At 46.9% G+C, this 288,358-nt stretch overlaps 1 protein-coding gene and 1 long non-coding RNA gene across 3 annotated transcripts; one reads left to right on the forward strand and one right to left on the reverse strand.

The window, feature by feature from the left end:
• The first annotated feature begins 5,886 nt into the window (after positions 1-5,886).
• On the forward strand, positions 5,887-173,889 carry PYROXD2 (pyridine nucleotide-disulphide oxidoreductase domain 2). 2 transcript variants are annotated; one of them, XM_063962289.1, is made up of 16 exons: positions 5,887-6,426; positions 35,931-35,950; positions 38,298-38,391; positions 40,901-40,974; positions 46,006-46,155; positions 56,703-56,856; positions 57,024-57,085; positions 61,346-61,443; positions 61,890-62,031; positions 63,347-63,481; positions 70,086-70,158; positions 88,797-88,953; positions 91,220-91,374; positions 123,667-123,773; positions 153,717-153,837; positions 173,776-173,889. In XM_063962289.1, the coding sequence occupies exons 1-16, from the start codon at positions 6,312-6,314 to the stop codon at positions 173,841-173,843; spliced, it is 1,725 nt and encodes a 574-aa protein (XP_063818359.1). In that variant the 5' UTR covers positions 5,887-6,311; the 3' UTR covers positions 173,844-173,889. The 2 variants fall into 2 exon arrangements, with proteins under 2 accessions (XP_063818359.1, XP_063818360.1); XM_063962290.1 differs by lacking the exons at positions 5,887-6,426; positions 35,931-35,950 and adding an exon at positions 38,143-38,207.
• LOC135056750 (uncharacterized) lies at positions 38,176-177,275 on the reverse strand. Its single transcript, XR_010244060.1, has 3 exons — positions 177,189-177,275; positions 38,656-38,713; positions 38,176-38,500 (listed from the first exon to the last, which is right to left on the reverse strand). It is a non-coding gene; the product is annotated as an uncharacterized LOC135056750 (long non-coding RNA).
• Positions 177,276-288,358: the final 111,083 nt, after the last annotated feature.

The raw sequence follows: 288,358 nt of genomic DNA on the forward strand, positions 1-288,358 counted from the left end.
ACACACACACACACACACACACACATACATACACGTGTGTGTGTGTGTGTGTGTGTGTGTGTGTGTGTGTGTGTGTGTGAGTGTGTATATATGTATATATATATATATATATATATATAGGTGAGGGGGAGAGACAGGGAGGGGGAGGGTACTGAGGGGGAGAGACAGGGAGGGGGAGGGTGCTTAGGGGGAGAGACAAGGAGGGGGAGGGTGCTGAGAGGGGAGAGACAGGGTGGGGGAGAGACAAGGAGGGGGAGGGTGCTGAGGGGAGAGACAAGGAGGGGGAGGGTGCTGAGGGGGAGAGACAGGGAGGGGGAGGGTGCTGAGGGGGAGAGACAGGGAGGGGGAGGGTGCTGAGGGGGAGAGACAAGGAGGGGAAGGGTGCTGAGGGGGAGACACAGGGAGGGGGAGGGTGCTGAGTGGGAGAGACAAGGAGGGGAAGGGTGCTGAGGGGGAGAGACAGGGAGGGGGAGGGTGCTGAGGGGGAGAGACAGTGAGGGGAAGGGTGCTGAGGGGGAGAGACAGGGAGGGGGAGGGTGCTGAGGGGGAGAGACAAGGAGGGGAAGGGTGCTGAGGGGGAGAGACAGGGAGGGTGCTGAGTGGGAGACACAGGGAGGGGGAGGGTGCTGAGGGGGAGAGACAAGGAGGGGAAGGGTGCTGAGGGGGAGAGACAGGGAGGATGCTGAGGGGGAGACACAGGGAGGGGAAGGGTGCTGAGGGGGAGAGACAAGGAGGGGAAGGGTGCTGAGGGGGAGAGACAAGGAGGGGAAGGGTGCTGAGGGGGAGACACAGGGAGGGGGAGGGTGCTGAGGGGGAGACACAGGGAGGGGGAGGGTGCTGAGGGGGAGAGACAAGGAGGGGAAGGGTGCTGAGGGGAAGAGACAGGGAGGGGGAGGGTGCTGAGGGGGAGACACAGGGAGGGGGAGGGTGCTGAGGGGGAGAGACAAGGAGGGGAAGGGTGCTGAGGGGAAGAGACAGGGAGGGGGAGGGTGCTGAGGGGGAGAGACAAGGAGGGGAAGGGTGCTGAGTGGAAGAGACAAGGAGGGGAATCATGCTGAGGGGGAGAGACAGGGAGGGGGAGGGTGCTGAGGGGGAGAGACAGGGAGGGGAAGGGTGCTGAGGGGTAGAGACAGGAAGGGGGAGGGTGCTGAGGGGGAGAGACAAGGAGGGGAAGGGTGCTGAGGGGGAGAGACAGGGAGGGTGCTGAGGGGGAGACACAGGGAGGGGTAGGGTGCTGAGGGGGAGACAGGGAGAGGGAGTGTGCTGAGGGGGAGAGACAAGGAGCGGAAGGGTGCTGAGGGGGAGAGACAAGGAGGGGAAGGGTGCTGAGGGGGAGAGACAAGGAGGGGAAGGGTGCTGAGGGGGAGAGACAAGGATAGGGAGGGTGCTGAGGGGGAGACACAGTGAGGGGGAGGGTGCTGAGGGGGGAGAGACAAGGAGGGGGAGGGTGCTGAGAGGGGAGAGACAGGGAGGGTGCTGAGGGGGAGACACAGGGAGGGGGAGGGTGCTGAGGGGGAGATACAGGGAGGGGAGGGTGCTGAGGGGGAGATACAGGGACGGGGGGGGGTGCTGAGGGGGAGATACAGGGACATAACTTTGCTTCAGGAAAGAAACAATGAAGGATTCTCTGACAACCTTGCACGCCCCCCCCCCCCCCCCTCCCCCCTATCACATATACTTAGAAAATACCTTAAGGCTTTACCCCACTGGCTGGCATCATAGGACAGGACTCCTAACGGTGCTCATATACCGCAGGTACAGGAGGAGAGATCGCAGTGAGTACAGGAGGTGGGCTGGGTACAGGAGGTGAGAGCGGCAGCGCGTGGCGCGGTTCAGGAGAGAGCGGTAGCGCACAGCGTGACGTGGGCGCCGGGTTGCCATTGGTTACGAGGCAGGAGGAGATGCAGCACAGCGCTGGCGGCTGACAGTGTGAGTATGACGGCTGTCAGTGGGGAGCACAGCACCACGCTGCGGATCGGTAATAGAAATCCGATCTGTGGCTGGTGGCAGGGGGCACTAGGGCAGTAGTCCCAGTGCAGGAGGCCCAGCCCCCAGAGCCCCCCCCCCCCCCCCTTAATCCGGCTCTGACCGCCGGGCCTCCTGCACTGGGATTACTGCCCTAGTGCCCGCTGGCTCTATCAAGGGGAGATTGCTGCAGAGCTGTGGCCGATTTAAAAAAAAAAAAAACCTGCCACAAATGACAGGGGGGCACGGGCCCGGGTGCCCCTCCCCTGGATCCGCCACTGTCCCCACATGCTGTAGTAATAGCACACACTGTCCCCACATGCTGTAGTAATAGCACACACTGTCCCCACATGCTGTAGTAATAGCACACACTGTCCCCACATGCTGTAGTAATAGCACACACTGTCCCCACATGCTGTAGTAATAGCACACACTGTCCCCACATGCAGTAGTAATAGCACACACTGTCCCCACATGCTGTAGTAATAGCACACACTGTCCCCACATGCTGTAGTAATAGCACACACTGTCCCCACATGCTGTAGTAATAGTACACACTGTCCCCACATGCTGTAGTAATAGCACACACTGTCCCCACATGCTGTAGTAATAGCACACACTGTCCCCACATGCTGTAGTAATAGCACACACTGTCCCCACATGCTGTAGTAATAGCACACACTGTCCCCACATGCTGTAGTAATAGCACACACTGTCCCCACATGCTGTAGTAATAGCACACACTGTCCCCACATGCTGTAGTAATAGCACACACTGTCCCCACATGCTGTAGTAATAGCACACACTGTCCCCACATGCTGTAGTAATAGCACACACTGTCCCCACATGCTGTAGTAATAGCACACACTGTCCCCACATGCTGTAGTAATAGCACACACTGTCCCCACATGCTCTAGTAATAGCACACACTGTCCCCACATGCTGTAGTAATAGCACACACTGTCCCCACATGCTGTAGTAATAGCACACAGTGTCCCCACATGCTGTAGTAATAGTACACACTGTCCCCACATGCTGTAGTAATAGCACACACTGTCCCCACATGCTGTAGTAATAGCACACACTGTCCCCACATAGTAATTCCATAAATTGCCCCCCCCCCCACAGCAATCAATCAAATAAATAAACAATCCCCCTCCCAGCATCAGAGCAGAGCACCACTGAGAAGCGCTGGGCGGGCAGGCAATGTCACGTGGCGCGGGTGACCAACGAGTCATGCCGTGTCACTATGCAGTAGGTCACAGGCCGGGACACGGAGGAGCTCTGCGCCGCCGCTGACCAAGCCTGATAGCAGTGACAGCTGCAGTTGGTAATGGTGTGGCAGGCATCTCTGGCGGGCGGGTGGCGGCAGCACATCTGACAACTGCTTGCGGCACACTAGTGTGCCTCGGCACATCAGTTGAAAAACGCTGCTATAGAGTATAAGCTTGTGAGCAGGTCCCTCTTACCTCTCTGTCTGTGACCACCCAGTCTTATATATTGATGTTTTGTTCCCAATTGTAAAGCGCAATGGAATATGCTGTTGCTATGTACAGGGACAGCTCCAGGCATGTTCGGATGGAGCGGCCGCGCCGGGCGCCGCCATATTCGTGCCTGGAGCTGAGCCAGCCTGCAGCTCTACCCACCCAGCCTGCCCGATCCTGTTGTGTGCGCGCTGTGCGGCACCGGCGTCTGACATCAGACGCAGGTGCCGCGCAGCGCGCATACCGCGCACACAACAGTGTAGGAAGAGTCACTCCGCCCGCGCCCTCAGCAGACTCCCCCCTCCCAGCAGCACCGCAGGTATTGGGGCATTTCTGGATCGGGCACTGTGTGGGGGCATTTATGTATTTGGCAGGGCACTGTGGGATCATATCTGGCACTGTGGGGGCATTTATGTATCTGGCACTGTGGGGGCGTATCTGGCACTGTTGAGGCATATCTGCACTGTTGGGGCATTTATGTATCTGATACTGTGGGGGCATATCTGCACTGTGGGGGCATTTATGTATCTGGCACTGTGGGGGCATATCTGCACTGTGGGGGCATTTATGTATCTGCACTGTGGGGGCATTTATGTATCTGGAACTGGGGGCATTTATGTATCTGGCACTGTGGGGGGCATATCTGCACTGTGGGGGCGTTTATGTATCTGGCACTGTTGGGGCATTTATGTATCTGGCACTGTGGGGGCATATCTGCACTGTGGGGGCATTTATGTATCTGGCACTGCGGGGGCATATCTGCACTGTGGGGGCATTTATGTATCTGGAACTGGGGGCATTTATGTATCTGGCACTGGGGGCATATCTGCACTGTGGAGGCATTTATGTATATGGCACTGTGGGGGCATATCTGCACTGTGGGGGCATTTATGTATCTGGCACTGTCGGGGCATTTATGTATCTGGCACTGTTGGGGCATTTATGTATCTGGCATTGTGGGGGCATATCTGCACTGTGGGGGCATTTATGTATCTGGAACTGGGGGCATTTATGTATCTGGCACAGTGGGGGCATGTATGTATCTGGCACTGTGGGGGCATATCTGCACTGTGGGGGCATTTATGTATCTGGCACTGTGGGGGCATATCTGCACTGTGGGGGCATTTATGTATCTGGCACTGTGGGGGCATTTATGTATCTGGCACTGTGGGGGCATTTATGTATCTGGCACTGTGGGGGCATTTATGTATCTGGCACTGTGGGTGCATATCTGCACTGTGGGGGCATTTATGTATCTGGCACTGTGGGGGCATGTATGTATCTGGCACTGTGGGGGCATATCTGCACTGTGGGGGCATTTATGTATCTGGCACTGTGGGGCATATCTGCACTGTGGGGGCATTTATGTATCTGGCACTGTGTGGCCATTTATGTATCTGGCACTGCTGGGGGGCATGTCACGTGTAGTTGGCACTGCTGGGGGGCATGTCACGTGTAGCTGGCACTGCTGGAGGGCATGTCACGTGTAGCTGGCACTGCAGGGGGGCATGTCACGTGTAGCTGGGACTGCAGGGGGGCATGCCATGTAGTGTTCCCGCTAGGCATCTGTGGCTAGGCAATGTGTCTCAGTGCTCTACCTGGCACAATGTGTCTCAGTGCTGTGCCTGGCGCAAAGTGTCTAATGTGCTGTGCCTGGCGCAAAGTGTCTAACGTGCTGTGCCTGGCGCAAAGTGTCTAACGTGCTGTGCCTGGCGCAAAGTGTCTAACGTGCTGTGCCTGGCGCAAAGTGTCTAACGTGCTGTGCCTGGCGCAAAGTGTATAGGAGGTTCTACCTGGTGCAGTGTGTATTAGCTGCACTACTGTGTGGTGTAATGCGAATTGCCACTATTATGTGGCCACGCACCTTCCCCACGAAGTAACTCCCCTAATTTTTGCTGCGCGTCTTCGGTGCGCACTGTCCATGCTTTAGCGTGTAGGTATGGGAACAACAAGCATTCCAGTATGTACATCATTTTGCCCTCCTAACTTAAAAATGTGCCCTCCCTGTGATCAGCACCCTGCCCTAAAAAGTGAACACTATCACGTGTAGCTGGCACTGCTGGGGGGCATATTGTGTGTAGCTGGCACTGCTGGGGGGCATGTCATGTGTAGCTGGCACTGCTGGGGGGCATATCATGTCTATCTGGCACTGCACATTATGTGTATCTGGCACTATGCTGGAGCCATTATGTGTAAGGAACACTACTGTGGCTGTTATGTGTAAGGCTGCTGATTGTGTGCGTAGAGGGGGTGTGAAAATATATTTATTTATAGTTTGATGATATGAAGTTACGAGGCCACGCCCACTTTTCCAGGAGGCCACACACACTTCTCCAGGAGCGCGCACCAGGGGAGGGGGGGGGGGGGGGGAGAGGCGCGCTTTTAAATTTTCTAGCTCGGGGTGCTAGTAGACCTGGAGCCGGCCCCGGCTATGTAAATAATAAGTAAGATAAAAAAACATACATAGTATATCATTTAGTACAGAAGTGATTATCTACAGCACCCCTTAGTCTTGGAACTGGTAGAACTTGAACGGTGTGGCAGTTGACATCCCATTTTCCACAAGATTAAGCATTTAAAATCAAGCTTTTCTTTCTTCAATGCAAACTCTTTTCTGTCTGTCCTAGAATATAGCATTTCGCCATATATAACATTCCTTTCCAGTCCAGCCTCCATGACTCTGAGTCCTGCTGACATAACGATTACACGCTGGTTTGTACTTTCTGCACAGACTCTTGCAAGAATGTAGATATGCTGCCGGAAACTTCAGGTTAGTAGCAAAACGAACCTCAAAGTCCAACTCTCAGTAACGACAACAGGAGCACAGAGTTTATTGCAGCATTATTGCCTCGGTGCCTGAAGATGCCTGCAGTGTGCCTGCAATGTGTGAGACCCATCCTGTGCCTCAGCAGAAGAACTTATTCCAAAACACCAGGGCAGCTGAAGCTGAAATATGATGCAGTGATCATTGGAGGAGGTAAATCTGCCTGTAGTAGGCTTGTACTTGGAACAGATTCCAGTGTGATCGCTGCTGATTACACTGTGTAAATGTTTTGTGTGCATGCAACTGGGTGCCATGTTCACTGGGGATGGGGGTGGGGGGGAAGAGACAGGGCTAGTGCAAGGTCTCTGCACTCTATGTAAAACTTCAGCCTAACACCCCCTAACCTGCAAACCCCACCACCACCACCTCTCAGAGGGGAGATGCAGATGGCCACTAGGTGGGCTGGGGTGAATTACAACATATATATATATTTCTCTTATATCCTAGAGGATGCTGGGGTCCACATTAGTACCATGGGGTATAGACGTGTCCACTAGGAGCCACTGGCACTTTAAGAGTTTGAGAGTGTGGGTTGGCTCCTCCCTCTATGCCCCTCCTACCAGACTCAGTTTAGAAAATGTGCCCAGAGGAGACGGTCACAGCTAGGGGAGCTCCTAGAGCTTCCTTAGTTGTATTATTTTTCTAAGACAACAGCCTCCATGCTTTGTGGGACTAAGGGGGGGTGGGGGGGGAGTAGTGTCCGCCCTGAGGGGTTTTGAGCCACTATCTCCACTGACCGGACATTAGCTCCTGAGGGTGCTGATCGTTAGCCGCCCCAAGCGACCGCTCACTCCCGCAGCATGCCGCCACCCCCTCAAAGAGCCAGAAAATTTTGGTGGCGAGTGAGTCACCCGCCCCCCTGGCAAGCGGGGAGCCGGTGTGAAGATGGCGGCAACAGGGTGGGAGTGCTGTACTAACTGCGCTCCAGGGCTCAGCAGTACATAGTGCAACGCTGTGAGGGGTGCCCCGAGCCAGCGCCGATACCCTACACTGGTCAGCAAGCCTGTCAGGGACCCCGGTTACACTGCCAGCAGAAATCCTCAGGCCAGTATAAAATAATGAAGAGCGGGAAGCAGCGCCATGTTCAGGGGGCGCAGCTTCTCCTCAGAGCGGACCCAGCAGCGTTCAGCTCCATTTTCCTGCCTGCAGTTCCTGTACACAGACGCTGACAGGGAGAGCTGTCCCTCCAAGCGACTCCAGCTATCCTGTGCAGTACCAGGGGGTTGTAGAAGGTGGAGGGGGGGGGGGGGGGGAGGGGCTGTGTAAATACTGTTTAGTATTTACTGTGTAAATACTGTGGCAATCCAGCCGCAGAATGAGCCTGCTGAATCGTGTTACAGATCCAGCGAGCAATAGTTTGCTTTGAAGCAGGAGCACCCAGCTTGTTGGATGCATACAGGATAAACAGCGAGTCAGTTTTCCTGACTCCAGCCGTTCTGGCTACATAAATCTTCAAAGCCCTGACTACATCTAGTAACTTGGAATCCTCCAAGTCACGAGTAGCCGCAGGCACCACAATAGGTTGGTTCAAATGAAAAGATGACACCACCTTCGGCAGAAATTGCGGACGAGTCCGTAATTCTGCCCTGTCCATATGGAAAACCAGATAGGGGCTTTTATATGACAAAGCCGCCAATTCTGACACACGCCGAGCCGAAGCTAAGGCCAATAGCATGACCACTTTCCACGTGAGATATTTTAACTCCACGGTCTTAAGTGGCTCAAACCAGTGAGATTTCAGGAAACTCAACACCACGTTAAGATCCCAAGGTGCCACTGGTGGCACAAAAGGGGGCTGAATATGCAGCACTCCCTTTACAACGTCTGAACTTCAGGAAGAGAAGCCAGTTCCTTTTGAAAGAAAATGGATAGGGCCAAAATCTGGACCTTGATGGACCCTAATTTTAAGCCCATAGTCACTCCCGACTGTAGGAAGTGAAGGAAACGGCCCAGCTGGAATTCCTCTGTAGGGGCCTTCCTGGCCTCACACCAAGCAACATATTTTCGCCATATACGGTGATAATGTTTTGCTGTCACGTCTTTCCTAGCCTTTATCAGCGTAGGAATAACTTCATCCGGAATGCCTTTCTCCGCTAGGATCCAGTGTTCAACCGCCATGCCGACAAACGCAGCCGCGGTAAGTCTTGGAACAGACAGGGCCCCTGTTGCAACAGATCCTGTCTGAGAGGCAGAGGCCATGGGTCCTCTGTGAGCATTTCTTGCAGTTCCGAATACCAAGTCCTTCTTGGCCAATCTGGAACAATGAGTAATGTTCTCACTCCTCTTATTCCTACGATTCTCAGCACCTTGGGTATGAGAGGAAGAGGAGGAAACACATAAACCGACTGGAACATCCACGGTGTCACCAGTGCGTCTACAGTTATCGCCTGAGGGTCTCCTGACCTGGCGCAATACCTCTGTAGCTTTTTGTTGAGGCGGGATGCCATCATGTCCACCTGTGGCAGTTCCCACCGACCTACAATCTGCGCGAAGACTTCTTGATGAAGTCCCCACTCTCCCGGGTGGAGGTCGTGCCTGCTGAGGAAGTCTGCTTCCCAGTTGTCCACTCCCGGAATGAACACTGCTGACAGTGCTCATACGTGATTCTCCGCCCATCGAAGAATTCTGGTGCCTTCCGCCATCGCCACCCTGCTCCTTGTGCCGCCTCGGCGGTTTACATGAGCCACTGCGGTGATATTGTCTGATTGAATCAGCACCGATTGGTTGCGAAGCAGGGTCTCCGCTTGACTTAGGGCGTTGTATATGGCCCTTAGTTCCAGGATATTGATGTGAAGGCAAGTCTCCTGACTTGACCACAGCCCTTGGAAACTTCTTCCCTGAGTGACTGCCCCCCACCCTCGGAGGCTTGCATCCATGGTCACCAGGACCCAGTCCTGAATGCCGAACCTGCGGCCCTCGAGAAGTTGAGTACTCTGCAGCCACCACAGAAGAGACACCCTGGCCCTGGGGGATAGGGTGATCAGCCGATGCATCTGTAGATGCGATCCGGACCACTTGTCCCACAGATCCCATTGAAAAGGTCATGCTTCTGCAGGGGAGAGCCTAGGGAGCTTCCTCTCAGCGGAGCTGTGGAGAGAAAATGGCGCTGGTGAGTGCTGAGGAAGAAGCCCCGCCCCCTCAGCGGCGGGCTTCTGTCCCGCGATTTTGTGTAAAATAATGGCGGGGGCTCATGCATATATACAGTGCCCAACTGTATATCTGCCCACTTTGCCAAGAGGTCTCTAATTGCTGCCCAGGGCGCCCCTCCCTGCGCCCTGCAACCTACAGTGACCGGAATGTGTGGGTGTAATGTGGGAGCAATGGCGCACAGCTGCAGTGCTGTGCGCTACCTCATATGAAGACAGGAGTCTTCTGCCTGCCGATTTTGACGTCTTCTTGCTTCACCCGCCGGCTTCTGTCTTCTGGCTCTGCGAGGGGGGCGGCGGCGCGGCTCAGGGAACGGACGACCAAGGTTAAGATCCTGGGTTCGATCCCTCTGGAGCTAATGGTGTCCAGTAGCCTAAGAAGCACAACCTAGCCGCAGTTAGTAGGTTTGCTTCTCTCCCCTCAGTCCCACGTAGCAGAGAGTCTGTTGCCAGCAGAAGCTCTCTGAAAATAAAAAAACCTAACTAAAATACTTTCTTATTAGCAAGCTCAGGAGAGCTCACTAAAATGCACCCAGCTCCGTCTGGGCACAGATTCTAACTGAGGTCTGGAGGAGGGGCATAGAGGGAGGAGCCAGTGCACACCAGTAGTCCTAATTCTTTCTTAGAGTGCCCAGTCTCCTGCGGAGCCCGTCTATTCCCCATGGTCCTTACGGAGTCCCCAGCATCCACTAGGACGTTAGAGAAATACTGTTTAGTCTATTAAGGTACACAGTAAGCGCTGGGTAGTTGTGTAATATCTACCTCAGGAAGCGCTGTGTGTGGGTTGGCTCCAATCTCTGTGGCATTCTTGGGGGGAAACTGTCTGACATTTTCCTGTGTGTGTGTGTGTGTGTGTGTGTGTGTGTGTGTTTATTATCTCCCATAGCCATGTCCAGGGACTCTGTGTCATATGCTGCAAAGGATGTTTCCTCTCAGGAAGGATCCATTCCATGTACACAGGAATGTACTGTCTTGTCTCAGATCCCTATTATTGAGCCTGAGTGGTTAACATCCATTAAGGGAATGATCTCTCAGATTTCTACTAGCGTAGCACATACTGAGACTGAAACTCAGGTATTAAAGAAATCTATGGCAGTTTGGTCAGGTTCTGTTTGGGCAAAATCCCCTAGCATGTTCCCACAGAAACGTGAACTTGCCCAGATTATGCAAGATGACACGGACACCGACTCTGATACAGCAGACGGTGATGGGGACATGCTGAGGGGAGTGGCATCCCTTGAAAAGGGGGTGCAGCTCATGATTGAGGCCATTAGAGATGTGTTAAACATTACTGACACTCCACCTGACCAGGTTGAGGAGGCTTACTTCACTGATAATAAGAAAGCCTCGCTGACCTTCTCTGCGTCTAAAGAATTAAACGCTATATTTGAAACATCCTGGGAAACCCGGAGAAAAAATTCCAGATCCCCAAAAGGGTTCTGGTTGCTTTTCCCTTCCCTGAGGAGGATAGGGAAAAAATGGGAAAACCCACCCATAGTTGACGCATCGGTCTCCAGACTGTCTAAAAAGGTGGTTTTACATGTCCCTGGATCTACCGCGTTAAAAGAACCGGCTGATCGTAAGATTGACACTACGCTGAAATCCATAAACACTGCTTCAGGAGTGGCGTTAAGGCCCACTATTGCCTGTGCATGGATTTCTAAAGCCATAGTCAAGTGGTCAGGCACATTACTAGAGGATTTGGATACAATTATTTTTTATTATTATTATTATTACCAGTTATTTATATAGCGCACACATATTCCGCAGCGCTTTACAGAGAGAATATTTGTCCATTCACATCAGTCCCTGCCCCAGTGGAGCTTACAATCTATTTTCCCTGCCACATGTACACAAACACACACATTCACACTAGGGTTAATTTTGTTGGGAGCCAATTAACCTACCAGTATATTTTTGGTTTGTGGGAGGAAACCGGAGTACCCGGAGGAAATGCACGCAAGTACGGGGAGAATATACAAACTCCACACTGTTAGGGCCATGGTGGGAATCGAACCCATGACCTCAGTGCTGTGAGGCAGTAATGCTAACCATTACACCAGTGCCGTAACTAGGTGTGTGCGCTGTGTGCCTTGCACACAGCGCACTTGTGATAGTAGCGCATCATGCCCCTTGACCCCCGACTGGCCTCCCTTGTGTAGTGTGCAAGTGACAGCGGGTTCCGCGCGTAACCCCCTGCTGCTCAGTCAAAGTGTCACAGCTCCTGCTCCGACAGCCCTGGTGGTCTAGTGTTTTATGCGGTAGTAGCCGCGTCTGCTATGTGACCGTGACTGTCGGCTGCAGCCACGGTCACGCAAGGCACGGGGAGCTACGGGCCGGAGTTACAGCGTGCACAGCGCTGTAACTCCTGTAAACTCCAGTGCTCTAACACTGCAAAGTGGAGCCAATGTGTTACAGTGCTGCAACAGAGGAGAGGACATGGTTCTCAGCTTGAGCTCGGAGACGGAGTTTGGGGTGGAGGGAGAGGCGACTGCTGCTGCTGTTGTTGCTGCTCCAGCACTCTGAACAGCCTGGATCTTCCTGTGGTACCGCTCATCATGTCATGTATGGTAACAGGTAAGTATAATTCTCTCTCTTTCTCAAAGGGGGACTCTGCTGCCGTAATGTGTAAAAACAGGACGCTGTCTGCCGTAATGTGTAAAAATAGGACGCTGTCTGTAGTAATGTGTAAAAACGGGATGCTGTCTGCCGTAATGTGTAAAAAGGGGACGCTGTCTGCCGTAATGTGTAAAAAGGGGACGCTGTCTGCCTTAATGTGTAATAAGGGGACGCTGTCTGCCGTAATGTGTAAAAAGGGGACGCTGTCTGCCGTAATGTGTAATAAGGGGACGCTGTCTGCCGTAATGTGTAATAAGGGGACGCTGTCTGCCGTAATGTGTAAAAAGGGGACGCTGTCTGCCGTAATGTGTAAAAAGGGGACGCTGTCTGCCGTAATGTGTAAAAAGGGGACGCTGTCTGCCGCAATGTGTAAAAAAAGGGCGCTGTCTGCCGCAATGTGTAAAAAGAGGGCGCTGTCTGCCGCAATGTGTAAAAAGAGGGCGCTGTCTGCCGTAATGTGTAAAAAGGGGACGCTGTCTGCCGTAATGTGTGATAAGGGGATGCTGTCTGCCGTAATGTGTAATAAGGGGACGCTGTCTGCCGTAATGTGTAAAAAGAGGGCGCTATCTGCCGTAATGTGTAAAAAGGGGGACTGTCTGCCGTAATGTGTAAAAGGGGCACTACCTGGTGTAGTGGCGCTACTGTGCAGCGTAATTGGAATAATGGAGACAAATGTGCACTGTAGTATGAATTGGTATTATTTTGTGGCCACGCCCCTTCCCCATAAGGCCACGCCCCTATATATTTTTTGCGTGCCTACGGCGCGCACTGCCCCTGTCTTGCATGGGGGTGGGGTGGGGGCGCCAACGCTGTTTCTTGCACACAGCGCTAAAATGCCTAGTTACGGCACTGCATTACACCATCCGTACTGCCCAATGGATACAATGGATAGAAGTGACATTGAATTGTTTTTACGTAACATAAAGGATTCTGCGGGGTTCATGGTGGAATCCATGAAGGACCTGGGTACGTTGACTGCACGGATATCTTCCATGTTGGTCTCAGCTCGCAGGGGACTCTGGCTACGCCAATGGTCTGCAGACGCGGAATCCAGGAGAAGTGTGGAGAACCTACCCTACACAGGTCAGGCTCTGTTTGGGGAAGCATTGGATGCGTGGATTTCCATGGCAACCGCGGGTAAGTCACCTTTTCTTCCTTCTGCTATACCTTCTATGAAGAAACCATTTTCTTCACCTGTGTCACAGTCCTTTCGGACTGCTAAGGCAAAAAAGTCCAAGCCTCCTGCCACCTTCTTTAGAGGTGGTCGTGCAAAATCCAAAAAGCCTGCACCTGCAGGCTCCCAGGACCAGAAACCTGCTTCTGGTTCCTCAAAATCCTCAGCATGACGGTGGACCACACAGCCTGGAGGACGGCCTGGTGCGTTTCAGCCACGTCTGGGTGTTGTCCGGCCTGAATCCCTGGGTACAGGATATTGTGTCCCAGGGGTACAGGCTCGAGTTTCAAGAACTCCCGCCCCACCGTTTCTTCAAATCAGGCTTGCCAGCTTTGCTGACAGAGAGGGCTATCCTACAGGAAGCCATCCTAAAATTGGAAAAGTCACAGGTCATTATCCCGGTTCCACCTCATATGCAAAACAAGGGTTATTATTCAAACCTTTTCGTGGTACCAAAACCGGATGGTTCGGTCAGACCTATTTTGAACTTGAAGTCATTAAACCCTTATCTGAGGGAGTTCAACTTCAAAATGGAGTCTCTGAGAGCGGTGATCTCAGGTCTGGAGGAGGGGGAGTTTCTGGTATCCTTGGATATCAAAGATGCATACCTCCACATTCCGATTTGGCCGCTGCACCAGGCTTATCTCAGATTTGCACTGTTAGACAGTCACTATCAATTTCAGGCAATGCCATTCGGCCTCTCCACAGCACCGAGGGTGTTCACCAAGGTGATGGCAGAGATGATGGTTCTCCTCCGCAGACAGGGGGTGAACATAATCCCATATCTGGACGATCTGCTGATAAAGGCATCATCCACTGAGATGCTGTTGCTGTCCATTGTTCTCACGACTCATCTGCTCAGGGAACATGGTTGGATCCTGAACCTTCCAAAGTCACATTTGGAGCCGACAAGGAGATTGCCTTTTCTGGGAATGATCCTCGACACAGAAGTACAGAGGGTGTTTCTGCCAGAGGAGAAAGCGTTGGTGATTCAAACAATGGTCCGGGATGTCCTGAAGCCAACTCGGGTATCGGTTCATCAGTGCATTCGCCTTCTGGGGAAGATGGTTGCCTCCCACGAGGCTCTACAGTACGGAAGGTTTCATGCTCGGTCCTTCCAACTGGATCTCCTAGACAAGTGGTCAGGATCTCACCTACACATGCACCAGAGGATACGTCTATCGCCAAAAGCCAGGATTTCACTTCTCTGGTGGCTGCAAATGCCTCACCTTCTGGAGGGCCGCAGGTTCGGGATTCAGGACTGGATCCTTCTAACCACGGATGCAAGTCTCCAGGGCTGGGGCGCAGTCACTCAGGGGGAACTTCCAAGGAAGGTGGTCAAGCCTGGAATCCAGTCTTCCAATAAACATTCCGGAACTAAGAGCCGTCTACAACGGTCTTCTCCAAGTGGCTCATCTTCTGCGAGATCGAGACATTCAAGTGCAGTAGGACAATGTAACGACGGTGGCCTACTTAAACCGACAGGACGGAACGAAGAGCAGGGCTGCAATGTCAGAGGTAACAAGAATCATCCTCTGGGCAGAAAAACACGCATTGGCGCTGTCAGCAATCTTCATTCCGGCAGTAGACAACTGGGAAGCGGACTTCCTCAGCAGACACGATCTCCATCCAGGAGAGTGGGGCCTCCATCCGGAGGTGTTCACGGAGGTGACAGATCTTTGGGGTCTACCTCAAATAGACATGATGGGTTCCTGTCTCAACAAGAAGCTTCGGAGGTATTGTTCCAGGTCAAGGGACCTGCAAGCCGTGGCGGTGGACGCCCTGGTAACTCCATGGGTGTTCCAGTCGGTATACATGTTTTCTCCACTTCCACTCATTCCAAGAGTTCTAAAACTCATAAGGAGAACAAGAGTTCAGGCGATCCTCATTGCTCCGGGCTGGCCAAGAAGGGCTTGGTATGCGGGTCTTCTGCTGGAAGATCCGAGGCCTCTTCCTCTTCGGGAGGACCTACTACAACAGAGGCCGTTCGCTTATCAAGACTTACCGCGGCTACGTTTGACGGCATGAAAGTTGAACGCTAGATATTAGCTCGGAAGGGCATTCCGAACAAGTTTATTCCTACAATGATACAGGCTAGGAAAGCAGTAACGTCTAAACCTTACCATCTCATTTGGAAAAAGTAAGTCTCTTGGTGTGAACGCAAGAAGTTTCCTGAGGTGGAGTTTCAACTGGGATGGTTTCTCCTCTTCCTGCAAGCAGGTGTGGATATGGGCCTGAAGTTGGGATCTGTGAAGGTCCAGATTTCGGCCCTATCCATTTTCTTCCAGAAACAACTGGCTTCCCTCCCTGAGGTTCAGACTTTCTTGAAAGGGGTTCTGCACATCCAGCCTCCCTTTGTGTCGCCTACGGCACCATGGGATCTTAACGTGGTGTTACAGTTCCTCCAATCGGATTGGTTCGAGCCTCTACCGGAGGTTGAGATCAAGTTTCTTATGTGGAAGGCTGTCACTTTGTTGGCCTTAGCTTCTGCTAGACGTGTGTCGGAGTTGGGGGCTTTATCTTGTAAGAGTCCCTACTTTATTTTCCACGAAGATAGAGCTGAGCTCCCGACTCGTCAGCAGTTGTGTCAGCATTTCATATCAATCAACCTATTGTGGTGCCAGTTGCTACTGACTCTTCAATTTCATCAAAGTCCTTGGATGTTGTAAGGGCTCTGAAAGTCTATGTGAAGAGGACTGCTCATCACAGAAAATCGGACTCTGTTTGTCCTGGATGATACCAAGAAAATAAGGTGTCCTGCTTCTAAGAAGACGATATCTCGCTGGATCAGGTTCCCTATCCAGCATGCGTATTCTATGGCAGGATTGCCGTGTCCTACATCTGTTAAGGCCCACTCTACTCGTAAGGTGGGTTCTTTCTGGGCGGCTGTCCGGGGTGTCTCGGCTTTACAGCTTTGCCGGCGGCTACCTGGTCTGGGTCGAACACATTTGCTAAGTTCTACAAGTTCGATACTTTGGCCTCTGAGGACCTAAAGTTTGGTCAATCAGTTCTGCAGGAGCCTCCACGCTCTCCCTCCCGTTCTGGGAGCTTTGGTACATCCCCATGGTACTAATGTGGACCCCAGCAACCTCTAGGACGTAAAAGAAAATAGGATTTTAATTACCTACTGGTAAATCCTTTTCTCGTAGTCCGTAGAGGATGCTGGGCGCCCGCCTAGCGCTTCGTTATCCTGCAGTGGTCATTTAGTTCAGTACTGCTTCGTTCTTGGTTAAGTACTGTTTTGTTACTTGGTTAAGTTATCTTGTTCAGCTGTTGCTGATTTTCAAGCTTGTTAGCTTGGTTTGCCTTGTATGTGTGAGCTGGTATGAATCTTGCCACTATCTGTGTAAAATCCTTCTCTTGAAGTTGTCCGTCTCCTCGGGCACAGTTTCTAGATTGTGTCTGGTAGGAGGGACATAGAGGGAGGAGCCAGCCCACACTCTCAAACTCTTAAAGTGCCAGTGGCTCCTAGTGGACTCGTCTATACCCCATGGTACTAATGTGGACCCCAGCATCCTCTACGGACTACGAGAAAAGGATTTACCGGTAGGTAATTAAAATCCTATTATATATATATACACACAGAGAAAAGGGCCAACACTCCAGAACTTTTAATGTGGAAAAGTATATGGTATAGCACAGGGGTGGCCAACCAGTCTGAGCCAAAGAGCCCAAAAATTTGTTAGGTACGTCAAAGAGCTGGCATCGAGCCGAAGGCGCGCATGCAAAAATGTGGTGTGGCCTTTTGCCTGCTAGGCCACACCCCTGGTATAAAATACACTGAAAGGCCCAGATCCAACATAAAATACATTGAAAAAGCCACTTCCACATAAAATAATTGTAAAATCCAGATTCACATAAAATATATTGAAAAATCTAGATTCACATAATACACTTCAGCTCCTCCATGTGTCACTCCAACCAGCACCCTCCTGTCACTTCAGCCAGCACCCTCCTGTCACTCCAACCAGCACCCTCCTGTCTCTTCAGCCAGCACCCTGCTGTGTCACTCCAGCCAGCTCCCCCATATGTCACTCCAGCCAGCACCCTCCTGTCACTTCAGCCAGCACCCTGCTGTGTCACTCCAGCCAGATCCCCCATATGTCACTCCAGCCAGCACCCTCCTGTCACTTCAGCCAGCACCCTGCTGTGTCACTCCAGCCAGCTCCCCCATATGTCACTCCAGCCAGCACCCTCCTGTCACTTCAGCCAGCACCCTCCTGTCACTTCAGCCAGCACCCTGCTGTCTCTTCAGCCAGCACCCTGCTGTGTCACTCCAGCCAGCTCCCTCCTGTCTCTTCAGCCAGCACCCTGCTGTGTCACTCCAGCCAGCTCCCCCATATGTCACTCCAGCCAGCACTCTCCTGTCTCTTCAGCCAGCACCCTGCTGTGTCACTCCAGCCAGCTCCCCCATATGTCACTCCAGCCAGCACCCTCCTGTCACTTCAGCCAGCACCCTGCTGTGTCACTCCAGCCAGCTCCCCCATATGTCACTCCAGCCAGCACCCTCCTGTCACTTCAGCCAGCACCCTCCTGTCACTTCAGCCAGCACCCTGCTGTCTCTTCAGCCAGCACCCTGCTGTGTCACTCCAGCCAGCTCCCTCCTGTCTCTTCAGCCAGCACCCTGCTGTGTCACTCCAGCCAGCTCCCCCATATGTCACTCCAGCCAGCACTCTCCTGTCTCTTCAGCCAGCACCCTGCTGTGTCACTCCAGCCAGCTCCCCCATATGTCACTCCAGCCAGCACCCTCCTGTCACTTCAGCCAGCACCCTGCTGTGTCACTCCAGCCAGCTCCCCCATATGTCACTCCAGCCAGCACCCTCCTGTCACTTCAGCCAGCACCCTCCTGTCACTTCAGCCAGCACCCTGCTGTCTCTTCAGCCAGCACCCTGCTGTGTCACTCCAGCCAGCTCCCTCCTGTCTCTTCAGCCAGCACCCTGCTGTGTCACTCCAGCCAGCTCCCCCATATGTCACTCCAGCCAGCACCCTCCTGTCACTTCAGCCAGCACCCTGCTGTGTCACTCCAGCCAGCTCCCCCATATGTCACTCCAGCCAGCACCCTCCTGTCACTTCAGCCAGCACCCTGCTGTGTCACTCCAGCCAGCTCCCCCATATGTCACTCCAGCCAGCACCCTCCTGTCACTTCAGCCAGCACCCTGCTGTGTCACTCCAGCCAGCTCCCCCATATGTCACTCCAGCCAGCACCCTCCTGTCACTTCAGCCAGCACCCTGCTGTGTCACTCCAGCCAGCTCCCCCATATGTCACTCCAGCCAGCACCCTCCTGTCTCTTCAGCCAGCACCCTGCTGTGTCACTCCAGCCAGCTCCCCCATGTCACTCCAGCCAGCACCCTCCTGTCACTTCAGCCAGCACCCTGCTGTGTCACTCCAGCCAGCTCCCCCATATGTCACTCCAGCCAGCACCCTCCTGTCACTCCAGCCAGCACCCTGCTGTGTCACTCCAGCCAGCTCCCCCATATGTCACTCCAGCCAGCACCCTCCTGTCTCTTCAGCCAGCACCCTGCTGTGTCACTCCAGCCAGATCCCCCACGTGTCACTTCAGCTTCCCCCAACTTGCTGGTGGCTGTCTCATCTCTAGTATCTGGCTCCCTCAGTTCTAAGTCCCCGTAGTGCTGCTGCATGTCTTTCTGGAGTGCAGTGGTTACCGAATCTGTTGTGGTCATGTGACTTTGTGTTCAGTAGCGGATCTTGCCACGGGCAAGCAGGACTTTTGCCCGGGGCCCCGCCTTCCGGAGGGCACCGCACCATGGCAAGATCCGCCACTGTGCCCCCCGCTGCCGCTGTGTTCCCCCGCAGTGAAGGGAACTAGACGCTATCCATCTAGTTTCCCTTCGTGCAGAGGACCTTTGCTGTGCGGTGCACGATGCTGTCATCGCGCACCGCACAGCATTGTGGGACTGGCACAGACGCTAGGGGTCATGATTGACCTCTAGTGTCTATGCTGTGCTATGGTAGAGACGTCATGACGTCTCTCCCATAGATCCGACGAGAGGAGCGGCGGCGGCGGAGGAGGTCTGCAACTGCCGGGACTCGGAAGCAGGAATTGTAAGTATCCTTTTTTTTTTTTAAGTGGCGCTACTGGGGGCACAAATGGCGCTACTGGGGGCACAAATGGCGCTACTGGGGGCACAAATGGGGTCACAACTCTACAGGGTGCGTAACTGACCACGCCCCTGTATGAAGCCACGCCCCTATTTTCCGCCCGGGGCGCCACAAGGGCTAGAACCGGCCCTGTTTGTGTTTTAGGAGCCACATTTGAAGAAAGAAAGAGCCGCATGTGGCTCAAGAGCCACTGGTTGGCCACCGCTGGTATAGCATATTGTTCACAATATACTTTCACTTTCATCTACTATGACTTTGTTCGCAATACACTTTCACTTTCAATTCCTTGAGTGACAACCATTCTTTCTGCCTATGTATATGCGCCAGCTGGCAATGCACACATAGGGGTATATTTACTAAGTTTCCCGATTTTGACCGAGATGACGTTTTTTCTTCAAAGTGTCATGTCGGGAATTTACTAAGCAAAAATCTCGGCAGTGATGAGGGCATTCGTAATATTTTGGAAGTCCTAGGAAAAAATTACGAATCAATACACCATCGGTCAAATACGCCTGCAATTTGGTAGAAATCGGTAATTTACTAAAAAGTGCAAATCACAAACACTGCCGACAATAGCCAAACACTGCCGTGCAGAAATACAAATCGTGAAAAAGTGCTAAAAAAAACCAGACCTGCTTTTTTATCCCGTGTTTGGATAGGCATGCACGGATCCATGAGATCCGTGCATGTTTATCAGTGGGAAGGGGATGGGAAAGTGTTGTTTTTAAAAAAAAAAAATGCGTGGGGTCCCCCCTCCTAAGCAAAACCAGCCTCGGGCTCTTTGAGCCGGTCCTGGTTGCAAAAATATGGAGGGGAAAATGATAGTGGTTCCCCCATATTTAAACAACCAGCACCGGGCTCTGCGCCTGGTCCTGGTTCCAAAAATACGGGGGACAAAAAGCGTAGGGGTCCCCCGTTTATCTGAAACCAGCACCGGGCTCCACTAGCCAGATACATAATGCCACAGCCGGGGGACACTTTTATATAGGTCCCGGCGGCCCTGGCATTACATAACCAACTAGTCACCCCTGGCCGGGGTACCCTGGAGGAGTGGGGACCCCTTCAATCAAGGGGTCCCCCCCTCCAGCCACCCAAGGACCAGGGGTGAAGCCCGAGGCTGTCCCCCCCCATCCAAGGGCTGCGGATGGGAGGCTGATAGCCGTTTTGTAAAAAAATGAATATTGTTTTTAGTAGCAGTACTACAAGTCCCAGCAAGCCTCCCCCGCAAGCTGGTACTTGGAGAACCACAAGAACCAGCATGCGGTGGAAAACCGGGCCCGCTGGTATCTGTAGTACTACTACTAAAAAAATACCCCAATAAAAACACAAGACACACACCTTGAAAGTAATACTTTAATGCATACATCCACACCTCCATATACACATACTTACCTATGTTCACACGAGGGTCGGTCCTCTTCTCCATGTAGAATCCATGGGGTACCTGTTGAAAAAATTATACTCACAAAATCCAGTGTAGAAGGCTCCTCTTTTAATCCATTTGTAATCCAGGTACTTGGCAAAATAAAAAAATGGACACCCGACCTCGCACTGAAAGGGGCCCCATGTTTTCACATGGGACCCCTTTCCCCGAATGCCAGGAACCCCCTCTGACTTATGTCTAAGAGGGTTCCATCAGCCAATCAGGGAGCGCCACATTGTGGCACCCTCCTGATTGGCTGTGTGCTCCTGTAGTGTATGACAGGCAGCACACGGCAATGTTACAATGTAGCGCCTATGCGCTCCATTGTAACCAATGGTGGGAACTTTGCGGTCAGCGGTGAGGTTACTTTCGGTCAACCGCTGACCACAAAGTTCCCACCATTGGTTACAATGGAGCGCATAGGAGCTACATTGTAACACTGCCGGGTGCTGCCTGTCATACAGTACAGGAGCACACAGCCAATCAGGAGGGTGCCACAATGTGGCGCTCCCTGATTGGCTGATGGAACCCTCTTAGACATAAGTCAGAGGGGGTTCCTGGCATTCGGGGAAAGGGGTCCCATGTGAAAACATGGGGCACCTTTCAGTGCGAGGTCGGGTGTCCGTTTTTTTATTTTGCCAAGTACCTGGATTACAAATGGATTAAAAGAGGAGCCTTCTACACTGGATTTTGTGAGTATAATTTTTTCAACAGGTACCCCATGGATTCTACATGGAGAAGAGGACCGACCCTCGTGTGAACATAGGTAAGTATGTGTATATGGAGGTGTGGATGTATGCATTAAAGTTTTACTTTCAAGGTGTGTGTCTTATGTTTTTATTGGGGTATTTTTTTAGTAGTAGTACTACAGATACCAGCGGGCCCGGTTTTCCACCGCATGCTGGTTCTTGTGGTTCTCCAAGTACCAGCTTGCGGGGGAGGCTTGCTGGGACTTGTAGTACTGCTACTAAAAACAATATTCATTTTTTTACAAAACGGCTATCAGCCTCCCATCCGCAGCCCTTGGATGGGGGGGACAGCCTCGGGCTTCACCCCAGGTCCTTGGGTGGCTGGAGGGGGGGGACCCCTTGATTGAAGGGGTCCCCTCTCCTCCAGGGTACCCCGGCCAGGGGTGACTAGTTGGTTATGTAATGCCAGGGCCGCCGGGACCTATATAAAAGTGTCCCCCGGCTGTGGCATTATGTATCTGGCTAGTGGAGCCCGGTGCTGGTTTCAGAAATACGGGGGACCCCTACGCTTTTTGTCCCCCGTATTTTTGGAACCAGGACCAGGCACAGAGCCCGGTGCTGGTTGTTTAAATATGGGGGAACCCCTATCATTTATTTTCCCATATTTTTGCAACCAGGACCGGCTCAAAGAGCCCGAGGCTGGTTTTGCTTAGGAGGGGGGACCCCACGCAATTTTTTTTTTTTAAATTTAACACTGATTTCATTTTTTACAAAGGTGCACAATGAAGCCCAGCACGGATCTCTCAGATCCGGCCGAGATTCATTGTATTAAAGTCGGCAGTGTTTTACAAGTCACTCACGTAAAACACTGTCTAAAAAAACGAATAACATCGACATCGGTAAAACCGAAAATGCAGAATACGACAGCTTAGTAAATTAATCGTACTAAATTCAAAAAGTTGCAACTTTACACTTTCGATGTCATTCGTGATTGAACTTTGACCTCAAACTGGAAAATACGAATTTTAATAAATATACCCCATACAGTACATATATTCATTCCTCCCAACTTTACAGTTTCCTAAAGAGGGACACACTAAAAGGGGCGTGGCCTACGAAAAAGGGGGCGTGGCTCCACGGGAGGACCCCGCGATCGCGAGTCACGCCCCCGTTTTCGTCACTGAGGTTGCATGCCCAGCGCTCTGTGAACCGCTGGCATGCCCCCTCTCCCTCTGAATCCAGTGAATAGACGCTGTGCGCATGCGCACAGCGTCTGTTCACCGCTGCTCTGCTAAGCAGGGCAGCGAGACACAGAGACTCCCAACTGCCCCCCCCCACCGCGGGACACTGCGGCCCGCGGGTGGGACAGTACTCAAAAAACGGGACTGTCCCGCGAAAATCGGGACAGTTGGGAGGTATGTATATTTGTATGCTCGTTATTGTGTTCCGTCCCCCCATCTGTAAGTTAATCACTGCCCCTACTCCTCTGTATGTACTGTATTGTACCCCAGTGCCTGTGTTTTCCTATTATGCTGTTTACAAGTACAAACCACCCATCGGGCTGTAAGATCTGTACTGTCTGTGGTCCCGCAGAAACCCAGTGGCAAACGCAGGATTTGCACGGGGGGGTTTCCAGAACTGGGCGGAGCCAATCACAGGGGTGGGGACTGAGGTGACCCAGTATATGTTGGGTCCGTAAACTAGTGTGTGTGTGTGTGTGTGTATATATATATATATATATATATATCCATGCAAAGGATCCGGCACTCCAGTCAGAGATAATTGTAGATGCTCTGGTGCCTTCTTTAAGGGGTAAGCACCCCTGCACATGCAGCAATATACAGGAAGCGGCACTCAGAGACGTAGTGAATCGTGAAAAAATAAAGCAAAGCTTTAATGTATCATCTCATCAACGTTTCGGGGTTGTCCCCCTTCATCAGGATAACAACAAGTGATAATCAAACAAACTTTATACCATACCCCCACCAATGAAAGACATTCAGTGTTCCCGCCAGCATCCACGGAGATATCCACCCCCTTCCCCTGCATACACGGCAATATGCCGGAAGGGGAAGTGACGCGGACCACCGCACAGGCTGTTGGGAGTGTAACCATGGAGATGCGGCACTGTCCGCATGCAGGGACGCCGCCAGCGTAGTCATGGAAACCCGTGTCGGTTAAGCTGTTTAAGAAGGGAAAAGACTATACAGCTGTCACCTGTAAATCACAATGAACCGCATAAGCAGCATCCCATCCGCAGGCAGTGTCACACCTCCACAGAGAGACAATTATATTAAAAACGACATACATATAAGAAACTAAAACAGAAAAAAACATCAATAAAGATATCTGAAACAATGAGTGAAGAAAACAATCAATGTCCCACAACCATTGCTGCTAAATTTGCATATCAATAATAGTTCTCAGTACAGTTTAAGAAAATCATGCATCAAACCAGATACTCAATTGTGGCCAATGATATATGCCGTGTACATCAGTATGTCTATAGATATAAAAAATATACAAATACACTAATAATGGATTATCTGTAAATACATATATATCTGTAAACTCAATTTTTAATTTAAACTTTACTGGAGCTAATTTATATCACCCTCATGTACTAATAACTAGACAATAGAGATGGGTGACAGACACTGCCACTTGATCCTAATTCAACTCAATTTATTACCCCTGATCTAATATAATATAATGTTATGGCAGACTTAGAGGAAGCAGTTGAGGCCCATGGTCTCATTCAGGCCCCTGGGAACCAAGGTGTCAAGACGAAAGATCCAACGGGCCTCCAACTGTAATAGACTTTTATGTCTGTCACCACGTCGCAAAGATTGGGGCACGTGATCAATGATTTTATAACGTATAGTGGCAACGCCATGTCCCAATCGAGCAAAATGGCGTGCCACCGGTTGTTCACTGTGCCCAGACAAAAGTGCGGCTCTAATGGCCGCCCTATGTTGTGCCATCCTTTCTTTAAATTGGCACACCGTTTTGCCTACATATATAATCTCTATCTACACATATATATACATACACACACACACATACATATACATAGCATATTAAACATGCATACATATATATATATATATATATATAATATGTACACACACACATACAGTACACATTTATATACACATGTATATATATATATATATCTATCATGTGTGTGTGTTTATATGTATGTATGTATGTATGTATGTATGTATGTATATACATGTGTATATATATATGCACATGGATATATATGTACTATAATTAAAATAAAGTAAACTTTTATTGAACTTACAAGTGCCACCAGGAAGACAGCAGGCTGCTGAGGACGCTAGACAGCCATTAACAATACTCATGCATCTAGAAAAAAAAAAAAAATTTTTTCTTTCTTTAGTGGAGGGGGGTTTCTGGGTGCTCGGAAACCCCCCCTGGGTGCGCCACTGAAACCCCCATGGGTTACTTACCTAATAGTCGTTCCCTTGTTTTCCCACGTACTGTAATTGGCAAGGTTCTTCTTACATGGTACAGACAAGTAGTCCGTTGCTGCTTGCTGCTGGAGAGCCAGGATCCAGGGGCCTGGAGGAGGCGCAGCAGCCGGTGCGGTGTGAAAGGAGGAGGCCGCATACTAGGGTTGCCACCTCATGCATCATCGATTCCTGGAGATCCCCCGCCCCAACACCAAGCAATGTTCTTGTAAATAAAATGATGTCCCATACTTATAAAATAGTACATATGTATTTTATGAGCAATACACCAAATTTTAAAAAAACTACTTTCATATAGACAAAAAAAGTCCCGAACAGTTTGGTACACATCTTGGAATTTTCTATGGTCTTCCTACATGGGTGTTTGACTAATGGAGACAAACTATACCATCATTTTCTATTTTTGTTTTTCGTTTATGATTCTCCACCACACAATGGACTGATACTTTGCATCTGTAAAGAGACACTGCACAGCGTGTGAGGAACAAGACCTACTTATGGCAATGAACTAATGACACAGGAGGATGCCACACATAAATCAGAGGTGCACATGAACTTGGAAGAGAAAATAGCTGAAAATGGAGCACAACTTGCACAAGTGTGTGATAAACTGGTGATAACCTGTAAGCAGCGCATCCTATGGATGCGAAATTGAGAAGCTTGTGAGGAGCGGTACATAAGACACATCAAGTAAATTAGGGAAGGGGGGTTGAGCGGGACAATGTTATTTACTTTACAAAAAATGCAGGCACTCTGCAGTGCGGATGCCGCCTATGCCAGGCTGTGCTCAGCAGCTGCAGAGAGGCTGAAACGTGCAGTGCCAGTGAGTGAGAGGCACCTCTCAGGCTCAGAGCGTGCCTGCACTGCACTAGCTGGTGACTGACGTGACGTGCGTCCCCTGTGTGCCGTCCCCAGCAATCCCTCCGCAAGTACTGGTTTGTGTGTTGTAGGTGGAGACTGACAGGTCTGTGTGTTGCCGGACGCACACTGCGCTCCGCTCCCAGGGTCCTCTTATTCCGGGTGAGGGGAAAAGCCTCCTTGAGGTTTGCCACCAAATCCTGGAGAATCCAGGAAATCAGGGAGAGGTGGCAACCCTACCGCATACAGAGACATCCTTCAGTTTTTTGCTAGATGAATTCAGGGCGCCCTCAGGCAACAGTCTAAAGCTGCCTAATGGGAGAGCCAGCCCAGTGCATAGAGAAAGGAGGCCGGAGTCAGAGCTGCGCGTAATGTCGATGCCGCTCACAAATGGCCGATGGTTTCAATCTGTGCATATGCCCTGCTGGTTACCGCACAAAGACGTAGATCTATGTCATTTCAGTGGACCTGTCTGGGTGGTAACCAGGGCCGGTGCAAGGTTTCTCGACACCCTAGGCAAAAAATCTGCACACTCTCCCCCCACTCCTCCCCCTCAGGTGAAAATGTTGAGGTGGCATCTTAGAAGTTCCCCAGCTGATATTGTTAAATAGAGAACGCCACCTACAACAAAAATAAAAAACGCTAAGCACGACTTTTGCGGGGACCCCATGTAGGATGTATTGTAGGAAAGGGGGACAACACAGGCAGGAGATATACACAGATATACAGCATATGGACTGTACTATAGTTGGGGGGGGGAGGGTTATTTGCTCGGAATGCGGTTAACATCCCGACTGTTGGGATCCCATGGTCAGGATACTGATGTCAGAATCCCAACACTCAGCGGAATACCGACACAAGCCCGGAATTCACCCTTGGGTGGTGGTCCACGTCACCACCCAAGAGGGAATATAATAGTGTGACCAAAGGTCGACACCGGAGCCGAAGAGTGGCAAGCGCAGCGAGCATGCTGGGATTCCACCTGTCTCCTGACCGCCGGGATCCCGTACCGATCCTCTTTGCTCATTATGATGAGCAGATCAGATTATGCCACATTACAGTACCCTCACTTCATATTATGTCACATTACAGTACCCTCACTTCATATTATGTCACATTACAGTACCCTCACTTCATATTATGTCACATTACAGCACCCTCACTTCATATTATGCCACATTACAGTACCCTCACTTCATATTATGTCACATTACAGTGCCCTCACTTCATATTATGTCACATTACAGTACCCTCACTTCATATTATGTCACATTACAGCACCCTCACTTCATATTATGTCACATTACAGCACCCTCACTTCATATTATGTCACATTACAGTGCCCTCACTTCATATTATGTCACATTACAGTACCCTCACTTCATATTATGTCACATTACAGTACCCTCACTTCATATTATGTCACATTACAGTGCCTTCACTTCATATTATGTCACATTACAGCACCTTCACTTCATATTATGTCACATTACAGTACCCTCACTTCATATTATGTCACATTACAGTGCCCCCTCTACCATTATAACATCCATTACACACTGCTCTCACTGACAGTGTCACAAAGCTCAGGCTGGGAATGGATCAGACCCTATTACTTAGCAGCCAAAACTAGGGAAATTGCTATGCAACTTTCTAACCCCCCTAAGCCTCTGTGCCCTATAACAATGGCACCCCCTGCACCCACAATAGTTACACCCATGATTATAGGCATCAATGCAGTGACAGACCATACAATACTGATATCACTGCAGTGACCGCAATGCTGCACATTCACTGTCCCAACGACTACCATACCACATAGACAGCATGCCAGTAATTGCCGTACCACACAGAGGGGGTAATTCAGACCTGGTCGCTGGGCTGTGATTTTTGCAGCCCTGCGATTAGATAGTCGCCGCCTACAGGGGGAGTGTATTTTCGCTGTGCAAGTGTGCGAACGCATGTGTTACAGTTTGTGCAGCTCTCTGCAGCCCAGGACTTACTCTTCCAGACGGCCTCTTCCTGTCAATCAACTTGCGTATGCCTGTGCGAATGGATCCTTCACATCATCCCATCGCTGACCAGCGATGCCCATTGTAGCTGTCCGACGCGCCTGCGTATTGCGGTGCATACGCAGTTTGGACCTGATCTCCCGCTGTGCGAAAACGCACAGCAAGTAATCAGTTCAGAATTAACCCCAGAGAACATTCTATCATCTGCCATATTGCACAGACTGCACACAGTATCAGTGACCACCATACCATACAGACAACACCTTTGGGATTGCAATACAGTACACTGAGTACAATGTGTGCTGGGACTTGTAGTACCTCTAATGCTGGATACTTGTGGTCCCTCTGCTAGCTGGGCATAGGCAGGTCAGTCAGTTATGCTAGCCATACATCAGACCAACTTCAGACCAACTTTTCTCCAACACTCCAAACTTCCAACCATCCAACTTGTCTGTTCAACTAAAACAGTGCCCCACACATCTCACCAACTTTTTACCAGTGCTCCACACATCTAACCAACTTTTCATCAGTGCTCCACACATCTCACCAACTTTTCATCAGTGCTCCACACATCTCACCAACTTTTCATCAGTGCTCCACACATCTCACCAACTTTTCATCAGTGCTCCACACATCTCACCAACTTTTCATCAGTGCTCCACACATCTAACCAACTTTTCATCAGTGCCCCACACATCTCACCAACTTTTTACCAGTGCTCCACACATCTCACCAACTTTTCATCAGTGCCCCACACATCTCACCAACTTTTTACCAGTGCTCCACACATCTAACCAACTTTTCATCAGTGCTCCACACATCTCACCAACTTTTCATCAGTGCTCCACACATCTCACCAACTTTTCATCAGTGCTCCACACATCTAACCAACTTTTCATCAGTGCTCCACACATCTAACCAACTTTTCATCAGTGCCCCACACATCTCACCAACTTTTTACCAGTGCTCCACACATCTAACCAACTTTTCATCAGTGCTCCACACATCTCACCAACTTTTCATCAGTGCTCCACACATCTCACCAACTTTTCATCAGTGCTCCACACATCTAACCAACTTTTCATCAGTGCTCCACACATCTAACCAACTTTTCATCAGTGCCCCACACATCTCACCAACTTTTCATCAGTGCTCCACACATCTAACCAACTTTTCATCAGTGCTCCACACATCTAACCAACTTTTCATCAGTGCTCCACACATCTAACCAACTTTTCATCAGTGCTCCACACATCTAACCAACTTTTCATCAGACCAACCAACCTGCCAACTTCTGTCCAACTTGTGATGTCATAGAAGTAGGCAGACAGTGCCTGCCTACTTCTGCATGTTTTGAATAAATAATGTTGTTGTTTTTTTAAAGGAAACAAAACACTTTTGCATGTTTATTTTATCACTCCCTACCTCTGCCTCATTGAAGCTTACTATTTAAATTCCATACCACAGCCACAGGGGGTGATTCTGGTTTTTCTATACAGCCATTCCGCATGTTTAAACTTCCCATTTTTGGCATATCTCCATTCAAGGGCATCTTAAGAGAGGAAGGGCCCATGTGCAGTTTCTGTCTGGGTGTCCCCCCCCCCCCTCCTCTAGCCGCCAGCACAGTGACTCAGTGCACTAGGGTCACTAGAGACCCTGGCACTGTACCCGAGTTAAATACACATGCACAGGTCTTTGGAAAAACAGTTTATCTCATGTGCAAAACGCTGGGAAAATGGCCATAGCGCCATTTTCCTGGGGATCTGTGCAGCATTGCTGCCACCACATGGGACTCCGAAGGGTAAGTATTCAAGAAATGGATGCAGGTTGTACGTTGTGGGCCCAGGAGCCCGTGCGCACCACACACCTTGACCTAACTGTCTCCATCATATTCTAATTATATGGAATCAGACGTATCTGTCTTTCCATCAAAATGGCCATAATCTGAGCCCAGAGCACCAACCTGTCCTGTGCATTTTACATGGGAGTGTTGTGAGCTTGTATCAGGAGTCATGTGTATGGTTATGGGAGGCCTATTTTTTATGGGTCTCCTGCACCAATCATGGGACTTGTGCAAGTGCCAAAGCTAAGAATAACAGTTACAGTGGCTGGTTTAATTAGCACATATTATACAAAATATGTTATTCGCACAAAGTAAAACATAACAATAAATATCTCTAAGGATATAATCTGCTTCAAAGGTATGTGTTACAATGTAGCAAGAAACCTCTCTCTGGGGGTCATTCCGAGTTGATCGCTAGCTGAAAATGTTTGCTGCGCAGCGATGATGCAAAAAAAGGCACTTCTGCGCATGCGGTGCAATGCGCACGCGCGACGTACTTTCACAACGGCCGATGTAGTTTCACACAAGGTCTAGCTAAGCTTTTCAGTCGCACTGCTGGCCGCAGAGTGATTGACAGGAATAGGGCGTTTCTGGGTGTCAACTGACCGTTTTCAGGGAATGTTGGAAAAAATGCAGGTGTGCCAGGAAAAACGCAGGCATGGCTGGGCGAACGCAGGGCGTGTTCGTGACGTCAAAACAGGAACTGAACAGTCTGAAGTGATTGCAAGCGCTGAGTAGGTCTGGAGCTACTCTGAAACTGCACATCATTATTTTGTAGCCGCTCTGCGATCCTTTCATTCGCACTTCTGCTAAGCTAAAATACACTCCCAGTGGGAGGCGGCATAGCGTTTGCACGGCTTCTAAAAACAGCTAGCGATCGAACAACTCGGAATGACCCCCTCAGTCCGGATACTTGGTAGCACAGTGTAAGCGGCCATTGGAAGCTGCAGATATACAGTATGTGTCAAAAACTGATCTTGTTGGCAGAGCAAAAAAAACGCAGCATTGATTTTATTTGAGGCACTTTAAACAGGAAATTTTGTTTTATTACGTGGCTGTTCAGCTATTTGAGACTGTTGGATACATTGGCAACTGAATCAATTTTTACAGCTTACATTGTGCTACTAAGTATCCGGACTGAGAGAGGCTTCTTACTACATTGTAACACATACCTTTGAAGCAGATTGTACCCTTAGAGATATTTATTGTTATGTTTTACTATGTGTGAATAACACATTTTGTATAATATGTGCTAATTAAACCGGCCGGTTGTCCTTTTTAGTATTAATGTGTACAGGTATCTATTTTAATAAACTGTTTTAAAATTAGACCCTCCTGCGCTGTAACATATTGTTTTGCTTTTCTTTTTTCCTTCAAGGGATGGGTAACCCTTGCGTTACTAGCTGCACTAGGAGTCTAATTAGTATATACTGTAGAATTATTTTCAATCAAGGGCTTCATCTTGAAAAAAAAATTTCAGTTACAGGGGCTAGTGTAAAACCAGCGGCATCAAGAACCCTCACAATAGCCCTATGGATTCAGGGCCATCTAGAGCAGCAATGGGCCCAGGTACTGGGGTTGTGGCAAAATCGTGGACCTGTAGCCACGCCCCCTCCCCACTTTATTTTTTTTTTAATGCACATTTTGAAGGTGGGCGGATATGTCTGCCTCAGCCAGGCAGGCTGTTATGGGGGTGGGGGCAATCAGTGCGAACCGCCTGTAACATTTGCAGGAGGAGAGAGAAGACAGCCTCCCTGGACCCTCCACAGTCCAGCACACAGCGGCTGGTCTAGGGTGAGAGACCGCTGCCACGGAGCAGCCCAATGTGCTGCTGTCTCAGGCTCCCACCGTAATTCTGGCTGCCCCCATGCCGGGTAGGTAATACTTACCACTTCATGGTACCCTTGTATGGTTTTGTGATAAGACTAGAGCACCCAGAGAGAACTCACACAAACAAAACTCTATACATAGGTTAGAATCAGGTCCATGCCCTCAGCGCCCATGAAAAAAAGCACATTAATGTCACAAAAACATTTTGCGATAAAGAGCCATATTCTTGCAGTTTTCACTATTACCATTACATGAATCATATATCAATTGAGTTGTTTGTGCAGTACCATTGGCGCTTGTACCATGAGGATGAGGAGGGTGGTGAGCCAGCTGTGCAGTGCTATTTGTACTGTGGGGGGAGTATGTGGTGCCTGCCTGCTGTCACTGTGGGTAGTTGTGGGGGCACAGTACCCTGTGTGCTGTTCTGGAGGGGGGTGTAGGGGGGGGGGGGTAGTAATACAGAGATGCGAGGCATCAGGTTTAATTAGCTGTGGTGCTGCTGCTTCTATCTATTGCCCTCTGCAGTGACTGCTGCCAGCGCATCACTCACCAGCAGAAGTTATCTCCGCTGCTGGCACGGAACCCGGGGTGACCCAGGTGGAGGTGTATAGATTTTTTTGAGGGGTTGACCACAATGGCAGCTGTACGAGCACGGGGGTCGGACGTGGAGCTGCTGCTGCCTCTCCCTCTGCTATCTTCAGAAGTGGGCGCTGTATGAGAGTACAGGCGGCGGTGGTGGGTCGGGCACAGACCTGTTGCTGCTGTCTCAACCCCTGCTTAGGCTCCTGAGTCCTGCTTTATAGGCGGGTAGGTGATGGCCAGGTGGTGCGGGCAGAGGACACTGCTGGTGCTCTCCCGGGTGCTGGTCACAGCATGGCAGGGGTGTTTATAAGGTGCCAGATACTCACGGTGTGCGGGCAGAGGACACTGAAGGTGCCCGGAGGGTGGTGCTTGCGTGGGAGTGGGGGGGGGGGGGGGGGGCAGGTGTTTGCAGGTGCTGTGCTAGCAGGGGACACTGCAGATCAGCACTGCCGCTCTCCTGCCACTCAGCTGCTGCCACTGACAGGTATCTATCTATGCACAGTGCCGCAGCCGGCTGTACTGAGGTGCTAGAGGTAACGGGAATGTTATGGTCAGCAGTGTAGCCGTAACAGGTCTTTAATGCACCCTGTGCCGGCCACACCCCTTTGTGCATGATACCATGTGATGCTGCACATAGGGGGTGGGGCCAGTCAGCACCCGGACGTGCGGCAGTGCATGGAGTGTCTATAAGACACTGTATACACAGCAGGGGGCCTGTCTGTAACGTCCAAGGATGGTATACGAGGCCCTGCCTCAGCGTTACTGCCTGCAGGGTGCCGTTCCAGCCAACCTGCTAGCTCAAACCAAGGTCCATGGGGTGGTGATGGTGCCGCTCACAGAGCCATGTGTTCTGCGTGGTGGCATTGGGCGCACACCCCTAACCCCCCCATGGTCAGCGTGTTTTGCCGCAGTTGCATTGACAAAGGCGGCCATGTTCAGACAGAGATTGTATGCCCCATGGGGCTGGTGCAATGATCGATGATGCGACCTATGGTGTGTCTTATTCCACACAGCGATGGATTGGCGACATAGCACGTGGGCGCTTTAGTAGGAAGACCATCGACTACAGCATTAGCATAAAGGCGCAGTCATGGCTACAACTGCGTCTACCTCTGAATCCTGCCCAGGACATTTTAACAATTAGCTGTCCCTAGTTTTAAAGTTTTGCTACTTAGAGTTACATTGCATTACATGCCATAGCCGATATACAGGTCTATGTACTAAGCCTTGGAGAGAGATATCAGCCAATCAGCTCCTAACTGTCATGTCAAGGCTGTGTTGACAAAATGACAGACATGAGCTGATTGGTACTTTAACACTGTGCAATGTATCACTTGACAGGAGCTGATTGGCTGGTACTTTATCTCTCTCCACTTTATCTCTCTTGAAGGCTTAGAACATAGGCCCTCATTCCGAGTTGTTCGCTCGCTAGCTGCTTTTAGCAGCATTGCACACGCTTGGCCGCCGCCTACTGGGAGTGTATCTTAGCTTAGCAGAAGTGCGAACGAAAGATTAGCAGAACTGCTACTAAATAATTTGCTGCAGTTTCTGAGTAGCTGCAGACTTACTCCTAGATTGCGATCACCTCAGTCCGTTCAGTTCCTGGTTTGACGTCACAAACACGCCCTGCGTTCGGCCAGCCACTCCCCCGTTTCTCCAGCCACTCCTGCGTTTTTACCTGGCACGCCTGCGTTTTTTAGCACACTCCCTGAAAACGTCCAGTTTCCGCCCAGAAACACCCACTTCCTGTCAATCACACTACGATCATTCGAGCGAAGAAAAAAACGTTGCTCGAGCTTGTGTAAATCTACAAAGTTTTGTGTGAAAGTACTTAGCGCATGCACGCTGCGTACCATGCGCATGCGCATTTTTGCAGTTTTTTTACTTGATCGCTGCACTGCGAAAATCGGCAGCGAGCGAACAACTCGGAATGACCACCATAGACCCCATATATACATTACAAGCTCTGAAACCATGCTCACAGCATAGGCCTCATGTCAAGAACTGCCTCTGGGACATACTGTGGGTCTACAACGTTATGCCGGCAGCGGGGTGAGCGCAAGTTCTCCCTCCAGGTGTGTCGTGGACACCCCAAGAGGGAGAATAGTTGTCGGTATGCTGAGCGCCGGGATCCCGACAGCCGGCAAATCAAATGCCTCCCATACTGTATGCTGTTTGAGTTAGTGTTGACTTGCACTGCTTAGCTGTTACCCCGGCAGTGTAATAGTGCATGGCAGGCAGCCAGCAGACACACATTACGCCATTGTGTGCTGCTTATCACATGGGGGCCCAAAGGCAAACTGTAATGTTGGCAAGTCTTACTATGCTACACACTGCACAGCTGCACAAACACCCAACCAGCAGCTGAGCAGTGTGTAGCATAGTAAGTATAGGAGGATCCTGTGAGCCTGGTCAGTAGTGATATCTGCCCACATTGCAAATGGCTGCAGAGGGAGCTTGACTCAAATTGAAGTTTTTTTTTTTTTTTTTTAAAGTTGCAATATTTATGCACAAAGAGCCTTGTTTAGGTTGGCTTGCAAAATTTGAGAAAGGCAATCCGGCCGATTATTGAACAACTGCGCATGCATTCGCATTGTGCGTGTGCGCCCATATAGTGCGATTATTTTTGCGAATGCATTGTGACACAACGCAATCTTTTTGATTGTCAGGAATGCAAGCGTTTAGGGGAGGAAAGATGGCGTTTTCTAAGTGTGTCCGAAAAAAAGCACAGGCGTACCCGTTACTTCATACTTGCCTACTCTCCCGGAATGGCCAAGAGGCTCTCAAGCCGCCCGCAACCGCCAACAACCCCTCGCATCCCCTAACAGAGTGGTCCCATCAGAATGTATAGTTCTACTTGACAGGATTACTTCTCAGAAAGGGTAGTGGACAAGTGGAATAGCCTCCCATCAGAGGTGGTAGAGGCTAAGACAGTAGAGCAATTTAAACATGTATGGGATAGACATAAGGATATCCTTACAAAGAAATAAGGATCAAAAGAGTTTCAGGTAACAAGGTTAAAAAAGGGGCAGACTAGATGGGCTAAGTGGTTCTTATCTGCCGTCACATTCTATGTTTCTATGTAACTGTGCATCTGGACAAATCACGCTGCAATGCAAACATTTATTATTTTAGCATGCCGGGAAACGGTCTACTTTTGCATGTAGCCCACATATGCTGGACATGGACAGCTTTATTTTTACACTGCAATTTACAACGGACCATATTCCCGAAAATCGTGTGGCAATCCCGTGCGGCCAGAAGAGTAGGCAAGTCTCTCTGGACCGGCTGCTCTCTGGCACCCAGCCGCCCACACTGAGTGCAGTGGGTGGTCCAGCGGTAGATTACGTGATTTATACTCAATGGCATCATTGTAGTCACGCCTCTGCTGTACAATAACAATAATCTCAGTATTGTATAATGGGGGCATGGCCACCGATGATGCAATCAAAGCCACTGCTCCCCCATATTGCCTCCTCTACAGTGCCCCCGCCCTGCCCTCTGCATAGCGTTGTGCCCCTCCTCCTGCACAGCCCCCCTCTATGCTGACCTGGCTGCCCTCTCCCGGAAGCGGCATGCAGAAATTCGGCAACTATGGCTAGAACACGCCCCTCTCACATGTAAATCTCTCTGCACATGTTACATATCCCCACCCGCAGTGCAACATGGTTTTGCCCAATTGCAAAGTTTTTTTTTATTTTTTTTTATTATTTGCTCCCAAATCAGAATCAGCTCCATTGGGACAAGTACACATATGTAATATGTTCATCACAGTATTTACTAATGCAAAAACAGTAACTCTCTTATAGATTTGTCTGCTTATCAGCATCCTGTATTTAATTCTATCCTTTCATCCTTTACAGGACACAACGGCCTCACAGCGGTGAGTTTTAGTTTTTAAATTCATTGTGTAATACACTGTATTCACTGTTATTGTGTGATTGGCCCTATGGCGGTACTCCAGGCTGCAGAGTGCTCAGTATACTCAATTCACTATGGGGATCATTCCGAGCTGATCGTAGCACAGCTACATGCGGGGTGGGGGCAGGGACGGATCTAGACTTTTCATTAGGGGGGGCGGTTTACTGTTTAATCTTGACTCCTCCCTCTACAGGCCCAACTCCTCCCATCTGCAATCCTAACTTCTCCTCCTCTCAATTCTGACTGAACTTTTTGAGTGCGACTGAGATAGAGCTTTGTGATTGTTCTATGTACATGTGACTGCTATGGTGTAATTGTATTTATTAGCACTAGTACCCACACACCAGCAAGTGAGGGGAAAATGCTCTGTAACCCTTGCTCTCCTGGCTTCTCTGTGCTGCTGTGGTATAAGCTGCAGCACATCGTTCTGTCTCAGGCTCTCCCCGGAGAGCTCTCTTCTGCTCAAAAGTGGGCATGGCTATGACTGTGTTAGGGGGGGCGGTCGCCCCCTTCGCCCCCCCCTAGATCCGGCCCTGGGTGGGGGGGCTGCAGCGGCGATGCTTTTGTACTTGAAGAGAAACTCACGGCCGGCGCAGCTCCTGCGGCTGGCCGGAAGTTACTCGTCGCTGCCCCTGGTCGCAGCGGCGGGTAAACGCCGCCGCGCAGCCCCCTCCCGCACAGCGTACGCCTCTGCCGGTCAATCAGGCAGAGGCAATCGCTAGGTAGCGACGGCTTTCGGCGCAGGCGTATGCGCACTTCCGACTCGATCGCTGCGCTGCGAACAACTGCAGCGTGCGATCGGGTCGGAATGACCCCCTATAAGCGAACTAGGGGCCTAAGTTAGAGTTGATCGCAGCAGCAAATTTGTTAGCAGTTGGGCAAAACCATGTGCACTGCAGGAGGGGGGGCAGATATAACATGTGCAGATAGAGTTAGATTTGGGTGGGGTGTGTTCAATCTGAAATCTAAATTGCAGTGTAAAAATAAAGCAGCCAGTATTTACCCTGCACAGAAACAAAATAACCCACCCAAATCTAATTCTCTCTGCAAATGTTATATCTGCCACACCTGGAGTGAAAATACACTGGTGGGGTTCCAGACTATGTATAGGCACTGTCTAGATAGACAGTCAATAGGTTGACAGGGTCCAAAGGTCGTCAGGTCAATAGGTACAAAAGGACGTCAGTTTCAAAAGGTCGGCATGGCAATAATCACCACACATATGGTCGACATGAGTTTTTGGGGGGTTTTCACATTTTTGAACCTTTGCTTAGTTTACCATCTACGTGGACCATGATTGCGAATAACTACTTGTGCTGAGCCCAGTGGTAACGGAGCGAGGCATCTTGCCCGCAATGTGGTAAGCAAAGCAAGCCCACGAGGGCCTATGTTTGCTATAATTGTGGTCACAGGTGATAAAACAAAATGACACAAAAAATAAAAACTGTGTTGAAAATTTCCATGTCGACCTGTCTACCTTGTCTACCTGTCGACCTACAGTAATGCCTATTGACCATATGGTGTCAAGCTGTCTAATAACTGTAGATCTACGCTTCACCCCAAAAAGTGCATAGTGCAATAAATAAATAAGCCCCCAAAAATGATCCTTGCTCCAGTCAGAGGGCCGGGGCACAGAAATAATGGTGCATCTTGAATTCAAAGTGCATTGTGCATTATGTGCATAGGTGTGGTCCGTCACCAATGGGGTTTTGCACTTTAACTTTTTTTCACCTCACATTTAATTTTTTTGTTGTGTTTGTCGACATTTTTGGGGGTATGGGCAAGACCCTTATGGACTGCCCTCTCCTCATGTTTCCTCGGGCTCTCCTTTCAGAGAGAGCCAAAGAATATGTTCCCCAGGGGAAAGCTTCGGATAACCCTAGGGAGACAACCCCCGAGCCGTTAGCCGGAGGGAAGCAAAAAAGACCCTTCCTTGCCCCCTTTGGGGATTTTTGGCTTCGGGGGTTGGGGATTCAGGGGGTCCTTCCGAGCTTCAGCAAGGGGGGACCTAAAGATTCTCTTTTCCCCTCATTGGGCCTATCGGCTCTGAGGGGGATGGGGCATAACAGGGCCCTTCTCCATTTGCAGAGGGTCCAAAGTCCCATGACCCAGCACGGTTTCGGCACTGCTCTGGTTGTTTTGAAACACACACCATTCAGCTCAATAATACACAGCCTTTAATGCATATCAGTTGTCATATACTGGCTTTAATGAATCCTGTATGCCATCCTTATTAAATTATTTTCTCTCTACTTTCTTATGTTGCAAGTTACCATTTACTAATACAAATGTGTGTGATGCTATTACAGGCGGCCTACCTACAGAAATCTGGGGTGAACACGGTGGTCCTTGAGAGGCGGCATGTGATTGGAGGAGCAGCGGTTACCGAGGAGATTATTCCAGGTGGGTTCCAATCCTGACTATGTCAGTCTGTGTTTTCCTCTCAGTAAAAGTGTGTGGTAACAAGATGCCGCCTGGCAGACTACATTATAAAGCATTCTGATACTGGCGTCTAGATAAGAAAAGAAAAAAAGAACATCCATCTGTTTTCTTCTTAAAAATGTACCAATTACATGGAATAAATTAGACACTTATCTACTGACAAACTACTGTAAATGTTTCCGTCAGCGAACTTATCTATTCACCCCCCTAATTGTCTGTCATTACCTTCCATCCATTACGGGTTCATTATCACAGCAGTTGCATGCAGTGGCATCAGATATGGCTTGCCGAATAAAGAAAAAAATACAGAAAGACAAAAACAAGCGCATTAGTCAGCACGTGTCAGATATAATTATCATTTTTGTCTAGTTGAATTTTGTGCTTTGACTGTTCTATGACTACAGCGATCCCTTTATTTTATTTTTATGTCTCTATAATACTGTAAAAGAAAAAACAGTTATGCGGTTATTGTTCTCTTAGGTAGAAGATTGCTGCTGTTGTACATACCAGGGCTGATTCTGAGGCGCAATTAGCTCGTTATGCCACTGTTTGTAGCGTGTTTTAGCAAACTGCATCTTTGCTTATCTCTGGGCAACTGAGTTGGACGCATCTTGGTGGCTAGCTGGCAACTGGGTGAATGCATGGCTGCACCTGTATTTACTAAGCCTTGGATGGAGATAAAGTGGACGGAGTTAAAGTACCAGCCAATCAGCTTCCTAACAGCCACGTCACAGGCTGGGTTTGAAAAATTACAGGAGCTGATTGGCTGGTACTTTAGCTCCGTCCACTTTATCTCCATCCAGTTCTTAGTAAATATACCCCTATGTGTGGACTAGGACAAAATAAAATGTTACAGTATTTAAAATTTTAGGATTGCTGTAGATACATCAGACAGACACTGGGCACATACTATCCTACAAATGCTGCTGTTCCGATAAACACTCCAGTCTGATGGAAGGATCATCGGATCGATAAGTACACAATAAGCAATTTCTTGTGTACTTTATTTTTTTTTTTAAATCTCTTCAAAGAGATTGGGAGGTCGGGAACAAGACCACGTATGCAGCACATAAGATCCCCATCTCCTGATCTGACTGATGCAGGAATATTCCAATGAAAGCAATTTGTTGGCTAAAGCTCCTGCATGTACACTATCCAATTAGCAGGCTGATTTGCCAATTATCAACTGAACGATAACACTGTGTGTGTACTCAGCTTAACGTGAAAGAGTGGAATTAACCACTGTGGAACCAGTTCTTCTTATCTTCCTAAGACACTCGGGGGCAGAGAGAGAAGCCGTTTTGAAGCATCTTATATCAGACTCCGGCAGAGATGTATCAAGAAGTGTGTATAGTTGAGAAGTGGACCAGCGGAGAGGTTGCCCATAGCAACCAATCAGCTATTACCTATCATTTTGTATAATGTACATGATAAATGCTAAGTCAAATCTGACAGGTTGCTATGGGCAAGTTCTCCACTTCTCCACTTCTCCCTTCTTTTCACTGCTTGATACATAATCCCCTGAATCACTGGCATATTTATAATGGGTGCACCCATTATTTTTAATACTTACCCCCCCGGAGTCCCGCGGCGCAGCAGCAGTACTCCAGAAATCACTGGAAAAATGGTGCGGGGCCATTTTCCCGGTGATTCGCGCATGCTCAGTAGGAAAATCAGTGGGAAAATGGCTGCCGCAGCATTTTTCTCTGTGATGTGCGCATGCGCTCTAGACTCGCTAGGGTCCCCTAGGAACCCTAGTGCCCAGAGTCACAGCGCTGCAGGCCAGAGAGGAAAGGGCCCAGACGGAGCCTGCCTACTCCTCTCTAGAAATGCCCCTGTCCTGACTTAGGGGTCAATCTACTAAGCCTTGGATGGAGATAAAGTCGCTGGAGATAAAGTACCAGCCAACCGGCTCCTAACTGTCATTTTTCAAACACAGCATGTGACATGGCAGTTGGGAGCCGATTGGCTGGTACTTTATCTCCAGCGACTATCTCCATCCAGGGCTTAGTAAATAGACCCCTAAGAAATGTAAAAGTAAAAAAGTAATGTCCTGATAGGCCAATGGCAAATCCCTCTTTAGTAAAACCATCCTACAAACCGGTATAATGATATTGTTACTAGGGCTGTAAGGAGGGTTTTGCGGCCAGTGCAGTCGCACAGGGGCGGCCACCCTCGCTGACCCTGCATCTGGCTAGCAGGGTCACTTATGTAGTGCCGGCCAGCATGTCCTTTGGACATTCCGCTTCCACACCCTGCAGGCTGCACCTGCTCTGAGCATCCTTAGGACCGGTGATGGCGGATCCACCCACTCACCCGCACAGGTGCAGTCATATGACGGTATGCGCTCAGGGTGGGGGCGGTGGCTGCACAGGGTGCGCTGTCTCCCAGTTCCGGCCTGATTGTTACAATTAATATATTAATGAACCATTTCATGATCTTTGAATAACATTTGCATTCATCTATATAGGTTTTAAGTTCTCGAGAGCATCTTACCTGCTCAGTCTCCTGAGACCTCAGATTTATAAAGACCTGGAACTTAAGGTGAGTTTAATGCATACCCTCCAACATTTGACACTGAAAAATTGGTACAAATTAGGAAAAGGGGCGTGGTCACGGGTAAAGGAGGCGTGGCCACGGCCCCTTTACTATACTTTCAATGGAGATTTAAGGCGGGATGTACTAAAGGAAAAATGCGGTAAAACCCCCGAAAACAGGGGTTTTACCGCTTTTTCAAATTTACTAAGACCCTACCGCCGGTTTTTCGCTGTCCAGGGTATCGCATTGCCATCTTTCGATGGAGATACCCTATAAAAGCCCATGGGCTTCTTATCACTGACCGCCGCAACCCTCCGCCCCCACCACAGACGCCGACCCCCCCTTCCCTCCGGCTTACCTTCCTCCAAGATGCCCTGGACCCGGAAGGTAATCTCCTCCTCCCCCTAGCAACGCAGCCGGAGGTACTTCCGGCTGCAGGGGGAAGGAGGAGGCGCCGGGGGCAGCCTGCTGCTACTTCCCGGCGTCCAGGCAGTGTGGAGACCCCTGGGAGGTGACAGAGACCCCCCACAGACCACCTCACAGGTATCGCGGGGGGCCTCCGTCACCGCATTGCGATATTGATCGCATATGTTAGTACATATGTGATCAACATCGCTGCGGTAAGCGGCGAGGGGTGGCAATGTATCTTAATACATCCTGCCCTTAGAGAGTCAAAAATCGGTACATAGCCCTCTTTTGCCGGTACAGACCATAATAAACGGTACTGTACCAGACAAAAAGGTACAGTTGTAGGGTATGTTAATGCTCGTCTGTCACTGCTCTGGTAGGGAATCAGTAAGTCTTCAGCTGTTGCCAGCTGAGCATGCACTGACTTATAATTCAATGACCGCTAAGCATTCTGGGATATCCAGGCTTTATGTTACAGGGGCTACTGGGTACTAATTGGGTTGCTGTTATGAATTAAATAAATTTATTTAACTAAATTCAAATGGCTAGAATAATTATGTTTTCCGAGTTCTCCCTCACTGCAACCAGGCTACATAATGCAATACCAAATTGCTTTTTTGTGCTGATTATTTCTAATTTTCTTTGTAATGTGTTACTGTGAGTATATGTCAGGCACTGAATGCTCTGAGGTCAGCCCGTTCTAACTTACAATTTAAATAATTTAGATATTTTTAATGACAAGATCCCACAGCCAGGCCTGTCCCTATTACTGTGCAAATGGATTAAGGCTTCATTAAATAAATTTATTAAAAACATTTTTTTGACATTCAATCATTCAACAGAATTGCTTACTGGTAACAATGATGAATAATCCTCCTGCCACTATGCAGCTGGGGTTTCTGTAATAAAGACCCCTAACCACCTACGTATAAGAGGGTATATAAGACTTACTGATTCCCTACCAGAGCAGTGACAGACGAGCATTAACATACCCTACAACTGTACCTTTTTGTCCGGTACAGTACCGTTTTTTTATGGTCTGTACCGGCAAAAGAGGGCTATGTACGGATGGTGTAATGGTTAGCATTACTGCCTCACAGCACTGAGGTCATGGGTTCGATTCCCAGCATGGCCCTAACTGTGCGGAGTTTGTATATTCTCCCCGTACTTGCGTGGGTTTCCTCCAGGTACTCCGGTTTCCTCCCACAATCCCAAAAATATACTGGCAGGTTAATTGGCTCCCAACAAAATTAACCCTAGCGTGAATGTGTCTGTACATGTGGTAGGGAATATAGATTGTAAGCTCTACTGGGGCAGGGACTGATGTGAATGGGCAAATTTTCTCTGTAAAGCGCTGCGGGATATGTGTGTGCTATACAAATAATTGGTAATAAATAGACCCTAGCCACCTACGTATAAGAGGGCATAGACCCTAACCACCTACATATAAGAGGGTATAGAATACTATTTAAACATGGTGATGGTGACCAGTATGCAGTACAGCTTCCACTCTGGTGAGCAGTATATATACGATGCATGTCCTGTTCCTGCAATGCTGATAATCACTGTACAATGCAGAGCACATACCAGTGATCATTATACAAGGCAGAGAACATGCCAGTGATCCTTATATAATGCAGAGCACATGCCAGTGATCATTATACAATGCAGTGCACATGCAAGTGATCATTATACAATACAGAGCACGCCAGTGATCATTATACAATGCAGAGCACATGCCAGTGATCATTATACAATACAGAGCACATGCCAGTGATCATTATACAATGCAGAGCACATGCCAGTGATCATTATACAATGCAGAGCACATGCCAGTGATCATTATACAATACAGAGCACATGCCAGTGATCGTTATACAATACAGAGCACATGCTAGTGATCATTATACAATGCAGAGCACATGCCAGTGATCATTATACAATGCAGTGCACATGCCAGTGATCATTATACAATACAGAGCACATGCCAGTGATCGTTATACAATACAGAGCACATGCCAGTGATCGTTATACAATACAGAGCACATGCCAGTGATCGTTATACAATACAGAGCACATGCCAGTGATCATTATACAATGCAGAGCACATGCCAGTGATCATTATACAATGCAGTGCACATGCAAGTGATCATTGGGGGTAATTCTGAGTTGATCGCAGCATCAAATTTGTTAGCAGTTGGGCAACACCATGTGCACTGCAGGGGGGACAGATATAACATTTGCAGGGAGAGTTAGATTTGGGTGGGGTGTGTTCAATCTGCAATCTAAATTACAGTGTAAAAATAAAGCAGACCGTATTTACCCTGCACAGAAACAAAATAACCCACCCAAATCTAACTCTCTCTGCAAATGTTATATCTGCCACATCTGCAGTGCACATAGGCCCTCATTCCGAGTTGTTCGCTCGGTATTTTTCATCGCATCGCAGTGAAAATCCGCTTAGTACGCATGCGCAATGTTCGCACTGCGACTGCGCCAAGTAACTTTACTATGATGAAAGTAATTTTACTCACGGCTTTTTCTTCGCTCCGGCGATCGTAATGTGATTGACAGGAAATGGGTGTTACTGGGCGGAAACACGGCGTTTCAGGGGCGTGTGGCTGAAAACGCTACCGTTTCCGGAAAAAACGCAGGAGTGGCCGGGGAAACGGTGGGAGTGCCTGGGCGAACGCTGGGTGTGTTTGTGACGTCAACCAGGAACGACAAGCACTGAAATGATCGCACAGGCAGAGTAAGTCTGGAGCTACTCTGAAACTGCTAAGTAGTTAGTAATCGCAATATTGCGAATACATCGGTCGCAATTTTAAGAAGCTAAGATTCACTCCCAGTAGGCGGCGGCTTAGCGTGTGTAACTCTGCTACATTCGCCTTGCGACCGATCAACTCGGAATGAGGGCCATAGTTTTGCCCAACTGCTAACAAATTTGATGCTGCTATCAACTCAGAATTACCCCTATTATACAATACAGAGCACATGCCGGTGTTCATTATACAATGCAGACCTCAAGCCCTTGTTCACTATGCAATGCAGAATACATGCCAGCGTTCACTATACAATGCAGAGCACATGTCACTGTTCACTATACAATGCAGAGCACATGTCACTGTTCACTATACAATGCAGAGCACATGTCACTGTTCACTATACAATGCAGAGCACATGTCACTGTTCACGATACAATGCAGAGCACATGTCACTGTTCACTATACAATGCAGAGCACATGTCAGTGTACGCTATACAATGCAGAGCACATGCTGAGTGATGATCATTATACAATGCAGAGTACATGCCATTGATCATCATTATACAATGCAGAACACATACCGATGATAAAGATACAATGCAGAGCACATGCCAATGATCACTACATAATGCAGAGCACATGCCGATGATCACAATACAATGCATAGCAAATGCCAGTGATCATTACACAGTGCAGAGCATGTGCTGATGATCACTATACAATGCAGAGCAAAAAAAGCCGGTGAACAGTGTAAAATGCATTGTGCATCCCAGTGATCACAACACAGCCGTTCTCCTTGTCCATAGTGCCACCAGCCCAGTCTGGCATAGCTTGGTGTTGTCTTCCATCATATTGGTGGTAACCCAGCTACTGTAGGAACTGGCACTGGTTATACACTCCCCAGGGGGAGGGAGGGAGTAAATGTATAATTACTGTATATAAAGAATACAGGCAGCACTCTTCAGCCATCACAAGGGCAACATTCTAAATATTACAAATAAAAACTTCTTAACAAGGATAAAAGTATTGGGGCAGTACAGAAGACTACTGAGTGAGAGAAATGATCAGAAGGAGGACTAGCGTGTAGAATGAATGTTCCTGCCTCCCGATTTCTGGCCACGTCAGAGTTATTCTATAGTCCCTGTGAGGGATGCGGCCAATTTACCTACAATCAAAATACCGACGGTCAACATACAGACAAGGTCAATACCGACATTTAAACCGTCGACAGGTCAAAAAGTCAACATGAGTTTTTCATGATTTTCAACCGACTTGTTCATACTTTACCATTCCAGTGGACCTGGTCAACCTATGTCAACATACACACTTTAAAATGAAAAACTTGTGTCGACTTTTTGACCTGTCTGCATTTTAAATGTCTCTATTTTGACCTTGTCGGTATTTTAAATGTCAGTATTTTGACCTTGTCGGCATTGTGACTGTCAGCCAATTGTTGTCTGTATTTTGACTGTCGGGATTTTGATTGTAGGTACTTCATACTAAACCCCCCTGTGGTACCAGCACAGCAAGGCATGGTATAGGATGGCATCATGTAATATTCATGTGACTCAGGGAGACATGTACTAAGCAGTTATAAAAGTGGAGAAGTGAGCCAGTGGAGAAGTTGCCCATGGCGACCAATCAGCATTGAAGTAACATTTATAATTTGCATACTATAAAATTATACAGAGCAGCTGATTGGTTGCCATGGGAATTTTCTCCACTGGCTCACTTCTCCACTCCTATCACTGCTTAGTACATGTCCCTCTCAGTTCCAGTAATGATTTTCATTCCTACTAGAGTAGTCAGTCATTGAGCCTTGTTCTGTATGCCATGTTTATCTGCATTCCACTTTCTCTTCTAGAGACATGGTTTGAAAATTTATTTCCGTGATCCTCATTCATTTACTCCAATACTGGAAAGTGGGAATGGACGCCCGAGGTCTCTCCTGCTAGGGGCAGATATGTCCGAGAACCAGAGGCAGATAGCCCAGTTTTCTGAAAAAGATGCACAGGTACGTGGTGCTGCTGGTGGTGTGTCCTGGAAACAATGTACAGTCATTTGCATGATGATTAGCTATTAACATGGTGTAATAAGAGTATAGCATTCATTAAGGTCAATGTCTAATGGCCCCCATACATCTGACGTCCTGTTTCCCTGATCCATTGGCACCGCCAATCCGCCAACCAGATCTGTCGACCGGTGGCCATCAATGATAAGCGATCCATCTGGGAATCGGGGAAATGAAACATGTTAAAAATGCCAGATTTGCAGATCCCGTTCGTTTTCAGTCGGGATCAGGGAATTGGGATTTTAAATATAAAAGCATGTTTACTATTCCACCATCCGGCTGTCGGTGGGATCCGGACTATGCCTACTACAAACAGTAACAGTTCTCAGGCAGGGACTATGCCTACTACAAAAAGTAACAGTTCTCAGGCAGGGACTATGCTTACTACAAACAGTAACAGTTCTCAGGCAGGGACTATGCTTACTACAAACAGTAACAGTTCTCAGGCACGGACTATGCTTACTACAAACAGTAACAGTTCTCAGGCAGGGACTATGCTTACTTCAAACAGTAACAGTTCTCAGGCAGGGACTATGCTTACTACAAACAGTAACAGTTCTCAGGCAGGGACTATGCTTGCTACAAACAGTAACAGTTCTCAGGCAGGGACTATGCTTACTAAAAACAGTAACAGTTCTCAGGCAGGGACTATGCTTACTACAAACAGTAACAGTTCTCAGGCAGGGACTATGCTTATTACAAACAGCAACAGTTCTCAGGCAGAGACTATGCTTATTACAAATAATAACCGTTCTCTGGCAGGGACTATGCTTATTACAAACAGTAACAGTTCTCAGGCAGAGACTATGCTTATTACAAATAATAACCGTTCTCAGGCAGGGACTATGCTTACTACAAACAGTAACAGTTCTCAGGCAGGGACTATGCTTATTACAAATAATAACAGTTATCTGGCAGGGACTAGGCTTATTGCAAACAGTAACAGTTCTCATGCAGGGACTATGCTTATTGCAAACAGCAACAGTTCTCAGGCACGGACTATGCTTATTGCAAAACAGTAACAGTTCTCAGACAGGGACTATGCTTATTGCAAATAGTAACAGTTCTCAGGCAGGGACTATGCTTATTACAAATAGTAACAGTTCTCAGGCAGGGACTATGTTTACTACAAACAGTAACAGTTCTCTGGCAGGGACTATGCTTATTACAAATAGTAACAGTTCTCAGACAGGGACTATGCTTATTACAAATAGTAACAGTTCTCAGGCAGGGACTATGCTTATTACAAATAGTAACAGTTCTCAGGCAGGGACTATGTTTACTACAAACAGTAACAGTTCTCTGGCAGGGACTATGCTTATTACAAATAGTAACAGTTCTCAGGCAGGGACTATGCTTATTACAAATAATAACAGTTATCAGGCAGGGACTATGCTTATTACAAATAATAACAGTTATCAGGCAGGGACTATGCTTTGAGGAAGCCCCTGTGGGAGGAGCGAAACACGTCAGAAGCTGAACTGTTGGACCCCAGCTGGAGTTAGACCCGTAGTACATACCGGCCGCAGCATTCATCTGCTGGTTGTTTATTCTTGAGTGGAGAGGAGCCGCTCACCGGTGCCCGCAAACGGCACGTAGAGGTGGAGAACTGTGGAGCATTCAGACCGAGCAGGACAGGTTGTAGCAGGCGCCAGTGCAGGTGCCGTTTTCCCCGCAGCTAGAAGCCAGTGTGGTGGACGTCGGGATGTACTCCTGCTGATACTACTTGCTCACACCTCACGTAAGATTCCGGTTGAAAGCGGCTCTCATTTCATTTTACTGACCTATGTTGGATTATTACATTCAAAGGAACTTTGCTACTAAGTGACTGTCTATTGGAAACATCTATTATACGGGTTCTACCAGCAGCTACACTTGATCTATATTTTTTTGACTTTGTAAATCAAGTCATTTAGCTATAAAGCTAGTTTTTACACCTCTGTGCACAGAATATGCTTAAGTCCACCTCCTTTTATTGGAAAGTATATATACTTGTCATCTTAGATGTTTAAACTACTAAGACCAGTCTTGTTTTATGATTTGTGATTATTCATATATTATTAAATATTTTTAATTCAATAGGAGTCTGTTATATTTGTCAGCCATATCATATAAATTTATAATATAGCGCAAAAGTTTCTAACAATTGGAGTTTTACTACAAACAGTAACAGTTCTCAGGCAGGGACTATGCTTATTACAAATAATAACAGTTCTCTGGCAGGGACTATGCTTATTGCAAACAGTAACAGTTCTCATGAAGGGACTATGCTTATTACAAACAGTAACAGTTCTCAGGCAGGGACTATGCTTACTACAAACAGTAACAGTTCTCAGACAGGGACTATGCTTATTACAAATAGTAACAGTTCTCAGGCAGGGACTATGCTTATTACAAATAATAACAGTTATCAGGCAGGGACTATGCTTACTACAAACAGCAACAGTTCTCAGGCAGGGACTATGCTTACTACAAACAGTAACAGTTCTCAGGTAGGGACTATGCTTATTACAAACAGCAACAGTTCTCAGGCAGAGACTATGCTTATTACAAACAGCAACAGTTCTCTGGCAGGGACTATGCTTATTACAAACAGCAACAGTTCTCAGGCAGAGACTATGCTTATTACAAACAGTCACAGTTCTCAGGCAGGGACTATGCTTATTACAAATAATATAAATGGTAATCACCAGCGCTAGGTTGTAAAGTTGAGGTTAAAAATGATAATCTAATTGAAAATAAATTCAGGACGGTAGGTTATGTTGAAAAAAGTATATAATAAATTTAATAAAAATAATATCATAAAATCACAGATGCCTATATAGCATGATTAGGAATTTAAATAATCATGTGAAATGGCACATCCACATATTTCCTCAACATGTGTTAATTCATACCCCGGCTAGGACTTCCTCTGGAGTTATGTCCATGAACTTGTTGTTGGAGAGTTGATGAAAGCAATGGAGTAAAGAATGTCCCTTTTAAGCATACCAATGCAAGCGTTTCAAGCAGATAGGGAAACCTCCAATTTTCTCCACAGATGGAAATGTCCAGGGAAATGCTGTCCAATTAGTGCCGTGTGGGTGATGAGAAAGCTGGGTGTAAACACCAGCGAAACGCGTCGAGTTAGAGACTGCAGGACACATCCCCAAAATTACCCTCAACTTTGCTGGATTTTGCCATCATCATCACCCACACGGCACTAATTGGACAGCATTTCCCTGGACATTTCCATCTGTGGAGAAAATTGGAGGTTTCCCTATCTGCTTGAAACGCTTGCATTGGTATGCTTAAAAGGGACATTCTTTACTCCATTGCTTTCATCAACTCTCCAACAACAAGTTCATGGACATAACTCCAGAGGAAGTCCTAGCCGGGGTATGAATTAACACATGTTGAGGAAATATGTGGATGTGCCATTTCACATGATTATTTAAATTCCTAATCATGCTATATAGGCATCTGTGATTTTATGATATTATTTTTATTAAATTTATTATATACTTTTTTCAACATAACCTACCGTCCTGAATTTATTTTCAATTAGATTATCATTTTTAACCTCAACTTTACAACCTAGCGCTGGTGATTACCATTTATATTGCCTATATATTTCTTTGGGGAATTACCACCCCCTACACCAGCAGCTTCTTGACAGCGCACTCTATCTCTTTTATACTTATTACAAATAATAACAGTTCTCAGGCAGGGACTATGCTTATTGCAAACAGTAACAGTTCTCAGGCAGGGACTATGCTTACTACAAACAGTAACAGTTCCCAGACAGGGACTATGCTTATTACAAATAGTAACAGTTCTCAGGCAGGGACTATGCTTACTACAAACAGCAACAGTTCTCAGGCAGGGACTATGCTTACTACAAACAGTAACAGTTCTCAGGTAGGGACTATGCTTATTACAAACAGCAACAGTTCTCAGGCAGAGACTATGCTTATTACAAACAGCAACAGTTCTCTGGCAGGGACTATGCTTATTACAAACAGCAACAGTTCTCTGGCAGGGACTATGCTTACTACAAACAGTAACAGTTCTCAGGTAGGGACTATGCTTATTACAAACAGCAACAGTTCTCAGGCAGAGACTATGCTTATTACAAACAGCAACAGTTCTCAGGCAGGGACTATGCTTATTACAAATAATAACAGTTCTCAGGCAGAGACTATGCTTATTACAAACCGCAACAGTTCTCAGGCAGGGACTATGCTTATTACAAATAATAACAGTTCTCTGGCAGGGACTATGCTTATTGCAAACAGTAACAGTTCTCAGGCAGGGACTATGCTTACTACAAACAATAACCGTTCTCAGGCTGGGACTATGCTTATTACAAATAATTACAGTTCTCTGGCAGGGACTATGCTTATTGCAAACAGTAACAGTTCTCATGAGGGACTATGCTTATTGCAAACAGCAACAGTTCTCAGGCACGGACTATGCTTATTGCAAACAGTAAACAGTTCTCAGGCAGGGACTATGCTTACTACAAACAGTAACAGCTCTCAGACAGGGACTATGCTTATTACAAACAGTAACAGTTCTCAGGCAGGGACTATGCTTATTGCAAACAGTAACAGTTCTCAGGCAGGGACTATGCTTACTACAAACAGTAACAGTTCTCAGGCAGGGACTATGCTTATTACAAATAATAACAGTTATCTGGCAAGGACTATGCTTACTACAAACAGTAACAGTTCTCATGAAGGGACTATGCTTATTGCAAACAGCAACAGTTCTCATGAAGGGACTATGCTTAATTCAACCAGTAACAGTTCTCATGAAGGGACTATGCTTATTGCAAACAGCAACAGTTCTCAGGCACGGACTATGCTTATTGCAAACAATAACAGTTCTCATGAAGGGACAATGCTTATTGCAAACAGTAACAGTTATCAGGCAGGGACTATGCTTACTACAAACAGTAACAGTTCTCAGACAGGGACTATGCTTATTAGAAACAGTAACAGTTCTCAGGCAGGGACTATGCTTATTACAAATAGTAACAGTTCTCAGACAGGGACTATGCTTATTACAAACAGTAACAGTTCCCACGCAGAGACTATGCTTATTACAAACAGCAACAGTTCTCAGGCAGGGACTATGCTTATTAAACAGTTCTCAGGCAGGGACTATGCTTATTACAAATAATAACAGTTCTCAGGCAGGGACTATGTTTATTACAAACCGCAACAGTCCTCAGGCAGGGACTATGCTTATTACAAATAATAACAGTTCTCTGGCAGGGACTATGCTTATTGCAAACAGTAACAGTTCTCAGGCAGGGACTATGCTTACTACAAACAGCAACAGTTCTCAGACAGGGACTATGCTTATTACAAACAGTAACAGTTCCCACGCAGAGACTATGCTTATTACAAACAGCAACAGTTCTCAGGCAGAGACTATGCTTATTACAAACAGCAACAGTTCTCTGGCAGGGACTATGCTTATTACAAACAGCAACAGTTCTCAGGCAGAGACTATGCTTATTACAAACAGTAACAGTTCTCAGGCAGGGACTATGCTTATTACAAACCGCAACAGTTCTCAGGCAGGGACTATGCTTATTACAAATAATAACAGTTCTCTGGCAGGGACTATGCTTATTGCAAACAGTAACAGTTCTCAGGCAGGGACTATGCTTACTACAAACAGTAACAGTTCTCAGGCAGGGACTATGCTTATTACAAATAATTACAGTTCTCTGGCAGGGACTATGCTTATTGCAAACAGTAACAGTTCTCATGAGGGACTATGCTTATTGCAAACAGCAACAGTTCTCAGGCACGGACTATGCTTATTGCAAACAGTAACAGTTCTCAGGTAGGGACTATGCTTACTACAAACAGTAACAGCTCTCAGACAGGGACTATGCTTATTACAAACAGTAACAGTTGCCACGCAGAGACTATGCTTATTACAAACAGCAACAGTTCTCAGGCAGAGACTATGCTTATTACAAACAGCAACAGTTCTCATGAAGGGACTATGCTTAATTCAACCAGTAACAGTTCTCATGAAGGGACTATGCTTATTGCAAACAGCAACAGTTCTCAGGCACGGACTATGCTTATTGCAAACAATAACAGTTCTCATGAAGGGACTATGCTTATTGCAAACAGTAACAGTTATCAGGCAGGGACTATGCTTACTACAAACAGTAACAGTTCTCAGACAGGGACTATGCTTATTAGAAACAGTAACAGTTCTCAGGCAGGGACTATGCTTATTACAAATAGTAACAGTTCTCAGACAGGGACTATGCTTATTACAAACAGTAACAGTTCCCACGCAGAGACTATGCTTATTACAAACAGCAACAGTTCTCAGGCAGGGACTATGCTTATTAAACAGTTCTCAGGCAGGGACTATGCTTATTACAAATAATAACAGTTCTCAGGCAGGGACTATGTTTATTACAAACCGCAACAGTCCTCAGGCAGGGACTATGCTTATTACAAATAATAACAGTTCTCTGGCAGGGACTATGCTTATTGCAAACAGTAACAGTTCTCAGGCAGGGACTATGCTTACTACAAACAGCAACAGTTCTCAGACAGGGACTATGCTTATTACAAACAGTAACAGTTCCCACGCAGAGACTATGCTTATTACAAACAGCAACAGTTCTCAGGCAGAGACTATGCTTATTACAAACAGCAACAGTTCTCTGGCAGGGACTATGCTTATTACAAACAGCAACAGTTCTCAGGCAGAGACTATGCTTATTACAAACAGTAACAGTTCTCAGGCAGGGACTATGCTTATTACAAACCGCAACAGTTCTCAGGCAGGGACTATGCTTATTACAAATAATAACAGTTCTCTGGCAGGGACTATGCTTATTGCAAACAGTAACAGTTCTCAGGCAGGGACTATGCTTACTACAAACAGTAACAGTTCTCAGGCAGGGACTATGCTTATTACAAATAATTACAGTTCTCTGGCAGGGACTATGCTTATTGCAAACTGTAACAGTTCTCATGAGGGACTATGCTTATTGCAAACAGCAACAGTTCTCAGGCACGGACTATGCTTATTGCAAACAGTAACAGTTCTCAGGTAGGGACTATGCTTACTACAAACAGTAACAGCTCTCAGACAGGGACTATGCTTATTACAAACAGTAACAGTTGCCACGCAGAGACTATGCTTATTACAAACAGCAACAGTTCTCAGGCAGAGACTATGCTTATTACAAACAGCAACAGTTCTCTGGCAGGGACTATGCTTATTACAAACAGCAACAGTTCTCAGGCAGAGACTATGCTTATTACAAACAGTAACAGTTCTCAGGCAGGGACTATGCTTATTACAAACCGCAACAGTTCTCAGGCAGGGACTATGCTTATTACAAATAATAACAGTTCTCTGGCAGGGACTATGCTTATTGCAAACAGTAACAGTTCTCAGGCAGGGACTATGCTTACTACAAACAGTAACAGTTCTCAGGCAGGGACTATGCTTATTACAAATAATTACAGTTCTCTGGCAGGGACTATGCTTATTGCAAACTGTAACAGTTCTCATGAGGGACTATGCTTATTGCAAACAGCAACAGTTCTCAGGCACGGACTATGCTTATTGCAAACAGTAACAGTTCTCAGGTAGGGACTATGCTTACTACAAACAGTAACAGCTCTCAGACAGGGACTATGCTTATTACAAACAGTAACAGTTCTCAGGCAGGGACTATGCTTACTACAAACAGCAACAGTTCTCAGGCAGGGACTATGCTTATTGCAAATAATAACAGTTCTCTGGCAGGGACTATGCTTACTACAAACAGTAACAGTTCTCATGAAGGGACTATGCTTATTGCAAACAGCAACAGTTCTCATGAAGAGACTATGCTTATTGCAAACAGCAACAGTTCTCAGGCACGGACTATGCTTATTGCAAACAGTAACAGTTCTCATGAAGGGACTATGCTTATTGCAAACAGTAACAGTTCTCAGGCAGGGACTATGCTTATTACAAATAGTAACAGTTATCAGGCAGGGACTATGCTTACTACAAACAGCAACAGTTCTCAGATAGGGACTATGCTTATTACAAACAGTAACAGTTCCCACGCAGAGACTATGCTTATTACAAACAGCAACAGTTCTCAGGCAGGGACTATGCTTATTACAAACAGCAACAGTTCTCAGGCAGGGACTATGCTTATTGCAAACAGTAACAGTTCTCAGGCAGGGACTATGCTTACTACAAACAGTAACAGTTCTCAGACAGGGACTATGCTTATTAGAAACAGTAACAGTTCTCAGGCAGGGACTATGCTTATTACAAATAGTAACAGTTATCAGGCAGGGACTATGCTTACTACAAACAGCAACAGTTCTCAGACAGGGACTATGCTTATTACAAACAGTAACAGTTCCCACGCAGAGACTATGCTTATTACAAACAGCAACAGTTCTCAGGCAGGGACTATGCTTATTACAAACAGCAACAGTTCTCAGGCAGGGACTATGCTTACTACAAACAGTAACAGTTCTCAGACAGGGACTATGCTTATTACAAACAGTAACAGTTCTCAGGCAGGGACTATGCTTATTACAAATAGTAACCGTTATCAGGCAGGGACTATGCTTACTACAAACCGTAACAGTTCTCAGACAGGGACTATGCTTATTACAAACAGTAACAGTTCTCAGGCAGGGACTATGCTTATTACAAACAGCAACAGTTCTCAGGCAGAGACTATGCTTATTACAAACAGCAACAGTTCTCAGGCAGGGACTATGCTTATTACAAACAGTAACAGTTCTCAGGCAGGGACTATGCTTATTACAAATAATAGTTCTCTGGCAGGGACTATGCTTATTACAAACAGCAACAGTTCTCAGGCAGGGACTATGCTTACTACAAACAGTAACAGTTCTCAGGCAGGGACTATGCTTATTACAAATAATAACAGTTCTCTGGTAGGGACTATGCTTATTACAAATAATAACAGTTCTCAGGCAGAGACTATGCTTATTACAAACAGCAACAGTTCTCAGGCAGGGACTATGCTTATTACAAATAATAACAGTTCTCTGGCAGGGACTATGCTTATTGCAAACAGTAACAGTTCTCAGGCAGGGACTATGCTTACTACAAACAGTAACAGTTCTCAGGCAGGGACTATGCTTATTACAAATAATAACAGTTCTCTGGCAGGGACTATGCTTATTGCAAACAGTAACAGTTCTCAGGCAGGGACTATGCTTATTACAAATAATAACAGTTCTCTGGCAGGGACTATGCTTATTACAAATAATAACAGTTCTTTGGCAGGGACTATGCTTATTGCAAACAGTAACAGTTCTCATGAAGGGACTATGCTTATTGCAAACAGCAACAGTTCTCAGGCACGGACTATGCTTATTGCAAACAGTAACAGTTCTCAGGCAGGGACTATGCTTACTACAAACAGTAACAGTTCTCAGACAGGGACTATGCTTATTACAAACAGTAACAGTTCTCAGGCAGGGACTATGCTTATTACAAACAGTAACAGTTCTCAGGCAGGGACTATGCTTATTACAAATAGTAACAGTTATCAGGCAGGGACTATGCTTACTACAAACAGTAACAGTTCTCAGACAGGGACTATGCTTATTAGAAACAGTAACAGTTCTCAGGTAGGGACTATGCTTTTTACAAATAGTAACAGTTATCAGGCAGGGACTACGCTTATTACAAACAGCAACAGTTCTCAGAAAGGGACTATGCTTATTACACTAGGAAATGGGCAGAATGCGGGAGGGGTGCCCACTCTTCCAGGGGTGCGTGATACTACTCGAAAAATCATGTGTCTCGCGCAGGACCCAGGAGAGTAGACATGTATGATTTGCCTTATAGGTCAAGTACCATCATTAATGTCTTATTATTCTCTATCTCTTTCTATTATTTGGGTCTGGGACTGAAGGTCGACAACAAAAAGGTCAACACACCTTAGGTCGACGCCAATTGGTCGACACATCTTAGGTCGACATGGACAAAAGGTCGACAGGAACAAGGTCGTCATGGAAAAAGGTCGACATGAGTTTAAGTTTTTTTTGGTGTCGTTTTCTTCGTAGAGTGACCGGGAACCCCAATTAGTGCACCGCGTCCCCTCGCATGGCTCGCTTCGCTCACCATGCTTCGGGCATGGTGCCTTCGCTCCGCTCCGCTTCGCTCGGCACAGATTACCGTTCCAATCGTAGTCCACATGGATCGTTAAGTATGAAAAAGTTCCAAAAAAGAAAAAAATTGTGAAAAAGTCATGTCGACCTTTTTCCATGTCGACCTTGTTCCTGTCGACCTTTTGTCCATGTCGACCTAAGGTGTGTCGACCAATTGGCGTCAACCTAAGGTGTGTCGACCTTTTTTTGTCGACCTGGAGTCCAGATACCCTATTATTTTTGTCATTTTGTTTATAATGTCAGTTTATCGCTGGCTGTTTGCTTCCATATTAATTTCCTTTCTTTTCTTCTCCATAGGCATATCCAGAATATGAACATTTTATGAATCTGCTGGTATCTGCAATAGACCCCCTCATCGATGCACCCCCAGTAGACACAGCGGCTTTAGCTCAGGGGCCACTAATGCGCAGGCTGAAGTCACTTTATGCGCTCCGACCATTAATTAAAGCAGGTGTGTCTGTGTATGTGCGCTCCAGATCCATTTCTCCAGGGACAATTAAAATTTATACCTATTGACTAGTAATAATAGTTGTATATAAATATTTATTAGAAATGTCTTGAGAGGTTATGCTATATACAGTATATTATATGATACAGTTCTTGTTTTTCACATGCCAGGAATTACACTGGGGAGCCAAGTTCCCAAATATTATGAAGTCCTTACTGCTCCAATATCTAAGGTAAGTCACATCACAGCAAAGCTTACTATATGTGGAAATGTATCTAGTGGTACGCTTAGCTCATTAGAAGGTGCACGCCCAATTCACAGCATCTGGAAATACCATCTTAGCAGTACTCACTAATACCACTTTCAGACAGAAAACTCGGCAATGGCGCGGCATTTCAGTCCCGGGTCCTGTTGCCGGGCTTTGTCTGTCACCCCCTTTCACACAGGCAAGCAAATTACCAGGTCGAGAATTTTGACCCGGTAATTTGCAGATCAACACGGGTATTTTGTCTGTGTGAAAGTGTCAACCTGGGTCGAAATTTCCGGGTCTCTATCCCTGGTAAATTCCTGAGTCGAAGTCCTGGGAATTTCAACTCCAGTTGACACTTTCACACATAAAAAAAGGACCCGCATTTTTATGAAATTACCGGGTAGAACTGTTTCACTCAGTAATTTCAGTTTCTGTGTGAAAGGGGTATAAGTGGTCTATTCATGAAGCAGTGCAAAGAATGGAGAAAAGGAGCAGTGGAAAAGTTGGCCATGACAACCAATCAGCTTTGAAGGAAGCCTTTATCAAGTACATTTTATAAAATGTAAGGGAGATGCTGATAGGTTGCCATGGGCAACTGGTATGTTTCTCCACTGTTCTCACTGCTTCACGAATAGACCCCTACTCTCCCAGAATGTACACGAGGCTCACACATTTTGGCAAGTTTGCCTGGGTCCCCCAGTGATGATGACACGATGTGCGGTATTGCGAGAGTGTGGCCGCAATAGCGCAAATCCCTGCACCATGTCCTCTGAGCAATCCAGTTGCATCTTCCCTGTAGGGCTCTTACAGAGGGGAGGCATAGAACTTAGCCTCGTTTTGCATGTTGGTAGACATGCTAGAAAATGCACACGGCTTAAACTGCAAAAGTGGTCCTGATTTAGGAATGGGCGCAATGCCTATGTACACTGTGGAGGCATTTTTTGCCACTTTGCATGTGCGGCATTTGCACTGTGCATGTGATGCGATGGTGGGTGCAACATAGATTGATTAGCAAAGTGATCGACAGGGAACGTTTGTGAGTGGTTATGAGGGGGATTGGAGATTCACACAGGTGCATTGCGACCATTTCGGGGGCATGTCACAGCTTGCAACGGCGATCCCATACGCAGTTGCAAAGGCTCCAGCATCTTACTTCCAACGCCCATGCTGCACGACCGTAGGGTTACTCACATCGGTCGCTTATCAACCAATGTTTGTGTCTACGCACACAAGCAGTGGATCTGAGATGTCTCCAGTAGGCTCATCTGCACAAATCTCGACGGCTGCAACAATCACACATTTTTGCACTGTCGCTGCAACCTAAATCACAGCTGCGACGGCATTGGCGGCCATCTCTAGAACAGGCCCAACGTCAGCCGACTGCCACTGTTTAGCACGAAACCTGTCATTTACATTTCTTTGTTTTTTCCTTAAAATACTTCTCAGTTTAATCAGAGGAGTGAGGGCCCATTTGCGCTATCTCGTTACATGTGTTACCTTCCTGTGTTAGAATGTATTTATTCAGTTCATCATAGTCACCTGTAGAGGGGAAACTGCAAAATGCATAGAGGGAGTCATTCCGACCCGTTCGCACGCAGCGGTTTATCGCTGCGGTGCAAACGGGCCCTGAATGCGCATGCCCGGCGGCCGCAATGCGCGTGCGCGACATTGCCTGGCGACAGGGGTCGCCGGGTTACGTTGCGTCTAACGAAGGAAGCAGTCGCAGAGCCGACCGCAAAGAAGATTGACACAAAGAAGGCGTTCCTGGGCGGATCCGGACCGCTGGAGACCGTTTTCGGGGAGTGGTAAGGAAAACGCAGGCGTGTCCAGGAGAACGGAGGGCGGATGTCTGACGTCAAAGCCGGCTCCAGCATCGCACAGATCGTCGCACAGGGTAAGTATGTCCAGGGCTGGTCTACTTCTGCTTGAAAATGTTTTAGCTTAGCAGTACTGCACAAGCGATCGCAGCCCTGCTAAGCTAAAATACACTCCCCCATAGGCGTGGACTAGTTGATCGCAGCAGCAGCAAAAAAGTTGTTGGCTGCAATCAACTCGGAATGACCACCAGAGTCCCGATCAGTGAAATGAAAGGCAAACATTTGCAGCCCCACATGCACTGCAATGCTTCCCTGTTATATCAGTGCAACTGAGGAAAAGTACTGTAGATGCCTGATGTCGCAAAGTTATGGGGCGCATACACGAACCAATGTGTGCTTAAATTCTAAGCAATCTGACTAGGTTGCTTAGAAAAGAAGCACACATCGCTCCGTGTGCAAGCCCCATAGCGATAGCGATGCGCGGCCCTGTGCGTCGCTATCGCCGGTTCTAGATTGGCACAATCTACTCAAATCGCTCATTTCACCGCTGGGTGAAATGAGCGCCTTCCCCTCGCCCAGAAGACATCGCGCTAAGGCCCTCATTCCGAGTTGTTCGCTCGCAAGCTGCTTTTAGCAGCTTTGCACACACTAAGCCGCCGCCTACTGGGAGTGAATCTTAGCTTAGCAGAATTGCGAACGAAAGATTAGCAGAATTGCGAATAGACACTTCTTAGCAGTTTCTGAGTAGCTCCAGACTTACTCGGCAACTGCGATCAGTTCAGTCAGTTTCGTTCCTGGTTTGACGTCACAAACACACCCAGCGTTCGCCCAGACACTCCTCCGTTTCTCCAGCCACTCCCGCATTTTTCCCAGAAACTGTAGCGTTTTTTCGCACACACCCATAAAACGGCCTGTTTCCGCCCAGAAACACCCACTTCCTGTCAATCACATTACGATCACCAGAACGAAGAAAAAACCTCGTAATGCCGTGAGTAAAATACCTAACTGCATAGCAAATTTACTTGACGCAGTCGCACTGCGGACATTGCGCATTAGCGACTAATCGCTCCGTTGCGAGAAAAATATAACGAGCGAACAACTCGGAATGACCCCCATAGTGCTGAGTGGGGGGATAGAAGTGTGCTGAGCGTTCTGTGCTAGATCGCTCAGCACACATCTCCCCGTGTGTACCACCCTTACACTGACATTTTTTCTTCTTAGTTGTAGTAGCTCCATAGTACAAAATGTGATTTGTTAATAATAATGAAATCTCTTACTGTGTTAAATGAAAGCAATACAAAAAATTTATGGCAAGGAATAATAATAAAAGTATTGTACATGTGGTTAAACCTATGGGGGCTTTTATACAGTAGAAGCCCATTGGTCACTGGTGACCTGCACAAAGCATAAACCACAGTTCAACTTTATTTACCATGGATTAGTCTGTGTACTGAGGTTATAAAAAATAATGCCAGTTTTAAAATGTCAATTTTTTTGTGTAGCTGCCATGTATGGCTGACCGCTAATACATCAATATGGACATGTCATTTAACCAATGACAGTTCTTCAAATGTGGCCAAATACAGGGGATTATTTATCAAATAGCGATAAAACTTGTTGCGTATGAGAAATGGTGCTCCAGCCAATCAGCTCTTACTAGTCATCTGTTCAGCTCCTAAATGTCATGTGTTTAAAAGATGACAGTTGGGAGCTGATTGGCTGGAGCACCATTGATCATGTGCAACAAGTTTTATCATTCACAATGAGTTTTCTCTCTCGTTGATAAATGGGCCCCACAGAATAACGATAAAACTCATAGTGGGCGGGATGTACTAAGCGGAAAATGCGGTAAACCCCCGTTTACCACATTTTCCTAATGTACAAAGCCCCGGCTGCCGCGTCAGCGCCGCAGATTGGATCGCCTGCTTTTGCTGGCGATACCTCAGAGAAGCCTATGGGCTTCCTTCCGCAGCACTGGTGTGAGGGATCCAATCGGATCCCTCCCAGCATGCCACGCTGCCGCCCGCAGAATGACTCCAGGGGCCGAATCCCGGAAGTCAGGGAGACGCCGGGGATCGCGAAGGACAGCTCTTATCGGAAGAGCCGTCCTTCGCAATGCTAATCGCATATGTTAGTACATATGCGATTAGCATCTTGACGATCGGCAGCGATGTCTATTAGTACATCCCGCCCAGTGTATAATATATAGTGCTCCAGCCAATCAGCTCCCAACTGTCGGTTTTCAAGCACATGGCAGTTTGGAACTGAACACGTAACAGTTAGGAGATGATTGGCTGGAGCACCATTATCATACGCAACAAGTTTTATCAGTCGTTGATAAATGGGTGCCACAGTATAATAACTGTATGATGTGTGGGATGACAGTTTATTACTAAGCATAGTTCTGTGATTTTTTTTCATGCAGATTCTAGATCAGTGGTTTGAGTCGGAACCCTTGAAATGCACTTTGGCCACAGACGCCGTCATCGGGGCAATGACAAGTCCAGACACACCTGGAAGTGGGTAAGTGCTCCACGCTCACTGAGCATGTACTCCATTACAAGCAACTAACGATAATTCATTAAACCTGCACAACGGTAATCTCTCGCTGCTTCATTTTACAGTGTATTAAGCCAGGCTTGGGAATGCACCAAGGGGTCTATTCATGAAGCAGTGAAAAGAGTGGAGAAGTGAGCCTGTGGAGAAGTTGCTCATGGCAACCAATCAGCTGCTCCGTACAATTGTATAGTATGCAAATTATTAATGTTACTTCAATGCTGATTGGTTGCCATCGGCAACTTCTCCCACTGGCTCACTTCTCCACACTTTTCACTGCTTCATGAATAGACCCCCAAGCAGTTATTGTTGTAGAATGACATCACACGTCAGTATAGATGGTAGGAGAGCTTTCACAGGTGCACAGGCCAGTCACAGAGTGTTTGCCGGACTGTGAGCCTCCTCTCTTGCAGGTACGTGCTGCTGCATCACGTTATGGGAGAACTGGAAGGGAAGAAAGGTTCATGGGGTTATGTGGAAGGAGGAATGGGGATGGTCTCCAACGCTATCGCCAACGCTGCTGTGGAGCTGGGGGCTGAGATCTACACAGAGAAGGTACAGTATGTACATTATGTACTATCTATTTGCCACTGCTGAATATCAAAAGGTCACAAACACCATTCTAAGGCCCCCATTTATCAAGCCTTGGAGACTGATAAATAGCACGGTGATAAAGTACCAACCAATCAGCTCCTCACTTCCATGTTACAGGCTGTGTTTGAAAAATGACAGTTAGGAGCTGATTGGCTGGTCATTTATCACTGTGCTATTTATCACTCTCCAAGGCTTGATCAGTTTGGGCCTAAGTACTTACAGTATCTCACCACTTGCCACAAATCACCAGGGATACGCCTCATCGGAGTACGGATGGCTTGGGATGTTACTGTGCTGAAGTGATCACACTCAATATTGCAGTCCCCTACCCATAGATTACTAATTAGGTGATTTATCCCCAACGCAGTCTCTGACATCCCCACACCACTTTCATTATAACAGCTGCTACTATCTACTATTATCAAGCTCAGTAGGAACCATCTCCCACAGAGCACAGCCTTCTACCCACTTACATCTCCCACAGAGCACAGCCGTCTACCCACTTACATCTCCCACAGAGCACAGCCCTGTACCCTCTTACATCTCCCACAGAGCACAGCCTTCTACCCACTTACATCTCCCACAGAGCACAGCCTTCTACCCACTTACATCTCCCACAGAGCACAGCCCTGTACCCTCTTACATCTCCCACAGAGCATAGCCTTCTACCCACTTACATCTCCCACAGAGCACAGCCCTGTACCCACTTACATCTCTCACAGAGCACAGCCCTGTACCAACTTACATCTCCCACAGAGCACAGCCCTGTACCCACTTACATCCCTCACAGAGCACAGCCCTGTACCCACTTACATCTCCCACAGAGCACAGCCCTGTACCAACTTACATCTCTCACAGAGCACAGCCCTGTACCCACTTACATCTCTCACAGAGCACAGCCCTGAACCCACTTACATCTCTCACAGGGCACAGCCCTGTACCCACTTACATCTCCCACAGAGCACAGCCTTCTACCCACTTACATCTCCCACAGAGACAGCCCTGTACCCACTTACATCTCCCACAGAACACAGCCCTGTACCCACTAACATCTCCCACAGAACACAGCTTTGTACCCACTTACATCTCCCACACAGCACAGCCCTGTACCCTCTTACATTTCCCGCACAGCACAGCCCTGTACCCACTTACATCTCCAACAGGGACAGTCCTGTACCCGTACGTTCTCCAAAGTGACTGACAATTTCAGCAAAACAGCATTGTGGGTAAGAGTCACACTCTTTTATATTATTGTATATCTTTTATTTGCTTACAGGCAGTAGAGAATATCCTAGTGGATGGCAGTGGTAATGCTAGTGGCGTAGTGCTGCATGATGGTACAGAAGTACACAGCAAGCTGGTCCTGTCTAATGCGCCACCTCACCATACATTTTTGAAATTGGTTCCAAAGGTAAGCTAGCTCGTGTGTAAGCTTTTACTAAGAGAGAAGAGATTCTCCGTATCCTGCTTTAATCTGTGCAGTTGTCAAAACTTAAAACACCTTGTTAATTGCATAGCGGACCCACATATTGTGACACATAGGGCCTAATTCAGACCTGATCGTAGACGTGCTAAATTTCAGTCACACAGACACGTGGGGGGATGCCCAGCACAGGGCTAGTCTGCCCCGCATGTCAGGCCCGACCCCCCGCACAAGTACGGCGATGCTTTTGTACTTGAAGAGTAGCTTCTTACCAGCGCAGCTCCTGCACACTGGCAGGGAGCTACCCGTCGCTGTGAGGGTCGCAGCAGCTGCAAATTATGTCACGCAGCCACCGCAGCCCACTTCCCGCATCGTCCGGGCATGCCTGCGTTGCCCGGACCGTGCCCCTAAAATGGCGGGCAAACGCCGCCAGCCCACCCCCTCCCGCACTGTGAACGCCTCTGCCTGTCAATCAGGCAGAGGCGACCGCAGGGCTGAGACAGCCATCGACTGTCTGGCATGCGCCGGCGCACTGCGGCGCCGATGCACGCGCAGTTCAGACCTGATTGGCTGCTTACAGCACCAATCAGGTCTGAATTAGGCCCATAGATACAGTAACACCACATCAATCTCCCAACATACACAGAGTATAAGCTGGCTGTGAATTGTCGGCCAGAGAGCTGGAGGGGTGGGGGCGGCTGGAGAGGGGGGCGAGACATAAGTGGCTGAAGAGAGAGCGAGACAGGAATGTCCAGAGAACTGGCGAGATGGGGAAGCTGAGGTTGCCAGGTCTATAAATACTGCCCCCTTGTGTATGACGTTATATGCTCGTCGCGGTGGGGGCTTGTCTAGCGCTCCGGTAACTGCTGGCACAGTGTGGATGGTGCATGTATGCTGTTGGAAATATGTGTACGCACTACGCAGACCTGAGGATGTGGCAGGTTTTCTGTTCACTCCAGCGGATGCCTTACACCTAGTAACAGCCCAGTTAATTAACCGTTGGAGTGGTTTTATTGAACATAAAGCAGGTACAGCCGTACTCACTGGTATACACACTGGAAGATGGATTGGAGTGGGGTGTCATACAGCTGGTGAGTGTATGTAGGTACAGGGTTGCAGTGCAGGATGCTGGAGCAGCGTCTAAAATAGCATGTAATCGTAGGTCTTACTGGAGCTAAGTGGAAAGCTAATGCCGGCAGTCTAACACAGTCTAACTCAAGATGGCGCTACACATACATAGTAGCCTCAGTGGCCATCTTGGTACAGGGAATGAAGCTTCCCCGGAGGAGTAGCAGCATGGGGTCTTAAGTAGCACACTCCACATTCAACAGTAGCAAGCCATGTTTACAACTGAAATAAAAGATGAAGTGCACAAAGATGCTATGCTCACTAAAACGAATTGCAAGTTGCAATTGGAAAAGGCACAAATTGCATTTACATCCATTTTTTAATTCGTCTACATATCTATTAGGTAGCACCAGTTGAGAAATATTAAAAACAAACCCACAAAACTACTTGCATTATATAAAAGCTCTACGAATAGTAATCACTAATATATCTGTAAGATTGAGAAGCTTGTGTGAGGAGATCAGTACAGGGGTGCCCTCTCCTGGGGTAGATGGGCACCTCCAAACACACAGCAGCCAGGAAAACAGCACGCCAGTCCGGGGTTTTCGTGCATTTTAGCCGTGGCTAGTTTTATTGTGCAGTATAAAAACAAAACCTAAAAAGAAATCCTAGCACATTTAGATTGCCTCTGAGTGGTAGGACCTATTGCCCCTACCACAAACATAGGCATATGCACACTACTTACAGTCAGTACATCACAGCGTCTCATGACAAGCTTGCTGCCTGTTTCCCCCAGGTAGTGAGACCTGAGCCAAGACCTGACACAGCCTTTTATCAGCCTCTTACAGGTGCAGGTACTAATTAGCCTGCTCTCAAGCTGAAAGCCTAAAAACTTGAAATGGGCTTTATGAATGGAGTCCTCCCTTATTTCTCACATCCATACCCCCAGGACCCCTTATCTGGCTTTTCCTAAATGCCAAAACTTTAATCAAGTCTGTTTAGCAGAAACAGACATTTCCTGGTGGTTTAAATCACATAGGTGATATGGGACAAACATATCTCCCGTGTATCACTTTACCAGTGCTTTTATCACACTTGTCTGAGAAGGTTATTTTATCTAAAACTGTAATAGTGGAGGAGGCCATGATAGAAGGTCTGCCTTGTGCAAGGAGATAACAGTAATTTCACTAAGGGGTCTATTTATCAATAATCACACAATCAATGCATTCTGGGCATGATATTAGTGACCAAAATTGCAATGCAGCATGCGTTTATTACGGTAGGATGTAATAATCTACACCTGCAGGAACAGGGGCTCTGGAAGGAGCCCATCCCTGCGGTGTGCCCAGAGTGGTAGCCGGTCCTGCTGACCACACATGTGCGGCGGCCATTGCTGGGAAGGGTACCAGAGGAACCCTCTGCTGGCTAAATTTGCGAAGTTTAGCCCCTAGGCCTAGATGGCGTTAGCTTTTGGGGCCAAGCACAGGAATGCTCTGTATTGCAGAGCTTGGTAAATCTGACCGTATCGCATCCCCCTTAGATGGGGAGCTGCGGCTGCTGTCGGAAATAGAGGGATCTATCGTCCCTCTGTGATACATGGGGGTGATACTAAATATTTGCAGTTACCCACCAAACACACCCGTAAATAAGAATAAACTGCAAATATTTAATGATAAATGGGCCCCTGAAAGAGCACCTATACCCACCTTCTACAGAGAGAGAACACGTACAGGAAGACATTTTATATGTATAGAGTGTCATAAAACTCCAGGACTAGCCCACCAGGTTAAAGGTTGTTACTAATGGGCTGTGGCAGCCAATGGTCTAGGCTGGGGTTTTTCAGTGGGGCTGGTCTGGGTGTTATAGGCAATGGTTAGTGCATACAGTGTTCTCTTTTTCCAAATAATTTACCAGCCCTTCCATCCTGTGTGTTTTGCTGTCAGCTTTTGTGGTAAGTGGCAGCCTGGAAGTGTTATTTAGACCCTAAGGGGGTATTGGCCATCACAAGAGTGTCAGGGTAGAGGGGGTATGACTGGGGACACCATCAGTCCAGGTAGGTTCCTGTCTTTTGTGGAGTGGCCATCCTAGTCGATCTGTCAAGTTGCTGAAGGAAAGGGTGGGCAGAAGGCCGTCATTGCTCCTAATCTGACCCCAAAAGGGGAAGTGGGCCGATGGCTCGTTCTCCCCCTTTCTAGTTGATGGTAATAGGGGCTGGAACGTGGGCTCTGTGTTTGGATGTGTGTAGGCAGTTAGCCTGGGTCTTTTATTTGAATTAGTTTATGTTTATTACCTTATATATTTTTGTTTGTTTATGTTAATTCCCCCCCCCCCCCCCCCCCCACACACACACAGATATCCCTCTTTAAATAGGTTGTCCCCTTTTCTGGCCATCACCATCTCCGTCACAACCAGCTTAATTGCCAATACTGTGGTCCGTGTCTTTATTTCTTTAGTGTGTGGCTGTGTGCCAGCGGCGTATCTTTAATGGGTGCAGTGTGTGCAGTGCACACGGACCTCCAAGAAAGCCCACACTGCACACCCTGCACCTAAATACTCACCTCCCCGGAGTCCCCCGTCGGCGCAGCATCTCGCAACAATATGCACACATACATAGTTTTAGTTACACCAATAATTTAATTTATTTTGAATTTTTATTATACCACACAACATGCAAATATAGGATAATTACAGCAATCAATAAATATACAAAAGAAAATCTTACTAAAAGATATAGGGGCTAATTCAGACCAGATCGGTGCTGTGCGTTTTTGTACAGCAGCGATCAGGTCAGAACTGCGCATGCTCCGGCGCCAACGGCTGTCGTAGCCCAGCGATCGCCTCTGCCTGATTGACAGGTCGCTTGGCGGTAGGGGGCAGACTGGCGGCATTTAGCCGCCATTTAGGGGGCGCGGTCCAGGCAACGCAGGTGTGCCCGGACCGTTGGGAGGGAAGGGGGGGGGGCAGGCCGCAGCGTCACATGCAGCCACTGTAACCCATGCAGTGACGAGTAGCTCCCGGGCAGGAGCTGCGCTGGTCGGGAGCTACTCCTGAAGTACAAAAGCATCGCCGCTGTGCGATGCTTTTGTACTCTTGCGGGGGGGGGGGGGCCTGACATGCGGAGCGGACTAGCCCTGTGCCCTGTGTCCCCCCGCATGTCAGGGAAGCTGATCGGAGATGTGCTAAATTTAGCACATCTATGATCAGGTCTGAATCACCTCCATAGTGTGCACTTCGCATCGGCTCCTGCGTAGTTCTTGACAGATTTGCAACATAATTGTTAGTTAATTGATCTATTTATTTAATATGTAGCAAATATGTTGCAGTCCTCAAATGCTCAAAATTAGTAGGCCAAGTAAAGCAGTCAGTAATACCCCTTCTACACCGCCAGCATATAACACGGGTTATTGCACATGAACGTGCATAACCCGTGTTGCTGGTTGGTGTAAAAGGACAGAGTAGTTTGCAGGGTTGAAAACGTGTTCAACCCGGCAAACTCTGCTGTGTAAACGGTAGCCGGGTCGCGTCAACCCAGTTTCCCGTTTACAGTGAATGTACCGGCAGAGATTGGAGATCATGTGATCTCCAAGCACTGTCCCTGCCGCGTCATCAGCGACGTTACCAATCCAGCAATAATCAGATATGGTGTGAAAGGGGCCTGACTCGGGTCGCAGCTGGGTAGCACCCATGACAGGCTCCCGGTTGCGACCCGTGAAATTTGGTCTAAAAGAGGTATAACTAAGCTAGGATATCCATCTACATACTGGCGTCCCAGTGTATGTATATATATATATATATATATATATATATATATATATACACACACACTCCAGTTCCCAGTAGGTTTCCTTTTTTCTCCTCTATAAGTAATGAACTGGTCAGTGACCTATTGGCCTTATTCAGCTTCAGTTGCAAAATCGCAAATCGGCGAATATCGGCAGACTGCACATGCGCTGCGAAAGCATTGCACGTGGCGGTGTCTAAATTGCTATTTGATTGACAGGAAGTGACCGTTCGTGTGTTAACATGGGGCTTGTGGGGAGTACTTGGAAAAACGTAGGTCGATCATGGCAATTTTCAGGGCGTAAATCTGACATCTTTTGCAATAGATTGCGACTAAAAACATGCCGCCAGTGCAACTGCATTCTAAATTATTCCAAGTAGCCCCAGGTCAACCGCAATTGTCAACGGTATCTGATTTCTGCGTATGCATCGCAATTCTGCGATTACATACGCAATTTTGCGATTGCATCTGTGGTTTTTTTTTTACCTTTCTGGGCGGCTCTTCACATGCGATTTTTAGCAGAAGCAGGGTTGAGAAATCTCAATTTCTGTCTCACTAGCGATCCAAGGCCCTATGTTCGTATACACCAGCATAATATAGTTATCATTAAATGGTGTTCTACTTCCTTATCCACCAAACCAAACATGGCCATGCTAGAGAGTATATGTCCAGAGTATTCCCGTCCTTGCAGGAGATGGTAGCTGGTGATAGCGGGGAGATTACAGTGGAATCGATGCACTGCTGGAGGTCTCTGTTACGCCGCCGGGCGGTAGGGGCAATGACCACTAGTAGCCTGAGCTTGTTGCCGGAGCTGAGGCGGTAAGCTATGGGGGTTTGATGTCAACAGGTTTCGTCCCTTGAAATGCTGAGGCTTTCTCAAATCTCTCAACAAATCTCCAGTAAATGGCTCAGCGGCTATTTTTCTGGAGATTTGTGCATGCGCAGTAAGGAAAACTCGGGGAAAATGGGCGTTGCACTATTTCCCTGGAGATTTGCACATGCGCAACAGAGTCTGCGCCTCTCTAGTGCTCATACTCTAATGCGCTGACGGGTGCCGCCTACAGAGGAGGGGCCCAGACGGAGGAGGATGGACACCGGCCTCCTCCTATGTTAATACGTCCCTGCTGTATGTGGATGTGAGCAGACCTAGGACGATATAGGGTTTATTACAAAGATAACAGAGAAAAGTAGCTTTCACCAAACTCAGAAGGCTTTCTGTTCGAAAGAAGCATTTTCTCACCAGCAGGTGGAAATAAAGGGTTTACACTAATCCTCTTGCATTGGCTTCTGTGTTTATGACTCAAGTCTACTCTAAAGCAGTGAAGTGAATTATTGTATTTAAGTGTCATTTTATTTAACAGAATAATGCAGGGACAGAATTGTGCCCAGAGCAGATTTCCCTCCTGGGAGCTCCAGCTACGGCTTCTGTGTTACAGCTATTGCTCCGGCCTCCCTGATAATGATGTTAGTTAGAGGCTCCACTTAATGAATAAAGAGAACATTATCTGTCATAGGAACTTTCTCCTTATACATTGGCTCAAAGACAAATGACAAACCAGTTCTCCGGGAACGTGGGCAAATCTGACTGGTGCTGTTTATTTGTGACGCTGGCTAGATTGTGCCTTTATCCCGTTATTAACACTAAATAGCAACCCATATAATACTGTGTGTGTTAGTGTTTTCTTTTTTAGTTTGTTATTGCACGGTGACTTTTTATTTTTTGTACTGTGTTCTTGTCCCTAGGAGCAATTGCCTCAGGAGTTTATAACAACGATCTCACAGTTTGATGCCAAGTCCCCTGTTACTAAGATAAATGGTAGGTTTTCTGAGACTCAATTATGCCACTTAGCTAAATGAAAGAAAATATATTTACACTCTAGCTAATGATCCAGTCTAAGGCATGGGAGTAATGTGTCTGCGTGGTTTGAATCATAGTTCACTTAGGGGCCTATTTATTAACATTATTTTTACTAAAATAATGTGAAAAAGGTCTTTTCACATTATTTTAGTATCACTCGAATATATTAAAGGGCATTTGGAGCAGTTTTCCTGAAAAAATGCTCCAAACCCTTTAATTGTAAAAAAAATTTAGTAACCCACATCGCATTTCCCATGCTTATAATGGTAAATGCGATGTGGCTGAATTTACTAAGAAAAAAATGTCAAAATACACCAAAGTTTGCCCTGTGATATTAATACCAGCTCAGGCTGGCGAAATCACAGGGCAGCACTGCGATATGCTGCCTTCTGCACAGCTTTCTCTGCTCCCTGACAGAGAAAGCTGTGCGGGACCTGAAAGTGTGATGAGCTCTGTGTGTCCGATGGACACACAAGGCGATCACTAGTTGAAAAAAAAAAAGTTAAAAAAATTAAAAAAAAACATACTTACCAGTCCAGGGAATTTTGGCTAATTCTGTGTGGCATATAGTGAATTTTGTGCAAAAAAATGAAGAGTGGAGGATCTGGCGCTTAATAATCATACATGTTTGAAAAAACAAATGTCGACAATTTTTATTTTTACCATAAAGTGCAAATGCATATCACACTTAAATAGACAAAACACATAATTACATAAAATAAAAGTGCATAGTGCTATCCATATTAGGGCTGTGCAGATATCAGATTGTGATTTTATCTCACCAAAAAGATGGGCTGCGGTGAGCTAAGCCTGATGGTAAAGCAAAGGTACCGGGCTAATAGCACGGCACCACCGCAGATCGTATGTAAGCCCCTCGTGGGTGAGTCTCTACTGCACAGCTTCCTCCTGGATATCAGCATACGTCCGTACAACATGTTTCGGTAAAGATACCTTTTTCAAGAACGGATCGTTAGCTGAATGAACCTGGGGCCTTTTTAAACCCCCATTCCGGATGTGAATCCTTAATCATTTCCTGCTTTGTTTCCCGCTCAGATGCTAGAGTGACGTTTGCGGGTCACCACCAGTCTACTTCCTGTTCCGCCGGACGTGATTTAGGCGTCTTAAAAACATAGGAGTGACTTTTGCCGATCTCCGTCAATGTGATGTGGCTACTTCCGGTTCCGCCGGAAGTGATGTGTGCGTCTCACTCCGTTCGTCTGCGGCTCATCTGCCGGATGTGATGTTCAGTGTTGTTGCGTTCCAAAGTTGGTTCACAATCCTTCCTGGTAGCAAATACTATTTGTAATATAGCTCAACTTTCATTCATTTTCAGATAGGTTACCACTTTAAAATCTAGTGCCGTACTTTGTATTCCGGTACAGTCTTACCCTACCATAAAGTGGTTTCCTTTCTATTTTATTTGTAATCCTCATGAAAATGTGGATACATAAAAAAGAAAGAAGAATAGACATAGGTTAAATACATAAAAACATAAAAAAACATATTTGCTATTCCAAATAGTTACCAAAGACTTAAAAAACTCTGAAAATCATAAAAGACCATCATTCTAAAAACCACTTGAGCTCAAAATCGTCATTTAAGACCTCGTAAACCACAACGTCAAACTCCATGATTTGACAACAGTGTTAGTGAGCTCAAGAAAAGGGGGCGTAGACTGGAAAGATGATGGAGGAAGACTAACCTAGTGGATGACAAAATAAAACTAATAAAGTATAACGAAGAATATCAATCGACAATCACTCGTAAGAAAGCACAGTTCCTGTCAAATGAGATCACAGCAGCAAACAATAGGCCAGCTCAACTTTTCCGCACAGTGGAGATGCTTTGCAAGCCAGCATGCCTGCAGACTGATGAGACCCTCTCCCAGGCAAGATGCAACGAGTTTGCAAACTTCTTTGCAGATAAAATATCCACCATCCGGGCTGGAATCTCCACAGTGCCATCAAAGGAGTGCCAAACTACAAAGCCTGCCAATATAAGCTACCTGCCTTCATGGACCAGCTTTGATCCAGTGGATGTAAAGGACACTGCTGAAATTGCTCGGATTTTGCGTCCCACCACCTGTGATCTGGACCCAGCCTCAACCAAGCTTCTAATAGGTTGTATGGATATAATTGGTCCTGTCTTTACAAAAATTGTTCAATGCTCTTTGCAGACAGGCATTTTTCCTGAACCCCTAAAGGAAGCAATTGTTAGACCGCTTCTTAAAAAACCTAATTTAGATCCCGACTGCATGACCAACTACAGACCGGTATCAAACCTTCCTTTCCTAGGAAAGGTTATTGAGAAAGTCGTTGCAAATCAACTGGAAACCCGCCTGACAACCCATGATATTTATGATCCATTTCAATCAGGATTCAGGAGAAGACATAGCACTGAAACAGCCCTGGTGTGTGTGTTAAATGATCTTCTGATGGCAAAAGACAGAGGTGACTGTTCAATATTAATCCTTCTGGATCTCTCGGCAGCATTTGATACCGTGGACCATGGGCTTCTGATTGAGCGACTGATACATTTCTGTGGTCTGGATGTCACAGTCCTAAGCTGGTTCAAATCATTTCTCACAGGCAGGTCACAGAGAGTATCATCTGGATTATACTCATCACCACCAGTGCCATTGCCATGTGGTGTCCCACAAGGTTCTATACTATCCCCCATGCTTTTTGCAGTATACATGCTCCCATTGGGCGAAATAATCAGGCGCCATGGCCTGGTCTACCACTGCTATGCAGATGATACACAACTGTACTTGTCCTTTGCTCCGGGCACTGATAACCCAATAGCAACCCTAAATGGCTGTCTAGCTGAACTACAGGAGTGGATGAGCGCCAGTTGGCTGCGACTGAACCCGGATAAAACAGAAGTCCTTATGATACGACCGCAACATCAAAGGACAAGACTGCAGCATAGCCAACCAACTGGACTTACACTCGGGGATTCAGAATTACAGACCAGTGATCGTGTGCGGAATCTTGGCGTTGTCCTGGATGGTGGCTTGACACTTAAACATGAGATATCAGCCACAATCAAATCCTCATTCTTTCACCTGAGGAACATAGCCAGAATCAAGCACTTAATTCCCTCAGATGATATGCCAAAAATCATACATGCATTTGTATCATCTCGTTTAGACTGCTGTAATGCCCTCTACCTTGGTCTACCAGCAAAAGAATTGCAGCGCTTACAGCTCATGCAAAACACAGCTGCCAGGCTATTAACCAACCAGCCCCATTCTAGCCACATAACACCCATCCTCTACTCCCTTCACTGGTTGCCTGTACGATGGTGAATCATCTTCAAGATTGGCTTACTGAGTTTCAAAGCATTACATGACCAAGGCCCAATGTACCTGAAACAGCTTCTGACCCCATACTGCCCCACTCGATTACTGCGATCTGTAGATGAAGGACTTTTAGCAGTACCTAGAATCTACCGTAATTCATCTGGGGGTCGAGCTTTTAGTCATGCGGCTCCGACTCTATGGAACTCACTTCCCCGCACAGTGCGAGAGGCCCCAACTATAGAATCCTTCAAAAGTAGACTCAAGACTTTTCTGTTTACTCAAGCATTTCCATAATGTCCCTTTTAGTATCTTCATGCTTCTGTATTTTATGAAAATGTACTTCATTATTTTCTGTACTATATTATGCTATGTATCTGTTAAGCGCCTTGAGTCCTATTGGAGAAAGAGCGCTATATAAATAAAATTATTATTATTATTATTATTAATTATTATTATGACCCATGGGTTTGAGTGTGTTTAAATTAGTGATGTGCACCGGACATTTTTCGGGTTTTGTGTTTTGGTTTTGAATTCGGTTCCGGGGCCGTGTTTTGGATTCTGACGCGTTTTGGCAAAACTTCCCTGAAAATTTTTTGTCGGATTCGGGTGTGTTTTGGATTCGGGTGTTTTTTTTACAAAAACCTCTCAAAAATAGCTTAAATCATAGAATTTGGGGGTCATTTTGATCCCATAGTATTATTAACCTCAATAACCATAATTTCCACTCATTTCCAGTCTATTCTGAACACCTCACACCTCACAATATTATTTTTAGTCCTAAAATTTGCACCGAGGTCGCTGGATGACTAAGCTAAGCGACCCAAGTGGCCGACACAAACACCTGGCCCATCTAGGAGTGGCACTGCAGTGTCAGACAGGATGGCACTTCAAAAAAATAGTCCCCAAACAGCACATAATGCAAAGAAAAAAAGAGGCGCAATGAGAGGTAGCTGTGTGACTAAGCTAAGCGACCCAAGTGGCCGACACAAACACCTGGCCCATCTAGGAGTGGCACTGCAGTATCAGACAGGATGGCACTTCAAAAAAATAGTCCCCAAACAGCACATGATGCAAAGAAAAAAAGAGGCGCAATGAGGTAGCTGTGTGACTAAGCTAAGCGACCCAAGTGGCCGACACAAACACCTGGCCCATCTAGGAGTGGCACTGCAGTTTTCTAGCGAGAGGATGAGTGCTTCCATCCTCATGTGAAGCTGAACCACTAGCCATGAACATAGGCCAGGGCCTCAGCCGTTCCTTGCCACTCCGTGTCGTAAATGGCATATTGGCAAGTTTACGCTTCTCCTCAGACGCTTTTAATTTTGATTTTTGGGTCATTTTACTGAACTTTTGTTTTTTGGATTTTACATGCTCTCTACTATGACATTGGGCATCGGCCTTGGCAGACGACGTTGATGGCATTTCATCGTCTCGGCCATGACTAGTGGCAGCAGCTTCAGCACGAGGTGGAAGTGGATCTTGATCTTTCCCTATTTTACCCTCCACATTTTTGTTCTCCATTTTTTTACTGTGTGGAATTATATTCCAGTATCAATAGCAATGGCCTACTACTATATATACTGCGCACAACTGAAATGCACCACAGGTATGGATGGATAGTATACTTGACGACACAGAGGTAGGTAGAGCAGTGGCCTTCTGTACCGTACTGCTATATATTATATACTGGTGGTCAGCAAACTGTGCAAAACTGAAATTCACCACAGGTATGGATGGATAGTATACTTGACGACACAGAGGTAGGTAGAGCAGTGGCCTACTGTACCGTACTGCTATATGTTATATACTGGTGGTCAGCAAAATTATGCACTGTACTCCTACTATATACTACAATGCAGCACAGATATGGAGCGTTTTTCAGGCTGAGAACGTATAATACTGGTGGTCACTGGTCACTGGTCAGCAAAACTCTGCACTGTACTCCTCCTATATAATACTGGTGGTCCCCAGTCCCCACAATAAAGCAGTGTGAGCACAGATATATGCAGCACACTGAGCACAGATATGGAGCGTTTTTCAGGCAGAGAACGTATAATACTGGTGAACTGGTCAGCAAAACTCTGCACTGTACTCCTCCTATATAATACTGCTGTTCCCCAGTCCCCACAATAAAGCAGTGTGAGCACAGATATATGCAGCACACTGAGCACAGATATGGAGCGTTTTTCAGGCAGAGAACGTATAATACTGGTGGTCCCTGGTCAGCAAAACTCTGCACTGTACTCCTCCTATATAATACTGCTGGTCCCCAGTCCCCACAATAAAGCAGTGAGCACAGATATTTGCAGCCACCTGAATAAAACTGAGAGGACGCCAGCCACGTCCTCTCACTATAATTTCCAATGCACGAGTGAAAAATGGCGGCGACGCGCGGCTCCTTATATAGAATCCGAATCTCACGAGAATCCGACAGCGGGATGATGACGTTCGGGCGCGCTCGGGTTAACCGAGCAAGGCGGGAAGATTCGAATCTGCCTCGGAACCGTGTAAAATGGGTGAAGTTCGGGGGGGTTCGGATTCCGACGAACCGAACCCGCTCATCACTAGTTTAAATCAAATATCCACTTCATTTCTCGTTGTGCCAAAATTTTCTCTATATTGGCATTTCTCCAGTTTGGTTTCACTTGTTGTATCCCTATGAATTGTTTAATGTGTTCTGTACCTTTATTGTGTTTTTTACAGAAATGTTCAGATAAGGGGTGGGTTAAGACGAGGCCTTTCTTGATATTATATACATGCTCTGACGCCCTAGTTTTCAGTGCTCGAGAGGTCTTGCCTACATAGATTTGACCACATACGCATTCAAGCATGTAAATAACATTCTTGGAATGACACGTAATAAAATCGTTGATCTTACATCTTTTGTCATTCACAACGAAATCTGTTTCTTTACGTGCAATATCGGTTCTTGTTGTTGTTCTACACATAATGCATGTGCCGCACTTATGGAACCCTTTAGTGCAGTTTCTTCTAGACGTTTTTTCCAGTAGGCTGCTTCTAACTAAGTGGTCCTTCAAGGACCTCGCTTTTTTATATACAAATACAGGTTTTTCAAACCCATGGGTCATAATGCCGATTTTGAGCTCAAGTGGTTTTTAGAATGATGGTCTTTTATGATTTTCAGAGTTTTTTTTAAGTCTTTGGTAACTATTTGGAATAGCAAATATGTTTTTTATGTTTTTATGTATTTAACCTATGTCTATTCTTCTTTCTTTTTTATGTATCCACATTTTCATGAGGATTACAAATAAAATAGAAAGGAAACCACTTTATGGTAGGGTAAGACTGTACCGGAATACAAAGTACGGCACTAGATTTTAAAGTGGTAACCTATCTGAAAATTAATGAAAGTTGAGCTATACTACAATAAGTATTTGCTACCAGGAAGGATTGTGAACCAACTTTGGAACGCAACAACACTGAACATCACATCCGGCAGATGAGCCGCAGACGAACGGAGTGAGACGCACACATCACTTCCGGCGGAACCGGAAGTAGCCAGATCACATTGACGGAGATCGGCAAAAGTCACTCCTATGTTTTTAAGACGCCTAAATCACGTCCGGCGGAACAGGAAGTAGACTGGTGGTGACCCGCAAACGTCACTCTAGCATCTGAGCGGGAAACAAAGCAGCAAATGATTAAGGATTCACATCCGGAATGGGGGTTTAAAAAGGCCCCAGGTTCATTCAGCTAACCATCCGTTCTTGAAAAAGGTATCTTTACCGGAACATGTTGTACGGACGTATGCTGATATCCAGGAGGAAGCTGTGCAGTAGAGACTTACCCACGAGGGGCTTACATACGATCTGCGGTGGTGCCGTGTTATTAGCCCGGTACCTTTGCTTTACCATCAGGCTTAGCCCACCGCAGCCCATCTTTTTGGTGAGATAAAATCACAATCTGATATCTGCACAGCCCTAATATGGACAGCACTATGCACTTTTATTTTATGTAATTATGTGTTTTGTCTATTTAAGTGTGATATGTATTTGCACTTTATGGTAAAAATAAAAATTGTCGACATTTGTTTTTTCAAACATGTATGATTATTACGCGCCAGATCCTCCACTCTTCATTTTTTTGCACTTTATAGACATTGGGAGATTGGTGTCTTTCTCCTGAAAGTGTAGGTGGCTGCTGATTAATCATTTAATTTGCGCAACTAGGGATACACTTTCTGGATACCATATAGTGAATTTTGGCTCATTCTCTGTGGCATATTATGAATTTTGGCTCATTCTGTGTGGCATATAGTGAATTTTGGCTCATTCCGTGTAGCATAATGTGAATTTTGGCTCATTCCATGTGGGATAATGTGTAAGGGGCACCAGTACTAGATAGTATAAGAGGTCCTTCTATCGTGGTGCATAATGTGTATATAGTGTGTTACACTACATGTATGGACATGCCCCCTTTTGAGTGTCCACCCCCCCATTTTTTCCTGCACGCATAAATTACAATCTTCACTTTTCCATACCCCCACTTCAAAATTTCCACTTCGTCCACTGTGTGTGTGTGTGTGTGTGTGTGTGTGTGTGTGTGTATATATATATATATATATATATATAAACACATACACACAATACGTGTGTCTGTGTGTGTATATATAGATGTTTTGTTTGTGAGACTCTTAATAATTCTGTTGGAAGTAAACAGCATACACTACTAAAGAAGGCCAGTGGAATTTCATCTTAGTAACATGTTTATAACAGTCATTGAATAACCAATGGAATTGTCTTTGTAAAAGTTCCGTCCCCTTTCAGTTTTCTAATAAGTGTCCCCATAGTAAACTAGCTATACTTTTCTGCTGTAGGTCAGGTATGTGCTGAACGACGCCACCAAGGAACTCACTGTGCATGTCCGGCTCTGAAACAGAGCATGCGCACTTCATTCCATTTTTCTGAAATGCGATAAAACAATCGAAAAGTATGTCGCGATAATAATCTCATTTTTGGGTTTTTATCGCAATCACGTCGATACTTACACATATGCCCCACATTACTAATGCCCTTATATGCACAATGACCCACACAATGTCCCTTACACATTTGCAGCACATTATTAATGCCCTTATACACATGTGTGTGACTGAGGCTGTATGTGTAAACGAAATGCTACGTTACAGTGATTTTCAGGAATACACTGTAAATTAGCATTTTGTATGCAGATACAGCCGCAGTCACACACAGAATATAGGCATGCCGCATATCATTTTAATCAGCAGAAGCTACTTGTGCCCATAAGCATTCCAAATGCCTAGTTTGCCTATGCCTAGGGCTGGCTCTTCCCGGCACTTCCGGGTATCTATGTACTCTTCCTTGACAGATGCTAGAGGTCCAGTATTGGGTGGAACTTTTCATCAGTATTCTATGCGGCCAGCTAGACTGCATAAAATACTGCTGCAACACTGGCCACGGTGCCCCGTGGGATTGCAGAGCTCGCTCTGCCCTAAAAACAGCTCTGCTCAAGACGAATCACACGTTTCTTGCACCTGATTTGTGAGAACACGAAGTAGCCGCAGGGAGCCAGGTCACGACTGTACAGTGGATGACCAAGTTTCTGGATTAATTCATGAGCCAGAAAATCCACTTTCCTGGACTTGGCTTCCAGCACTTGCGGCAGGCATTGGTTGGCACACCAATCTCCAGTGAGGTTGCACTGCTGCACGAGTGGTATGGTTGCTACATGACCAGTCTTGGCCACAAAAACAGCCATCATCTGCTTGGCCACCCTGCGCATACATTGGAACTGCTGTCGTGGCGCACCTCCAACTGGTGTCCACTGGGCCGACTGTCGTTTGGTCTCAGGGTTGAAACAGAGTTTGAGCGACTACCATCAAACCTGGGCTGCTTGTTGCGGCACCAAGTCACCAGAACCTCCTTCTGCTCTTGAGTCATCTGATGGGGCACCCAACGTGAAGAAACCTTTCTCAGGCCAATATTTTCATGGAGTGTCAAGCGTATGGATCATGATGAGATGCCTATCTCTTTCTCAAACTGGGCTACAGTCACCCCGGCGCCCATCTAAACTATGGTCCGCACGGCAACAATGTTGTCCTTGGTGATGGTGGAGACAGGTCAGCTACATCGCTTTTCGGCATCCAGACTATCTCCCGCGCCAAAGTGCTGCACACCACACAAACACAGTGGTTCAGGATGGTGCTTCCTCCCCAAAAGCAGCTTGCAGTCGGTCAAAACTGTCCTGCTGTTGTAGACCACTCTTGTAGTTGCAGAAGATCATGGCTCTCCAGTGGCCTTTGTTAGCTCTATAAGGAGTTTGTGAAGAAAGTGAAAATGCTGACTTCTACGGTGTGCAGTGCTACTTATATACAGTTCTGTGCCACAACATTTTACAAAAACTTTACTGAGAGATTTAGATTGTGTCGACACACACTACCTATGCACTGGACATCCGGAAACTTATTGCACACCACTCATGTTGTCAATGATGGCTAGATAAGGCAGAAATTGAAAAATATAAGGGTATCTATCTCAGCTTTGTAAAAAAAACAAAAAAAAAAACAGTCATTTTTTGACAACTGCAGCCTAAAAAAATACAATAGAAGGCCATACCTCCCAACGTTGAGATAAAATAAGCTCCTCCAACAATGATGCCCAACCTGCACAAACTCCGTCCCAGTCCACTAAAGCATACCTAATTATGGTCAAAACTCCTCCTATGTCGCAGCCCGCAAACCCTGGCGGTCATGTGAAAATTGGGATAATAAGGCACATTTTTGGTATTTGGAAAGCTGAGAATACATCACAGAATAATGCAGTATATAAGTACACTTACTGGGTGGTCAGTCACGTGCGGTTGTTCTTCCTGCTTCGGTTGCAACGATATGCCATATGCAGTTGCGATTATATTCTAATATGGGCAGAAGCTAACCCACGCAAAAGAACGCCCTATCCGAGCGCATCTTTTGTGTGCAGCACCGCGTGATTGCAGAAACATCGCTGCACTCCTCATTATACGGCAAATCATTGCAGCAGGAGTAGAAAGAATAACGGCACATGGATGAAAGCTCCTGAGTTATCATCGTGGCACAATTGTGTTTACAAGGGAATGCTGGGAGCAGCTTTATGTCGCTCCAGACTGGTCGGATCCGAGAGAAGAGCTGACTCTCACTAACATCCTATGGCAGAATGGCCAGATGTGCACATTGTTCGGGCAGTATGAATGCTACAATCCATAATAACTTCATCTTCTGCAGGTTTATTTTTGCTTGTATGGAAGCAGAGAAATATGCTGAGCGATAAGGCCTTTGCCAGAATATGCTGATTCTCCTCACTGTGAATGCGTTTCCTCACGCTATTAAATAGTAATTATTCCATTGTTTACATCTAAATACTGAACGAGCTGTGAAAGTTACCGAGTCAGCGGTTCCGCCGACGTCAATGCCATTTGTCTCTGATACTGTGGCTGATGTGTTCCAAGGGGAATTATTTATTGCCGTGTTTTTAACACCTTCACAGGGTACCTGTTATAGTCAGATCATTTTATGTTTTATTCTGATCTTTATTTTCTTTACTCGTTATTTAATGGTTTGTTTTGCTATGGCCACATCTGTTTGGACTAACCTTTAACCCTTGGTCACCAGAGTTATTATGTGCCACATTGATGCAACTAAATCTCTCTAACCTTCAACATGATGGCTTTCACCATGTACAACATGTTCTCCTCCTGGACTTCCCGCCTCATGTATGATTGCCGCCACCTGTGTTGAAACACCCTTATCGTCAATTAACATAGTAACATAGTAACATGGTAACTAAGGTTGAAAAAAGACAATTGTCGATCGAGTTCAACCTATTTGTGGTCTCCTATGCAGTCTTATTATAGGACTAGTTATTTTTATGTTAGGACTAGTTATATTAACAATATTGCGTGACTACGCACCATAACCCTTAATATCTTTATTCAATAGGAATTTATCTAACCCATTCTTAAAAGTGTTAACTGAGTCCCCAGTTACTACTCTCTCAGGCAGGGAATTCCAAACACGTATTGTCCTTACTGTGAAAAAACCTTTTCGCCTCAATGTGCGGAAACTCCTCTCCTCTAACCTAAGCGAGTGACCACGTGTTCTCTGTGCTGATCTTATAGAAAACAGGTCCCTCCCAAGCTCTGTGTATTGACCTCTTATATATTTGTAGATGTTGATCATGTCCCCTCTTAGTCTCCTCTTTTCCAATGTAAACATACCTAGCCTTGCAAGCCTTTCCTCGTATTCCAGCGTCTCCATGCCCTTGATTAGTTTGGTCGCCCTCCTCTGAACCTTTTCTAGCTCCAGGATATCCTTTTTGTAATATGGTGCCCAAAATTGCACACAGTATTCAAGATGTGGCCTCACTAGTGATTTATATAATGGGAGTATAATACTCTCATCCCTTGCATCAATTCCCCGTTTTATGCATGCTAATATCTTATTAGCCTTCTTTGCTGCACTCCTACTTTGGGTACCGCTGCTTAATTTGTCACCTATGTGAACCCCTAAGTCTTTATCCAGTACAGAATCCCCTAATATTACCCCATTTAGTATGTAGGTGTTATTTTTGGTCTTGCCCCCACAGTGCATTATCTTACACTTGTCTGTGTTGAATCTCATTTTCCATTTTGCTGCCCATGCTTTCAGTTTAGTTAAGTCATTCTGGAGAGACTCAGCATCCCCCTCCGCATTTATAACCTTACACAATTTGGTATCGTCTGCGAAAATTGACACCATGCTCTCTAGACCTACTGTTAGGTCGTTGATGAAAATGTTGAACTAAAGTGGTCCGAGTACAGACCCTTGTGGCACACCACTTAGTACTTTAGTCCAATTTGAAAATGATCCATTGACCACAATGCGCTGCTCCCTATTATCTAACCAATTACTGACCCAAGTGCATATTGTGCTCCCTAGCCCTATTTCTTGTAGCTTATAGATAAGACGCATGTGTGGTACAGTGTTGAAAGCTTTGGTAAAGTCTAAAAAGATGACATCCACCTCCTTACCCTGATCAAGGTTCGCACTTACTGTTTCATAAAAGCCAAGTAAGTTGGTCTGACATGATCTGTCCTTCACAAATCCATGTTGGTTCCTTTTAATGACCTTATTTGCGTCAAGGAATTTTTGAATACTGTCCCTTAGAATACATTCCAATACTTTCCCCACTATAGATGTAAGACTAACTGGTCTATAATTACCTGGTTCAGCTTTGCTCCTCTTTTTGAATATCGGCACTACCTCCGCTATATGCCAGTCTTTGGGAACCATACCCGATTTAACTAAATCCATGAAGATCAAAAATAGTGGTCTTGCTAGTTCAGCGTGCAGCTCCATAAGAACCCTCGGGTGAATTCTATCGGGACCAGGTGACTTATTAATCTTTAACTTTTTTAATCGGTCACAGACTACCTCCTCACATAAATAAGCATTTAGCAGTGGGACATTATCTTTGTTGAGATTTTGTGTTAGACCCAGCATTTGGTCCTCTCTGGTAAATACCGTTGAAAAAAAACTTGTTTAGTGTGTTTGCTATGTCATTATTATTTTTGATTAAGACTCCCCTCTTGTCCTTTAAAGGGCCTATACTCTCCTTCTTTAGTCTCTTGCTGTTGATGTACTTAAAAAAAAATTTGGGATTCGCTTTGCTTTCCTTTGCTACTAGTTTTTCAGTTACTACTTTAGCCGCTCTTATTCCTTTTTTGCATATTTTGTTACAGTCCTTATAGTGCTGAAATGACTCCGCATCCCCCTCAGATTTGTATTTTTTAAATGCTCGTCTTTTTTTGTCCATTAATTCCTTTATATTTTTGTTAAACCACATTGGTTTGGGATTTTTATAACTTTTTTTGCTGCTGGTGGGAATAAATTTACGAGTATTATTAATTAGCAGTGATTTTAATACATCCCATCTCTCTGTAGTATTTTTTCCTTGAAACAGAATTTCCCATTCAATGTCCCTTAATGCTTCCTTCATCATGTCAAAGTTAGCTTTGCTAAAGTTTAGAGTCCTAGTTGAGCCAGTATAGGACTGCTTATGAAAACTGATATTGAATGTGACCATATTGTGGTCGCTGTTACCTATGGGCTCTCCTACTTCAATATTTGATACCAATTCCCCATTGTTAGTTAATACCAGGTTTAAGATTGCATTGTACCTAGTTGGTTCCCCAATTAATTGAACTAAGTAATTATCATTTAGCGTGTTTAAAAACATATTGCCCCTAACAGTATCACATGAATTGATTTTCCAGTTTATCTCGGGATAGTTAATGTCTCCCATCATTACTATGTCTCCTACTCCTGCTGCTCTTTCAATTTGATTCAGTAACAATTTCTCGTCAGACACATTAATACCAGGCGGCCTGTAGCATAATCTCAATAATAACTTCTTTATTCCTTTACCCCCGCATGCAATTTCTACCCATAACGTCTTAATAGTATTTACAGTCCCCTCTTGAATATCATCCCTTATAACTGGTTTTGGAAATGGCTTAACGTAAAGACATACCCCTCCACCCCGTTTATTTAGTCTGTCTCTCCTGTACAGCGTGTAACCCTCTAGATTGACTGTCCAATTGTGAGATTCGTCCCACCACGTTTCAGTAATGCCTATAATATCATATTCCTTGCTTGCTGCAAGGATTTCTAGTTCCCCCCTTTTACCTGTAAGGCTTCTAGCATTTACATACATACAATAGAGATATGTATTTCCCCTTATGGTAGTGACATCATAATTCATATGCAGCAAAAATGACCTGTAATCGTCATTGGTTACTGTTATTCTAAAACCCTTTTTAGTTCCCATGTTACTACCCTTTCCGTCTGCTCTATTCTTCCCCCCATTAGTTCAACGCAGATGACAGCAATCATATATGAAGTGGATTTGAAGTACAGCTCAGAGTACATGCCTGGAACAAGAAGCTGCCAGTGACAGCCCAACTCCAGTCTGGCGGGGGAGGCCTGATATAGGGAAAGTAGTTTTAAGGTTTATAGCATGGAGGCTTAGTGCAACAGGATGCACAGTAGATGGATAAAATAAGGTTTTGCAACTGCGCCTGAAAATATATCAATTGGCAATGTTTGGTAATATACCTGTTTTATTTTGTCACCAATTACCTTGGGATATGCTACATACGTGTTAATGTATTCACAAAGTGATGTTCTATAATTACACAAAAGGAAAAAATAAAATAAAGAAGAAAAGGGAAGGAAAATATAGTAGACAATATTGTAGAAATAATGCTACTAATAAAAAGCAAAAATTAGGAAAAAATAGGAAAATCTGAAAAATATATGTAAATACACTATAAAAACAAGTGTAGATAATGAGTCCAGGTGATGTGCTGGAAAGGAGTGTGGCGTCCCACCTCCTTAATATCGCACTGTGAAGTTTGACCAATGTCTGTAACTGTATATACCCACACAGTCCTAGTTTAGTACGTGCTCCAAATTGATGAGTGGTTCTGCTGTAATACAAAGTCTATTGCAAGGGACGATGCAAAGATAATGTCCTTTGGGGGATCCTTTACTCCAGCAGCGTTTATGGTGAACGGGGTACTCCTGGTGGGGAATGCTCAGAGGGATCGGTAACTAATAACTCCGGACTGGCCGCTGTCTAACCTCCGTCTGGAATAGTGGAAAGTGCCCGTTACTACAGACGTCGTACACCAGCCAGATCGATGGGAAGCGGTCCTGTCTCTGTGGGGAAAGTGACACTAGCTTCGAGACCCGAGTCTGGACTGTCCGCCGTGTCCTTCCCCCTTTACAGAGCTGTTACATGCGTCTCCGGTGATGGTTTCCCGGCGTCCGTCTCCACTCTCCACTTGGCTTCACCGTGCGTCCTCTGGCTCCTGGTGCTGAATCTTCTTCCTGGTTGACGGGACTTGCGGTCACGTGACTCCGTTCTCCGTTCTCGTGTCTATGCGCCTCTGGAGTCACTTGCACGTCAAAAACTGCTGGGCTGTGTGGAATGGCTGATATATCTGTCAGGTTGAGCAGTGAATAGTTTGTACACTGCTGTAGTCTGTATTGCTCCTACGCGTATCGACCCATCTGGGTCTTCGTCCAGTAGATGGATAGTTGGGAAGGGGTTAAAGGAGGTGATTCAGACCTTATTGCTGCTGTGCGTTTTCGCACAGTGGGCGATCAGGTACTAACTGCGCATGCATATGCACCCCAATACGTATGCACCGCAATGCGCATGTGCGTCGGACACCAACAAAGGGCATTGCCGGTCACCGACGTGATGGTGTGAAAATTCTGCTCGCACGGGCATTCGCAAGGCGATTGACAGGAAGAGGCCTTTTGTGGGTGGCAACTGACCGTTTATTGAGAGTGTCCAGAAAAACGCAGGCGTGCCCAAGGGTTTTCAGGGAGGGTGTCTGACGTCAGCTCCCGCCTCGATCAGCCTGTTCTCATCGCACTGTAGGAGTAAGTCCTGGGCTGCGCAGAGACTGCACACAGTGGATTTTTGCAGCTCGGCGTACACATAGGATCGCACACTTGCATGGCGAATTTACACTTCCCCTGGAGGCGGCGACTATCTGAACGCAGAACAGCAAAGTTAGCAGCCCAGCGACCCGGTTTGATTGAATCACCCCCAAAGATCCTAATCGAAATGTATGAAGGGCAGAATTGCAGGCAAAATGCAGAAAAATAAAATTTTTGGAATTTGTCCGCATTTCCGTATGTACCAAGCTTCGGAATGTGATACATTCCAGAGCTTGGAGCCGGTAGTTAACGCTATCTTTATGTGGTGTTACCCAGTGGTCGAAGTGGAAATTTTGAAGTGGGGGTATGGAAAAGTAAAGGATGGAATAAGGGGGTGTGACCACTCAAAAGGGGGCATGTCCAGTGTAGTAGAACCCCTAATACTATCTAGTACTGGTGCCCCTTTCACATTATAGCACACGGTACGAGCCGAAATTCACATTATAGCACACGGTACGAGCCAAAATTCACATTATAGCACACTGAATAAGCCAAAATTCACATTCTAGCACACGGTATGATCCACAATTCACATTATGATTTATGACACACGGTATGATCCACAATTATGGGAGAGGGAGAGTGACAGCAGGGACAGTGACAGAGAGAGTGACAGCAGTGACAGGGAGAGTGAGACCCCTACCTATCCCCTGTTGATTATAGGCACATTGCCCCAGGGACAGGTTGGAGTGACCTGGGCCTTGCGCCCAGATCACCCTTAATCACCTTGGGGGGGTGGGCACTTATTAACTGGGCCTAGCGCCCCCTAACTGCGCACAGGCCAGAGGTCTGACTTCACCCACGGGCCTAGCAGCCACCTAACATGGGGCCAGTTGGGTGACCTGGGCCTAATGCCCAGGGTCACCTAATTTACCTATAGGGCCACTCTGAACTAGGGCCTTATGCCCTCTACATGGGGACAGGCCTAATGCCTGAATTAACCCCACGGGCCTAGTGCCCGCCTGCTGCGCCACAGGCCTGTAGCCTGATTGTGCCCACGGGCCTAGTGCCAGAACCCTGATGGTCTAGGGAGGTGGGGGTGGGGTGGGGTGGGGGGTGACAGGTGCCCTCACTGAGGGCCTACCTGTCCTGGTGGGAGAGGCACCAGGGGGGAGCTTTGTTAGCTCTTTTTCTTTCCGCCCCTGGTGGCCTCTCTGGTCCTCAGCTTCTGTCTTCTGCCGCTGGCCTGTCCTGGCCAGCGCGCCGACTTTTCTGTCTTCTGCCGCAGGACATCTTCCTCCTTGAGCGCGTCTTCTGGCCTATTCCGTGGGCACCAGAGATCTTCACCGCTCTTCCGCGCGGCCTCCTTTCTTCTCCTCATCCCAGTGGCATCTGACGTCAGATGCCGGGGACGGGGCCTATGACGTGGCGAGCGCTGATTGGCTCGCCGCGGCCGCCTATGATTGGCCGCCGATCCGTGAGCCGCGATTGGCTCACAGATGGCGCCAATCTTTAAATGCCTCCGCTGCTGCAGCCTCATCAGCGCTGGGATCACACACCTGATCCCAGCGCTGTCCGCCACCACGTCCTGCCGGTCCATAAGCGCTGGGGACAGACACACTGCCCCAGCGCTGTCTGCTGCAGAGTCCTGTAGGGGACGCAGGTCCCCTGCATGCTGCTGCTATTAAAAAAACAACAAAAAAACAACTTCCGGGTCTGTGGAGAAGTGGCGGAATACCATACCGACGTATACCGCCCCACTTCGACCACTGGTTTTACCCAGTAGAAGCCTATGGCTTCTTTTCACCTGCATTCTGAGAGGGATCCAATCCGGCGGTGCACGCAGAAGAACTCCCAGGTCCTAAAGCCGACAGTCCTTCTACTGCATAGTACATCTCTTATCTGAAGAGCAATCCTTTGCGATTTTAATCACATTTTCTAGATACATACCGGCGATAGTAATGTCAGCATGTACCCGATAAGTAGCGGGATGTATTACATTGTGGATGCGATGCATAGTACATCCCGCCTTTAGCTTTAGTAAGGTTCAGTGCTTAATGAACTTAGGGGTCTATTTGCTAAGCCTCGGATGGAGATAAAGTTCACAGAGATGAAGTACCAGCCAATCGGCTCCTAACTGCCATGTCACAGGCTGGGTTTGAAAAATGACAGTTAGGAGCTGATTGGCTGCTCATTAATCTCCATCCACTTTATCTCCATCCAAAGCTTAGTAAATAGACACCTTAATCTTTGGATTCAATATGTACTTTACAATACACAAGTGACATGAATATATATGTAAAATAAACCCTCATATTTGGCGATTGATGAGGTCCTGCTTGGAAGGTATAATCTTACTGTATATTTGGCAAGCAATATAGGAATTACATTGCTGATTGCGGCTATGATATAATGCACAACTGAAGGCAAAACACAAATAAACCTGAGGTTCCCCATGCGCAAGCAACATACTGTAAATAGGATATTAAAAGTCGTGTCACAGTCTCATGTCCTGTATAAAGGTGTATGGAACTCCTGAGTGGTTCTAAAATCCATTAGGTAGTACATTATTCTCATTATATTGGTTGGCAGTGGATGAATCTGGCTGGCTGCTATTGTTGCCTTCAAGTTCTATAGAGAGTGTTTCACAGTGTTAATATAATACAGAATAGGTTCCCTCTAATTCCTTATTCACAGCCCCTAAACCTCTTTAGAGACTTTCAAAACTGATATCCAGTTACAGTGGAAGAAGTGCACTCAGGCATTTAGATCTGGCTTATTTATTTAAAATGGATTTTTGTTGTTTCTGAAAAGAGCCTACTGATCTCACATTGCTTTCCCCTGCAGTGGCTGTGGACCGGCTACCCAACTTCTTGTCCATACCAAATCCAGCCGACGGCAAGCCGCTACCGCACCACCAGTGCTCCATCCATCTGAACAGCGAGAGTATGCAGCTGCTGAACGAGGCCCACGCGGATGCCTGCAAGGGAATGCCTGCACGGCGGTAAAGAGAGAGCGGCCCAAATATAAGTTCCACGTGCAAAAAAATATTTATTTCATATCCAAATGGTATTTTGTTCAAATAGTCCACAAAGCTGAAAGAGATGGGATTACTGTATTTAAGGACAGGGTCCCACAGTGTGTTAGGTTCCAATAATGATTCAATTAAAATGATAGGGGTGTTCTGTAGAATAAAACTATAATGGTTCTTTGCACGCACATTATTAGCACATGCTAATAGGCCCCATTGTTACAGTATCAGTTCTGCGCTCTTCTGTGGGCTTTGTGTCTAGCGATGCACCCCAGGCATAGGTGTGGGAACAGAGGAAGGAGGGAAGGGGGCCCCAGTCAATGTACTGGGTCGTGGGGCGCAGTTCAGCCGTCATCTAGGGTTACCAGGCTCAGTGTGTCTGTAGTTTCTTAATGAAGATAATCCCCCACCACCACCACCACCGTTTCCCACTAGGTTCTGCTGATAAAGTACCCTGTAAGTTGAAAGAGCCAAGCAGGGCCGTAACTAGGTGTGTGCAGAGGGGGCACTGCACACAGCGTTGCAGGTTGGTGGGCGCTGTTGGCGGCACTTGTCAATTATCTGATTTAATTACTGTCACTTGCAGCTTCCCCCCTTTTTTTGAAGCCCAGCACCTCCTGACCGCCCCTGTCTCCTTCCCTGACCCCTTCTGTCGCTAATACCTATACAACATTCATGAACTCAATCTGAGATGTCTTTGTTAGTCAGTCACACTGTCCTTTATTGCATTTCAAGATGCTGACATACCCGAGATTCGAACCCATTGCGTGTGGCATTGCAGTCAGACAGTCTAAGCATTAACCTATCTGCCCTTGTATAGAAAGGTAGATAATTCGAAGATAGAGAATTCTAACTATTTGAAGCCCTATTTGGAAAAATGGGGGGGGGGGGGGGGCGGCAATTCTTTCTCTGGCACAGGGCACCAAAAAGTCTAGTTACGGCTCTGGAGCCAAGTGTCATTGCTCTCCATGCACACCCTCAGCCAGGGGAGCTATGAGCGGATCCTGTCTCTTCATCTTCTACGTGAAGTTGAGTACCTCACACGTTACAGTTATATTTTAGGGACGTATTTATTATTCACATTTTGTGAGAAATCCCCTGAAAACTAGCATTTTCGAGGTGGGGGGGAATTCTCACATAATATAAGTACATCCGTATATTTCTGTTTCCGATGGGCTACATATTGCATAATTAATGGGAGGGAGCATCATCCAGCTCCCCCCGTGATAACAGCCACTTGTGCAGTCTAATGACCGCCCACGCGAAGCAGGACCACAGCATAAAGTAATCCAGTCACTAATGCAATGACTTTACTTCATACATCAGAGGGACGGGTTCCTGTTGGTGCCTGTCCCTGGATGGGTCCCTTTCCCTGGATGTAATTTTTAATACATCTGGCGGAAATTATTTTTTATATATACAGTAGGAGCGCAAAAAAAAAGAAGAAATTTTTATCTCCCTCCTCCCCAACTTAAAACATTCTGGTACCCCTGACCCCAGGTGCTGTTTTCTTTTGCAATGTAGACTTACACAGGATGTAAACTAGAACCAGCAAACTTAATGGTTTTTCCCTTGAGAAAATGTCAGTTGTTATTGAATGGACCATTACTGTAGGGATCAGCAGTCCCCACGTCTACAGCAATTCAAGCTGTATTTCCTATGTAATGTATAAAGTTGGGACAGAACCATGGGCTGAACACTCTTTTCTCCCTCTTCCCACATATAATATCCCTCCTTGCTCCTCAATACACTGGCAGCCGGATAAGACGTTGGGTCGTCACGATGAGGTGGCAGGAAGAGGAAAAATTAATACAAAATTATCAGCCTGTTGTTTAATCAGGCCCAGGAAATCCCCTATGACTAGGCTTACCATAACCCTTTAAACTGGGACACACATGAATTGCACAGGTTCTGTGGCTGATTTAATCCAGGTGAAATGCAGGCATGAAATCATCTGAGTGTTCCGGATTAATGGGATAGTATGGTAAGCCTACCTATGATATATCATATTTTGTTGCCTTTTGATTTAAAATCTGATAAATCTGCGGGTACCAGCATTTTCACATGCTTGCTGACTACATGGCTGGATGTTGCTGGGTTATACAAGGAAGGGATGTTGGCATGGTAATTTACCAGTGGATGGGTAGGGAACCTGGTTTAGAGTAAAGTGATGGTAAGGACGTGACAGTTTGAATTCCCGAGAGTGTAACAAGGTAACGGCTGCGTCTATTCCTCACAGGCCGATGATTGAGCTCTGCATCCCCTCATCTCTGGACCCTACTCTTGCACCCCCTGGTTGTCATGTCATTTCGATCTTCTCCCAGTACACGCCATACACTCTGGCTGAGGGCAAGACATGGAACGAAGAAGAAAAGAATAAATACGCTGACAATGGTAACTGATGCATTTCTGCCTTCTTACTGAGTACAGTGCTACATTCTGTGTTTGCAACAAGCAAGCATCAACCTCAGGTCCTGCCCAGGGGTATTACATGCAATTGCAGGTACCCTAGCAAAATTTCCTGACGTGGCCGCATTGTTTGCAACCACACCAGACTGTGCATTATCTGACCTGGTCGCAAACAATGCAACCAGTCAGAAATGCAGAGTGGTCGGCTGCCGGAAGATAATCTACCTGCAGCCGCCAATCACAGAGGGACCATCCCGGCACCTTCCCCCAGTGTCTGCCATGCTGCCGGTCACTGCTGCTAGGTCAGTACAGCAGGACCCTCCACTCGGCGGCTGCACAGAGGAGCAGCTGCCTGGGAATTGTAAATTAAACAGAGGAAATGGGTCTAGACTGCACACCCTAGTGGTTGTAATGAAAGGCGCTATCTGCTGAGATTTTATAGTAATACAGGGGAAGAAATGGGTGCAGATGTACTATACAATCATTACTGTAAATTACAATATATAATATGTAATATAATAGGAGGTTGTTAGCATATAATTGGCCAATGATATGGGCTTGCTCACCGCGTCGAGGTCACCTCTATCGAGCAAGTCCCTAACACTTTGGGGTTCACACTGGGATGCAGGGCACCCCAAATCAGCCCAGCCATGAACCCCCCCAAGGCATCACACTAGTGGAAAATCATGAGGTGTAATAAAGTATAGGAGAAGCATAGGTAGTTACTGAGTGTAGAAAGTATTTTAAAATTAGATATAAAGTTTATTATATTATATATTGTAATTTACAGTAATGTTTGTATAGTGCATCTGCACCCATTTCTTCAAATGTAAATTAAATTAAATTGCAGTGTGAAAATGCAGCCAGTATTTTCCCTGCACAGAAACAAAATAACCCACCCAAATCTAACTCTCTCTGCACATCTTATATCTGCCCCCCCCCTGCAGTGCACATGGGGGGTCATTCCGAGTTGATCGTAGCTGTGCTAAATTTAGCACAGCTACGATCATTCACACTGACATGCGGGGGGACGCCCAACACAGGGCTATCCCGCCCTGCATGTCAGTGCCACCCCCCGCCCCCGCAGAAGTGCAAAGGCATCGCACAGCGGTGATGCCTTTGCACGTCAAGAGTAGCTCCCAACCAGCTTTAGAGTGCTGGCCAGGAGCTACTCGTCGCTCCCCGGCCCGCAGCGGCTGCGTGTGACGTCACGCAGCCACAGCGGACTGCCCCCCCCCCCCAATGGTCCGGACACGCCTGCGTTGGCCGGACCGCGCCCCCTAAACAGCGGCTTAACGCTGCCGTCCAGCCCCCTCTCACCCAGCGACCGCCTATGCCTCAGAGGCGATCGCTAGGCAACGACGGCTGGCATGTGCCGGCGCACTGCGGTGCCAGCGCATGCACAGTTCTGACCCGATCTCTGCGCTGCGAGAAACTGCAGCGAGCGATCGGGTCGGAATGACCCCCATGGTTCTGCACATTAGCTAACAAATTTGCTGCTACGATCAGATCTGAATGGCCCATTGTACTGTTTGTATAGGTCCCCGGGTCACAAAACCAGCAGTGTGGTTTGTGTTCTGCGTTTGCATTTTGAAATTGCAGATATAACCAATGTGTTTCTTTTTGTTTTTAAATTAAATCGTGTATGTGTTTTTTTTTAAACTAAAGGAAGCATTGATCTTTAATCTTTTTTATTCAAATACATATGTATTATGTATGCAATTATAATGAGAAATGTTACTTAAAATAAGAATTTACTTACCGATAATTCTATTTCTCATAGTCCGTAGTGGATGCTGGGGACTCCGTAAGGACCATGGGGAATAGCGGCTCCGCAGGAGACTGGGCACAAAAGTAAAAGCTTTAGGACTACCTGGTGTGCACTGGCTCCTCCCCCTATGACCCTCCTCCAAGCCTCAGTTAGGATACTGTGCCCGGACGAGCGTACACAATAAGGAAGGATATTGAATCCCGGGTAAGACTCATACCAGCCACACCAATCACACCGTACAACCTGTGATCTGAACCCAGTTAACAGCATGATAACAGAGGAGCCTCTGAAAAGATGGCTCACAACAATAATAACCCGATTTTTGTAACAATAACTATGTACAAGTATTGCAGACAATCCGCACTTGGGATGGGCGCCCAGCATCCACTACGGACTATGAGAAATAGAATTATCGGTAAGTAAATTCTTATTTTCTCTAACGTCCTAAGTGGATGCTGGGGACTCCGTAAGGACCATGGGGATTATACCAAAGCTCCCAAACGGGCGGGAGAGTGCGGATGACTCTGCAGCACCGAATGAGAGAACTCCAGGTCCTCCTCAGCCAGGGTATCAAATTTGTAGAATTTAGCAAACGTGTTTGCCCCTGACCAAGTAGCTGCTCGGCAAAGTTGTAAAGCCGAGACCCCTCGGGCAGCCGCCCAAGATGAGCCCACCTTCCTTGTGGAATGGGCATTTACAGATTTTGGCTGTGGCAGGCCTGCCACAGAATGTGCAAGCTGAATTGTGCTACAAATCCAGCGAGCAATAGTCTGCTTAGAAGCAGGAGCACCCAGCTTGTTGGGTGCATACAGGATAAATAGCGAGTCAGATTTTCTGACTCCAGCCGTCCTGGAAACATATATTTTCAGGGCCCTGACTACGTCCAGCAACTTGGAGTCCTCCAAGTCCCTAGTAGCCGCAGGCACCACAATAGGCTGGTTCAAGTGAAATGCTGAAACCACCTTAGGGAGAAATTGAGGACGAGTCCTCAATTCTGCCCTGTCCGTATGAAAAATTAGGTAAGGGCTTTTATAGGATAAAGCCGCCAATTCTGAGACACGCCTGGCTGAAGCCAGGGCCAATAGCATTACCACCTTCCATGTGAGATATTTTAAGTCCACAGTGGAAAGTGGTTCAAACCAATGTGATTTTAGGAATCCCAAAACTACATTTAGATCCCAAGGTGCCACTGGAGGCACAAAAGGAGGTTGTATATGCAGTACCCCCTTGACAAACGTCTGTACTTCAGGAACTGAAGCCAGTTCTTTTTGGAAGAAAATCGACAGGGCCGAAATCTGAACCTTAATGGACCCTAATTTTAGGCCCATAGACAGTCCTGATTGTAGGAAATGCAGGAAACGACCCAGTTGAAATTCCTCTGTAGGGGCCTTCCTGGCCTCGCACCACGCAACATATTTACGCCAAATACGGTGATAATGTTGTATGGTTACATCCTTCCTGGCTTTGATCAGGGTAGGGATGACTTCATCCGGAATGCCTTTTTCCTTCAGGATCCGGCGTTCAACCGCCATGCCGTCAAACGCAGCCGCGGTAAGTCTTGGAAGAGACAGGGTCCCTGCTGGAGCAGGTCCTTTCTTAGAGGTAGAGGCCACGGGTCCTCTGTGAGCATCTCTTGAAGTTCCGGGTACCAAGTCCTTCTTGGCCAATCCGGAGCCACGAGTATAGTCCTTACTCCTCTCCTTCTTATGATCCTCAGTACCTTGGGTATGAGAGGCAGAGGAGGGAACACATACACTGACTGGTACACCCATGGTGTTACCAGAGCGTCCACAGCTATTGCCTGAGGGTCCCTTGACCTGGCGCAATATCTGTCTAGTTTTTTGTTGAGGCGGGACGCCATCATGTCCACCTTTGGTTTTTCCCAACGGTTCACAATCATGTGGAAGACTTCTGGGTGAAGTCCCCACTCCCCCGGGTGGATGTGAAGTGATGTCTCCAGGCTTGACCACAAGCCCTGGAAATTTCTTCCCTGTGTGACTGCTCCCCAGCCTCTCAGGCTGGCATCCGTGGTCACCAGGACCCAGTCCTGAATGCCGAATCTGCGGCCCTCTAGAAGATGAGCACTCTGCAACCACCACAGGAGAGACACCCTTGTCCTTGGAGACAGGGTTATCCGCTGATGCATCTGAAGATGCGATCCGGACCATTTGTCCAGCAGATCCCACTGAAAAGTTCTTGCGTGGAATCTGCCGAATGGAATCGCTTCGTAAGAAGCCACCATTTTTCCCAGGACCCTTGTGCATTGATGCACTGACACTTGGCCTGGTTTTAGGAGGTTCCTGACTAGCTCGGATAACTCCCTGGCTTTCTCCTCCGGGAGAAACACCTTTTTCTGGACTGTGTCCAGAATCATCCCTAGGAACAGCAGATGTGTCGTCGGAATCAGCTGCGATTTTGGAATATTTAGAATCCACCCGTGCTGTCGTAGCACTACTTGAGATAGTGCTACTCCGACCTCTAACTGTTCCCTGGACCTTGCCCTTATCAGGAGATCGTCCAAGTAAGGGATAATTAAGACGCCTTTTCTTCGAAGAAGAATCATCATTTCGGCCATTACCTTGGTAAAGACCCGGGGTGCCGTGGACAATCCAAACGGCAGCGTCTGAAACTGATAGTGACAGTTCTGTACCACAAACCTGAGGTACCCTTGGTGAGAAGGGCAAATTGGGACATGGAGGTAAGCATCCTTGATGTCCAGAGACACCATATAGTCCCCTTCTTCCAGGTTCGCTATCACTGCTCTGAGTGACTCCATCTTGAATTTGAACCTTTGTATGTAAGTGTTCAAGGATTTCAGATTTAAAATAGGTCTCACCGAGCCGTCCGGCTTCGGTACCACAAACAGCGTGGAATAATACCCCTTTCCCTGTTGTAGGAGGGGTACCTTGATTATCACCTGCTGGGAATACAGCTTGTGAATGGCTTCCAATACCGCCTCCCTGTCGGAGGGAGACGTTGGTAAAGCAGACTTCAGGAACCGGCGAGGGGGAGACGTCTCGAATTCCAATTTGTACCCCTGAGATACTACCTGCAGGATCCAGGGGTCCACTTGCGAGTGAGCCCACTGCGCGCTAAAAATTCTTGAGACGACCCCCCACCGTACCTGAGTCTGCTTGTAAGGCCCCAGCGTCATGCTGAAGACTTGGCAGAAGCGGGGGAGGGCTTCTGTTCCTGGGAAGAGGCTGCCTGCTGCAGTCTTTTTCCCCTACCTTTGCCCCGGGGCAGATATGAGTGGCCTTTTGCCCGCTTGCCCTTATGGGGACGAAAGGATTGAGCCTGAAAAGACGGTGTCTTTTTCTGCTGAGAGGTGACCTGGGGTAAAAAGGTGGATTTCCCAGCCGTTGCCGTGGCCACCAGGTCCGATAGACCGACCCCAAATAGCTCCTCCCCTTTATACGGCAATACTTCCATATGCCGTTTGGAATCCGCATCCCCTGACCACTGTCGCGTCCATAATCCTCTTCTGGCAGAAATGGACATCGCACTTACTCTTGATGCCAGAGTGCAAATATCCCTCTGTGCATCTCGCATATATAGAAATGCATCCTTTAAATGCTCTATAGTCAATAATATATTGTCCCTGTCCAGGGTATCAATATTTTCAGTCAGGGAATCCGACCAAGCCACCCCAGCACTGCACATCCAGGCTGAGGCGATTGCTGGTCGCAGTATAATACCAGTATATGTGTATATACTTTTAAGGATATTTTCCAGCTTCCTATCAGCTGGTTCCTTGAGGGCGGCCGTATCAGGAGACGGTAACGCCACTTGTTTTGATAAGCGTGTGAGCGCCTTATCTACGCTAGGGGGTGTTTCCCAACGCGCCCTAACCTCTGGCGGGAAATGGTATAATGCCAATAATTTTTTAGAAATTAGCAGTTTTTTATCGGGGGAAACCCACGCTTCATCACACACCTCATTTAATTCATCTGATTCAGGAAAAACTACGGGTAGTTTTTTCACACCCCACATAATACCCTTTTTTGTGGTACTTGTAGTATCAGAAATGTTCAAAACCTCCTTCATTGCCGTGATCATGTAACGTGTGGCCCTACTGGAAAATACGTTTGTTTCCTCACCGTCGACACTGGAGTCAGTGTCCGTGTCAGTGTCTGTATCGACCTGAGGTAACGGGCGTTTTATAGCCCCTGACGGTGTTTGAGACGCCTGTACAGGTATTAACTGATTTGCCGGCTGTCTCATGTCGTCAACAGTCTTTTGTAAAGTGCCGACACTATCACGTAATTCTTTCCATAAGACCATCCAGTCAGGTGTCGACTCCCTAGGGGGTGACATCACTAACACAGGCAATTGCTCCGCCTCCACACCATTTTCCTCCTCATACATGTCGACACAGCGTACCGACACACAGCACACACACAGGGAATGCTCTGATAGAGGACAGGACCCCACTAGCCCTTTGGGGAGACAGAGGGAGAGTTTGCCAGCACACACCAGAGCGCTATATATATACAGGGATAACCTTATATAAGTGTTTTTCCCTAATATAGCTGCTGTATATATTAATATGCCAATTTAGTGCCCCCCCTCTCTTGTTTTACCCTGTTTCTGTAGTGCAGGACTGCAGGGGAGAGTCAGGGAGCCTTCCTCCAACGGAGCTGTGAGGAAAAAATGGCGCTTGTGTGCTGAGGAGATAGGCTCCGCCCCTTTTTCGGCGGCCTTTCTCCCGCTTTTTTGTGGAAAACTGGCGGGGGTTAAATACATCCATATAGCCCAGGAGCTATATGTGATGTATTTTTAGCCATTTAAGGTATTTTCATTGCGTCCCAGGGCGCCCCCCCCCAGCGCCCTGCACCCTCAGTGACCGGAGTGTGAAGTGTGCTGAGAGCAATGGTGCACAGCTGCGGTGCTGTGCGCTACCTTATTGAAGACAGGACGTCTTCTGCCGCCGATTTTCCGGACCTCTTCACTCTTCTGGCTCTGTAAGGGGGCCGGCGGCGCGGCTCCGGGACCCATCCATGGCTGGGCCTGTGATCGTCCCTCTGGAGCTAATGTCCAGTAGCCTAAGAAGCCCAATCCACTCTGCACGCAGGTGAGTTCGCTTCTTCTCCCCTTAGTCCCTCGATGCAGTGAGCCTGTTGCCAGCAGGTCTCACTGAAAATAAAAAAAAACCTATTTAAACTTTTACTCTAAGCAGCTCAGGAGAGCCACCTAGATTGCACCCTTCTCGTTCGGGCACAAAATCTTAACTGAGGCTTGGAGGAGGGTCATAGGGGGAGGAGCCAGTGCACACCAGGTAGTCCTAAAGCTTTTACTTTTGTGCCCAGTCTCCTGCGGAGCCGCTATTCCCCATGGTCCTTACGGAGTCCCCAGCATCCACTTAGGACGTTAGAGAAAAAGCTATGTAACCCAAATATTACTAACTTTTAAGCACTATATAAAACTTAATAAAGCAGTATAATGGAGAAACAGAAAGTAGAGATATTTGAGACCACCAGTGATACTTATGCACATTGGATGCACCAATGGTCAGTAACTGGTATGTATATACAGTATGTATGTGTTTTATTCCCCACAAGCAGTGTCGGACTGGTGCATGTAGGGCCCACCGGGGGAAATGTAGTGGTAGGGGGCCATGTTAAGGGTGTGGCCAGTCTGCAGAGGAGGTGTGGCCTGCCACCTCATTGGTTTGACTAACCATTAGAGAGTGCAACGTCTGGGCCCCTTCATAAATATATACAGTAAATTCAGCTGCTGCATGAATGATAATGTACCAGATTAATAACAGCAATGCACTGTAGAAAATACACCATAGTCCAGTATGAGGTAACATATGTATGATGTATAATTCAAGTGCACAGTCTGGAACCTGAACCTTAGTGCAGTAGGTGGGCCCCCAGGCAGTAGGGCCCACCGGTGGTTTCCCCTGTACCTCTGTGGGCCAGTCCAAGCCTGCACACAAGTCTTCCTATTGGACCTCCAATATATACTTGTCCTTGCTGCACACATTGCACAAAAAAAAGGAATTGGAGCCAATCTGGAGTTTAACGTGAGTGATCCGTGACTACATGCACATTATGTGCACACAACTTAATAAGCATACTTGTCCGTACATTGAGTTGTAGGCATCTATGTCACCGCAGTGTTCCGATCCATATGCTTGTAGAGATATCCACACAATTTGTAATGCACAGTCGCACAGGATTCAAATATATATATTTATAGGTGAAAAAAAAAACAAGTATACAGTGTTAGTGATATGTTAGGGGGGTGGTTAAAAAAGCAAAAATAGGTTAAAATGGAAGGTACAGATACTGTACAAATAAGGGCAACTAAAATGGTGCATGGCCTACATCACAAAACATACCCGGAAAGACTAATAGGCCCTACACACTGGCCGATATTCCTCAAAGATATGAACGATCTTGTTCATTATTGAACGAGACAACATTCATATCTTTGAGTGTGGAGACACCAGCGATGAACGATGCGCGGCTCCACGCTCGTTCATCGCTGGTGTCCCGTGCATGCAGGCCAATATGGACGATCTCGTCCATATTTGCCTGCACTTCAATGGAGCCGGGTGACGGGGGGAGTGAAGAAACTTCACTCTCCCGTCCCTGCCCCCCCGCCGCCGGGTCGCCCGTCGGCCGTATCCGCTGTCGGGGAGCTCGGCGGCGGATCTTTATATGTGTAGGGCCCATGAGAAATCTCAATATGTATAGTTTGGAGCAGAGAAGGGAAAGGGGGGACATGACAGAAACTATCAAATATATCAAGGGTTTTCACAAGGTCCAGGAGGGAAACATTCTCCAAATGAAGAGAAGCAATAGGACACGAGGACATGCACTGAGACTGGAGGGGGGGAGGTTCAGGGGAAATTTGAGGAAAAATGACTTCACAGAAAGGGTAGTGGACAAGTGGAATAGCCTCCCATCAGAGGTGGTAGAGGCTAAGACAGTACAGCAATTGAAACATGCATGGGATAAACAAAAGGATATCTTTACAAAGAAATAAGGATCAAATAAGGTTTGAGATAAAAATATGGTTAAAAAAAGGCACAGACTAGATGGGCCAAGTGTTTTTTATCTGCCGTCACATTCTATGTTTCTATAAGAAACCAATATCCTTCGAAGGTCAGGTGGGTCAGATATATTTCTTAGCAAACGGAGACACGTCACATGGTTTTAGTACAAATCAGATGTTTAATGAGACATTACAATAGAGATATTGTACACAACAAACTGTAATACTATCTGTTCACTTTTCTTTTTCTTATATCTTCCATTTTAACCTATTTTTGCTTTTTAACCATTCATCAAATTAACACATATCTATTAAAAGTTATATTTTAAATCGGTTTGTGCACCACATTATGACACTTCATTCCTTTCCTTCTACTTATAGGCCCTACACACTTGGCGATATTCTGAAAGATATGAACGATCTCGTTCATAAATGAACGAGAACTCGTTCATATCTTTCAGTGTGGAGACTTAAGCGATGAACGATGCGCGTCCCTGCGCTCGTTCATCGCTGGTCTCCCGTCGGCTGTGCATGCAGGCCAATATGGACGATCTCGTCCATATTTGCCTGCACTTCAATGCAGCCGCGTGACGGGGGGAGTGAAGAAACTTCACTCCCCCCGTCACTGCCCCCCCGCCGCCGGGTCGCTCGTCGGCCGTATCGGCCGTCGGGCACCTCGGCGGCACATCGCCAAGTGAGTAGGGCCCTTTAGTCTGTAGAGATATCCAGCACTATCATCAGCACTTGCACCCAGGTTTCTGTTCCAGGCAGCGCTACTGATTGCAGGTTTCTGTTCCAGGCAGCGCTACTGATTGCAGGTTTCTGTTCCAGGCAGCGCTACTGACTGCAGTTATCTGTTCCAGGCAGCGCTACTGATTGCAGGTTACTGTTCCAGGCAGCGCTACTGATTGCAGGTTTCTGTTCCAGGCAGCGCTACTGACTGCAGTTATCTGTTCCAGGCAGCGCTACTGATTGCAGGTTTCTGTTCCAGGCAGCGCTACTGACTGCAGGTTTCTGTTCCAGGCAGCGCTACTGACTGCAGGTTACTGTTCCTGGCAGCGCTACTGACTGCAGGTTACTGTTCCAGGCAGCGCTACTGATTGCAGGTTACTCATACCTCCCAACTGTCCCGATTTTCGCGGGACAGTCTCGTTTTTTGGGGATTGTCCCGCTGTCCCACCCGCGGGCCGCAGTGTCCCGCGGTGGGGGGGAGGCAGTTGGGAGGCTCCTGTCATCGCTGCCCTGCTTAGCAGAGCAGCGGTGAATAGACGCTGTGCGCATTCGCACAGCGTCTATTCAGCACAGACAGTGGAAGAGAGGGCATGCCAGCAGCTCACAGAGCGCTGGGCATGCCCCCTCAGTGCCGAAAACATGGGCGTGGCTTGCGATCGCGGGTCCTCCCGTGAAGCCACGGCCCCTTTTTACAGGCCACGCCCCCTTTTCGGATGTGTCCCTCTTCATAGGATTGCAAAGTTGGGAGGTATGGGTTACTGTTCTAGGCAGCACTACTGATTGCAGTTTTCTGTTCCAGGCAGCGCTACTGACTGCAGGTTACTCTTCCAGGCAGCGCTACTGACTGCAGGTTACTGTTCCAGGCAGCGCTACTGACTGCAGGTTACTGTTCCAGGCAGCGCTACTGATTGCAGGTTTCTGTTCCAGGCAGCGCTACTGACTGCAGGTTACTGTTCCAGGCAGCGCTACTGACTGCAGGTTACTGTTCCAGGCAGCGCTACTGATTGCAGTTTTCTGCTCCAGGCAGCGCTACTGACTGCAGGTTACTGTTCCAGGCAGCGCTACTGATTGCAGGTTACTGTTCCAGGCAGCGCTACTGACTGCAGGTTACTGTTCCAGGCAGCGCTACTGACTGCAGGTTACTGTTCCAGGCAGCGCTACTGATTGCAGGTTTCTGTTCCAGGCAGCGCTACTGACTGCAGGTTACTGTTCCAGGCAGCGCTACTGACTGCAGGTTACTGTTCCAGGCAGCGCTACTGATTGCAGTTTTCTGTTCCAGGCAGCGCTACTGACTGCAGGTTACTCTTCCAGGCAGCGCTACTGATTGCAGGTTACTGTTCCAGGCAGCGCTACTGACTGCAGGTTACTGTTCCAGGCAGCGCTACTGACTGCAGGTTACTCTTCCAGGCAGCGCTACTGACTGCAGGTTACTGTTCCAGGCAGCGCTACTGACTGCAGGTTACTGTTCCAGGCAGCGCTACTGATTGCAGGTTTCTGTTCCAGGCAGCGCTACTGACTGCAGTTATCTGTTCCAGGCAGCGCTACTGATTGCAGGTTTCTGTTCCAGGCAGCGCTACTGACTGCAGGTTTTTGTTCCAGGCAGCGCTACTGACTGCAGGTTTCTGTTCCAGGCAGCGCTACTGACTGCAGGTTACTGTTCCAGGCAGCGCTACTGACTGCAGGTTACTGTTCCAGGCAGCGCTACTGATTGCAGGTTACTCATACCTCCCAACTGTCCCGATTTTCGCGGGACAGTCTAGTTTTTTGGGGATTGTCCCGCTGTCCCACCCGCGGGCCGCAGTGTCCCGCGGTGGGGGGGAGGCAGTTGGGAGGCTCCTGTCATCGCTGCCCTGCTTAGCAGAGCAGCGATGAATAGACGCTGTGCGCATTCGCACAGCGTCTATTCAGCACAGACAGTGGGAGAGAGGGCATGCCAGCAGCTCACAGAGCGCTGGGCATGCCCCCTCAGTGCCGAAAACATGGGCGTGGCTTGCGATCGCGGGTCCTACGTGAAGCCACGGCCCCTTTTCACAGGCCACGCCCCCTTTTCGGATGTGTCCCTCTTCATAGGATTGCAAAGTTGGGAGGTATGGGTTACTGTTCCAGGCAGCGCTACTGATTGCAGTTTTCTGTTCCAGGCAGCGCTACTGACTGCAGGTTACTCTTCCAGGCAGCGCTACTGACTGCAGGTTACTGTTCCAGGCAGCGCTACTGACTGCAGGTTACTGTTCCAGGCAGCGCTACTGATTGCAGGTTTCTGTTCCAGGCAGCGCTACTGACTGCAGGTTACTGTTCCAGGCAGCGCTACTGACTGCAGGTTACTGTTCCAGGCAGCGCTACTGATTGCAGTTTTCTGCTCCAGGCAGCGCTACTGACTGCAGGTTACTGTTCCAGGCAGCGCTACTGATTGCAGGTTACTGTTCCAGGCAGCGCTACTGACTGCAGGTTACTGTTCCAGGCAGCGCTACTGACTGCAGGTTACTCTTCCAGGCAGCGCTACTGACTGCAGGTTACTGTTCCAGGCAGCGCTACTGACTGCAGGTTACTGTTCCAGGCAGCGCTACTGATTGCAGGTTTCTGTTCCAGGCAGCGCTACTGACTGCAGGTTACTGTTCCAGGCAGCGCTACTGACTGCAGGTTACTGTTCCAGGCAGCGCTACTGATTGCAGTTTTCTGTTCCAGGCAGCGCTACTGACTGCAGGTTACTCTTCCAGGCAGCGCTACTGATTGCAGGTTACTGTTCCAGGCAGCGCTACTGATTGCAGGTTACTGTTCCAGGCAGCGCTACTGACTGCAGGTTACTCTTCCAGGCAGCGCTACTGACTGCAGGTTACTGTTGCAGGCAGCGCTACTGACTGCAGGTTACTGTTCCAGGCAGCACTACTGATTGCAGGTTTCTGTTCCAGGCAGCGCTACTGACTGCAGGTTACTGTTCCAGGCAGCGCTACTGATTGCAGTTTTCTGTTCCAGGCAGCGCTACTGACTGCAGGTTACTCTTCCAGGCAGCGCTACTGATTGCAGGTTACTGTTCCAGGCAGCGCTACTGACTGCAGGTTACTGTTCCAGGCAGCGCTACTGACTGCAGGTTACTGTTCCAGGCAGCACTACTGACTGCAGGTTACTGTTCCAGGCAGCGCTACTGACTGCAGGTTACTGTTCCAGGCAGCGCTACTGACTGCAGGTTTCTGTTCCACGTAGCGCTACTGACTGCAGGTTTCTGTTCCAGGTAGCGCTACTGACTGCAGGTTACTGTTCCTGGCAGCGCTACTGACTGCAGGTTTCTGTTCCAGGCAGCGCTACTGACTGCAGGTTACTGTTCCAGGCAGCGCTACTGACTGCAGGTTACTGTTCCAGGCAGCGCTACTGACTGCAGGTTTCTGTTCCAGGCAGCTCTACTGACTGCAGGTTACTGTTCCAGGCAGCACTACTGACTGCAGGTTTCTGTTCCAGGCAGCTCTACTGACTGCAGGTTACTGTTCCAGGCAGCGCTACTGATTGCAGGTTTCTGTTCCAGGCAGCGCTACTGACTGCAGGTTACTGTTCCAGGCAGCGCTACTGACTGCAGGTTACTGTTCCAGGCAGCGCTACTGACTGCAGGTTACTATTCCAGGCAGCACTACTGATTGCAGGTTACTGTTCCAGGCAGCGCTACTGACTGCAGGTTACTGTTCCAGGCATTGCTACTGACTGCAGGTTACTGTTCCAGGCAGCACTACTGATTGCAGGTTACTGTTCCAGGCAGCGCTACTGATTGCAGGTTACTGTTCCAGGCAACCGTACTCACTGCAGGTTGCTGCTCCAGACAGCGCTACTGACTGAAGGTTGCTGCTCCAGGTAGCCCCATTGACAGCAGATTACTGTTCCAGGCAGCGCTACTGACTGCAGGTTGCTGCTGCAGGCAACTCTACTGACTGCAGGTTACTGTTCCAGACAGTGCTACTAACTGCAGGTTACTGTTCCAGACAGCGCTACTGACTGCAGGTTACTGTTCCAGACAGCGCTACTGACTGCAGGTTACTGTTCCAGACAGCGCTACTGACTGCAGGTTACTGTTCCAGACAGCGCTACTGACTGCAGGTTACTGTTCCAGACAGCGCTACTGACTGCAGGTTACTGTTACAGGCAGCGCTACTGACTGCAGGTTACTGTTCCAGGCAGCGCTACTGACTGCAGGTTACTGTTCCAGGCAGCGCTACTGATTGCAGGTTACTGTTCCAGGCAGCGCTACTGATTGCAGGTTACTGTTCCAGGCAACCGTACTCACTGCAGGTTGCTGCTCCAGGCAGCGCTACTGACTGAAGGTTGCTGCTCCAGGTAGCCCCATTGACAGCAGATTACTGTTCCAGGCAGCGCTACTGACTGCAGGTTGCTGCTGCAGGCAACTCTACTGACTGCAGGTTACTGTTCCAGACAGCGCTACTAACTGCAGGTTACTGTTCCAGACAGCGCTACTGACTGCAGGTTACTGTTCCAGACAGCGCTACTGACTGCAGGTTACTTTGTCAGGCAGTGCTACAGACTGCAGGTTACTGTTCCAGGCAGCGCTACTAACTGCAGGTTACTGTTCCAGGCAGCACTACTGATTGCAGGTTACTGTTCCAGGCAGCTCTACTGATAGCAGGTTACTGTTCCAGGCAACCGTACTCACTGCAGGTTGCTGCTCCAGGCAGCGCTACTGACTGAAGGTTGCTGCTCCAGGTAGCCCCATTGACAGCAGATTACTGTTCCAGGCAGCGCTACTGACTGCAGGTTGCTGCTGCAGGCAACTCTACTGACTGCAGGTTACTGTTCCAGACAGCGCTAGTAACTGCAGGTTACTGTTCCAGACAGCGCTACTGACTGCAGGTTACTGTTCCAGACAGCGCTACTGACTGCAGGTTACTATTCCAGGCAGCACTACTGATTGCAGGTTACTGTTCCAGGCAGCGCTACTGACTGCAGGTTACTATTCCAGGCAGCACTACTGATTGCAGGTTACTGTTCCAGGCAGCGCTACTGACTGCAGGTTACTATTCCAGGCATTGCTACTGACTGCAGGTTGCTGTTCCAGGCAGCGCTACTGACTGCAGGTTGCTGCTGCAGGCAACTCTACTGACTGCAGGTTACTGTTCCAGACAGCGCTACTAACTGCAGGTTACTGTTCCAGACAGCGCTACAGACTGCAGGTTACTGTTCCAGACAGCGCTACTGACTGCAGGTTACTGTTCCAGACAGCGCTACTGACTGCAGGTTACTGTTCCAGACAGCGCTACTGACTGCAGGTTACTGTTCCAGACAGCGCTACTGACTGCAGGTTACTGTTCCAGGCAGCGCTACTGACTGCAGGTTACTGTTCCAGGCAGCGCTACTGACTGCAGGTTACTGTTCCAGGCAGCGCTACTGATTGCAGGTTACTGTTCCAGGCAGCGCTACTGATTGCAGGTTACTGTTCCAGGCAACCGTACTCACTGCAGGTTGCTGCTCCAGGCAGCGCTACTGACTGAAGGTTGCTGCTCCAGGTAGCCCCATTGACAGCAGATTACTGTTCCAGGCAGCGCTACTGACTGCAGGTTGCTGCTGCAGGCAACTCTACTGACTGCAGGTTACTGTTCCAGACAGCGCTACTAACTGCAGGTTACTGTTCCAGACAGCGCTACTGACTGCAGGTTACTGTTCCAGACAGCGCTACTGACTGCAGGTTACTGTTCCAGGCAGTGCTACAGACTGCAGGTTACTGTTCCAGGCAGCGCTACTGACTGCAGGTTACTGTTCCAGGCAGCACTACTGATTGCAGGTTACTGTTCCAGGCAGCGCTACTGATTGCAGGTTACTGTTCCAGGCAACCGTACCCACTGCAGGTTGCTGCTCCAGGCAGCGCTACTGACTGAAGGTTGCTGCTCCAGGTTGCCCCATTGACAGCAGATTACTGTTCCAGGCAGCGCTACTGACTGCAGGTTGCTGCTGCAGGCAACTCTACTGACTGCAGGTTACTGTTCCAGACAGCGCTACTAACTGCAGGTTACTGTTCCAGACAGCGCTACTGACTGCAGGTTACTGTTCCAGATAGCGCTACTGACTGCAGGTTACTGTTCAACGCAGCGCTACTGACTGCAGGTTACTGTTCCAGGCAGCGCTACTCACTGCAGGTAACTGTTCCAGACAGCGCTACTGACTGCAGGTTGCTGTTCCAGGCAGCGCTGACTGCAGGTTACTGTTCCAGGCAGCGCTACTGACTGCGCCCTTGGCGGTGGTACTGCTTGAACAGTCCTAGTTACGGACCTGCTTAAACTATTTGAAATAGGAGATCTGTCCAAAATCAGATGTATGCTCAACTCCGCATAGCCCGTAATTGTGTCTACACGCCCTTACAAAACTCCTCTTACGTACGAAAGCCCTATCACCTTCCAGCTACACACATTCAGCTGCCAGGAGAGATATAACTGACATGTGTATGACTCGGAATCCCACGGAGAGGGTGTAGTATGGTTTACCGGCGGTTGGGGTCCCGGCGACCAGCATACCGGCGCCGGCATACCGACAGCTGGGTGAGTGCAAATGAGCCCCTTGTGGGCACGCTGTGCTTGCCACGCTTTCTATTATCCCTCCAGGGGGGTCGTGGACCCCCAAGAGGGAGAAAAGATGTCGGTATGCCGGTGGTCGGGATTCCGGCGCCGGTATAGTGGTCACCAGGAGCCCGGCCACCGGCAACCTGAAGACCACCCCCACGGAGATCCATGCCCTCTGCTCTGGAACATGCCCACTGCAAAAACTGACTTGCATTCAACTCTGCATCAGTCCCATAATGTAGAATTAAAGAGCTGAAATGTGATCGTTCTAGTTACTAAAACTACCCAGGGGCACTGAACAGAAGCAGTATCCGGTCTCTTACTGCCTGATGTGTCACTGGGGCTGAGAGGAGAAGCATTACGGTGGGCCCATGGAGCTGCCCCTTTGCTGACCAGTGCTGTGCAAACTAATTTGTTAACATTTTGGAGGGAGAGGATATGACTGCACCTTCCTGATTTGGGCACGCCCCCCCAGTACCAGGGCCCCTCTGCATTTTTGACAGCCCTGAGGCTATCTTTGGATTAAATTATGTGCAAAGTAATGAAAGAGTGCATACGTCATCTTACGTGCGAAAGCCATCTGTATTGGTCCGTGTCACTGAAGGCTTGTCTGCCATTTCATCTTGGATATCATCTCACCACCTCAAACTCAACATTTCCAAAACAGAATTAATTATTTTCCTGCCAGCCACGAGTAGTTACCAACCTGATATCTCCATAACTGTTGACAATGCGACTATCGATACAACCCTATATCCCTCCTAGCCCACTCAGACCCGTCTTTTCACCTTTCACATCCCTCCACTGTTCCCTCCTAACCCCCCTGTAGCTGAATATCTGCAGTCGTGGAGTCGGGGAGCGCCTTGGAGGCTCCCGCGGATTGCGGCCTACAGCCTGTCAGCAAGTCGCGGCCTCGATTTTGGACTAGCCCTGCCGGACTTCCGGGAGCGCGACGACGGAGGCATTTGGAGCCAAACAGCCTCCCTCCTCGCTTTTGTACTGGGCTGCTGGACGTGTCCGGCCTCGCTCAGCCTGCTCAGCCCGCGACCGCTAACCCCGCTGGGTCATCTGGAACAGGAGGCTGGGCTCTCCCTCACTGACGAGGCGGCGGATCCCGGCGGCCATATTCCCGCCATTGCAGCGGACGGCTTCGCAGGATCGGAGGAGAGGACACCAGCGCCACTCAGCCAGTCGCAGTACCTGGTAAGGTGTCCCTCCTCATACCCCGCCTGGCGCCTCTGCCCACAGACAGCCGGCCTAACCCTCGCCGCGGACACTGGCGGGAGCTTCGCTCTGGCGATGGATTCTGACTCCTCTCCAGTTGCCCGGAGGCCCAAGCTACTGTGCATATCCCTGACACCCCGCATCTTCTGACAGCCAGGCCCCCCTCCCCTTCTTTTTTTTTTTCAAGTACCTTCGGGTCACTTTGGGGTTCTGTGACGGCGGGAGACGGGAGCTGCACTGTCGCCATTGAAATACACTGACGGTGCAGTGAGGAACTCTCCCCCCTCCCTTTCTTCAGATACCTGTGGGCTCGTGGTCATCACCCCCTGCTGTTTCGTTCTGTCACGCTGCAATGTAATGTGGGCGCCTCCGACATATTGCTCCTTCACGTCTTAACTGCACGGAATCTTTACCATGCCTCCTTACCTCATGAAGATGTAACTCTCTAGATTGTCCTTTTCACTGCTGTGACCCTCATCAATCTACTCTTTGCATTGATTTCTACTGCCTATAGTGTATTTCTATCCTTTGTGACCTCACATGGAAAAATTCCTGGTGTCCACACCTATGTCCTCCTCTGGCCATGCATCGGGAGTCCGTGAAGATACTTCCCATAGAAATTCATCCGACTCTGACTGCTCCACCACTCGTTCTCATTCCCAACGGAAACGTACCAACACTGCGACTACCAAACAGCCTAAAATGAAGCCCACAGATATTGCAGCGGTATTGGGGCCTCTCCTTGATGAAAAATTTGCGGGCATCAAGGAGGCCATTGACTCCACCTTGACCCAACTGACCCAACACAATGGCCATCTAGATGATGTTGAGCAGAGGGTCTCGACGCTGGAAGATGACCTACAGTCTGCACAGACCACTATAGAGGCCCAAACTAAAGAAATTAAAGGCCTTACTGACAAGCTCGACGACCTGGAGAATCGGAGCTTCGTAATAACCTGCGGGTGGTGGGCATTCCGGAGTCGGTAAGAGGCCATGCGTTGCTAGACCTTCTTTCTACATGGCTGCCGGAAAAACTAGACATGGACCTCCACGGATCACCTTTAGCCATTGAAAGGGCTCATCGTTTGGGTCCTGAGCGCAGGGACTCTGCTGGACGCCCTTGCCCTGTTATTATGAGAATTCTCAATTACGCGGACAAAACCAAGCTATTAGATCACTATCGTAAGTCGGAGTCCCTACTTTACAAGGGGGAAAGATTGCTTATATTCCAGGACTTCTCCACCTATGTCGCTAATAGGCGCAGAGAGTTCGCCTAACTATGCAAACAACTGTTTGAGAATAAAGTCAAGTTCTCCTTACTATACCCGGCCCGCCTTCGAGTCTTTCAAAATGGAGAACCACTCTTTTTCGATGATCCATTGGCGGCGAAGGTCCACTTTGCTGCTCCTGATACTTGACTTTTAGGTTCTCCTTTATGTTTGCTCCTTTTTTCAAATGTTATCACCTGTGGGTCACGCAATGTTAATGATACGCTGATGGCATGCCATCTATGTATGCCAGAGGCTATGCCTCTATGTGTTTTTTATTTGTTGGTTTGTTGTTCTTGAATGTTTGTTTATTTTTCTTTCTGTTTTGCTTGCTGGAGTGCTAGGTCTCGGTCCTCCATGGGTTGGCCCCTCCCTGCTCGCTGGGACTGGGAGAGACACCGATTTAACTATGATATCTTGCTGCTCTACTCTATTCCTGTGGGGATAGGGTAGTATGACTGATAATACCACTTCCCAACCCTATGGCCCGGTAACCGCCCCACTTTTTGATTTTAAGATAACATCCTGGAACGTGGAGGGTCTTAATAGCCCCATTAAACGTAAAAAGGTGCTTGCACACCTCTCCCGTATGATCCCTCACATTGTATTTTTGCAGGAGACACACTGGTTACACGACTCCTCTGTCTCCTTGAAAGCCCCTTGGATTGGAGAGTGCATCTCTGCTCCTTATACTAACAAAACTAGGGGGTGTAGCTATCCTCTTTCACAGAAATCTCCAATATTCCATTCTTAAAAAATTTATTGATCCCGAAGGAAGATTTATCTTGCTGGATGTTTCTATTGATAACACAACTTATACCTTTTTGAACCTTTATGCACCTACTGGATCTAATAACCTTTTTTTTGCAGATATTCTCCGGAGAGTCCTATCTTAGGGAGGTCAGAATCTGAATTTAGGGGGTGACTTCAACACGGTCGTCGATCCGTCCATAGACAGATCAGGGGTGAGTACCAACAGACCCGGTCCGTCTTCCACTCTTCTTCTCCCCTTCTGTTCTCAACTTGCTCTACTAGACCCTTGGTGTATACATCATCCCCTCACTCGGGACTATTCTTTTTATTCACATCCACATTCCACCCACTCTCGCATTGACTATCTATTCTTATCTAAACATCTGCTCTTTAAAGTATCTCATACCTCGGTCAAAGACATTATTATTTCAGACCATGCCCCCGTAACTCTATCCCAACACTTAGCTCTACCTCAATGTATCTCCAAATGTTGGAGGTTCCCGGCATATCTTATGCACTCCGAAGATTTCTTGCTGCATCTTAATCATACCTGGCTTGACTATGTCACTGACAATTTGGAACAAGAATTTAATACCCCACTTTTTGGGGGGGCCTCTAAGGCTGTCCTTAGAGGACATATTATTTCTTATGTTAATTCCAAACGCAAGAATTTTAACGCTAAATTGCAAGAGCTGAGTACGGCGCTCACGCTGGCTTATGGTACCTATATACAATGCGATAGTCCTATCCACAGGGAAACATATCTGATGGCAAAGCAAATCTATGACACCTTCCTTACTGAATAAGCCCAAATGAGCTATGACTATAGCAGGAATAAATTCCATAGGTGGGGAAATAAGTCAGGAAAGCTTCTGGCTAATTTAGTCAGAGGGCCGCGGAATAAAACATGGGTCAATGCGCTACACAGTTCTGGAATTATCCTTTCCAATCCCACTGATATCTGTTCTGCTTTGATGCGCTTCTATAAATCTCTTTATACTGCGGAGGCTGATAGTGCGCTAGATGGCCAATCCTTTTTGAACGAAGCGCAGCTGCCGGAGCTCACGTCGGAGGAAAGAGACTTATTAGATACTCCTATCACTGATGATGAGGTTCAGGCCACCATTAAATCCCTCCCTAATGGGAAAAGCCCTGGTCCTGATGGCTTTAGTGCCAAATTCTATAAGATGCTAACTGCCGACGTACTCACTGTTCTAACTAAGCTCTATAACCATATCCTTAAAACAGGAGAGAGACCCCCCCCCTCCGTTTTAATGAGGCAAGACTTATTGTGCTTGCAAAGCCTGGCAAGGATCCCACCCTGGTCGGCTCTTATCGCCCTATCTCGCTCCTCAACCAGGATTTAAAACTCCTAACTAAAATAATGGCTAATAGATTGCAGACCTGCCTACCCCACCTAATTTCTCCTGCGCAGATGGGTTTTGTCAAGGGTAGACAATCCACCCGGGGAATAAGAGCAGCCCTGGCCGCAATATCTCACACTCATCTTTGTCAGGCCAAAAGTAATATTATTATAAATCTAGATGCAGAAAAGGCGTTTGATAAGATCGCCTGGCCTCATCTGGCTAGAGTGCTCATTCAGCAACACTTTGACCCATTGTTTCGCAACTTGGTGCAGACTATCTACACTAACCCTGTGGCACAAGTTTTAGTTAACAGTGTAGCATCTGCCCCCTTCACGTTGGAAAGAGGCACCAGACAGGGATGCCCATTGTCTTCCCTTCTCTTTAATCTGGCGTTGGAACCCCTTATCAGGTTTATTCTGTTACATAGGGAATACAAAGGCATTGCCGTGGGCACTCGGGAATTGAGGGTGGTGGCATTTGCTGATGACCTTCTCCTTTTTTTGTCCGATCCCCACCTTTCGATCCCCCAATTGATCACCACGATTGACCGCTTTTCTTCTTTCGGGGGTTTTTCTGTTAACTATGGGAAGTCGGAGGCATTGGCCATATTTGGACGGGCGAGAACAGGGTGGGGTGACACATTTCCCTTTAAATGGGCAACTACTTACATAACTTTTTTAGGTGTTGCGCTCCCCTCAAATCCTTGTCATTTGTATTGATACAATATTTCCCCGGTTTTGCGCAAAATTAAGACTGAGCTTGGTCTTTGGCAAACCCTTCCTCTGAACTTGCTAGGATGCTGCAATCTGTTTAAGATGGCTAGCTTCCCAAAACTTCTTTATATTTTACAGATGACTCCTTTATTATTATCTAGCTCAGACCTATCCTCACTGTATACTTCCATTACCAATTTCATCTGGTCTGGAAAACGACCCTGGATTAGTATGAAAAAATTATCCCAAACAGTACTTAGAGGTGAAGTTAACCTGCCCAACATTAAACAATATAACCTTGCCTGTCTCCTTCGCATTGCTTTGGACTGGCTCGGAGATAACAATTACTATACAGACTCCACTCTGGACTCACAATTCTGCGCTCCTCAATCTCTCAGTTACATACTACATGCCAGACCTTCCAAATTGCCCTTTAGGAATCACTAATAATTTATTACTATTTCCCATTAGTGGAGAATGGCAAGGAAGCCTCTTAAACTTCAATATTTCTACTCGCTTTCGCTACCCCTGGTCGGCAACCTGGAGTTTCAGGAGGGGAGGGCCTTGAGACCCTTCACTGCCTGGTATTCTTCTGGTATCCGTAACCTACGCGACTTGCTTAATGCCTCCCACCTCCCGCTGTCCTTTGCTGAAGCAAGGGATAAATATGGCTTACACCCTCGACAGGAGTTTTCCTACTTCCAGGCTGTCCACTATCTTAAAACCGTTTTGCCCAAATTGACGGACTATGATCTTCTAGATCCTCTTCTCATACTTCTCCGCTCTGGCTTCTACTCTATCTCGACTATTTATGCACATATACGCATAGAAATTGACCCTACTACAGATCTTCCAGAACTGTCCCAATGGTCCTCCCGCATTCCATCGATCACCCCTGACTCCCTCTTAAATAATTTTGAGCTGACTCTGAAACTCATTCCAGCTAGCTCGTACCAAGAAATGGCCTATAAAATGCTCCATAGAGCCTATATCTCACCTAATCGCCGGCATTTATTGGGCATCTCGGAAGAAGCGAGATGCACCAAATGTTTGGCTGATGGGGCGGATCTTTTGCATTGTTTTTGGGATTGTGGTTTAATTGGAAAGTTTTGGCATGAGGTACATCAATATGGTATTACGACGCTAGGCGTGTCTTTCCGTGGCACTATGTCTTGGGCTCTGTTTGGCTATTTAGCGGACCAGACGGACATCCCAAGGACCACCAAAAAGCTTCTTGTGATATTGTCAGCGGCCAGCAGAAAAGCCATTTTACAGCAGTGGATCCATGATTCTACTCCCACTCTCTCAATGGTAACATCTAGACCACAGGTTCTCAAACTCGGTCCTCAGGACCCCACACGGGGCATGTTTTGCAGGTCTCCTCACAGAATCACAAGTGAAATAATTAGCTCTACCTGTGGACCTTTTAAAATGTGTCAGTGAGTAATTAATACACCTGTGCACCTGCTGGGTTACCTGCAAAACAAGCACTGTGTGGGGTCCTGAGGACCGAGTTTGAGAACCTATGATCTAGACTATTCTTTTTGTTTACCATGGATTGGCTGGAGGCTTCCATCCATAAAGAAAAACTCACTCCAACTTTATTCCAATGTTGGGATAATTATATTCGGACACTACCCATAACCAGCAGACAAGCACTTCACAACTGCTTCCAATCTACTTCATGGTACTTACTCCACTCTATAGATCATCCTAGCTCTTTGAATACCGCACCTTTCTACCCCCTCTTTTCACATTTCTTTTCTTTTTCTCTATATTCTCCTGTATTACCGGGCTGATTGGGAAACTGATCTTTTAGATTTGGGAATATCTCTATGGATGGATCGACGGCCCGTGACCTCTAGCGAGCATTGAATACTTTCACTGTTTTAAATATTTTCGGTTTTATTTTACTTTATTTTATTTTATTTTGTTTTAGTTATTGTGTCTATATCTAGAGAATTAGATATTATATATCGATGTCAGCGGAAGACGTCTGTTCCACGTCTGTTTTCTTTTTGCCATTTTGTATTATGCTTTATACTCCGCTATTATTTGTTACACACACGATTTTTTCTATTAGAATGTTTAAATGTTTTATTTGAGGAAAATTTCGAAAAGGGGTTCTGATTTCTCCTTGTTCAGCTGTGAGATTGATTATTTGATTTCCTGCGGCCCTTTGGCAGGGTGGCGATTTATCTGTACTGTAATATTTTACTGTCTTACTATTCACTGTACCAAATTGCTATTTATGCATTTTCTTCTTTGTACTGCGAGAAATTGGAATAAAAATATTTTGAAAAAAGACAATGCGACTATCCACCCTACCCCACAAGCTCGCTGCCTAGGTGTCATACTTGTCTCTGAACTGTCCTTTGTTCCACACATTCAATCTGTCTCCAAATCATGTTACATGCATCTAAAAAACATATCCAAAATACGTCCTTATCTTACACAAGACACAGCAAAAAACTCTAATCCATGCTCTCATTATCTCCCGCATTGATTATTGTAATAGTCTCCTTTCTGGTCTTCCCAGACATAGGCTCTCACCACTACAATCCATTTTGAATGCAGCTGCGAGGCTAATCTTCCTCGCCAGACGTTCATCGTCTGCAGATCCGCTCTGTCAGTCCCTCCATTGGTTACCTGTATTCTACCGTATTCAATATAAAATACTTTTACTTACATACAAGACTATTAACTAGTGATGAGCGCCGGAAATTTTTCGGGTTTTGTGTTTTGGTTTTGTGTTCGGTTCCGCGGCCGTGTTTTGGGTTCGAACGCGTTTTGGCAAAACCTCACCGAATTTTTTTTGTCGGATTCGGGTGTGTTTTGGATTCGGGTGTTTTTTTCAAAAAACCCTCAAAAACAGCTTAAATCATAGAATTTGGGGGTCATTTTGATCCCAAAGTATTATTAACCTCAATAACCATAATTTCCACTCATTTTCAGTCTATTCTGAACACCTCACACCTCACAATATTATTTTTAGTCCTAAAATTTGCACCGAGGTCGCTGGATGGCTAAGCTAAGCGACCCAAGTGGCCGACACAAACACCTGGCCCATCTAGGAGTGGCACTGCAGTGTCACGCAGGCTGGCCCTTCAAAAAACTACTCCCCAAACAGCACATGACGCAAAGAAAAAAAGAGGCGCAATGAGGTAGCTGTGTGAGTAAGCTAAGCGACCCTAGTGGCCGACACAAACACCTGGCCCATCTAGGAGTGGCACTGCAGTGTCACGCAGGCTGGCCCTTCAAAAAACTACTCCCCAAACAGCACATGACGCAAAGAAAAAAAGAGGCGCAATGAGGTAGCTGTGTGAGTAAGCTAAGCGACCCTAGTGGCCGACACAAACACCTGGCCCATCTAGGAGTGGCACTGAAGTGTCACGCAGGCTGGCCCATCAAAAAACTACTCCCCAAACAGCACATGACGCAAAGAAAAATTAAAGAAAAAAGAGGTGCAAGATGGAATTGTCCTTGGGCCCTCCCACCCACCCTTATGTTGTATAAACAGGACATGCACACTTTAACCAACCCATCATTTCAGTGACAGGGTCTGCCACACGACTGTGACTGAAATGACGGGTTGGTTTGGACCCCCACCAAAAAAGAAGCAATTAATCTCTCCTTGCACAAACTGGCTCTAAAGAGGCAAGATGTCCACCTCATCATCATCCTCCGATATATCACCGTGTACATCCCCCTCCTCACAGATTATCAATTCGTCCCCACTGGAATCCACCATCTCAGCTCCCTGTGTACTTTGTGGAGGCAATTGCTGCTGGTCAATGTCTCCACGGAGGAATTGATTATAATTCATTTTAATGAACATCATCTTCACCACATTTTCTGGATGCAACCTCGTACGCCGATTGCTGACAAGGTGAGCGGCGGCACTAAAAACTCTTTCGGAGTACACACTTGTGGGAGGGCAACTTAGGTAGAATAAAGCCAGTTTGTGCAAGGGCCTCCAAATTGCCTCTTTTTCCTGCCAGTATAAGTACGGACTGTCTGACGTGCCTACTTGGATGCGGTCACTCATATAATCCTCCACCATTCTTTCAATGGGGAGAGAATCATATGCAGTGACAGTAGACGACATGTCCGTAATCGTTGTCGGGTCCTTCAGTCCGGACCAGATGTCAGCATCAGCAGTCGCTCCAGACTGCCCTGCATCAGCAGTCGCTCCAGACTGCCCTGCATCACCGCCAGCGGGTGGGCTTGGAATTCTGAGCCTTTTCCTCGCACCCCCAGTTGCGGGAGAATGTGAAGGAGGAGATGTTGACAGGTCGCGTTCCGCTTGACTTGACAATTTTGTCACCAGCAGTTCTTTGAACCCCAGCAGACTTGTGTCTGCCGGAAAGAGAGATCCAAGGTAGGTTTTAAATGTAGGATCGAGCACGGTGGCCAAAATGTAGTGCTCTGATTTCAACAGATTGACCACCCGTGAATCCTTGTTAAGCAAATTAAGGGCTCCATCCACAAGTCCCACATGCCTAGCGGAATCGCTCTGTGTTAGCTCCTCCTTCAATGTCTCCAGCTTCTTCTGCAAAAGCCTGATGAGGGGAATGACCTGACTCAGGCTGGCAGTGTCTGAACTGACTTCACGTGTGGCAAGTTCAAAAGGTTGCAGAACCTTGCACAACGTTGAAATCATTCTCCACTGCGCTTGAGACAGGTGCATTCCACCTCCTATATCGTGCTCAGTTGTATAGGCTTGAATAGCCTTTTGCTGCTCCTCCAACCTCTGAAGCATATAGAGGGTTGAATTCCACCTCGTTACCACTTCTTGCTTCAGATGATGGCAGGGCAGGTTCAGGCGTTTTTGGTGGTGCTCCAGTCTTCTGTACGTGGTGCCTGTACGCCGAAAGTGTCCCGCAATTCTTCTGGCCACCGACAGCATCTCTTGCACGCCCCTCTCGTTTTTTAAATAATTCTGCACCACCAAATTCAAGGTATGTGCAAAACATGGGACGTGCTGGAATTTGCCCATATTTAATGCACACACAATATTGCTGGCGTTGTCCGATGCCACAAATCCACAGGAGAGTCCAATTGGGGTAAGCCATTCTGCGATGATCTTCCTCAGTTGCCGTAAGAGGTTTTTAGCTGTGTGCGTATTCTGGAAAGCGGTGATACAAAGCGTAGCCTGCCTAGGAAAGAGTTGGCGTTTGCGAGATGCTGCTACTGGTGCCGCCGCTGCTGTTCTTGCGGCGGGAGTCCATACATCTACCCAGTGGGCTGTCACAGTCATATAGTCCTGAGCCTGCCCTGCTCCACTTGTCCACATGTCCGTGGTTAAGTGGACATTGGGTACAACTGCATTTTTTAGGACACTGGTGAGTCTTTTTCTGAGGTCTGTGTACATTTTCGGTATCGCCTGCCTAGAGAAATGGAACCTAGATGGTATTTGGTACCGGGGACACAGTACCTCCAACAAGTCTCTAGTTGCCTCTGCAGTAATGATGGATACCGGAACCACGTTTCTCACCGCCCAGGATGCCAAGGCCTCAGTTATCCGCTTTGCAGCAGGATGACTGCTGTGATATTTCATCTTCCTCGCAAAGGACTGTTGGACAGTCAATTGCTTGGTGGAAGTAGTGAAAGTGGTCTTACGAGTACGACTTCCCCTCTGGGATGACCATCGACTCCCAGCAGCAACAACAGCAGCGCCAGCAGCAGTAGGCGTTACACGCAAGGATGCATCGGAGGAATCCCAGGCAGGAGAGGACTCGTCAGAATTGCCAGTGACATGGCCTGCAGGACTATTGGCATTCCTGGGGAAGGAGGAAATTGACACTGAGGGAGTTGGTGGGGTGGTTTGCGTGAGCTTGGTTACAAGAGGAAGGGATTTACTGGTCAGTGGACTGCTTCCGCTGTCGCCCAAAGTTTTTGAACTTGTCACTGACTTATGATGAATGCGCTGCAGGTGACGCATAAGGGAGGATGTTCCGAGGTGGTTAACGTCCTTACCCCTACTTATTACAGCTTGACAAAGGCAACACACGGCTTGACAAATGTTGTCCGCATTTCTGTTGAAATACTTCCACACCGAAGAGCTGATTTTTTTGGTATTTTCACCAGGCATGTCAATGGCCCTATTCCTCCCACGGACAACAGGTGTCTCCCCAGGTGCCTGACTTAAACAAACCACCTCACCATCAGAATCCTCCTGGTCAATTTCCTCCCCAGCGCCAGCAACACCCATATCCTCCTCATCCTGGTGTACTTCAACACTGACATCTTCAATCTGACTATCAGGAACTGGACTGCGGGTGCTCCTTCCAGCACTTGCAGGGGGCGTGCAAATGGTGGAAGGCGCATGCTCTTCACGTCCAGTGTTGGGAAGGTCAGGCATCGCAAACGACACAATTGGACTCTCCTTGTGGATTTGTGATTTCGAAGAACGCACAGTTCTTTGCTGTGCTTTTGCCAGCTTGAGTCTTTTCATTTTTCTAGCGAGAGGCTGAGTGCTTCCATCCTCATGTGAAGCTGAACCACTAGCCATGAACATAGGCCAGGGCCTCAGCCGTTCCTTGCCACTCCGTGTGGTAAATGGCATATTGGCAAGTTTACGCTTCTCCTCCGACAATTTTATTTTAGATTTTTGAGTCCTTTTTTTACTGATATTTGGTGTTTTGGATTTTACATGCTCTGTACTATGACATTGGGCATCGGCCTTGGCAGACGACGTTGCTGGCATTTCATCGTCTCGGCCATGACTAGTGGCAGCAGCTTCAGCACGAGGTGGAAGTCGATCTTGATCTTTCCCTATTTTTGGAACCTCAACATTTTTGTTCTCCATATTTTAATAGGCACAACTAAAAGGCACCTCAGGTAAACAATGGAGATGGATGGATACTAGTATACTTATGGATTGACGAGCGACTGCCGACACAGAGGTAGCTACAGCCGTGGACTACCGTACTGCGTCTGCTGCTAATATAGACTGGATGATAATGATATAAAAAATATATATATATATATATCACTACTGCAGCCGGACCGGTATATATTATATAATGACGGACCTGCTGGACACTGTCAGCTCAGCACTGCAGACTCCTAAAGTAAGCTACTAGTAGTATCAAGAAGATAGAAAAAAAAAAAACACCACAGGTAGGTGGTATACAATTATGGATGGACTAGCGACTGCCGACACAGAGGTAGCTACAGCCGTGGACTACCGTACTGCGTCTGCTGCTAATATAGACTGGATGATAATGAGATATAAAATATATATATATCACTACTGCAGCCGGACAGGTATATATTATATAATGACGGACCTGCTGGACACTGTCAGCTCAGCACTGCAGACTCCTAAAGTAAGCTACTAGTATCAAGAAGATAGAAAAAAAAAAAACACCACAGGTAGGTGGTATACAATTATGGATGGACTAGCGACTGCCGACACAGAGGTAGCTACAGCCGTGGACTACCGTACTGCGTCTGCTGCTAATATAGACTGGATGATAATGAGATATAAAATATATATATATCACTACTGCAGCCGGACAGGTATATATTATATAATGACGGACCTGCTGGACACTGTCAGCTCAGCACTGCAGACTCCTAAAGTAAGCTACTAGTAGTATCAAGAAGATAGAAAAAAAAAAAAAACACCACAGGTAGGTGGTATACAATTATGGATGGACTAGCGACTGCCGACACAGAGGTAGCTACAGCCGTGGACTACCGTACTGCGTCTGCTGCTAATATAGACTGGATGATAATGAAATATAAAATATATATATATCACTACTGCAGCCGGACAGGTATATATTATATAATGACGGACCTGCTGGACACTGTCAGCTCAGCACTGCAGACTCCTAAAGTAAGCTACTAGTATCAAGAAGATAGAAAAAAAAAAAAACACCACAGGTAGGTGGTATACAATTATGGATGGACGAGCGACTGCCGACACAGAGGTAGCTACAGCCGTGGACTACCGTACTGCGTCTGCTGCTAATATAGACTGGAATATAATGATATAAAAAATATATATATATATCACTACTGCAGCCGGACAGATATATATTATATAATGACGGACCTGCTGGACACTGTCAGCTCAGCACTGCAGACTCCTAAAGTAAGCTACTAGTAGTATCAAGAAGATAGGAAAAAAAAAACCACCACAGGTAGGTGGTATACAATTATGGATGGACTAGCGACTGCCGACACAGAGGTAGCTACAGCCGTGGACTACCGTACTGCGTCTGCTGCTAATATAGACTGGATGATAATGAGATATAAAATATATATATATCACTACTGCAGCCGGACAGGTATATATTATATAATGACGGACCTGCTGGACACTGTCAGCTCAGCACTGCAGACTCCTAAAGTAAGCTACTAGTATCAAGAAGATAGAAAAAAAAAAAAACACCACGGGTAGGTGGTATACAATTATGGATGGACGAGCGACTGCCGACACAGAGGTAGCTACAGCCGTGGACTACCGTACTGCGTCTGCTGCTAATATAGACTGGATGATAATGATGTAAAAAATATATATATATCACTACTGCAGCCGGACAGGTATATATTATATAATGACGGACCTGCTGGACACTGTCAGCTCAGCACTGCAGACTCCTAAAGTAAGCTACTAGTATCAAGAAGATAGAAGGAAAAAAAAACACCACGGGTAGGTGGTATACAATTATGGATGGACGAGCGACTGCCGACACAGAGGTAGCTACAGCCGTGGACTACCGTACTGCGTCTGCTGCAGTGCTAATATAGACTGGATGATAATGATATAAAAAATATATATATATCACTACTGCAGCCGGACAGGTATATATTATATAATGACGGACCTGCTGGACACTGTCAGCAGAATGCGTTTATAGAATAAAAACACCACACGACGAGTGTTTAACTTTTTCAGGCAGACAATCACAATATACTGGTGGTCAGTGGTCACTGGTTAGTCACACTGGCAGTGGCACTCTGGCAGCAAAAGTGTGCACTGTTAAAATATGTACTCCTGCTATAACTGCTCCCCAGTCTCCCCCACAATTAAGCTGTGTGAGCAGTAAACACTCAGCACAGTCAGATATACAGTATTACATAGATGATGCAGCACACTGAGGGCACACTGAGGCTGAGCACAGATATGGTATGTGACTGTGTCACACTGTGTATCGTTTTTTTTCAGGCAGAGAACGGATTAATTAAACTGGTGGTCACTGGTCACACTATCAGCAAGTAGTACTCCGTCCTAATATGCTCCCCAAAATTAGTAAATCAAGTGTCTCTACTCTCTACTACTCTCTAGTCTACTCTAAACGGAGAGGACGCCAGCCACGTCCTCTCCCTATCAATCTCAATGCACGTGTGAAAATGGCGGCGACGCGCGGCTCCTTATATAGAATCCGAGTCTCGCAATAGAATACGAGCCTCGCGAGAATCCGACAGCGGGATGATGACGTTCGGGCGTGCTCGGGTTAGCCGAGCAAGGCGGGAAGATCCGAGTCTGCCTCGGACCCGTGTAAAAAGCGTGAAGTTCGGGGGGGTTCGGTTTCCGAGAAACCGAACCCGCTCATCACTACTATTAACCAAACTGCACCATCATACATCTCTTCACTCAGCTCAAGATATCTTCCTAAGCGACCTCTCCGCTCTGCACAAGATCTGTGTCTCTCATCCACACGTATTACTTATTCCCACTCAAAATTACAAGACTTTATCCGTGCTTCACCCACTCTGTGGAATGCCCTCCAAAGCACAATAAGACTCACCTCTAATCTCCAAACCTTTAAACGTTCCCTGAAAACTCACCTCTTCAGACAAGCCTATCAAATTCCAGACCCACCCACATAACCTTCAAAGCTTCTCTTTCTAATCACATCCTCTCTGTACAGTACACATAACCTCACATTGTCTTCCAACATTGCTGGGTGATCATATCATACAACCCATTAAGAACCTAGCAATCTGGTGGACCATTATGCAATAGGTAGCATCTATCCTTGTGTATCAATGCCTATTTCCCCATAGATTGTAAGCTTGCGAGCAGGGCCTTCCTACCACTATGTCTGTCTGTTTTTGCCCAGTTTTGTTCTATTACTGTTGTTTTACAATTAAATTGTAAAGTGCAACGGAATATGCTGCGCTATATAAGAAACTTTTAATAAATAAATAAAAATACGTATGAGGTTAATATAGTAAATACTCCTCTCTTATGGGCCCTACACACTAGCCGACATGACTGCACGATATGAACGATCTCGTTCATTAATGAACGAGATAACGTTCATATCGTGCAGTGTGGAGGCTCCAGTAATGAACGATGCGCAGCCCCGTGCTCGTTCATCGCTGGTCCCCCGTCGGCTGTACATGCAGGCCAATATGGACGATCTCGTCCATATTTGCCTGCACTTCAATGCAGCCGGGTGATGGGGGGAGTGAAGAAACTTCACCCCCCCCCCGCCGCCGGGTCACCCGTCAGCCGTGTCCGCCGGCGGGCAGCTCGGCGGCGGATCGGCCAGTGTGTAGGGCCTATTACACTAGACTGAGAAAGTGATGCTTGGAAGCGAATGGTTAACCTAAGTGGGAATGATTCTGACAATTTTCTTCTAAGTGGAAGTATTATTAGAGGAACAAATGTTTAGCCGTGCGGTGAAAAGGAAGATAGGAGCGAGATGACGGCACTCCCTCACTGCACAGCAATACAATTGATCTATATGTGTAATTTTAGACTGGATGAATATCACTTTATTGTGTCAAATGGCTGCTGTGGACCACTGTGCAGTATCTCAGAGCAGCATGCAATTCTCTAATCTGTATGTTTTTCTTTCCCACAAATGAAACCTACTAAGGAAACAACTTGTGTCAATATTATTTTATTTCTTTCTTTTTTTTTTTAAGTGTTCGGCTGGATAGAAAAATACGCTCCCGGTTTCCGGGCGTCTGTGATAGGCAGAGACGTCCTCACGCCACCAGATCTGGAGAAGCTAATCGGCCTCCCAGGAGGGGTACGTAGCTTCTGTTTATATTTAAGCAACACTTGAGCTGGCAATATTCTATTAAAGCTGAATACTTCAGTTCTCAATTATATGAACGCTACTACATGATATTCCCAGAATTATGAGTTGTAATGTAATTAGTAGTCATTAGCCAAATTACTTGCTATAGCCGATAAATTGCCGACATCGGCATAATTATTTAATGGCAAGTTGCATATTTCTTTTTATTGTTTTGAATTTAAAGTAAATTAAAGTCATTATTACACTCGTTTGTGTTTTTGACAACTGAACTGTATCACAGCTTTAACTCTATAACTCAATATAAAGATTTTACGATCTTGGATGAGTAACTGTTGTAGGCGCTGCAGCATTGCAAGAAAGGCTAAGACTTCCTAAAGCGGATCTGGTCAGGATCCAGCCAGAATCCCGAGACTGCTCAGAATACTGACGCAGGGATCCTTACATGGATCAAAATGCTGGAACTGGTATCCCAAACGAATGGCTGCCGCGGACAGAAGGGGTTAAGTGTAGGCTGTGGGGGGGAGCGTTAGGGTTAGGCTGCTGGGGGGGGGGGTTGTGGTAGGGTTGGGCTGCTGGGAGGGAGGGTTTGGATTAGGCACCACCAGGGAGCTCTAGGGTTAGGCTACAAATAGGAAAGGTTAGGATTAGGCACCACCAAGGGGGTGTAAGTATTAGGCTTCAGGGGGTGGGGGTGGGGGAGCTTAGGGCCAGGCTGCAGGGGGAGGGTTAGGGTTAGGCTGCCGGGGCAGGTGGGGTGTGTGGTGGTAGGGTTGGGCTGCAGGGAGGGAAGGTTTGTTTTAGGCACCAATAGGGAGCTCTAGGATTAGGCTACAAGGAGGAGAGGTTAGGATTAGGCATCACTGAGTGGGGGGGGAGGGGAAAAGTGTTAGGCTGCGGGGGGAAGGTTGGAGTCAGGATGCGGGGGAAGGGTTAGGCTGCTGGGAGGGAAGGTTAGGATTAGGCACCACCAGGGAGGGCTAGGTTTAGGCCTCAAGGAGAAGGGGTTAGATTAGGCACCACTGGGGGGGGGGGGGGTTAGGCTCCGACTGCTGGGAGGGAGGGTTAGGGTTGGGGAGGTTAGGGATTGGGGATAGTAACCTTACCAGTTAGGTGTCAGGATCCTGAGCGTCGGGGTACCGATACCATCCCTTCATACAGTATGGTGACTCTTAGGGGCATAGTAGATGCTGAACAATGTGCGGCGGACAGCACAGTGGTGTCTGATTGCGCACACTAATGTTTAACACATTTTCCTGAACACTGCTATAGGATGCAAGACAGAGTGAAAGAAGATATGGGTGGCGGAGTACCTTCACTCGGTCGTTCCGGCATCGATCCACGCTGAATTGAATTGCTGATACTGTATAGGCTTATTTTATATAGTCTTTTTTGTTTTGAGGACCAAGTGAGGAGACAAACCATAAAATAGCTTAATGTTGTAGCAAAAAAGAGGATTTACTTTTTGTACAGCATTCCAGCGCAGATTACTCATCCAGTATAGAACCAACAAAACAGGAGCAAAAAACCCCACAAAAACCCAGAGGAATAATTCTAAGTTTAGAAACAAAACATTTACTTGCATCCAGAATCATTGTTAGCAGGAAAGCTGCCAGGATAGTAGGAATAAGAAATAAGGCAAATAAAAAAAACAATTGTGCAATGGTTAGCAGGATATAACGAGATTTATGGTAAGAACTTACCGTTGTTAAATCTCTTTCTGCGAGGTACACTGGGCTCCACAAGGATTAACATCAGGGTGTAGAGTAGGATCTTGATCTGAGGCACCAACAGGCTCAAAGCTTTGACTGTTCCCAAGATGCACAGCGCCGCCTCCTCTATAACCCCGCCTCCTTGCACAGGAGCTCAGTTTCGTTAACCAGCCCATTGCAGTAGCAGGTACTAGAGACGACAATCGCTCGTAGCCAATTACACCACACACCACAGGAGAGCCACACCAACCCAAAGAAGCTAAGTGTTAGGCGCCGGGGTCCGCTCGTCGGTGCGGCCCGGCGCCTAGCAACCAGGGACGCCGTGCGCGTACAGCCGCCGGCTCCCTGGCAACGCTAGACGCCGGGCGCACGGAGCCGCTCTGACCTTAGCAACGGGGACGCCACGTTCGGCCGCGTTCCCCGTTGCTGGGTCTGTTCTAATTACATTGTGGTGTGCTGGCCGTGCAGCATGCAAGCTGCACGGCATTACCTGAGATTACCTTGTCTGGGTCCTGATTGGAGGGTTCCTGAATAAAGGCACTCTCAGGACTTCTTACAGACGCCGGTGATAGCTTCCTGTTTGCCTGTGTCAGCTACAGAGAGTTTCCAGTCCTGCTCAATCCGGTTGTTCCTGTCCTCAGTGATCCTGTACTCGGAAGTTTGTCATCTTTTCCTGGAGTCTGACCGAGCACCTTTAACATCCTGTGGTGTTCGTGAGTCGCGGCGCAGCCGTGTGTTGCGGCTTGTCCGCTTACTGTTTATTATTTAGTTTATTGGTGTTCTGGAGCTTTTGCGGAGGATTCCGCTCCCACAGATCCACTCTGGTATCCAGCGGTGCTGGATAGGAGTAACGGATCAGTGGATCCTTGGTTGTCCTTTTCCCTGGCGGCTAGTCCGCACATACCTTTGGTTTAAGTTAGTTAGCTTGTAACCCCTGGCCTGGTTGCTTAGTCAGAGGGCCCCTTGTTATCACCCTGTCTCGGATTTCCCTTTGTCTCCCATTAAGACCTGCGGGGGCATCGGGGTTGGGCAGACATAATCCGCCCTTCGAACGCGGCTGCCATGGGCTCAAGCAACCATAGTCTCGCAGGGGATTTCTGATAACACGGGCGAGACAACGGAGTTAGGGCGCCAGGGGTTACTAGGCTCTCCTGCTCCCACAACCAGCATATCTTCCCAGTACTCAGACCTCTGCCATAAGATCTCCTCTGGTCTGGAGTACGGGAATCATAACATTATCACCAGCCAGACAAAAGAAAAAATTTAAATTAACAGGAGTTAATTTTTTTTCACTTATTCAGTTGGGAGATTTTGTCGGCCTCATGAATCCCGCCGGTGTTGGGCCAAATCCTGGCCAGCTTCTAGTTAGTCAGATTCAAGAACTTACTCAGATGGTTCAGGATCTGTCCCTCCGGGTGAGGTCACAGGAAGATCTGTTACGGACTTCCCCAAGGGTCATCCCTGAACCAAAAATGCATCTGCCTGACCGTTTTTCTGGGGATAGAAAACAGTTTTTTAATTTTAAAGAGTCTTGTAAACTTTATTTTCGTTTAAGACCAGTCTCCTCAGGTACGGAGGCTCAGCGGGTTGGAATTATTATTTCTCTGCTTCAGGGGGATCCTCAGACCTGGGCTTTTGGTTTAAAGACAGACGATCCGGCCTTATCGTCTGTAGACGCCTTTTTAAAATCTTTAGGGCTATTGTATGACGACCCTGATAGAGAGGCGTCCGCTGAGAGTCAGTTGCGTGCTCTTAGACAGGGTAGGAATCCCGCAGAGAATTATTGTACGGAGTTTCGCCGTTGGTCGAACGACTGTGGATGGAATGACCCAGCCCTACGCAGTCAGTTTCGCCTCGGCTTATCTGAATCTATAAAAGACAGTCTCCTTCAGTATCCCGCTCCTGAGACTCTCGATAAACTCATGGAGCTCTCTATTAAAATAGATCGTCGGCTCAGAGAGCGGAGGGCTGAAAAAGGGGCATCTGTCGGGTCTACTCCTTGTGTTCTTTCCATTCCTGTAGAAATGGAGGAGCCTATGCAGATAGGTCTCTCCAAATTGTCTCCTGAAGAAAGAACCAGGAGGCAAAATTCTGGTCTTTGTTTATACTGTGGAGGTAAGGGACATTTTGCCCGTAGTTGTCCGAACAAGTCGGGAAACTTCCTGACCAAGTGAGTTGTGAGGGGGTTCACTTTGGTCTGCAGCTTATCTCCTCAAATAATTCACTGTTGGTTCCTGCTAAAGTTTCCTTTGGCAGCCTCTGTTCCTCGGTCTCTGCTTTTGTGGACAGTGGAGCTGCAGGGAACTTTATGGATTTAACATGGGCCAAGGCCTTAGGTATTCCTCAGTTAACCTTGGGTAGGTGTGTCACCATGCATGGTTTAGATGGGAGTCCCTTGTCCAATGGGGTTATTTCTCTATGTACACCTCCTGTTTTACTCTCGGTAGGAGCTCTGCATTCTGAAAAGATTGAGTTTTTCCTTACCCATTGTCCAGCAGTTCCTGTGGTTCTGGGTCACCCTTGGCTGGCCTTTCATAATCCCATCATTGATTGGCAGTCGGGGGAGATCTTACAATGGGGTACCATCTGTAATAAAGAATGTATTACGCTTCCTATCCGAGTAGCTGCCGCCGTTCCCGCACCCATTCCTGGGGAATACCAGGATTTTGTTGATGTATTTTCCAAGGGCAATGCGGATATTCTGCCTCCCCATAGGCCTTATGATTGTGCCATTGAGCTAATTCCTGGTGCCACGTTGCCTAAAGGAAGGTTATATGCATTGTCTGGTCCTGAAACTGTGGCCATGAATGAGTATGTGAAAGAAAGCCTTGGGAAAGGATTTATCAGGCCATCTAAATCCCCTTTAAGTGCAGGTTTCTTCTTCGTAGAGAAGAAGGATGGTTCACTCAGACCCTGCATTGACTTTAGAGCTTTGAATAAAATCTCGGTAAAGAATACTTACCCTCTGCCGCTGATCTCTGTCCTCTTTGATCAGCTACGTTCGGCTGTGATTTTTTCTAAGATTGACCTGAGAGGAGCATATAACCTCATCAGAATCAAGTCAGGGGATGAGTGGAAAACGGCATTCAGTACTCAGTCAGGCCACTATGAGTATCTGGTTATGCCATTCGGCCTGTCTAACGCTCCGGCAGTTTTCCAGGATCTCATTAACGATGTGCTCCGTGAATTTCTTGGAAGATTCGTTGTAGTCTACTTAGACGATATTTTGATATATTCTGACTCTGTAGAACAACATGTTACCCAGGTGCGTCAGGTTCTAAAGAAATTACGTGAAAATCACCTATATGCCAAGCTGGAGAAGTGTGAATTTCATGTCACGGAGGTATCCTTTTTAGGGTACATTATTTCCCCTCGGGGATTCCGTATGGAACCAAAGAAGCTCCAAGCCATCCTTAGTTGGGCGCAACCCACCAACTTAAAAGCAATTCAGCGCTTTTTAGGGTTTGCGAACTACTACAGAAGATTTATTCACTCTTTCTCTGACCTAGTTGCTCCCATTGTGGCACTGACTAAGAAGGGAGCAGATCCTACCAATTGGTCACGTGAAGCTGAGTTATCTTTTCAGGCCTTAAAACAAGCCTTTGTCTCAGCCCCTGTCCTTAGACATCCCAACCCAGAATTGCCTTTCATTGTTGAGGTTGATGCCTCGGAGGTTGGAGTAGGGGCTATCCTTTCTCAGAAGGATCCGGATTCCCTTGAATTACATCCTTGTGCCTTTATGTCCAGGAAATTCTCATCTGCAGAATCCAACTACGATGTTGGTAACCGGGAATTGCTGGCTATTAAATGGGCTTTCGAGGAGTGGAGGCATTGGCTGGAAGGAGCGACTCATACCATTTCAGTTTTGACTGATCACAAAAATCTTCAATATATTGAATCAGCTAAACGACTGAATGCCCGGCAGGCTCGTTGGGCTTTATTTTTTACTCGTTTCAAATTCATTATCACCTTTAGGCCAGGTTCCAAGAATACTAAGGCAGATGCCCTGTCACGTAGTTTTCTTCCAGTTCAAGACAACAGTCCTGTTACTCCCATACTTCCGTCTTCAGTCATTCGGGCAGGCCTCACACAGGATGTATTTACCCAGTTAAAGCTGCTTCAACATCAAGCTCCTGGAAATACTCCTGCTGGTCGCCTTTTTGTCCCTGAGTTTTTGAGAGCAACTGTTTTGACGGAGTTTCATGATAGCAAAGTTGCCGGGCATCCGGGAATCGCTAAGACTTTGGAATTACTCCCGCTCAGTATGGTGGCCTGGTCTTTCCAAAGACATTAAAGAGTTTGTTTTTTCGTGTCAGGTCTGTGCACAGCATAAAGTTCCCCGTTCTTTGCCTATAGGTCAACTTATGCCCTTGAATGTTCCTCTTAGGCCATGGTCGCATATCTCCATGGATTTTGTGGTGGACCTTCCTCTGTCAGCCGGATGCCGAGTCATATGGGTGGTAGTGGACCGTTTTAGCAAAATGGCCCATTTCATTGCTCTTCCCCGATTGCCATCTGCCCAGGGATTGGCAATCTTGTTCCTCCGCCATGTTTTCAGACTCCATGGCTTACCCACTGATATTGTTTCTGATCGGAGTCCACAATTCATTGCACAATTTTGGAAGTCTTTTTGTGCTTCGTTAAAGATGAAATTATCTTTAACGTCCGGCTATCATCCCCAATCCAATGGGCAGACGGAGCGAGTTAACCAATCTCTAAAACAATATTTGCGTTTGTACTCGGCCAAACTCCAAAATGACTGGTCTGAGTTTCTTCCATTGGCGGAGTTTGCTTATAATAATGCCTGTCATTCCTCCACCAATGTGTCTCCATTTTTTGCAGTTTTTGGTTTTCACCCCAGAGCTAATTCATTTTTTCAACATTCCTCTGTCTCCTCTCTGGCCCTGACCTCTCATCTTAAACTTATTTGGAGAAAAGTGCACCTGGCTCTCAGAAAAGCAGCATTCCGGGAAAAGAAATTTTCTGACAGGCTTCGGCGGCCGTGCACTTTTAAAGTAGGAGACAGGGTGTGGTTGTCGACTCGCAACATTAAACTTTGACAAACCTCAGCCAGATTGGGTCCTAGATTTATTGGACCATTTCACATTATCAAAAAAGTCAATCCAGTTGCTTTCCGGTTACGTTTACCAAAAACTTTACGGATCGGAAATACCTTCCATTGCTCATTGCTGAAACCATATGTTTCGTCTAGTAGATTTCCTCGTAAAATATCTCAGGGGAGATCACCAATAAATGTACAGGGTCAGCAGGAGTTCTTGGTAGAGAAGGTTCTCGATTCCAAGTTGTCCCGGGGTCGGCTTTATTTTTTGGTACATTGGAGAGGTTATGGGCCAGAGGAAAGGTCTTGGGTCCTGGATGAGGATCTTCATGCCCCGAGGCTCAAAAGGGCATTTTTTCGAGAATTTCCTCAGAAACCTGGTTTTAGGGGTTCCTTGACCCCTCCTCAAGGGGGGGTACTGTTAGGCGCCGGGGTCCGCTCGTCGGTGCGGCCCGGCGCCTAGCAACCAGGGACGCCGTGCGCGTACAGCCGCCGGCTCCCTGGCAACGCTAGACGCCGGGCGCACGGAGCCGCTCTGACCTTAGCAACGGGGACGCCACGTTCGGCCGCGTTCCCCGTTGCTGGGTCTGTTCTAATTACATTGTGGTGTGCTGGCCGTGCAGCATGCAAGCTGCACGGCATTACCTGAGATTACCTTGTCTGGGTCCTGATTGGAGGGTTCCTGAATAAAGGCACTCTCAGGACTTCTTACAGACGCCGGTGATAGCTTCCTGTTTGCCTGTGTCAGCTACAGAGAGTTTCCAGTCCTGCTCAATCCGGTTGTTCCTGTCCTCAGTGATCCTGTACTCGGAAGTTTGTCATCTTTTCCTGGAGTCTGACCGAGCACCTTTAACATCCTGTGGTGTTCGTGAGTCGCGGCGCAGCCGTGTGTTGCGGCTTGTCCGCTTACTGTTTATTATTTAGTTTATTGGTGTTCTGGAGCTTTTGCGGAGGATTCCGCTCCCACAGATCCACTCTGGTATCCAGCGGTGCTGGATAGGAGTAACGGATCAGTGGATCCTTGGTTGTCCTTTTCCCTGGCGGCTAGTCCGCACATACCTTTGGTTTAAGTTAGTTAGCTTGTAACCCCTGGCCTGGTTGCTTAGTCAGAGGGCCCCTTGTTATCACCCTGTCTCGGATTTCCCTTTGTCTCCCATTAAGACCTGCGGGGGCATCGGGGTTGGGCAGACATAATCCGCCCTTCGAACGCGGCTGCCATGGGCTCAAGCAACCATAGTCTCGCAGGGGATTTCTGATAACACGGGCGAGACAACGGAGTTAGGGCGCCAGGGGTTACTAGGCTCTCCTGCTCCCACAACCAGCATATCTTCCCAGTACTCAGACCTCTGCCATAAGATCTCCTCTGGTCTGGAGTACGGGAATCATAACATTATCACCAGCCAGACAAAAGAAAAAATTTAAATTAACAGGAGTTAATTTTTTTTCACTTATTCAGTTGGGAGATTTTGTCGGCCTCATGAATCCCGCCGGTGTTGGGCCAAATCCTGGCCAGCTTCTAGTTAGTCAGATTCAAGAACTTACTCAGATGGTTCAGGATCTGTCCCTCCGGGTGAGGTCACAGGAAGATCTGTTACGGACTTCCCCAAGGGTCATCCCTGAACCAAAAATGCATCTGCCTGACCGTTTTTCTGGGGATAGAAAACAGTTTTTTAATTTTAAAGAGTCTTGTAAACTTTATTTTCGTTTAAGACCAGTCTCCTCAGGTACGGAGGCTCAGCGGGTTGGAATTATTATTTCTCTGCTTCAGGGGGATCCTCAGACCTGGGCTTTTGGTTTAAAGACAGACGATCCGGCCTTATCGTCTGTAGACGCCTTTTTAAAATCTTTAGGGCTATTGTATGACGACCCTGATAGAGAGGCGTCCGCTGAGAGTCAGTTGCGTGCTCTTAGACAGGGTAGGAATCCCGCAGAGAATTATTGTACGGAGTTTCGCCGTTGGTCGAACGACTGTGGATGGAATGACCCAGCACTACGCAGTCAGTTTCGCCTCGGCTTATCTGAATCTATAAAAGACAGTCTCCTTCAGTATCCCGCTCCTGAGACTCTCGATAAACTCATGGAGCTCTCTATTAAAATAGATCGTCGGCTCAGAGAGCGGAGGGCTGAAAAAGGGGCATCTGTCGGGTCTACTCCTTGTGTTCTTTCCATTCCTGTAGAAATGGAGGAGCCTATGCAGATAGGTCTCTCCAAATTGTCTCCTGAAGAAAGAACCAGGAGGCAAAATTCTGGTCTTTGTTTATACTGTGGAGGTAAGGGACATTTTGCCCGTAGTTGTCCGAACAAGTCGGGAAACTTCCTGACCAAGTGAGTTGTGAGGGGGTTCACTTTGGTCTGCAGCTTATCTCCTCAAATAATTCACTGTTGGTTCCTGCTAAAGTTTCCTTTGGCAGCCTCTGTTCCTCGGTCTCTGCTTTTGTGGACAGTGGAGCTGCAGGGAACTTTATGGATTTAACATGGGCCAAGGCCTTAGGTATTCCTCAGTTAACCTTGGGTAGGTGTGTCACCATGCATGGTTTAGATGGGAGTCCCTTGTCCAATGGGGTTATTTCTCTATGTACACCTCCTGTTTTACTCTCGGTAGGAGCTCTGCATTCTGAAAAGATTGAGTTTTTCCTTACCCATTGTCCAGCAGTTCCTGTGGTTCTGGGTCACCCTTGGCTGGCCTTTCATAATCCCATCATTGATTGGCAGTCGGGGGAGATCTTACAATGGGGTACCATCTGTAATAAAGAATGTATTACGCTTCCTATCCGAGTAGCTGCCGCCGTTCCCGCACCCATTCCTGGGGAATACCAGGATTTTGTTGATGTATTTTCCAAGGGCAATGCGGATATTCTGCCTCCCCATAGGCCTTATGATTGTGCCATTGAGCTAATTCCTGGTGCCACGTTGCCTAAAGGAAGGTTATATGCATTGTCTGGTCCTGAAACTGTGGCCATGAATGAGTATGTGAAAGAAAGCCTTGGGAAAGGATTTATCAGGCCATCTAAATCCCCTTTAAGTGCAGGTTTCTTCTTCGTAGAGAAGAAGGATGGTTCACTCAGACCCTGCATTGACTTTAGAGCTTTGAATAAAATCTCGGTAAAGAATACTTACCCTCTGCCGCTGATCTCTGTCCTCTTTGATCAGCTACGTTCGGCTGTGATTTTTTCTAAGATTGACCTGAGAGGAGCATATAACCTCATCAGAATCAAGTCAGGGGATGAGTGGAAAACGGCATTCAGTACTCAGTCAGGCCACTATGAGTATCTGGTTATGCCATTCGGCCTGTCTAACGCTCCGGCAGTTTTCCAGGATCTCATTAACGATGTGCTCCGTGAATTTCTTGGAAGATTCGTTGTAGTCTACTTAGACGATATTTTGATATATTCTGACTCTGTAGAACAACATGTTACCCAGGTGCGTCAGGTTCTAAAGAAATTACGTGAAAATCACCTATATGCCAAGCTGGAGAAGTGTGAATTTCATGTCACGGAGGTATCCTTTTTAGGGTACATTATTTCCCCTCGGGGATTCCGTATGGAACCAAAGAAGCTCCAAGCCATCCTTAGTTGGGCGCAACCCACCAACTTAAAAGCAATTCAGCGCTTTTTAGGGTTTGCGAACTACTACAGAAGATTTATTCACTCTTTCTCTGACCTAGTTGCTCCCATTGTGGCACTGACTAAGAAGGGAGCAGATCCTACCAATTGGTCACGTGAAGCTGAGTTATCTTTTCAGGCCTTAAAACAAGCCTTTGTCTCAGCCCCTGTCCTTAGACATCCCAACCCAGAATTGCCTTTCATTGTTGAGGTTGATGCCTCGGAGGTTGGAGTAGGGGCTATCCTTTCTCAGAAGGATCCGGATTCCCTTGAATTACATCCTTGTGCCTTTATGTCCAGGAAATTCTCATCTGCAGAATCCAACTACGATGTTGGTAACCGGGAATTGCTGGCTATTAAATGGGCTTTCGAGGAGTGGAGGCATTGGCTGGAAGGAGCGACTCATACCATTTCAGTTTTGACTGATCACAAAAATCTTCAATATATTGAATCAGCTAAACGACTGAATGCCCGGCAGGCTCGTTGGGCTTTATTTTTTACTCGTTTCAAATTCATTATCACCTTTAGGCCAGGTTCCAAGAATACTAAGGCAGATGCCCTGTCACGTAGTTTTCTTCCAGTTCAAGACAACAGTCCTGTTACTCCCATACTTCCGTCTTCAGTCATTCGGGCAGGCCTCACACAGGATGTATTTACCCAGTTAAAGCTGCTTCAACATCAAGCTCCTGGAAATACTCCTGCTGGTCGCCTTTTTGTCCCTGAGTTTTTGAGAGCAACTGTTTTGACGGAGTTTCATGATAGCAAAGTTGCCGGGCATCCGGGAATCGCTAAGACTTTGGAATTACTCCCGCTCAGTATGGTGGCCTGGTCTTTCCAAAGACATTAAAGAGTTTGTTTTTTCGTGTCAGGTCTGTGCACAGCATAAAGTTCCCCGTTCTTTGCCTATAGGTCAACTTATGCCCTTGAATGTTCCTCTTAGGCCATGGTCGCATATCTCCATGGATTTTGTGGTGGACCTTCCTCTGTCAGCCGGATGCCGAGTCATATGGGTGGTAGTGGACCGTTTTAGCAAAATGGCCCATTTCATTGCTCTTCCCCGATTGCCATCTGCCCAGGGATTGGCAATCTTGTTCCTCCGCCATGTTTTCAGACTCCATGGCTTACCCACTGATATTGTTTCTGATCGGGGTCCACAATTCATTGCACAATTTTGGAAGTCTTTTTGTGCTTCGTTAAAGATGAAATTATCTTTAACGTCCGGCTATCATCCCCAATCCAATGGGCAGACTGAGCGAGTTAACCAATCTCTAAAACAATATTTGCGTTTGTACTCGGCCAAACTCCAAAATGACTGGTCTGAGTTTCTTCCATTGGCGGAGTTTGCTTATAATAATGCCTGTCATTCCTCCACCAATGTGTCTCCATTTTTTGCAGTTTTTGGTTTTCACCCCAGAGCTAATTCATTTTTTTCAACATTCCTCTGTCTCCTCTCTGGCCCTGACCTCTCATCTTAAACTTATTTGGAGAAAAGTGCACCTGGCTCTCAGAAAAGCAGCATTCCGGGAAAAGAAATTTTCTGACAGGCTTCGGCGGCCGTGCACTTTTAAAGTAGGAGACAGGGTGTGGTTGTCGACTCGCAACATTAAACTTCGACAAACCTCAGCCAGATTGGGTCCTAGATTTATTGGACCATTTCACATTATCAAAAAAGTCAATACAGTTGCTTTCCGGTTACGTTTACCAAAAACTTTACGGATCGGAAATACCTTCCATTGCTCATTGCTGAAACCATATGTTTCGTCTAGTAGATTTCCTCGTAAAATATCTCAGGGGAGATCACCAATAAATGTACAGGGTCAGCAGGAGTTCTTGGTGGAGAAGGTTCTCGATTCCAAGTTGTCCCGGGGTCGGCTTTATTTTTTGGTACATTGGAGAGGTTATGGGCCAGAGGAAAGGTCTTGGGTCCTGGATGAGGATCTTCATGCCCCGAGGCTCAAAAGGGCATTTTTTCGAGAATTTCCTCAGAAACCTGGTTTTAGGGGTTCCTTGACCCCTCCTCAAGGGGGGGGTACTGTTAGGCGCCGGGGTCCGCTCGTCGGTGCGGCCCGGCGCCTAGCAACCAGGGACGCCGTGCGCGTACAGCCGCCGGCTCCCTGGCAACGCTAGACGCCGGGCGCACGGAGCCGCTCTGACCTTAGCAACGGGGACGCCACGTTCGGCCGCGTTCCCCGTTGCTGGGTCTGTTCTAATTACATTGTGGTGTGCTGGCCGTGCAGCATGCAAGCTGCACGGCATTACCTGAGATTACCTTGTCTGGGTCCTGATTGGAGGGTTCCTGAATAAAGGCACTCTCAGGACTTCTTACAGACGCCGGTGATAGCTTCCTGTTTGCCTGTGTCAGCTACAGAGAGTTTCCAGTCCTGCTCAATCCGGTTGTTCCTGTCCTCAGTGATCCTGTACTCGGAAGTTTGTCATCTTTTCCTGGAGTCTGACCGAGCACCTTTAACATCCTGTGGTGTTCGTGAGTCGCGGCGCAGCCGTGTGTTGCGGCTTGTCCGCTTACTGTTTATTATTTAGTTTATTGGTGTTCTGGAGCTTTTGCGGAGGATTCCGCTCCCACAGATCCACTCTGGTATCCAGCGGTGCTGGATAGGAGTAACGGATCAGTGGATCCTTGGTTGTCCTTTTCCCTGGCGGCTAGTCCGCACATACCTTTGGTTTAAGTTAGTTAGCTTGTAACCCCTGGCCTGGTTGCTTAGTCAGAGGGCCCCTTGTTATCACCCTGTCTCGGATTTCCCTTTGTCTCCCATTAAGACCTGCGGGGGCATCGGGGTTGGGCAGACATAATCCGCCCTTCGAACGCGGCTGCCATGGGCTCAAGCAACCATAGTCTCGCAGGGGATTTCTGATAACACGGGCGAGACAACGGAGTTAGGGCGCCAGGGGTTACTAGGCTCTCCTGCTCCCACAACCAGCATATCTTCCCAGTACTCAGACCTCTGCCATAAGATCTCCTCTGGTCTGGAGTACGGGAATCATAACATTATCACCAGCCAGACAAAAGAAAAAATTTAAATTAACAGGAGTTAATTTTTTTTCACTTATTCAGTTGGGAGATTTTGTCGGCCTCATGAATCCCGCCGGTGTTGGGCCAAATCCTGGCCAGCTTCTAGTTAGTCAGATTCAAGAACTTACTCAGATGGTTCAGGATCTGTCCCTCCGGGTGAGGTCACAGGAAGATCTGTTACGGACTTCCCCAAGGGTCATCCCTGAACCAAAAATGCATCTGCCTGACCGTTTTTCTGGGGATAGAAAACAGTTTTTTAATTTTAAAGAGTCTTGTAAACTTTATTTTCGTTTAAGACCAGTCTCCTCAGGTACGGAGGCTCAGCGGGTTGGAATTATTATTTCTCTGCTTCAGGGGGATCCTCAGACCTGGGCTTTTGGTTTAAAGACAGACGATCCGGCCTTATCGTCTGTAGACGCCTTTTTAAAATCTTTAGGGCTATTGTATGACGACCCTGATAGAGAGGCGTCCGCTGAGAGTCAGTTGCGTGCTCTTAGACAGGGTAGGAATCCCGCAGAGAATTATTGTACGGAGTTTCGCCGTTGGTCGAACGACTGTGGATGGAATGACCCAGCCCTACGCAGTCAGTTTCGCCTCGGCTTATCTGAATCTATAAAAGACAGTCTCCTTCAGTATCCCGCTCCTGAGACTCTCGATAAACTCATGGAGCTCTCTATTAAAATAGATCGTCGGCTCAGAGAGCGGAGGGCTGAAAAAGGGGCATCTGTCGGGTCTACTCCTTGTGTTCTTTCCATTCCTGTAGAAATGGAGGAGCCTATGCAGATAGGTCTCTCCAAATTGTCTCCTGAAGAAAGAACCAGGAGGCAAAATTCTGGTCTTTGTTTATACTGTGGAGGTAAGGGACATTTTGCCCGTAGTTGTCCGAACAAGTCGGGAAACTTCCTGACCAAGTGAGTTGTGAGGGGGTTCACTTTGGTCTGCAGCTTATCTCCTCAAATAATTCACTGTTGGTTCCTGCTAAAGTTTCCTTTGGCAGCCTCTGTTCCTCGGTCTCTGCTTTTGTGGACAGTGGAGCTGCAGGGAACTTTATGGATTTAACATGGGCCAAGGCCTTAGGTATTCCTCAGTTAACCTTGGGTAGGTGTGTCACCATGCATGGTTTAGATGGGAGTCCCTTGTCCAATGGGGTTATTTCTCTATGTACACCTCCTGTTTTACTCTCGGTAGGAGCTCTGCATTCTGAAAAGATTGAGTTTTTCCTTACCCATTGTCCAGCAGTTCCTGTGGTTCTGGGTCACCCTTGGCTGGCCTTTCATAATCCCATCATTGATTGGCAGTCGGGGGAGATCTTACAATGGGGTACCATCTGTAATAAAGAATGTATTACGCTTCCTATCCGAGTAGCTGCCGCCGTTCCCGCACCCATTCCTGGGGAATACCAGGATTTTGTTGATGTATTTTCCAAGGGCAATGCGGATATTCTGCCTCCCCATAGGCCTTATGATTGTGCCATTGAGCTAATTCCTGGTGCCACGTTGCCTAAAGGAAGGTTATATGCATTGTCTGGTCCTGAAACTGTGGCCATGAATGAGTATGTGAAAGAAAGCCTTGGGAAAGGATTTATCAGGCCATCTAAATCCCCTTTAAGTGCAGGTTTCTTCTTCGTAGAGAAGAAGGATGGTTCACTCAGACCCTGCATTGACTTTAGAGCTTTGAATAAAATCTCGGTAAAGAATACTTACCCTCTGCCGCTGATCTCTGTCCTCTTTGATCAGCTACGTTCGGCTGTGATTTTTTCTAAGATTGACCTGAGAGGAGCATATAACCTCATCAGAATCAAGTCAGGGGATGAGTGGAAAACGGCATTCAGTACTCAGTCAGGCCACTATGAGTATCTGGTTATGCCATTCGGCCTGTCTAACGCTCCGGCAGTTTTCCAGGATCTCATTAACGATGTGCTCCGTGAATTTCTTGGAAGATTCGTTGTAGTCTACTTAGACGATATTTTGATATATTCTGACTCTGTAGAACAACATGTTACCCAGGTGCGTCAGGTTCTAAAGAAATTACGTGAAAATCACCTATATGCCAAGCTGGAGAAGTGTGAATTTCATGTCACGGAGGTATCCTTTTTAGGGTACATTATTTCCCCTCGGGGATTCCGTATGGAACCAAAGAAGCTCCAAGCCATCCTTAGTTGGGCGCAACCCACCAACTTAAAAGCAATTCAGCGCTTTTTAGGGTTTGCGAACTACTACAGAAGATTTATTCACTCTTTCTCTGACCTAGTTACTCCCATTGTGGCACTGACTAAGAAGGGAGCAGATCCTACCAATTGGTCACGTGAAGCTGAGTTATCTTTTCAGGCCTTAAAACAAGCCTTTGTCTCAGCCCCTGTCCTTAGACATCCCAACCCAGAATTGCCTTTCATTGTTGAGGTTGATGCCTCGGAGGTTGGAGTAGGGGCTATCCTTTCTCAGAAGGATCCGGATTCCCTTGAATTACATCCTTGTGCCTTTATGTCCAGGAAATTCTCATCTGCAGAATCCAACTACGATGTTGGTAACCGGGAATTGCTGGCTATTAAATGGGCTTTCGAGGAGTGGAGGCATTGGCTGGAAGGAGCGACTCATACCATTTCAGTTTTGACTGATCACAAAAATCTTCAATATATTGAATCAGCTAAATGACTGAATGCCCGGCAGGCTCGTTGGGCTTTATTTTTTACTCGTTTCAAATTCATTATCACCTTTAGGCCAGGTTCCAAGAATACTAAGGCAGATGCCCTGTCACGTAGTTTTCTTCCAGTTCAAGACAACAGTCCTGTTACTCCCATACTTCCGTCTTCAGTCATTCGGGCAGGCCTCACACAGGATGTATTTACCCAGTTAAAGCTGCTTCAACATCAAGCTCCTGGAAATACTCCTGCTGGTCGCCTTTTTGTCCCTGAGTTTTTGAGAGCAACTGTTTTGACGGAGTTTCATGATAGCAAAGTTGCCGGGCATCCGGGAATCGCTAAGACTTTGGAATTACTCCCGCTCAGTATGGTGGCCTGGTCTATCCAAAGACATTAAAGAGTTTGTTTTTTCGTGTCAGGTCTGTGCACAGCATAAAGTTCCCCGTTCTTTGCCTATAGGTCAACTTATGCCCTTGAATGTTCCTCTTAGGCCATGGTCGCATATCTCCATGGATTTTGTGGTGGACCTTCCTCTGTCAGCCGGATGCCGAGTCATATGGGTGGTAGTGGACCGTTTTAGCAAAATGGCCCATTTCATTGCTCTTCCCCGATTGCCATCTGCCCAGGGATTGGCAATCTTGTTCCTCCGCCATGTTTTCAGACTCCATGGCTTACCCACTGATATTGTTTCTGATCGGGGTCCACAATTCATTGCACAATTTTGGAAGTCTTTTTGTGCTTCGTTAAAGATGAAATTATCTTTAACGTCCGGCTATCATCCCCAATCCAATGGGCAGACTGAGCGAGTTAACCAATCTCTAAAACAATATTTGCGTTTGTACTCGGCCAAACTCCAAAATGACTGGTCTGAGTTTCTTCCATTGGCGGAGTTTGCTTATAATAATGCCTGTCATTCCTCCACCAATGTGTCTCCATTTTTTGCAGTTTTTGGTTTTCACCCCAGAGCTAATTCATTTTTTCAACATTCCTCTGTCTCCTCTCTGGCCCTGACCTCTCATCTTAAACTTATTTGGAGAAAAGTGCACCTGGCTCTCAGAAAAGCAGCATTCCGGGAAAAGAAATTTTCTGACAGGCTTCGGCGGCCGTGCACTTTTAAAGTAGGAGACAGGGTGTGGTTGTCGACTCGCAACATTAAACTTCGACAAACCTCAGCCAGATTGGGTCCTAGATTTATTGGACCATTTCACATTATCAAAAAAGTCAATCCAGTTGCTTTCCGGTTACGTTTACCAAAAACTTTACGGATCGGAAATACCTTCCATTGCTCATTGCTGAAACCATATGTTTCGTCTAGTAGATTTCCTCGTAAAATATCTCAGGGGAGATCACCAATAAATGTACAGGGTCAGCAGGAGTTCTTGGTGGAGAAGGTTCTCGATTCCAAGTTGTCCCGGGGTCGGCTTTATTTTTTGGTACATTGGAGAGGTTATGGGCCAGAGGAAAGGTCTTGGGTCCTGGATGAGGATCTTCATGCCCCGAGGCTCAAAAGGGCATTTTTTCGAGAATTTCCTCAGAAACCTGGTTTTAGGGGTTCCTTGACCCCTCCTCAAGGGGGGGGTACTGTTAGGCGCCGGGGTCCGCTCATCGGTGCGGCCCGGCGCCTAGCAACCAGGGACGCCGTGCGCGTACAGCCGCCGGCTCCCTGGCAACGCTAGACGCCGGGCGCACGGAGCCGCTCTGACCTTAGCAACGGGGACGCCACGTTCGGCCGCGTTCCCCGTTGCTGGGTCTGTTCTAATTACATTGTGGTGTGCTGGCCGTGCAGCATGCAAGCTGCACGGCATTACCTGAGATTACCTTGTCTGGGTCCTGATTGGAGGGTTCCTGAATAAAGGCACTCTCAGGACTTCTTACAGACGCCGGTGATAGCTTCCTGTTTGCCTGTGTCAGCTACAGAGAGTTTCCAGTCCTGCTCAATCCGGTTGTTCCTGTCCTCAGTGATCCTGTACTCGGAAGTTTGTCATCTTTTCCTGGAGTCTGACCGAGCACCTTTAACATCCTGTGGTGTTCGTGAGTCGCGGCGCAGCCGTGTGTTGCGGCTTGTCCGCTTACTGTTTATTATTTAGTTTATTGGTGTTCTGGAGCTTTTGCGGAGGATTCCGCTCCCACAGATCCACTCTGGTATCCAGCGGTGCTGGATAGGAGTAACGGATCAGTGGATCCTTGGTTGTCCTTTTCCCTGGCGGCTAGTCCGCACATACCTTTGGTTTAAGTTAGTTAGCTTGTAACCCCTGGCCTGGTTGCTTAGTCAGAGGGCCCCTTGTTATCACCCTGTCTCGGATTTCCCTTTGTCTCCCATTAAGACCTGCGGGGGCATCGGGGTTGGGCAGACATAATCCGCCCTTCGAACGCGGCTGCCATGGGCTCAAGCAACCATAGTCTCGCAGGGGATTTCTGATAACACGGGCGAGACAACGGAGTTAGGGCGCCAGGGGTTACTAGGCTCTCCTGCTCCCACAACCAGCATATCTTCCCAGTACTCAGACCTCTGCCATAAGATCTCCTCTGGTCTGGAGTACGGGAATCATAACATTATCACCAGCCAGACAAAAGAAAAAATTTAAATTAACAGGAGTTAATTTTTTTTCACTTATTCAGTTGGGAGATTTTGTCGGCCTCATGAATCCCGCCGGTGTTGGGCCAAATCCTGGCCAGCTTCTAGTTAGTCAGATTCAAGAACTTACTCAGATGGTTCAGGATCTGTCCCTCCGGGTGAGGTCACAGGAAGATCTGTTACGGACTTCCCCAAGGGTCATCCCTGAACCAAAAATGCATCTGCCTGACCGTTTTTCTGGGGATAGAAAACAGTTTTTTAATTTTAAAGAGTCTTGTAAACTTTATTTTCGTTTAAGACCAGTCTCCTCAGGTACGGAGGCTCAGCGGGTTGGAATTATTATTTCTCTGCTTCAGGGGGATCCTCAGACCTGGGCTTTTGGTTTAAAGACAGACGATCCGGCCTTATCGTCTGTAGACGCCTTTTTAAAATCTTTAGGGCTATTGTATGACGACCCTGATAGAGAGGCGTCCGCTGAGAGTCAGTTGCGTGCTCTTAGACAGGGTAGGAATCCCGCAGAGAATTATTGTACGGAGTTTCGCCGTTGGTCGAACGACTGTGAATGGAATGACCCAGCCCTACGCAGTCAGTTTCGCCTCGGCTTATCTGAATCTATAAAAGACAGTCTCCTTCAGTATCCCGCTCCTGAGACTCTCGATAAACTCATGGAGCTCTCTATTAAAATAGATCGTCGGCTCAGAGAGCGGAGGGCTGAAAAAGGGGCATCTGTCGGGTCTACTCCTTGTGTTCTTTCCATTCCTGTAGAAATGGAGGAGCCTATGCAGATAGGTCTCTCCAAATTGTCTCCTGAAGAAAGAACCAGGAGGCAAAATTCTGGTCTTTGTTTATACTGTGGAGGTAAGGGACATTTTGCCCGTAGTTGTCCGAACAAGTCGGGAAACTTCCTGACCAAGTGAGTTGTGAGGGGGTTCACTTTGGTCTGCAGCTTATCTCCTCAAATAATTCACTGTTGGTTCCTGCTAAAGTTTCCTTTGGCAGCCTCTGTTCCTCGGTCTCTGCTTTTGTGGACAGTGGAGCTGCAGGGAACTTTATGGATTTAACATGGGCCAAGGCCTTAGGTATTCCTCAGTTAACCTTGGGTAGGTGTGTCACCATGCATGGTTTAGATGGGAGTCCCTTGTCCAATGGGGTTATTTCTCTATGTACACCTCCTGTTTTACTCTCGGTAGGAGCTCTGCATTCTGAAAAGATTGAGTTTTTCCTTACCCATTGTCCAGCAGTTCCTGTGGTTCTGGGTCACCCTTGGCTGGCCTTTCATAATCCCATCATTGATTGGCAGTCGGGGGAGATCTTACAATGGGGTACCATCTGTAATAAAGAATGTATTACGCTTCCTATCCGAGTAGCTGCCGCCGTTCCCGCACCCATTCCTGGGGAATACCAGGATTTTGTTGATGTATTTTCCAAGGGCAATGCGGATATTCTGCCTCCCCATAGGCCTTATGATTGTGCCATTGAGCTAATTCCTGGTGCCACGTTGCCTAAAGGAAGGTTATATGCATTGTCTGGTCCTGAAACTGTGGCCATGAATGAGTATGTGAAAGAAAGCCTTGGGAAAGGATTTATCAGGCCATCTAAATCCCCTTTAAGTGCAGGTTTCTTCTTCGTAGAGAAGAAGGATGGTTCACTCAGACCCTGCATTGACTTTAGAGCTTTGAATAAAATCTCGGTAAAGAATACTTACCCTCTGCCGCTGATCTCTGTCCTCTTTGATCAGCTACGTTCGGCTGTGATTTTTTCTAAGATTGACCTGAGAGGAGCATATAACCTCATCAGAATCAAGTCAGGGGATGAGTGGAAAACGGCATTCAGTACTCAGTCAGGCCACTATGAGTATCTGGTTATGCCATTCGGCCTGTCTAACGCTCCGGCAGTTTTCCAGGATCTCATTAACGATGTGCTCCGTGAATTTCTTGGAAGATTCGTTGTAGTCTACTTAGACGATATTTTGATATATTCTGACTCTGTAGAACAACATGTTACCCAGGTGCGTCAGGTTCTAAAGAAATTACGTGAAAATCACCTATATGCCAAGCTGGAGAAGTGTGAATTTCATGTCACGGAGGTATCCTTTTTAGGGTACATTATTTCCCCTCGGGGATTCCGTATGGAACCAAAGAAGCTCCAAGCCATCCTTAGTTGGGCGCAACCCACCAACTTAAAAGCAATTCAGCGCTTTTTAGGGTTTGCGAACTACTACAGAAGATTTATTCACTCTTTCTCTGACCTAGTTGCTCCCATTGTGGCACTGACTAAGAAGGGAGCAGATCCTACCAATTGGTCACGTGAAGCTGAGTTATCTTTTCAGGCCTTAAAACAAGCCTTTGTCTCAGCCCCTGTCCTTAGACATCCCAACCCAGAATTGCCTTTCATTGTTGAGGTTGATGCCTCGGAGGTTGGAGTAGGGGCTATCCTTTCTCAGAAGGATCCGGATTCCCTTGAATTACATCCTTGTGCCTTTATGTCCAGGAAATTCTCATCTGCAGAATCCAACTACGATGTTGGTAACCGGGAATTGCTGGCTATTAAATGGGCTTTCGAGGAGTGGAGGCATTGGCTGGAAGGAGCGACTCATACCATTTCAGTTTTGACTGATCACAAAAATCTTCAATATATTGAATCAGCTAAACGACCGAATGCCCGGCAGGCTCGTTGGGCTTTATTTTTTACTCGTTTCAAATTCATTATCACCTTTAGGCCAGGTTCCAAGAATACTAAGGCAGATGCCCTGTCACGTAGTTTTCTTCCAGTTCAAGACAACAGTCCTGTTACTCCCATACTTCCGTCTTCAGTGATTCGGGCAGGCCTCACACAGGATGTATTTACCCAGTTAAAGCTGCTTCAACATCAAGCTCCTGGAAATACTACTGCTGGTCGCCTTTTTGTCCCTGAGTTTTTGAGAGCAACTGTTTTGACGGAGTTTCATGATAGCAAAGTTGCCGGGAATCGCTAAGACTTTGGAATTACTCCCGCTCAGTATGGTGGCCTGGTCTTTCCAAAGACATTAAAGAGTTTGTTTTTTCGTGTCAGGTCTGTGCACAGCATAAAGTTCCCCGTTCTTTGCCTATAGGTCAACTTATGCCCTTGAATGTTCCTCTTAGGCCATGGTCGCATATCTCCATGGATTTTGTGGTGGACCTTCCTCTGTCAGCCGGATGCCGAGTCATATGGGTGGTAGTGGACCGTTTTAGCAAAATGGCCCATTTCATTGCTCTTCCCCGATTGCCATCTGCCCAGGGATTGGCAATCTTGTTCCTCCGCCATGTTTTCAGACTCCATGGCTTACCCACTGATATTGTTTCTGATCGGGGTCCACAATTCATTGCACAATTTTGGAAGTCTTTTTGTGCTTCGTTAAAGATGAAATTATCTTTAACGTCCGGCTATCATCCCCAATCCAATGGGCAGACTGAGCGAGTTAACCAATCTCTAAAACAATATTTGCGTTTGTACTCGGCCAAACTCCAAAATGACTGGTCTGAGTTTCTTCCATTGGCGGAGTTTGCTTATAATAATGCCTGTCATTCCTCCACCAATGTGTCTCCATTTTTTGCAGTTTTTGGTTTTCACCCCAGAGCTAATTCATTTTTTCAACATTCCTCTGTCTCCTCTCTGGCCCTGACCTCTCATCTTAAACTTATTTGGAGAAAAGTGCACCTGGCTCTCAGAAAAGCAGCATTCCGGGAAAAGAAATTTTCTGACAGGCTTCGGCGGCCGTGCACTTTTAAAGTAGGAGACAGGGTGTGGTTGTCGACTCGCAACATTAAACTTCGACAAACCTCAGCCAGATTGGGTCCTAGATTTATTGGACCATTTCACATTATCAAAAAAGTCAATCCAGTTGCTTTCCGGTTACGTTTACCAAAAACTTTACGGATCGGAAATACCTTCCATTGCTCATTGCTGAAACCATATGTTTCGTCTAGTAGATTTCCTCGTAAAATATCTCAGGGGAGATCACCAATAAATGTACAGGGTCAGCAGGAGTTCTTGGTGGAGAAGGTTCTCGATTCCAAGTTGTCCCGGGGTCGGCTTTATTTTTTGGTACATTGGAGAGGTTATGGGCCAGAGGAAAGGTCTTGGGTCCTGGATGAGGATCTTCATGCCCCGAGGCTCAAAAGGGCATTTTTTCGAGAATTTCCTCAGAAACCTGGTTTTAGGGGTTCCTTGACCCCTCCTCAAGGGGGGGGTACTGTTAGGCGCCGGGGTCCGCTCGTCGGTGCGGCCCGGCGCCTAGCAACCAGGGACGCCGTGCGCGTACAGCCGCCGGCTCCCTGGCAACGCTAGACGCCGGGCGCACGGAGCCGCTCTGACCTTAGCAACGGGGACTCCACGTTCGGCCGCGTTCCCCGTTGCTGGGTCTGTTCTAATTACATTGTGGTGTGCTGGCCGTGCAGCATGCAAGCTGCACGGCATTACCTGAGATTACCTTGTCTGGGTCCTGATTGGAGGGTTCCTGAATAAAGGCACTCTCAGGACTTCTTACAGACGCCGGTGATAGCTTCCTGTTTGCCTGTGTCAGCTACAGAGAGTTTCCAGTCCTGCTCAATCCGGTTGTTCCTGTCCTCAGTGATCCTGTACTCGGAAGTTTGTCATCTTTTCCTGGAGTCTGACCGAGCACCTTTAACATCCTGTGGTGTTCGTGAGTCGCGGCGCAGCCGTGTGTTGCGGCTTGTCCGCTTACTGTTTATTATTTAGTTTATTGGTGTTCTGGAGCTTTTGCGGAGGATTCCGCTCCCACAGATCCACTCTGGTATCCAGCGGTGCTGGATAGGAGTAACGGATCAGTGGATCCTTGGTTGTCCTTTTCCCTGGCGGCTAGTCCGCACATACCTTTGGTTTAAGTTAGTTAGCTTGTAACCCCTGGCCTGGTTGCTTAGTCAGAGGGCCCCTTGTTATCACCCTGTCTCGGATTTCCCTTTGTCTCCCATTAAGACCTGCGGGGGCATCGGGGTTGGGCAGACATAATCCGCCCTTCGAACGCGGCTGCCATGGGCTCAAGCAACCATAGTCTCGCAGGGGATTTCTGATAACACGGGCGAGACAACGGAGTTAGGGCGCCAGGGGTTACTAGGCTCTCCTGCTCCCACAACCAGCATATCTTCCCAGTACTCAGACCTCTGCCATAAGATCTCCTCTGGTCTGGAGTACGGGAATCATAACACTAAGTGCATCAGGGTGGGTGCCTTGTGGAGCTCAGTGTACCTCACAGAAAGAGATTTAACAATGGTAAGTTCTTACCATAAATCTCGTTTTCTGCTGCGGGGTACACTGGGCTCCACAAGGATTAACATCGGGGATGTCCTAAAGCAGTTCCTTATGGGAGGGGACGCACTGTAGCGGGCACAAGAACCCGGCATCCAAAGGAAGCATACTGGAAGGCGGAAGTATCGAAGGCATAGAACCTTATGAATGTGTTCACTGAGGACCACGTAGCCGCCTTGCACATTTGTTCAAAGGTCACACCAATGTGTGCCGCCCAAGAAGGTCCAACCGACCGAGTAGAATGGGCTTTAATGGTAGCAGGAGCTGGACGACCAGCATGTACATAAGCATGTGCAATCACCATTCTAATCCATCTGGCCAGGTTCTGCTTGGAAGCAGGCCAGCCACATTTGTGAAAACCAAACAGTACAAAAAGAGAATCAGATTTCCTAATGGAGGATGTTCTCTTCACATAGATACGGAGAGCCCGTACCACATCCAAAGATCGTTCTTTGGAAGACAACTCAGAAGAATTAAAGGCCGGAACCACAATCTCCTGGTTAAGGTGGAAAGAAGACACCACCTTGAGTAAATAACCCGGACGCGTTCTAAGAACCCGATCAGCCCGGTCACAGTGAAAAATCAAATGGGGGGACTTACAGGATAAGGCACCCAAGTCCGAGACCCTTCTAGCTGAAGCAACAGCCAGCAAAAACAGCACCTTAAGGGAAAGCCGCTTAAGGTCAGCAGTGGTACATAAGGAGGCTGAATCCGCAACATGCCCTGGGTGAATGTATGAACATCAGGCAGGGCAGCAATCTTTCTCTGAAACCAAACCGACAAGGCAGAAATGTGAACCTTGAGGGAGGCCAGACGAAGGCCTAAGTCCAGGCCCTGTTGTAGGAAGGCCAACAGTTTGGCCGTGCTAAACTTGAAAACGTCATGATTGTGAGATGCACACCAAGTAAAGTAAGCATTCCAGACCCTATGGTAAATCCGAGCAGAAGCCGGCTTACGGGCCTTCAACATAGTTTGAACGACCGCCTGGTCCTGGTAAACACAAGGGCCCTGAACAAGGCGATCTGGTCATTGTGGAAGTAGAAGGGGACGATCCAACGAGGGGCCCTTTAGATCGGAGAACCAGTGCCGCCTGGGCCACGCTGGAGCGACCAGAAGTAGGTTTCCTCCTTCTTGCTTGAACTTCCTTATTACTCTGGGCAGGAGTGACAACGGAGGGAACACATACGGCAGCCGAAAGTTCCATGGGATTGACAGAGCATCCACGAACGCTGCTTGAGGATCTATTGTCCTAGCTCCGAAGACCGGAACCTTGTGATTGTGTCGAGATGCCATCAGGTCCACATCTGGAAGGCCCCACTTGTCCACGAGAAGTTGAAACACCTCTGGATGGAGGCTCCATTCTCCGGCGTGTACGTCCTGAGGACTGAGAAAGTACGCTTCCCAGTTTAGGACCCCTGGAATGAACACTGCGTATATGGCCGGCAGATGGTGTTCTGCCCACTGAAGAATCCGAGATACTTCCCTCATTGCCATGTGGCTTCGAGTGCCGCCCTGATGATTGATGTATGCCACCGTGGTGGCGTTGTCTGATTGTACTTGAACAGGTCTGTTCTGTATTAGATGCTGGGCCATTGTCAACGCATTGAACACTGCCTGCAGTTCCAGAATATATATCGGGAGTAGAGACTCCTCCTTGGTCCACCGACCTCGAAGAGAGTGTTGTTCCAACACCACGCCCCAACCTCTCAGACTGGCATTCGTCGTCAGCAGGACCCAGTTGGATATCCAGAAGGGACGGCCCCTGCTCAATCGTTGGTCCTGAAGCCACCAGCTCAGTGACAGGCGGACCTCTGGAGACAAGGAAATCATGTGAGATCTGATACGGTGAGGCAGGTCGTCCCATTTGGTCAGAATTAACTTCTGCAGAGGGCGAGAATGGAATTGAGCGTACTCCACTATGTCGAAAGCCGACACCATGAGACATAGCACTTGCATTGCCGAATGTATCGACACTTGCGGACGAGATCGGAACCATCGAATCCTGTCCTGAAGCTTCAGGACTTTCTCCTGAGACAAGAACAACCGTTGGTTGTGAGTTTCCAATAACGCTCCCAGGTGTACCATGCTCCGAGCAGGAACCAGGGAGGATTTCTTCCAGTTGATTAGCCACCCGTGGGCTTTCATGAACTGGACCGTCAGATCTAGATGACACAGGAGAAGTTCTGGGGAATTTGCCAGGATCCAACAAATCGTCCAAGTACGGTAGGAACCTGACCCCTTGACGGCGGAGTGTAGCCGTCAAGACAACCATTACTTTGGTGAAAACTTGGGGAGTCAAACCAAAGGGTAACGCCCGAAATTGGTAACGAAGGTTGCCCACCGCAAACCTCAGGTACTGCTGTTGAGACACTGCAATAGGAATATGCAGGTAGGCATCCCGTATGTCCAGGGAGACCATATAGTCCCCAGGCTCCAAGGCCAGAATAATAGAGCGCAGAGTTTCCATACAAAACTTGGAGACCCACACATACTTGTTCAAGGACTTAAGATTGAGAATGAGCTGTTCGGTTTCGGGACTAGAAACAGCAGTGAATAGTACCCCTTGCCTCTCTGAGCCAGAGGCACCTGTACTACCACTCCTCTCCTGTGGTCAGGAGGGAATGTACCACTGAATGCAGAGTGTTTGCCTTTGTCGGGTTCAGAGGAACATCTGTCAGGCAAAATCGGTGAGGGGGACGATTCTTGGAAGGGTACGGCGTAGCCTTGAGTGACGACTTCCCTTACCCAGGCATCGGAAGTGGTCTTCAACCATTCCTGGGCAAAACCTAGAAGTTGGCCCCCCACCCTGGGATCCCCAAGAGGGAGGCCAGCCCCGTCATGCGGCAGGCTTGTCAGTTTTGGAAGCAGGCTGATGGGCAGCCCAGGTCCACTTCGGTCTGGGCTTGGCAGGTCTGGAAGCACGAGCTTGCTTTGGGTACGCCTGACCTTTTGCTTTACCTGGAGGATGAAAGGGACCGAGGGAAAGTACTTTTAGCCTTCTGCGTGCAAGGAGCCGTACTAGGTAGGTAAGCTGTTTTAGCAGTAGCCAGATCAGCCACAATCTTATTGAGGTCTTCTCCAAAGAGAATGTCTCCCTTGAAAGGAAGCACCTCCAGGGTTTTCTTGGAATCCATACCCACCGACCAGGATCTCAACCAAAGGATACGTCTGGCCAAGACGGACATAGTAGCAGCCTTGGCTGCCAGCACCCCGGCATCGGAGGCTGCCTCCTTAAGGTACAGAGAAGCCGTGGCAATATACGAGAGACATTGTCGAGCATGCTTAGATGCGTTGGAAGGCAGCTCCTATTCTAGCTCCTGAGCCCACGCCTCAACAGCTTCTGCAGCCCATGTTGCTGCAATGGTTGGCCTATGCAAAGCCCCCGTTAGGGTGTAAATTGCTTTCAAACAACCCTCCACACATCTATCCGTCGGTTCCTTCAGAGAGGTGACGGTAGTTACTGGCAGAGCAGAGGAAACTACCATGTGTGCCACATGAGAATCTACAGGCGGAGGAGTTTCCCAATTTTTACATAGCTCCGCAGAGAGAGGATAACGAGCCAACAGTCTCTTATGCGATGTGAATTTCATCCCCGGATTTTCCCAGGATGCCTGAAGTATGTCAGCCAGGTGTTGAGAATGAGGTAAAACTTGTTTAACCACCTTCTTACGTTTAAATCTGTCCGGGTTTTTAGAGACAGCCGCAGTCTCAGGTTCATCAGAGACCTGAAGAATGAGCCTGATAGCCTCAATCAAATCAGGGACATCCACCATTGACTTCCCTTCCCCATCAGAAGCATCTGAGTCAGTGTCTGTGGGGTCGGTATATGCACCATCCTCCTCAGAGGATGTGTCCGGGATAGCAGTGGATTGTGAGGAGGTAATGGCCCGTTTAGAAGACGTCTTAGTCTTAGGTGGGCAAGAGTGAGATTTAGATTTAGTCAGTGACCGGTTCAATTGCTGTAACTGAGTGGAGATTTGATCTGCCCATGGCGGATTAATAGCAGGGACCATAAACTGCTGCATTGGCACAGGTGGTCCAACAGGGGGCGCCAGTTTAGTTACAGGCGTGATTAACAGTGTGGAAAAGGTAGCCCTAGGTGGGTCATTTGTTGCCCCCGGTGCTACAGACCCACTGGTGGGTAAGGAACCCCCTGAACCTGAACGCTCTGCTGCTAAATTTTCCTCCACAATGTCTGCAGCATCACCACCACGCAATGTTGGAGAAGCCCCAGCTCCGTTGCCTCGTGTAGCTGACATAACAAGAAGCACAATATTGGGCAACCTGGTACAATTCTTAGCAGCGATATACCTAGGAAGAACTCCCAGTGTAGTGTGACTTTCCTGTCAGCACAAACCGGGAATCCAAGAGATATATGGTGACTATAAATCACAAAGAAAAATACACAGCAAGTATATCTTGTGAAATAACTATATTATTTAGAAAACCTGACACACTTAGCCCCTCAGGTTACAGAATATAGGAGTATCACGCTGAGTGAAATACCCGATATGGCAGCCACACAGCAGCTACATGCACACACACATATATAGTCACAAGCGTACCATGCAGAAATTATACACCATAAAACTGCACTGGACTAGCAATACAAAGTAATACTCAGTATAGCTATATATGTACACAGTAGATATAACTAAACACAGTAGATACTGGATGTATATCACAGGGTGTTTGTACCACACAACCCTGAATGTATGCACTCTTTCTTAACTAACACTGTCCCTTGACAGGTAGAATACTTAAGTGTCCTGTAAGAAGCACAGCACTGGCGAGCAGGAGGCTTTACAGAGAAGGATTTGCCCCAGCAGTCCCAGGAACAGCGCAGCTCCGTGTGATGGAGGCCTTATTCCCCTGCTCGCTTCCCCACCGGGCACTGCGGGCTGTATAAAACGGGGTTTTATGAAGAGAAAAACCCGTACCTGTGCCCTGTGTCCCGGTGACTAGCAGCTGCCCTTTACAGTGTCCACGCCAGTGCGCGCGGCCCGCCTCCCACGGCCGTGCCGGATCACGATAAAAGCGGGCCAAAGAGACCCCTTACCTCCCCTTGTACCTGCGGCCACGCGATCCCGGAGGTCAGCGGCGAGTGTGTGTGACTAACAGAAGGACACCGGAGCCTCCGCTGTAGTTACCCGGCAACCAGGGCGCGGGACTATACAGCGCCGCTGGGGGAGTGATGGAGCTGCAGCAAACGATGTCTATTTGACATACATAGAAGCTGCAGCCCTTGAAGTCTTCAAAAGTTCTTCTTTTCTTCTGAAATAAGCTATAAAATATGGGCTGCAGGAGCAGCCTCCCTGTTGATTGCCTGCTTACTGCATGGCACCAACTTACAAACTGAGCTCCTGTGCATGGAGGCGGGGTTATAGAGGAGGCGGCGCTGTGCATCTTGGGAAGAAGGTCAAAGCTTTGAGCCTGTTGGTGCCTCGGATCAAGTTCCTACTCTACACCCCCATGTTAATCCTTGTGGAGCCCAGTGTACCCCGCAGCAGAAATGTAGTTTTTTCTTATTATTTGACAATTGAGGGATAGAAAACATTTTGGCGATCAGATACAGTAACTTAATTCAATGCTCTGAGGACATCCTGGTGGCTGACTGCCTTTCCATGACTATGAGGTTCGCCGACTTCCAGCGCTATTCATTACCGATAGAAGATATAACACTTGTTACCTTAGTTTATGCGTATATCATGGTAACATTATAATTATAGTCTAAACACAATAAAACTAAGGGGTCTATTTACTAAGCCTCAGGTGGAGATAAAGTGGACGGAGATAAAGTACCAGCCAATCAGCTCCTAACTGTCATTTTTCAAACCCAGCCTGTGACATGGCAATTACAAGCTGATTGGCTGATACTTTATCTCCACCAGAGGCTTAGTAAATAGACCCCTTAGTTAGGAATAATCTTGAAAGTCTGATGTATTTAATGCACATTTTCCCATGTATATGAGTGTTATGTAGAATACCTAAGAATTTCTCTTTTTACATCTTCTCTCTGTTCTTCTGTTCACAGAACATCTTCCATGGCAGTATGTCTCTGGATCAGTTATATTTTGCACGCCCGATACCAAAATTCTCCAATTATAGGACACCCATAAGTGGTCTTTACTTGTGCGGCAGCGGAGCACATCCAGGTACTATATTACTTAAGATAACAATGTATTTATTAAGCACTACACTATGGCCCACATTCCGAGTTTATCGCTCGCTAGCTGCTTTTAGCAGCCGTGCAAAATAAGACCAGCCCTGTAGTTGCTTATTCTGTGCGATGATTGCAGCGACGAAGGTCCCGGAATTGACATCAGATGCCCATCTGCGTTTTCCCAGACACTCCCAGAAAACGGTCAGTTGACACCCATAAACGGCCTCTTCCTGTCAATCTCCTTGCGTTTGGCTGTGTGAATGGAATCTTCGCTAGATCCAGTGCACAGCAGCGATGCTCTTTGTGCCCGTACGACGCGCATGCGCATTGCGGCACATATGCATGCACAGTTTTGCCATTTTTTTACCTGATCGCTGCGCTGCGAAAATTGGCAGCGAGCGATCAACTCGGAATGACACCCTTATTCCACAGAATGTATGGAGAATAGGAGACACACATCAATGTACAAAATAACTCCGGGTCTATTCAACTAGGACCTGATTCAGGTCCCATTGTTCTTGCTGCCCATGTTGCAAAGTATGTCCGGTACTTTGCGCATGTTGAGGATCCATACTGGGCAGTACGGGTCCTGGGCGGTCGGGTGCAGAGGACCTGGAAGAGATCTGGACACTTAGTTAGCCCGCATGGTCTCATTCGAGGTAGCCACAGAAACATCTGACCAAATATATCCATGTTTCTGGCACTTGACTCTTGAGTTGACCGGCCCTCTGTGGCCACTTTAGCAGAGAAAGGAGACTGCTGATACATAGTGATGGTTACATTTTAGTTTCCATCCCTGAGACCATCGCTGTGTAACAGGGTCGGGTTAAGATTTTTGGTGGACCCAGAGCTCAGATGTTTGGGGGCACCTACCAATAAAATGTTTAGTAAAAAAGTGTAATGTGCAAATACTCCCAGAACCACAAATGTGTTAAATACATTGTATTGCCCCCAGTTCACATTATGCCGCACAGATCCCTCCAGTTCACATCTGCCATACTACCCCACACACTGGTGACTTAGCTATGCTGGTGTGCGAGGGTCCCGGGACGTCCGCCCCCTGCTGCCCTGTTGTTAATACGGCACAGCCGCGTAGTAAAAGTATACTACAATTAATGTGATAAACTCAGTGGTTTCAGAATTACCTTAACAAAGGACAAATTGGACGTATGAGTGAGAGTATATTTCAATGAACCTATGGCGCTGGTTTGCTGATAATGGTGAGTACTTGGAGTATGGGGTTACCACTTACCAGTAGGTGGTAGAGTATCTGAAGTTTCAGTGGGTGATCAGGTATAATATAGTTTCAGTGGGTGATCAGGTATAATATAGTTTCAGTGGGTGATCAGGTATAATATAAAGTTTTAGCCGGTGATCAGGTATAATATAAAGTTTCACCCGGGGGTGATCAGGTATAATATAAAGTTTCAGCGGGTGATCAGGTATAATATAGTTTCAGTGGGTGATCAGGTATAATATAGTTTCAGTGGGTGATCAGGTATAATATAGTTTCAGTGGGTGATCAGGTATAATATAAAGTTTTAGTCGGTGATCAGGTATAATATAAAGTTTCAGCGGGTGATCAGGTATAATATAAAGTTTCAGCGGGTGATCAGGTATACTATAGTTTCCTCCTCCTCCTCCTCCTCCTCCTCCTCCTCTAGGAATCAGGTTCCACACTGTGCTGTTGAATGATACATCATACATATGTTACCTTATACTGCACAGGACTATGGTGTATTTTCTACAGTGCATCGCTGTTAGTAATCTGATACATTATCATGCATGCACTAGCAGTATTTACTATATATATTTTTATCAAGGGGCCCAGACCATGTACTCTCTAATGGTAAGCTAAACCTCTGCAGTGGCTGGCCACACCCCCTCTGGTGACTGGCCACACCCCTAAACATGGGCTCCTACCACTGCATTCCACTGGTGGGCCCTTCATGCCCCGGTCCAACACTAGTTGTGCTGGCTTCTTGCATTCAGAAACACATAGATCTCAAACCAATAGAGGGTCCAATACCCTATGCAAAAACACTTGGTCAAACTCCAAACCCTGATTCCCACCAACGTCTAGAGCAGTGGTTCCCAAACTGTGTGCCGTGGCTCCCTGGGGTGCCTCGGGACACTTGCAGGGGTGCCTTGGATTGGTGGTCAAGACCAATTCAAATTATTTATGGTCAGTATAGTAGGCAAAACTAGTGTTAGTAGCTGCCAGTCATAGAATATGTGGACAAACAGAAGCAAATCTTGTCCTTCACCACACAACTGACCCTAAGGATGACATATAAACACGATCTACTTAATGTAATATTTCTTTCTAAATTTCTCAATAAGAAATTTTTGGCCTAGGGGTGCCGTGAAAAAAATTCTGATACTCTAGGGCGCTGTGATTCAAAAAAGTTTGGAAACCACTGTACTAGAGTAAGAGGGACATGCTAGAAAGAGCAGCATAGGAGAAGGTAAGTTTAATAAAACAAAAACAAAATACATATTTGATTTCCCTAAAACCAGCACTCCTCTTAAACCTCATGGCTTGCGATGTGTGATGTGCGGGAGGCGGTCTTACTCAGACTGCAAAGAGGACACATTCATTAAGTATCAATATTAAATATTGTGCTTAATAATAATAATAATGTAGAATAGACATCAGACTTTAAGTACTTCATCATTTTATGGCACTACAGTCACTTATGTCACACACTAAGATGGCATCAGTACAATATAGTATATCCTAATAGCAATGAATAAACAATATGTACAGTACTAAACATACAGTATGATACACTGGTTTGCAGGGTCGTGGCTGTAATTGTTGAAAGTGGAGTGCTCTACTGCACAGACTCGATATTGCTCCTCCAGGGCAGCTTCATTCCTTGTACCAAGATGGCCGCCGAGGCTACTGCTGAGCAGGTGTGGAGTCAACTTGAAACTGTATTAAGAGTGCCACAGTGGGAGACAGTAGTCTTCCATTTAGCTTCAGTGAGACCTGTGATTTACCTGTTGCTTTAGGCGCTGTTCCAGCATCCTGCACCTTTACATGGTACCTGCATACACTCACCGCTGGTGAGCTATATGACACCCCGATCTGCTCAAGCTCTGATCCATCTATCAGTGTGTATAACAGTGAGTACGGCTGTACCTGCTTTATCTTCAGTATAACCACTCCTCTGGTTTAGTAACTATGCAGTTTGTAGTTGTAAGGCATCCGCTGATATGTATAGAAACTCTGCTATATACTTAAGCCTGTACACACATATTTCCAGTTATTAGGGGTGGTCACTGGGGTTGGCACAGAGTGGTCTAACACCACCCGGGTCCCGCTGCCCCCTTCCTTCGCTGATCTAGACAGCACCGCCGTAGAGCCAGGAGAGAGAGGGCACCATTGCAGCCTCTCTCCCCACATGCTGCTTTGTGCTGCGCTGGGTAGAGAGGCAGCTACAGCAGTGTCCTCTCTCTCCCTGCTTGACGTGCGGAGGGGGGAGGGGGAGCAATCGCTCCTGCCACTCCCCTTCCCCTAGTAGCCATCCCCGCCACCCCCCTGCTGTTCACCTGGCGCCCCCCCCCCCCCCCCAAGGGGGGCTGGCCACACCCCCTCAGATTATCTGGGCCTATCACAGCTGTCGGCTTCCCTTGCTAGGAGGTCATGAAGGACAGCCGACAGGCTGAGGAGAGAGGATAGGATGGGGTAGATAGGTCCGAGAGAGCTGACAGGCTGAGGAGAGAGGCCAGGATGGGGCAGATAGGTCAGAGAGGATAGCCAACAGGCTGACGAGAGAGACTAGGTTGGAGCAAACAGGTCAGAGAGGAGAGCTGACAGGCTGAGGAGAGAGGCTAGGATGGGGCAGATAGGTCAGAGAGGACAGCCAACAGGCTGACGAGAGAGACTAGGATGGGGCAGATAGGTCAGAGAGGACAGCCAACAGGCTGAGGAGAGAGATTAGGATGGGGCAGATAGGTCAGAGAGGACAGCTGACAGGCTGAGGAGAGAGGATAGGATGGGGCAGATAGGTCAGAGAGGACAGCCAACAGGCTGAGGAGAGAGACTAGGATGGAGCAGATAGGTCAGAGAGCACAGCTGACAGGCTGAGAAGAGAGGATAGGATGGGGCAGATAGGTCAGAGAGCACAGCTGACAGGCTGAGAAGAGAGACTAGGATGGGGCAGATAGGTCAGAGAGGACAGCTGACAGGCTGAGAAGAGAGGATAGGATGGGGCAGATAGGTCAGAGAGCACAGCTGACAGGCTGAGGAGAGAGGATAGGATGGGGCAGATAGGTCAGGGAGGACAGCTGACAGGCTGAGGAGAGAGGATAGGATGGGGCAGATAGGTCAGAGAGGACAGCTGACAGGCTGAGGAGAGAGGATAGGATAGGGCAGATAGGTCAGAGAGCACAGCTGACAGGCTGAGAAGAGAGGATAGGATGGGGCAGATAGGTCAGAGAGCACAGCTGACAGGCTGAGAAGAGAGGATAGGATGGGGCAGATAGGTCAGAGAGCACAACTGACAGGCTGAGAAGAGAGGATAGGATGGGGCAGATAGGTCAGAGAGAACAGCCGACACTAGTGGAAGAGATAAAGCTGGCAAGAGTGATGGCAGCCAGGACGGGTGTAGTATGGTATGCCGGCGGCCGGGCTCCCGGCGACCAGCATACCGGTGCCGGGAGGCCGACCGCCGGCATACCGACAGCGTGGTGAGCGCAAATGAGCCCCTTGCGGGCTCGCTGCACTCGCCACGCTGCGGGCACTGTGGTGCGCTACGCGCGCCACGCTATTTTATTCTCCCTCCAGGGGGGTCGTGGACCCCCACGAGGGAGGAAAAGTGTCGGTATGTCGGCTTTCGGGATTCCGGCGCCGGTATACTGTGCGCCGGGATCCTGACAGTCGGCACACTGAAGACCACCCGCCAGGACATGTGAGAGCCTGGATACACTGAGCGGGCAGTGTGGTAGAAAAGAGATGAATAGGAAGGAAACAGAAAGTACAGTATAGAGACCTGTGTAACACAAAACTCCATTGAACAAGGAGAACAGATGTAATATAGTGTAGAGAGTGTGGGGGGAGACTATAAAAGGTAAATGACAGAACAAACGTACAGGGGAAAGGGAGAGATATAACATAGTTAAGCAAGTGATAACCTGTCAGTAAGTGAAATACTGTCTTTCATTTTAGTCAATAAATTAGTAGTAAAGTGATCTGTCAGTAAGTGAAGTACGACTTGCCATTGTAGCCAGAAGATTACTATATAATGGTTTGTTTGTCAGGGAGCAAATTACTGGTAGTCAATTAGGTAGCAGATCAATAGATTGTTACTGAACACGTCCAAAGTACGTAAACTTGTAGTTATATCTAAGCTTATAAATTACTATGAAATGCGTTGGTAGGACTATTGACTAAGGTGCAAAAAAAGAAAGCACATTTAACTGGGTCACTACAGATAATATAACGTGATTAAAGTGAATTTCTTTGCATTGTGTGCGCAGAAATAACTGCGTATTTTACCTGTATACTGTATGTAGCAGCGGCGGCTCCTACATTTGAGCAGGAGGGGGGCTGCCGCTGGCCAGGTGACGGGAGATGACAGCAGCGGCTTGACTGAGCATGCACAACTCCACGGCAGCTATGGACTGTATCTGCACCGATCACCCCCAGGGGATCGCAGCCCAGTCTGGCAGTCCCGGAGTGAGGAAACACCTCCCAATGGGACTGCCTGTACTGGGCTTGAATGGCAGGTAGGATTTCTAATAGAAGTCATCACTGACAGTCACTGTGTAGCCAGCGCAGTCATAGACTGCAACTGGCTCACTCCCTGCAGTGGCAGATTTTACTGGGCAGCTGTAGTCCTGCAGCCCATAGGTAAGATCCGCCACTGATATGTAGCATTGCTTTAATATAAACACCACCATTTATTCAGTCATTCATCAGCACAAAGTGTATAGTATATACCAAGGTATAGAACAAACCCTAGTGGTGCATGCATTGAGTAAATGATATGGGGCCTAACTCAGTAAGGATAGCAAATTCTGCTAATAAGCAGAATTATCTATCCTTTGGATTGCATGCTGGGGTCCGCCCATCGCAGGGCAAGGCCGCCCAGCATGCTAACCGGCGCCTCCCCCCCTTCAACAAGCAGAAATTGTGATAGCATCGCAATTTCTGCTTGTTAGCAGAAATAGAGAAAACTTCCTGCCGGCGCAGCTTAGCTGCACCCGCAGGAAACTCGCCTTCCCGATCGCACCGTGACATCATGCCGCCGCCGTGATCATGCCACCCCACCCCTAGTTCGTACGGCTCCGCCCCCTGCAACGCTCCATTTCCTCCCCTGAAACTGAGGATTGCCTGACCCCCCGACCCGCGACCGCCTCTGCCTGATTGACGGGCAAAGGCGATCGCATTTTCTGCAGCCCCACCGCAGAATATACGGGCGCATGCCCAGGATGGGCACTGCGCATGCGCTTGCTTCTTTTTCTCAATAATTCCGGTTGGATCGCACACTGCGATCCAAACCTGAATTGGGCCCAGAATTCCTTTCTTATTAATCCAACCCCAGAAACAGCTGTCGTAGGAAAAGGCTACGCTTTAAAATATTAGTGCGCTACAAAACACACAGAGAAAACAGCGCTGTTCTGGATTATAAATTATAATAGGCTTACCATACTAGCCCTTTAAACCGAGACACTCATGAATTACACAGGTTCTGTGGCTGATTAAAACCAGATGAAATGCAGGCTTAAAGTCAGCCAGCCACAGAACCTGTGTAATTCATGAGTGTCCAGGTTTAAAGGGATAGTATGGTCAGCCTAATTATACAGCAATTTATTACACATATAAATAATTCTAAAATCATTCAATGAACAAAACATCTTAATAAAAACAATCCTGATACAGTGTATTAGAATGAGAGGTCTATGTACTAAGGAGGTTATTCAGAGATGAATGCAGATTGATGCGTTCGTAGCCAGATTTGCGTTCCTCTCTGCACATGCTTAGGGCCGCCCAACACAAGGCAAGGACGCCTCCCGATGTGTCCGCAATTTAATTGCGGACGCACCGGAACTAAGGATGACACCTGGCAGTGCAGACTGACTGCGCTGTCGGGCGGTCAGCGGACATTTTTTTTTGGGAGCGACTCCATGTGATGTCCCGCAGTGCTGTAACCCCGCTACCACAATGCCGTTGCCTGTCAATCACATTGCGGTCGCATCCATCGGAGATGCGACCGCAACGTATATGGCCATGCAGCCGCTGCGCAGACACTACCGCAGTTTCCCACCTCCGGCAAACTGTGCTGCGGGACGCTATTGCAGCCAGGTCTGAATGATCCCCTAAGCCTTGGAGAGAGATAAAGTGGACAGAGCTAAAGTACTGTACCAACCAGTCAGCTCCAGTCATTTTTCAAACACAGCATCTAACATGGCAGTTAGGATCTGATTGGCTGGTACTTTATCTCCATCCACTTCAAGGTTTAGGGGGAGATGTACTAAGCAGTGATAAAAGTGGAGAAGTGAGCCAGTGGAGAAGTTGCCCATGGCAACCAATCAGCATTGACATAACATTTATAATTTGCATACTATAAAAATATACAGAGCAGCTGATTGGTTGCCATGGGCAACTTCTCCACTGGCTCACTTCTCTACTCTTGTCACTGCTTAGTACATCTCCCCCTTATTACATAGACCTCTTAGTTCTTCATAGACGCATACAGTAGGTGTATCTGTCAGGGTCCACCTGCTGTTGATGTCCCAATTTTAGAGTCTTAACATAGAGTTTATAGAAGCAGGGGGCTGTATAGTATATATAAAATATTTACTGCTCCAGCGATCTGAATCTAGAATTGGGGGATATGAACAAATCTTATGACATATATATATGTCATAAGTTTCGGGGCTGTCAACCCCTTTGTCAAGGTGCTTCACATCAGACACCTTGACAGTTGGTTATCCTTTCATGCTTCCTTGAATACAAACACAGCTATTGATAAGTCTCAGAGTGCCGAAGTTTTTCTTCAACCTTCTGCATCTATTTCGCTGAGAGCAACGGAGTGGATCATTACTCAGAGGAGTGCCGGGCTGTGTCTCCAATATATATACAGTATATATATATATTTTTTTTTACGTATGTTTTTTATTGAAGTGTAATATATAGCATACCACACAATAGTGCTATAACAATAGATTATAACACCAGTAGAACGTAAAATAAGAAAAGTGCTATCTTGACATATATACTGTACAATACAATAGTACAGTAACAATATACAATGTCCCAAGCAGATAATAAAGGCAATAACATTGCCATCTTTAAATATAACAGAATCCTTACAGGTTCAAATAATGAGTATCAAACATAAAAAAGCAACAACATAAAACAAGAAAGCAAATAAATAAATAAACAAACCAACACAACTGAAAGGGGTTCCGTCTCTCATCCCATCTCCACGCTGCCCTAATCCACTCATATTTCTAATCTGTCCTTGCCTGCTATAGCAGATTAGGAAATTATATCATACAGTATGACCAGAAGTGTACCTTCACAGCTCTCCCCCAATATCCCAGTATATTGTGCCTGCTAGAGAGTAAAGCTATAGCAGATGATTACAATCACAGCTCAGATTTACGTAGCTGTGCCTGTGAAGTATGCTGATCTCCGGCTGTGTTACAGTAATTTAGATGTATTACAGGTAGGCGGAATTGAGCGCTCACAATTTCCACTACCTGAAGATAACTGAGGGAAATCAGTGTACTTCACCCGCACAGCTATGTAAGTATGAGCTGTTCTTGTAACTATCTACTCTTAAAGCTTTATTCTAAAGCAGGCTCAATATACAGTATACATCATCAATCATATGACACTGACCATACACTCTTCTTTGTCTTTTTAGAAGTCTCTTTCTCTGGAGCATCACTTTGCAACACAGCATTTTGAAAAGAGTAACAACATAAAATTATCTTCTTGCAACAAACTTGATTTACACCCAGACTGTAGATTGGATTTCCCACTCTCCATTTTGAACCTTTGCACGCATCAGGCCTATTCTGGAAGCAATTTTTTTTATCTCCCATATCTATCAGCACACACTCAAAACATAAACACAGGAACAGCTTTTGTTTTCACTGTATCATGCTTTGCTTTTAAAATGTTCTCAAGACAGAGAAACACTCTACTTGATGTACAGTAGCACTACAATTACCAATGTGTATCACAGTCACTGTCCCTTTAATGCATTTTCAAAAGGAATCTGACATACTCCACTTTCATGAGGCAGATTCAAAACACTTGTTTTTCAGCAGGAAAAATTGTTTTTTTTTTATTAACCCTTTCCTTGCTGCATCAGTTTCACTAACACTTGCTTTTATTAGCAGAAATGCTTAAACAACTGTGTAAACACTTATTTTTATTCCTTTCCAAGGACAAAGTGTACACTTCAACACTTGTGACTATGGGGATAATTAAGACCTCATCGCTCGCTAGCAGTTTTTTGCAGTCCTGCGATCAGATAGTCGTCACCTACAGGGGAGTGTATTTTAGCTGTGCAAGTGTGCAATCGCATGTGCAGCCGAGCGGTACAAAAAACCTTTGTGCAGTTTCTGAGTTGCCCAGAACTTACTCAGCCGCTGCGATCACTTCAGCCTGTACGGGACCGGAATTGACATCAGACATCCACCTTGCAAACGCATGGACACGCCTGCGTTTTTCCAAACACTCCTAGAAAATGGTCAATTGACACTAACAAATGCCTTGTTCCTGTCAATCTCCTTGCGAATGGCCATGCGAATGGATTATTTATAAAACCCATCGCACAGCAACAATCCGCTTTCTACCCGTGTGATGCGCCTGCACATTGTGGTGCATACGCATGCGCAGTTCTGACCTGATCGCAGTGCTGCAAAAAAAGCTAGCATGCGATCAGGTCTGAATGACCCGCTATATACACTTGTTTTCTGGCAAATTTTGTTCCACCTTTTTGCAATTTTACTTATGCAGGCCAATTTCTGTTTAAACAACACATCACAACAGGCTTTTTGAACTCAACAACTCATTGGGCTTTATGCAAGTGATTCATCGTGTCTTCACTTTGCTGTGCAGAAAGCATCCATAATTCCCGTTAAGCTGCTCTTACAATGCACATATTTCTGCATAGATCTTTTGCAAGCCAATTCTCCACAACGTTTTTCAGTCTGGGTTATTTAGCTCGGTAGATTGTCTAGTGGTGCAGTGTTTAGGTGCACAGATCAGGGTCAGCACGCTGCTTTTCAGGTTCAATAAATAAATGAAGCTTTACTGTCAGCATATAGAAATGGAAACAAAAACAGCCTATCTCTCACTCAGGGCACTAGCTCACTTCTTGACCCCTATCTAAGAAGGGGTGTGGTGGTATGGTATGCCGGCGGCCGGGCTCCCGGCGACCTGCATACCGGCGCCGGAAGCCCGACCACTTGCTGCGGGCATTATGGCGCGCTATTTATTTTCCCTCCATGGGGGTTGTGGACTACCACGAGGGAGAAAAACTGTTGGTGCGCCGGGATCCCGACAGCCGGCAAACTGAAGACCACCCCTAAGAAGGCAGCTAGTCTGCAACACAAATGCTAAGTCCAGCCTGCTTCTTACAGGTCTTGCTACTGGCTTCTGGGCCTGGCTTTGATTCCACAACTTCATATGCACAGTCATAGAGTTTTATGGTCCTCTCTGCTCCACAGATGTGGACACTGGCCTCCTGGCTTACTGGGCTCTTTGGCTACCAAAGTCCAACTTGAACTTGTCTCCAAAGGCAGCCTGCCTGGCTTCCACAACCCCACCTGGGCTGTATACACAGGGCAGCAACCTCACTTGACTGTACAGTCTCTCCTGAAATGTCTCCACTCGGAAGCCCTTAAGGGGGGTACTCACAGAGCGATCGCTGCTTAAAATCTAAGCAATCTGACTAGACTGCTTAGATTTTAAGCAGCGATCTCTCCGTGTGTACGCCTCACAGCGATAGAGATGCGCAGCCCCGCGCATCGCTATCGCTGGTGCTAGATTGGCCAATCTAGCGGGTCGCTCACTTCACCCGCTGGGTGAAATGAGCTCACCCCCCCCCTGCACTCTCAGCACACATCGTGCTGTGCTGAGCGGCGGGAGAGATGTGTGCTGAGCGGTTCGCTCAGCACACATCTCTCCCACATCGGCCGGTGAGTACTGGCCTTTAGGTGTGTTCACATATCCTTTCTGTTCCCCATGTGGGCAGGTCCCTCCAGCCCCACACAGAATCTGCTGCCGGAGACCCAGGAGGGACACACAGGTGAGGCGCCTGCTGTGCCCTCTGTGCCCCTCCATCCCAAAATAGAATCAGTGGCGGCGGCTAGGGCGCCCCACAGCCCTGCGCGCCTCCAAGCGATCGTAGTGGCTGCGGACCCCTAGTAACGCCACTGCCTACAGCACAGGAGTGCTTTCATGTGGAGTTTCTAGAAGACTGCCATGGAAGATTTCAGAAGTTTAATAATTTAATCCATGCTCCAGGAAATGGTACAAATCTCATTTGACTCAATTCTGATATTTAGTCTAGAAGAAATTAACAGATGACCAATCAATAAATTATTAAAGCTACAGATGAGGGAGTGTGTTATTTTACAGAATGTTAAGGATTTATAAATCTGAGGATGGTCGCTTACTGGGTAGCGCCTATATTTATATTACTGAAGGAGCCATCTTAAAATGTAAAATCTTGTTAGACTGTATATTCAGTAAGGCTGCCACCAGGATGAGGTTCCAAAGTCTTTTTTAACCCTTTATTTTTGTATGTGTCAACCCCGTGTATTACCACCTTCCAAAATTACCTGCTATAGATGAGGGACACCTTTGAGTGGCTCAGTTGTGATGATGAGGCTTTATGCAATAAGATCGTTCAATATTTGGGCTCAATACAGTAAAAATCATTTTATCACAGTGGGATCTCAGAGATATTTTTTTTTTTGGTAACACTATTTGTATTTTTGATCAACAGTCTATTTATAAATGGCATTCACAATTCTTGGCATGGCCGCTGGGACCAGATCAGTCCCCAATTTTGCCAACCTGCATATGGTTGTCTTGGAAGAAAATTAAATGTGTAATGACCTACTTGGGGGAAAAAAAATTGTTTTTCTGTGGCTAGTATATAGATGATATGATTTTCATTTAGGATGTGAACTCAAATTTGACTTTTATGTATTACGTAAATAATTACAATTCATTTTTTTCAACGATTATCCTAATCTTCACATATATGCATCATCGCTTGGAAAGTGATAAAATAAGTACCAGTTAATCAGCTCCTAACTGCCATGGCACAGGCTGTGTTTGAAAATGGCAGTTAGGAGCGGATTGGCTGGTGCTTTATCACCTTCCACTTTATCACTTCACCAAGCTTAATAAATCTGCCCCTCAATCTGGCCCTTAGTTAGGAGCTCATTGGTTGGTACTTTTTCACTCTCCATTTTATCACTTTCCAAGCGATTATGCATCTAGCCCTATGTTTATTGGCTATCGCCTTTCTGGTTGCATAAAATGAAAGGCTATGGGCGGGATGTATTAAGATACATCGCCGCCCCTCGACGCTTATCGCAGCGATGTTGGTCGCATATGTAGTAACATATGCGATCAATATCGCAATGCGGTGCGGTGACGGAGGCCCCCCGCGATACCTGTGAGGCGGTCTGCGAGGGGTCTCCGTCACCTCTCAGGGGTCTCCACAGTGCCCGCATGCCGGGAAGCAGCAGCAGGCTGCCCCTGGAGCCGCCTCCTCCCCCCTGCAGATGGAAGGACCTCCGGCTGCGTTGCTAGGGGGAGGAGGAGATTACCTTCCGGTACCAGGCCAGCCTGGAGGAAGGTATGCCGGGGGGAGGGGGGTTGGTGTCTGCAGCGGAGGCGGTGGGTTGCGGCGGTCTGTGATAAGAAGCCCATAGGCTTCTATAGGGTATTGCCATCCAAAGATGGCGATACCCTGGACGGCGAAAAAACGGCGGTAGGGTCTTAGTAAATTTGAAAATACGGTAAAACCCCCGTTTTCGGGGGTTTTACTGCATTTTTCCTTTAGTACATCCTGCCCTTTGTATGAAAAGCTTACCTAAAAACCCATAGATATATACTGTAAGTAACCATTTCTATTTTACCAGCCAGCATTAAGGGCCGTGAATTAAGAAAACTTACTTAAGAACAAATTACAAAGGATCAGAAGGAATTGTTCCCTGACTTAAGTTTTAAATCAATCTATTAAATAATGCAGTTGAACGAGTTAGTAAAATGAATAGGGAACATTGTTGTGTAATAAAATGAAGCCATATAATGAGCCAATTTTCTTTATACCTAAATATAATATACCCGTGCGTCACATGAAAGTTAGTGGTTTTTTTTGCTACTGCACATGTGCGAAAAAGAAAGTAAAAATGTGTGCAATGCGATGGTGTGCCTAAAAATGCGCAATAGCGATTCAGGCGCACGCATGAAGAACCGCTGAGACATGTATAGGGCGTTACTAGGTGGTGACTGGGAGGCAATAGGGGGGGTGGCAAAAAAAGGTGCACGCAGAGATTGCTTGGTATGGGTGTGCTATGGGAGTGTCAGGGGCGTGTCACTGAAGCATTTGCATATAGAGGCGCTCAGCCGCCGACATAGAAAGCTAAACACAGGCAGGGAAACTGCATGTACCATAGAGCTGGTGCAGTTTGCTGCGGTGCAGCTGAACTTTGCGTCTTTGCGCTCCTGAAGGAAATAGATGATGAAAGTGTGTGCCTCAGTTCTTGCTCACTCACTTTCCTGTATATGGGGGAATGGCTTTGTAGTGCCACTTGCATATGGCTGCAGACGTAACTGCAGCAAGATACACACGGATGCCGCTCGTCTGTCTCTGAATCTGATACCAGAATGCTGACACCAGAATCCCAACTGGATCAGGAGACTGACACTGGAATTCTGACAGCCGGCATCCCGACTGTAAGTATAGCGTGCGTGTTAGGTTTAGGGCCGGGGTAGGGGTGGGGTTAGGTCTAGGCACCACTGGGGTGAGGTTAGGGTTAGGCACTAAAGGGTGAGGGGGTAGGAAACAAGGGGGAACATATTTACCCTGTTAGAATTTTACACATCAGGATGCTGGCGGCGAATCATACTGAACCTGAAACCTTTATTCACCATTAGAAAGGTCCCACATTAGAAACACACCCCACCCAAATCTAACTCTCTCTGCACATGTTACATCTGCCCCACCTGCAGTGCACATGGTTTTGCACAGTTGCATACCTCCCAACATTAAATATAGTGGGATTGGGACTTTTGCGCACGCAGCCGAAAAAGGGGCATGGCCTATGTGAAAGGGGCGTGGATTCACAGCAGTGACGCGATCGTGAGCCACACCCCCATTTTTTAGTCAGTGGAGTCCCTCTGTCTCCATGCGCACACTGTCTATTCTCCGCTGCTCTGCCAGCAAAGCAGAGCAGCAGTGACAGGAGCCTCCCAATTGCCCCCTCCCACGGGTGGGACAGCGGGACAGTCCCAAAAAACAGGACTGTCCCGCGAAAATCGGGACAGTTGGAAGGTATGCAGTTGCTTGCTTTTTTGCTTTACTTACATGAATCAGGATCTGCGTGAATAGCTGTAATATTCAGACAACAACCCCTTACTAAAATTAGAGCTTGTTAGAAACTATTTATAGCTAGAAAGTGACCATGGAAAAAAATGCAGAGTTGTCATAATAACTGATGCAGAGATTGTAACCATTGACGACCTCCCTTCAAAGCTGTATAAGTTCTTTGTGTATCTCTCTTTGATGTCTGTGCATATGTCAGATGGTAATCTTCAGAAAGCTCACGGACAACAAAAGGAGATTTAGCAGTATTTAAAGACTTATTTTGTTTCATATTGTGCATATGAAAGCCTGTCCTTAAGCAATGAAGGACACTGAACACTTACAGAAGTGTCAATCTTCAGAATCATGAAACAATATATATTACGTGACCCAAGCAGTAGTGCATTAATGTAAGCGTGCGTCTCAGGCAGTGTGCACTTTGTATACACTGTTTCGTGTTTTTGAATGGTATTTTATAAAAGAAACTTCTGTAAAGGCCACGCATTTCAGGGGCAACAAGCCCGACACTTGCCCCCTCACCTTGGAATAAAAAAAGGTTTTATTTTCAACTACTCACAGACATATTTCTTTACTAGGCTGACGGAAGTATCCATCACTAAACTATGGGGGTAATTCAGACCTGATCGTAGCAGCAAATTTGAAAGCAGTTGGGCAACACCATGTGCAGTGCAGGGGTGGGGGGGGGGGGGGGGTGGCAGATATAACATGAGCAGAGAGAGTTAGATTTGGGTGGGGTGTCAGTGGCAAACGCAGGATTTGCATGGGGGTTTTTCCAGAACTGGGCGGAGCCAATCACGGGGGTGGGGACTGAGGTGACCCAGTATATGCTGGGTCCGTAAAACTAGTGTGTCTGTGTGTGTGTGTGTATATATATATATATATCTACACATATATATGCTTGTGCCATTATGCCACAGTTTACACTGCACCACTGGCTGTTGGAGTGATGCAGGTCGTTGATTAAGTGGATGCATTAAAATCATTTATACTAAAGTCCTGGAATGCCATGTCCTGTCTTGGACATTTGTTTGTTCTGACTCTTCTACACATATATATATATACATATATCTACACACACATATATATATATATATATATATATATATATATATACATACATACATACACACACACACACACACACACACACACACACATATACACGGGTGGTCTTCAGTATGCCGGCGGTCGGGCTCCCGGCGACCAGCATACCGGCGCCGGGAGCCTGACCGCCGGCATACCGACACTTATTCTCCCTCGTGGGGGTCCACGACCCCCCTGGAGGGAGAATAGAATAGTGTGGCGCGCGTAGCGTGGCGAGCGTGGCGAGCTGGTCGCCGGGAGGCCGGCCGATCGTAGTGAACCCATATACACATATACATAGCATATTAAACATGCATACACATATATATATACACACACATACAGTACACATATATACACATGTATATATATATATATCATATGTGTGTGTGTGTGTGTGTGTGTGTGTGTGTGTGTGTGTTTATATGTATGTATATACATGTGTATGTATATATGTAGGCACATGGATATATATGTACTATAATTAAAATAAAGTAAATTTTTATTGCTCTTGCAAGTGCCACCAGGAAGACAGCAGGCTGCAGAGGACGCTAGACAGTCATTAATAATACTCATGCAGCTAAAAAAAAAAAAAAAAAAAAATTTTTTTAGTGGAGGGGGGTTTCTGGGTACTCGGAAACCCCCCCTGGGTGCGCCACTGGGTGTGTTCAAACTGAAATCTAAATTGCAGGGTAAAAATAAAGCAGCCAGTATTTACTCTGCACAGAAACAAAATAACCCACCCAAATCTAACTCTCTCTGCACATGTTACATCTGCCCCGCCTGCAGTGCACATGGTTTTGCCCAACTGTTAACAAATTTGCTGCTACAAGGGGTCATTCAGAGTTGATCGCTCCCTGCCATTTTTCACAGCGCAGCGATCATTTGCTGCCGTTTTTCGCAGTGCAGCGAACAGGTTACTACTGCGCATGCGTATGCACCGCAATGCGCAGGCGCGTTGTACGGGTACAAAGCGGATTGTTGCTGGGTGATGGATTTAACGAAGAATCCATTTGCACAGTCGATCGAAAGGAGATTGACAGGAAGAGGGCGTTTGTGGGTGGCAACTGACCGTTTTCAGGGAGTGTTTGGAAAAACGCAGGCGTGTCCAGGCGTTTGCAGGGCGGGTGTCTGACGTCAATTCCGGGACCAAAAAGACTGAAGTGATCGCAAGGGCTGAGTAAGTCCAGAGCTACTCAGAAACTGCAAAAAACTTTTTCGTCTCGCTCGGCTGCACAGGCGTTCGCACACTTGCAAAGCGAAAATACACTCCCCCGTGGGCGGTGACTATGCGTTTGCACGGCTGCTAAAAGTAGCTAGTGAGTGATCAACTTGGAATGAGGGCCGCGGTCAGGTCTGAATTACCCCCTTAAGGTCCATACACATTAGACGATGTTTAATCGGCGGTCGACTGTACACACTGAGCGATATGACCGCTCATATCGCTCAGTGACGTCACGCCTCCGCCAGCCCTACATGCAGGTCGTGGACGACAGTCCAGATCCTGTATGCATGCCCTACCAACAGCGACGATCGTTGCCGACCCGCGGGGCCGCGCATCGGTCGTCACTGGCGGCATACACACTTGCCGATAAAATGAGCGACGTCACTCATTTTATCGGCAAGTGTGTATGGACCTTTAGACCTCATCTTTGCGTAGGGTATTTTCAGCAGTAGTATAGCAACAAAGTGAGAAGCCAGCATATTTTATACTTATGGTATCCAATCTATTCTTAGTGTACAGTAACCAAACATATAGCCCTGTTAAAACTAGTACCAGATTAATGGCTATTTATACTTTCAGCAGCACACGAACAGCTCACAAACTGCGCTGTGTCAGAAATACTGCCACCCGTGGCCCCTTTTTACAACTCGGATCGCCCCTTTTACCCATGACAGCAACGAGTGATATGTGTGCAGACGGCCTGTCGCACACCTTATATATTTGTGAGCTACGCGCTGCCGACGGCAAATGTAGGAGGTGTGGTCATAAAAATGTGACTTGACCGTGCATTTATACATACACATACAAATATACAGTACTGTGCAAAAGTTTTGGGCAGGTTTTTTATGTCTTTCTTACTTTTTCTTCTCTCTTTCTTTCTATAAGTGAGATTTTAGATTACAGTATGTTATATATTGAAAATTGTGTATTCTACACGGTTATTGGGGGTGATTCAGACCTGATCGTAGATTTGCTAAATTTAACACATCTACAATCAGTTTCTCTGACACGCGGGGGGACGCCCAGAACAGGGCTAGTTCACCCCCGCATGTCAGGCCCTACCCTCCCGCACTGGTGCAAAAGCATTGCACGGCGGTGATGCTTTCGCACCCGCCAACTAGCTCCCTACCTGCGCAGCCTAGCTACGCTGGCAGGCGGCTACCCGCTGCGTTCCTGATTGCAGCGGCTGCATGTGACGTCATGCAGCTGCCACGGCCTGCCCCTGCAAAGGTGCGGATATGCCTCCGTTGTCCGGACCGCGCCCCACCAATGGTGTTCTAATGCCATTGGCATGCCCCTTCCTGCCCCACGACCACCTTTGCCAGCGATTGCAGCCCTGAGATACTTTTGCATCGTACTGGGCCTCACGGGGTGCGGACTGCCCATAGGGCTTCAGACTGCGATCTCTGCCGTTGCAGTGATCAAGTCTGAATTTGGCCCTTTGCATTTGTCGTTATGTATGACTTGCTTTGTTGGAAAATTTTTCCTATGTCAATTAAAATAAAAATATTTGAGTGAAAAAAAAAAGTTTTAGGCAGGTGTGGAAACCCCCCCCCACAGAATAGTATTACAACGCACCGGAATTGAGTGACTTGAATTTATTTAAAACATATAAGTAATATATATAAAACAATGAATTACGTCCACCAGCCGGTTATCTTTTCCACAATAGAAAACTAGTGATATAAACTATATATCATTGGTCTAGCAAAAAGTGCAGCAGATTTATTAATAGTTCCTTTCTGGTTTGGTTTGTTATTTTGTAGCTTACTTAGATGTGTGCCAGCAGTGTATCAACTTAGTGTCAATTAATTTCACACGAGCTGATCTAAATGCTGCATTCGTTACTATATGGAAGCCACAATTTATACAGTCAGTATTATAAATACCAAATGGTTCCTTTTATACTCAGTATCCAGAAAGGAATTCAATATATTAATTCAATACATTGGGGCAGATGTATTAACCTGGAGAAGGCATAAGGAAGTGATAAACTAGTGATAAATGCAAGGTGATAAACGCACCAGCCAATCAGCTCCTAACTGTTAATTTACATATTGGAGCTGATTGGCTGGTGCGTTTATCACCTTGCACTTATCACTGGTTTATCACTTCCTTATGCCTTCTCCAGGTTAATACATCTGCCCCATTGTTTGATAGTCTGGCCAGACTCAATAAATTGTATAGTGGTCTCACCACTCGCCACACTCTTCAGCTGCAGAGCAATGGTCCTCCCCGGCTGCTGGTGCTGTTAACCTTACGTTGCAGACATCTCTGGAGGACTACTGGTGGAAAATCCAGGTCTGATATATTGCAGAGTGCTGTGTGGATAAGTCCGATTGGGTGGTGTAAGTCTAATGAAATGAACCTTGATGCATTTCCCCGCCTCCTTCCGGTATCAATGGCTTCCCCGCCTCCTTCCAGTATCAATGATAGGTCCGATCGGGTGGTGTAAGTCAAATGAAATTAACCTTGATGCGTTTCCCTGCCTCCTTCTAAGGAAGCCGCTGATACCGGAAAGAGGTGGGGAAACGCGTCAAGGTTCATTTCATTTGACTTACACCACCCGATTGGACTTATCCACACAGCACTCGTACCTAACTGCAACTGCCGTCACATGTGTAGTGTCAACATTACCCTGTCTATAAACCAAGCACTCAGGGCCAGATGTAATGACACCCCGAAATGCACCGGGGGTGCTATTTGCAGGCCGATCACTTGACATTTTTTTAAAGGGGTAATCACTAGCAAGGCAAAACCATTCCTTGTTGTAAGTGATTGCACCTTAAAAAGAAAAAAATCGGATGTCATCTTACACTTTCGGTGATCTTGGGTGTCATTATATCCGGCCCTTAGCTGGGAAACTGCAGCCTTCTTACACTATAGGACAGGGAGAGACAGACAAATCATGGTTCATAAACATGAGATGAAGCAGTTAATGCTCTGGTGACTCACAGAATAATCATCCATGCATGTCTGTTGATGACTCATAATAAAATGACATTGACTTTCTCTGTTGCAGGAGGAGGTGTCATGGGAGCCCCGGGACGAAATGCAGCTCTGGTAGCTCTGCAAGACCTTAAAGGATGATTCCCAATTTAAACAAATGACTTCCATTAAATATTTGAAGCCCAAATACTGTACTGTATACACATTTTCTGATTCAACATGGTAATATTGCTTAGTGTCGCTGCTATTGCTAATAGACACGGCAATGCAGCGTTGGTTCTCTTTGACCTGCTTCCTCCCACTTCAGACTCCACTGTCTTCTCTACGGGTGTTAGCTCTCACACAGGGACATCTATTAAGCCTTAGTAGATGTATTAAGGCTTGGAGATTGATAAAGTGGAGTGAGATAAAGTACAAGCCAGTCAGCTCCTGTCATGTTACAGGCTGTGTGGTCTATGTATTGCACTAAGCAGTGGTGGATGTGGCCTATGGGCTGCAGGACTGCAGTCCCCCAGATAAAAGCCGCCATCCCGGTTAGTGCCAGTGAGCCAGATGCAGTCTGAGACTGCACTGGCTTCTCTGTGACTGGCAGTGACTTCCTATTGGATGTCCTGCCTGCCAGTCACCCGCAGGACAGTCAGTCCCATTGGGAGGTGTTTTCTCCTTCTGGGACTGCCAGACCGGCTGCGATAAGCAGAGAGCTGGCTTCACGCACCCTAATCCCGCTTCTATGGGCTGCAGCCAATGCAGTCCATAGAAGCCGGGGGTTTTGCACATGTGCAGTAGCGGCGTCTGCGCATGCACCGGTCCCGTAACCTGACGGAACTATTACGCAGGTGACGGGAAACGGGGCTGGCTGTCTCCTCTCCTCCGAGGGCACGGCTTGTATTTGTAAGTAGGAACCTCCACTGTCACTAAGCCTTTGAGAGAAAGTGGAGAGAGATAAAGTATCCTCAAATCAGCCCCTAACTGCCATGTTACAGGCTGTGTCTGCCAGGCCCCTCCAGCAAGCCTGGGCCCAGGTAAATAGTGTTTACATTTACCTATCTTGGAGAGTGATAAAGTGGAGAAAAATAAAGTAGCAACCAATCAGCTCCCAATTGTCATTTTTTAAACCAAACCTGTAACATGACAGTTAGGAGCTGATTGGCTGGTACTTTATCACTGTGCAATTTATCACTTTTCATGGCTTAGTACATCTCTGGGCAGGGCCGGCTCCAGGCCTACTAGCACCCTGAGCGAGAAAATGTAAAAGCGCCCCCCCCCCCCCCCCCCCATGCGCGCGCTCCCGGAAAAGTGGGTGTGGCCTCTGGAAAAGTGGGCGTGGCCTCATAACTTCATATCATCAAACTATAAACATATTTTCACACAATTAGCAGCCTTACACATAGCCACAGTAGTGTTCCTTACACACAATGTCTCCAGTATAGTGCCAGATACACGACATGCCCCGCAGCAGTGCCAGCTACACATGACATGCCCCGCAGCAGTGCCAGCTACACATGACATGCCCCGCAGCAGTGCCAGCTACACATGATAGTGTTCACTTTTTAGGGCATGGTGCTGATCACAGGGAGGGCACATTTTTAAGTTAGGAGGGCAAAATGATGTACATACTGCTTGTTGTTCCCATACCTATATGACAAAGAATGGACAGTGCGCGCCGAAGGCGCGCAGCAAAAATTAAGGGGAGTTACTTCGTGGGGAAGGTACGTGGCCACATAATAGTGGCAATTTGCATTACACCACACAGTAGTGCAGCTAATACACACTGCACCAGGTAGAACCTCCTATACACTTTGCGCCAGGCACAGCACTGAGACACATTGCCAAGCCACAGACGCCTAGCGGGAACACTACATGACACGCCCCCCAGCAGTGCCAGCTACACGCGACAAGCCCCCCAGCAGTGCCAGCTACACGCGACAAGCCCCCCAGCAGTGCCAGCTACACGCGACATGCCCCCCAGCAGTGCCAGCTACACGCGACATGCCCCCCAGCAGTGCCAGCTACACGCGACATGCCCCCCAGCAGTGCCAGCTACACGCGACATGCCCCCCAGCAGTGCCAGCTACACGCGACAAGCCCCCCAGCAGTGCCAGCTACACGCGACAAGCCCCCCAGCAGTGCCAGCTACACGCGACATGCCCCCCAGCAGTGCCAGCTACACGCGACATGCCCCCCAGCAGTGCCAGCTACACGCGACATGCCCCCCAGCAGTGCCAGCTACACGCGACATGCCCCCCAGCAGTGCCAGCTACACGCGACATGCCCCCCAGCAGTGCCAGCTACACGCGACATGCTCCCCAGCAGTGCCAGCTACACGCGACATGCCCCCCCAGCAGTGCCAGCTACATAAATGGCCACAGAGTGCCAGATACATAAGTGCCCACACAGTGCCAGATATAAAAATGCCCACACAGTGCCAGATATGTCCCCACAGTGCCATATATAAAATTGCCCCCACAGTGCCAGATATGCCCCCACAGGGCCAGATACATAAATGCCCCCAGTGCCAGATACATAAATGCCCACACATTGCCAGATGCATAAATGCCCCCAGTGCCAGATGCATTATTGCCCCCCACAGTGTCAGATACATTAATGCCCCCAGTGCCAGATATGCCCCCACAGTGCCAGATATGCCCCCACAGTGCCAGATATGCCCCCACAGTGCCAGATATGCCCCCACAGTGCCAGATATGCCCCAGTGCCAGATATGCCCCCAAAGTGCCAGATAAATAAATGCCCCCCACAGTGCCAGATAAATAAGTGCCCCCACAGTGCAGATATACCCCCACAGTGCCAGATACATAAATACCCCCACAGTGCCAGATACGTACATGCCCCCACAGTGCCAGATACATACATGCCCCCACAGTGCAGATACATAAATGCCCCCACAGCGCAGATATGCCCCCACAGTGCCAGAAATGCCCCCACAGTGCCAGATACATTAATGCCCCCTCACAGTGCACAGATAAATGCCCCCCCCGCAGTGCCAGATAAATGAATGCCCCCCACAGTGCCAGATAAATGCCCCCACAGTGCCAGATACATAAATGCCCCCACAGTGCAAGATTCATAAATGCCCCCACAGTGCAGATATGACCCCACAGCGACAGATATGCCCCCACACTGTGCCAGTGCCCCCACAGTGCAGATATGCCCCCACAGTGCAGATATGCCCCCACACAGTGCCAATGCCCCCACATAGTGCCAATGCCCCCACAGTGCAAGATTCATAAATGCCCCCACAGTGCAGATATGACCCCACAGCGACAGATATGCCCCCACACTGTGCCAGTGCCCCCACAGTGCAGATATGCCCCCACACAGTGCCAGTGCCCCCACAGTGCAGATATGCCCCCACACAGTGCCAATGCCCCCACATAGTGCCAGTGCCCCCACAGTGCCAGTGCCCCCACACAGTGCCAGTGCCCCCACACACAGTGCCAGTGCCCGGCCCCGACGATCCCAACATACCTGCGGCGACGCTGGGAGGGGACGTGCTGCTGTTGAGCCTGAGGGCCACCGACTGTTCCTGGCCGCTTGGTGCGCGCTGCGCGGCGTCTGACGTCAGACGCCGGCGCCGCGCAGCGCACAGTTTTGAAAGGCCGGGGACGGCGGGGAGAGCTGCCTGCAGTGTACAGGGCCGGCTCCAGGTAAGACTATGGCGGCGCCAGCGCGCGGCGCCCATTAAGGGTGGCGCCCCGCGCGGCCGCTCTAGTCGAACGTGCCTAGAGCCGGCCCTGTCTCTGGGTCTGCTACAGCAATCCTCCTCTGCCTATGGGGGGGGGGGATGCGATCACACCAATCGTGCCCCCATGGATCTGACCTTGGCTAAGGAGCAAATGCCACCCCCTTTGGTGCAGGGCACCGCGGCACGTACAGTATTATTTTTAAAGGCTTTTTAAAGGGGGTGTGGCTACAGCTCCTGTGATTAGGCCATGCCCATTCATTACCTAGATCCCACTACCTCTCTACATATCTGGCTAATGCAACACCCATCTTGCAGGCAGTTCGGGACAGAGGCAGATACCATTCAGTTTTGCCATATTGGATGCAGTGGATGATAGGAGGTGTAGGTTGTGGCCAGGGCAGCCATCAGGTGGGGGAGGGACTGGTGTCCCAGGCCCTTACAGAGAAGGGGGACCACCCTTGGCTCCTGCTACTAACAGAGCTGCACCAGGCTGTGAAACAACAGCAGGTGGTTGATGCAGAGTGAAGACTTCTTAAAACAAGCCTTCAACTGTGCATCAGCTCTCTGTGAACCATCCACAACACTCCACCTATATGTAATATCACAATATATGACATCACATAGGTGTGGAGTGGTGTGGCTTAATCTTATTTTTTTTTTTTTTGGGGGGGGGGCTGTCTCTTTTGTCAGTCCCGGGCCCCCCAATTTCTGATGGCAGCCCAGGCTGTGGCCATAAACATTGCACTAAGAGTTAAAATATTTGAAAGAAAGCATAGCCAGAAAACTGATACTTGGATCCATAGGGGGCCATTCCGACCCGTTTGCACGCGGTTTATCACTGTGATGCGACCAGGTCCGGAATGCGCATGTGCGGCAGGCCGCAATGCGCGTGTGCAATGGTACCCGGCGACAGGTGTATGTCGCGTCTAATGAAGGAAGCGGTCGCAGAGCCGACCGCAAAGAAGATTGACAAGAAGAAGGTGTGCCTGGGCGGATCCGGACTGTTGGAGACCGTTTTCGGGAAGTGGTAAGGAAAATGCAGGCGTGTCCAGTAGAACGGAGGGCGGATGTCTGTGACGTCAAAGCCGACTCCAGCATTGCAGGGATCGTTGCACAGGGTAAGTAGGTATAGGGCTGGTCTTCTTCTGCTTGAAAATTTTTTAGTTTAGCAGGTCTGCACAAGTGATTGCAGCCCTGCTAAGCTAAAATACACTCCCCATAGGTGTGGACTAGTTGACCGCAGCAGCAGCAAAATGTTGCTGGCTGCGACCAACTCGGAATGACCCCCATAGTCATTTCTACAAAAGGTGTTTCTGGGTTTACAATAATAAAACAAACACAGAGACACATTTCTTGAAGAGATTATGGAAGAGATGTACAGAATCAGACCTTGGAGAGAGATAGTAGCTGAGTGAGAAAAGATACAAAGGTTCAAACACAGCCTGTAACCAGAGGTGTAGCTAGGCACCATGGTGCCCGGTGCAAGAGTATGTTTTGGCACCCCCCTCCCCTGCACTGACCCCCCCCAAACTCTCAATGAAAATATACCAAAGATTCCCCTCCCCGCCCGACTTGATAATCCCCCAGTGCCTCAATGAAAGTATTACCCGAGAACAACTGCCATACCAGACCTGATAATCCCACTATGTTACAGTGCCTAATGGCTGCTGCGGCACAGCTGTCTCTGCCTCTCTGGCAATTCTGGGACATTATTTTCATGTTTCAATTAAAATAATGTCCCAGAATTGCCTGAGGGGCAGAGACTGTTGTGCCACAGTAGCCTGAGGGGCAGAGACAGCTGCACTGCAGCAGCCTGAGGGGCAGAGAGAGGTGCTTCAGCAGCTTAAGGGGCAGAGGGAAGTGCTGCAGCAGCCTAAGAGGCAGAAGAGAGGGGCTTCAGAAGCTTAAGGGGCAGAGAGAAGTGCTGCAGCAGCCTGAGAGGCAGAAAGAGGTGTTGCTCCTTCTAATGCCCGAGAGAAGTGCTGCAGCAGCAGCAGCTGGGGCAGCGAGAGGTACTGCAGCATCAATGTAGAGAGAAGTGCTGCAGCCAGGGCAGAAAGAGGTGCTACAGCAGCAAGGGCAGAGAGAGGTCCTGCAGAAGCCGGGAAAGAAAGAGGTGCTGCAGCAGCTAGGACAGAGAGCTGTTTCAGCATCTGAAGTAGAGACATGTGCTGCAGCTTCCAGGAAAGAAAGAGGTGCTGCAGCAGCCGGGGCAGAGAGTGGTGTAGCAGGACAGAAGTAACCCTGCTGCACAGCTACAAGCAGACAGTGAGACATATAAAGAGGGTGAGCAGAGCTCCGGCATGTGCCAGCCGTCAGTGTCTCCTGCTGTTGCCTCTGGCCTGCCCTGTTCCCTACCTAGTCACTGAGTCCGAGTGCGCCCCTTCTGCTTCTCTCCCTCCCGCTCTGCGGCTGCCAGTACAGTGGGCCATGGAAATGGGGGGTGACGGGCGGCAGTGCGCCCTCTACATTTTTCAGCGCCTGGAGCTCGCGATCCACTGGAGCCACCCTTGCTACACCCCCTGCCTGTAACATGGCAATTAGGGGATGGTTGTTGGTACTTTATCTCTCTCCAAGGTTTGATGCATTTTCCCCATTGGCTTTATTACCTCTGGTATTATATTAAAGATGGGATTATTCCTTAAGAGAGTCGGTTAATGTTCCAGACAATGGGGTAAATGTAATAGGGTACGAGAAGCCAGTATTGTGTCATTTTGTGCGAGATTGCCCGTATTTCAAAATATTTTTAAATATGTCAATTTGGTTTTGCCTTCTAAATGTTTGCCGCTTTAAGAATACGGGCATTCTTGCACAAAATGTCACACTGCTGGCTTCTCGGGCCCTATTACATTTATCCCAATGCCTCTAAAAATACAGTAAGTTGTTTTTCTGCGGGGTACACTGGGATTCCACAGGGAATAACATCGGGGAGCTGGATCTTAGGCACCAACAGGCTAAAAGCTTTGACTGTTCCCAGGATGCATAGCGCCGCCTCCTCTATAACCCCGCTTCCGTGCACAGGAGCTCAGTTTGTAAGTTTTGCCTGCAGTGCAGGTCACTAACGGGGGCTGCACTAGGCAGCCCTGAAGAAATCTTATATGAAGACTTCAAGGGCCACAGCACTTCTTATGTCCCTGGGACATGCTGTGCTGTGGCTCCATCACCTCCCTCCTGCGGCGCTGTTTACTCCCGCGGCCTGGTTCCCGGGTACTTACAACGGGGACGCACCGGTTTATTGGCAAACCACTGCTGCTGCTCTCCGGGGTCGCGTGGCTGCAGATCGACGGGGAGGATGTAAGAGGGTCCCCCTGGTGGGACCCGTCGGCTAAATCTCGATCCCGCGCGGTCTTTGGGAGATGGCCCGCGCGGCTGGCATGGACACTGTTTTTGCACAGGGACCCCACTATATCCACCAGGGCAGGGAGCACAGGTCGGTTTTACTAAAAAACGTTTGTTACAGGCTCCATGGTACCCAGTGGTGAAGTCCAGCAGAGGGGATAAGGCGCTGACCTGTAGCCCCTCCCCCAGCCCTGGGCGCCATCTCTTGCAGTTGTTCCCACCCTGGAGTTGCTTCACTCTCTCCCTCACTCCCTGAAGAGATCTGGCGCCATTTCCTTAGCTGCGCTGCTTTCAACGGGACTGCTGGGTTCTGTCTCCTCTGTAAAGCCGCTTGTCACAGCGCTGTGCTATTACAGACACTTAAGTATTCTACATGTCATTTTAGACAGCGTTAGTTAAGAACAAGTGTACTTATATCAGAATAGGTTGTACAATTATTCTGTGATATACATCCAGTGTTTTGGATTTGAGCGTCTCGACACAATCACACAGTTCCGGTCTTCGGATCACGGACAAGGGATCCTCAAGCAGCGTTTGTGGACGCACTGGCAATTCCATGGAACTTTAGGCTTCTGTATGTGTTCCCTCCAGTGTCACTCCTGCCCAGGGTACTACGGAAGTTCAAGCAAGAAGGAGGAATACTATTTCTAGTCGCTCCAGCGTGGCCCAGACGGCATTGGTTCTCAGACCTGCAGGGTCTATCGACAGAGCGTCCTCTTCTACTTCCTCAGTGCCCAGACCTCCTCATTCAGGGCCCTTGTGTCTACCCGGACCTGGCCAGGCTGGCTTTGACAGCGTGGCTCTTGAAGCTTCACTCCTGAGGGCCAGAGGATTCTCTGAGGCGGTCATTCAAACCATGCTGAAGGCCTGTTAACCAGCTTTGGCTCGGATTTACTATAGGGTCTGGAACTCTTACTTCACCTGATGTGCTGCTAAGAACTACGATGTCTACAAGTTCAGAACTTCATGGCTTCTGGCTTTTCTACAACAAGGCCTGGACTTAGCCCTTCATCTGGCCTCCCTCAAGGTTCATATTTCTGCCTTGTTGGTATGGTTTCTGAGGAAGATTGCGTCTATTCCTGACATTCATACCTTCACTGAGGGCATTCTGCGGATACAACCTCCCTATGTCCCTCCTGTGGCTCTATGGGATCTGTCTGTTGTCCTTAACGCCCTGCAAGAGTCTCCCTTTGAGCCTCTTGAGTCTGTGGACCTGAAGTGGATTACACTTAAGGTCATGTGTCTGCTGGCTATTGCCTCTGCTAGGAGGGTGTAGGACTTAGGCGCCTTGTCCTGTGGTCCGCCCTTTCTGATTTTTCACCGGGACCAGGCAGTTCTTTGAACTCGCCCTGGTTATTTGCCTAAGGTGGTGTAATCTTTCCATCTTAACCAAGAGATTGTGGTTCCGGCCTCTTCTGGTTTGTCCTCCAAAGAGCGGTCTTTGTATGTGGTATGGGCTCTCCGTATATATGTGAGGACTAATTCCCTCTACGTACTGTTTGGTTTTCACAAGCGTGGCTTGCCTGCAAATAAGCAGACCTTGGCCAGATGGATTAGAATTGTGATTGCACAAGCTTACGCGCAGGCTGGTCTTCCAGCTCCTGCTGCTATTAAGGTCCATTCTACTCAGTCTGTTGGACCTTCTTGGGCAGCCCGCCATGGTGCGTCTGCTGAACAATTGTGTAAGGCGGCTATGTGGTCCTTTGTGAACACGTTCATTAGGTTCTATGCCTTTGATACTTCTGCCTCCCAGGATGCTTCCTTTGGATGCTGGGTTCCTGTGCCCACTACTGTGCGTCCCCTCCCATGAGGAACTGCTTTAGGAGATCCCCGATGTTATTCCCTGTGGAATCTCAGTGTACCCCGCTGCAGAAAATGAGATTTATGGTAAGATTTACCATATTTAAATCTCTTTCTGTGAGGTACACTGGATTCCACAGGGCGCCCACCCTGACGCACTTAGCTTCTTTGGGTTTGTATGGCATTAGCCGCTGGTCCCTTCTCCTGTTGTGAGAACGTGGTTCTATGTGACTAACATCTACCGTCTCTTTACCTGCTACTGCATTGGACTGATTAACAAAACTGAGCTCCTGTGCACGGAGACGGGATTATAGAGGAGGAAGTGCGGTGCATCCTGGGAACAGTCAAAGCTTTTAGCCTGTTGGTGCCTCGGATCAAGATCCAACTCTACACCCCGATGTTATTCCCTGTGGAATCCAGTGTACCTCGCAGAAAGAGATTTAACTATGGTAAGTATTACCATAAATCTCCTTTTTTTGTGTGTATTACACTATAAACTCATTATTTGCGAATATTTTCCTCTTTTTCTGTTCAGACGTCATTGTACACTTTATATGTATGTTGGTCCCTAAAACTAATTTGACAGCTGTGGACAAAAAGGGATCATAGCACATGATATGTGACCTGATATAAAACACTACAATAAAGAATAATAAGATGAAGAATATTAGATTTTGCTCCACAAAGGACCTTTCCATGTTACAGGTAATAAAATTGTCAAAATACAAGGTTATATTACAAAACAAATGGTTTTACTCTAGCAGCTATTATTACACTCTCATAATTGCTCATATTATTTTACAGGGAATCATTTATTCCCAGAGATAAGGGAGAGTGACTTGTGTAAGACTCACTGATTATAGGTGTATAATACTGGCCACAGGGATTATAACTAGAGATGTGCGCTGGAAAAAATTTTGTTTCGGATTTTGTCACAAAATTGACAAAAAAAACAGCTAAAATTACACAATTTGGTCCTTTTGTTTGTTTGGGGGGGGGGGGGGGTCCTAGATTATTATTGTCCTCAATGACATTCATTTCCAGCCAATTTTGACCACCTCATAGCTCACAATATTGTTTTCATCCGCTTTAGACCAAAAGCTGCAGTGAGCTGGCTGGTTACTAAGCGACAGAGCATCAGCACAAACACACGGGAGTTTATGGCACATCTAAGAAACATTGCCACAAAACAGTGACAGAAATGAAAACTGTTGCAAGATGGAATTGTCCTTGGGCTGTCCCACCTGTCCCACGGTATCCGGACTCCAGGTCAACACCAAAAAGGTCGACACACCTTATGTCGACACACCTTGGGTCGACGTGGACAAAATATCGACATGGAAAAAGGTCGACATGAGGTTTTTAAAAAAAAAATATTTTTAACTTTTTCATATTTTACGATCCACGTGTACTATGATTGGGAACGGTAACCTGAAGCATGGCAAGAGAAGCAAGCACAGCGAGGGGACACGGTGCACTAATTGGGGTTCCCGGTCATAAAAACATAAAAAACTCATGTCGACCTTTTGTCCATGTCGATCTAAGGTGTGCCGACCAATTGGTGTCGACCTTTTTGGTGTCGACCTGGAATCCCAGACCCCTGTTCCACCCACCCTTATGTTGGATATTAAAAAGGACATGTACAGTTTAATAAACCAAACACTTCAGCGACAGGGACTGACACTTTTGTGGCTGAAGTGTTTGGTTTGTTTGGGCCCCCACAAAACAGGCTACCAGTGGGTTTAAGGCGGCTAAGCTAAAAGTTCTGCAGTAACAAGATGTCATTGTCACTACCATCCTCACCCTCACTCTCATCAGTGTGTACATCATCCTCTCACAATATTAATTCATCCCTGCTGGAATCCACTATTACAGAAGTCTCTGTACTTTAACATAATTGCCGGTAGAGGTCTTCCTCATGGAATTTATAGTTCTTTTCCACATTTTGAGGAAGTAGCTTCTACGGCGATCACTGACAAGGTTCCTGGCTGTACTGAAAACTCTTTCTGAGTACACACTGGGGGGTGGGCAGCTTAAGTAAAGCAAAGCCAATTTGTACAAGGGCCTCCAAATGGCCTTTTTTCTTTCCAGTTGTCAAAGGGACTGTGTGACATGCCTTATTTGTATTCTGTCATGAAAATAATCCTCCAACATTCTTTGGATGGTGACCATATCAGATGGAGTTACAGTAGTGGTGTCAGTAATTTTAGGCAATTATTTTAGACCCGACCAGGTGTCAAAATTATTCAACAATATATATTTTTTCTTTTTTTAACTGGCAGCTCGGCTCACACTGTGTGGAGTCAGACCACTTTTACACACATGCACTGGGGTGCAGAGCATACTGTGGTGCAGTGCGCAGAACAGTACAAGCAAGTTATACAATTTGAATAACTTTTTTTTAAACTTAACTTTTTCTATGTGAACTCAGTGGGTGGGGCCTGTGGAGTATTAGTCACTCTGTCTCGACACTGCACAGCCACTTAAATCGCTGCGCTCACCACAGGTTCTATTCCCACTCTATGGGTTTCGTGGACACCCACAAGTGGGACTAGTCCTGTTGCGCCGGTATTCTGGCTGTCGGGATTCCGGCGTCAGTATCCTGAACGCCGGGATCCCGACAGCCGGCAAAGTAAACATATACCATACTATACTGTATGCTGTAGTATCATCAGCGAGCAGATTTTCTATGCTGTCCAATTGCTTTGGCCTGTGAGTGTCAGAATTACATTGGACAGAATACTTGTATGATGGTCAATATCGGCCTAATTGTATGAGTCAGAAAAGATTTTTGAATGTAGACAACATATTGATGTTTACTACACTGTAGCATAAGTCAAGTTTGAAAATTTTGGAATCAATAATGTAATATTACTAGTTAGGGGCACAGAAAAAAATATTTTTGTGGGGACACCAGCAATGCCACTCCATCCCCCTGTGGTTCAAGTTCTACTGCTCAAAGTGAACGTAGGGACGGGGGCATGCAAAATGGAACCTCATTTGGGCTCTTAGTTCCTGAATAGCTCAACTCCCTCCTACCTCTGCTGTTACACCCCCTGCCACCATGCTAGGTCTGCCATTGTTACTAGGTAGTACCAGTGGTGTCAGAAGATGGGTGCGTGGGGGTGCGCCACGGAAGGGGTGACACCAAGTGCTGGCTCTTCTGCAGTGACAGGAGATGAGTGCTGGATACACCCCCTGGAGTGAAGAAGAGGAGACCTGCGAGACCATGCCCCTTTAAATTAGGCCACGCCTCCCTTTTCAGCCGCCCGCTGCTCCGGCGGGGTGAGTGTGGGAAGAGGGGGGGGGGGAGTGTAGTACCCACACCTGGTGACGCCTCTGGGTAGTACTACATATGTCTAAACGGTCCGGGTAACTGGATGCCGTTTCCTGCCTGTTAGGTGTCTCCTGAGGTTGGCTCAGCGAGCCAGGGCCGGCCTGTAGCTATGTTTTGGCTTACATCTCTTGCTTATGGCCTGGAGCGCTGGTTCAGCGGCCTCCTCAGTGTACTCACTTGCGGTGGTGTGGTGCTCTCGGCCCCGCCGCGGCCATCACTGCCGCGCCTGTGGTTCCCGGCTGGATGTGCGTCCTCTGTGTGCCGCGGCCGCCACTATCATCCCTGTGGCCGCTGGGCGTGTGGAGTTTCTGCTGTTGTGGCCTCTGCCGCCATTACCGTTTGACACATGGTCTCTGAATGCTTTTCCCCTTCAATCTCCGTCAATGGGAGCAGCCATTTTGGATCTAATCACATGATACACTTCTCACCTATCCACAGTCCTGCTGGAGTCTGAACCTAATTGCCAGCCAATCCCTGCTATTGAGCAGGTATAAATATCCTGTCTCTGCACCCAGAGGGTTGTCAGTGCTTCCACTGTCTCTCCAGCGTTCCAGTATGCAGCTTCATTAGGACTCTCCTGTGAACTCTCTCTGCAGTATAGCCTGACTCCCTGATGGTTACCCTCTGCGGTGCAGCTCCAGTTCTCCGGTGCTGAGGCTCTGTGGTGCAACCTGACTCTCTAGTTCCCGCACCCAGCGCTAGCAGAGTGTATGACTCCGGCTTCCAGCAGCCACTCTCTAGTAGACCTCTGTCTCCATACTCACTCTAATAGTGGAGTATTTACCTGCGATCCCTAGCATCGCTCAAGCTTTACCTGCGATCCCTAGCATCACTCAAGCCTTACCCGCGATCCCTAGCAACGCTCACGCTTTATCTACGATCCCCAGCATCACTCTATATTCCACCTGTATTTCCAAGTGTTACTAAGCACTCCCACTTATGCTCCGGATTACTGGTCAATACCAGTTGTAATTCAGAGACTCACTTGTGACTGTTATTGTTTGGTTGCACATTCTTATGATTTAACAAAAACCCTCTGATAATGCTGATTATCTTACAGGAATGAAAGCTATACCTTATACACACTTAGAATACACTTTACCATGGAGCCGCTGCGGCCGCTAAACTTAGTACACATGCTACGTACTTTATACACTGTTTGCGTACGGAGTCCCGTATCACTGTACGGACTTAGCGTACAAAAGCCGAGCTGGGGGTACAAAGTGCACACAGCGCGCACACACCCAGAGATACACTTTAAACCTTTACAGTAATGCAATGCAATGATAAAACACTTTAAACCTTAGCAGGGCAATGAAGACACGACACCAGATTGTGATTTAACCGCTGGGTTCCGAAACCACAGCGTACTATTGCTGAAAGGGGGTTACAATACAAATAATACAATACAATATAACAGAGTAAATGGCTACATTCAATGGTACATACTTGAGTAGATTCGCTTGCGCTTCCCGGCCCGGTCCTCGGTCATCAAATAGATAACTTTGTGAGTCTTGTCTGACCAGGCCAGAAGCAGGCTCTCTTTATAACCTTCTTCCAAAAGCAATACAATAGATACTGTAATCCCTTTGTCCATTGGACACAGGAATGCACTTTTACAGTACAGGAGAGGTCATACGTCGGTTTGAATAGGTGGGCGATGTCCATTCCAACTGCTATGGTGGGTGGCCTCCTCTGGCTTCCCGCCGCATTCATAATGTACAGTAAATACAGTTTATATCTATATTCTGCTTCTGCACATAACTATCCGCAGGAACATGCGATCTTCCTCAAACCAACACCGGAATGTTACCCTTAAAATACTCTACAGCTGGATACCAAACACCACCTTATGACCTTGTTCTGTCCCCTCCTATTCTGTAAAGGCGAATCCCTTTGTTCTGAAACCATTTAAACTGCTGTTAATTTCATATGTGGTGCAGGGGGACTATGTATACATTGTGCACTATTTGGATTAAATATGTAATGTGTTTTGATAGCTCTCCATGCATTCACAAACTCTACCATAACTACCCATACCACACGCTGATGTGCAGGACCGTGGGAGCGACCATACGCAAATTGCGGATATGTGCACGCACGGCAGAACAAGTACATGCGCAGAGGCCATCTGTGTGTAGTTTGTACGTGATGTGTGTACTGCAATATTTTTCGACTTTGACAGTCCACCATTTGGCAGTCACCAATAACTGCCACTATCTAATCACTAAACAGAAAAATATCTACACAATATCTACAGAAGTTTGGATAGTCGGGTGAGAGTGGAAGGTAGGAAATGTATGACCTAGTGGGATAGTAAAAAGCATGTATGTATGAATCCGTGTCTGAGGGGCATGTATCATCGTGCCGTATATGTTCTAAATAAGCTTCGAGGTATTGCGAAGTATACATTAAATCTTTCTCATCCCGTACTAATGGTCTGTAAATGGGCCAACAAACACTACCGAGCTCTTGTCGGATTGTTCCAACAAATGGGGTGCACATTTAGTTGATGATACACGGAGGGGAGACATATGTGAGTGCTAGTATATGTGGATATCACCTGTCGACTATGTGTGCTATTAACTGGAGGTTGCAGAGATGAAGATAAGACACATATCTAAAATATATTCACATAAACATTTTGGGTAGGGCAGATGCCTTTTCCGGATGGATGTATCTGGGCAGAGGGGGAAACACAAGAAAGCGGGTGAAAGAAACAGGCCATGAAATTCATTTACAATCCTTATCATAACACTGTCTCTATGGATGGGTCATAAATTAAATCTGCTGCTATAACAGCGCTCTTGCTCCTTAGACTCATCAACTTTGTGCCGTGCTTGCGCCGCGTCAGAATTTGAACACACCTAAATATCAAACCAATAATTATGACGACTCCCAGGATACAAAGGAGAAACTTCCCTAAACTCATAATAACATTTTGAGCCCACTCTCCTAAACCTGAGAACCAATTTCGTGGGTTCAACCATGAGACCCAGCCGGTCAGTTCATTACTCAGAGTCGCCAAGGTAAGGTTGTGTTTCCTCCTGAACTCCCACTTCAACTGTAAGATATCGTCCATCTTTTGATCGATAATCTCCGTTGGGTCATCAGTGCTGTTTGTAATATACGTACAGCACTTAACCCCATATTGAGTTGCCAGAGTAACACAGTACCCACCTGTCACGGCTGTGATATAATTTAGGACCATCCTGTGCTGAATCAGTTCCTTCTTGTAAGCTTGTAACTCCCTTCCCGTATACCTGAAGGTGTCGTCATACATCTCAGTGATATTATCTATCAAGTTCGCTAGCGCATGGATATACCTATAATTTATAATTCCTCTGGCACTACGGGTGATGTCTAATGTGAGAAGGAATTGAATCTCGGTGGATTCGTGGATCAAATCAGTGGCTGCGTGCTCTGTCCTATCTATGAGGTGTCTCTTGACGATGTGTTCATAGTGAGTATGAGTATAAGGAGCCTGAGCACTGCGGTGAACATCTTTCATCTTATCATGGGTTATGGTCATGACCTCTGGCAGTACTCTCCCAATGTAACACAATCCATCTGAGCTCGGGGTAAGCCACTTGTACACCTTCCTCCCACATATGAAATAGGCATCATCTGGGAGAACATAGGGGACAAAATATAACATAACCATATTACAAACTTTCCAAGTAAAGAAACCCATCCCCAGTTCTCCCATCTGCTCATTACAAGTATCGGGCTGGATGATATGAGCACAATACCCTAGCGATACTTTTCCAACCCACATGGTCTTGCTTCCACGAGTATACCTATACCGAAAATACCTCCCACTGTTGGCTATTTGGCGTACAAGTTCAGAGTCTATGGGTATCCTATCAGCTCTGTGTGAAAAGGTCATTGGTTATTCCACGTCACTTCCCAATTTCCCGGTTTTCGGTAATTGGAAATATTAAAACATAATAAGGATCTATCTACATGATACTGGTGGAGCTTCAAACTAGGGGGCCTAGAAATATTTCATTTCTTGTCCACCGGTCTCCCACCCCGTAATTCGAGTACCTCATCTATTGCTAAAGGGTATGGTACTAATCCTGACTTGCTCTGACCTTGAGGTACCTGTGAGCACACCCAGCATTCTGTCTGGTTTAAGACCTTACCCACTAGTGAGTGGTAATCACTCAACGGATACCGGTCCATGTCGATATTAAGGTTGACTGACATCTCTGGATGCACCCATCCTCAACTATATTCTCACAATTCCTACAAATACAATATTCATCAGACAATTACCCCTCACAGTGCCTCCGAGCTCCTTGACTACCAGAGCGCTTACTGATGCCAGCCTTTATCAAAATGATGTGCTGATCCTGAGATCCTACAAATTCGTACTTGCCATCAGAACCCATTCCAGATCCCTGCTCGACCTCTCTGGGATCCTCACCAAAACAAACTGTCCTTATCAAAACCAGAATTACTAACAGAACCCGAAACGCAGTCTCTTGTGATCGATCCATTTCATTAGGGGAAAGGAGGAAAATAAGTAGAAAAGAAAGGAAAAATGTAGAGGGATGTGAAAAAAGAAAGTGGTACGACAACCGTTCTAGCTCTTGTTACTCTCTGTGCTCAGATGCCTTTCAACAGTCCTGCCTCTCAACTTTCCCGGAACAGACACTCAAGTGATACAAGATTCTCTACACTCTGCTCTTTGTCACGAGTTCTCTCCGGGTCAGCGACCTTCTTGCAGTGGGACGAGTGGATCCACGTCTCTCTTTCGGCGACTTTCAATGCTGTTGTGCTGGTTAACAAGACTTGATATGGTCCTTCCCACCTGTCTATGAGGCAACCTTAGCTTAATAAATTTCGAATCATCACATAGTCCCCAGGTTCAATGTCATGACAATTACTGTTCGGCAGGTCAGGAATCACCAGCTTTAAATTTCTTTGTTGATTTCTCAGCTGCTGGCTCATCCTAACCAAATATTTCACAGTCACTTCATTATTACATTTCAAATCATCCTGGGGGTCTATCATTACATGAGGTTGTCGACCAAAATGAATTTCAAAGGGTCATAGGTTAAGGGGAGACCTGAGAGTGGTTCTGATGCTGTACAACACTAGTGGCAAAGCTTCTGGCCACGACAATCCAGTTTCAACCATTAATTTGCTCAGCTTGTTCTTAATAGTGCTATTCACTCTCTCCACCTTTGCACTCGCCTGTGGACGGTACGGCGTATGCAACTTGCTATTAATTCCCATCAGTTTGCACATGACCTGAAAGACTTCACCTATAAAATGGGTACCCCTATCACTTTCAATTATTCTAGGGATACCATATCTACACACAAATTCCTGCACAATTTTCTTTGCAGTGAACGTAGCGGTATTTGTGACAGCAGGGAACGCTTCTACCCAATTTGAAAATACGTCAATACAAACTAACACATTTTAAATTCCTACAGGGTGGTAACTGTATGAAATCGATTTGTATTACCTGAAAAGGGCCGTCTGTCGGAGGGATATGGGATGGCTCAGTTGGTATTGACTTTCCAATATTCTTCCTCAAGCAAGTAAAACATGTCATTGCTCTCTTACCTGCATGAGAAGAGAATCCTGGCGCACACCAGTAGGCTCTCACCAGCTTACACATACCCTCTTTACCCAGATGAGTCAGACCGTGTGCCGCCTCAGCTAAGCTTGGAAGATATGCTCTGGGGGCTACTGGCTTACCTTGTCCACCTGTCCACAGTCCCGAGGATTCCTGGCCATATCCCTTTGACCTCCAGACTGCCTTTTCCTGTGAAGAACACAAATCTTGCATTTCAATTAATTGTTGTGTATTGATCGTGTTAAATGTCAGCAGTGATGTGATGTTCATTTGTATGGGGGTGCTGGCTGCTGATTTAGCAGCTTTGTCTGCCCGGCTGTTACCAAGTGAAATTGGGTCTTGGTTGTAAGTATGTGCTTTACACTTGATAACAGCCACTCTGTCTGGTTCCTGTATCGCTGTTAGAAGCCTTTATATGTGGGACGCATGCGCTACAGGTGTGCCAGCTGCTGTTATGAAATTTCTGAGGCGCCATAGGGCCCCGAAATCATGCACCACTCCAAAGGCATACCTAGAATCTGTGTATATATTAGCTGACTTACCCTTGGCCAATTCACACGCTCTGGTTAGGGCGACCAACTCAGCAACTTGTGCTGTGGGCCCAGGGGTTCAGTTTCTATGATACCTCTGTCGTCTACAACTGCGTATCCAGTACACAGGTCTCCTGAGTCCGTCTGTCTGTGGCAACTACCATCAGTGTAAAAGGTAAAATCTACGCCTTCCAGTGGGTTGTCACTAATGTCAGGTCTCGCAGTGAAAGTCTGATTCAGGTATTCCATACAGTCATGTGTATCAGTGTCTGCACTAAATCCTCCTTCACCATCATTCTCATCCTCCACCCTTTGTGCCAGTCCAGACACACTTGGCAAGTAAGTTGCAGGATATAGTGCGCTGCATCTCTTAATGGTGATGTTTACAGGGGCCATCAGTGATAATTCCCACCTTGTAAACCGCGTGGACGAGACATGTCTGGTTTGGGCGGAGTTCAGTAAGGCTGATACAGCATGAGGTGTATGGATGGTCAGGTTGTGTCCTAACACTACGTCTTCGCTCTTACTAGCAAAGCTATCGCTGCAACACTTCGCAAGCATGTGGGGAGAGACCGCACTACGGTGTCCAACTGTGCACTGTAGTAAGCTACCGGCCTGCTGGCATCACCATGTCTCTGGGTTAAAACTCCTGCTGCGCACCCTGCACTTTCTGTACCGTATAATTCAAAGGGCTTCCCATAATCTGGCATACCTAATGCAGGTGCCTGTGATAGGCACTGTTTGAGTCTCTCAAAGGCCAGTTCGGACTCATCTGTGTGTGAAACCCGTTCTGGTTTGCTTGAAGAGACCATTTCTTGCAAAGGTAAAGCCAGTATAGAGAACCCTGGGATCCAGTTTCGGCAGTACCCACACAATCCAAGGAAAGTGGGGATCTGTTGTTGCTTTTGTGGCAGAGTCATGTCGCGGATCACCTGTAGTCTATCAGCGGTGAGGTGTCTAAGTCCTTGAGTCAAGCAATGTCCCAAATATTTTACCCTGGTCCGGCACAACTGCAACTTATCCTTTGAAACCTTGTGTCCCGTTTGGGAAAGATGAAACAGAAGCTGTTTCGTGTCTATCAAGGACGATTCGAGTGAGTCAGAACACAACAATAAGTCATCGACATACTGTATTAGTACTGATCCACTCTCAGGTTGAAAGGATTGTAAACAGTCATGCAAGGCCTGGGAGAAAATACTCGGGCTGTCAATGAAACCTTGGGGAAGACGAGTCCAGGTGTACTGTACTCCCCTGTATGTAAATGCGAAGAAGTATTAACTGTCAGGGTGCAGAGGGACAGAAAAGAAAGCAGAACAGAGGTCAATAACAGTGAAAAATTTCGCAGTAGGGGGAATTTGCATGAGGATGACAGCTGGATTGGGCACTACGGGGAATTGGCTCTCAACTATCTTGTTTATCCCCCTTAAATCCTGCACTAGCCTGTAACCCCTCCTCCCACTCTTTTTCACAGGGAAGATGGGACTATTGGCAGTGCTGGACGTCCTGACTAGGATGCCCTGCTGTAGCAACCGCTCTATGAATGGGGTACACTCCTAATTCTACCTCTGGCTTCAGAGGATACTGAGGGATTTTTGGAGCTGTCCTACCATCTTTTACTTGCACTACTACTGGAGCTACATTCGCCATCAATCCAGTGTCTTGTCCATCTTTGGTCCAAAGGGAACCCGGTATTTGTGAGATCATTTCCTCTACCTTTGATGGACACTTGTCTATAACAGCAGAGTGCGACATTAGCCTTTGAGGGGTATCTAATATATCTTGCACTTCTTGAACGTGATTCTCGGGTATATCCAAGAAGACACCCTCAGGAGTACAATATATGACACACCGCATTTTACACAATAAATCTCTGCCGAGCAGATTAGTCGGAGCCGATGCAGCCAGCAGAAAAGAGTGTTTGGTCTGGAGGGGCCCTATCGTAATCTCTGCCGGTCTACTCAAAAGGTAGTGTTGCACCGTTCCTGTTACTCCCATTGCCGAAATTGTTTTATCCGTGGTTTTTATACCTACAGTCGAATTTAGCACTAACCTGGCCGCCCCTGTATTTACAAGAAAAGGTAATGGTACACCAGCTACATCAACCGTGACCTCAGGTTCACTACCAAGGCTAGCAATCAACTTCACTGGCTGCAGACTACAGGTGTGGCCAAACCCTTATTGTGTGGTGAGACCCTCCCGCAACGCATTGGCAGCTACGATATGTGGGGGAGGTAGCTGAGAATTTTCGGAGGTCTGCCCATCTCTCCTTGGTGGGTACCTCCTTGTTTCCCCTGCATGTGGCTCGTAACTTCTCCTATGTGGTCCCTGATCCCAATTAGGTGAGTAGTAGTGTGGTTCGTATTTTCTGTCTAGGGGTCTATCTTGGCTATGCGCTCTACTACTCTTACAGTCTTTGGCAAAGTGCCCTTCCTTTCTACAAATGTAACATGTTCTAAGTCTGTCCCAAACAACAGGGGTCTGGGTTTTTGGCTGATGGGGTTTTGCCGTAAGGGCCTGTATACTTACCATCATCAGTTTTTCCCCCTGTGACTCCCTGTGTTTAATGATGTTCCTATCATGCTCGATAGCGGACTCTCTCAATGCAGCCACCGAGATACCTCTCCAGTTTGGTAGAGAGGTCTGTACCCTTGTTCTGAGTGCCTCCTTCAACCCGTCCATTAATACTGAAACAGCTACCTCCCTGTGATGTACATTGTCTCTAATGTCCTCGATCCCAGTGTATCTAGCCATTTCCTGCAGTGCTCGATGGAAATATTCGGATGCTGTTTCACCTTCCATTTGTCTTATGGAAAAGATTTTATTCCATTTGACAACAGTAGGGAAATATATTCCTAATTGCAGATTGATTTGTCGTACATTCTCCTGAGTGTACTCATCAGTGAGAGGTACTTCTGCGTCTAAGTTACAATCAGTTATAAATTTCGCGGGGTCAATATTTGAGGGTAAACATACCCGTAGCACTGTTCGCCAATCTTTGTTTGTGGGTTCGGTGGCATTACCTAACTCTTTAATGAACCTCTGGCATGCGACTAGATCTTTTCTGGGATCGGGAAATTCTGACATAATTGACCTTAATTCTGTCCGGGACCAGGGACAATGCATGGCAATGTTCCTGACGGGAGTTACTCCCTGAGCGTCAGTCTTCCCATTGGGGACTGCGATCACCCTAACAGGATTTAATTCAATGACATCATTTTGATTTGACTCTACAATGTGAGGTGCTATTGTCTCTGCATAATGTATGGTACCGTACTTACCTGTGGACACGACCTCACTTATCCCTCCACTAGGGGGCCTGACTACTGCTCTTGTTGGTTGGACCGTGCCCACCTGAGTGTCTTGTATGGTGGCTGCTAGAGAGAGTGCCGATATCGTGCTGGGCTCATCTTCTTGTTCGCAGTCCTGGGGAAAATTTAAAACAGGGCACAACTGGCAAGGGTTAGCGTTAGTACATTTTGCAATTACACTTCTATTCTGTACCAATGTATCATTACCTGTAGCCATTTTCTCCCCAACAATATATGGTGGTGGTGGTGCGGTCGCCATTGTTTTCCCGCTAGGTTTGGAACCTGCTGCGCGAGCTAATTCTCTTTGCATATCCCCCTGCTGTTGCCACAAATTTAAACAATCTGTATGTTTAATCCTTCGTTTCTTGGATTTTATCAGACAAATCCTTAACCTTAAGTTCTGTAATACCTCTGGTTCAAAGCTGCCCACCTTAGGGAATGGTTCCCTATCATTGTTAGTCATACATAACATAAGAAAAGGACTTCAATCACACAGTGTATCAAAACATTTTTCAGACCATCATGATAAAAATCCAAGAGGATTAAAATTCATGGGAATTCAGAAAATCCAACAACATTGGAGAGGAGGGAATATCTCAGATACTCTCAAAAAGAAAGAAACAGAATGGATTTTTACTTTACAGACATTACAGCCGATGGGTTTAAATGTGGACATTGAATTCAACGTGTTCCTTAAATGAGGATTTTCCATTTCTTATTCTATTTCCACTTGTCATTTTTATAATAAATTTAATAAAATATATTTTCACACAAAATATGTCCCTGCAAAAAAACACACATTTATTTGCTTTTCATTTTTTATTTTTTATACCTATTTTCACATATCCTTAACATGGAGTGCAATACCTGTAGGGCCCATGTGCATGCCGCTCTTTTTAAGTTTAGCTTCCTGAACAATGTTCTGGAAAGTTGTTGCTAATAAAGTTTTTTTTACTATAAATTACCAAATAGGCTAAGCCTGGGCCATCCATGACTAAGGGCAGTGCGCCTGAAACGCGTCGGAGGAAAGACTGGGAAACGGACTTATCACAAAAACCTAGCTATTCATTTGCTTCTCATGTCAGCGTGCAGCTGACTCTCTGGGAGCCGTAGTTACAGCCGCTTGACAGTTCGGGACTGTGATCATTCACTCAGCGCTGCACAGCGCAAGTGAGCGGCGGCTGGAGAAGAGTACAAGTCAGAGCGGGGGAACCAGCCGGAGGAAGACGGACGTCACCAGCAACAAGGTTGGTAGTATAGGGAGAGTCAGGTTTCGGGACGATCCACACACAGACCTGCCTACACGGCAAATTACGGAACCCCTGCAATCATTAAGCACCGCTTGGAGATCCCAGTCAAATTTACAAAAGGACTGTAAACATCAGAACCATTTGTTTGTTTTTATTTAGAGGTATTGCACAAATTGTTACATTGTTTTAATTTGGCTACAATACAGCCATTCACTGCACTCATTTACATTTTTACAAGCGCTTTGTTTTATTCTTTTACAAATATCCTTACATGCAGAGCAGCTCAAGCATTTAAATCCCAGGCTCAGGGCGGGTTTTTACATTTATAAATCATACATATCCATTCATTGCATAAAACTTCTGTGTGTGAACCATATTTTTCACACATGATAAACCTTGCTGAGCCTTTTGGCCACGATTCTGCCTGAACCCTGTCTAAACGTCTCTTACTTGAGCAACTGGCTCCCATATTTGTGGGTCTCTTCCAATATCTTAAAAAAATTCCCACAAACACCAAAATACTCAATATAAGTAGACGGTGGAAGTATACCTGAGCAGCTTCCACTCGCTCTCGCCCACGCTGGCCAATACAATGATACACTGTTGATAGCGGATCGCAATGTACCCAACTTAGGGCTCCTATCAGACCTTACACCGTAATTTATTTCGGTGGAAGTTCTGTTTGGAATATTTTCCTGAGAGAGGCAATGAAAATTTCCTTTTCGGTATCTTTCAACTGGAATTGTTTGTAGGGTGAAAAACAGAGAAATTAGATAACTATCTTTCTCTGACGTCCTAGTGGATGCTGGGACTCCGTCAGGACCATGGGGAATAGCGGCTCCGCAGGAGACAGGGCACAAAATTTAAAAGTTTGACCACTAGGTGGTGTGTATTGGCTCCTCCCCCTATGACCCTCCTCCAAGCCTCAGTTAGGTTTTTGTGCCCGTCCGAGCAGGGTGCAATCTAGGTGGCTCTCCTAAAGAGCTGCTTAGAAAAAGTTTGTTAGGTTTTTTATTTTCAGTGAGTCCTGCTGGCAACAGGCTCACTGCAACGAGGGACTTAGGGGAGAAGAAGTGAACTCACCTGCGTGCAGGATGGATTTGCTTCTTAGGCTACTGGACACTAGCTCCAGAGGGACGATCACAGGTACAGCCTGGATGGGTCACCGGAGCCGCGCCGCCGACCCCCTTGCAGATGCCGAATAGAGAAGAGGTCCAGAAACCGGCGGCAGAAGACGTCTCAGTCTTCATGAGGTAGCGCACAGCACTGCAGCTGTGCGCCATTGCTCTCCGCACACTTCACACCAGCGGTCACTGAGGGTGCAGGGCGCTGGGGGGGGCGCCCTGGGCAGCAATGTAATATACCTATTCTGGCTAAAATATATCACATATAGCCCCTGGGGCTATATGGATGTATTTAACCCATGCCAGGTTCCAAAAAAACCGGGAGAAGAAGCCCGCCGAAAAGGGGGCGGGGCCTATTCTCCACAGCACACAGCGCCATTTTCCTGCCCAGCTCCGCTGCGAGGAAGGCTCCCAGGACTCTCCCCTGCACTGCACTACAGAAACAGGGTAAAAACAGAGAGGGGGGGCACTTATTGGCGATATTTATAATATTTGAGCTGCTATAAAGGGAACACACTTATTAAGGTTGTCCCTATATATATTTATAGCGCTTGGGTGTGTGCTGGCAAACTCTCCCTCTGTCTCCCCAAAGGGCTAGTGGGGTCCTGTCTTCTATCAGAGCATTCCCTGTGTGTCTGCTGTGTGTCGGTACGTGTGTGTCGACATGTATGAGGACGATGTTGGCGTGGAGGCGGAGCAATTGCCTGTAATGGTGATGTCACCCCCTAGGGAGTCGACACCAGAATGGATGGCTTTGTTTATGGAATTACGGGATAGTGTCAGCACGCTACAAAAGTCGGTTGACGACATGAGACAGCCGGCAAACCAGTTAGTACCTGTCCAGGCGTCTCAGACACCGTCAGGGGCTGTAAAACGCCCTTTACCTCAGTCGGTCGACACAGACCCAGACACTGACACTGAATCCAGTGTCGACGGTGAAGAAACAAACGTATTTTCCAGTAGGGCCACACGTTATATGATCACGGCAATGAAGGAGGCTTTGCATATCTCTGATACTGCAAGTACCACAAAAAGGGGTATTATGTGGGGTGTGAAAAAACTACTGATAGTTTTTCCTGAATCAGAGGAACTGAATGAAGTGTGTGATGAAGCGTGGGTTACCCCAGATAGAAAACTGCTAATTTCAAAGAAGTTATTGGCATTATACCCTTTCCCGCCAGAGGTTAGGGCGCGCTGGGAAACACCTCCTAGGGTGGATAAGGCGCTCACACGCTTATCAAAGCAAGTGGCGTTACCGTCTCCTGATACGGCCGCCCTCAAGGATCCAGCTGATAGGAGGCTGGAGAATACATTAAAAAGTATATACACACATACGGGTGTTATACTGAGACCAGCAATCGCCTCAGCCTGGATGTGCAGTGCTGGCGTGGCTTGGTCGGAGTCACTGTCTGAAAATATTGATACCCTGGATAGGGACAGTATTTTACTGACTATAGAGCAGTTAAAGGATGCATTTCTTTATATGCGAGATGCACAGAGAGATATTTGCACTCTGGCATCAAGAGTAAGTGCGATGTCCATATCTGCCAGAAGAAGTTTATGGACGCGCCAGCGGTCAGGTGATGCGGATTCCAAACGACATATGGAAGTATTGCCGTATAAGGGGGAGGAATTATTTGGGGTCGGTCTATCGGATCTGGTGGCCACGGCAACGGCCGGAAAATCCACCTTTTTACCCCAGGTCACCTCCCAGCAGAAAAAGCCGCAGGCTTTTCAGCCGCAGTCCTTTCGTTCCTATAAGAACAAACGAGCAAAAGGACATTCCTATTTGCCCCGAGGCAAAGGAAAGGGTAAGAGACTGCAACAAGCAGCTCCTTCCCAGGAGCAGAAGCCCTCCCCGGCTTCTACAAAGGCGTCAGCATGACGCTGGGACCTTACAAGCAGACTCAGGGGCGGTGGGGGGTCGCCTCAAACATTTCAGCGCACAGTGGGCTCACTCGCAGGTGGACCCCTGGATCCTGCAGGTAGTATCTCAGGGTTACAGGTTGGAATTCGAGAAGTCCCCTCCTCGCCGTTTCCTAAAGTCTGCTTTGCCAACGTCTCCCTCCGACAGGGCGACGGTATTGGAGGCCATTCACAAGCTGTATTCTCAGCAGGTGATAGTCAAGGTACCCCTCCTACAACAGGGACAGGGGTATTACTCCACGCTATTTGTGGTACCGATGCCGGACGGCTCGGTAAGACCGATTCTAAATCTAAAATCTCTGAACCTGTACATACAAAAATTCAAGTTCAAGATGGAGTCACTCAGAGCAGTGATAGCGAATCTGGAAGAAGGGGATTTTATGGTGTCCTTGGACATCAAGGATGCTTACCTTCATGTTCCAATTTGTCCTTCACACCAAGGGTACCTCAGGTTCGTGGTCCAAAACTGTCATTATCAGTTTCAGACGCTGCCGTTTGGATTGTCCACGGCACCCCGGGTCTTTACCAAGGTAATGGCCGAAATGATGATCCTTCTTCGAAGAGAAGGCGTCTTAATTATCCCTTACTTGGACGATCTCCTGATAAGGGCAAGATCCAGAGAACAGCTGGAGGTCGGAGTAGCACTAACCCAAGTAGTGCTCCAACAACACGGGTGGATTCTGAATTTTCCAAAATCCCAACTGATCCCGACGACACGTCTGTTGTTCCTAGGGATGATTCTGGACACTGTTCAGAAAAAGGTATTTCTTCCGGAGGAGAAAGCCAGGGAGTTATCCGATCTAGTCAGGAACCTCCTAAAACCAGGAAAAGTATCTGTGCATCAATGCACAAGAGTCCTGGGAAAAATGGTAGCTTCTTACGAAGCGATTCCATTCGGCAGATTCCATGCACAAACTTTTCAGTGGGATCTGCTGGACAAATGGTCCGGATCGCATCTGCAGATGCATCAGCGGATAAAATTGTCCACAAGGACAAGAGTGTCTCTGCTATGGTGGTTGCAGAGTGCTCATCTGTTAGAGGGCCGCAGATTCGGCATACAGAACTGGGTCCTAGTGACCACGGATGCCAGCCTGAGAGGCTGGGGAGCGGTCACACAGGGAAGAAACTTCCAGGGCGTGTGGTCAAGCCTGGAGACGTCTCTTCACATAAATATACTGGAGCTAAGAGCAATCTACAATGCTCTAAGCCTGGCAAAACCTCTGCTTCAGGGTCAGCCGGTGTTGATTCAGTCGGACAACATCAAGGCAGTCGCCCACGTAAACAGACAGGGCGGCACAAGAAGCAGGAGGGCAATGGCAGAAGCTGCAAGGATTCTCCGCTGGGCAGAAAATCATGTGTTAGCACTGTCAGCTGTGTTCATCCCGGGAGTGGACAACTGGGAAGCAGACTTCCTCAGCAGACACGATCTGCACCCGGGAGAGTGGGGACTTCATCCAGAAGTCTTCCACATGATTGTGGTCCATTGGGAAAGACCAATGGTGGACATGATGGCGTCCCGCCTCAACAAAAAACTGGACAGGTATTGCGCCAGGTCAAGAGACCCTCAGGCAATAGCTGTAGACGCTCTGGTAACACCATGGGTGTACCAGTCAGTGTATGTGTTTCCTCCTCTGCCTCTCATACCAAAAGTACTGAGAATTATACGGCAAAGGGGAGTAAGAACGATACTCGTGGCTCCGGATTGGCCAAGAAGAACTTGGTACCCGGAACTTCAGGAGATGCTCACGGAAGATCCGTGGCCTCTACCTCTAAGACGGGACCTGCTTCAGCAGGGACCGTGTCTATTCCAAGACTTACCGCGGCTGCGTTTGACGGCATGGCGGTTGAACGCCGAATCCTAAGGGAAAAAGGCATTCCGGAAGAGGTCATCCCTACCCTGGTAAAAGCCAGGAAGGAGGTGACTGCACAACATTATCACCGCATTTGGAGAAAATATGTTGCGTGGTGTGAGGCCAGGAAGGCCCCGACGGAGGAATTTCAACTGGGTCGATTCCTACATTTCCTGCAAACAGGATTGTCTATGGGCCTCAAATTAGGGTCCATTAAGGTTCAAATTTCGGCCCTGTCGATTTTCTTCCAGAAAGAATTGGCTTCAGTTCCTGAAGTCCAGACTTTTGTAAAAGGAGTACTACATATACAGCCCCCGGTTGTGCCCCCAGTGGCACCGTGGGATCTTAATGTAGTTTTGGATTTTCTCAAATCCCATTGGTTTGAGCCACTGAAATCGGTGGATTTGAAATATCTTACATGGAAAGTAACCATGCTACTGGCCCTGGCTTCAGCTAGGAGAGTGTCAGAATTGGCGGCTTTATCGTATAAAAGCCCATATCTGATTTTCCATTCGGACAGGGCAGAACTGCGGACGCGTCCTCACTTTCTGCCTAAGGTGGTTTCAGCGTTTCACCTGAACCAGCCTATTGTGGTGCCTGCGGCTAATAGCGATTTGGAGGATTCCAAGTTGCTGGACGTTGTCAGAGCATTGAAAATATATATTTCAAGGACGGCTGGAGTCAGAAAATCTGACTCGCTGTTTATACTGTATGCACCCAACAAGCTGGGTGCTCCTGCTTCTAAGCAGACGATTGCTCGTTGGATTTGTAGCACAATTCAACTTGCACATTCTGTGGCAGGCCTGCCACAGCCTAAATCTGTCAAGGCCCATTCCACAAGGAAGGTGGGCTCATCTTGGGCGGCTGCCCGAGGGGTCTCGGCATTACAACTCTGCCGAGCAGCTACGTGGTCAGGGGAGAACACGTTTGTAAAATTCTACAAATTTGATACCCTGGCTAAGGAGGACCTGGAGTTCTCTCATTCGGTGCTGCAGAGTCATCCGCACTCTCCCGCCCGTTTGGGAGCTTTGGTATAATCCCCATGGTCCTGACGGAGTCCCAGCATCCACTAGGACGTCAGAGAAAAAAGATTTTACTTACCAATAAATCTATTTCTCGTAGTCCGTAGTGGATGCTGGGCGCCCATCCCAAGTGCGGATTGTCTGCAATACTTGTACATAGTTATTGTTACAAAAAAATCGGGTTGTTATTGTTGTGAGCCGTCTGTTCAGAGGCTCCTACGTTTGTCATACTGTTAACTGGGTTCAGATCACAAGTTGTACGGTGTGATTGGTGTGGCTGGTATGAGTCTTACCCGGGATTCAAAATCCTTCCTTATTGTGTACGCTCGTCCGGGCACAGTATCCTAACTGAGGCTTGGAGGAGGGTCATAGGGGGAGGAGCCAGTACACACCACCTAGTGGTCAAACTTTTAAATTTTGTGCCCTGTCTCCTGCGGAGCCGCTATTCCCCATGGTCCTGACGGAGTCCCAGCATCCACTACGGACTACGAGAAATAGATTTATCGGTAAGTAAAATCTTATTTTCACCCTTTCCAGTGAAGCCCACCAGGGAGATTTCCCGAAGTTATCAAAGAAAAACCCCTTTGTCTATACAATCACGTCTGCGTATGCTCTTCCACAGCGCATATGACACAATAATATCACGTTTCGCTGTGCAGAACAAACGGACATGTGATGCAATAGCACAGCCTATAGATGCTAGTTATCTATATGCCCTACGATTGCTGTAGACCACCTAGCTTAGACCACCAAGAGTTGTATGGGATACCACTCAGTCCACCAAGACCACCTAGTTAATAATGCAGGGTTGCGAACCCTACGCCACTGGGTCTCTACTAACCCAGTGTGTCCACCTACACCACCTAGCTTAGACCACCTAGACCACTTCAGTTCTTGGGTTCAATATCCACTCACTCCTGCATTCACTCACTCAAATACACGTTATTTTTCTGTACAGAAAATTAGAATTCATTCAAGTTGGCAGCTTTACCCCCAGAGGCAATTTAAAAAAAAATATATTTATACTAAATTTTGTTTTTATATTAAATTTCTTTAGAAACCGGGTAGTTTGGTGCTCTTACGTCTGCCCTTGACTCTGTTGCTCCGCCAACCACTATTCACCCTCGCAGATCAACACCTCAACCCTGGCACACCAAATGCACCAGATATCTACAAAAATGCTCACGTACTGCCGAGCGACAGTGGAGGAAATCACGCTCTAAAGCAGACTTCCTCCATTTCAAATTCATGCTCTCATCCTTCAGTACTGCCCTTTCCCTTGCTAAACAATCATACTTCAAAATCCTCATTTCTACCCAGTCTTCCAACCCCCGGCGCCTCTTTGCCACTGTTAACTCCCTCCTCCCAAGTACGCTGTCTTGGCGTAATCCTTGACTCCTCCCTCTCCTTCAAACCACACATTCAGCACCTCTCACAAACCTGTCATTTTCATCATAAAAACATTTCTAGAATCAGACCTTTTCTCACCCAGGATGCCACTAAGATCATTATTCACTCACTGATTATTTCCAGACTGGACTACTGTAATCTCCTCCTTACTGGCCTCCCTGACAATTACCTCTCTCCACTCCAATCTATCCTCAATGCTGCTGCCCAGCTCATCTTCCTCACCAAACGCATTACATCTACCTCCCCTCTCCTACAGGCCCTCCACTGGCTTCCCTTCCCTTTCAGAATCCAATTCAAACTTCTCACACTCACTTACAAAGCTCTCACCCACTCCTCTCCCATCTACATCTCTCACCTTATCTCCCTTTACTCTCCCACCCATCCTCTTCGCTCTGCTAATGCACGCCGACTCTCCTGTCTTCTGATTACTTCCTCCCACTCCTATCTCCAAGATTTTTCACGTGCTGCTCCCTTTCTCTGGAATTCTTTACCTCTCCCCCTCAGACTCTCCACCTCTCTACAAAACTTCAAACGGGCTCTTAAGACCCATTTCTTTACCAAACCTAGCCAAATCTCAACCTAACCCTCTGTTCCATGCTCTCTATGTACCCCATCTGTGTCACCCCTGTCTGTCTACCCCTCCCCTTAGAATGTAAGCTCTCACGAGTAGGGCCCTCTTCCCTCATGTGCCTATACTTTTCTTACTTTAATAATCCTCAACTGCCCAGATCCCGCAGTTTTTTGGCCACCTGGAACTTATCTCTATGTTTACTGGTGTAGTTATGCTTAGTTGCCCTGTACTTGTCCTATATTGTCTTCAACTGTAAGTCACTGTTTTCCTGTTTTGATTATGTGCATATGTACTCTGTAATTGGGAGCTGCGGAACCCTTGTGGCGCCATATAAATGAAGGATAATAATAATAATAATAATAATTGTAGCGTAGCTACTGTCCCACCTTTAAACTAAACGAACTATCATGTGGTTTTATTATGCGCACACAACCCTACGCAAGCTTGCGTAATTACGCAACTGTGCGTACCTCTATGCCACGTGTGTGGCCTTGCGCCACGTGCACGTTTTTGTACGCTGTCCTCACGTTCCGTACCACATGTACCAATGTGCGTACGCAATAAAACAACTCACACAACTTCTATAAATGTGAGCAATAAAAACTACTATTGCCCACTAAACACAATCCACACTTGTTGCGTTTTAACCCTCTTACTACTTGGGCAGAAATGCGTTTTGTGATTTTACTCTTACTTCCTTAAATATTTTTTTTATTTTTAACTATATAGCAACAAATATCTCCGGTTTCACACAAGTTTAAATGATTCTAGCAATTTGAATGTTATGGCAACAATGTGAGAGAGTATGCACAGTATGGGGTATAGGTGCCGTGTACGCTTTTGGCGGCAAAATTTTTTCACAGACTTTAAATAGCTTTTTTCCTGTTTACCTTACGAGTTCTACCAGCATCTCTACAAACCATACAGAGCAGACGCCATCTAATCAGCAATCAAGTAGGGTTTTCAGTGCATCCATCGACCAAGAAAAGGATACGTAGGTTAACTTTCCACCCTTTGCTAATAGATTACGTCTGCTGTGACCTGTTAGGTAGTAAGTATGTGGAAAACCGGAGAGCCCCCAATTGATAATGCTGATTATCTTACAGGAATGAAAGCTATACCTTATACACACTTAGAATACAGAATCAAATCCCCATAGAAAGGGGAAAAGGAAAAGAAACCAGATAAATTTACGGTGCACTCATCCAACTATTAACTCATCAATATGATTGTTGTTATAGAACATATATATCCCCAGCAGCAATATCACATAGAGGCTTAAATGCTCAATAACCTAAAATGATATAGAGGTTTATTTTATTATTCATTTATATGGGACTCAATTGTCCTTTATTGAAATAAGAGCGAAATATTAAAATTCATAGAGTAAGAAACAGAGAATAGAAAGTGACAGAAATGGAATATGTGTGAATAAAGATTTAAAAACAAAGCTAATGTGTTTGTCCCTTCATATATTTTCCTGTGTTTATTTCAATTGTGCATTCACATACATATATTTGTGCAGCACTGTATCAGTGCTATCTTTTTATGAGACCTGAGTTTTCCTATTCATTGGAGCCTGTTATGCTGCAATAGAGGGATATAAAGGAACGAAAGACTGCATAGGATAGAGTGAATATAAGCACCCTGTTTGTTTATGTAACTAAGCTAGATGGATCTGGTTTTTGTGTTGATATTAGTTGATAGGTCATTGAAGTTTGTCAATCAAATAAGTTATCCAATGAGAAGGGTTTAGGTAGGCGGGTTATATTAGTTTATTTAAGTGAGGGCTGAGGTAATCTGATTCCTCTTGCCATTTTTGTGATCCCAGGACTGGTAATGTAACTGGTATCACTCTGCAGGGTTATCAATATTATTTAGGTTGTTATTATAGCTTAGGTTGTTTTTATAGCTTAAGTTTTTGTTATTCATCTTTAAATTAGTTATTATTGTGGTTTAGCTGTTTTTTATTTAGTTAATTTAATAAGTGTTTAATTTAGTCAAGGCTGTTAATTTTCTTGTCCTGTACTGAGGTAACTTTGTTAGCTTCTATTTACTTAGTATACCTTGCCCCCGCCGCAGTGCGCCCCCTCCCGGCTGGCTGGTTGAGGCATCTAAGCCTCTCACTGCAGCCGCTGCCTCTCCGGCGCTGAGAGGAGCACGGCATTACGCTGTGAGGGGAGCCAGGCGGGCAGTCCCCAGCGCCCGCGCTGCTCAGCCAGAGGCAGCGGTGAGCGCTCACCCGCCTCTCTCTCCCTCTGTGCTGCGGGCCTGGCTGTCAGACATGACGGCCAGCCCCACGAGCACACACCCCGGCCTCCATCAATAGCAAGCAGCGGGTTAGGTGCATCGGCCCCTGCTGCTAAAAGCCCCGCCCCTGTCGCCATGTCAAATAACATGGCGGCCATTAGCCCTCCTCCCACAGCTTCAGGAGCTGGGGGGAGAGCACGGCTGCAGGGGGCATCATTATTTATCCAGCAGGGATCGAGGGGAGAGGCAGTATATTCGCCTCTCCCATATCAGGAGCCCAGAATGTTAGGCAGGAAAATATAATGAGGGAGAATTTCAATTCTCCAGGGCCTGCAGGGGCAGGCTCAGATTTGTCAAGGGGATTGCTTAGAATCCCCCCCCCTCCCTCCTTCCTCTCAATTACAAATGCAGGCGGGTGGGGGGTTTTCAGCCCCCGCAGGTTTCATGGTCCCCATATTTCAGCCAAGGGGCTCCACAGAATATAATGCATCTGCATGTGGCAGGGCAGCAGCATTTGTTTAATACTCAAATGCCTCATTTAAGTCAGTTTTACCAACCCTGTGCCGTACTTCAAGTTGTGCAATTTCCCCCCCCCCCCCCCCCCTCGGCAGGCAGGCAATCAATATGCACATTGGTTGCAGCCTGCACCTAATCAATTCATGAGCGCTCATCAGATAGGTTTGCCGACCCTGCCCCAAGTTCCTCCACCGGCCGGACCCCCATCACCACGGCAGTTGGAGGTGAATATTGCACGTGCGCAATCTCAAGTACGAGCGGCGTCGGTAGTGACCGGCTGGTCAGAAGGGGCCGGTCAAGCAGGAAGTAATGCTGTTTTATTGAGTCTGCAGGTTTTAGCATCTCATACAGCTTCATTGGACACATCAGCAGCAGGCAAGATTCCACTGGACGCAGGAGACGCGGACGCGGGTCCTTCTACTTCTGGAACTGGTGAGAAAAATTCAAAAGTTCAGCTTAGCGCGAATTTTTCTCATTCCGACGAATCATCTGATACGTCTTAGTTCACTGGAGAATCCGCGCAAATTTATGCGGACATTCATTCAGCATCTTAGAGGGAAGCGTAAAAGTTCAAAGGGAGGGTGTAGCGTAGCGAGCAGCTCGGCTCCTGATGCAACAGGTGATAGCGTACATTGCGCGAATATGGCAATTCTAAGAGGAGTTAGGTCTAAGGTTAGGGAAAGAATAAAGAGAGGCCGATTTGTAGATATGTTTGCAATTACGCATGATGCTAAAAAAGCGTTGGGCACAGCAAAGGCTGGGGGGGCGGCTGCTGAAGAAGCTAGAAGGAATTATCCTAACTGGCTTGCGGGGATTTATATATTTGGGCTTGCTATATGGAGTCTCGTCCATCAGAAATCATGAATATTCTGAAGTATTTTCACCTGGTACATAATATGTATCTTACGGCGAGGCAAAATGTTTGGAGGCAGTATGATGAGTTATTTAGGAAAAAGCAGGATGGCCAAAAGATTTTAAGTTTGGGGTTTAAGGATGTGGAGGTATGGTTAGAAGTGACTCAAAGCAATAGGCTTCCTATGGAACAGACGGGTAGAAGGCAGCCCTTTTAGGTCAGACCAGGTTTTAACACGGCAGGAGGAGGAAAATGTTACGCATTTAATAACGCACAATGTAATAGGGGAACATTGTGTCGATATAGGCACGTCTGTATGCTGTGTGGAGGAAATCACCCAGCAAAGGACTGCAACAGACCCGCAGTTCAGTCAGCGGGTAGGGGTGAGCAGAGAACCGTTCCTAGATAAAGCGGAGTCACCAGTGAATTTAGAAGTTTTAGAACGATGGTTAGGCTGCTATTTTCTTAGGGAGGAGGCAGCATTTTTATTGCAAGGTTTTAAATTCAGTTTCAATCTACCTGTAGTTAGGCCGGTTATAGTTTTGGCCAGAGAAACCTAAAGTCAGCTACAGATTTTCCAGGGATAGTAAGAATAAAGATTGCAGCTGAAGTTGTTTTAGGGCGTATGTGTAGCCCTTTTGAAAGTCCACCTCTAGCTGAATTTTGCGTTTCTCCATTGGGGGTAGTTCCAAAGAAAGAGCCAGGAAGATGTAGGATAATTGAGTACCTTTCCTACCCGGAAGGGGGCTCAATAAACGAGGCTATTGACCCCTCTTTGTATAGCGTAAAATATCAGTCTTTTTGAAGAAGCTGTGGCTATGGTTAAAGGTCTTAGTTCGGGAGCGTTGTTAGCAAAAGTGGGTATAGAATCAGCCTTTAGACTGTTACCGCTGCACCCTGATTCGTTTAAGTTTATGGGTTTCAAGATGGATGGTCAATTTTATGTAGATAGGTGTTGCCTATGGGCTGTTCAGTTTAGTGTTCTTATTTTGAAGGTTTTAGTTCATTTCTACAGTGGTGTGTGCGGGCAGGCACCGGTCAGTTGGGAGTCACCCATTATTTGGATGGCTTCTTGTTGGCAGGTCCTGCGGGTAGCTCCGTGCGCCAGGAATTATTTTTTTTAGTTCAAGCGCTTTTTTCGGTTATGGGTGTACCGATAGCTAAAGATAAAACAGAGGGGCCTGTGACCCGTTTATCTTATCTGGGCATAGAAATTGATACTGAGGCAGGCCTTTGTAGATTGCCAGCGGAGAAAGTGAATAATTTAAGGATCTTGTTAGAAAATTTTATTGCAGTAACATTTTTGAGTGAGTTCAATGGTGTACGCATTTCGTTGCATGAAGAAATTAGTAATCGTGAGCTGCAGTTTTTCACAGATGCATCAGAGTCGTTAGGTTTCGGTGCTTATTTTGAAGGGGAATGGTGCGCCGAAGTTTGGCCTGAGGAATGGCGCACAAGGAAGTTTACTGACAGTATGCTTTTGCTTGAGCTTTTTCCAATAATTGTCGCAATTGAGATATGGGGTTTTAGGCTTAGGAATCAGAGGATTTTATTCTGGTGTGATAATTTAAGGGTGGTTCAAGCGATTAATATTCAAAAAATCTTTGCGTTCACACGCTTTGAGGTTGCTACGGCATTTGACCGTTAGGTTTTTACAGTTGAATATAGATTTGAATGCTAGGCATGTCCCTGGGGTTGAGAACGGGATAGCGGATGCTTTATCTCATTTTCAATGGGATAGATTTAGAGCATTAGCCCCAGCAGCAAAAATGGAAGGTTAATCATGTCCCGAATTTGTATGGCAGATCATCAAACCGGCATGAAAGCTTTAGCATTGAAGGCGTTGGCCCCGGGAACTTTGAGATCGTATTCTGCAGCTTGGGAGGATTGGCAGGCGTATTTGAATTCTGGAGGTAGGGTTAAGAGTATCCACGATGCTATATTAGAATTTGTATGGTTATGGCATGAGGGGTCGTTATAAAGCAGCGATGTTGGGTGCTTTAGCAGGAATTTCATATTTTTTGCGTTTGGAAGGGTTGTCAGACCCAACTAAATCTTTTATTTTATCAAAGGCTTTGAGGGGTTGGGCTAAGGAGCAAGCAGGTGTAAGTGGCGCACGTAGACCAATCGACATTGAGTTATTGAAAGAGTTAATTATCGCGGTTTCTGGTATTGCATTAGGGGAATTTGAGGTCGCCCTTTTTTAGTTTAGCATTTGCTATAGCTTTTTTTCGGCGCTGTTAGATTAGGTGAGATAAGCGGCAAAAAGCAAAAGTTCAGTGGATTCAGGCATGTTGTTAAATAATGTAGTGTTGAAGGATAATAAGATGCTTATTAAAATACACCATTCCAAAACGGATCAACTAGGGAGAGGTAAATGGATTTCTTTTCCTATGCATAAGGAGCCGAGCATTTGCCCAGTAAGATTAGCAGAGGCTTATGGTCAGTTTCGTCCAAAAGGGGGGGAACAATGGTTGGGTCATAAGGATCTTAATCCTTTATCCAAATTTCAATGCACAAGTGTCTTCAATATGTGTTTGATAGCGTTGGACCTTCCGCTGGAGAGTTATGAGACCCATTCTTTTAGGATAGGTGCAGCAACTTGCGCAGCATCGACAGGTTCTTCCAGCGAGGATATTAAAAGGTTAGGACGCTGGAAGTCGGATGTTTATAAGGGATATATTAGGAGTGATAAGTTGCATTAGTGATAGGCGTCCTGCGAGTTTGTTGTTTCGGAATCCCAGGGCCATAAGCCACCTGCCGTTAAAGGGGGATTGGAGTTCTTTTCACATTTTTCCTCACAACATTTTTGAGGTTTGGTGTTGTTCACCTCCATCTGGGTCGCCTAAACAACTAAGTTTTTATCCTTCCCTGTTTCTCTTTAGCAGTTTCGTTGAAGATTATATTAATATTGAATAAAATGTTCTTTGTTTTGTTGTTTTTTCTACAGGTTTTTTGTTTGACATTATCAAGCCGGGTGTGGATTGTGTGTTACTCATATATTTATTGGGCCAGTAGGCACAGGATGTCCAAGTTGTTCCTTTTTGAAGTGAGGTGGATAGGTTTAAGGGGAATGAGATGGAACAACCTATTAAGTGTGCTCTGGAACTTCGAAGAAAAATGGGGTGCCCCTGATTGTTTGGTGATACATTTAGGTGGCAATGATCTGGGTACATTTAAAGGTATAGAACTTATTAACGCCATAAAAAAGGATTTTCAGATAATCACAGAGCATTGGCCTTTGGTTAAGGTGGTATGGTCAGAAGTGGTACCGTGTAGATTTTGGAGGGGCACCCAAGGGGGAGCAGCTTTAGATAAAGTAAGAAGGAAACTCAGTGCCCAACCTCCAGATATGTCATTAGTTTAGGTGGAAAAGTTGTTAAACACCCAGATTTGCGTTACGAGTAGGAATATTTATATAGGTTGGATGGAGTGCATTTATCTGAGAGTGGTTTGGAGTTACTTGTCACAGCCTTATTGAGGTGTTGAAAGGAGGTTTGAGGTTTTAGGTTGTGGTGGCGGTTTTCGTAGTCTAGAGCCTCCGAATTTGGCGGAAAGCAGTGCTATTCGGCGGCTTAATTTAGCGCAGCAGAGCTTGGCTAGCATTTCCCCTTTGAGAAAAGGCGAGTCGGTCACTACCTCAGGGGAGGACCAGGTCACCATCTTATGGAGGGACCAGCACTGTGCTAATTAAGGGGAGATGGTTCTACCCAGGACGGATTGCGCAAGGGGCGGAAACTCCGCCCCATTTGTTTAAAGATTAAAGTTTTAAGCCATGGCCGAGTTGACACTGCTTTTTCGCCACCGGTGAATAATATTTTCAATTGATTAGAATTTAATAAATCTGGCTGTGACCTCCATTTTTTCATATTTATACAGTTGTCTGTGTCATTATTTCTAGGTTTATTGGTTCTAGTTTGTGTAATAAATAAAACATATGGGTGACTTAAAAGGAACGAAAGACTGCATAGGATAGAGTGAATATAAGCACCCTGTTTGTTTATGTAACTAAGCTAGATGGATCTGGTTTTTGTGTTGATATTAGTTGATAGGTCATTGAAGTTTGTCAATCAAATAAGTTATCCAATGAGAAGGGTTTAGGTAGGCGGGTTATATTAGTTTATTTAAGTGAGGGCTGAGGTAATCTGATTCCTCTTGCCATTTTTGTGATCCCACCCACCCACCCGGCAATTTTAACTTCGGTATAAAAATTAAAAGTTTTGGTTTTCTTTTTTGAAACTTTACGTTGGAATAATGAGTTATTATTATTCCAGCAAGTGCGAGGCGCAGCGGGTGGAAAGCAGTGCTATTCGGCGGCTTAATTTAGCGCAGCAGAGCTTGGCTAGCATTTCCCCTTTGAGAAAAGGCGAGTCGGTCACTACCTCAGGGGAGGACCAGGTCACCATCTTATGGAGGGACCAGCACTGTGCTAATTAAGGGGAGATGGTTCTACCCAGGACGGATTGCGCAAGGGGCGGAAACTCCGCCCCATTTGTTTAAAGATTAAAGTTTTAAGCCATGGCCGAGTTGACACTGCTTTTTCGCCACCGGTGAATAATATTTTCAATTCTGATTAGAATTTAATAAATCTGGCTGTGACCTCCATTTTTTCCAAATTATACAGTTGTCTGTGTCATTATTTCTAGGTTTATTGGTTCTAGTTTGTGTAATAAATAAAACATATGGGTGACTTAATGCTGTCTTGCTTTGAAGTTACAAACTGTCACATCAAATTGTAGCCAAGTTTCTCTCCACTCCTGCCCTTAAAGCTGTAATACTGATAACTTGATTGTAATGTTACAAATGGAGGAGTGAAACAATGTTGCTGAATATGTAACTTGTGCCTGAGATCCTAAAATGTCTCATAATGCAGAGAATGCTGGTATGACATTATATAAATAGACTCGGTGTTTGAGAGAAATGATGGGGATGAGCCTGGGTAAACAATTTCACTGCCCTATATTAAAGGCTGTCCACTTTATAAAACTTAAAAATCTCTGACCCCAGTTGCTGCTATTAATAATGCATGAATAAATGTGCTAGAGAAATGGGTTTAATATATCCCAATATGATGTTAATCCACAATGTTTTACACCTTATGTATAAGTTAGTATTAGCAGCAGTCGTTACTGGTACTCAGCAATATTAAATCGTGTCCATGCAGGACATATTAGTAGCACTTAAATATTGCTCGTTAAACTCAAGTAACTTATATTTTATATAGGTACCAGAGGATCATGCCCCTGTTTGCCGACTAGCTGCGGTACACACACATTAGCACTAAATCTCCAATAGACACAGAGAAATTCTTGTATCTGGCATTAACCCCGTTGTTTCTCTTGTTTGATATTAATGTCAGCTATCCCACAGCATACAGATGGAATTTCAGGTGAATATAAATATGTTTAAAGATTCCTCTCTACAATGAGCAGGTTTGGCTCCTGATAATGCACTATAGGTCTCACATGTATGTTTGTATATCAATTGCACATTTTAAACATTATTACTGACATGGGAACACATAGCTAAAGCCTATGCGCATTTCACTCATAAAGAGCTTCCTCAGGGCCCTGAGGAAGCTCTTTATGAGTGATATGTGCATAGGCTTTAGCTATGTGTTCCCGTGTCAGTAATAATGTTTAAAATGTGCAATTGATATACAAACATACATGTGAGACTTATAGTGCATTATCAGGAGCCAAACCTGCTCATTGTAGAGAGGAATCTTTAAACATATTTATATTCACCTGAAATTCCATCTGTATGCTGTGGGATAGCTGATATTAATATCAAACAAGAGAAACAACGGGGTTAATGCCAGATACAAGAATTTCTCTGTGTCTATTGGAGATTTAGTGCTAATGTGTGTGTACCGCAGCTAGTCGGCAAACAGGGGCATGATCCTCTGGTACCTATATAAAATATAAGTTACTTGAGTTTAACGAGCAATATTTAAGTGCTACTAATACAGATGTAGCCACCTTTATCTTGACTGGCTGAGGCGTTTGTCCCGATAGAGCGTATGCAGCGTAGGGAGGCGCGCCTAGTCACAGAGAGGCGTACCTAATCGCACGGAGGCAGACATGGCGTTTGGCGTTACCTTTACGTGTAATACCTGCGATCAGCCACCAGATGTCGCTTTTTACAATCACCACTGCGCATGCGTGTGGTCTCCCGTAAAATACAATACTGGAATACATAATAAGGACTACTTTACTAAGGCGTCTCATTACGCTGCATACAGTAAATACTCATTACGCTGCATTATTTAATACAGTACTGTATATACGACACAGACGCAAATAGTACAGCATACAGTATATGATCCATCTACAATACTTTATGAATACTGTATGTGAGCGTCCAAGTCCCGCAGGCAAAACATAAAACCAGTAGTGTACACTGTCGCAAATGGATGTGTGTTAGAAGTTCACTATTGCCTCTCAAGATTCGGAATTTTGTACAGTACTGTATGTTATCGTCCTAATCCCGTAGCCATTACAGCATAATCAAAACCAATGGATTTATACATTTGTCTGCGGCGAAGTGGTGAAGTGTTTCGCTTCCTATACTCAGAGTCCCGGGTTCGATTCCATGTACAGTACAGTACGAATGCATGTTAGTTTTTTTCCATACACTTTATTATTTTTTTTATTCACATACAGTAAACCAGGGCAAAGCTGCATGAGTGGTTCTAATGTTAAGGTTCTATGCTCCGTACAGTACACATACAATTCTGTAGCTGGGCAGACTCAATAGAAATGGCTACCACCTACAGTATGACTCCTTGCCCCACAGAGGCCCTAGGCTACGGAGCAAGTAATAGTCCAAATTGTACAGACTATGGGGCAATGCTGAAGGAGCGTCACAATCCCCTAGCTAAAATACATACAGCAGTATGCACATTATGGTAACCGGACTCGATCGCATAGCACACTGGCAAAATGGCCGCCGCCCCTGAACCCTTTTGCAGGCTATGGGGTAATGCTGAAGTAACGTCACAATCCCCTAGCCAAAATACACAGGGGCGATGGGGATAAGTTACTATACTGTAGGATTGCATATTACGGTACACCGGACTCAATCGCATACTGTAGCACACTGTCAAAGTGACCACTACCCCTGAACCCCCACCTCGTGGCAGGCAGCAGTCGGGTATGGAATGAGAAATGGCATAAGTTGTGCAGGCTACGGGGCGATGCTGAAGGAGCGTCACAATCCCCTAGCAAACAGAGATACTGTAAGCAAGGTCTATGCACATTACAGTACGTTACACCGGACTCGATCGCATAGCAAGCTGACAAACCACAAGTTTTACATAAAGCAGGCCAAAGTTGCAGGAGAGTTTCTACTGTAAAAGTTCTATGCACCGTACGGTACACATACAATTCTATAGCAGGGCAGACTCAATTAAAATGGCTACCGCCTGTGACTCCTACTGTACTGTAGCTCCTAGGAAGCACTCAGCTACAGTATGGAGCAAATAACAGCACAGATTTTGCAGGCTATGGGGCAATGCTGAAGGAGCGTCACAATCCCCTAGCTACAATACACAGGGGCGATAGGGATATTCGAGTGGCTGGAGGGGGGGGGTCCCCTTTATTTAAGGGGTCCCCACTCCTCCAGGGTACCCCGGTCAGGTGTGACTAGTTGGGTATTTAATTCCACGGCCGCAGGGACCGGTATAAAAGTGTCCCCCGGCTGTGCATTATCTGTCCAGCTAGTGGAGCCCGGTGCTGGTTAAAAAAATAGGTGGAACCCCTATGCTTTTTGTCCCCCAAGCTGCAGGAGAGTTTCTACTGTAAAGGTTCTATGCACCGTACGGTACACATACAATTCTATAGCAGGGCAGACTCAATTGAAATGGTTACCGCCTGTGACTCCTACTGTACTGTAGCTCCTAGGAGGCACTCAGCTACAGTATGGAGCAAATAACAGCACAGATTTTGCAAGCTACGGGGCAATGCTGAAGGAGCGTCACAATCCCCTAGCTACAATACACAGGGGCGATAGAGATAATCGAGTGGCTGGAGGGGGGTCCCCTTGATTTAAGGGGTCCCCACTCCTCCAGGGTACCCCGGCCAGGGGGTGACTAGTTGGGTATTTAATGCCATGGCCGCAGGGACCGGTCAAAAATACGGGGAACCCCTACGCTTTTTTGTCCCCCTTAGTTTTTGCACCAGGACCAGGCGCAGAGCCCTGTGCTGGTTCTAAAAAGATGGGGGATCCCGTGTCCATTTTTTCGTATTCCTGACGGAATTCGACCGCAATTGCATATACTGTACCCCTTAATGTCACTGCTTACAGTATACAGTATTTAGACATGCGCTTGTGTACAGTATCTGTCATGAGGTGCTTTTTTCACTGACACTATAACTTTTTTGTACTGTACAGAGACGGCAAACTAGCCAAACGGGAATAATCAGCTTCTGCTGAATAAAATGAGATGCTACAGTACATGCCTATATTCTGTGAGTGACTGCGGCTCTATGAAATTAAATCAGAAAATGTAAATATGAAATGCATTACTAATGTGTGGCATTACTGTACTGTACAGTATGTGTATAAAGTGTACTACAATATTTTCTGGTGTAACATAAGGAAAGGGCACTACTGCATGGTCTAATGCAGTGGTTCTCAAACTCGGTCCTCGGGACCCCACACAGTGCATGTTTTGCAGGTAAACCAGCAAGTGCACAGGTGTATTAATTACTGACACATTTTAGAAGGTCCATACAGTAGGTGGAGCTAATTTTTTCACTTGTGATTCTGTGAGAAAAAAACCTGCACTGTGTGGGGTCCTGAGGACTGAGTTTGAGAACCTGTGGTCTAATGTAAATAAAGATGAATGTGGTGGGGTGTAATGTGAATAAGGGGCAATACTGTTAGGAGTAATGTGGTACTATGATATGATGTAATGAGAATAAGAGAGACACTACTGCATGATATAATGTGAATAAAGTTGCAGTACTGTGTTGTGTAATTTCATCTTCGGGTATTATTGTGTTACCATGCCCCTTCCCAGCAAGAACATACTGTACACTGTTTTGGGCTGGCACTAAATGTGCACATTGTTCTTAATTAGATTATAGGGGGTAGGAGCGCCAAAAAGGGTGATGGTGCTGGGAAAGGGGTGCAGGGTTAGAGGCGGAACTACAGTACGTAGCATCTGTGCAAGAGGGCATCAGCCAAAATCTAGCCTAGGGCATCATGTTGGTCAGGTATGGCTCTGATAATACTGTACTCTTACTGTACTTTGCATTCAATACAGATACTGTTTGCACACAGGTTTTACATGAATCATTGGCAATGCTGCAGGAGTGTCTCATTAGGCAATCTAAAATATACCACGACTATGGGTGGGGATACAGTAGGGAAGTTATGTCACCGTAAGCTATCTGCTGTGTATAGCATACTGTATTTCCATCTGAGATGCCTTTGTGTGTTTGTAATAATAAAAAAACATTTTACTGTACATTTAGTGGATACAGTATTTCTCCCCCATAATGACGTATCATATTGTACAGGTACCCTGATGTACTGTACCGTACCATAGTGTAAAATTGAATATTTATTGGAAAAGCATCAATATTAATGTAAAAAAAAGTACATATTACAACATCCGATTCCATGTACTGCACTGATCAAAATGTACAGTACTCTTATTCAGGACTTATAAAACTGAAAATAACTGTTCATACACAACAATAAACATTACTACTGTATAATATTCTACATTAGTTTATGCAATAATCAGACAAAGGCAATTTTATAATGTTTTTTAATAATGCACCAATTTAAAATTTTAAACAGAAAATACAGTACAGAACTACATATTTGTGGCTTGACCATTTCTTTCGACTACAACAGGTAATACTTTATACAGGTGATTTATGTAATTATTACAATGTTCAGGTGTGAGTACTTCTAGCCAAAATTTCCTTATCCCATCCAACAGTTGCTGTTTTGTTGTTGGCTTTGCAACACTCCTAATGTACCTCTTCAATTGAGCCCACACTAATTCGATTGGGTTCATGTCTGGTGATCTATATAAAAATAAAAAAAAAGCGTATAGAAAAAATTAATGACATTACAGTAAATAGAGAAAATTAAACATACAATATTGTACTGTTTATTAAACAAAAAATAAATTTACAGTACTAGAGTGCTATCTAAAATTTTACTTGTACACTGTTGAAAGAATACTCACTCTGGTGGTGTGCGTTCCCAATTCATACCTTTCTCTTCCATAAATTTGGCTGAGGCGGAGTGTTTAGGATCATTGTCTTGGAATATCCTATGGTGAGTTGGGTAATATTTATTCACAAATGGCACCATACATTCCTCTACTATTGTTTCTTGGAAAAAATTCTTATCCATGATCCCTACAGAAATCAAAAAATGTTGTTCATTAATAAGCTTCTCCTTTTATTGTGCAGTTACATGTACTCTACAGTACAGCATGTATTTTTACAGAACACAGGCACAGAATAAAGTATAGTACTGTACCTTCGAAAAATAATAGGGGACCAGCTCCTAATCGTGATATGCCTCCCCATACATGGACTTTCAATGGATGCTTTGGGCGTGGTTTTAATGAGATATGGTTACGTTTCCTGAATGACATTCTGGAGAACCGCTCAAGGGCAATAGACGATTCATCTGTGAAAATGACATCATCAAATGTTTCACCACTCTCAATCCATCGCCGTGCCTGTTCCACTCTCTTTTCTTTATTCACATCTCTTATCATTGGAGATATCCTGTGAAGATCCAAAAATAATGAAATCAGATACAGTTATGAAATTACAGATTACTGTATATACAGTAGACTGTATGTGCAGTATACTGTATTATATACCTACTGTATACATTAAACTGTACATACATTAAGGTACATACAGAGTAATATATATATATATATATATATACATACTGTACATATACACACACACACACACACACACACACACACACACAGTATACAGTATGTAATCATCACAATAAGCCGGCAATGCTTCATTGCTGTCTCTGAGTGCCTATACAGTAGGTATCTCTTTTGGGATAGAATATATACAGTATATACACACACACTGTATATACTGTAGTATAAAGTACACACTCTGTATAATGATTTATGGCATTGTTATATCACGTATCAAGGGATTATTAACAGTGCATTTACTGTATGGTTTATACTGCTTTCGGTATTTTACCTTGTTGCGCCAAAGGTCCATCCCATTTTCCGTCGCATCCTTCTGATGCTGGTGGCCGATATGTCCAGGTCATACTTGGAATGGAGAATTTGTTTTATTTGCAAAGCAGTACGCTCATCATCCTCACGAGTTAGTTCCTCCACAATTTGTTGCACTCTCCTACAGTACAATACAGTATGAAAAATATGAATTCATGAACAGCACAATCACAGTTACAATAGATTAATTTTTTTTTTTATTTCCAAAAAATTGTTATGGTACAAAGCAAGTCATTTAAACATTACAGTAGTGTACAGTACATACCATGTGCATTTTGTAGGAAATACAAATCTGGGCGTTGTTCTTTCGAATGCATGATAGCGCACCGTTTCTAAAGTGACTATAATGCCACTTTCCTTGAGCCATGCATGGATCTCTTTGATGGTTTTATTTTCTTTTTTCATGTTGGCGATTATCTTGCTCATCGTTTTGTTGATAGTTACTGGCATGTTGTCCAACTATAATTCCTGTATGGAGAAAAAACATTTGTGAATACTGTAGTCTAAAATGTACACATCTGAAAATGCATAGGAGTTTTATGATAGAAGTTAATACTGTACATGTTTACTATCCAGTACCTGATGTTCAAATTTAAGTATTGTATACTGTACAGTACTGAAAATACCACTTCAGTGTTATGGACTGCAATTAGTTTCCTGTATGAAACAGATGCAGTACAGTAAATAACCCTCCTTGGAAGTGCATGGGCCCTGTGAGACTTACAGTAGTGTACAGCATAAGGGGCGACTGACATGATGTACAAGCATTACATACAGTACATGTCAGTACTGTATGTAAATTCTTCAGTTATTGCCTAACAACAATGCTGCTTACTGTATATTAAATACTGTAGGCCTAGAAATGTGCATCTCAATATAGTAGTTAAAAACACAGGGGCCTATGTGGATAAGCGAGTTCTATGCACACTAAAAATGTCCGCCGACCGTGAACCCCCAGCACGTGGCAGCGCTCGGATATGGAGTGAGATACAGTATGATATACATTTTACAGGCCAGGGGGCAATGCTGAAGGAGCGTCACAATCCCCTAGCTCAATTACACCGGGATAAGCGAGGTCTATGCACATTACGGTATACCGAGCTGGATCGCTTAGCAACCTGACAAAATGGCCGCCGACCGTGAACCCCCAGCACGTGGCAGCGCTCGGATATGGAGTGAGATATAGTATGGTATACATTGTAGAGGCCAGGGGGCAATGCTGAAGGAGCGTCACAATCCCCTAGCTCAATTACACCGGGATAAGCGAGGTCTATGCACATTACGGTATACCGAGCTGGATCGCTTAGCAACCTGACAAAATGGCCACCGACCGTGAACCCCCAGCACGTGGCAGCGCTCGGATATGGAGTGAGATACAGTATGGTATACATTGTAGAGGCCAGGGGGCAATGCTGAAGGAGCGTCACAATCCCCTAGCTCAATTACACCGGGATAAGCGAGGTCAATGCACATTACGGTATACCGAGCTGGATCGCTTAGCAACCTGACAAAATGGCCGCCGACCGTGAACCCCCAGCAAGTGGCAGCGCTCGGATATGGAGTGAGATACAGTATGGTGTGCATCCTTCCATTGACTGTCTTACAATGTAAATAAAATAATACAGTGTATTATTACAGGAAAAAAAAAAAAAAAAAAGAAAGCACATCAGGTCTCGAACCCTAGTCCCCCAGCGAAGGAGGTGGGAGCCTTCACCCCTAGCCCACGACGCCTCATGAGAGATTTCCAATTTCATGTGTGAAAGTACTGCAAACAGCGCCCGGCCCCCGCCCCATTGCTGTTGGTTTATGCCTTAGAGGACTCGGACGCTCGCATTTGTAAAGCACGGTGTTTTCCTCCGCCTCCTGCCAGCTTGTTGCCCTTCCCCCATGGGACCCTGCACAGATCATGCAGTAGACAGGGAGGGAATGCAGGTCATGTGCAATACACAAACGCCCCGCTCCTGCAGATGTACTTTGATTTATGTGAAACCTGTGTGCATCCTTCCATTGGATGTACTGTATTGGAGAGAAAAAAAAAATGTTAAAGTGAATGTCACGGGAACACATTAAAAATAAGGTTGGCACTTCCTTCCCATTGGTGTTGGTTTACAGTATGCCGTAGTGTACTCGGACGCTCATGTAATTGCATTTCAAAGGCACAGTATTTTCCATCGTCTCCCCCCTACCCCCATCGCCCTTCCCCCCTGGGAGCCTGCACAGGGAGGAAATTCAGGTCCTGTGCAATACACAAACGCTGAAGATCTACAGTACTGTTTTGCTCAGTTGGTAGCGTCAGAATACACTCATTTCATTCCCGCTGTTTAGGTGCATTTAGCGTAAAGAATCGCTCCTGCAGATGTACTTTGATTTATGTGAAACCTGTGTGCATCCTTCCATTGACTGTCTTACAATGTAAATAAAATAAAATAATACAGTGTATTATTACAGAGAAAAAAAAAAAAAAAAGAAAGCACATCAGGTCTCGAACCCTAGTCCCCCAGCGAAGGAGGTGGGAGCCTTCACCCCTAGCCCACGACGCCTCATGAGAGATTTCCAATTTCATGTGTGAAAGTACTGCAAACAGCGCCCGGCCCCCTCCCCATTGCTGTTGGTTTATGCCTTGGAGGACTCGGACGCTCGCATTTGTAAAGCACAGTGTTTTCCTCCGCCTCCTGCCAGCTTGTTGCCCTTCCCCCATGGGAGCCTGCACAGATCATGCAGTAGACAGGGAGGGAATGCAGGTCATGTGCAATACACAAACGCCCCGCTCCTGCAGATGTACTTTGATTTATGTGAAACCTGTGTGCATCCTTCCATTGGATGTACTGTATTGGAGAGAAAAAAAAAAAATGTTAAAGTGAATGTCACGGGAACACATTAAAAATAAGGTTGGCACTTCCTTCCCATTGCTGTTGGTTTACAGTATGCCGTAGTGTACTCGGACGCTCATGTAATTGCATTTCAAAGGCACAGTATTTTCCATCGTCTCCCCCCTACCCCCATCGCCCTTCCCCCCTGGGAGCCTGCACAGGGAGGAAATTCAGGTCCTGTGCAATACACAAACGCTGAAGATCTACAGTACTGTTTTGCTCAGTTGGTAGCGTCAGAATACACTCATTTCATTCCCGCTGTTTAGGTGCATTTAGCGTAAAGAATCGCTCCTGCAGATGTACTTTGATTTATGTGAAACCTGTGTGCATCCTTCCATTGACTGTCTTACAATGTAAATAAAATAATACAGTGTATTATTACAGAAAAAAAAAGAAAAAAAAGAAAGCACATCAGGTCTCGAACCCTAGTCCCCCAGCGAGGGAGGTGGGAGCCTTCACCCCTAGCCCACGACGCCTCATGAGAGATTTCCAATTTCATGTGTGAAAGTACTGCAAACAGCGCCCTGCCCCCGCCCCATTGCTGTTGGTTTATGCCTTAGAGGACTCGGACGCTCGCATTTGTAAAGCACGGTGTTTTCCTCCGCCTCCTGCCAGATTGTTGCCCTTCCCCCATGGGAGCCTGCACAGATCATGCAGTAGACAGGGAGGGAATGCAGGTCATGTGCAATACACAAACGCCCCGCTCCTGCAGATGTACTTTGATTTATGTGAAACCTGTGTGCATCCTTCCATTGGATGTACAGTACTGTATTGGAGAGAAAAAAAAAATGTTAAAGTGAAGTCACGGGAACACATTAAAAATAAGGTTGGCACTTCCTTCCCATTGGTGTTGGTTTACAGTATGCCGTAGTGTACTCGGACGCTCATGTAATTGCATTTCAAAGGCACAGTATTTTCCATCGTCTCCCCCCTACCCCCATCGCCCTTCCCCCCTGGGAGCCTGCACAGGGAGGAAATTCAGGTCCTGTGCAATACACAAACGCTGAAGATCTACAGTACTGTTTTGCTCAGTTGGTAGCGTCAGAATACACTCATTTCATTCCCGCTGTTTAGGTGCATTTAGCGTAAAGAATCGCTCCTGCAGATGTACTTTGATTTATGTGAAACCTGTGTGCATCCTTCCATTGACTGTCTTACAATGTAAATAAAATAATACAGTGTATTATTACAGAAAAAAAAAAAAAAACAAGAAAGCACATCAGGTCTCGAACCCTGGTCCCCCAGCGAGGGAGGTGGGAGCCTTCACCCCTAGCCCACGACGCCTCATGAGAGATTTCCAATTTCATGTGTGAAAGTACTGCAAACAGCACCCGGCCCCCGCCCCATTGCTGTTGGTTTATGCCTTAGAGGACTCGGACGCTCGCATTTGTAAAGCACGGTGTTTTCCTCCGCCTCCTGCCAGTCCTCCATTCCCATTATGCATTAGCGAACTCAGACGCTCATATATTTTAAAAGCACGGTGTTTATACATTGTACTGTACATTCTTCCTTTTACACAATTACTGTAGTTGCGTCTCCATACAATACAGTACAGTACTTCATACTTTTTCCACCGCCTCCCGTTACGCCTACAGTATTGCCAGAGCTGTAGATCAATCCGCCGCTATACTGTACGATCGAAAGTACTGGATTAGTGGAGCATTAGCCACACAGTGGTGGAGATGTGTAATGCATGATGAGTATCTAGATCGCCTCAACGCGCCCTCCTGTGATTAAACTCAGCTATCGCCTTAGCGTGACTAAACGCCCGTCTCGGCGGAGAAACAGTCAAGATAAAGGTGGCTACATCTGTATGTCCTGCATGGACACGATTTAATATTGCTGAGTACCAGTAATGACTGCTGCTAATACTAACTTATACATAAGGTGTAAAACATTGTGGATTAACATCATATTGGGATATATTAAACCCATTTCTCCAGCACATTTATTCATGCATTATTAATAGCAGCAACTGGGGTCAGAGATTTTTAAGTTTTATAAAGTGGACAGCCTTTAATATAGGGCAGTGAAATTGTTTACCCAGGCTCATCCCCATCATTTCTCTCAAACACCGAGTCTATTTATATAATGTCATACCAGCATTCTCTGCATTATGAGACATTTTAGGATCTCAGGCACAAGTTACATATTCAGCAACATTGTTTCACTCCTCCATTTGTAACATTACAATCAAGTTATCAGTATTACAGCTTTAAGGGCAGGAGTGGAGAGAAACTTGGCTACAATTTGATGTGACAGTTTGTAACTTCAAAGCAAGACAGCATATATCCCTCTATTGCAGCATAACAGGCTCCAATGAATAGGAAAACTCAGGTCTCATAAAAAGATAGCACTGATACAGTGTTGCACAAATATATGTATGTGAATGCACAATTGAAATAAACACAGGAAAATATATGAAGGGACAAACACATTAGCTTTGTTTGTAAATCTTTATTCACACATATTCCATTTCTGTCACTTTCTATTCTCTGTTTCTTACTCTATGAATTTTAATATTTCGCTCTTATTTCAATAAAGGACAATTGAGTCCCATATAAATGAATAATAAAATAAACCTCTATATCATTTTAGGTTATTGAGCATTTAAGCCTTTATGTGATATTGCTGCTGGGGATATATATGTTCTATAACAACAATCATATTGATGAGTTAGTAGTTGGATGAGTGCACCGTAAATTTATCTGGTTTCTTTTCCTTTTCCCCTTTCTATGGGGATTTGATTCCATATCCTAGTTTAAACCAGTAGGTAGCACCTTTGTGAGCCTTCTAATTTTGTCTCATATATATATTGATATATGCGCATCCCTAAAATAGGGTGTAATTAGATATGACAATAGGCACTCCAACTTTGTGATTGACATTATAATTTACTAATCTCGGTGCGGGTTACCCTCCAGATCTGGTGGAAGCTTATTGCTTGACCAGTATTGGAACTTTTTGGACACTTAGAATACACTTTACCATGGAGCCGCTGCGGCCGCTAAACTTAGTACACACGCTACGTACTTTATACACTGTTTGCGTACGGAGTCCCGTATCACTGTACGGACTTAGCGTACAAACGCCGAGCTGGGGGTACAAAGTACACACAGCGCGCACACACCCAGAGATACACTTAAAACCTTTACAGTAATGCAATGCAATGATAAAACACTTTAAACCTTAGCAGGGCAATGAAGACACGACACCAGATTGTGATTTAACCGCTGGGTTCCGAAACCACAGCGTACTATTGCTGAAAGGGGGTTACAATACAAATAATACAATACAATATAACAGAGTAAATGGCTACATTCAATGGTACATACTTGAGTAGATTCGCTTGCGCTTCCCGGCCCGGTCCTCGGTCATCAAATAGATAACTTTGTGAGTCTTGTCTGACCAGGCCAGAAGCAGGCTCTCTTTATACACTTCTTCCAAAAGCAATACAATAGATACTGTAATTCCTTTGTCCATTGGACACAGGAATGCACTTTTACAGTACTTGAGAGGTCATAGGTCGGTTTGAATAGGTGGGCGATGTCCATTCCAACTGCTCTGGTGGGTGGTCTCCTCTGGCTTCCCGCCGCATACATAATGTACAGTAAATACAGTTTATATCTATATTCTGCTTCTGCACATAATTATCCGCAGGAACATGCGATCTTCCTCAAACCAACACCGGAATGTTACCCTTAAAATACCCTACAGCTGGATACCAAACACCACCTTATGACCTTGTTCTGTCCCCTCCTATTCTGTAAAGGCAAATTCCTTTGTTCTGAAACCATTTAAACTGCTGTTAATTTCATATGTGGTGCAGGGGGACTATGTGTACATTGTGCACTATTTGGATTAAATATGTAATGTGTTTTTATAGCTCTCCATGCGTTCACAAACTCTACCGTAAATACCCATACCACGCACTGATGCGCAGGACCGCGGGAGCGACCATACGCAAATTGCGGATATGTGCACGCACAGCAGAACAAGTACACGCGCAGAGGCCATCTGTGTGTAGTTTGTACGTGATGTGTGTACTGCAATATTTTTTGACTTTGACACCTCAAAGGCACTTTCTGTTGTCATGGTCACGCCTTCGGGCACTTGGTACTACAAACTCAACACATATCTAGGAGTCCCCTCTTGCCTCCTAAATTCACGTACCCGTTAGCCCCTACAACTGAGGCCTCTAGCTACCGACACCAGCCCTCAGTTGTGACACAGTGTATATGATGTCATAGGAGGACATAACCATTTCCCTGTCTAAAATGGAAATGAAAGTGATGCAATTCTCTTTCCTTAAACCAATCAACATAATTCCTTTATGTGCATTGTAAACTATATGAAACACATACTGGTGCCTCATTATAAGATAATAGATGCTTCACATTTTAATTGTCTTTAGTGACATGTAGACAGGAAATTGTTAAAAGCATATGTTTATGTTATTATTGTTTACTTCCTTCCTGATGAATAAAATAAAGATAAAACACCTTTTAAGATTTACAGGTATATTTGTTAAAATTATATTAACTTCTACAATATGAAAAAGGGTGTTTGCAATGGGAAATGCGATCTGCCCCAATTTACTAAAAAAACACCAAAGGGAGCAATGTGATAATAATACTATCTTGAGATTGTATTATTCATGTGTTATTCAATTCCCTCTGGTTACCCTGTTCATGCACAGCCTTCTCTGCCTGCTGGAGCCTTCTCTGCCTGCTGGAGCCTTCTCTGCCTGTTGGAGCCTTCGCTGCCTGCTGGAGCCTTCTCTGCCTGCTGGAGCCTTCTCTGCCTGCTGGAGCCTTCACTGCCTGCTGGAGCCTTCTCTGTCCAACTGATCTGGCCACTATAATCAGTCACGTGGGTCTGATAGACACACAGGCTAACCACTGGGAAAAAAAAAATAATAATAATCCTTACCAGCACCAAGGGACCGGTGATCCAGAAAAGCAGCTGATTATCTGTTCCTATGCTGCTGATGTGACCCCTGGTGCAGCAAAGTGATGCTGTGAAGCGGTATCTCACTTTACAGCTACGGGGGTCAAAGCAGAGCACAAGATCCGATGACCAGCTGCCCTCCTGAATCAACAATCACTGGTTCCTGGGTGCAGGTAAGTGTAAGTGGCAGGGGGAGGTAGGTCATGTGATGTACCTGATGGCGGGGGGAGGTGGGTCACTGGGGTAGGCAGTAGCACATGTGCGGACACAATCGCAGGGTATTTTTCACAAAAAATACCCTGAGATGTGCGGAAAGTGGATTAACAGGAACAGAGCTTTCTTACAAGCTCTGTACCTGCATGCAATAATTGATCCATACCTGTAATGTATTCCATTATCACATTGCTGAATGGAGCAAATTTATCCCATCCGCATCTGAGATGCAGCTTGTGATAAATATGAAATACAGTATGCCCCTAAATGAGTATTGAAAAAGCACGCTGTCACACCATAATAAAGTAAATAAACATATAAAAATCACTTTAAAAAACCAAAAGGACTCAGTGGTTCGATGCCATTCCGGTATGCGGTCAATTTGGCGGCTGTCGGGATCCTGGCAGTCAGGATACCGATGCCGGAATCCCAGCACCCAGTGAAATGCCGGTGGTCAAAATCCCAACTACTGGCCGGAATCCCAACCACCCGAGGGGGAATATATTAGTCTTCATTCGCCAATGGGCTCGCCGCCAGTATTCCAGCATCAATCTGCTGACCGACAGGATCCTGACAGCTGGGATATCATACTGATCCCGCCATTGCATTATAACACATTAACGCAAACCTATTTCTCAGGAGGCAACGTTCTCTTCTAGCGCAATAGACTGCATTGGGAAAAACAACATGCTTGTAAAGTATATGAAACAATGTATCACTAACACTGATTAATATGACACAACAAAGGGCAAATGTATAGTAACCCACAGCAACCAAACTGTCATCCCGGCGAACACCGCAGCGTCCTTATCTGCATCTTTTGCCTGTCTTGCATCTGCGACTTTATGAAATGCCGCAACATTCTCTTCCACGGTGTACAGCCGTGTGTCTGAATGTGCAAGGACTGAGACACCCATTTTGCGCTTCTTTATATGCTCAGATACAGAGTGTTGCGTCTTTAGATGCTACCATTGGTCGCGCCATTACTATTACACCAGCCCCATGCTAGGTGCAGATTTTCCATCAGAGTATTGGCTCCAATGTATGTGCTTGTGCATCTGCAACCATTTCTGCAACATGCCCGCAACACTCTCATTACACCCCCATAAGAAGGACCATCTCCGTGTTCCTTTTGAATACCCATCTCCCAGTCACCGCCCAGTAATGCCCAATACATTTCCAGTACAGGGGGCATATGTAATAGGGCCTGGGTTTGCCGGGAAGTGTGGGGTGCCGGCCAAGCTCAGACATGTTTTTAAAGCGGCAATCATTTACAAGGCATGGTTTTGCCTTGCCATCATCCCGCACCTCTGGACAAACTTGGACCCAATTACATATGCCGCCATGTCTGGGTCCATGCGCCTCACTCAATACTGTGACTTTGTACACACACACCATTTGATGCATGCACTGTCCAACGTTTTCTCGACTTCTACTCATGCGCTGTTGAAAAACATTGACCATTTGTGCGAACATCAACAGTCTAGGGTTGGCTATCGGTATGGTAGCCAATGATGGCGATATGACAAGTAACTATCAATGGCTTCCAACTATGCAATGGATGACGATCGATGGTTTCCACAACCGATAGTCATCCATGTTATTTCACTGACTGGCCAATAAGAACACAGGGCGGGGCTTCATGGGTGACAGGGGCGGAGCTATTCTCCGTGTCGCGGCACCTCGTAATAAAATAAAATTGGTTATGCCTTGCCATCGATGGAGGGAAACCATCTGGGTCTCCCCCATCAATGGCAAAAGTATTCTACATGGGCCATAAACCACTGATGATTTTTAATCATCAATGGTCGATGGCCATCCCTACAACAGTCTGAATCAGGACCTTTATCGTTCCCTAGTCTAGCTGATCTGATGGTTTGCTATATACATCATATTATTTAATACCCCTGACCAGTGTCGGACGTAGTCGGAATGCAGTGGTAGGGGACAATGTTTAGGGGTGTGGCAAGTCCGCAGAGGGGGTGTGGCCTGCCACCTCATTGGTTTGTCTAACCATTAGAGAGTGCAACGTCTGGGCCCCTTCATAAATATATACAGTAAATTAATCTGATTAATAACAGCAATGCACTGTAGAAAATACACCATAGTCCAGTATAAGGTAACATATGTATGATGTATAATCCAAGTGCACAGTCTAGAACCTGATCCTTAGAGCAGGAGGTGGGCCCCCAGGCAGTGGGGCCCACCGGTGGTCTCCCCTGTACCCCTGTGGGGTTCCGGTATGAATGGTCGACCATGTTATGGTCGACAGTCATTAGGTCGACCACTATTGGTCGACATTGACATGGTCGACATGGACACATGGTTGACACATGAAAATGGTCGACACATGAAAGGTTGACACATGAAAAGGTCAACATGAGTTTTTTTACTTTTTTTGTGTCGTTTTTTGCGTAAAGTGACTGGGAGCCCCAATTAGTGCATCGCGTCCCCTCGCATGGCCTGCTTCGCTCGCCATGCTTCGGGCATGGTGCCTTCGCTCCGCTCGGCACAGATTACCGTTCCAATCGTAGTCCACGTGGATCGTAAAGTATGGAAAAGTTCCCCAAAAGAAAAAAAAAGAAAAAAAACTCAAGTCGACCTTTTCAAGTGTCGACCTTTCATGTGTCGACCATTTTCATGTGTCGACCATGTGTCCATGTCGACATGTCAATGTCGACCAATAGTGGTCGACCTAATGACTGTCGACCATAACATGGTCGACCATGTGAACGGATACCCCCCTGTGGGCCAGTCCAAGCCTGCCCCTGACTGTGTTGGCTGCATGTGATGGATAATAGACACATATACTGCATTCCTACAGTGTGTCAGTGTAAAGGGGGGTACACACGGAGCGATATTTACTTAATTTCTAAGCAATCTGACTGGATTGCTTAGAAATTAAGCAAACATTGCTCCGTGTGTAGGGGTGCCGGCAACAGCGATGCGCGGCCCTGCGCATCGCTGTCGCTGGCTCTAGATTGGGCATGCATGCATGCCCAATCTAATGAAATCGCTCAATTCGCTGGGTGAAGTGAGCTTTTTTTTTTTTTCCCCCTCCCTCGCACTGTGTGCTGAGCTTGAGAGATGTGAGCTAAGCAATCTGTGCTGGACTGCTCAGCACACATCTCCTGGACAAATATCCCCTGTGTACGGGGTTCAAGAGTAAATATAATTAAATTAGCCTTGCTTCTATCAGAGAGGAAGGATCTGCAGCCTGTCTATCCTCGGGAGATAAGTGTAAATTAGTAATAAGTAAATCTGCAGTCACTGCACCTCTGTATCCGATGTATTAGCGTTGTGTCGGAATTGGTTTTCTAAATTCTGCTGTTTGAGACTTCGTGGTATTCTCATGGTTTCAAAGTATGTGAAAAACATCTCACTATATTCTTCCACACGCCCCAACATAGGAAACACCTTCAGTAGAATGTTGTTGTTTTTTTACCAACTGTACATAACTTAATAAGCAATATACATTTTATTATCATTATATTTTGGGTGATACTAGTACCTTTAACCTGTACATGTTGAGAAATCATGGGAAGATAAGGAACATATTGCAACATCTGCCTCCTGATAGGATACCAAACAGCCTAAGATTACTTCATGGGCTGCAAGTCTATACAAGATCCTGATTAGTTGACAACTCAGACAGTAGCCTAATAAACCCTAAGAGACCACAGTTCCTAGCCCTAGTACATATATGTACACACGTAAGCCATATATATCAATTATCAGGTTTTACACCCGCTATATGCGGCAATAAGAAAATAAACATTCGCCTGAAGGTATCAAAAAGCAGATGCAAGGAGAAGGGCTCTGCAAAGAGTGCGTCTCTGCGATGTGTTAGGGGTGATCACATTAGCGATCACTTCACTGCTCTAACGGGACCCTGCAGTGCTACTGTGCATGCATAGGACCAGATTTATCAAGCCTTGGAGAGTGATAAATGACACATTAGGAGCTGATTGGTTGGTACTTCATCACCGTGCAATTTATCACTCTCCAAGGCTTGATAAATCTGGGCCATAGTCTACTAACCACGCTTGTGTGGCGGCCATTGCCGGGGAGGGTTCTGGAAGACCCCGGTAATTTTTGTGGAATGTAACCATAGGCTACAGTAGCTTACACCACATTTAGATGGCGTTGGCTGCCGGGGGCCAAACTCCAGAGTGCTTTGCCTTGCAGAGCGTGGTAAGTCTGACTTCTATAGAATTCTATAGGGGTTGCAGCTGCTGTCGGATAGATGGAAGATATAGACATCTGCTGCGGTCCCACCTTTATACATTGGGGTGATACTTTTAACATTTGCGGATATCACCCGAAAACACCCATTTATATTTAATGATAAACCAGCCTGATAACCCCTAAAATAAGCAGGGAGTTAGCAAATATTCATTATTTAGCTAAAGAGATGAAGTTGTCTGTAATCTACTCAGAAATATGTCTTAATGCGATTTATGTTAATAGTACTATGATAATGTGGGTATAACTATAAAAGTTTTATTTTGGATTCTGCTATGACAATGCCTGTAGAGAGGTGATAAGACCTCTTGAACAACTGATTGAGGTCTCCACCTATAGCATTCGCCTTTCCCAAAAGATGACCCAGAGAGCTACAGATGTTATCAGATAAACAGGTCCAATATAGGCAAAGGCAGAAAATCTACAAATTTCTAGCAAACTACACTTAGCATTGGTATGTACGGTATATATGGGGTGTGGTATGGTTAACAAAAAAAAAAAGCCCCTTGTGGGCTTGGTGGCAATGCCGCTCTATGGGTGTCATGGACACCCATGAGTGGAAATAGTCCCTGTTGGTCGGTATAGTGAGGGGGGAGGGATGTTGGTGGAGGTCATGTGACCCGTATATATGTATAGTCAGGATTAGCTGCAGATGGACTAAACAGTAGTGTACTGTAAGATCACGTGCTGGGTACTGGCAGCTTGTACACAGTCTGGTGGCTAGGGATGGTTGTAGATAAACAGTAATACTTTTACTATCTACAGCCACACCACACTGGATATGCCCAATCTCATCTGCTCTTGGAGGCTCATTGTGGGAGCTTGCATTCTAAAGTGATAAGCTTGGCTTTTTAAGTGAATTGTGAGTTGGAAACAGCAACAGGTTCTGCCCAGGGACGCTGCCGGTGGGGAGAGAGCCTACTGCTGCTGCCAGCAGGTACTACCAGGGACCCACAATCGGCCTGTGGGGTCTGAATCCACTGCTGAGCTGCACAAGGGGGCAAGGAAGACTGCTGCTTCAGACATCAGAGGAGAGGACGGAGACTGCTGAATACAAGCAAAGGAACCGGTGGCTACTGCTGCATAAAAGCGAAGGATTAGGGGACGCAAAGGATAGATAAGTATAAGCCCAACTTCATTACTGTATAGTGAGTGTTTTTCCTAGATTGTTTTGCTTCTCTATTTCTTCTTGGGTAACAGGGAGTTAGACCTTACAAAAATATGGGTGGGGCTGGGATTGGGGATTTCCCTCAATGCATGTCGTGCAAGATGTACGTGAACCTGGAGCAACCGTCCCAGTGTGAGTACATCTGCACGAGGTGTGTGCGAACGGCCGCCCTGGAAGCCCAGGTAACTGATGTAGAGCAAACCGTTACGCGACTGAGGGACATTCACAATCTCGAGCAAAGTTTAGAACGGTGGAGGAGTTGAGGGAGGGGTCACTGGTAGATGAGGATGACCAGGCAGTTAGCTGGGTCACAGTTAGAAGGAAGAAAAAGAGGGGGAGGCTCGAGATCTCTGAACTATGAAACCCGAATAAATTTGCACGACTGGACAAGGAATCGGAGGATGATAGTGAGGAAATGACGGTGCCGGAGGGGACTGTTTCCTCTAGCATTCAGAGGAGCGGCCCCTCTGGCGCAGTTGGGATAAAAGTTAGTAAGGTACCTAGTCAGATTGTGGTGGTAGGGGGCTCCATTATTAGGAAGACAGATAGAGCAATCTGCTACCAGAACCGTGACCGCTGTACGGTCTGTTGTCTCCCGGGTGCTCGGGTGCGGCACATAGCGGACCGGGTAGATAGATTGTTGGGAGGGGCTGGGAAAGACCCGGCGGTCTTGGTGCATGTTGGCACCAACGACAGAGTTAGAGGAAGGTGGGATGTCCTTAAGAAAGACTTTAGGGAATTAGGCAAGAAACTTAATGCAAGGACATCTAAGGTAATATTCTCGGAATTATTACCCATGCCACGCGCTAGTCCAGGGAGGCAGAGGGAGATTAGGGAGGTAAATGTGTGGCTTAGGGATTGGTGCAGGAAAGAAGGGTTTGTGTTCCTAGAACACTGGGTGGACTTCTCAGTCAGGCGCCATCTTTTTTGTCGTGATGGATTGCACCTGAATGAGGAGGGGGCAGCGGTGCTGGGGGGAAGGATGGTTAGAAGGTTGGAGGAGATTTTAAACTAGGAGCCTGGGGGGAGGGTTTAGCAAGAAACTACGGGTCATTCAGTAAGAATAGCAGGGGTGGCGTTAGTGAACAAAACAGGGGAGGAGTAGGGGGGAGGAATAGAGCAGACGGCAAGGGTAGTAACATGGGAACTAAAAAGGGTTATAGAATAACAGTAACCAATGACGATTAGGGGTCATCTTTGCTGCATAAGAATTATGATGTCCCTAGCACAAGAGGAAATACATATCTCAATTGTATGTATGTAAATGCTAGAAGCCTTACAGGTAAAAGGGGGGAACTAGAAATCCTTGCAGCAAGCAAGGAATATGATATTATAGGCATTACTGAAACGTGGTGGGATGAATCTCACGATTGGACAGTCAATCTAGAGGGTTACACGCTGTACAGGAGAGACAGACTAAATAAACGTGGTGGAGGGGTATGTCTTTACGTTAAGCCATTTCTAAAACCTGTTATACGGGATGATATTCAAGAGGGGACTGTAAATACTATTGAGACGTTATGGGTAGAAATTGCATGCGGGGGTAAAGGAATAAAGAAGTTATTATTGGGATTATGCTACAGGCCGCCTGGTATTAATGTGTCTGACGAGAAATTGTTACTGAATCAAATTGAAAGAGCAGCAGGAGTAGGAGACATAGTAATGATGGGAGTGTTAACTATCCCGAGATAAACTGGAAAATCAATTCATGTGATACTGCTAGGGGCAATATGTTTTTAAACACGCTAAATGATAATTACTTAGTTCAATTAATTGGGGAACCAACTAGGTACAATGCAATCTTAAACCTGGTATTAACTAACAATGGGGAATTGCTATCAAATATTGAAGTAGGAGAGCCCATAGGTAACAGCGACCACAATATGGTCACATTCAATATCAGTTTTCATAAGCAGTCCTATACTGGCTCAACTAGGACTCTAAACTTTAGCAAAGCCAACTTTGACATGATGAAGGAAGCGTTAAGGGACATTGAATGGGAAATTCTGTTTCAAGGAAAAAATACTACAGAGAAATGGGATGTATTAAAATCACTGCTAATTAATAATACTCGTAAATTTATTCTCACCAGCAGCAAAAAAAGGAATAAAAATCCCAAACCAATGTGGTTTAACAAAAATATAAAGGAATTAATGGACAAAAAAAACGAGCATTTAAAAAATACAAATCTGAGGGGAATGCGGAGTCATTTTAGCACTATAAGGACTGTAACAAAATATGCAAAAAAGGAATAAGAGCGGCTAAAGTCGAAACTGAAAAACAAGTAGCAAAGGAAAGCAAAGCGAATCCCAATTTTTTTTTAAGTACATCAACAGCAAGAGACTAAAGAAGGAGAGTATAGGCCCTTTTAAGGACAAGAGGGGAGTCTTAATCAAAAATGATAATGACATAGCAAACAAACTAAACAAGTTTTTTTCAACGGTATTTACCAGACAGGACCAAATGCTGGGTCTAACACAAAATCTCAACAAAGATAATGTCCCACTGCTAAATGCTTATTTATGTGAGGAGGTAGTCTGTGACCGATTAAAAAAGTTAAAGATTAATAAGTCACCTGGTCCCGATGGAATTCACCCAAGGGTTCTTATGGAGCTGCACGCTGAACTAGCAAGATCTCTATTTTTGATCTTCATGGATTCGGTTAAATCGGGTATGGTTCCCAAAGACTGGCGTATAGCGGAGGTAGTGCCGATATTCAAAAAGGGGAGCAAAGCTGAACCAGGTAATTATAGACCAGTTAGTCTTACATCTATAGTGGGGAAAGTATTGGAAGGTATTCTAAGGGACAGTATTCAAAAGTTCCTTGATGCAAATAAGGTCATTAAAAGGAACCAACATGGATTTGTGAAGGACAGATCATGTCAGACAAACTTACTTGGCTTTCATGAAACAGTAAGTGCGAACCTTGATCAGGGTAACGAGGTGGATGTATTCTTTTTAGACTTTGCCAAAGCTTTCGACCCTGTACCACATGCGTCCACACATGCGTCTTATCTATACGCTACAAGAAATAGGGCTAGGGAGCACAATATGCACTTGGGTCAGTAATTGGTTAGATAATAGGGAGCAGCGCGTTGTGGTCAATGGATCATTTTCAAATTGGACTAAAGTACTAAGTGGTGTGCCACAAGGGTTTGTACTTGGACCACTATTGTTCAACATTTTCATCAACGACCTAACAGTAGGTCTAGAGAGCATGGTGTCAATTTCCGCAGACGATACCAAATTGTGTAAGGTTATAAATATGGAGGGGGGATGCTGAGTCTCTTCAGAATGACTTAACTAAACTGGAAGCATGGGCAGCAAAATGGAGAATGAGAATCAACACAGACAAGTGTAAGGTAATGCACTGTGGGGGCAAGACCAAAAATAACACCTACATACTAAATGGGGTAATATTAGGGGATTCTGTACTGGAAAAAGACTTAGGGGTTCACATAGATAACAAATTAAGCAGCAGTACCCAAAGTAGGAGTGCAGCAAAGAAGGCTAATAAGATATTAGCATGCATGGTGGCGTGGCCACGGCGGTGAGCGGGTAGGCAGCAAGTTAGTGGAGCTCCCTGGACAATTGATCCTGCAACTATCCTGGGGCCCCTTCTGAGGCTCATATTCGGCCTGGACCTGTGGGCTGTCTGCGGGGAGGCGGCGGGCATCATCTGTGGACCCTCGCCGGAGCTTTTAGCCTGCGCCAGCGGCCGCCCGACTCTTGGGCCTGGGCCGCCAGAGGATCCCCGGGCTCAATTTGTGCTGCACTACCGCGGGCTTCCCCAGCGCCTGGTGTGAACGGCGCCCCTCACCTGCGCCCACTAGATCCTTCCCTCGGTCACTTCTGCCCCTCTGGAGCCCGGAATTAAGCTCCTTGTGTAGGGAAGAGGGAGACTGAAAAATCCGGCGGCCATCTTGGCTGCAGCTTGCAGCATATATCCTGCCTGTGTGGCTCTGTGCATTCAAGGGGACTGCAGGGCTGAAAGATTTGCCCTGGGCACGGACTGTCCTGTCTTCTGTTGAACACTACATATTATATATAGTATACTGCCCCAGGTCCCTCTGGCCCCCCCTCTGCTATATTTTCCTGTTGGATACCCTGGAGTGTTGCTGACATTATACCTCCTCCCCTCTGCTGTGCTTCCTGACTTTGAGTGCTGCTTGAGCCTTGTCACCATGGTGAGGGGTGGTCAGAGTGCGGCGGCGGCTAAATTGGAGAAATTTGCCCACCAGCCTGCTGCTCAGCCGATTCCCCCGGCTGGGGCCGACTCGGGCGCGGACGTGCAGCCACCTCCACCTCCACCTTCCATTCAGCAGGTCCTGGAGGCCATAGTGGCCAGCGAACAGCGCTTCTTGGACAAAATGGAGAGGGTGCAGTGCGACCTATCATTACTACGCCAGGACGTTCAGCGGGTCCGGGAGAGAGTGGGCGAGACAGAGATGCGGGTCTCTAATTTGGAGGACCTCAGCGGCCCCCTCCAACGGTCTGTATCTGCGGTTACACAGCAAGTCTCTAAACTGCAAACTAAACTCCTGGATATGGAGGGACGACTTCGCAGAAATAACGTGAGATTTGTGGGCTTGCCTGAAAAGGAGGAAGGGGCACATCCTGAGGACTTCCTGGAATCCTGGTTGACAGAAGCGTATGGCACTGAATCCTTTACATCCCAGTTTGCGGTGGAGCGGGCGCATCGGGTACCATTCCGGCCTCTGCCCCCTGGCGCCCCGCCGCGAACATTTATAGCCAAGTTTATACATTATAAAGACCGGGACTCTGTTTTACGCCTGGGCCGCACGAAGGGCCCCCTAATTCGGAATGGTGTCCGGGTGTCAGCATTTCCGGATTTTGCTGCAGATGTCCAAAAAGACCGGGCCCAGTTCCTGCCTGTCAAGCGGCAACTTCGCGACCTGAATCTCCCCTATTCGATGCTGTTCCCCTCTAGGCTGCGTGTGGTGGCAGATGGGGAAACTAAGTTCTTCAACTCTCCGAGGGAGGCGGCGGCCTGGCTGGACAGATATGCTCCGGGTGCCCACCAGCTGGCTCCGGACTGACGCCCAGTTTCCTTTCTACACGGGCCTACAATACGCAAGTATACGTCCGGGGAGCTTCCCCTTGTCATGGTTGTTCCGGACATTGTTGAGCAGTGACTTTACGTACAGTATTAGGGTTTTCTTTCCCTTTGGGTCTGTTTGCTGCGCATAGCGCTGCCGTAGGCTTTTTTTGGACTACCAGGGTTGGAGTTTGTTAGGGATATGTGTATGCCACAGTTCGGGGAGGTATACGGGGAGGGGGGATGTTGTTTATTTTTCTTCTATGTTTTTATCTCTGTTTCATCTAGTTTTTTGCTTATTATATGATGGCCTGTTATTATGCGAGGTGATGTTGTGCTATTTAAGGGGTTTTGGTTTCCGGGGTGGTGCTCTGCAGGGGCGGGTAGGAGCCCAGATAATACTGCTGCTTGGGTCTTCACAGGGTGCTGTGTCTCAGAGTATACATAGGACGACATGTCTGCCTTAAAGATTTTGGCATGGAACGTCCGGGGCATTAATAATAAAGTAAAGCGGTCCCTGGTATTCAAAATGATTAAGAAATATAGCCTGGACGTTATCTGTCTGAGCGAAACTCATCTGGAGGGAAATAGGCTGATGTCGCTCCGTAGGCCTTGGGTGGGCTGGGCATATCATTCCTCTCATTCCTCCTCTTCCAGGGGGGTATCGGTTATGATAAGGAGAACTGTACAGTTTGAATTGATCACGGTAAATACAGATCCATATGGCAGGTTTGTGTTTATGGAATGTAAGATGAACTCCCGTGCTTTGCTCATTCTGTCTGTTTTTATCCCTCCTCCATTTTCGTATGATGTCCTGCAGAAAGCTGCCTCGTTTATTGCCTCATCCCCCCATACTCCTGTTATTTGTCTGGGGGATTTTAACAATGTGCTGGATGTCTCTCTGGATCGATGGAGGTCTTCTCGAGATCCGGGGGCGGGAGGTGGCCCGTCAACTTCTCACTATAAGTTTGCGGATTTCATAGATAGTATACAGTGGGTGGATGTCTGGAGGGTTCGGCACCCTACACTTAGGCAGTACTCATGTTTCTCTGGTACGCATGGCACCTTCTCCAGAATCGACCTGGCCCTGGTCTCGCCCGAACTTCTACCTAGTATAACGAATGTTCATTATGAAGCGCGAGGGGTATCCGACCACTCGCCCATGTTGCTGTCTCTAGATGTGGAGTGCCGGAGGGGATAGTCTTACTTGAGGTTGCATCCATCCTGGCTGATTCAGCTGGGGGAATGCCCGGATTTAAAGTCCGGGTGGGAGGGCTTTTTTGCGAATAATGTGGGCTCAGCCCCCGGTACATGTTGTCTGGGATACATTTAAAGCATATCTGCGTGGTACGCTGATTGGTAAAATTGCTACCTGCAAGTTAGCGTACAGAGCGGCGGAGCGACAGCTTGAGTATGACTATAGGGACCTAGAGACCAGATATTTGGCGGAGGGCACCTCTGCACTAAAGGTACGGTGGTTGTTAGCTAAGGAGGCTTGGTTGGCTCACCTTACAGATAAAAATGCACGTCCCTCTTGTTCAGGGCAACTAATATATATATGCAGGCAGACAGACCAGGTAGTTTATTAGCTCATTTGGTGCACTATGACCGCCCTGGGACTACGATAGTGCAGATGTCTGGTCCTGACGGCTCCATAGTGAGCAATACCCCTGACATGGCACAGATGTTCCTTTCGTACTTTAGGGAGGTCTATGACTCTCAGTTGACGTGCTCCAAGGAGGACTTAGACCTATACTTGTCCAATATACCCCTTTCAAGGCTTCCCCCTGAGGCTAGGGATTCTGTAGACGCGCCTTTGACGCTAGACGAAGTGACTGCGGCGATAGGAATATGTTTCGGTGGTAAGTCTCCGGGAAGCGATGGCATTCCCACCGAGCTGTACAAACAATATGTGCAGTTTTTTGGCCCGAAACTGCTTGAGATGTATACGGATATATTCGCCACTAATCAACTTCCTCCCTCAATGTCCGAGGCAGTTATTATAGTACTGCCAAAGCCTGGCAAGGACCCCAAATTTATGGAGTCTTATAGACCAATCTCCCTTATCCCTACCGATGCCAAGATCCTGGCAAAAATCCTCGCGGCTAGGCTCAACCTGGTTATCCAAACTATAATACATCGGGATCAATCTGGCTTCATGCCGGGGAAATCCATGTCCATTAATTTGCGCAGGCTCTATACTGTATTACAGGCTCCACACGATTTCCCCTCGGACGCGGTTGTAGTTTCGCTGGATGCGGCTAAGGCTTTCGACAGCGTCGAATGGTCCTATCTGTGGGGAGTCATGAAATGTATGGGCTTTGGTCCTAATTTTGTACAATGGATCAAACTGCTCTATCAAAATCCACGTGCCAGGATCTTGGTCAACGGTTATATATCCTCCTCCTTTACCTTGACTCGGGGCACCAGACAGGGATGCCCCCTTTCCCCCGCCTTATTTGCCATAGCCATCGAGTTCTTGGCTTGTTTGGTTAGGTCGCACCCGGACATTGGGGGAGTTGCTACGGGCCCCTGCACTGACAAGATAGCCCTTTATGCGGATGACCTGTTGCTATTCTTACATGACTATGCCGTGGATATGCCTGTAGTGCTGCATGTCATAGAGACCTTTGGCGGCTTTTCAGGTCTCCGTATAAACTGGTCCAAATCATTTATAATGCCCATCATGGGCTCTCCTCCCCGGGTCCCGAAGATTCCCCTGCCGCTATGCTGGACAGGCCAGTTTAAATACCTGGGGATCAAGGTTACTAATGACCCCTCGGACTTTATACCCTTGAACCTTGACCCTCTTGTACACATGACGGGTAGGGTTAGCCTTATTAAAATGGTAGTTTTGCCCAAGCTACTGTATGTTTTTTCGCAATCCCCGGTGTACATCTTTCCGGCCTTCTTTAAGAAATTAAACAGCATATTAACATCTCTGATATGGGCCAATAAAAGGCCTAGAATAAAGTTGACTACACTTACTAGACAGAAAGTAGACGGGGGTTTGCCACACTTCCAACTGTACTACTATGCGACCCAGTTAGCTCACATTGGCATTTGGTTGCGGGGAGGAGAGGAGGCTGATTTATGTTGGGCGTTTCTCAGGTGTTATTACCCGGACCTTTCCCCGGCGCAGGTTTTGGTGGGAGGGAGCACTTCCCGATTGTCTCCTCCTATTGTTTTTCAGGCCATGAAGATTTGGCTGGCCTTGACAGGTATGCTTGGGTATGATGGTATGGACCCGGATACTCCCCTTTGGCATTCCGCATCGCTTCGTGAGATGGGGTCTTTGGAGGGAGCGGTGGTGTGGGCCCCGTACGCGGTGACTTCCATATCCCAGTTGTATAGCAATGGTGCTATGAAATCCTTTCAGCACCTAAAAGAGGAGTTTGGTTTACCAAACTCTTACTTTTATAGATATCTGCAGCCCTGGCACGCCTTACAATCACAGTTCGGGGATTCTCCCCCGGTGCTCCTCCCCTTCCCCATTAAGACCTTTTTATGTTCATTGGGTCGGGTCAAGGTGATCTCCTTCACTTACTCGTATCTTCTTGCAACAATTCATGCAGACCCGCTCTCGAACCTTCGGGAGCGCTGGGAGCATGACCTAGGCCCTATAGATGTGGAGGAGTGGGAAGTCGCGCTGGGGTACCCGAGCCAGGTTACCAAATCACTGCGGTTCCAACAAATTCAACTCTTCATACTACACAGATCATATATGACGCTGAATAGGTTGGCCAGATTCGGGGCTGGTGGTGCTGCCACTTGTCCTAAGTGCGGGACTGCTGGCGGATCATTCTGGCATCTTGTGTGGGAGTGTCCGTCCTTGCAGGTGTTTTGGGCTAGGGTCGGGTCGATTCTGGAACATACGGGGATACCGAGAGGTATGCTGACTCCGGGATTCTGCATTTTGGGGGTGGGAGGGCCTGATTCTGGGTCTCGGTGGGAGGGCTTGTATACTCGTAGCATTTGCGCCCTTGCCAAGGTGTCCATAGCGCGGACATGGATGGCCCCACATTCTCCTACGATGTCTACATTTAAAGCCCTGGTGAACGACACCATGTTGAAGGATCGGTATGTCTACATGAAAGACAATGCTCTCCCTAAACACGGGAAAATATGGTCCTTCTGGATTAACTCTATTTACTCCTCTCCTGCCCTCAAGCTTTGAGGTATTGTGCCTTAATGTTGCCCTGGTTATCTGAGACTTGTGTAAACGAGCTGAGGCCCCCCCGTATTAATATTACGTGGATTTTGTACCTCACCTCGCACAACTATGAGAATTTAGGCTGGATGATATTGATTTGTTTTATTCCGCTTATGTTTTCTGTGTTTTTTTTTTTTTTATTGATTATTGTTAGTTTAGGTTTTTTTTTTCCTGTTTTTTTGGTGTACTTAGGGGGTAATTCCAAGTTGATCGCAGCAGAATTTTTGATAGCAATTGGGCAAAACCATGTGCACTGCAGGGGAGGCAGATATAACATGTGCAGAAAGAGTTAGATTTGGGTGGGTTATTTTATTTCTGTGCAGGGTAAATACTGGCTGCTTTATTTTTACACTACAAATTAGATTGCAGACTGAACACACCACACCCAAATCTAACTCTCTCTGCACATGTTATATCTGCCTCCCCTGCTGTGCACATGGTTTTGCCCAATTGCTAACAAAAATCCTGCTGCGATCAACTTGGAATTACCCCCTTAGGCCATATCTGGCCTCATAGTTGGGGGGTCTATTGAGTTAGTTTGGGGAGAAATGTGAAAATGTTTTATGAATGTGTTGACATTTATTTTCAGACTTCAGTAAAACTGTTTCTGTGGGTTGATATTAAATGGCCTTATGTCTGCCGGTCAAGTTCAAACCTATGAGTATACGGTTTGGTGGGGCTATATGATTGTACATGTTGTGTAATACCGCCCGGATGTCCCGGTGTACACTGAAATGTCTGTATTACTTCCATTCTTGTTGAATAAAAATACTCTATTCAAAAAAAAGATATTAGCATGCATAAAACGGGGAATTGATGCAAGAGACGAGAGTATTATACTCCCTTTATAGAAATCACTAGTGAGGCAACATCTTGAATACTGTGTGCAATTTGGGCAAATCGGCACCATATTACAAAAACAATATCCTGGAGATAGAAAAGGTTCAGAGGCGGGCGACCAAACTAATCAAGGGCATGGAGACGCTGGAATACGAGGAAAGGCTTGCAAGGCTAGGTATGTTTACATTGGAAAAGAGGAGACTAAGAGGGGACATGATCAACATCTACAAATATATAAGGGGTCAATACACAGAGCTTGGGAGGGACCTGTTTTCTATAAGATCAGCACAGAGGACACTTGGTCACTTGCTTAGGTTAGAGGAGAGGAGTTTCCGCACATTGAGGTGAAAAGGTTTTTTTCACAGTAAGGACAATACGTATTTGGAACTCCCTGCCTGAGTGACAGGGGTGTTTTAAGAGAGGAGGAGGCCCGTGTGCAGCCTTTTGCTTCAGGGGGCCCCTCCTCTCTGACCGATGCACAGGATTTAATACTTACCTCTCCGGAGTGCCCCGGCGGTGCCATCCTTCTCCGCGGCAGCGGTAATAGAGTCTGAGATCAGACTCTATTGCTCCGGGAACACGGCGTGGTGGCCATTTTCTCGAAGATTTTGCTAATGCGCATGCGCAAAACTCCGGAAAAATGGCCGCCGTGCCATCTTTCCGGAGTTTTCAGCAGGCGCAATAGAGTTTGTTCCCCCTAGTGTTCAAACTCTATTGCGCTGCCGAAAAGGGATGGCTTCGACGGCGGACTTCAGAGAGGTAAGTATTAAGCAAATGGGTGCAGTGTGTGCGGGGTGGGCCCCCCTGGACCTGGGAGCCCGTGTGCTTCGCACGCACTGCACCCATTATAGAAACGCCAATGCTGAGAGAGTAGTAATGGCGGACTCAGTTAACACCTTTAAGAATGGGTTAGATAAATTCCTATTGGATAAAGATATTAAGGGTTATGGGGGGTAATTCTGAGTTGATCGCAGCAGCAAGTTTGTTAGCAAATGGGCAAAACCATGTGCACTGGAGGGGGGGGCAGATATAACATTTGCAGAGAGAGTTAGATTTGGGTGGGTTATTTTGCTTCTGTGCAGGGTAAATACTGGCTACTTTATTTTTACACTGTAATTTAGATTTCAGTTTGAACACACCCCACCCAAATCTAACTCTCTCTGCACATGTTATATCAGCCCCCCCCCCCCCCCCCCCCCTGCAGTGCAAATGGTTTTGCTCAATTGCTAACAAAATTGCTGCTGCGATCAACTCAGAATTAGGCCCATGGTGCGTAGGCACGCATTATAGTTAATATAACTAGTCCTAACATAAAAATAACTAGTCCTATAATAAGACTGCATAGGAGACCACAAACAGGTTGAACTCGATGGACAATTGTCTTTTTTCAACCTTAGTTACTATGTTACTATACATTCCAATGTCAAAGGCTAAATACAAATAAACACTTCTGAGTCAAAACTGTTATACATCAACAAAGTGAATAGTACAGGCTAAGGGCGGGAGACAGGCTGCAAAACATCAAACATACCCAGGTTCAGGGCTGGCAGCAAACAAATTGTGTTCAAGAGGAAAGCAATGGTGGTCATTCCGAGTTGATCGCTCGCTGCCGATTTTCGCAGTGCAGCGATTAAGTAAAAAAATGGCAAAAACGCGCGTGCGCATGGTACGCAGCACGCATGCGCTAAGTACTTTCACACAAAACTTTGTAGATTTATACAAGCTCGAGCAACGTTTTTTCATCGCTCGAGTGAACGTAGTGTGATTGACAGGAAGTGGGTGTTTCTGGGCGGAAACTGGCCGTTTTCAGGGAGTGTGCTAAAAAACGCAGGCGTGCCAGGTAAAAACACAGGAGTGGCTGGCCGAACGCAGGGCGTGTTTGTGACGTCAAACCAGGAACTAAACGGACTGAGGTGATCGCAGTCTAGGAGTAGGTCTGGAGCTACTCAGAAACTGCAGCAAATTATTTAGTAGCAGTTCTGCTACTCTTTCGTTTGCTATTCTGCTAAGCTAAGATTCACTCCCAGAGGGTGGCGGCCTAGCGTGTGCAATGCTGCTGAAAGTAGCTAGCGAGCGAACAACTCGGAATGAGGGCCAAAGTTCCATAGCTAAAAACCAATAGCAAAAATGAGTAAGTCACTGCACTGAAGTAGAACCTATAGTTACAGGAACGAGCACCCTCTGTGAGGAGATCCAATATGTCTATATCATACTTGCTTACTCTCCTGGAAGGTTTGGGAAGCTCCCAAATTTCTATGCATTTTCATTGTGAAGTGGGTTGTCCGATGGCTTGATGACATGATTTGGGGTGACTCACATTATTAAAATGAGTCTTCTGCTGCTTGATGCTGCATTTGACCACCAACAGCTTACACTGCACTCAAAGGGCAATTATGGTAGCCTGATATCTGCTCGCACCTCAGTTCAGGCTTCTAGTGACATGGACCAGTTTCCATGGAGATGCGCTCTGCATCTCACTCCATTCGGTGCTAATTCCCAACCAGGTACTGCGAGTGACTGTAATTATAGGGGGTGGACTGTAGCTCGTTTCCATTCGTGAGTTTGAGTATAAATCTCCATCTTGCCAGAACCTCAGTGCTGGTTATATTGCCTGCATATCCTGAACATGCGGAACCTGCTGCAGCTGTGCTTCTGATTGCCTGGCCGTGATATTCCCATTTTCTGATTTTATTGATCTCAGCTGTTTTCTGCTTGCCTTAAACTCCGCTCAACTCAGCTGACTACTTTGCTTGCCGCCAGCCCTGACCCTCAGTATCACCTTTAACGCTCTTTCCCCGCAAGCGTCTGGTTAATCTCATGGCTCCCTACACCATGGGTGGTTTTCTGATTCATCTGTCATCTGCTAGCTGTTGCCACCAGCTTCTCAGTAGCGCCTTTGGGTAATAAGGTTTTATTACAGCTTCTCAGTAGTGCCCTTGGGTAATAAGGTTTTATTGCTTTAATCTTAAACCCTAGAGTCATCCAAGTACCAGTATTCTTAAGCATGAAAGGTAACGTGGCTTCAAATGGTGAACATCTCTCCAGGTTGTTCTAATGGGGTAATTCAGATCTGATCACAGCAGCAAAATTGTTAGCTAATGGGCAAAACCATGGGCCTACTTCAGACCTGATCACTGGGCAGCGATTTTTGCAGCCCTGCGATCAGATAGCCGCAGCCTACAGGGGAGTGTATTTTAGCTGTGCAACTGTGCGAACGCATGTGTAGCAGAGCTGCACAAACAGATTTTGTGCAGTCTCTGCGCAGCCCAGGACTTACTCAGCCGCTGCGATCACATCAGCCTGTCCAGGACCGGAATTGACGTCAGACACCCGCCCTTCCAACGCTTGGGCACGCCTGCGTTTTTCCAGACACTCCCTGAAAATGGTCAGTTGCCACCCACAAACGCCCTCTTCCTGTCAGTCACCTTGTGAACTCTTTTTTTGTACCATCTCGTCGCTATGCACTGATCCCAGTTGCTGCGGTCCGTCGCGCCTGCGCATTGCGGTGCATACGCATGTGCAGTTTGGACCTGATCGCAGGCTGTGAGAAAACGCAGCCTACCGAGCAGGTCTGAATTACCCCCCATGTGCACAGCAGGGGGGGCAGATATAACATGTGCAGAGAGAGTTAGATTTGGGTGGGTTATATTGTTTCTGTGCAGGGTAAATACTGTCTGTTTTATTTTTACACTGCAATTTAAATTTCAGTTTGAACACACCCCACCCAAATCTAACTCTCTCTGCACATGTTACATATGCCCCTCCTGCAGTGCACATGGGGGTCATTCTGACCTGATCGCTCGCTGCAGTTCATCGTAGTGCGGAGACGCATGGCTAACAGCCAACGGCTGTCGTTACCTAGCGATCGCCTCTGCCTGATTGACAGGCAGAGACAGTCGCTGGGCGGGAGGGGGTGGCACGGCAGCGTTTGGCAGCCGTTTTGTAGGAGCGGTCCGGCCAACGCGGGTGTGGCCGGACTGTGTGGAGGGCGGACCGCTGCGGCTGGGTGACATCACATGCAGCCGCTGTGAGCCGGGCAGTGACAAGTAGCTCCCGGCCAGCACGCAAAAGCTGCGCAGGCCGGGAGCTACTCCTGAAGTACAAAAGCATCGCCGCTGGGTGATGCTTTTGTACTTCAGCGACGGGGCAGGGACTGACATGCGGGGCGGGCTAGCCCTGTGCTGGGCGTCCCCCCGCATGTCAGTGTGGATGATCGTAGCTGTGCTAAATTTAGCACAGCTACGATCAACTCGGAATGACCCCCATGGTTTTGCCCATTAGCTAACAAATTTGCTGCTGCGATCAGGTCTGAATTAGGGGAGTCATTCCAAGTTGATCGTAGCTGTGCTAAATTTAGCACAGCTACGATCATCCACACTGACATGCGGGGGGACGCCCAGCACAGGGCTAGCCCGCCTCGCATGTCAGTACCTGCCCAGTCGCTGAAGTATAAAAGCGCTTTTGCACTTCAGGAGTAGCTCCCGGCCAGCTTTTGCATGCTTGCTGGGAGCTACTCGTTGCTGCCTGGCTCGCAGCGGCTGCGTGTGACTTCACGCAGCCGCTGCGGCCCGCCCCCCGCACGGTCCGTCCACGCCTGCGTTGGCCGCGCCTACAAAACATTGGCCAAACGCCGCCGTGCTGCCCCCTTCCCGCCTCTGCCTGTCAATGCTAGAAGAACATGTATATGACAAGAGGGCACCCTGGAGAAGTGCAGAGATACAGCTATATACTCAGCACTGATTGGATACTCCCCCATAGACAGTGGAAATTACTTCAGTGCTGCTTACTGATAGACTACACCTACACACTATTAGAAGATAGACACAATACACAGACAAACCCATATATCATCTCAGCACAGCTGTAGAAGGAAAACAAAAACCTCATATGAAAGAACTTTTTACCCCCCAGAAAAATCACAGATGATTAAGGAAAAATAAACAACAGACGTGCAGCCCACACCAGTGACTTGGCATACAGTACCTCTAAAAAACAGAAGTGGCTCCCAGTATATTCTCCAAAAAGACAATAATCTGACTCATCGCTCCTTTCTTTTACTGTGAACTGAAACTACAACATTAAAGTCTTCATTAATGTTAAAACTTTTCCGACCACAATTGCAGACCTTGCAAACAGACTGAGTGTGTTTGTCTGATTTGGATAATGGCCCTCATTCCGAGTTGATCGCTCGCTAGCTACTTTGTGCAGCCGTGCAAACGCGTAGTCGCCACCCACGGGGGAGTGTACTTTCGCTTTGCAAGTGTGCGAGTGCGTGTGCAGCCGAGCGGGACAAAAACGTTTTTTGCAGTTTCTGAGTAGCTCTGGACTTATTCAGCCATTGCGATCACTTCAGTTTTTTTGGTCCCGGAATTGATGTCAGACACCCGCCCTGCAAACGCTTGGACACGACTGCGTTTTCTCAACCACTCCCAGAAAACGTCAGTTATCACCCACAAACACCTTCTTCCCGTCAATCTCCTCGCGATCGGCTGTGCGAATGGATTCTTTGTTAAATCCAATGCCCAGCAACGATCCGCTTTGTACCCATACGACGCGCCTGCGCATTGCGGTGCATATACATGTGCATTAGTAAACTGTTCGCTGCGCTACGAAAAACGTCAACGGACTATCAATTCGGAATAAGGCCCAATGTGCACACAACCTGCCTCCTGTTGTAATGACTTAGCTTCCAAACTATGAGAATAAAAAAAGAAAAAAACCTGATGACATTCGTAATTGCTTTTCACTGCGAATCCACTGTTCTCACTAACGTCCTCATTCAAAGCCTCAGGTGCTTATTCTGATAAAGCAAAGATCTTACCTATAGATATATACTGTAGGGCACTGGAGCATTTATAATGGGTGCAGTCTGTGAGGTGCACACGGGCCCCCGGGGTCCACCACACTCCCTGCACCCATTATAAATGCCTGGGACCTGTCACACACAATGCCCTCATAGCTGCTGCCTGATTGACACAATGTGTACGTTTGGGCGGGGACATCACTCGGCAGAGTTCACAAAAATAGGAACATGTTATCCCAGCTTTCTGGGAGTGCCAAGGCCAGTGTCTGCGTCTTCCGGTGCAGATTTACTGGCCTTGGTGTTGCAGATGAGGCGGTAATCTGAGTAGCCTTAGGCTTACTAAAATGGCATATGCTTCTGCCTAGGACACCCAACACACTTCTAATACACTTCTTTGAGCATGCACCTGAATCTGTTCTCCAACTGTGTATGAACACCAATGTAACACAATGCACAAGAAAATAATAAAACATATTGGCCCCGACAGGAAAAAAGAAAACACATTTAACACCAAAGGGAAAAAACACATTCACATGTTCTCACAGGAAAAAAATAAAAACACATTGGCTTCCACAAGAAAAAAATAAAACACATTGGTCCCCACTAAAAAAAACACATTGGCCCCACATGAAAAAAAAAAAAATCATTCAAGCAAAAACAAACACATTAGCCTCTACAGGAAAATGTAAAAACACATTGGCCTCCACAAGAAAAAAATATTAAAGGCATTGGCGGCAACAGAAAAAAATGAAACACATTGCCTCCCATTGGAAAAATACACATTGGCCTGAACAAGAAATAAATAAAACACATTGGCCCGCACAGATAAAACTAGGGTGGATGGTGAATGTCCCTGGGTTGAGATGGTTTTGTGTCTAGGGGGTGAGCAGTGTACATTTCTGTGGCCAGGGGGATATGGTGGGTAGTGAATGTCACTGGCCTGGGATTACTGTATGTCTAGCAGGCCAGGTACTAGTTATGATCCAGATGACATGGGGTAGGGCAGGTTATTGGTGTGTTTTGGAGTTGGGGATGATGGTTAGGGTGGGTGCTGTAGTGGGAGGCCAGGGCTAGGGCTGTTTAGCCAATCACACCCACTGGATCCGGCGCCTGGATCATGAGCTCCATACACTCCGCCGCTGCTGGGGTCAGGATAGGAGTAGTAGTAATGGGTAGGAGGGGCAGGATGGGAGTAGTAGTGAGATACAGTGGGCAGGATGGGAGTAGTAGTAGTGCAGCTCTGGGGCACAGTGGGAGTAGTAGTAGTGGGAAGCAGATCATTGGGCAGGATGGGACTAATAATGGGAAGCAGGGGCAGCATGGTAGTAGCAGTGTGGAGCAGGAGGCATGGTGGGAGTAGTGGTGGGAATAGGACAGGATAGTAGTGGAAGGGACCTCAACAAACAACTTACTAAATACTTATGGACAAGAGAGGAGATGTACAAGAAAATAGAGCAGATGTAATAATGTCAGACAAAAAGAGGAAAAAATATGTAAACTATAACCTATAAGCGGTAGGTTCTGCTATTCCAAGATTTTTTTAATATGGTAGTAACACAGAGAGCACTCACATGGCTGCCAATCATCTAGATATATTTAGCCAAGAACCAGCTTCTTCTTTCCTTCTCACAGCATCACTAACGTGTATCCTACCTCCTGTGGGAATATATACTGCTGTATCTGCAACTCTCCTGACAACTTCATGTGATGTTAGTGTATTAGAATGCTTAATATTTGTAGACACTCCCTTACTGATCTGTGTAAGCCTGAATCTTCAGTGATGCTCCCTGGGACCAGGGGGATGCTGGGAAGTGGGTGGTCCAGTGTGAAGTGTGACTGGAGTTGGAGGGAATAAACACACAGCAGTGAACTCACATGTCTCTGTGTCCTGATGACTGGATTTACAAACGTATGAACAAAACATGGTGTCCAAAGAAGTTTAACTTGGACTGCTAGTGCTCTCAGAGTGTGAAAGAATTTTGCAGAAGTCTGTGGCTGGGATACTCTGTTTCTTCAAAGCCTGCCGTGTGCTCCTATCTTCAAACAGTGAGTAACCATGGATAAACTAGCTCCTCCAACCGGCATGCTGATGTCTGGTAACTTGTCTGAAAACTGGAAAAGATTTAAGCAAAGGTTTAATATATATCTTGCTGCATGTGGAGCTGATTCAGAGACTGACAAAACGAGGGCATCCATTTTCCTCCATCAGTTTGATGAGGGGCAGAATATGGTGCTATCTTCTATAATGCAAAAGTTTGAAGATTACTTTGTGCCAAGGAAAAATGTGACATATGAAAGATATAAGTTTTTCACATGTGATCAGAAGTCTGTAGATGGATTTGATCAGTATGTTACAGAGCTGCAATCACTCAGTAAAACCTGTGAGTTTGGTGATTTAAAGGATTCACTGATTAGAGATCGTATTGTCTGTGGAATACCTGATAATGGACTCAGAGAGAGACTGCTGAGAGAGCAAGACCTAACACTAGAAAAGGCAGTGACTATGTGTAGATCTGCAGAAATAACTAGATTTCAAGCCAAAAAGTTACACAAGGAAGCTGATGTGTATGTAGTGCAGAAAACAGAGCCATGCAAACCTCCAATCTCAAGAATAAAGCAGTCTAAGCCACAGTCTAATAAGGAAATGTGTAGTAGATGTGGAAATGCTCACAATCCTAAAATGTGCCCTGCTTATGGTAAAACCTGCATGTGGTAGACTTAATCACTTTGCCAAATGCTGTAAAATGAAAAGTAAAACAACCAAAGTGCATGCTGTTAATCAAACAGATGAATTCTTTGTGGATTGCATTGAACTTTGCAGTGCAGATAAGAAAGAATGGATTGTCCCTTTAACTGTGAACGAGATTGTCATTCCCTTTAAGCTTGATACTGGTGCGCAGGTGAATTTAATATAATTTCAAGACTATAAGACTTTTAGAGTAAAACCTAAAATTCACCCAGCCAAAGTGAAAGTTACAGGGTACACTGGGGAGAAAATTCCTGTGAAAGGTACATGCTTAGTGACACTGAAATATAAGGTACAACAGTTTAAAACATCTCTATTGATTGTGGATAAAAATGTGCAACCGATTCTAGGATTAAGTTCCTGTGAGAAACTAAGCTTGCTAAAGAAAGTTTTTATGGTGACATCACAAGTAGAAGATGACTGCAAATCGATGTTTACAGAATACAGAGACTTGTTTGAAGGTCTAGGTTGTTTGCCTGGAGAGCATAAAATAAATATAGACACGCAAGTTTCTTCAGTGATACACCCCTGTAGAAAAGTGCCGTTTGCGTTGAGAGAAAAATAAGATTTTAAACCTACCGGTAAATCTTTTTCTCGTAGTCCATAGAGGATGCTGGGGACTCCGTTAGGACCATGGGGATAGACGGGCTCCGCAGGAGACATGGGCACTTTAAGAAAGACTTTGGATCTGGGTGTGCACTGGCTCCTCCCTCTATGCCCCTCCTCCAGACCTCAGTTAGAGAAACTGTGCCCAGAGGAGACGGACAGTACAAGGAAAGGATTTTAGTTAATCCAAGGGCAAGATTCATACCAGCCACACCAATCACACCGTATAACTTGTGATATACTATCTAGTTAACAGTATGAAAAAACAACATAGCATCGGTCCAAAACCGATGAAACTATAACATAACCCTTATGTAAGCAATAACTATATACAAGTCTTGCAGAAGTAGTCCGCACTTGGGACGGGCGCCCAGCATCCTCTACGGACTACGAGAAAGAGATTTACCGATAGGTTTAAAATCTTATTTTCTCTAACGTCCTAGAGGATGCTGGGGAATCCGTAAGGACCATGGGGATTATACCAAAGCTCCCAAACGGGCGGAAGAGTGCGGATGACTCTGCAGCACCGATTGAGCAAACAGAAGGTCCTCCTCAGCCAGGGTATCAAACTTATAGAACTTTGCAAAGGTGTTTGACCCCGACCAAGTAGCAGCTCAGCACAGCTGTAGTGCCGAGACCCCTCGGGCAGCCGCCCAAGAAGAGCCCATCTTCCTAGTGGAATGGGCCTTAACCGATTTTGGTAACGGCAATCCTGCCGTAGAATGCGCCTGCTGAATCGTGTTACAGATCCAGCGAGCAATAGTCTGCTTTGAAGCGGGAGCGCCAACCTTGTTGGCTGCATACAGGACAAACAGTGCTTCTGTCTTCCTGACTCTAGCCGTTCTGGCCACGTAAATTTTCAAAGCCCTGACCACATCAAGGGACTCGGAATCCTCCAAGTCACGCGTAGCCACAGGCATGACAATAGGTTGGTTCATATGAAAAGATGAGACCACTTTAGGTAGGAATTGAGGACGAGTCCGCAATTCCGCCCTATCCATATGGAAAACCAGATAGGGGCTTTTATGCGATAAAGCTGCTAATTCCGAAACTCGCCTAGCCGAAGCCAAGGCTAACAACATGAGATATTTCAACTCCACCGTTTTAAGTGGTTCAAACCAATGTGACTTAATGAAACTAAACACCACGTTAAGGTCCCAAGGCACCACCGGAGGTACAAAAGGAGGTTGAATATGCAGTACTCCCTTCACAAACGTTTGTACTTCTGGGAGAGAGGCCAATTCCTTTCGAAAGAAAATGGATAAGGCCGAAATCTGAACCTTAATAGATCCTAATTTTAGGCGCAAATTCACTCCAGTTTGTAGGAAGTGAAGAAACCGGCTCAGATGGAATTCTTCCGTAGGAGCATTCCTGGCCTCACACCAAGAAACATATTTTCGCCATATTCGGTGATAATGTTTTGATGTCACGGCCTTCCTAGCCTTTATTAGTGTAGGAATGACCTCATCCGAAATACCTTTTTCCGCTAGGATCCGGCGTTCAACCGCCATGCCGTCAAACGCAGCTGCGGTAAGTCTTGGAACAGACAGAGCCCCTGTTGCAACAGGTCCTGTCTTAGAGGAAGAGGCCACGGATCTTCTGTGAGCATCTCCTGCAGATCCGGATACCAGGTCCTTCGTGGCCAATCTGGAACAATGAGGATTGTTCTCACTCCTCTTTTTCTTATTATTCTCAACACCTTGGGTATGAGAGGAAGAGGAGGAAATACGTAGACCGACCGGAACACCCACGGTGTCACTAGAGCGTCTACAGCTACCGCCTGAGGATCTCTTGACCTGGCGCAATACCTTTGTAGCTTTTTGTTGAGATGGGACGCCGTCATGTCTATTTGGGGCAGTCCCCACCGACTTGCAATCTGCGCGAAGACTTCCTGATGACGTCCCCACTCTCCCGGATGTAGGTCGTGTCTGCTGAGGAAGTCTGCTTCCCAGTTGTCCACCCACGGAATGAACACTGCTGACAGTGCGCTTACATGATTCTCCGCCCAGCGAAGAATTCTGGTGGCTTCCGCCATCGCCACTCTGCTCCTTGTGCCGCCTTGGCGGTTTACATGAGCCACTGCGGTGACGTTGTCTGACTGGATCAGAACTGGTTGGTCGCGAAGTAATACCTCCGCTTGACGTAGGGCGTTGTATATGGCCCTCAGTTCCAGGATATTGATGTGGAGACAAGTCTCTAGACTTGACCAAAGACCTTGGAAATTTCTTCCCTGTGTGACTGCTCCCCAACCTCGGAGGCTCGCGTCCGTGGTCACCAGGATCCAGTCCTGAATGCCGAACCTGTGGCCCTCTAGGAGGTGAGCACTCTGCAGCCACCACAGGAGAGATACCCTGGCTCTGGGGGACAGGGTGATCCGCCGATGAATTTGTAGATGTGACCCGGACCACTTGTCCAGTAGGTCCCATTGGAAGGTCCTTGCATGGAACCTGCCGAAGGGAATGGCTTCGTATGATGCCACCATCTTTCCCAGGACTCGAGTGCAGTGATGCACTGACACCTGTTTTGGCTTCAATAGGTTCCTGACCAGAGTCATGAGTTCTTGAGCTTTTTCTGTCTGAAGAAAAAACCCTTTTCTGGTCTGTGTCCAGAATCATGCCCAAGAAGGGTAGACGAGTCGTGGGAACCAGCTGTGACTTCGGGATATTGAGAATCAAGCCGTGTTGCTGTAACACCTTCAATGAAAGTGACACGCTGTTCAGTAATTTCTCTCGTGATCTCGCTTTTATGAGGAGATCGTCCAAGTATGGGATAATTTTGACACCCTGCTTGCGCAGGAGCACCATCATTTCCGCCATTACCTTGGTGAAAATCCTCGGGGCCGTGGAAAGCCCAAACGGCAACGTCTGAAATTGGTAATGACAATCCTGTACCGCAAATCTCAGGTACGCCTGATGAGGAGGATATATGGGAACATGCAGGTATGCATCCTTTATGTCCAGAGATACCATAAAATCTCCCCCTTCCAGGCTGGCGATGACCTCTCTGAGCGATTCCATTTTGAACTTGAACCGTTTTAAGTAAAGGTTCAGGGATTTTAAATTCAAAATGGGTCTGACCGATCCGTCCGGTTTCGGGACCACAAACAGAGTTGAGTAGTATCCCTTCCCTCTTTGAAGCAGGGGAACCTCGACCACCACTTGTTGAAGACACAATTTGTGAATAGCATGTAACACTATCTCCCTTTCTAGGGGAGAAGTCGGTAGCGCCGATTTGAAAAACCGGCGAGGGGGCATCTCTCCGAATTCCAGCTTGTATCCCTGAGAAACAATTTCTATTGCCCAGGGATCCACCTGTGAGTGAACCCAGATGTGGCTGAAAAGTCGAAGACGTGCCCCCACTGGAGCGGACTCCCTCAGGGGAGCCCCAGCGTCATGCGGTGGATTTTGCAGAGGCCAGGGAGGAATTCTGTTCCTGGGAACTAGCTGTGTTGTGCAGCTTTTTCCCTCTGCCCTTACCTCTGGCAAGAAAGGACGATCCACGTACTCTTTTGCTTTTATTTGAACGAAAGGACTGCATTTGATAATGAGGCGCTTTCTTAGGTTGTGAGGGAACATAAGGCAAAAAATTTGATTTACCTGCCGTAGCTGTGGAGACCAGGTCCGAGAGGCCTTCTCCAAATAATTCCTCACCCTTGTAAGGTAAAAACTCCATATGCCTCTGCGAGTCGGCATCACCTGTCCACTGTCGGGTCCATAAGACTCGCCTAGCAGAAATAGACATAGCGTTTATTCTGGAACCCAGTAAACTAATGTCTCTTTGAGCATCCCTCATATATAACACAGCATCTTTTATATGCCCTAGGGTCATTAAAATGGTATCCTTATCTAGGGTCTCAATTTCCGCTGATAAGGAATCTGTCCATGCTGCTACAGCATTACAAACCCAGGCCGACGCAATTGCCGGTCTGAGTATCGTACCAGAATGTGTGTAAATGGACTTCAAGGTAACCTCCTGCTTGCGGTCAGCAGGATCCTTGAGGGTAGCCGTATCTTGGGATGGCAGCGCTATCTTTTTTGATAAGCGTGTCAATGCTTTGTCTACCTTAGGGGAGGATTCCCACCGTATTCTGTCCTGTGGCGGGAAAGGATACGCCATAAGAATCCTTTTGGGAACCTGCAGTTTTTTGTCTGGAGTTTCCCAAGCTTTTTCGCATAATTCGTTCAGCTCATGTGAGGATGAAAAGGTGACCTCAGGCTTCTTTCCTTTATACATGTGTACCCTCGTGTCAGGGACAGGGGGTTCCTCTGTGATATGCAAAACATCTTTTATTGCAATAATCATATATCGAATACATTTAGCCACTTTTGGCTGTAATTTTGCATCATCGTAGTCGACACTGGAGTCTGAATCCGTGTCGGTATCTGTGTCAACTATTTGGGATAGTGTGCCCTTCTGAGACTCCGAAGGTCCCGGCGACATTGGGTCAGACATGGCTTGACTCCCTGACTGTTCCCTAGCCTCAGCTTTGTCTAATCTTTTGTGCAATAAATTTACATTAGCATTTAAGACATTCCACATATCCATCCAGTCAGGTGTCGGCGCTGCCGACGGAGACCTTACATTCATACACTCCCCCTCCTCCTTAGGTGAGCCTTCAACCTCATACATGTCGACACACGCGTACCGACACACCCCACACACACAGGGAAGCTCTTTTCTGAAGACAGGTTCCCCACCAGGCCCTTTGGAGAGACAGAGGGCCAGATGTACTAAGCCTGAAAAGTGATAAATATCACAGTGATAAAGTACCAGCCAATCGGCTCCTAACTGTCATTTTTCAAACACAGCCTGTAATATGGCAGTTAGGAGCCGATTGGCTGGTGCTTTATCACAGTGATATTTATCACTTTTCAGGCTTAGTACATCTCCCCCAGAGAGAGAGTATGCCAGCACACACCCCAGCACTATATGAGCCAGGAAAAACACAGAATGTTTACCCAATAGCGCCTTTATGTATGTATATGCGCCAATTATGTGCCCCCCCTCTTGAAAACCCTCTGTCACCGTGAGTAAGCAGGGGAGAGTCCGGGGAGCTTCCTCTCAGCGCTGTGCTGTGGAGAAAATGGCGCTGGTGAGGGAGAAGCCCCGCCCCCTCGGCAGCGGGCTTCTGTCCCGCTCAAAATTCTTAAAAACATGGAAACTCAGGAGAGCTCCCTGAAAGCACCCAGTCTCCACTGGGCACAGTATCAAACTGAGGTCTGGAGGAGGGGCATAGAGGGAGGAGCCAGTGCACACCCAGATCCAAAGTCTTTCTTGGTCCACATGGTCCTTACGGAGTCCCCAGCATCCTCTAGGACGTTAGAGAAAACTGAAACAAGAGTTAAATCGCATGGAAGCCTTGGGTGTGATACAGAAAGTTGATGAGCCTACTGAATGGGTAAGCTCCTTAGTAATTGTTGAAAAGAAAAATGGACAACTCCGAATATGTCTATACCCCAGAGATTTAAACAAAGCTATTAAACGAGAACATTTCAAACTACCAACCAGAGATGAAATCATGTCGCAATTTGCTGGAGCAAAATGGTTCAGTAAATTGGACGCATCTTCAGGATTCTGGCAAATGAAGCTAGATGAGGCCAGCTCAAAGCTTTGTACATTTAATACACCAGAAGGTCGATACAGATTTCTTCGACTACCATATGGAATAGTGTCTGCTCCAGAAGTATATCACAAAAAGATACACATGATTTTTGAACATATTCCAGGTGTTGAAACAATGATGATATGCATGTGAGTGATTTCATCAGTTTGTGTATGGTCAAACATTTACAGTGGAAACTGACCACAAACCATTGATAGCTATCATGACTAAATCATTACATGACTGTCCCATGAGAATTCAACGAATGCTTATCACACTACAGAAATATGATGTACACTTGCTGTACTGTCCCGGCAAATACATGTACATTGCTGATACACTTTCTCGTGCTGTGGACAAAAGTGAAGGTTCCAAAAGTCTGATGGATGAAGAGATAGAAGCCTATGTTAATTTGATTGTAGCTTCACTACCAGTGTCTCTTGCAAGACAAGAACAGATTAGGAAAGAAACTGAGACAGATGACACAATGAAAGTGTTGAAAGATATCATTCTGAAAGGTTGGCCAGCAGAAAAACATGCGTGACCGCTGTCTATCCATGATTATTGGATGTACCGCAGTGACCTTACAGTTGTCGATGGTATTATTTACAAAGGCAATAGGTTTGTCATACCTGCACGACTAAGAAAAACTATGCTGTGCAAGATACATGAAGGCCACTTAGTAGAATAAAAATGTAAGCGGAGAGCGCGTGAAGTTATGTATTGGCCAAGAATGAACCAAGACATTGCACAGACTACAGCTACATGTGAATTATGTCTTACGTATAGACCGAAACAACAAGTCGAGCCACTGAGTCCTCACGCAGTGCCAGAGAGACCGTACCAGAAAGTTGGCGCAGATTTGTTTGATTGTAATGGGAAAACACACATTGTCGTGACTGATTATTACTCTAACTACCCTGAGGTGAAGACACTACATACAACTACTAGTAAAGCCGTAATCAATTGCATGAAGTCAATCTTTGCAGGGCATGGTGTTCCTATGGAAGTGTTCACTGACAATGGTCCTCAGTTTTCCAGTGCTGAATTTAGACAATTTGCTGATGAGTGGGAATTTGTCCATACTATGTCAAGTACCCACTATCCACGCTCAAATGGGTTGGTGGAAAGTTCAGTAAAAACTGTAAAGAGTCTCATGAGAAAAGCTCAAGAAGGTAAAGAAGATTTCTACAAAAGTCTTTTAATCTACCGCAGTACACCTTTACAGAATGGACTTTCTCTTGCACAAATGCTGATGGGAAGGAGGATTAGAGCAAATCTCCCGATACATGATGAACTGCTTAATACACATAACTCAGCGTTGGTCAGACTGAGTAAAGAACGTCAACAGGCGAGACAGAAACTGTTCCATGACAGATGAACAAAACGCTTATCTGATCTAAAATCGGGTGACCAAGTCCGTCTCAGAGATCACGAGAAAGGTATTTGGGTGCAGAAAGGTCTTGTGCAAGCACAAGTAGCACCAAGATCTTATACTATATGTACAGAGCGTGGAACGGAAGTAAGAAGAAATCGGGTGGATTTAAGATCTCAACCTAACCATAATGAAGACAACATGACTGAAGAATACCCTTCATCTGACATGTATGATGATCCTGATAATGGTGAACAAACCACGATTCTAGAAAGGTCCAACATGGTCGATGAAACACAGACTGTGTATGAAAGACCCAAAAGGGAAATACGCAGACCTGAGAGACTCATTGAAACGTGTTAGATGATGTTCTTAATATGACGTTGTTAATTGTTGCATTGAAGCGTACAGGGCTTATCTTTAAAGAAAAGAGGATGTGATGTTAGTGTATTAGAATGCTTAATATTTGTAGACACTCCCTTACTGATCTGTGTAAGCCTGAATCTTCAGTGATGGTCCCTGGGACCAGGGGGATGCTGGGAAGTGGGTGGTCCAGTGTGCAGTGTGCCTGGAGTTGGAGGGAATAAACAGCACAGCAGTGAACTCACATGTCTCTGTGTCCTGATGACTGGATTTACAAACGTATGAACAAAACACTTCAGAGGTTCACCAAGATCATATCTGAGACCTCCAACTCTATATTATCACTTGTAAAAGTAACTATGTTTAGTATTCTGTTTAATACTATTGTGATAAAGCTGAATGCAACAATTTTTCCTATATTACTAAGGTAAGTCAAGGTATAAGTTAAATATCCCAGTGGGGAAGACCAAGGTCCAATTTCAGTCCGGAAATCTAATCTGAAAATGTTCTAATGATGGGTTGAAGGCTTAGACAACCTCAACTATATACACAACCATGTGAAGCATTCTCTTGCACGTATTACATCTTAATATTTTAACAGTTGCAGTTAGTTGGTGATTCTTTCTCTGATGGTAAGCAGTGGTACCCAGCACCGGCAGATGTTTTTGGAAGCAGGAAGTTCTTCTACCATCATCACTGGTATATTTTAATACTCCTGTCTGGATCTTTTATTACCAGTCTTCTACACTCCTGCTACTTACAGACACTTACCTGTCCGTAGGACCTTCGGTAGCCAGAGGTAACGTTAGGTTAGTACCGGTACCTTTTTCATAGAATAAAAGCACTGACATTATCCAGAGAACAGAAAAACAAGGACTAATAATAACGTGGTCTCAGAACATTCTTTCCTATTTGGATAAGGATACCTTGTGGAATGTCCAATAGAGTCCCAAAAATTTTGGAGGGCTCGTCCATACTCCCAACAGAGTTGGCCCATCTCAAATTGGGTGAAATTATTTGCATTGAATCGTATTACTGGGGCCCTACCCCCTTGTTGTACAATGCTACAAATTGCGACTTTGAACACCAGGGGTGGAGCAAAGATGAGGTGACCGTGGTGCCGTGTCTTTCCGCACATCAGGCACATCGGGTTAGGTACTGTAGGCCATCTCGGGTCTCTCCAGTTAAAAGTTGGAAAGGATGCTTCATGTACCTACTAGCTCGAATTTCCAGTCACATTTACCAATATCTAAAAACCGCTATACTTTTGGGGAATAACATTGGTTGAATTTTGCAACCAAAAACATTGCTCAAATCAAATATCTTAGGGGGAGATTTAACAAACCTTCTAAAGGGGATAAGTGGAGGTGCGTTCCCTAACAATCAATCAATCAATCAATCAATCAGATCCTAGATATCATTTTATAGAATGTAAATGAGAGTTAGAATCTGATTTGTTCCTATGGACAACTTCTCCACAGCTCCTCTTTAGAAGTTTTGATAACTCTATTCTTTCACCTTTTTCAGGACGTTATGAAAAAATGTGTAATTTTATCCTATATAACAGAAGGCTAACTCTGCTTTCCACCTCTATGGGGGGAATTCAAGTGTTTTGTGCACTGGCGGCCACTAGAAGGTGCCCGACATAGCAATTCAACTGTGTTGCTCCGTTAGGGTGCGCACAGCCACCGGTGCTCACATTACTGTTAAGTTGTTCCGGCATTTTGGCAAGCCGGTAACTAGTATCTCATAAAACAACATAAACAGCTTCATTCTGTTCTAACAAAAACTAATAAGCAGCTGACAATGGGCCTGTTCTGAAAAAAAAAAAAAACCCTACAAAATACAAAATATTATAAAATACTATTTAAACGTCAAAACAATATACAACAGGACCAAATGAACATTCTTCAAACCAAACATAAAACAAACATATAAAAAAACCCTCTTCATGTGGGAAAGAGCCAGGAAGTTATTGGCAAACGTAGTTCACCAATGTAAACCACAGCACACGATCAAAAGTCTAAAATACTCAAAAAACAATCTTATGGAAATGCCACAATGACCTATGAACCAACATGATATGATCCCAGGAATGACATTTCGGAGAAATGCTAAATGTTAATAAGTTAACCATATAGGAGAGAGAGAACGGTATTGCCCTTATATCAAAAATATAAATACAAAATTCAATATTACATTTACGTAATGGAAAATCTCTTGGCCTTGAATCTCATCTTTTTGTTTTATGAAATGTAATGTAAGTTTGTAAAAGTGGAGATTTATTTCAGATTTAAACCAGATTGGTTTTGCTTTCATGAAATTGCTGCTTTAAATCTTGTGCAAAAATCACAGCCAAATTGTAATTTTTACAAACTCGTATCCAATCACATTTGCCACAATAATCTCTAATCTAAAATACCTGTATGGGGAGTTTTTTTGGATTCGTGCCAAATATACTGTAACACAATGTTCCAAACAGTCATATACAACCACGGGGTGCGCTAATTGAATTGCAAAAACTCACTTCTCATAACAGCTGAAATTTACATGAAAAATATTTTTATTTGGGATTTTGTCACAAATATGTTATACACTGGATCAGGAAAAGTAACACAGGACCTAATTCAGAGGTGTAAGGAATTGCTCCGGCAGGGTGCAAACCTATGCTAATATAGATTAAAGACAATTTACGGCCACCTCAGACGTTTCACATCCCCCGTTCACGTACTTAACAGGAAACATTGGTGACACATTGGTGCACCATCGAGCCTCTGAGCAAGTCTGTGCTGTATCAGACTGAGGGCTTCTCATAACACTCCCGGACCTCTTCTGTTGTGAACGAATTGCAGTGGCTGACTCACCGCCCAGAAAACGGTCCCAACCAGTGGCGGTTCCAGTTTGGGCTGCAGCGCAGTCCAGAATTCAAATAAGGAAGTTGCACCAACTGCCACCACAAACGCTGCCAAATATCCCCGGCCGGGATTCACTGGCAGTTGGGGTGGCTCCCCTATTAGAATTTCAGACTGCACTGCAACCCCACCTCTGGAGCCGCCACTGGTCCTAACACATTTGCGTCTTTATAGTTAACTCCCCCAAACTACCTGTCACTCACTTTCACAAGTCCAGCGTTGCGCAAGTGTAGTGCGGCTTTGGTGCGTGTGCAGTAGCAAAATATCACTCCACTGCGTCTGACATGCCAGTTCCACCCCTGGTGCAGCATCACAGAAATACATAAATATGCCTCACTGCACATATCCTCAAACGTTACTGCATAGTACTGTATTAAAAATATACATCCATTTATCTGGACAATTTGTGAAGGTGTGGCAATATATTAGAACATGACGTCAAACTCAATTCAAATTCTCTCCATGCTTTTATTTCGGTATACAACTTTCCAGAAGCACTTTATACATAATACATGTACAAGTACAAAACAAATTCCCGTTACAACTAACCACAGGGCTTCATATTTTTAATGCAAAAGTAATGGACACTCCAAGTTGGCAGCTTGGGTTCCATTCATGCAGAGCTGTCATCCAGGATCTACTGGCAAAGATCCCAGGGAACAATGATATTTATCACCATGGGGGTCATTCCGAGATGATCGCTTGCTAGCAACTTTTTGCAGCGCTGCGATCAGATAGTCGCCGCCAATAGGGGAGTGTATTTTCGCTTTGCAAGTGTGCGAAAGCTCTTGCAGCCGACAGCACAAAAAAGTTTTGTGCAGTTTCTGAGTAGCTCTGGACTTACTCAGCCGCTGCGATCACTACAGACTTTTTGGTCCCGGAATTGACATCAGACACCCGCCCTGCAAACGCCTAGACACGCCTGCATTTTTCCACTCTCAGAAAACGGTCAGTTGACACTCATAAATGCCCTCTTCCTGTCAATCACCTTGCGATCGGCTGTACGAATGGATTCTTCGTTAAATCTATCACCCAGCACCGATCCTCTTTGTACCCGTATGACGTGCCTGCGCATTGCGGTGCATACGCATGCGCAGTTTTGCCGAGTTTTAACCTGATCGCAGCGCTGCAAAAAAGTTGCTTGCGAGCGATCAACTCGGAATGACCCCCCCATGCCTCTGGATCCTTGGAAACATCTAGAGCAGTGGTTCCCAAACTCGCTCCTCAAGGACCCACAACTGTTCATGTTTTCCATATCACTTAGAAGGCGCACAGGTGTATTCACAGGTGGAGCTAATTATTTCACTTGTGATTCTGTGAAGAGACCTGGAAAACATGAACTGTTGAGGGTCATTGAGGGCCGATGGGAACCATTCATCTAGAACACAGGTTCTCAAACTCGGTCCTCAGGACCCCACACGGTGCATGTTTTGCAAGTCTCCTCACAGCATCACAAGTGAAATAATTAGCTCCACATGTGGACCTTTTAAAATATGTCAATGAGTAATTAATACACCTGTGCACTTGCTGGGTTACCTGCAAAACATGCACTGTGTGGGGTCCTGAGGACCGAGTTTGAGAACCACTGATCTAGAACATGTCAAGCTTGTGATGTTAGTGTATTAGAATGCTTAATATTTGTAGACACTCCCTTACTAACATGTGTAAGCCTGAATCTTCAGTGATGGTCCCTGGGACCAGGGGGATGCTGGGAAGTGGTTGGTCCAGTGTGCAGTGTTTCTGGAGTTGGTGATGGAATAAAAACAGCACAGCAGTGAACTCACATGTCTCTGTGTCCTGATGACTGGATTTACAAACATATGAACAAAACATGGTGTCAGAAGAAGTATAACTTGGACTGCTAGTGCTCTCAGAGTGTGAAAGAATCTTGCAGAAGTATGTAAGGCTGTGATACTCAGTGTCTGCAAAGCCTGCTGTGTGCTCTTCTCTTCAAACAGTGAGTAACCATGGATAAACTAGCTCCTACAACCGGCATGCTGATGTCTGATAACTCGTCTGAAAACTGGAAAAGATTTAAGCAAAGGTTTAATATATATCTTGCTGCATGTGGAGCTGATACAGAGGCTGACAAAACGAAGGCATCCATTTTCCTCCATGTGATAGGAGGGGATGTGCTGGACATTTATAATAGTTTTCAGTTTGCTGAGGGGCAGAATATGGTGCTATCTTCTATAATGCAAAAGTTTGAAGATTACTTTGTGCCAAGGAAAAATGTGACACATGAAAGATATAAGTTTTTCACATGTGATCAGAAGTCTGTAGATGGATTTGATCAGTATGTTACAGAGCTGCAATCACTCAGTAAAACCTGTGAGTTTGGTGATTTAAAGGATTCACTGATTAGAGATCGTATTGTCTGTGGAATACCTGATAATGGACTCAGAGAGAGACTGCTGAGAGAGCAAGACCTAACACTAGACAAGGCAGTGACTATATGTAGATCTGCAGAAATAACTAGATTTCAAGCCAAAACGTTACACAAGGAAGCTGATGTACATGTAGTGCAGAAAACAGAGCCAAGCAAACCTCCAATCTCAAGAATGAAGCAGTCTAAGCCACAGTCTAATAAGGAAATGTGTAGTAGATGTGGAAATGCTCACAATCCTAAAATGTGCCCGGCTTATGGTAAAACCTGCATGAAATGTGGTAGACTAAATCACTTTGCCAAATGCTGTAAAATTAAAAGTAAAACAACCAATATGCATGCTATTAAACAAACAGAGGAATTCTTTGTGGATTGCATTGAACTTTGCAGTGCAGATAAGAAAGAATGGATTGTCCCTTTAACTGTTAATGAGATTGTCATTCCCTTTAAGCTTGATACTGGCGCGCAGGTGAATTTAATATCGTTTCAAGACTATAAGACTTTTAGAGTAAAACCTAAACTTCATCCAGCCAAAGTGAAAGTTACAGGGTACACTGGACAGGAAATTCCTGTGAAAGGTGCATGCTTAGTGACACTGAAATATAAGGGACAACAGTTTAAAACATCTCTACTGATTGTGGATAAAAATGTGCAACCGATTCTAGGATTAAGTTCCTGTGAGAAACTAAGCTTGCTAAAGAAAGTTTTTATGGCGACATCACAAGTAGAAGATGACTGCAAATTGATGTTTACAGAATACAGAGACTTGTTTGAAGGTCTAGGTTTTTTGCCTGGAGAGCATAAAATAAATATAGACACGCAAGTTTCTTCAGTGATACACCCCTGTAGAAAAGTGCTGTTTGCCCTGAGAGAAAAACTGAAACAAGAGTTAAATCGCATGGAAGCCTTGGGTGTGATACAGAAAGTTGATGAGCCTACTGAATGGGTAAGCTCCTTAGTAGTTGTTGAAAATAAAAATGGACAACTCAGAATGTCTAGGCCCCAGAGATTTAAACAAAGCTATTAAACGAGAACATTTCAAACTACCAACCAGAGATGAAATCATGTCGCAATTTGTGGGAGCAAAATGGTTCAGTAATTGGACGCATCTTCAGGATTCTGGCAAATGAAGCTAGATGAGGCCAGCTTAAAGCTTTGTACATTTAATACACCAGAAGGTCGATACAGATTTCTTCAACTACCATATGGAATAGTGTCTGCTCCAGAAGTATATCACAAAAAGATACACATGATTTTTTAACATATGGTCCAGTGTGCAGTGTGTCTGGAGTTGGTGATGGAATAAAAACAGCACAGCAGTGAACTCACATGTCTCTGTGTCCTGATGACTGGATTTACAAACATATGAACAAAACAAAGCTATCCCTGTAATTTAAGGCTATACATTCTGCTAACCTACACGGGTTCAGAATGATTTACAGACGGACACAATACTGATGGTCATTATCCCAACAGCCATTGAAAGATAGTCAAAATAGAGACACGGTCAATATACCGACATTCAATATGCCCACATGTTCAAAATGCCGACATAGTCAGAGTACCGGCCTGTGAAATGCTGACATTTCAAAATACCGACATGAGTTGTTCTGTGTGGGGGGGTTGTGTTGCAATGTGGACATAGGTCGACACGGACAACGTTTGAGTGTACCACGTCCCCTCGCATGGCTTGCTGCTCTCGGCACACTATTATATTCCCCCTCCTAGGTCCACTGTTATGGAAAAGTATGAACCAGTCTGTTTTGGGGCAAAAATTCCTTAAAAAAGCATGTCGGCATTTCAATTGTCGGTACTCTGTCGGCATTTTGAACATGTCGGTATAATGAATGTCGGTATTTTGACCGTGTCTGTATTTTGACTGTCGGTCAATGGCTGTTGGGATTATGATCGTCGGTATTGTGTCCGTCGACACTAGCACCTAAGGTGAGGTCAGGGAGGACAGAAAGCTCCCATAGAACAGGAGGTTCCCCACAAAACTGCTGTATTAGGACTTAACTCACTTTTATAAGAAAGATGTCACTTCCGTCATCTGAAACAAACAGCCACCAGAACCATGGGGGTAATTCCAAGTTGATCGCAGCAGGAATTTAGTTAGCAATTGGGCAAAACCATGTGCACTGCAGGGGAGGCAGATATAACATGTGCAGAGAGAGTTAGATTTGGGTGGGTTATTTTATTTCTGTGCAGGGTAAATACTGGCTGCTTTATTTTTACACTGCAAATTAGATTGCAGATTGAACACACCCCACCCAAATCTAACTCTCTCTGCACATGTTAAATCTGCCTCCCCTGCAGTGCACATGGGCCCTCATTCCGAGTTGTTCGCTCGGTATTTTTCATCGCATCGCAGTGAAAATCCGCTTAGTACGCATGCGCAATGTTCGCACTGCGACTGCGCCAAGTAACTTTACTATGAAGAAAGTATTTTTACTCACGGCTTTTTCTTCGCTCCGGCGATCGTAATGTGATTGACAGGAAATGGGTGTTACTGGGCGGAAACACGGCGTTTCAGGGGCGTGTGGCTGAAAACGCTACCGTTTCCGGAAAAAACGCAGGAGTGGCCGGGGAAACGGTGGGAGTGTCTGGGCGAACGCTGGGTGTGTTTGTGATGTCAACCAGGAACGACAAGCACTGAAATGATCGCACAGGCAGAGTAAGTCTGGAGCTACTCAGAAACTGCTAAGTAGTTAGTAATCGCAATATTGCGAATACATCGGTCGCAATTTTAAGAAGCTAAGATTCACTCCCAGTAGGCGGCGGCTTAGCGTGTGTAACTCTGCTAAATTCGCCTTGCGACCGATCAACTCGGAATGAGGGCCATGGATTTTCCCAATTGCTAACTAAATTCCTGCTGCGATCAACTTGAAATTACCCCCCATGTTATACAGGTAAGTTGGAGAAACGTACATATTACTCATACAGAATGACAAGAGTGATCAATGGGGGTCATTCCGAGTTGTTCGCTCGTTATTTTTTTCTCGCAACGGAGCGATTAGTCGCGAATGCGCATGCGCAATGTCCGCAGTGCGACTGCGCCAAGTAAATTTGCTATGCAGTTAGGAATTTTACTCACGGTTTTTTCTTCGTTCTGGTGATCGTAATGTGATTGACAGGAAGTGGGTGTTTCTGGGCGGAAACAGGCCGTTTTATGGGTGTGTGCGAAAAAACGCTACCGTTTCTGGGAAAAACGCGGGAGTGGCTGAAGAAACGGAGGAGTGTCTGGGTGAACGCTGGGTGTGTTTGTGACGTCAAACCAGGAACGACAAGCACTGAACTGATCGCAGATGCCGAGTAAGGTTGAAGCTACTCAGAAACTGCTAAGAGGTGTGTAATCGCAATTTTGAGAATCTTTCGTTCGCAATTTTACTATGCTAAGATTCACTCCCAGTAGGCGGCGGCTTAGCGTGTGCAAAGCTGCTAAAAGCAGCTTGCGAGCGAACAACTCGGAATGAGGGCCAATGTGCACAGGTTTGGAGAGCTTAGTCAATACATAAAGGGAAAGTCACTCCCTAAAGGTATAATATACCGCCCAACACAAACTGTATGAAACTACATTCATTCAAGCAACTCTCCATTAGCATCAAGCAAAGATTTCCAATAGGTATCATGACATGAATGATGCATTGTCCACAGAACATACTTGTTCACAAAGGGGCCTATACAGTTGATTTTACTATGAACAAAGCTACTGTTGTAAACTGTACAGTCTTTTTGGATTTCACAGGTGACTTAATTAGTACTGTACCATTTCCTTGCTGGAAACGGTTTCTACTTTATCACTGCGCTCGCCACATTGCGGGCACGGTGGTGTGCTACGCTATTTATTCTCCCTCCAGGGGGGTCGTGGACACCTCAAGAGGGAGAAGAGTTGTTGGTATGCCGGCTGTCGGGATTCCGGCGCCGGTATTCTGAGCGCCAAGATCTCGACAGCCGGCATATCAAGTGCCACCTGTTTTGGTAATACCAGTAGAAAGGTCGTAAGATCTTTAGATCAACTTTGTGAGATCTTTTCCTTTAGCTGCAGTTCCTTTAAAGCTCAACATGCTTACCAGTACTCAGCAGGCCCAAGGTACTCAACTCCAGGTGTATCATATAAAGGTATTTTGGATGTTACACTAAGAGAGAACACAAAGGGGGACTCACTAACTAACTAACTAACTAACTAACTAAATGAATAAATACATAAATAAATAAATAAGTGAAACAGTAACAGCATGGCCTCACAGCTGGTAATTGCTAAGCCTGACAAATATACAAGGGCTATATAAGAACTGGCAGCTAACAGATACTACAGGGTATAGACTGTGGTGAAGAGTGGTGGCAGGTAGACTATATAAGTATTCAATCCAGGGTCATGGCTGTTGGAAGTCACACTATCGGCCTGATTCAGAGATGTAAGGTAATCCATTCGCAGCTGCAATCCCGTACTCTACGGCTGTGCTAATGTGGAGATGTGTCCGGTACTCCGGGACACATCCCATCAGCAGCACGCAGGGGATCTGTGTCCCCTGCGGGAGTGTGTGTGTGGCAGCGCTGGGGCAGCTTGTCTGCCCTCAGCGCTTGTCTGTGGGCAGGAGCGGCGGGTGTCTGGTGCAGGGATTACCCTTGTCCCTGCACCGGACCAGAGCCTGCGGAGGACTTTGAATGTTGGCGCCCTCCGGGAGCCAATCGCGGCTCCCGGAGCGGCAGCCAATCAGAGAGGGACGCGGCGAGCCAATCGGCGCTCGCCGCGTCATAGGCCCCGCCCCCGGCGTCTGACATCAGACGCCGGGCGGGAGCCTGAAGAAAAGACCGCGCGCGGGGGCGCGAAGGCAGAAGAGGACGCCGGGCGGGAAGAGCAGAGAGACGCCGCCGGGAGAAGACGCCGCGCCGCGCCGAAGAGCGGTGAGGAGGTCCTGAGGCCGCGGAAGAGGCCAGAAGACGTCGGCCTGCGGGAAGATGTCCAGCGGCGGCTGGACGCGGCGAGGAGACGGCGGCGCCGCTGGCCAGGACGGGCCAGCGGCAGAAGAGCTCATCCAGGCCGAGAAGCGCTGCAGTGGTGGGAAGCAATTGAGCTGTGCAGTTCCCCACTGCAGCCTTCTCCACCGCAGGTAGGCCCTTCTAAGGTGCCCCCCCTTCTCTCCTCCCTAGACCACCGGGTGTTCGGGCATTAGGCCCGTGGGCACAGTCAGGCCCTCCCGGCCTGTGGGCACATAGTCGGGCCCTCCTGGTCCGTGGGGCATTTAGTCGGGCCCTCCAGGCCCGTCGGCCACGCGTAGTCGGGGGACCCCCTGGCCCGTGGCCCAGATAGGCAGGCACTAGGCCTGGGGGCACAGGTTGGGCACTAGGCCCATAAGGATAGTCAGGCCAGGGCCTGTGGCAGCGGTTAGGCGGGCATTAGGCCTGAGGGGCACATCAGGCAATAGGCCTGTGGGACATTAGAGGGCATTAGGCCCTAGTGTATTCTGGCCAATTAGGTAAACAGGTGACGCTGGGTACTAGGCCCAGGTCACCCAACGGGTGACAAGTTAGGCGGGCGCTAGGCCCGTGGGTGAAGTCAGGCCTCCGGCCTGTGTGCAGTCGGGGGGGCGCTAGGCCCCGTGAATAAGTGTTCCCCCGAGGTGAATAAAGGTGGTACCGGGCACTAGGTCCAGGCCACCCTGAGGTGTTAGGTAGGCAGGTCCGCTTGACCTGAGCCCCCGGAAGTGTACAGGAGGTGGGCAGGCTGTGTGGCGTCCACCCCCCAGAGTGCAGGTAGGGGTCTAAAGGAATCGCACCGTTTGATGTACTCTGATGTGTATTGTTACCGTGCAGGGCATAGTGTTGTTTAGAGTTTGTGCATAGTTTGTGTTGCACCACCCACACTTGAGCCAGTTTGAGGGCTTTGTTTATGTAGTTAGTGTAGCGGATGCACACTAGGTTAGAGTGAGGCCCTGCACGGCTGTTTCTCTCTTTGCCTCCTTACAGGGACCTGTAAGTGGAGAAGATCGGAGTACAAGACGTAGGACGGTGAGTAACATCTGTCTGTGTGTTCCTTCTGTGTGTCCCTATCTGTCTCCCTTCCTTCAGGGCGAACGGTGAGCCTTGCACGCCGGTGCAAGGTAGAATTTCCACCTGGTGCGAGAGTGCCAATAGGTGAAATTCGGGCTCTGAGGCGGACGCCTGGGATGACCCTCACCTAGCCCGAAAGCATTATTTTTCTCGGGGTCGGAGGGCGTTTCGGTCCACAGTCAGGAGGACGGCACTCAGCAATCTCCTTCCTCCTAGGTCGTCGTGTCCGGGTCCGACGGAAGATTTGCCAGGTCCGTTGAAGGTTCCGGTACCTGAAGGTGAGAGAGAGCGGCGCCTGGTGAGTACCGAAAATACACCTGCACGGCAGCAGACACCACCACACGCGCAGCCGCACCTCTTACATTTTGGCGTAGTCGGCAGGATCAGAGAGACCGGATCACGGACACGATGTGTAACGCCACCAAGAAGACCTCCCTGCGGATGGCTCCGGAACAGACTCACCCACGGACGCGTGCGGACCAGAGCGACTGGGTGACGGTGTCTGGGGCAGACCTCCTGAAGATAGTGCAGCAGTCGGTCCAGCGTGGGAAAGAAGAGCGCCGGGAGAAGGGGCGCAAGAAGGCCGCTGTGACGCCCTGCAAGAGATGTCGGCAAACAGGGCACTTTGCCGACGAGTGTACGTGGCGAGAGACGTCCCCAAAGAAGGTGGTTCAGGAAGCGGACCGAAGACGTCAGCAGGGCCAAGTGAAGAAGGAGTCCTGGTGTTTGCTCTGCGGAAACTACGGGCATGAGCACAACAGTTGTCCCTGGGACGAAGAGTTGAGCGAAGACGAGGTTGATCCCCGGTGTGAAAGCTGTGGAGATCCCCGACATCGGCTCCTGGAATGCCCATGGAAGGACTACAGGACGGACTACGAGGCCACGGTGAAGCAGATGACGGAGTCTCGTCAGCAACTTTGGGACCGGGTGGCTGCAGAGCCTGTGTGTGCGCTCTGCGAGGCGAGAGGACATGCGCTTCCCGATTGTCCGTGGAATGAAGACCGGATGATTGCGGATGGTCGCGCCCAGAGATGGGAGGAGGAAACCAGGGAAATGGAGCGGAAGGCCTTGCTTGAAGTTAGCTCGCAGGTGTCCATTTCCTCTGAGCTGGAACCAACGGGTGAAGATTCCCCAGTGAAGGAGGTGGACCAGGAACCCGTCTTGGAGAAGGTGGCAGTGGCCCTCCCTTGTTGGAAGTGTCGGCGACCAGGACATGCGGCCAGTGAGTGCCCCTGGGAAGATGCCGCGGACCTACTCTGTCCCAAGAAAGTGACCCCAGTAAGGCAGAATCCTTTCCCGCATAAGGCGGAGGTGGACGACTGGGAGGTGAAGAGACCACGCTGCGAAGAAAAGCGTGAAGACCCAGTGACGGAGATGTCCGGAATCTCCCCGCGATGGAACCGTCCACGACCAGGACATGCGGAACAGGAGTGTCCTGGGTACCAAGAGATGCCAGCGGAAACGAAGGAGTACGCTGAGGAAGTAAAGAATCCAGCGGAAGCGAAGGAGTACGCTGAGGAAACAGAGGTGCCAGCGGAAAGGACTAAGTACGCTGAGGAGGAAAATTATACCCCAGTCCAGATATCGGAGGAGGACTCCGACTACGGTGAGCTGTCCGCCGACTAATCCCTCCAAGAACAGATGGAGGACGACTCTGGCATCGGAAGCGCCGACGAGAGTGACTGGCAGGATCGGGTGGAGTCGTGCTCCCAGTTGAATGCCCTCCATGAAGAGGAGGAGATAGTCCTGGAGCAATACCTGCCGGAAGTACCGAGTTGGACGGACGTACGGGGAGAGGATCGTGATGCCGTGGGAGGACCCGTTCCAGAGGAAGACATGGGACCTTTGGAGATGCCCCACGAGGAGATGCGACAGATGGTGGTTGTTGCCCGGGAGGAAACGGATGCCCCGGAGGATTCCGCTGTTGGGTGGTGGTCGGTACCACCCCCTGAAGACAGGGACGATGCCACTGACGATCTGAAAGGCCAGGAGTGGGTGACTGTTGTCCCCGTGGAGGAAGAGTCCCCTTAGTGGCCAACGTCGAGCGACCGTGAGGAGATGCCACTCCCCCAGAGGATCCGCCGATGGAGGTCGGGAGGTAAGAAGAGGAACCCGGAGCTGGAGGTGGAAGGAGGTGGGGTCACAGCCCGTCCGGGCTGGGCCCTCGAACACAACCTCGCCGGAGGGACCTCGGAATCCCCTGACCCGCGGACAAGGGACATCGTGAGGAACTTTGTAGGGACTACAAAGGAAAAAGGGGGGGGGGAAGTGGAGATGTGTCCGGTACTCCGGGACACATCCCATCAGCAGCACGCAGGGGATCTGTGTCCCCTGCGGGAGTGTGTGTGTGGCAGCGCTGGGGCAGCTTGTCTGCCCCCAGCGCTTGTCTGTGGGCAGGAGCGGCGGGTGTCTGGTGCAGGGATTACCCTTGTCCCTGCACCGGACCAGAGGCTGCGGAGGACTTTGAATGTTGGCGCCCTCCGGGAGCCAATCGCGGCTCCCGGAGCGGCAGCCAATCAGAGAGGGACACGGCGAGCCAGTCGGCGCTCGCCGCGTCATAGGCCCCGCCCCCGGCGTCTGACATCAGACGCCGGGCGGGAGCCTGAAGAAAAGACCGCGCGCGGGGGCGCGAAGGCAGAAGAGGACGCCGGGCGGGAAGAGCAGAGAGACGCCGCCGGGAGAAGACGCCGGGCCGCGCCGAAGAGCGGTGAGGAGGTCCTGAGGCCGCGGAAGAGGCCAGAAGACGTCGGCCTGCGGGAAGAAGATGTCCAGCGGCGGCTGGACGCGGCGAGGAGACGGCGGCGCCGCTGGCCAGGACGGGCCAGCGGCAGAAGAGCTCATCCAGGCCGAGAAGCGCTGCAGTGGTGGGAAGCAATTGAGCTGTGCAGTTCCCCACTGCAGCCTTCTCCACCGCAGGTAGGCCCTTCTAAGGTGCCCCCCCTTCTCTCCTCCCTAGACCACCGGGTGTTCGGGCATTAGGCCCGTGGGCACAGTCAGGCCCTCCCGGCCTGTGGGCACATAGTCGGGCCCTCCTGATCCGTGGGGCATTTAGTCGGGCCCTCCAGGCCCGTCGGCCACGCGTGGTCGGGGGACCCCCTGGCCCGTGGCCCAGATAGGTAGGCACTAGGCCTGGGGGCACAGGTTGGGCACTAGGCCCGTAAGGATAGTCAGGCCAGGGCCTGTGGCAGTGGTTAGGCGGGCATTAGGCCTGAGGGGCACATCAGGCAATAGGCCTGTGGGACATTAGAGGGCATTAGGCCCTAGTGTATTCTGGCCAATTAGGTAAACAGGTGACGCTGGGTACTAGGCCCAGGTCACCCAACGGGTGACAAGTTAGGCGGGCGCTAGGCCCGTGGGTGAAGTCAGGCCTCCGGCCTGTGTGCAGTCAGGGGGGGCGCTAGGCCCCGTGAATAAGTGTTCCCCCGAGGTGAATAAAGGTGGTACTGGGCACTAGGTCCAGGCCACCCTGAGGTGTTAGGTAGGCAGGTCCGCTTGACCTGAGCCCCCGGAAGTGTACAGGAGGTGGGCAGGCTGTGTGGCGTCCACCCCCCAGAGTGCAGGTAGGGGTCTAAAGGAATCGCACCGTTTGATGTACTCTGATGTGTATTGTTACCGTGCAGGGCATAGTGTTGTTTAGAGTTTGTGCATAGTTTGTGTTGCACCACCCACACTTGAGCCAGTTTGAGGGCTTTGTTTATGTAGTTAGTGTAGCGGATGCACACTAGGTTAGAGTGAGGCCCTGCACGGCTGTTTCTCTCTTTGCCTCCTTACAGGGACCTGTAAGTGGAGAAGATCGGAGTACAAGACGTAGGACGGTGAGTAACATCTGTCTGTGTGTTCCTTCTGTGTGTCCCTATCTGTCTCCCTTCCTTCAGGGCGAACGGTGAGCCTTGCACGCCGGTGCAAGGTAGAATTTCCACCTGGTGCGAGAGTGCTAATAGGTGAAATTCGGGCTCTGAGGCGGACGCCTGGGATGACCCTCACCTAGCCCGAAAGCACTATTTTTCTCGGGGTCGGAGGGCATTTCGGTCCACAGTTAGGAGGACGGCACTCAGCAATCTCCTTCCTCCTAGGTCGTCGTGTCCGGGTCCGACGGAATATTTGCCAGGTCCGTTGAAGGTTCCGGTACCTGAAGGTGAGAGAGAGCGGCGCCTGGTGAGTACCGAAAATACACCTGCACGGCAGCAGGCACCACCACACGCGCAGCCGCACCTCTTACACTAAAATGTGCTAATGCTGTAGCCGCCTGGAAATGGGTTGAGATGCCCTCCGGCCATATCCGCCTACTCTCCCGGAAAGGCTGGGAGACTCCCGAAAATCGGGCGGCACTTCCGGCCCCCCGGGGAAGTGGGCAAATCTCCCGCTGCCCCCCCCCCCCCCCCGCATCCCCTGTCCCCCCCCCCCGCTCATCACCACTTACGCCCTTTACATAGAAAAAAGGGGCGAGCAATGACGCGATTCACGTCATCGTAGCCCCGTCCCTGCTTTGCAATGCCAATAATGTGGGCATTATAAAGATAAAGTGGGGGCGGGGCAACAATGACGCAATCACATCACCACGCCCCCGTACCGCCTCCTCTATGTCTCCTCCTGTGTGACCTGGGTGTCGAAAAGTAGGTAAGTATGCCTCCAGCAGCATCACATATATCAGCATCTGTGTCAGATCACAAAGATGACCTCAGCTGATCATCTTCCCTCCCTCCCGCACTACCTCACCTCCCACAATCACATTATCTATTGATGGCACTACTGTCTCCTCTAGCCCCCAAGTGCGCGGTTGATAAAGCCTATATATATCCTATATTAAACACTCTAAAAGGTTAGGAGACACAGTACGCAATTGGCGCAAAAAGTACCACAAGGGTACGCCCTTAGCGTAGCAGACGCTGTGCACAGGGTGTGAACACAGGCGTCGCAGATACTTACAGAATTAAACTTTAATAACTATACCTTAAGGAATGTACTTATACTGTAAACCTTTGTGCAGTGATAATGTGTAGATGTAGTGCAGTGTAACCTTGTTAGCTTAAAAGCTGTATGAGCGTCTGTGACGCTCTGAGAACCCTTTAGCAATATAATAAACACTCAAATACCGGTCTAAGGTTCTAACACCTTTAAGGGAGAGAATGAACGTTCAATTGCAAAAGAATACACAATACAAGTTATACACTACCAAAATAACATAAAATACCTAACCGAATTACTACACATAAAATACAATAACGACACGATTACATTTAAGGGGAAGGAGAGAGAGAATGGCTTACAACATTAATAAGAGACAAAATGTATGCAGAGAATTTACACATGTGGGTATGATCGCTGCGCAGTTAGTCAATGCTGAGAACCTTTGTGTTGAGAAACTTGAGCTCACCCAGGCTGGCTGTCCCTATATACACAACACACAGCAACAACACAATGGTCCCTACAATACCGCATGGGACAGAAGCTAGACTCCATTTTGGGAAAAACTCCCATGATTCCAAAGTCTGTAACATATGGTTCAAAAGGAAATGCCAGCAGCCATTTTAGATTTGCAAGTCCAAACACATGGCATTCTTTGCTACACCATAATCACATAGCAGAAGACATAAGACTCCACTATATTCCAAAATGTCTAAGCTTCAATATAATGCATATGTGCTGATTTTACAATTCCAAACCATCTAAATCACCTTTCACAATTTCAAGCCAACACAGTATCTCCATAACCAGAGCATATGGTATGCTGACTATGCTATCCTTCCAGAATCAGCACCACATATCTCATGCTGTCCATATGAGCCATCACAAGGCCAGATTACCAGGTACCCACAAGTATCAGCCTGCTATTGCTACAAGCACATGACTACAGTAACAAAAGGAAGTATGTTTTGACTTCTAACCTTCAGCAAGATGCATCATGTAAAACTACTATAATCTGTTATAAATCACCATCCATAAATGTATACCAGAAATGCTATGCTACAGATTGTCTACTGTTCCAATTCATTACAGATTTCATAGAGTATCATCACAACCATACAACAATCACATAACTGCACAAGCATCATTAACCTTAAGCCATTTGTATCTCCAAACTAACTATTCTATGCCAATCATTTCACAACTCCTTTACCACAAACACATATTTAAACTATTCTATGCCATTAAGCCATGTGTATACAATACTTAGCCTTCGTAAGGAGATCAGTCCTGGTGACGAGCCAGCCATGCTTCTTGGTGCTAGGTAGCTGTGTGCAGCTACAGTACATCTGCCATCTGTGGTTTTGGGAGAGTGAGCTCTGATATCAAGTTCTCAGGTATGCATGCAACCTGTGGGTGTGTCTTTCACAGCATTTGGGCTAGCTGTATCAGTGAGCTGATCTGGCCATGTGATCTTGGTTATGACACTTGTTTCAAATTCCTGTCTTGTGGGAAGCTATTGTTTGGCGAATACTGTCTCGCTGTCCACTTTCAGTTGAGACAATGACATCTCAGCAATCATTCTTCTGGAGACAAACCCAGCCCCATTCGTAAACAAAGTGCCAGCCCTCTTCATTGAGTCTCAAAGCTTAGTGTAATTAAAGGCTATTGTATTCCGTCTGCGGGAAAGAAACTGACTGGTCTTAGGTGTAATTTATTCGGAATACAATTAATCTTCAATTACTGTTCCTGTGCTTAACTATGCATAAGAACATGTGAAGCCCTCCCAACATGAAAGCTATTGTTTGGGGAATCTCTAAGGTCAAAGAGCCATTTTAAATATACCATACTTTGCTGAACTCAGGGGAATATTAACTTATAAAATACATTATTTTGATTAGATATGTAGCGATCGTGCCGCATGCTAGATGCGCACAAACTCTACCGTAAATGCGCACACCGTGCGCCCGTGACGGCGAGTGTGCGCACGCACGTGAGGGTCTGTGCACGTGCAGCGGGCACACGCATGAGGTGCATATATGGCAATGTGCAGCGTGATATTTTTCTGACTTTGACAGTCCACCCTTTGGCAGTCACCAATAACTGCCACTTCCTAAAACAGTTCAAAAAGAGAAAAATATATGTCATATGTAAATACATTTCTATGATTGGGTAAGGGAGGAGAGAAGAAGGTAGGAAAAGGGTATGACCTAGTGAGATAGCAGAAGCATGTGTGTATGAATCCATGTTTGGGGGGTCATGTATCATCGTGCCGTACGTGTTTTAAATCAAGCTTCGAGGTATTGCGAAGTATACATTTGAATTCCTTCTTATCCCGTATTACGGGCCTGTGGATGGGCTGTCAAACTTTACCGAGCTCTTTTCGGCTTTTGGTTGCAACAAAATGGGGGAGCACATTTTAGTTGATGATACATGAATGGGGGGATATGTGAGTGCTGATATCTGTGCCTGTATTCCCTATTGACTATGTGTGTCATTACCTGAAGGTTGTAGAAATGAAGATAAGGAGCAATTATGGTAAATGCAGTCATAAACTATGTGAGTTTAATAAACATTTGTTGATTGAAGTCTTGTCTGGTGTCTTGTCTTGATGTACATGTTGACTGTAGTCTCTTTGGGCTTTTGCCAAAATGCAAGCAAAAAGCTTTCTCAATGTCCATAGACTTACAAAAAGTGTTGGGCTAGCGTAAAATTAAAGTTACTAGGGATATGGGGGTCTATGGCATAGTCCATCAGTTGTCTGTGTAAAAGGTTGTCAAATTCTTCTTCCAAGCGGATGTCTTTGTACCTTGGAGGAAAACAAAGGAGAAACGGGTGAAAGAAACAGGTCGTGGAATCACCTTTTATCACAGCGTGGTTTCAATGGTTGGGTCGTAAATCAAATCAATTTTGTTATGCGATACAGTCATTACTTCAGGCGGTACTTTTTCAATATAACATAATCCCTCTGAGTTTGGGGCAAGCCGCTCATACGCCTTTCTCCCGCATATGAAATATGCATCATCGGGGAGAACATATGGGACTGAATATGTCATTACCATGTTACACATTTTCCATGTGGACTCTCCTAACCCTAATTCTCCCATCTGTCTAGTACACGTATCCGGTTATATGATATGTGCACAGTATCCTGGTGATACTTCTCCAACTCTCATGGTCCTACTTCCTAGGGTATACCTATATCGGAAATATTTTCCACTATCGGCTATGTGGCGTATGAGCTCTGTATCTGTAGGCATTCTATCGGCTCTATATGAAAAGATCATGGTTTTGTTATTCCATGACACTTCCCAATTTCCCGGCTTTCGGGGATTGGAAATATTAAAACACACTAAGGACCTATCCACATGGTATTGGTGGAGCTTCAAACTAGGAGGACTAGAGATATTAAACCTCTTGTCCACCGGTCTCCCACCACTTAACTCAAGTACCTCCCCTATCGTTAAAGGAAATGGTACTAGTCCTGGCTTGCTGTGACCTTGAGGTACTTGAGAGCATACCCAACAGTCTGTTTGGTTTAACACCTTACCCACTAATGAGTGATAGTCACCCAATGGATGCCGGTCCATGTTAATGTTAAAACTGGACTGACATTTCTTGATGCACCCATCCTCAACTAAGTTATCACAATGCCTACAGATGCAATTTTCTTCAGCTAACAATCCTTCACAATTCCTTCTATGGTCAATGCTACCAGTTCGTTTTCTGATACTCGCCTTTGCTTGGTGATTATGTTGTTCTTGGAAATCTACGCCTCCATCTCTGTCATCAGAACCTTTCTGGATCCTTTCTCGACCTCACTGGTACTCTCACCGAAACAGACTGCTCTGGTCAACATCAGGGTCAACATGAAAACACGGATCACAGTCTCTTGAGGTGAGTCCATCTTACAGGAGGAGAAAGGAGAAATTTGTAATGGGGGTACAGGAAAACAGTTTGAGGGGGAGAGAAACTTGTTACGATAATTAGTTCTCTAGTCTTGTTGTTCTTCTTGTTCTGCTGTCATCTCAAAGGTGCTGTCTCTCAGTCTTCTAAACATTCTGGTGATACAATATTTCTTCTAGCTCAGCGCTCTTTCTGTAAGGAGATTAAATCTTGCATTACCATTTGTCCAACTAATGTGTGACATACCATCTGTAACGTTATGAGAACATGAGAAAGAAGAGAGAGAGAGAAAAAAAACAACGAGAGAGAGAGAACCGTTCATATATATATATATATGCATCACATAAATCAACAATAAACAACAGAAAAAAAAAAACATTTTTCAAACATTTTTCAGGAGAGAAAAAAAACATTGTCAGATCTTCCGTTCACCATCAGGCTGTCACATCTACATGTCCAATGGTATCCTTGCATAGTCTCTCCCACCAGTATTTCCATACCTACCCTTTGTATCTGGCCAGGATACATCGATGCTGGTAGGTCATACTGGGGTTTGGTAGACTTCTGCAAGGACCAAATAGCTATGTGATATTTGGGTCCTGCCGATGAACATCAGAGATGGGGAAAAGAACATTTACAGATAAATTACAACGTCTACCCGGCCGTCCTTGTGCCTGCAAGGAACTGACCTCCCATTTCATTAACTGTAACCTCAGGCTTACTATCAGTCCTAATGATCACCTTGATTTGATTGCATGTTACAGGTGCGGCCCAAACTCCTTCCTATGTGATCTCTGATTACAATTTGGTGTGTCATAACTTTGCTCATATCTTTGTCTAGGGGGTTTATATGAATTTGGTCTACTTCTTGATCTACAATCTCTTGCAAAATGACCTTCCTTCTGGAAATTATAACACCTTTTCACCTTTGACTTACCCACAGGGATCTGGGGCTTCTTTGTTTCTCTGTGCTTGATGATGTTTTGCTCATGCCCAACAGCGGAGTTCCTTAATGCAGTTACTGAGTTATTTCTCCAGTTAGGTAGAGAGGCTTGTATACTCGTTCTTAATACTTCCTTTAAACCATTTATTAACACATAAACTGCTACTTTCCTGTAGTGTACATTTGTTTTAATATATTGTGTTCACCCTGACAGGATTTTGTTCCATTATGCTATTTTGTGTTAACTCTTTGGTGTAAGATGCATTTGTCTGTGAGTACCATACAATACCGTACTTACCTGTTGACACGACCTCACCTGACCCTCCGTTAGGGGGTTCTGCTATTGCCTTTACCAACTTGGCCGTGTCCCTCTGGGTGTCTCGTATGATGACTGCTGGGTAGAGTGTTGACATCGTGTTGGTTTCACCTTCTCGCTGGTAATCCTGAGGGGAGTTTAACATGGGGTGCGACTTGCACAGGTTAACATTTGTAATTTTGACACTTTCATTTTTATAAACATTATTACATTTGTTACTTTCATTCTTAATACAGTTACTAAGTGCATTTTTTTATCGTACACCATCGCGCCATTCTCTGCAGCCATAATCCTCTCCATTGCCATGTCTACTCCCCAAGATGAGAGTCAGATATGCAAGTTAAATTTCTTTGCATTTCACTTTCCTGTTGCCACAATGTTAAATAATCATAATGTCTAATACGCCTTTTTGAAGATTTAATCAGGCAAACTCTTCTCTTTAAATTTTGTAACACTTCTGGGTTAAAAGTACCTACCCGGGAAAACTTCTCCCCGTCATGCACAGTCATCCCTTCCCATTCATTGCATAACATTTCTGTGTGATGACCATCCTGGTCTGATTTCTCACACATGACCTTGCCGACCTGATTGATCGGTTTCAAATCAACCTGAACCTCGGTTGATTGCCCCTTACCTGAACAAATGGCCCCCATCTCTGCAGGTGCTGCTTTCACTACCTCTGACTTCAAATCAGGGTCTTCGGCAACCCTTACAGAAAACCAAAATGTCCGGGGTAAGGCTGCGGTGGGGGTTTTGCAACGAGGTCCGCCCACTTAACTCCGCCCACGCTGGCCAATACGGCGACCAAAATTCCCAGAGGTTCCGTACCCAACCTAGGGCACCTAAGTACGTCTACTTGCTCGGGCGTGTGGGAGTGTCTTACCCTCCCCAGCAAGTATCAGTCGCTGGAATGTCCCTGAGTGATCAGCCTACTTCCCTTAAAATAAAAAAATTACACAAATCACGTTAACAATGTGCAAGTAGCGTTCTTCTGAATTCAAGACACGCTAATGCACACAATCACATGCGGTACAATCGTATCTGCACACAAGCAACTAATCTTATGTGCGGAACGATCAGTGGAATTGAAAATTTCTGCTGCAAATTCCTTCAGCGATGAGCTTCTTTGGCCTATATGGGTCTCGCACCAACCCTCTTCGGTTGTGCTCTCTACTTCTAGTCTGCTGTACCTGAACCTCTTGTTCTGTGACCTCCTGGTCTGTGACCTCCTGGTCTGTTATGTACAGCAGACTCTACTGCTCATTAATATGTCGAGACTAACAAGGGACGCCTCCCAAGCCACCCCACGATATCACTCTCGCTGGTGTACCTCTTTCTACTGGCCTATGGTTCCCACTTCCGTAATAAAAGAGAAATCTTATATATACACACTCTTACATTCGAACACTCTTAATTCTGTACAGAATTCCTTTCATTCGGTATTAGCCTAACCCAGAAGAATTGCAATAGAGAAGGTTTTTTTCTTTTAACTTTAAACTTTTGGATTTGAGATAGATCTGTGTTATTATCGCGTTATTTCCTTATCGCCTACTAAACAATACTATCGTGCGGTTTGTATTATGTGGGTGTATCCGTACGCTCCGTTGCGTAATATACGCTCCGTGCGTCGACCCTTGTTGCGTACGCCCTGCCCTTGTAAGGACACGTGTACACAGACCAAGTACGTCCACAGTAACACACTACACGTTTATCAATGTGAATGATTTTTTTTTAACAGTAATCATTCACTGAACACCACCCAAATCTCCCTTGTTTTCTAGGCGAGACTGTGTGCGTGCCTTTTACAATTATTCCCTTAAATATTACTTTTTATCTTTTAACTATTAATAACAACAAATGTCTCAGCACGTTATCACTAGTATGTCTCAATCAGGAGAATGATATGTGAAAATACACAGATGAAAATGCAATTCTAAATTTAATCTAATAACATACATTGATGTAAGCATACGCATATAGATATTACATATATGTACCAATCACTATTCCTTATGTGAGACCTTATTCAGTGCTTTTTTTTATTTTTTTTAACTAACTCTGTAAAGACGATTTCTTTCACTGCTGGGAGAGAAAAAAAAAAATCCAAAGGTTAATTTGCACTTCAATGGTTATCCTACACCAAGCAGAGTTAAAGCTCTTGAAGAGAGACAGTGACAAAACAAAAACAAAAACAAAGAACACTACGTTTTATTTGTGTATTTCCTAAATCAAATATTTAATTTATTATTAACTTTTATTAAACTGTATCTGAACCACTTATGATTGACTATGATATAGATTAAAAAATGCATTAAAAAAAAACTCATTAAATGATGATTTCTTTTTGACAATGGATGGCTGATTATTTCCTGAGTCAACTGAAAATCAGCCGCTTAGGGGGAAAAAATTATTTTTTCCTTCCCAAAATGGCCGCTGCTCCTCCCCCTTCCACCTCCATGAGGTTTACACAAAATGGGGGACAGACCTTTTGTCACAAAGAAAATCATCATGCCAGCTCCTTTTAGTTATCACGCTATGCAGAGCGATTAAAAATAATTTTAAACCTATTTAAACAGACAAACCATCCAATCTGCGTGTGTAGTTGGCACAAAATAGAAATAAGAAATAATAAAACCCGATTTACAAAGACAATAGCTTAATGTTCCTACCTCTGGTTCCGGATTCCTTCAGCACTCCTTACTAAGTGAAGCAGACGCTTATCTGGTCAGCACTACGAGGGATAACACCTCCCGCCCTTTGCTGACCGATAATGTCTGCTAAAATTACCTAGTGCAGATATGTGAAGAGCGGACGAGTTCCCCAATTGATAAAGCCTATATATATCCTATATTAAACACTCTAAAAGGTTAGGAGACACAGTACGCAATTGGCGCAAAAAGTACCGCAAGGGTACGCCCTTAGCGTAGCAGACGCTGTGCACAGGGTGTGAACACAGGCGTCGCAGATACTTACAGAATTAAACTTTAATAACTATACCTTAAGGAATGTACTTATACTGTAAACCTTTGTGCAGTGATAATGTGTAGATGTAATGCAGTGTAACCTTGTTAGCTTAAAAGCTGTATGAGCGTCTGTGACGCTCTGAGAACCCTTTAGCAATATAATAAACACTCAAATACCGGTCTAAGGTTCTAACACCTTTAAGGGAGAGAATGAACGTTCAATTGCAAAAGAATACACAATACAAGTTATACACTACCAAAATAACATAAAATACCTAACCGAATTACTACACATAAAATACAATAACGACACGATTACATTTAAGGGGAAGGAGAGAGAGAATGGCTTACAACATTAATAAGAGACAAAATGTATGCAGAGAATTTACACATGTGGGTATGATCGCTGCGCAGTTAGTCAATGCTGAGAACCTTTGTGTTGAGAAACTTGAGCTCACCCAGGCTGGCTGTCCCTATATACACAACACACAGCAACAACACAATGGTCCCTACAATACCGCATGGGACAGAAGCTAGACTCCATTTTGGGAAAAACTCCCATGATTCCAAAGTCTGTAACATATGGTTCAAAAGGGAATGCCAGCAGCCATTTTAGATTTGCAAGTCCAAACACATGGCATTCTTTGCTACACCATAATCACATAGCAGAAGACATAAGACTCCACTATGGCCCTCATTCCGAGTTGTTCGCTCGCAAGGCGATTTTAGCAGAGTTACACACGCTAAGCCGCCGCCTACTGGGAGTGTATCTTAGCTTATTAAAATTGCGAACGCTGTATTCGCAATATTGCGATTACAAACTACTTAGCAGTTTCAGAGTAGCTTCAGACTTACTCGGCATCTGCGATCAGTTCAGTGCTTGTCGTTCCTGGTTTGACGTCACAAACACACCCAGCGTTCGCCCAGACACTCCTCCGTTTCTCCAGCCACTCCTGCGTTTTTTCCGGAAAAGGTAGCGTTTTCATCCACACGCCCATAAAACGCCGTGTTTCCGCCCAGTAACACCCATTTCCTGTCAATCACATTACGTTCGCCGGAGCGAAGAAAAAGCCGTGAGTAAAAAAACTATCTTCATAGCAAAATTACTTGGCGCAGTCGCAGTGCGAACATTGCGCATGCGTACTAAGCAGAAAAACGCTGCGATACGAAGAAAATTACCGAGCGAACGACTCGGAATGAGGGCCTATATTCCAAAATGTCTAAGCTTCAATATAATGCATATGTGCTGATTTTACAATTCCAAACCATCTAAATCACCTTTCACAATTTCAAGCCAACACAGTATCTCCATAACCAGAGCATATGGTATGCTGACTATGCTATCCTTCCAGAATCAGCACCACATATCTCATGCTGTCCATATGAGCCATCACAAGGCCAGATTACCAGGTACCCACAAGTATCAGCCTGCTATTGCTACAAGCACATGACTACAGTAACAAAAGGAAGTATGTTTTGACTTCTAACCTTCAGCAAGATGCATCATGTAAAACTACTATAATCTGTTATAAATCACCATCCATAAATGTATACCAGAAATGCTATGCTACAGATTGTCTACTGTTCCAATTCATTACAGATTTCATAGAGTATCATCACAACCATACAACAATCACATAACTGCACAAGCATCATTAACCTTAAGTCATTTGTATCTCCAAACTAACTATTCTATGCCAATCATTTCACAACTGCTTTACCACAAACACATATTTAAACTATTCTATGCCATTAAGCTATGTGTATACAATACTTAGCCTTCGTAAGGAGATCAGTCCTGGTGACGAGCCAGCCATGCTTCTGGGTGCTAGGTAGCTGTGTGCAGCTACAGTACATCTGCCATCTGTGGTTTTGGGAGAGTGAGCTCTGATATCAAGTTCTCAGGTATGCATGCAACCTGTGGGTGTGTCTTTCACAGCATGTGGGCTAGCTGTATCAGTGAGCTGATCTGGCCATGTGATCTTGGTTATGACACTTGTTTCAAATTCCTGTCTTGTGGGAAGCTATTGTTTGGCGAATACTGTCTCACTGTCCACTTTCAGTTGAGACAATGACATCTCAGCAATCATTCTTCTGGAGACAAACCCAGCCCCATTCGTAAACAAAGTGCCAGCCCTCTTCATTGAGTCTCAAAGCTTAGTGTAATTAAAGGCTATTGTATTCCGTCTGCGGGAAAGAAACTGACTGGTCTTAGGTGTAATTTATTCGGAATACAATTAATCTTCAATTACTATTCCTGTGCTTAACTATGCATAAGAACATGTGAAGCCCTCCCAACATGAAAGCTATTGCTTGGGGAATCTCTAAGGTCAAAGAGCCATTTTAAATATACCATACTTTGCTGAACTCAGGGGAATATTAACTTATAAAATACATTATTTTGATTAGATATGTAGCGATCGTGTCGCATGCTAGATGCGCACAAACTCTACCATAAATGCGCACACCGTGCGCCCGTGACGGCGAGTGTGCGCACGCACGGGAGGGTCTGTGCACGTGCAGCGGGCACACGCATGAGGTGCATATATGGCAATGTGCAGCGTGATATTTTTCTGACTTTGACACGGTCTTGGTATAATCCTCTACTCCTCCCTCTCATTCACACCACACATTCAGCACCTCTCACATACTTGCCGTTTTCATCTCAAACATGGGGGGTCATTCCGAGACGCAGCCGCTGCAGCCCACCCCGTTCGGTCCGGCCACACCTGCATTGACCGGACCGCGCCCACGAAACGGCAGCCAAATGCCACCGTTCCGCCCCCACCCTGCACAGCGACCGCCTCTGCCTATCAATCAGGCAGAGGCGATCGTAGCAGCATGCGCAGTCCTGCCCCGATCGCACCACTGCAATAAACTGCAGCGTGCGATCGGGCAGAATGACCCCCATATTTTCAGGATCAGACCCTTTCTCACCCAGGATGCTACTAAGACCCTTATCCACTCACTGGTCATCTCCATACTGGACTACTGTGATCTCCTCCTGACTGGCATTCCTGACAAATACCTCTCTCCACTCCAATCTATCCTCAATGCTGCTGCCCGGCTCATTTTCCTCACCAAACGCACTATTTGGCTAATTCAAGGTTGATCGATAAAGCGAAATCTTCCTCTAATGAGCAAAACCATGTGCACTGCAGGTGGGGCAGATGTAACATGTGCAGAGAGAGTTAGATTTGGGTGGGGTGTGATCAAACTGAAATCTAAATTGCAGTGTAAAAATAAAGCAGCCAGTATTTACCCTGCGCAGAAACAATATAACCCACCCAAATCTAGCTCTCTGCACGTTATATCTCCCCCCCCCCCCCTGCAGATATACTGTGCACATGGTTTTGCCCATTAGAGGATTATTTTGCTTTTGCAATCAACCTTGAATTAGGCCCTATGGACCTTATTCAGTAAGGATTGCAGATTCTGCTTTTTTTTCCATAGAAGTGGCTGAAAATGGCGCTGACACTCCCCTGTTTCCCCAACGCCAACCCAAAAACGCTTGGTTGATGCCCCCCACCCCGCGAACGCCTCTGTCTGTCAATCAGGCAGAGGCGTTCATAGTTAATGCGATCCAGTCGCATTAACTGATCGTGCACGCGCAGGACAGCGACCTGCGCGTGCGCACAGTGATGCCATCACAAAAAATGCGGTCACATAGCATTTCTGATGTGACCTGAATCAGCCCCTATGTCCACCTCCCCTCTCCTACAATCCATTCACTGGCTTCCCTTCCCTTTCAGAATCCAATTCAAGCTTCTCACACTCTCCTACAAAGCCCTCACCCACTCCTCTCCCATTTACATCTCCGACCTTATCTCCCTTTACACTCCCCACCCATCCTCTTCACTCTGCTAATGCTTGCCGACTCTCCTGCCTGATTACTTCCTCCTACTCCTACCTCCAAGATTTTTCACGTGCTGCTCCCTTTCTCTGGAATTCCTTACCTCTCTCCCTCAGACTCTCCACCTCTCTACAAAACTTCAAAAGGGCTCTCAAGACCCATTTCTTCACCAAACCCAGCCAAATCTCATCCTAACCCTCTGTTCCACACTCTCTATGTACCCCATCTGTGTCACCCCTGTCTGTCTGCCCCTCCCCTTAGAATGTAAGCTCTCACGAGCAGGACCCTCTTCCCTCATGTGCTTATCCTTTTCTTACTTTAATCTTCGACTGCACCAAATCCAGCAGTCTTCTGCCACCTGATACTTATTTCAGTGTCATCTGCTGATGTAACTATGTTTATTTACCCTGTACTTGTCCTATACTGTCATCAACTGTAAGTCACTGTTTTACTGTTTTGACTTTTTATGTACTCTGTAATTGGGCGCTGCGGAACCCTTGTGGCGCCATATAAATAAAGGATAATAACAATAATCATAATAATACATACACACAGCAATAGACGCAGATCCTACAATAATCAACCATTGGACCACCCTACGGTCACGCAGACTGGCTGCAGGAACTGAGATGCTCGCACCATGTTTTCTGCATACGGGATTCCAGATGTAGGCGGAGATTCACTCTAAAAATAAAGGTGGCACGCCTGTGTATTTGCAGCCATAATTGC

Source organism: Pseudophryne corroboree, chromosome 3 (genome assembly GCF_028390025.1).
Source record: "Pseudophryne corroboree isolate aPseCor3 chromosome 3, aPseCor3.hap2, whole genome shotgun sequence".
NCBI classification, from domain to species: Eukaryota; Metazoa; Chordata; class Amphibia; order Anura; family Myobatrachidae; genus Pseudophryne; species Pseudophryne corroboree.

Coding starts and splice junctions, on each gene's coding strand:
- PYROXD2 (XM_063962289.1), top strand. CDS start 6,312: ATGCCTGCAGTGTGCCTGCAATGTGTGAGACCCATCCTGTGCCTCAGC. Junction 61,444..61,889: donor CCAGACACACCTGGAAGTGG/GTAAGTGCTCCA, acceptor CCTCTCTTGCAG/GTACGTGCTGCTGCATCACG. Junction 91,375..123,666: donor GAATAAATACGCTGACAATG/GTAACTGATGCA, acceptor TTTTTTTTTAAG/TGTTCGGCTGGATAGAAAAA.